Source organism: Eleginops maclovinus, chromosome 3 (assembly GCF_036324505.1).
Source record: "Eleginops maclovinus isolate JMC-PN-2008 ecotype Puerto Natales chromosome 3, JC_Emac_rtc_rv5, whole genome shotgun sequence".
NCBI classification, from domain to species: Eukaryota; Metazoa; Chordata; class Actinopteri; order Perciformes; family Eleginopidae; genus Eleginops; species Eleginops maclovinus.
In genome coordinates, this window is record NC_086351.1 from 22,086,413 (window position 1) to 22,373,049 (window position 286,637).

A 286,637-nucleotide genomic window follows, 5' to 3' on the forward strand; every position below is an offset into this window, starting at 1 on the left:
CACACACACACACACACACACACACACACACACACACACACATTTGACCCTTGATACACTTCTTGATGATTTTTGAGAGATGAAATCAAGCAGTAGTTTCTTTATATTGGTACCTCCAGATTTGATGTAATGTCTTCAGAAATACTGTAATGTTGTTTTAAATATGTGCTGATATTATCTCATGCAGGTGGGATAACTGCTGTTTTTTTGTTAGCTGTTGGATGGATAAGTTTTTAGTAAAATGACAATAAAGGAATTCCATTGGTTTAAGTTTGACTTAAGTGTAACATGCCATGGCAGTGGCTCGGACTACCGGACAAACTATCAGCCAGTTTGCTCTGACAACTGTCCGTATAACAGAAAAATGCATGCGTATGTATCCAGAGTGACCCATTGTGTGCAAGTCCTGTCTTGTGAATGAATAGTACTCTGTATAATAACAACTGAGTAAACAATTACATTTCCATTGCAAAAACAATCAAACATAAACAAAACACACCAGTGTGAGACAAAGAAAATGAAATGAAATGTGTGTTCAAAATTGCTAAATATGTTGATGTTTTCTTTTCTATGAAGTATATTTTATAAATTAAAGACCTTTCTTTTTAATTTCAGACAATTCTAGTGGTATCACTGTTCATGTCTTATTGTTTCTCTTTCTGTTTATTTATAACTTGTTTTTAATTATGTTCCTTTATCTTTATGTTGTATATCTGTCTTACTCTGTAAAGCACTTTGGGCTGCATCTTGCATGAAAAGTGCTATATAAATAAAATGTTTTATTATTATTGTTATATCTTAACACAATAGCAAAAGGAATATGTATTTTAAGCAGGTTATAAAACAATATAATTATGAGCCTAACGTTGTTTGGTGACATTTATATTATTTTCATTTCAACTATTTGAAAAAAATCCTCAATAACACACCAACGTAATTTGTTTGTTGTTGTTTTGATGTCCAAATGAAACATGTTGTACCTTGTTCATAAAAAAAGGCTATGTAAACAAAGTTTTCTTTTGATCATAATAAGTGCATTCTAGGCTATAAGAATCAGAGAGGGATTTATTTCCCTTTTGAAAAAACAAAAACAAAATCAATCCATTTCTCATGAAGAATCACCTAGCCCCCCCCAAAAAAAAGTCGAACTGTCATTTTCACCTACATAAACATTTTTTTTCTGTTTCAGATAGATTGCAGTTTCAATTTTTTCTTTCAGCTTATCATCCTCTGGGTGAAAGAGGTCAGCCTGCAGGAGTGGCTCAGGCTGCCCTGCTGGGGATTTGGTCAGCCGTCTAGACCCTCCTGCACAGCACAGAGAGCCAGAACAAAAGGCTGGCTCCTCACATAATGGAGAAATACACACAGACACAAGCACTTTGACTCTGAGTCAAAGGAGTCGCCCCCTGCTGGATATCTGTGATCTTTCAGGTTCAAGGCACTTTTGAATCCCAACATTATGTAAGTGGAAACTGAGTTGCTGGAGTACTCCTTAAACTGCTTTAATTCACTTGATAAGATGTCAGATGGATTTGGCATGATTGAAGACATGACTTACCAAAAACTCAGAGTGAATTCCTTCATTTACTCAGGGGTTGGTCACTTTGGGGTTGCGGAACAGGATTAGAACACAGAATGTACCAATTATCACCTTATAAAAGTGCAAACAACTGCTCATTTACAGTTCTGAGTCATGTTTCTGGTAACCTAAAAACGTGTTATTTTTAAAAGTATTGATTTGTGCAGCTTTAAACTTAGGCTATAATAATTTATATTGCATGTCTTTTATAGGTAATGTGTTGTGCAAAACAAAATTATGAAATTACATCTGCTGTAATGATATGGTCCAGCATGGTTATTTTTATGATGATAGGATTATCCATCTCCTGTCGTTACAGAGTGAGAGCTCATGTCACGAAAGAGCACATTTTTCATGGCTCCTGTCTATGTTCCTGGTCGTGGGCCAATCAGGTTGCCCTAGTTTTAAAGGGTGATGCAATGGAGACCCAGATACTTGGCCGGTTACAATAACCCTGATCTTTTGAGAAGAACTTTACAACATCCTCATATTACTGGGTAATGCAAAAACTGATTTCGTAAGAATCTATTGGCAGCATTGTCCCAGACATTATGGCTTCCTATACACAAATCAACCAATTATCAAGCAATGTTGAATGGCACGTCAGACAAGGCCAACAAGGACCCAGTGTTCTCTGTGAGTTAGAAGAGGGCAGCCAGGAACAGATTTCAGGCAAGCACAATGTCCTTAAAGCTATGCAGCATCTGTGACTGGAACCTGAGGCCTGCTCTGACCTGACCGTTGTTAACAGGCTGAGTTTCCCCCTCATGGTGAGTCCTGCCCTGGACCTGTACAGATATGCCACAGGCAGCAGTAAGAGGAGTTATTTAAAAGTCTCTACTATCCAGCCAGTGATCGTGTTACCTCACATGGTATAGCTTATCCTCCTGGTAGTGTTCTGACTGACAGGAGCTGGTGCTGGTCAACTGATCCAAGAATGGATATGGTAGATGGTTCAATAAGTTATCAGTGGTAATAGTTTTGCTTTGGGTGGTAAATGCTTACCAACAGTTCAACAATCGTTGTATTAGTTTGTGAGAAGTTTCTGCAAACATGCTCACTTTGCTCTAATGATTATTTGCTCCTGGCTCGGACTCTTTGGACCCATATTTAACAAAGCCAGAGGTCATTTGATAACCCGATGCAGCACCTAAAAATAGCTCCAGGAATTTCTGCCTTTTTGTTTGACTTCACTCTTAAAAATAGTCAAAGGTTTTTTAGGCAGAGCAGTGGAACTGGTTTCATTCACCTCTGTGTTCAACTCAAACAACATAGAGAAAAAAATCCCCAAATGTCACTGTTCATTTAACGTAACATGTCTGTTGATGCCCTTATATGTTCTCAGAACCCTTAAAAGCAAGATTGTATTGTGTGAGTAAATGAATACATTATTTCAGTTTAGGACATAAAGATGTGCACTGTAGACTAGACGGGTTAAAAGCAGTTCAAGTAGTACACAACAATAGTAACACTTATTTTTACTTTTGCTAAGTTAGAACTCAAACAGATGAACTTGGCAAATTACATATAATGAGAAACCTGACCTGGGGCAGTCAAATGTTCTTGAGTCAAGTATGATTTTATATTATCATGACAGTTATTATACTGACATCTCGTTGATGCAATTTCTTCAACAACTCATTTTACAGGCAATCCAGGGCAATAATAAAAGTGTGGATTAGAATTATTCAGACATTACATAATTGATATGTACATATACACATGAACACTGTAGGAAAGGGAAAAACCAGTGCTCTGTTTAGCTTTCAGGATTCAGGTCTCATTGTGAAAGGTAAATCCTGCCATCTGGTGGTGTAAAAGGACAACAGCTTTATCTGGATTAGGCCGTAAAATGACAAAAACAACCAAAGATGACATAATCTTTTCTTTTATATTTAAATGTTTAGCCCACTATTATCTCTTTTCATTGACTTAACATACCATGGTGATGCTATTTGAGAACTACGCACAACATACAAAAAATGTTTCTGGATTATCATTTAAACAGTGAAATAGTATCAATCTAACAAATTGTGTATCATTCACAATAATAAGGATTTACATTTTATTTAGTATATGCACTAGGAGAAACACACTTAGTACACCTCTCTTTGTGTGTGTGAGGCATTTAAAAAAAAATAATATTAAGGTATTCAGAGTTACTCACAGATATTTAATTCAGGACAGTTACATTATTTTATATGTAGTGTGCTGTGTTGGGGCACATATGTTTTTTATACATGTCTTTCTAATTCATTTCTTTCATATAAAACAAAGGATAAATTATATTTTTGATATTACACACCGACAAAGTTGTTAAAGGGAAGGAGCCCAGTCGGAAGGGACTTCCGCTTCTCTGGATCTCAGATCTAAGTTAGTTCAGTTTCAAATACAACTGTAATAAAAGAATAGCAGAGCTTATTTAAGCATCCCACATGAATGTCAATTTTGAGAACAATGGTAACAATATGCAAATAAAACCATGTTGTTTCCCTTAAGATTTAGTGACATAATTAAGTCTTTGTTAGTTACAAGAATGGTTTTTGTTTCCTTTTTTGGCCAACATAAAACCATCCCTCATGTTAACATGTCATGACATCGAGTCAGTAGGTTCAGTTTATTTCTTCACAACATAAATTAGGTCTGTATTCAGATATTTCAATTTTTTTAAGCCACTTTAGATTAAACCATGGTTTTTTTTAATGCCTTAATAGCTAAATGATTTGCCCGGAAACCGAAAATTATTCATCTTGTGTTTGTATCTTATTGTCTTAGCTTTATGGATTGGGTTGTCCTAGCCTGTAAAGCAGTATTCAAGCAAAACAAAACCATTTCTTTGATCTTTAGAGTACAAAAATTGACCTGAAAATGATGTAAAAGCTTCAAAATGCAACTAGACCAGATACATAGGCTGAACTGTGTAAGAACAAAGACTTTTGAGTGTGAAAGTGCAGTATTTATGATTACAGTAATCTTGCCTTTCTTCTGGGGGCCAATCCCGTCCAATTTAACACATTTCCTGTTTGTGCTCGGGGTCCAACCAGCGCAGTGGTTGCATGTGCACTAATCAACACACAGAGAAGAAGCTTGCTAGAGTTAAGATGGCGGCATGTGGGTGAGGAGGCTGGGATCTAAACTCGAGGTTTTTCGCCATTAAACGATTCCTATGAATCCACATATAAACAGTAATCGATAGAACAACAATTTCTACATCTTTCACACGCCTGTGTGTGATTTTGGATTGACCCCATGACATCTATTCACTTCGTGGTTCACCCGTTGCCCGGGACTGAGGATCAGCTCAATGACAGGTATTTTGTTGCAGGCCATGGAAAAGAAGAATATAAATCAATATTTACGTGCGAGGTTTGCGATATGGTGTTCGACATTGTAATTGCGAACGATGTTGACATTGTCATGCATGTTTAGTCGGGTTTAAATAATTTAAATGACCCCCCCAGGGTTGGAACAAGGCCCGGCATCTTGAACAATCCTCATTAGCCTGGTGCTACCCAAACAGTTGGTCCAGTGCTAGCTAGATGCTAGTCCGTCAACTGGCTATCGTAGAGCAGCTAACGCTAGCAGGCTGTTTCTTGATTCTCTGGGAGGATTGGCTCACAGTCAAAGTTGAGATAGACAATGCGGGTTGGGGGATGGGGGAAAAGAGAGGGAAATAAGGGTCGTAAAACACATAACTGTTGAAAATATTCGAGTTTTCTTGTATATATTGTAGATACACTCTTTTGACATGTGTCAGTGTTTGTTTTGTGGGCGTCTCGTTGATTATCATGATCAATGAAGTAGCTAACGTCAGCTAACTGATAGCTACATGCTAATGCTAGCAAGCTAATTCGCTACCACGCTCTTGACAAAGCCAAATATTTGTGTTTCAGTGTCTTTTGGGTAAGGGTGTCTTTGCAAGGTTAAAGGGAGAAAAACACTTGCAGACTTCATTGGCAATAATGATTGTATTTGCCTGTTTTTAACATGTGCACCGAGATACATATGTTAAATATGCAGCGAAGAACAGTTAGCAAAATTACATTCAAATATATCCAGTTATTTACTTTTATAAGAGGACATGCAAATACTTGTGTATTATCATCAGTGCTGCTTTATTCAGTGTTAACGTGTTCATACACTGACTTTTCTTCTTTTCATTGTTACCTACAGCATACTCGAACAGTTAATTCAATTGCACACAATATTGTTAGGAGTGACATGCACCTGGCATCCATCACAATGCAGTAAATGTGGTTTGTTTTGGAAATGTAAAAACTGAAGTGATCATGACCCACTAGTATTTGGAAGAAAGGTCCAGGACATTGTGTGCGACCTGTATTTTGGCAGAACATGTGATTTATGATAAACCTATTTATATCATCCATTGAGATTGAACTGATTAATGAGCTGTTCTACTTAAAGACGAAGTGGTTGAAGTGTTTTTAGAATGACCTTGAGATTAGGAACTAGATAAAGGCTCAGAGTATTTGAATGTTTTTGCAAGGTTGGTGTAGTAACCCTTGGGCACCAGCTCTGGTCTGACTGACAAGGAAAGCTGTGTTATTCTGCTGGTTACTCTAGTTATTGTAAAGCCACTCAAATATATTGATGGTATGGACTGTTGGTTCCCTTAAAGAGGCCATGGCTGTTTCATCCCCAGGCATGCATGCCATTGCATGCTACAGTCACCATGTGCTGCTGGGAGGCCCCCTTCGCACTCTTCCCCATGAAGGAACTTGCAGTTGTCAAAGCAGATAAGTGCCTCTATCTGAAGTAAAAAGACATGGTCCAACTTGGCTCATTTGAAGCGCTCGCTGGGCATGAACATTTCCTCATCCAAATGCCAGTGGTTTTTTTGACCTCAGGTCTGCTTAGATACATTAGTCTAACACAGTGGAATGGCAAATAGCTTTCCGCTGTGCTTGTATATTGTGAGGATGTCTTCCATCTCCATTAGTTTCTAGCACAATTTAAAGAGAGTTGGCATGTTTTATCAAGCGGTGGAATGATGGAAAAAAAAAAAACAGGCAGCACATGTACATTTAAAATTCTGCTTTTTCTTTGGCCTACTACCTGAACAACATATTTTCATAAATTGCCTCTTGTTATTATGAGCTGGAATAAACATAGTACATGTAGGTGAACTACTGGTATTAACATATAGGTTAAATTGGGTTTAAATAGTATACATGATCAGTAACTGCACTGCTATTAATATTTACATTTGTGAATGTTTTAATTTCTTTCAATCCATAAAACATAATTGGCACTTGTCGTCATCCTTCTGAGTAAGGTCATTCATCATTACAGGTGCCATATTACTTCTTTATCTGTGTTATGGCCATGTATGGAGGGACAGTCTACAGAACTTTGTTTTCAAGATGAAATCATAGGCCAAAAAGTTTGTAAAGGGTGAGAGTCGATTTATTCTTTTGGAGAATACACAAAACTACTATCATTACATAACAGTTCTCAGAATAATGTGTAGTTCAGTATGTTCATTTGATTGTTATTCCTTAAGACTTACAGACTGTTTGTGTGTATGGGATGCAAGTTTGGAAGAAAATGGAAATCGGAAATGGAAACAATGATCAAGTTAATTGGACAATGAAATCCAATTGCCAACTTACAGGCAAACAAATAAGACAACTGTTTTTAAAGTGAAAGAGCGGTTAAAAGTTCTCTGAATTACTTGAATGTATAGTTTCATGTGATTCCATCATAGCTAGCCTAATTCAGACATTGTTATGATGCTCTGGAAAGATTGACACATGCTTTGCTTGTAGTAAGGGGGGGAGCTTTTATTCTCAGGTGCAAGAAATAAAGCTCTTATTTTCTGGATTGATATAATGCTTAACTTCAACGAGTTGATATATGCTATTGCACAAAAAAAATGTAATTTTAGGAAATCTGTCATTTATGGCCTTATACATTCTGAGTTCACTTTTTATGCTATCACAACAGGGGAATCTGCGTTTGCATTTAAGTCCCTCTAATAGCCTCCATCATAACAACTCATTTAGTGTCATTTGAGCCACTGTTGCATACAAACTAGTCTTCTGAAAATGTATGCAGTATCACGCAATACTCAAATATGTCAAATATTTTCTTACACACTAAATTGTTTGTGGAATAATGCAGTAATTTGATCCTTCATTCAAAAACAATGTTTAACATTATGCAACAATTCTGACTTGCCTCTCTAGATGGTATTTAATCCAAAGCAATAGCCACTGAATGGGTACTGCAACTTTTGGTAACATTTGACATACCAAAAAAACCTTACTCATTGAATTAGTATCGTTTTAACAGATAACCAGAACTGCTCACTTCAGCACAGTTTGCTAGTGTATTGAGTCCTCCATTATGACATCATTTGAGTAGAGTCACACACTCAGGACTGTGACCTGTGCTCTGAAGTATGTTTTCAAAAATGTCACAACTGAAGCTATGATCACCTTGGCAACATGAAATCAATAATTCTCCCTGTCGGTTGTTGGTTCAGTTACCTGGAGCGGTTGCTATACTACACATTTTGTTCCTAATATGTGTAGAGACAACTGGATTCGACAAAATGCATCTATGATTACTGTCCTTATCAGATAAAAGATGCACACAAGCTGGAACAATCTGAAGTTAAATGAAATGCTTTGTTAGAGTAAAGAAAGTTAAAATCCTTATAGTCAAAACACATGATTTATATTATTGGTGGCTCATGTTTTAAAGGTCTCCTATTATGCTATATTTTAACAATATATTGTAAAGTATCTCCAAGTACTCATTTTTGAATTGAGTACATTAATCTGCATTGTCCCAAACAGTTCTCGTTTGCGTTAATGTTGTCTTTATTTTCTTGCCAGGCTCCGTGAAGTCTCAGAGAAGCTCAACAAATACAGCTTCAACAGGTAAGTGTGTGTCAACATTGTAAATGCAGGCTGCTTCGTTTGAAGTAAAGAAATATTTCTTTATCCTGGATATTGTCTCTTTTGTCACTGTGCTTTTCCCCCCCCTTTCCAATGCAGTCATCCACACCTTAGTCTGCTGGAGCAGGCGACCCTAAAGCAGTGTGTTGTCGGTCCAAACCATGCCGGATTCCTGCTTGAGGTAATGCTTTGAGACATTACATCATTAGCATTAATGAAACACTTAAGGAACCAGAGTATATGTTGATGATGTACTGCCAACCAAAACAGTTTACATGAAGATTGCAATGCAAACTACTTCCCTATTATCACATCTTCTGTGCTTTGTCATTTGCTTCTGTTTTACTTACTAAATTTGCACAAATTGTGGTCAGGATTAAACAGATTGTAGGTTTTTATTCAGAAACACTATCTAAATTTAGCCTGACATCGCCAGACCAAATGTCTTATGTTAGTTAGTCCTCAGTTAGCTTCTCAGTAGAATTTTCCATTTCCGCATGGGCTTCCTCGGCTGTCAACAAGTGCAGACAAAAATGCCTCTGGACGCAATGGCCCCTTTTCACAGCAGCCATTTTGACATGTCATTGCAGTGTAACACAGGTGTTAACATGCTGCACTTAAGTGGGCCACTGCGCTGCTATGGGGCCTGCTGGCTCAGTGGAATGGCTGTGACATACTAATTAGCAAGAGACTATAATTCATTTGATCAGTGACACCTATGTTACCCTACAGTAACATGTCAAAATGGCTGCTGTGAAAGGGGTCCATTGGATAGATCTACAACCACATTTAGCAACAAAACATGGGACATAGCGCTGAGCGATGGGATACCAGACTACCGTTTTCAGACATCTGTTTGGTATTTTGAGCAAAACTCTTCACAGGCAAATTTTGTATAGATATTGCCCTACAATATATTGTTCAAATATGGCATACTAGGAGACCTTTGAGCTCCACTGAAATAAATCTACTGATATGCACATTTATACTTTCCATAGACTCAGGGTACCATAGTGTTAGGCTTTATGATGCCTTTTTATTTCTGGCTAATTTGATAAACAGCAGTCTATATTAAAATATTTTCTATTCTAAGAGTTTTTAATTGTCAAATGTGTGACACTGAAACCCATGACTGCATCTGTTTAGGATGGACGCGTGTGCAGAATCAGCTTTGCTGTCCAGCCTGATCGCCTGGAGCTCAGCAAACCGGACGGCAACGAGGGGTGAGTTTTCTCTTTATGATTGGATCTGCCCTCAAACGGTTTTTGCTTTGGCACCGAGATACAAAACAGATTGCTTGTAGAGATATCATGTACAATATGGACTGAACATGTCCTCTTGTGCCCCTTTTGGCTAAGTTTGCAGCAGTTGGACTTGTCTTTTTTTTACTTCAAGAATAAAACTCTCTTTCTACAAAGATTTCACTCTATCTGCAGTATAAGCTATATCTGATTATGGTCCTCCAACAAGCATCTATTGGAATGGGGATGCTTTAGTGTTGTGCTTTTCATGATTACAAGGTCCATGAGTTCATTCTCAGAGCTGCATTTTACAGAGTTAAAATATCTGGCTTACTTCTGCCTTTTTCATTCTAATTTTGCCACCCAATAACCAACAGCAAGACAGTTTCCAAATTGTTTAACTTTCTGTAAGCCCGTTCCCTTAATGGCTGTGCGAGTGTGTTTCCAATTTAATAAAAACCCTTTTTTACTAGCTGCTCCGTTTTGGGTTGGCTATGATTATTATGTTTTGGTCTCATTGATAGTTGTGGATATCCTGCCAGCGGTAGAACATCCAACAGTGATTTCAGAGCTTTCAAAGCTGCTAAATATTCATGTGAATGAGGCAGTAAAAGGCTTCCCTTCTCCAAACGTTTCTGCTGAACACACGTTGGTTCCCTTGCTCTGACTTGCAAAAGAACTTGAGATGGTTTCACACATCCTCTCAGTCAGAACTGTTGTGGGCTGCTGATAGCCTACGTACAATAGTGTGGCTGCTTGGCTTTGGCAGGATTGTCTGCTCACTCGACAAGGTCTGATAAAGTCTATGATTTTGAATCGTAACAAAAGTCAGGCATGTTGCATCAGCCTGTTGCCTGTCTGAATAATTTGAATCCCTATTTCTGCTTCCCATTGCCTCCTAATACAATATGGTCAAATGTTCATGTTTGTAGAAAGTTTCTTAATTCAGTGCCATTGTAAAAACTGCATTTATTATATCAAATTATACATGTATATATTTAGAACACATCAGTTGAGTAAAGTAAGTACTTCTTTTGGTTAAACTCGGAACCCCAAGAACTTATATAAAAAGCAGTCTTGATCAAGGAACGAGTTGCAGCCAATTCCGATTCCCAAGGGTGTTGCCATGCTAGTCTCATAAATGAACCCCTCCTGTTTTAAAGTATAATATCAGAGAAAGTTCATCCTGAACCAAGGGGTATTATTTAACAAACCTCTGGTAAATTTAGCTTCTGTTAACCTAGATATTAAAAGAAAGCGTTTTTTGTCCTGTGTGGGACTTTTGTAAGTTTGTAACTGATCTCCCATCTTTTGTTTCCAGTTCAAAGTTGAGCAGTGGTTCAGGGACAGGAAGGAGCTCCAGGCCAGGCAGGACTAGTGATCCGCCCTGGTTCCTGTCTGGCTCTGACACACTGGGCAGACTGGCAGGCAACACCCTTGGGTAAGTTCTGGCAGGGCTGGACAGAGACAAACTGTCCTGTGAAAGCTCACAGCACTGACGCTGCAGCGGGGTAGGGGTGCATGCACTATAAACGTGCTGTATGCATTCTTCTTCGTGCTTTTGTTGACATCTGGAGCATAAAGTTCCTCCTAAAGATATAGCTGTAGCTATCCTAATATCAAACTGACTCGCCCACCAGTATTATTTAGACTCCCTATCAATCAAAGCCATTTAATGCCTGATTAAATTAGGAAATATTCCACCAGTTCATTCTTCCTTCCTGTAAATGCTTCTGATGGAAACTCTTATCCATCTGTGCTGTCACAAATACTAAATCCCCATCGTACCCAGATGTGTTTTGAGTCTGCTCTGTTAGTCAGACGGTGTTTTGGCAGGCGTGTCTGACCATGGCCTTGCGCTGTGTAACAGGAGTCGCTGGAGCTCTGGCGTTAATGGAGGCAGCGGAGGAGGTGGAAGTGGAGGAGGAACAGGGGGAGGCGGAGCTGGCGGTGGCAGCAGTGGAGGGGGAGGGAGCGGAGGAGGAAGCGGGGGCGGAGGCACGTCAGGCAGGTCGTCAACAGCAGCTCGTGATTCCCGCCGACAGACCCGGGTGATCCGTACAGGAAGGGATCGTGGCTCTGGCCTGCTGGGTAGCCAGCCTCAGCCGGTCATACCAGCCTCTGTCATCCCTGAAGAACTCATTACTCAGGTAAAAACACCTCTTTACGTTCTGATACCAAATGTAAAGTTAATAGCACATTAACTAAAGTCACAAGTGAGTTTCAATAAATGAGTTTTCCTCTTTTTTTCCCCAGGCCCAGGTAGTCCTTCAGGGGAAATCCAGGAGTGTGATCATTCGCGAACTCCAGAGGACCAACCTTGACGTCAACCTCGCCGTCAACAACCTGCTGAGCCGGGATGATGAAGATGGAGATGATGGAGATGACACTGCCAGCGAGTCCTACCTCCCTGGAGGTTTGTCAAAACACTAAAAACAGAATCTGTAAATGGAGACGGAAAGGACAAGGGCTTATAAAACATGATGATGATATGCTGTTTGTTCAACGAGAGATCCTTTTCTATCAGCTACATACCAGTTCAACATTTAGTAGATAAAGACTTGCTTCAAGTGATTTATTTCTGAGCATTGTAATAGTCTTTAGAAAGTAAATCATACAAATAATAAATGTGTTGTTTTTCCTCCTAAACTTTGCGTCATCTTGTGCCTTTTCTTGTCACACACAGAGGACCTGATGTCCCTGTTGGATGCAGACATCCACTCTGCTCATCCCAGTGTGATTATTGACGCTGACGCCATGTTCTCTGAGGACATCAGCTACTTTGGATACCCCTCTTTCAGACGCTCCTCACTGTCTCGCCTGGGATCCTCCAGAGGTAACTCATCAACTAATTTCTCACTTGAAGGGAAGGCAGGGTGTTGAAGAGGCTTTGGTGGCAACACTGGTGATGGCTTTTTAATGTGGAGTTGGAGCTTTAATGACTTAGGTTAGAGATGAGACAGCATTGTTTTCTTTAGATGGATTCATGGATAAAAACTTGCCAGTGGCATTAGATTGAATAAGACATCAGCTAACAAGCTAATCATTTATTTATTTTGATAGAAAAAGGACAAATGTAGGGAAATGTTTTTCTTTTTGCTTGATCTATAACTGAGCCTTTTGAAGAAAATAATGTAAAGTGGTTTTAGTTTGTTTGCTGGGGACATTTCCACTTCAGCCTGTTGAGCTGGACTTGTGATATGGGTGTCTGATGCTGAAGGCTATAAACGTTTGGTGTTGTATGCATGGCTACATACTGTGAGCTCTCTGAGAAAGGCCCGCTAGGCCCCCCTGTCTTAACAGGGACCCTTTATGGCAGTCTATTCTGAAAAACCTACCATAGCCCACTTTTAGCCAACATGCATGCTTTATTTCTGTCTATCCTCTTCCTCTTCTACAACGCATTTTAACATATGAGCGTTTAAACTGATTCAACCACCACTTTAATTTAGACTCCCACTCAAACTTCCGTCCTGCAATTTGAAATTGCGTTACAGTTATTCTAAAGAAACAACCTTTCTCTCTCTATTTTAAAAACTATGTTGACGGGTCTTTCCCAGAGAGTGGCTTACTTCTATCCCACTGGTGTGACCTTATTGCATACCAGTTCTCCTTCTCCCCTTAGAGCGTGACTCAGAGCTGTTGCGTGAGCGCGAGTCCGTGCTGAGGTTACGCGAGCGCCGGTGGCTGGATGGGGCCTCCTTTGACACGGAGCGAGGCTCCACCAGCCGCGAGGGTGAGCCCAGCCTGGACAAGAAGAGCATCCCGGTCCAGAGCCCTGTCTCCTTGGGAGAGGAGCTCCAGTGGTGGCCTGACAAGGTAGGAGGAGTGCACACACAGCTGTTGATTAGCTGTTTATTTAAAAAAACACAAACCTTCCTATTCCATTTCCTTAGATTTTGAGACATCCACTCGTATCAAATTCATTTATTTGGACAGTTAGTTAGGTTTAGCTTTAGCTGATAATTATTTAAAACTCTACATTTCTTTCAGGATGGTGTGAAGTTTGTGAGCATTGGAGCCATGTTCACAGAGCTGGTGGCTGTCAGCTCCAAAGGAGAGCTGTATCAGTGGAAGTGGAGCGAACCTGAACCCTACAGGAGTGCACAGGTAGGGAGTTCAACTTTCATCAAAGGAATTACCAATAACTTCCCTAAACAAACTTTTCTAGCTAAATAATGATATACTTCATATTGCTATTGTAGCGTAATGCCTTTTGTTCTGCTACATGTTGGAGACCTACGATCACCACTTTTCATTGTTTCCCTCAGAATCCTTCCGTTCATCACCCGCGTGTATCCTTCCTGGGTCTGGCCAATGAGAAGATCACCTTATTGTCTGCCAATAGCATCAGGGCAACTGTCGCTACAGACACCAACAAGGTACATTATGATTGCACCTCTTGACATAAAGAAGGACGAGTTGAATACGCAGACGGTTTTTTTGTTGGTTTTTTTTATGAACTCAAGTTTGTTGTTTGGTACAGGTGGCGACCTGGGTGGACGACACGCTGAGCACCGTGGCGTCTAAGCTGGAACACAGTGCTCAGGCTTTCCCCGAGTTGCAGGGAGAACGCATGGTGTCTCTGCACTGCTGTGCGCTCTACACCTGTGTACAGCTGGAGAATAGCCTCTACTGGTGGTAAGAACACAACATTGTCTCATAAAACTAAATTATAAGGGATTGTAATTATTGATCTCACATTAATATCCTGCTACTGATGGAGACTTCTTCTGTGACTGACACTTTTTGGTGCTATAGCGTGACATCAGTATGACTGTCTGTAAAGTTTTAACACTTTGCGGCTTGCATCTGTCTGCAGGGGTGTTGTGCCTTTTAGTCAACGGAAGAAAATGCTTGAAAAGGCCAGAGCCAAGAACAAAAAGCCAAAATCCAGTGCTGGCATCTCGTCAATACCAAACATCACCGTGGGAACGCAGGTAAGACAGAGTGCTGAGTTTTCATTGTTTAAACTGTTGTTTGCTTGAGTGAGTATTATATTGTATGACAAAGTGGATATTTTCCCTCTTCTTTTAGATGAAGCTTTGTAGATAAAGCAATAAATGTCCTGTTTCCTTCCCTAGGTGTGCTTGAGGAATAACCCCCTCTACCACGCCGGAGCAGTGGCCTTCTCTGTCAGTGCTGGGATTCCTAAAGTGGGCGTCCTGTTGGAGTCTGTGTGGAACATGAATGACAGTTGCAGATTCCAGCTGCGCTCACCAGAGAGCCTCAAGAACTTGGAAAAAACAACTAAGATCCTTGAAATCAAGTCAGTTTCATTTCATGTAGAAATAATCTCTCCTTTTTTTAAAATGCATTGTCTCAAGATTATTTCATGTCATTACAAAGACTCAGACCTCAGTCAGAATTTGGTTTTGCGAGAGTATGAAGTAAAATGTATCTCCTTTTCTTGCTCTGTACCCATAGGACTGAAAGCAAGCCGGAGCTGGTGAAGACTGAAATGGGACCCCCTCCCTCTCCAGCGTCCACCTGCAGTGATACCTCTTCTATTGCTAGCAGTGCCTCACTGCCCTACAGTAAGTCTGCTTCTCTCTCACTCCCTCTTAACCTCCAGCTCTCACACCAACACTCAAGTCTCTAATTCCCTCACTATCTCCCAGGCACTGAACCAATTTCTGCCTCACTCGTTATTCGTTTGACTTTGAAACAGATGGTGCACAGGCTTTTATCAGCAACTCTTCCTCCCTGCTTGTTTCCTGTGAAGGCAGTACAGCCTGCATACTGTTTATACTGTTGTGTATACGTTTGCTTTATTTTTTTTTACCTCTTATCATATGAAACCCACAGCTAGCCTTTAGCACCTGCTCAGCAGTACATTTTCACCGTCTAAATAAGCAATATTAATCAGAACCATCTGCAATCCATTAAAGTGTCTTTGAATATATTCAGATCAAACTAAAACGTATCATGTCTGTCTACTTGCAGAGCGAAGGCGTTCTACCCCAGCTCCCAAAGAGGAAGAGAAGGTGAACGAGGAGCAGTGGCCTCTCAGGGAGGTGGTGTTTGTGGAGGACGTCAAAAATGTCCCCGTTGGGAAGGTGAGTGCTTCTGAAATGTGGCGATGCAAAGATCTTATCTTGTTATTCATGGTAAAGGAAGTGTTTGAGTCTCTGGCTGTTCTCAGATCCTGCTATCACACGTTTCTGGGTCGTCATGACATCTCAGTTTCACAAACTCACAACTATGTTCCAGGTGCTCAAAGTGGACGGCGCGTATGTTGCTGTGAGGTTTCCAGGAACATCGAGCAGCATGAGCAACCAGAGCACTGCTGCTCCCACTGACTCCGACCCTTCATCCCTGCTGCAGGACTGTCGGCTCCTCAGAATAGACGAGCTGCAGGTATGAACATAAACTGCCCCGATACTACTTGTCTTCATCGCAGAATTTCGAGTTTATTGTTGCTGAATATGTCCGGGTGTGAGCAATTTTTGTCGTTTTCTTTTACGACAGGTGGTCAAAACTGGCGGGACTCCTAAAGTTCCTGACTGTTTTCAGCGCACACCTAAAAAGCTCTGCATCCCAGAAAAGGCAGAGATTCTGGCTGTGAATGTTGACTCCAAAGGTTAGTCTTTGTTTCTATATTTCCGTGTATGCTTATTATTTTTTTAATGTAATTGTTTGGTGTTTTCTCTAAATTTGTATTTCAAATCCTCAAATATCTCTGCATCTTCCAGGAGTCCACGCCGTGCTGAAAACTGGTAGCTGGGTTCGGTACTGTATCTTTGACCTGGCCACGGGCAAAGCTGAACAGGAGAATAACTTCCCCACAAGTAACCTGGCCTTCCTGGGTCAGAGTGAGCGCAATGTGGCTATCTTCACCGCAGGACAGGTGAGCAAATCTCACAAATGGTTTTGCAAATTTCTTGCCATGTAGAGATCTGAAATACTGATATTATTTGTCTTCCAGGAATCTCCCATCATCCTCCGAGATGGAAATGGCACAATCTACCCAATGGCCAAGGACTGCATGGGTGGAATTCGAGATCCTGATTGGTTGGACTTGCCACCTATAAACAGCCTGGGAATGGGGGTGCACTCTCTGGCCAACCTTCCCTCTAACTCCACAATCAAAAAGAAAGCTGCTATTATTATTATGGCTGTCGAGGTAAACCTGATGTTATAAAAACAATTTGTTTAAAACTGTGAGCAACCATTAAGGTCCAAGTACTAAAGGGTGTTTAAAAGACTGAAAATCAATGCTGTCTGAGTCTCATCAAAAACATGTAAATAAAGGATGATGGTCAGTGATCACGGTCTCGGTGTATTACAGAAACAGACGCTGATGCAGCATGTGCTTCGCTGTGACTACGAGGCCTGCCGGCAGTACCTGGTGAACCTGGAGCAGGCCTTCCTGTTGGATCAGGCCAGCCAGGCCCTCGGAGCACTTCTGGATCATCGCTGTGATGGAAACCGCAACATCCTCCATGCCGCCGTCTCTGTCTGTTTCCCTGTTAGCAACAAGGAGACCAAAGAGGAGGAAGGTAAGCTGCTAGCCTCAGACGATACATGTCAAGAGTCTGCTCAGAAACTACATTTATCTTCAGTTCCTCTCTACAGTCACATTTCTCTTCCCAATGTCTCTGTTTTTTACTTTTCAATCTTAACAGAAAATAGAAATCAATAATAAAAAAAAATGTAAAAAGGGAAAGCATGAAAGAAAAAACCCCTTTTCCATCAACTCACTTCTAGGTGGGAGTCACTTTATTTCCCCTTTTCTCCAAGACTCCCATCTCCATGCTAAGTGACCGTGCTGTTTCATTTCAGAAGCTGAAAGGTCGGAGAGAAACACATTTGCAGAGCGTCTTTCCGCTGTGGAGGCAATTGCCAATGCCATCTCTGTGGTTTCAAGCAACAGTTCTGGGAATAGGACTGGCTCCTCCAGCAGCAGAGGGTAAATCACCACATTTTATGCTTCACAGAATACATAGGGGAGAGTTTTCTGTACAGAAGACTGTATGTCCTCCTATAAGAAAGTAATGTTTTCACATCCAGTGTCAGTGAATAAGCAAAAGCACTGGTGTTAATATCAGTTTTTTATTATCGCCAGGCTTCGTCTGAGGGAGATGATGCGGAGGTCTCTGAGAGCAGCAGGTCTCGGCCGCCATGAGTCTGGCCCGTCATCCAGCGACCACCAGGACCCTGTGTCACCACCTATTGCCCCACCAAGTTGGGTCCCTGACCCGCCACCCATGGACCCTGGTCAGTAGAAAAGTAGTTTAAAATGGGCAAATAAGCACAATATACCCTCTTTGATCTCTGGAGTGGTTTATCCATAGGTTTTCATATGGTGGTGGCTCTGAACCACTGTCCTATGGATTTAACTCTCCTTCCTTGCCGTAGTAAATTATTCTCAGTCTTTGTGTTGATGTGTCTGTGTTGTGTTGTTTTTTTTCAACAGATGGTGACATTGACTTCATTCTTGCCCCAGCTGTGGGTTCACTCACCACTGCTTCCACTGGTACCAGCCAGGGGCCCAGCACCTCCACCATCCCAGGTACGTGTCATCATAGAGATGAAAAACGAACTCACAAAGGGACGTCAATCAGTCCCTTAATTCTGAGACATGATACCTATTTATTGTTTTTTCTAAGATTTCCTTACCTGACATTAAACATCCTGCAAATACATACAAAATATTGTGAAACTTGATATATAGTGCAGCCCTAGTTTGGTAATTTGTGAATGAGTCCATCAGCTGTGTACTGTACATATTGTGTATTCACACTTTGTGTTGTGTTTCATCTCATGAATTTGTCCCTCCATACGAGCAGGGCCGTCCACTGAGCCCTCTGTGGTGGAGTCTAAAGACAGGAAGGCCAACGCCCATCTCATCCTAAAGCTGATGTGTGACAGTGTTGTTCTGAGGCCACACCTACGGGAGCTATTATCTGCCAAGTAAGATTCCTTCTTTCCAAATAATCATATTTTAGAAACGCTTACAGGACACGACGCTAATGCATTAACTTTGTCTTCACTCATCTGCTGTTCTTCATTTATTTGTCTGTTGTCTGTCCCTCATGTCTATTGGTATTGGTTTGACAGGGATGCCCGTGGAATGACTCCATTCATGCTGGCAGTTAGTGGGAGAGCCTACCCAGCAGCCATCACTGTGCTGGAGGCTGCTCAGAAAATGGCCAAGGGTGAGTTAATAAGTCATCTTTGAAGGGAGGCTGTTATGATTGCATTTAAATGCCTGCCTCGTATAATGCACATATAACCAGCCTGCACCCTGTTAATACATTCTGAAAACACAGCATGATTTTTGTGAATCTGATGTCATTTTAATGGCTGGAACATTGGAGTTAATCCACCAGTTAGGTCAATCTTGACCTATTTAGCTGCCCCGCTTACAACATGTTGTAACTGGCGTTCTTCCCTCTCCATATTTTCCTCTTGCTCCTCAAATGTCTAACACAGTGGGGGACCCAGGCATTGCAGAGAAGGAGGATGCTGATTCTGTGTTCATGGAAATGATCTGCCCCTCGGGGACCAACCCAGATGACTCCCCCCTCTATGTTCTCTGCTGCAATGACACCTGCAGTTTCACTTGGACCGGAGCAGAGCACATTAACCAGGTCAGCCCCGGAGGACGTCATTACACTGAGATATAGAGGACAAGCACTCGAGTGTTGAAAACAACTCTCAAGCTGTATTTATCTCTTTTGATAATTACACATTTGTTTAATAGACACTAGATGTAACTGATACCTGGACAATATTACAAATCTTTCACATACTGCAGAAGTAAAAACTCACTTATTTTATATATGGTGTTTGTTAAGCTCTGACTTCATATTTTAAATCCCAATTTCTTTGCGTTCAGGATATCTTTGAGTGTCGCACCTGTGGTTTGCTCGAGTCTCTCTGCTGCTGCACCGAGTGTGCAAGGGTGTGCCACAAAGGGCACGACTGCAAGTAAGTCCTTGATTTAAGTGTTGCCTTATTTAATCTCAAGTCTTTCTTACCATTGTTTAACATTTCCTGCATTCCACTCTAGGTTGTATGTATGTTTATACATTTGCTTCTGTTTTTTCCCAGGCTGAAGAGGACCTCTCCCACAGCTTACTGTGACTGCTGGGAGAAATGTAAATGTAAAACGCTGATAGCCGGCCAGAAGGCTGCTCGCCTGGATCTGCTGTACAGGTTACTCACAACAACTAACCTGGTCACCACACCAAACAGCAGGTAAGACCCTCGTGCTCTAAGACCTTTATCTCTGTCCACCTAGAGCAGTGTTTTATAAAGCAAGTAACTGCGTGCCTTTCTGGCTGAATCTGCTTATCTGTATTGTTTTCACATGCATTATACTTCATAGTGTGCAAGATATTAGGTCAAAGTGATATTTTATAAGTCTGTTTATGTCCCCCTGCAGGGGAGAGCATATATTACTGTTCCTGGTGCAGACTGTGGCGAGGCAGAGTGTGGAGCACTGTCAGTACAGACCACCACGCATCAGAGAGGACCGCAACCGCAAGGCTGCTAATGCAGAAGGTATGTTCAGGATCCTTTTCCCATAATGCCAAACTCTCAGGGCAGACTTACGATTTCCACCATTAAGAAACCTTCATATGAGATTATATTTCTTCTCACTTATTTAAGTTATGTAAAAGATTATTCCTTCAAAGCATCTGGTGGATAAAAACATTCTTCGTTCAGACACTGATATGCCAGACCATGACCTGGAACCTCCCCGCTTCGCTCAGCTGGCTCTGGAAAGAGTCCTGCAGGATTGGAACGCCCTCAAGTCTATGATCATGTTCGGCTCTCAGGAGAATAAAGACCCGTGAGTATAACCGCAAACTCGGCCATACAAAATGTGGTTGATAATAAGAGCGTTGATTGGTGGTGCTAAAAGAACTGAAAATGCCCACACAAATTCATATTTTTCTTTGTCCTAGACTTAGTGCCAGCAGCAGAATTGCTCACCTCCTGCCTGAGGAACAGGTCTACTTGAATCAGCAGAGTGGCACCATTCGTCTAGACTGTTTCACCCACTGCCTCATCGTCAAGTGTGCTCCTGACATCACCGTAAGTCCACTTAGGCCGTCTGCGTCATGAACAAGATGATTGTTTTCACCTTTATTGAACAAAAGTAATTATTGGCGATAACAAAAGATTACCTTGTACCAATGTAATCAAGTCAACATGCTCATGCACTTGTAAGTATTTTGCTCAACTCAGGGGACTTTTTGTTCTGTACTAGTTCATAGACACCTTACTGGGCACTCTGGTGAAGGAGCTGCAGAACAAGTACACTCCAGGCCGGAGAGAGGAGGCCGTCAATGTCACCAGGAGGTTCCTCCGCTCTGTGGCCCGAGTGTTTGTCATCCTCAGCGTGGAGATGGCCTCATCCAAGAAGAAAAAGTAAGCGCACAGAAGATTAAGATTTCAAATCAAATTCAAAGTCACAAGGAAATCAACCAAATTCTACCACACAATGACATAAACTCAACGCTGATTTGGTCTTTCCTCCTTTCTTCCTCCACATAGCAATTTCATCCCCCAGCCCATTGGGAAATGTAGACGAGTTTTCCAAGCCCTGCTGCCCTACGCAGTGGAGGAGCTGTGCAACGTGGCAGAGTCGCTGATTGTTCCCGTGCGAATGGGCATAGCAAGACCTACGGCTCCGTTCACTTTGGCCAGCACCAGCATCGATGCTGTTCAGGGCAGCGAGGAGCTCTTTTCTGTGGAACCGCTGCCCCCCAGACCCTCGCCCGACCAGTCCAGCAGGTCAGTTGTTTTCCTGTCACATAGACTCCAATCATGACATCCTATGCTGTTTATTTCCACCGTGTTGAAGAAGATTATGTGCTTACTAGGGCTGCATGATTTGAGAAAAAAACAATTTGATATATAATTCACACTTTTGCAGGAATTAATCATTTTTTAATCCTATTTCTCAGGTTTTTAGGGGGGGGGTGGTATTTAAGAGGATCCACAATACTTTTATACTTTAACACATATCTAGGCTATAACAAATTTTATCAGTATGTTGTATAAGAGCCACATGATATCGAACCAAAGAAATATTTGAATTTAAGTCATTGAACAATTCACAAGATGTTTATTTGGAGAGAAGAAGCCTCACAGAACAGAAAATGGTGGACTTTTCTTCCTCACTACAGCTGTAATGACTTCTGGTGTCGTGCGTCATTTTTTCCAGCTCCAGTCAGACAGCTGCCTCTTATATCATCAGGAACCCCCAGCCTCGGCGCAGCAGCCAGTCTCAGCCTGTCCGAGGACGAGACGAGGAGCAGGACGACATCGTATCAGCAGATGTGGAAGAGGTGGGGAGCCTCATTATAAAATCATTAGGGCCATAATGGACTTTGTGTGCAATGAATCCATTGGTTACTAGTTTTAAGAAGGGTCTGATGCCCCCTACCGCCCACACTGTTCTTTCCACTTCAACAATGGAATGAATATATCATTGTTTCTATTGTCTACTGTATACTTTGAGCTAAGAAAAGCTCTGTCTTTCAGTTTCCTCTCTAAGGATCTATTTTGTTGTCTTTAGGTTGAAGTTGTAGAGGGAGTAGCCGGTGAGGAAGACCATCATGACGACCAAGAGGAGCAGGGAGAGGAAAACGCTGAGGCAGAAGGGCAGCATGATGAGCACGACGAAGATGGTGAGACACACCCTACTTTTTATAGAAATGCAGAGGAATTATCCATACTGTAGTTCAGTTATTTTGTTTCTATCTTTACACTCCGATGTGAAACTCCACCCAACAAGCATACGCTTATTCCTTTACTTCTGCTTTTAGGAAGTGACATGGAGCTGGATCTTCTGGCAGCAGCTGAAACAGAGAGCGACAGTGAGAGTAATCACAGCAACCAGGATAATGCTAGCGGGCGCAGGAGCGTCGTCACAGCGGCCACTGCCGGCTCTGAAGCAGGTTGGTCAACTTCTGTTTGTCCATCTTTCCCTTTTTATATCTAATTTTAGATTTTCTTTTCAAACATTCTCCTCAGTTTTGAAGAACTTTTCCTTTTTGGTGAATGCTGTCATCTTCCTTACTTCTTCAAACTGAAGTCTTTCCAAATGCTTACTCGTAGAAATTGCATTTCTGTCTTGCTGCACTGTGGTGTATTTCTCCCTTGGAATTGCAGACTAATGCAGTCCTCACAAAAATCGTTCATGCTTAACAGTCAGCATTTTGGATTGTGGGGGTTTTGTGTTTGGAAAGCTAATGATACAGCAGTCGAAAATGGTCCCTGGCTGAATACCCGATGTATTTCATTTGCAGGCAGTAGGGTGTCCTTGGCATTTCCTATTTTTGGTATGAGCTCCTCTTTACTTCAATGCATATACAGATGTCAGGGCAAAGAGTGATCTGCAAAGTGCATACACCGTTTCCTGCTGAGAGTTCCTTCCTTCAGTTCGTCCCCTTTCTCACATTTCACTCTTACTGTGTCTGTCATTTGGAACTAACACCGACACTCATCACACGTAATAACACACTAATCAACCTGTAGCTTTTTCCAAACGGTGTGGTGCTGTTTTTCTCCTTGGTCCTCTAAAATGTCTACTTCTTACTAAGGACGGTGTTTCATTACATTAAGTACAAGTGAGACATTACAATCCTTTGTCCCTCATTACATTTCCTATCATCTTTTTTAAAAGAAAATATTTAGCACAAGTTGATCAACAGAGAGTGACAGCTGTTGTTTTGACTCAAAGCCTGAGTGTTTTCACCAGCATATTAGTGTTCGGCCTTGTAGTGTTGTGACTCACTAACCTGCACTCCTACCTGGAACAATCTCATGTGAAATACAAAGAGAAGGACTTGAGATGAACGCAAGCAATTAAACTCCTTTTTGTCTCTTTTTTTCTTTCCTCCCATCCTCCTTTTCTCCCCTCTGAAGGCGCCAGCAGTGTCCCTGCGTTCTTTTCAGAGGACGACTCCCAGTCCAACGACTCCAGTGACTCGGACAGCAGCAGCAGTCAGAGCGACGACGTGGACCAGGAGACGTTCTTATTGGACGAGCCGCTTGAAAGGACAACTAGTGCTTCCCACGCCAACAGTGCAGCCCAGGCTCCCCGCTCCATGCAGTGGGCTGTCAGAAACACCCCCAGCCAGAGGGCCACCGGCAGCGCCCCCTCCAGCTCCTCAACACCAGCTGGTCAGTACAGCTTTGTCTGTTTACAAGAAGAATACATACTTTATGAATCCCACGAGGGGAAGTTCTGTTTTACTGTTATACAGTTAAATTTCAAGCAGGCAAGCAGGACTATACACATTAGGCCTGAAATACAAACATGCATAAACATATGCTCATGACTTGCTATAGGGCGGGGTCCGGTTCTGCTCAAAGACACCTCGGCAGGACTCATTATGAGAACTGGCACCTCTCCAGTTACTTTTATTTGTTCTGTACAGGGTGTTAAACCAGTGACCATTGGTTCACAGCCAGGTCCCTACAGACTGAGCTACTGCCACCTCTGATATTGTTGCATTTGACCCAATTTGGCATAAAGAGGCAGCTATTGTATGACAGCACTCAGAGAGAGAGCAGTGTGGTGGTGCAGTGCTCAGGGGCACCTTGGCAGTACTGGTAGTTCTGGGACTTGACCTTCAGGGTGTCAAGTCTCTGACCCCTTTATGGATTTTATTGCACAATGTCTTTGTCGGTGGTTCCACGTGACTGATGATCTTTTGCCTTTTTTCACAGCGAGCTCCACAGGCCTCATATATATCGACCCCACCAACCTGCGGCGCTCCAGTGCAATCAGCTCCAGTGCTGCTGCTGCAGCCGCGGCTCTGGAAGCCAGCAACTCCAGCAGCTACCTGACGTCTGCCAGCAGCCTGGCCCGGGCCTACAGCATCGTCATCAGGCAGATCTCAGACCTCATGAGTCTTATTCCCAAGTACAACCATCTAGTCTACTCGCAGTACCCTGCTGCTGTGAAGCTCACCTACCAGGACGCAGTCAACCTGCAGGTAACGCACTCCGACCACAATATGTCACTACCCCAGCACTTTTGAAGGACACCTTGAAAATGTATCTATTATTTAATATTTGCATGGATTTCATTTTTTAAATCACGATACCAGTCTGAACATTTCCTTTTTTTCAAACCAGTTGAATAAAAGTCAAATATGTATTGTTTGTTGGACCAGAACTATGTTGAAGAAAAGCTGATTCCCACCTGGAACTGGATGGTGTCCATCATGGACTCCACTGAGGCCCAGCTGCGATACGGCTCAGCCCTGTCGTCTGCTGGAGACCCGGGTCACCCCAGCCACCCGCTCCACGCCTCTCAGCACTCCGCTCGCAGGGAGCGAATGACAGCCCGGGAGGAGGCCAGCCTCCGTACCCTGGAAGGACGCAGGTAAAAACAAGTTCTTTGTCACATGTATTTGTCTGATCAGATGAGAATCACTCTGCAAAAAACGCCTTTTTGAGTAGAACTCTTTACAGGACCTTTCTAAAAGTTCTTTGTGTGTTTCAGGAGAGCAGCGACCCTGCTGACAGCTCGTCAGGGCATGATGTCCGCGCGGGGCGACTTCCTGAACTACGCCTTATCGCTGATGCGCTCCCACAACGACGAGCACTCTGACGTGCTCCCTGTGCTGGACGTATGCTCACTGAAACATGTGGCCTACGTCTTCCAGGCTCTCATCTACTGGATTAAGGCCATGAACCAGCAGACCACTTTGGACACCCCACAGATGGACAGAAAGAGGTGACTTAAGGACATTTTGCAGTTGTCATTTTTTGACTCTGTGGTTATGTGTTTAAAATCGGCTTTACATTTCTTTGATTCCATTTAATTTATTCTTACCGTATTTGTAATCAACTTTATCTTTTGATTTGAAAGGAATCGAGAGATTTTGGAACTTGGTTTGGACAATGAGGATTCTGAACATGAGAACGATGAGGACACCAATCAAAGTGAGCCAGATGACAATGATGTAATACCTTAGTCATCATGTCGAGGGACTGCTTGTAATGTTTGCTGATCCATCTCTGCTTCACCTCAGGTTCAACTCTGCAGGATAAGGATGAGGACCCTGTCCCAGCTGAAACGGGTCAGAACCACCCTTTCTTCCGTCGCTCTGACTCCATGACTTTCCTGGGCTGCATCCCACCCAACCCCTTTGATGTTCCCTTGGCGGAAGCCATTCCACTGGCAGACCAGCCCCACCTCCTGCAGGTCAGTATCTGCCCCGTCAGAGTGTGCTTCTCAGGATGCTCCTGAGACAGTGAAGATGAAAGGGACGCGCAGTTCAAAACCTCATGCAATAAGCAGCGTGCCAAGTATGCAACAGTAACGGCTGACAATATTAGAAAGAGAAAAGGTTATTTGTGAATCTGACAGCATATTTTTCTACCATGCTATAAAAACATCATCTAATATACCACTGCAACACAAAAAGGGTCTTTTCCCAGTTTTCAAGCCAACTAGCCCAATTCTAAAAATGGGCCAGGAACAACTCTTCAAACATTGCACCGAGTCTGTACAAGTGTTCTCTGGGTAAAAGCTTTGCATTAAAACTTGAAAGATATCTATATGACTATATGTAGTCAATCTGGTCTATGTTTGTAGCAAAATCTCTGTTGCCACAAGGACTGCTTGGTCAGAGCCAGCCTTTGTAATTCATCACAGAGCTAGCAGAACACCAACACATCGGACAATACACTCATTGGCTAGATTGACCTAACTGCTACCACAATATACTATAGGACCAAATGCAGTCTTTGGTTTCAACTTAATTTCCGTTATTCTGTAACAGCCTAATGCCAGGAAGGAGGACCTGTTTGGTCGGCCCTCTCAGGGCTTGTACTCCTCTTCCTCCTCCGCCTCCGCCTCCTCCTCCTCCTACATGGCAACCAAAGGCCTGGCTGAGGCGAGCATGGACAGGAACTGCCTGGAGGTAAACATGGGCTCCTCTCTACCCTCCCCCTCTCAGGTATACCACCCCTCCTCACTGGACAAACACGCTGGCAGCTGTGTTCTAATATCCACTCGTAACAAACATGAAAGTACACATTTAAAAAGAAATATGCAAAAACTATCCAGGATTCATTATTTCCTCATTTATACAAAAATAAAGTGTGGATATTGGAGCATAGCCTGCGGTCTGTGTCATTTCCATGCGTCCATTCATTCCTCATCACACTTGATGTCAGCATCAAGGACATCTCTTCCCATGACTAAAGAATGACTCTGAACCCCACTGAAACAGATCCTGCCCACTAAGATGTCTTACTCAGCCAACCTGAAAAATGTGATGAGTATGGAAACTGGCCAGCGGAGCTCTGAGAACCAGTCGATAGCAGATCACGAGATGGAGGCTTCAAAACCGGGCCCTTCACCCCACGACCTCGCTGCCCAGCTGAAGAGCAGCTTACTTGCTGAGATCGGCCTCACTGAGAGCGATGGACCCCCTCTCCCATCATTCAGGTACTAAACACTAATCTGTGCTTTGATGACTGCGTAGCTAAGGGGGAGGCTTACAGAACGCCTGAAGAAGAACTTAAAGGTTTTGATATGGCATAACTTTGTTTCATGTGCTAATAAAATGGACTTACAGCAACATCATCTGTGCCTGTGTTGTCTCCCCAGACCTCACTGCAGCTTCATGGGGATGATGATCTCTCATGACATGCTGCTGGGCCGCTGGCGTCTGTCCCTGGAGCTCTTTGGTCGTGTCTTCATGGAGGATGTTGGAGCAGAGCCTGGATCGGTACGTTTTTATTTATTTACAAGTAGCAATCCCTCTGTGTTTTGAAAATAACTAAGTGAGGTTTTAATTTGAAAATAAATGTAAGCTTCAATAAGTATTATATAACTGTTTATGGGCAGAAAACACTCCCAATAACATGAACCCAGTATGATCTTCATTCTTCCTACTTGTGGAATGTAAATCCACTATTTACTCTTGTGTTTACCTCAGATTCTTCTGCTAACGATCAGTGTAGAAATGTATAAAGATACAGACTACAAACTCTTATTGATTGTATTCCCAAATTTAAAAACATTGCACACATTTGTTAATTTGGGTTACGGTTCCCTTGATGTTAGAAAAACAAAATGATAATTTTGTAATTTTTTATCCCAGATCCTTACAGAGCTAGGCGGCTTTGAGGTAAAGGAATCCAAGTTCCGCCGTGAGATGGAGAAGCTGAGGAACCTGCAGTCCCGAGACCTGGCCCTGGAAGTGGACCGCGACCGAGACCAGCTTATACAGCAGACCATGCGTCAGCTAAACACACACTTTGGCCGGCGCTGCACCACCACACCCATGGCCGTACACCGGGTGAAGGTCACCTTCAAAGATGAGCCAGGCGAGGGCAGCGGAGTGGCCCGCAGCTTCTACACGGCCATCGCCCTGGCCCTCCTGTCCAACGATAAGCTGCCCAACCTGGACTGTGTGCAGAGTGTCAGCAAGGGCATGCAGGCCAGCAGTACGTGTCATCACGATTACAATTCAAGTATGACAATACATAGAAACTATACTGCATCATAGAACTCATTCATTGTTGCATTCAATGCCACTTTTGTGATGCTTCAAGCCGTTTTCACAAGAGGTTTACACTCATCAGTGAACTTCTATTCAATGTGTTTTTGTGTCTGTAGATCTAATGCAGCGCTTGAGAAACAGAGACCGAGAAAGAGAGAGGAGAAGTGGAGGGCTTCGAGCGGGATCTCGCAGAGATAGAGACAGGTAACCTCCAACTTTATACAAATAAATACTATCCCCCTTTTACTTTAAACCAACGTGTTTGTGCTGTGAGATTAGAAACACCTGTGGGTTTGTATTCAACAGAGACTCAAGGAGGCAGCTGTCCATAGACACCAGGCCTTTCAGACCATCGTCAGAGGGAAACCCCAGTGATGAGCCCGACCCCCTCCCTGCACACCGGCAGGCCCTGGGAGAGAGGCTCTACCCACGTGTTCACGCAATGCAACCGGTAATCAATCATCTGCCTCCGTCACAGCTGTGTTGCTAAGTTTAGTAGGGCTGCACTGAATAGTTTGAAACTACAGTTACATTCATGACATGAACACTAAAATTCAGCTGTATTTCAGTATCTGATATGAATTAGGCTACACTAAAATGATTATGATACTGTGTGTAGAAAATACATTCCAGGGATGGCAGCTCCACAACATTTTAAAGCCAAACTGTACTGGAATTAGACAGATGTAATCATTTCCAAAGTAAACATGTCTTTATCAAAAGAAATATCCTGCTTCCATCCATATTTGTTGATGTGAGCCTTTCAATAACAACACAACTGTTTCCGTACACACAGCAGTTTTTCAACAACAAAAAATATATAATTTGGACTGTAACATACCGAAGATTTGACTTCATAAGAGATACTCAATACGTTAAATAAAAAATAGCTAGGAGCTAGGATAAATTTGATAACACATTTTGACGACTGCAAGATTTGCATGAAACTCGCCCTTGCACGTATAAACTGCAACATGAAGGAACCATAGATTCTGGAGAGCATGTTACTTTTACTTGCCGTCATCAAGCCTCAATCTCACCAGTGAAACATACCTGGCCTGCGCTAAGCATTTATATGTATGGCTACCAATCTGAATTCGTCCAGCATACTGAGAGCAGCTGTGTGTGTTGTCCCTTCCTCAGGCGTTTGCCAGTAAGATCACAGGCATGCTGCTGGAGCTGTCCCCTGCCCAGCTGCTGCTGCTGCTGGCCAGTGAGGACTCTCTCCGAGCCAGGGTGGAGGAGGCCATGGAGCTGCTCATCGCACATGGAAGGTAACCATCTGTTCACCACAGCATCCTACTCTCATTGTGTGTTTGGGTGCACTGTAAATTCCCTCATAATAAAGTTGTCACACAATTGCTTCACTAAGTTTTATAAACTAACCATAATTCTTCCATCTCTTTTAGGGAAAATGGTGCCGACAGTATATTGGACCTTGGTCTATTGGAGGCTCCAGAGAAAGCACAAGTAAACACAAGCTTCCACTCTTTACTGTCCCAACATGTAAAGCTATTCATTTCTGTGTGTTTTAATGGGGGCTGGTTTGGCATACTAACTCGTGGACACAAAACAGCATTAAAGCAACGGTATCATACATAGCTTTTAAACCTCATCCTCCGTTTTGTGTGGTTGCAGCAGCAGCAGGAGAATCGTAAGCGCCATGGTTCGACCCGCAGTGTGGTGGACATGGAGCTGGACGACCCGGACGACGGGGACGACAACGCTCCTCTCTTCTACCAGCCCGGCAAGAGAGGCTTCTACTCCCCTCGGCCCGGCAAGAACACGGAGGCCAGGCTGAACTGCTTCCGCAACATCGGCAGGTTGGGAAATGTCCACAATATTTGTTACACTTAAAAGGAAATATAGTTCCAGTTTGATCTTGGGAAGTAAGAGTCACCCTTTTATAGAAATAGGGAATCATCTGTAACACATTGTATTTTCTCCACAGAATACTGGGGTTATGTCTGCTTCAGAATGAACTCTGTCCAATCACATTGAACAGACATGTCATCAAAGTGCTGCTCGGGAGGAAGGTAAGAGAAAGAGTTTTAAAACATTGCTCCCTACGCTACTACACGATGTTGGAGCTTTTCAGAATGCAATTGCTGACGTCACTTCTCTTCGTAGGTGAACTGGCATGACTTTGCATTCTTTGACCCGGTCATGTATGAGAGCCTGCGGCAGCTCATCCGCCATTCTCAGGCTGGAGAAGCAGAGGCAGTGTTCGCTGCCATGGACCTCGCCTTCGCCATCGACCTCTGCAAAGAGGAAGGGGCAGGACAGGTAAAGGACTACACTGTCATTATGTCCCCAATTGTAGAATATAACACCAAATTATAACTGCATTACAACCAGCTGGGGGGTGAAATGACCTGAGCCTGTTGTGAAAAGCACCGGAGAGAAACATGGAGCGATGTTTTAGAAAGCATCAATTACTATAAATGTATTTTAAGATAGTGCTTATGTCAGTCTGATCATTTTCAGTTTCTGCTGTTACAAAAACAGACTGATTTCTATCAACTTTCTTGACAACACTAAACAATTACAGACAATTTATTGCACCCAAAAATTCAATATTAATTATATCCATAAACACCTTTAAGTTCAAATGTCCTTGCTTATTGCATCCTCATACAATTAATAAATCAGTGAAGCAAGTCCAGTTTCAGCTAAACATTATTTGCATCACAGCACACTGATATGGTGAATGTAGAGCTGAAATATGTTTGTGGCATACGGTTTTTTATTGATACCTCGTTACTCCTTGTTCAGGTGGAGCTGCTGTCTGGCGGGGTCAACATGCCTGTTACTCCTCTCAACGTGTACGAGTACGTGAGGAAGTACGCTGAGCACCGAATGCTGGTGGTGGCTGAGCAGCCTCTCCATGTAAGTACAACACTTTAAAAACATGACTTTCTCTTATTTGGCTTTGAATACAACAATGTTCTCAAATGGGACACAGACAAATGTTTTTTCTGGCACCAAAATGCTTATACACACATGTAATTATCCGTGTCGGTTTTTCGTAGGCGATGAGGAAGGGTTTGCTGGATGTACTTCCTAAAAATGCCCTGGAGGACCTGACAGCTGAAGACTTCAGGCTGCTGGTCAACGGCTGTGGAGAAGTCAATGTCCAGATGCTCATTAGCTTCACCTCCTTCAATGATGAGTCTGGTATGCTGCTCTGTCTGGAACTCCTCTGCTCTGTATACACTGCTGCCTTATCTCTGTTTCCTGCATTCATTCAGAACAAAAATTATATTTATGGTTGGCCATTTTTTCGCTGTGACAAAGTAACTTAAGTGTTCATCCCTAACCCTACTTCATCCAACAGGGGAGAATGCAGACAAACTGCTGCAGTTTAAACGCTGGTTTTGGTCCATAGTGGAGAAGATGAGCATGACTGAGAGGCAAGATCTGGTAAGTCTCTTCCAATCATGATACTTGTCTTTCAAAACAAACACTCCCCGGGGTTGTCAGCAGTTCAGTGCCTAGCATTTTCAAAGACGTTATTTCTACACAGATTGACATTACTTAGATTGAATTAGGTCCCAAATGCGGAGGAACATCTTGGACTGACATGTAATTGCACAATGGCTTCACACGTGACCCACACTACAGTTTAAATCCTCTCCTTCCTCTCTCGTTCTGTATTTCTCTAATTTTCCATCAGTATCCTAAACAACGTACATGTAATGTTTCAGTGCTAAAGAGAAGGGAGAAAATTGGTTTTCTCTATGGGCTGCCACCTTATTTTAATGTAGGTTAAGTAAACTGAACCAAAGAATCCCTTTTTAAATAGGTACTGATGTCCTTGTGAGCCTGGGATTTGTGCAGGGCCTGTTTTTGTTTCAAAGACGACATGAGTGGCAGGACATTTGTTTTTATTTCACTTATCGGAGATTCATAACGAGCAATAGTGAACACCAAGGATTAAGATCTTTTTCAACATTATGGTGTTTTTCCAAAGGCTGTCGGTAGCTTTCTACCTGAGTACACAAATGGTAGAACATTGCAAAAGCTTTGATGTGACTAATGTTTCTCCCTCTTCCTCAGGTGTACTTCTGGACCTCCAGCCCGTCTCTGCCAGCCAGTGAGGAGGGCTTCCAGCCGATGCCCTCCATCACCATCCGGCCTCCAGATGACCTGCACCTCCCTACAGCCAACACCTGCATCTCACGTCTCTACGTGCCACTCTATTCTTCTAAACAGATACTCAAACAGAAACTCCTGCTAGCCGTTAAGACCAAGAACTTTGGTTTTGTGTAGAGGTTCGACAGAGGAGTTTAAAAAAAAAAAAAGAAAAAAAACATGTTTACTGTTGTGTAATATTTACCTAGCTCCATTTTTGTAGATTTATTTTTTGTCTATACAATTTTATGAAAATCGACATACTGTCGCTATCTCCCCAGGCGGTAATATTTGTTTGTGTTGTGAACACGAACAGCTTGTTATTTTTATTTCAATTTTTATTGTTTTTTTTTCTTTGTGTTTAATGAAGAAGAGGTATACAGTCCAGAACATTCCTGCATTGGCACTGTAAAACTTAAAGCCCACAGCCCTGATCTATTGGCTTAAACTTTTGCTTCCCAGGAATGTGGTTTGACAGAAAGCTGTCTGCCGAAACCCAGCCAAAGATGACAGCAGTAGAAGTATTTAAAAAAAGAAAAAGACACACTGTGATTATACGTTTTTTTCCTTCCCTAGAAAAGTACTATCACTGACAGTTCACTGCTGCCTTTGTGGAAAGTCCTTTTTTTTCTTGTACAGGGGGAGTAGGGAATTTCAAAATAAACTTGGATGCAAATAAGTTGTCCGATTTTGTATTTTTTACAAGTGCTGTAAGAGCAGTAGCATCTTCATCTTACATTATTTTGAGAGGAAGCTGCTTAGCTGACACATTTTCGAGCCTTGCTACATACAAGAAGCTATTTCATCTTTCTTTACCCTTTACCATTGGGTAATGGCTATAGTAGTATAAATAGTATTTTAATAATCATGTTTATCTGCCTTTTTGCACCACGTTTTTGGGAATCACAATGTAAGAGACACATCTTATAAATTAAGGTTTTATTATATATTTTGTGTGAATCAAAAAACTGCCAGTCGATTGGCACATTTCTGGTTTTTGTAATGGGAGTTTGACTCATAGTTTAGGCCAATCATAATGACAGAAATCTTAGCCCCGCCCATGTAAGTGGAGCTGTCACATCCTCTGTGTTGCCTTCAAGACATTTTGTAAGAAACGGAAATGTATGGATCTAGTTAATGAGGTTAGGAAATATGAAATGTATAACACCCGAAACATTTGGGCTGTGCTGTTGCTGGCCGCTGAACTATAGCAGTATACTAAACTGATAGTAAATATGAGAACAGTGGTGGTCAGATAACAAAAAGCAATTATAAATATATGATATCTTCAGTTTGCCATGTAAAACACATACTAAAAATGTTGTTTCAAGATATTTCACCCAAAAACATTATTTAAATGATCCTTTCAGGAAATATGTGCTAGAATAGCTGGTTGTGATTTACAACCAGGAACATCCACATTACAAGCGACAGTGAAGGCACCGTTTCTCCTCCAGTCAAAACGGAGCCATATGAGGTGAACCTGCTCTGCTCCTCACGGTCACATTGTGGTGGTCAGCTAACGGAGCATATTATCTTATGATGTTACCAGCTAGCGGGCTAGTTAGCTAACTCAATTTGTCACCACAGTCTTAAAGCGATTTAGCTTGCAGCTAGCAGGTTGCATGGCTTTGGGCCGATGCTGATAGTGGAGGAAGGGATGAATTTATTGTCATTCATTATGTCGAAGTCGTTCTGTTATTTTTAGCTAGCACCGCGGCTAGCACAGCTAATAGGGGCGAGTTAAGCGTGACTAATCGGTCTGTTTGAAACACAATACAAATGGAGCAGTGGCAGGAGGAGGCCTCTCAGCAGGTCAAGCTGCTTACATCTCGTCTGAATGAACTGTTGTCCAAAGGTCTGGGACTGCTGCGCTCCGAGCTCGGCGTGGATTTGGGACTGAAGCCTGAGCTGATTCCGCCATGGGTGATCCTCTTAGCGGCATGTAGCGGGCTACTGCTGCTGGTCGCTTTGTGGGCCTCAACCTGCCGGTCTCTCTTCAAGAAACGACCCGATGTAAGCCCTCTGGACGATGGGTTTGAATTGAAGCACGCTGAGAGTAAACCTGTCAAATCCGAGGAACCGAAGAAAAAGAAGAAGAAGGCAGAGAAGGCATGTAGCACAAATTAAACCATTATACACCCTGGCCTGGCTTGATAGCCGTATCGTTAGCAAGGCTAGCTGTCAAGCTAACTCCACAGTGACAGTTGAAACTCATGTGAAACCCTAGTTAGCATGTCAGACCCTAGCTAGCTTCAGGCTAATGTCCGTCAAGGCTATGCTAGCTTTGGGAGGTGTTACATATCGGTTGTGTTACTAGGATAAAGCTGACATTTTCATGGCTCCCTTAATGTTTTCTTTATTCTAGAAAGCCCAGCCTAATGGGAGAGCTGTTGCTGAACCACAGGAAGAAGCCATAGTATCTGAAGAGATAGTGCCACATCACCAGACGCCCCCACCAGAATCCAAGGCTGAGAAGGCTGCAGAGGTAATTTGCTCTAACAAAGATGAATGGCCACACACACAATCCTCATTTTGTTGATGTGACCTGAACATATTGATCCGTTGAATGTGATGGTGCACCCAAGTTTTGATCGTATAAATGTTGGCACATCATTATTTCTTGGGTACTCATCTATGTAAATCAGTTAAGGATACCCCTGTCACTCTGCATTGATGCGAACAGACCAGCTGCCAGTGTAATGTTACAGTTTTTAACCTGCAGATGCAACTAAATCCTTGAGGATATCTCCTGGTTTAGGACAGCAAAAGGGCAGCCAATGCCATCCTCTGTGTAAGGCCTAAAGTAACTAGTACTGTGGTCATGAGTGTGCTCAATCAAAGAATGCCATTGTGCATTCACGTAGAGATGGAAATTGTGTTAACAAAAAAGCACATGTAACATATTTAGGGCTTCTTGGACAGTGGGTGTAGTTTCAGCTACAGTATTTATAGACATGGCTTGAGCATGCTGATTTGATTGACTGCCCTGTTCAGTCAGCATGGGGCCGCTTGCCCAGTTGCTGTTTTTGGAGGTGAAATCATATGTGTAGTTAAGTATATCAACTGTTTCTCTTATCCTGTATCTTTAAATCGACTCTTAGATACCTCTTTCATTTTTTCTCTTCTCTTCTAGTTAAAGAAGTCTAAGAAGAAGGCCAAACAGGCTGTGAAGGAGACAAAGACTCTGACTGCTGTTGGCAAAGAACCGGAAGAAGGTGAATTATTAGGATTTATATGCTAATTAATTTAAAATGATTTATGGGTATTGTATCATTAATTGAAGGAGGCCTGTCTTTGTTTATTTTGATTCTAAGTAAACCACTATTTTTCAGTTACATGGACATTGCACAACATAGGAATGACTTGCTCCTTAACGCCTTTGTAAAAAAAACTAATAAGGTGTTCTAAACTCAACCTATTATGGTAGAATGTGACCTTACTTTCCCCGCAAGATGTAGCTGCTCCTTTATCCTGCCTAATCCATACCATACTTTCTCACTAATCCCAAAATGAAAACGCTCAGTACTTTGCAACTGATTCCACAGTGTTCACAATGTTGCTTTTCAGGCACATGGGAGACCAAGGTCAGCAACAAGGAGAAGCGTGAGCAACGCAAGAAAGATAAGGGCTCCAGTGATGGCTCAAACAGTCCTGGAGGAGGACACACACCTGTGAACACTCCCCCAGAGAAGCCCAAGGCCTCTGCTGCCCCCCCCGCCTGCCAGCCAGAAGAAGAAAAAAGGTGGCTGATAAAATACATAACTCTGAAATTCATGTGTCTTTCATTTTGGGGTAGTTTTAAGATGTATAAGAGGAAAGGAGTATGTTTCTTGTATTATTCTTTAATAAACTCTCAAAACCCTCCAGTATTCTCTTGGGCAAACAGCCTAAAGTGGCACCTTGAGAGAGATGTTTGTCTTTTGTTCTGTATAGGCTGTTGTTGCATCTGGTTGGTCTCTTGTTGAAAGGACGTTTGATAAATACAGGCTTTAGGGGAATTCAATTGACTCCCAGAATGAGTTTTCCCTGAAGTGCTTCAGTTGAAGTGTTTGTGTGTGTTGCCTTCATTAACAGGCTCTCATGGATAGTGGTTTGACATGCAGTATTTTTACCCTTTTTTTTTCAGGAGAATCTGCAAAAGTGAAAGTAGAGAAGGTTGAGGCTGTTGTACCTGCAGGTAAATATCACCGGGAAATACTTCACCCCAAGCACTGATCGCTCTCTATTAAAATTCTTTAGTTGACCAAAAACAAATCCACATGCTTTCCTGAGAACACCCATATTACTGTAGATGTGTCGCTAACCTGATCTGTGTTTATTCTGGCTGAGTCTCGAGTTTCTGTCTTGGTGTTAGTTAATAGTGGGGCGGTGGCAGTGGCTGCTGTGACGGACACGGCTGTGAAGGTTCCTACTCCCACCGTCTCCCCGAAGGCCCGCCCCTGGACAACCACTAGAGAGCCAGCATCACTGTGGAAGGCGGAGCTTGATGGTAAAAAAATAAAATAAAATGAACACTTAATTGCGCTGTTGGTGAACCCTAATTGTGTGTAAAAGCTTTATCGCCTTCCAAAAGGCAGTAAATATCCAGTAACCTTTACATTTATACTAATGGACGCACTGATTGATAAGCTGGACGACTATTGAGGCTAAAATAAGCTTAATAAATGGATCAGCTATCTGTAAAACTGTTGCAACTACTTTGGATAGCATTGTTAATAATATAATTTAAACGAGGTTTAAAGTTCATTTTTGGCAGTGGAGAAAACAGTAATAAAGCAATCTGACCTCAAGGCCACTCTGCTCGAGCTTTCGGTTATATCACATGATCTTCACATTCAATTCAAAGTACATCTTAGGGATGTGAAGTAAATCAAATATTACAATATTTTTTAACCAGATGCCTCTTTCGATCTTACAAAATATTGTAGGGTTTAATATTTCTCCTTTTTATAGAATATTTAAAGTTTGATCTTTATTAATAAATACTTATGAGTAATGTGTTTATTATGACTTTTTTTAACATTTTCATCACTTCACCATAATACTGCCTTTTTAAAACCAGGAAAAGACAACCCTTATACCATATTACAAGTCTTCAAAGATCTAGTGTATTTACTATAATCTAATAAATATGTGAGTAGCTGCTGAACAGACAGTGGTGCAGTGTTATTTTGGCTGCTAATTTAGCGTTAGTATTATCATTCCAACAAAAATGATTTTGAGTTTAATTTGCTTTATTTTTTATTATCATATACTGATTTTCATTCTTTCAGAGTTTAACCTTAGACCTCAGTCTGTTTATGGTCATGGAAAAAATGCTGACAAACATATTTTGTCATATTTCTTGACAAGAAAGTAATCACAGTAGTGTTGAGATTGTCTGAAGAGGTCTTTACTAAGCTATACAGATCACACTGATTATTAAGTTAGAGTTTAACAACAAGTTGGTTATTATCTTTTAGAGCATCTGTGATCTGTGTGTTTCAGAGTCGTGGACAGTGATTGACAGGGGGATGGCCCCGGCGGATCCAAACCTGGTGTCTTTAACCAGCCTGGGTGTTGGTACTGCTGGTGAGTAGACAAGGAAGTGGAGATGTGACCAGAACTGGTTGAATCTGGTTTACACCTCTAGATGTCATAGGGTGCTTGCTAAATGATGCTTCCTCGCATCCTCTCTCAATAACTCAGGATGTGTGAGGATGCAAGTTATCGTAATGAAAGCAGCCATAGTTGTTTCTCGATAGTGAAGGATGGCAGCTTGAGTAACTCTTCCTGTGTCTCTGTAGAGCCCGAGCCTGTGAAGGATCTGCCCTGGCTTAGTCACACCAAAGTGGGGGACGAGTGGTCTGGACTCAGTAAGGACAAGATGGAGGCTTTCTTTAACTGCTCTATTTTACTTTATGGATCTGATTGTGTTTGACAATTTCTCATGCTCTTTACTTAGATGGTGGATCAGTGGACCCCAGCTCTGACTGGAACGCCCCCTCTGAAGTCTGGGGCAACTACGAGGAGGAAACTCCTAAACTTCCTCCGGCTGTAGAAAAGCCGCTGCCGGAGCCCTCCAAGGTGGACCTCCTGATGGTGGCAGCTGTGAGTATGCACGGTCATAGGACAGAAAAATAAGTACTAATGAGTGTTACCTGGGAGTTTAAAAATAACAACCCAGTAACTAATGGCTCCTCTGGGGAGCATCTGTCCCGGTTGCTTCCTCTGACTCTGGCACAAACAGCCTTTGTTAAAAAATAAATAAAAAATCACCCCCCCCCCCCCAATACACTCACACAGGTGGACCCTGTAATTGTGACTGATCAGATCGTGTGAGTGCTGTTCTTGGTTCTATCACCAGATGGCGCCGGAGCAGGAAATACTCGTATCTCATCAATTCTCAATGCTCTCCTATGACTGCCTGATTCACTATCGACAGTTTAAAAAAAAAAGTTATATTTAAAGAAAGGATGGAAGGAACTAAATAAATAAGAGCTTATCCTGGAGGTCTGATTCTGACACATGATTTATCGATGTGTTTTTTTGTCAGGACAATGATGAAGATGATAAGGACAAGGGAGATGCTGCTGATGGTGCAGCTAAAACTAAGAAGAAGAAAAAGAAGAAGAAGAAGGCTGCTGAGGAGGGAGGAACCACTGGCCAGGTAACAGCTAGTGACAAAACACAGAGTAGCATAAGTCATTTTTTTCCAAATGTATAATTAAAATCAAGAAAGCCCAAATGTAGTGTGACTGACTAAAAAAACTCTGAATACGTATGTAACGGTGTACCTGACCTGCATCTGTATCCGTCAATATTATTTTGCTTATTGACATTCGGGAAACCTTTAGTAAAGTGTATCTCTTATCCCTCCTGATAGGTTTGCATGACCTTTCTAAAGATTCCTGTGAATTCTCTGCAGTTTGTTCTAACCTTGCTTGTGTCCTTTGAAGGGTGAGGAGCCAGAGAAGGAGGCCCCCCCTGCAGCCTCGATGAAGAAGCAGGAGAATGCTGCTGCCGTCCAGCCTGTCAAAGCAGCTGCTGTCGAGGTCAGTGGAGCTATTATCTGACTCCAGAGCAGCTAATTAGAACGGCATTTTACTGTAGACACTTCCCGTTGTCATATTTAATATTAAAAATCCCAGAGGGTGGGTATACTGGGTATACATGAAACTAATCATTCAGCTATATTGCAATACATAAGGTAGATTTGTGGATTTGATCTGATTCATTCTTTCAACTCTTACTGATATTATCAAGACTAACTGCTTTTTCCTCTAGGTCAGAGTGGAGCAACCATTGAAGGACACCATATCCCAGAAACCCCCTGTCACACAAGTGCCACAGAAGCCAACTGAAGGAGAATTCACTGCCAAGCAGAACAGCCTTTCTGCTCCTACACAACAAAGTAAGCACATACCTCATAAGTAGAGTGACATATTCTATAAACAAGCAAGCATACGTGAATAAAATAATAATGTCTGTCATACAGCCCTAAAACGGCCCGGCCAGCATTTGTAAATCACATGATTTATACTTCTGACTAATCGCCTCCTCCCTCCTTGTTTCCTCAGACAAACCTGAGGAGAGCCAAGCACCCAAGCCGGCGAAGAAGAAGAAGGCCAGGAGAGAGACATGAGACTTAATCGACTCTGCAGACCTCTGTATGCAAAAGACTTCATATCCCGTTTATGCAACACCTTTTGTGACGAGAACACTAGCAGAACCAAGGTCTCCATGATGGACTTCAACCTTCAAACGAGTCTGGAAATGAAACAACTTTTATAAATGTCGAGTGTCGGCCGATGGATCTTTGAACCTAACGCGGTGTTAATGATTTTTAAGTATGCATTTGATACTCTTGATTCTGTCTTCTAATTCCACGAATCAAATAACTGATTGAGAGAGCTGTATCGTAGTAATTAGACATAGAAAAATACTGATCATGTTTAGAAATTTGATGTTGTGGTGGCTAACAACTGGAGTTTACTGTGTAGGGAATGAAGACGGTCGCCATGCTTCAGGTCACTCGACACTGGTCAATGATGTTGAACTGGCCTTTGCTATTTGCAGTCTTTTTTCTTTTGCATTTGTGCATCATGATGGCACAGCGAGCGCTGTTTGTCGAAAAGAGATCAAATGTTAATTTCATATCGACAGGGTGTTACTGACATAAATGAGACTTGAGCATGAGTGGGCTAAGGAAAGGGAGTCATGCTCTGTATTTTTGCCTTCTTATCTGTGACTACTACATCTCAATTGACTCGGTCTCTCTGGTTTGTCCCTGATGTTGTACTGCAGTGTGTTCCTGCTGTTTTTACTATCTGTGACTGCTTTGTGGTGTCATCAGCCTCTTCATGATTTTCCACCTGTGGTTGATTCGAAAGTCTTCAAATCTTTTGTAAAACATATTTGTAATAAAAGAAATGCTTAAGCCATATGTAAAAATACTAAATTTAAAGCCAGTTTTCTATATTTGGGCTTCTTTTTATATTGTTTTTTTAAGGTTGAGTATACTACTGGAAGGACAATCACTAGAACAGTTACCCAAAGAAACATAACTATTTACTATATTAGAACATTAAACTAACAATCATTGCTTCATTTTTATTCTAGAAGTTTGGAAATGACAAGGGAGATGCCATGGAAGATTTGTTTACACCCTCCTGGAATCCATCTTTTTTCTAAATCTACAATCACATTATCCTTTCCTTTCCTATGCTGCAAGGGTCTAATGAAAGAGGGTGTCCCTGTATTTAAATAATTGTTATTTAAAGGGAGTAAACCACGCCACGATTCACTTGTCATTTCTAGATTTAAAGTATTAAAGTTAAGCTTCCTTTCTATAACTTTCTGGAAATTAGGGGTTACATCATGGCATGTGATCCTATCAGTCTGTCGCAGCTCCAGTGTTTATCAGCAGGACTGATCACTATCTGTAGCACACCAGAGTCACACAGGAAGCAGCCTAGGCTTCAAAATAAGAGGGTAGTGTCAAATAGTTATTGGCTGCATGCTATGCAGAGTGTTAACAGTTTAAAGAACAAATAAGACAACGACATGCTTTAGGGGAATTAAACGTTACTTTCTGTTTATAATTTAGCATTTTGACTATTTAATCAAATTAGTCAAACTGTTCTTGCCTACTGATAACACAGGGAAGGAATACAATTATTTCTTCATTAAATCAATGTTTTCTTTTGATAAATCCTGTGTGGCAGAATAAAATATTATAACCTACCTGTGTATTCCCTTAGGGAAAGAAGGGCATTACCGATGACAATACTTTTTAGCATAATTTATTCAGCTGAAATTCCCACTTTGTGAATCGGACTTGGGATCCAAAACTAGTAAAACACAATTCAAAGCAGTGAATTTGCTTTTAAAGTAATATTATCACTCCATATAACGACTGCAACACATAGGCCAAAGAGTTTGATTAAAAATGTGAATGTTTAATCAAACTCTTCCAAAAGTTAGTGAACGTCTTGCACATCTTTGCAAGATAAACGTTTTTTAATTTAAACTTGAAATCGTAGCTTTTCATATCATTTTAATGAGAATTATTACGTACACATTGACAGCTTCCACCTAAAGGACCAAGACAACCAAAATATTACATTTATCACAATGGCAAACCAACACGTGCGTTGACAATAGTGTGGCTCCAAACAATACCAAGAAAATATGACCTGATATTATCGTAGACATTTATCGTAAGTCTTATTTAATTATATATATAGGTCAAGTAATTACTTCCCTGGTTTGATTTTCCCAGTATGTTAACTATGATGTCTTTCCCAGGCTTTTGTAACACCTTTAATACAAAAGACTGGCAACCTTATCTTCTCTAGAGACAGGAGGTTCAGGCAAATTATCATACGGATGTTACCTGATATAATTAAACATGCCTTATGTCCTTTGTTTTAGCATCCTGTAAATTGCTTTGTTGTACTCAGTTTGCCCCTCTGGCCAAATGTCCTCCAATACTCTTCAGGATGTAAAATTTGATTGGCTGTTACCCTTCTTCCTTCCCTTTAAGAATCTGGTTTAATGTTTGATCGGGGTCAGATCCTTGTACGACATTGGCCTCCAGCTGGAATTGATTCTGTTAAATGCTCTTCTCTATATTAAATAACACAGCTTTGATTAAATGTGGAATTACCACAACAGATATTATGCATCTAGAAAATTATTCAAATTTAGTAAAGTAGTTGAATACCATTGATCTGTAAAGTGATTTTGGTGTCACTGCATAAGAGAGAAATTATTAAATATTTAAGTAGTATTACTTTTTTAGCTTTGCACTTTGTAGACGCTCCCAGCTTAGGGAAGCTAGAACCAGATCTACACTAACACCTGTAATTTGCCCAAAAATGATTTAAAGCACCTGAAGTTCTCATGTTTAAATGGTCATTAAAACAGAATGCTGAGGAACCTGCTCAATGAAATCTGGTTTTACTCATGTCAAACCCTGGCAGACATCTTTCTGACTTCATAGGGTCACTGACATGTATTAAAAATATCTGAAATTAAAGGTAAAGGCTAACAAACAAACAAACAAACTGTAAAACTTGAACTACTCAGTAGTAGGCAACTGAACCTGCAATCTATGAAACAACTAAAAGTTACAAATCAAAAAATGTGTATTCAACTATACCATAATAGAACAGAAGCCCTGGCTGGACTAATGTTGTCCAGTGTTGAATTAGCAAAACATTGTGTTCAATTGATAAAATGTGTAAATATTGCATGAACAACAGAAGGCAGTCTGAATGTTTGAAGAGACTCTTTTTTGCTGTGGTAAAAAAAACAGAAATATTCATGTTCTATATTTTGAAACCGGAAGTCATATTTGGCTGGACGTTAGCTTGACTAACGTTTCGTTAAGCCGCTCACCGTGATAAGTAACGGACAGGTCAGAAGCATCCTGATCCCGTTCGTCAACAGAGGACCGACCGGAGGCACAACGCGCGAGCTCTCTCCATTATAAACAGCGACATCGTTTGTTGACGCTCGCGCAGTTGTGAGCACAAGCGCAGACAAGATGATGCTCTCCCCGTGGGACCGCTGGTTCTCCACCAGCTGCTGCCTGTGCTGCCATGTCCGCACAGGAACCATCATCCTGGGGGTCTGGTACATGGTGAGCCTCAGCTGTCATTCCTCCATGGAGCCATACAGAGACAGAGCAGGGAAAGCATGACCATAACAGAAAGCAGTCATACCGTGTGCTGGAATTCATGATTATTATGAGTGAATTTAAGAAAGATGAAAACCTATGTTATTAGGGTATTTTAGGAAAATTTATGAATTGTATTGCTTTTTTCCCACTACAAACTTTGTAGTATACCATTTTGTTTTACTGTGAGCTAAGGTATACTTGACTTATAGAGGCCTTTATATGATGGTTCATTATTTTTAAATGGGCTTTATTCAGTAAGTTTTTCCTTTGGTTATGTTCCTCTCGCATCAGTGATATACACAATTTACCTACTTAAGACCAGGAATATTTATTATTAGAGTTACTCATATTGTGGTGATTTTCAAAATGATTTCGCTACATCAAAACATGTGCCCTCTTTTTTTATATGTTAAATTCTCATTTGTGGCTATCTTCCTCTGTTGAACTGAATGTGCAGGAGACGGGTTAGCTAAACCAAACACCATTTAGGAAAAATCCTCTCTCTGCTCCCTATGAATAAATTACAAGGTGGCCTGTTCAGGTAGCAGGTTTTGTGTCACCCCTGTTGATGGTTGAGAATTTTCCATTACATTCACCTGATCAATGGGGATGTATGAGTCATCTGCATAATGAATCGCGTCGGCCAGACCAACAAAAAAGCCAATGTATGTGCCCGACTTAGAGCTTGTCTGTAGATGTGTCATTTAACATGGCTACACTATCTCTCATACGCAACATGTGGGTTTTCTAGAGTCACTGTGTTGGATTTCATTATTTTTCCTTTCAGCTTATGAACAAGTTTCTATTTTTACATGTCATGAACACTTTCAGCTCCTCCATTTTGCATTTTGATTGTATTTCCCTCCATTTGTTGCCTTTGTATTTACCAATATGTCTTCTGTCCCTAAGCTCATCAATGCTGTGGTGTTACTCATCCTGCTCACAGCGCTCAGTGATCCTGAGCAGTACCACCTGACCAGTGCTGAGTTGGCTAATGACCTGGATGTCATGGATGATGCCAGTAAGTATCCCAAAAGCCAGTTCGTTCTTCACAGTGAATGCGTCATCTCACAATACCACCGTCAGCTGATTACCTTGTATTCCAATATCTTAACTTTTTTTTCCCCATAAAATCTCTGGTAAACAGCGTGTTTGCATTCTGTAAGAAAACTCCACTGACCTCTACAGTGTTTCTGTTCTACCTGAAGCTAAATCTCCTATAATTGAGTGTGACAGATGACTTAATCTCTGCCTTGGGTCGGACAACCCCAATAGAGTTGTCAACTGACTAATAGAATTATTTATTGTGCTATTAAAGTGACCTTACACATAAGTCTAGACGACGGTCAACGCTTCTTGTAAATCAAACACCTAAAGCCACAGACACGCAAGCTTAATGTCCATGCGTGGCGAGCGTTTGGAAAGCCTTCTTAACACCAGGTGTAAGTGGGACAGTCTGACTGACAATGCAGTGATGGGATAACTGTTGTCACAGCTCCAAGGGATTAGGGTGTCCTGTGATCCAACACTGAGGCTGCGCCGGCCGCTGCATTAACAACACACTCACAATGAAACTGACTTTTATTTTTGCTCTGTTAATTATTCAGATTTGACAAACATCAAGCCAAAGTGACAGCTGTTTATTTTAATTTGAAACCTTTTTGCCTCTCCAGTTGGAATTATGGTGCTAATACTGCTGAAAAGTGATTCAGATAATCATAAAAAATTACACTTTTATGTAATAATTGTTTTTTTAACTTCATTAAACAATAAACATGCATAAAAATATATTCAACTTAAAAAGAGAAGACATGATTTAGGCTGCAATTACTGGTCCAGGCACACACGTAATACTAACACAGACACTTTTTTTTACCTTGTAACTTTTTCCTAAATTGCTCTTTTTAGCCTTATATTGTATACCTTTAATTTTATTCCATTCATATTTGCTTATTTTTGTGCTGCTGCAACACCTGAATTGACAGGGCTGAGAAATGGCTTACAGTCCTTGAGCTAATCGTTAGATGTTCTTTCAGCCAAATATCGTATGAGTTTGATTCTGTGCTTCTGTTGACAGAGGCACTAGTCATTTTATTCTGAGGTAGATTAAAGTCCTGTGCTTGATTTAAATTCGACATAATAACATTTGTGATACTGTTAGGGAATATTTTGCTTAGGTGTTTAACCTTTGACCTAGTTCATCATTTTCTCCTCCTCTGACTGCGTTCCCATGGCATAGTTCTTTGGCCTTGGGGTTGCTGTAATCTCCTGTAAGGAGGGGCAGCTCGGGCGCTTTGTTGATGCCAGTTTCTGACTTAAATTAAATGCGCATGGAATTAAACTCCCTATTTTTTCCGTACCACACCCTAATTACAGTGTTTTGGTTTTGTTCGGCGCTATCCTTATGTAACAGAATTTTATGCAGGGTTGGTTTGAGGCTGGGTTGGCATGGAGCGAATGACAGAGTGGAGGTTAATACCATGTCTGGTTGACAGATGCAGCTTGTTGTTTATCTTCTGTACATATTTGTATTTCAGAGAACATGAAGAACATTTCAGTCAACATTTTGATTTGGAATTGAATATGCCTTGTGTAATTTGACTCCACCTCCCTCTGCTGCAGACATGTGCATTGCCTCTGCGATCTCTCTGCTGATGATACTCATATGTGGGATGGCAACATACGGTGCATACAAGGTAAACTGATGAGTCATTAGGATTTCAATAACACTTTCTATGACACCAACGTCGATAAAGCATAAAAAACATACTTACAAAGAGCGGCGTAAGTAGATCTAATACATAACAAGCTTGGTATACCACCATAAATTGCCATTGTTTACTCCAATTGATTTTAATATATTAATGAGGCTTTAAACTCTAATAATAAAGTGCTATAAGCCGATTATAGTGCATTAAAAGTATGTTAATATTGCATTATAAATATAGGTGTCTTAGAAAGTGTTGAATTTTCTTCATACTCCTATGACAGTTTACTGTGTGAAAACAATACAAATCTTAAAACCATACCTCCTTTTTTTATTAAACATCATGTAATATCCCAGTTTTAGCTCTGATTTATGTCCACAATGTCTAACTTAAAACCTTAAACAACATATCTCTGTTTCAGCTGCGTCCCGCCTGGATCATCCCATTTTTCTGCTACCAAATATTCGACTTTGCTCTCAACACCCTGGTCGCTATCAGCATTGTGGTTTACCCCAACACGATACAGGATTACCTGCAGCAACTGGTAAGAGAAGTGTTTTCCTCTTTAAAGTGAGTCAGTGAGGTTTAACAGCACAGTATTGAACTTATGATTTGGAAGGGCTTTTGTAGGTTCTGAAATGTTCTCAGTTCAGCACTGATGGATGTACAGTTACTAATTCCTCTATTATCTAATGATCCATTCATCTCAAATATGCTCTGTTTTTTCTGACTCCTTGCAGCCTGATAACTTCCCTTACAAAGAGGAGATCGCTGCTCTCAGTAATATGTGCTTGGCCCTCATCGTGCTGATCTTCATCAGCTCTATTCTCGGCTTCAAGGTAATGTCTCATACCTTCCTTTAAGTATCTTCTTCATACACTTAAGAACACTTAGAGTCATTTACAGGCGTCACAGCTAATTTTGTTGCGTGGAGTCATATTCATTCCATTTCATTTTGCTGTTGCTTTTATCAAAGTCAAGTCAAAGTCAATCTTCTCTGTGTGAGATACAAACAGGGAGATCGAAATGCTGTCTCTCACATTCCAGAGGAATACAAATGAAATATAAAAATATATATACAGCATTTTTTAAAATTGTATTCTATAAACTACTGAAAACATTTTTCTGTGTTGGAATTCAACAGACACTGGAATGGTTGCCATACATGTAGAGATCAAGATTTAAGAACAATTTAGAGTGGTCTCTATATACAAAAAATAAAAGTCACTTATAAATGGATGAAGATTAATGTATTACAGTAAAAATATGTACAGTAGTGCAAATTATTGTCCATAGCAGCGTAGTTAAATAAGATGCATGAAGATACAAATCCAGAATCACAGGAAACATATTCATTTAAAAGAAGTTAAACCATTGAACGGCTGGTGCATTAGTTCCAAATGAGCAAAAAACCTTAAAGTTCAACTGACAAGGTGACCATTTCTGACGGATGGAATGTGCTTTGCACAGTCAGCATCATTATCACACTTTAATTTGCAGTGGACTGAGAGTTAGATTAAGTTTTCTCTGTTGCTGGAAATATCTCATCTGCAGATCCCCGTGGAGGCTTCTGAAATAACTTAACCATCAGAGCATTAAGTTGCTTCTAATTGGGTTATCAAATACGTTAGAGAGCTCAATCTGGCTTTGGGTTGTGATGGATTTACCAGATGGTGTTGTGTTTGTCCGGGGAGTTCCAGTAGCAAGCTTCCTGCTGAGAGACAAATGATTTCTGGATGACAGAGAACAACTTGAACTGTTTTTGCTACGTGTACAGCTCTATGAGAGAGCCTGAAACGCTGTCTGAATGCAACCATGGGATTATTGGATTATTATTTGTATTTTATGTGAGTTATTTTCAATGTTAGTGAGAGTTTATTTGAAATATATACTTTTTATACAGCCTACATAATGTGTATGTTATCATGGTGCCATATGTGTCTGTCTGTCTCAGAAAACAGAGAACAGCAATGTGACACTGACCCCAGTGTCTGGGGACAAGACCACCTAATTATATTACATAATAGCAAGAAAAGGTGGTTGTCCTGAACCTACAATAGAGACGTAATGATTAAATATAACCTAACAAAATGATACTGTTAGGCTGTACTTTGGTTAGCATGGCTTTGAGCTAAATGCTAGCATCAGCATGTTAAAATGTTTACAGTTTGAAATAAGTTATGATGTTTACCACTTTCTCACTCTTATTTAGAATGCTAATATTAGCTAATAAGCTAAGAAAATACAGTTGAGGCTGATGGGATTGTCATTGTATTTTCAGGGTATTTAGCATAGACTGTATACAATTAGTATTTAGTCACAAACCTTGTTTTTGACACGTTGTTTTTTTTGGCGCTGCAGAGTTATGAAATCACAAAAAGTATAACAATATATTCTAGGAGGGATTTGTCTCTGCAAAATTGTATAGCATTCCAGGAAATATTTGAGTCTTCACTAAAGTGGTTGATAGTCTAACATTGCCCTTGTTAGATCCATGTCTCTAACATGGCTAAAATCAAGTTGTGCATTGTCAGACAATTATAATATAATCTATCATATAAATCATGTATTTATCACCACTTCCATGAATAGCATAGTTGGTGTTGCTAAATAATCCCTACTTTGTGATTAACCTATGATTTTTATCTGTCTGACATTAGGCCTACCTGATAGCGTGTGTGTGGAACTGCTACAGATATGTGAACGGCCGGGGTTCTGAAGTCCTGCTCTATGTCACGACCAATGACACCACGGTAAGTCCCCTCCAAAGAACAGTATTATACTGTAACACTTATTCCACGATAATAATATCCTATATTTCTATAATCTCCAACAAATCCGTGGATCAATCCAACAGTGTGTTTGTCCGTCTCTGTATATTTTGTTGGTTCCCCTGCCCATCTGTTGCCCTGTCTTCATGCCCATTGGTCTTTGGCTGGCAGCAAGACTGTGTACCTGGGATTTACTCAAAATAAATGTCATTCACATTCATGGTACTGAGGGAACATTAAAGGAGCTCCGGGCACAGAACAATAAGATATATCAGGCTTCAGTAACACAGGCAAAACTTGGTGTTGGTATTTGTTCCAATGCAAACAAAATAGAATTTCACCAGACTGAGTCTATACCTTATTTAGCTGTTCTGTTTTCTTGGAGGTTCCACTACAATAAAGAAAACATTTCTACCAACTTCTTAACCCTGACATGAGCTGTTCAATAAAGACAGATGATACTACAGACGTTCCTCACATGCAGTCTCACTTTTGTCAGCGTTAACTGTGAGATGCATATTTCCTCGACGTTTGAAAAATAATTTACAAGTCAGCGGATTATTAATGAAATGAGGCGCAAAACGAAATTCACTGTGCATGTGCTGGTCCATTAAACTATCCTTCATATCTATAAATGTCATTTAAATAATCAACATAAAACAATATCTGATCTCGATTTTCTTTCAGTTACAAAGGCAACAAAATACTCTTTGAGAAAAAAATGACATCCATACCAAAGTCATGTTTTCATCGTGTGTGTAGGATTCCTCCGCTCAGGCCAACTTAAAATGGTCATTTTACATCAGCTTGTATGGAGGGATGATCAGACTTAGACAGAGAAATGAAGCTCCATCCTGGCAAAGCCATTGTAATGGTGGCAGAGGCACAGTAAAAGTGAGCTTTGTCTGGCTCTCCTGTTGCTCAGGCCTGGTGCCTTGAACACTTTTACCTTGCTGCCCACACAGTCATTACAACTGCATGCTTTGACAGAAGGGAAAAATGAGCTGTTGAAATATGAATGACCTTTTTTGCAATTACCAAACGCCCTTTTCCTACACACAAAAGCAGCTGTCATTAGCTGGCTATACTTCAGACCTTGCAGTATGTTGGGGTTCATAAGTATTTTAAGAAACCTGTTTTTCTCAATCTGCAGTTTAAGACTCCTCTGAGTGTAACAAACCTTTTATACACTGAAAGTCTTCATGTAATGTGTAAGGTTTTTAAGAAACAACATTACCCATAAAGAGGGGAACAGGAACTGCTTCCTTACTCACTGACCTCATTAGTAAAATGTACTAAAAACCTGCTCCTTCATTTCCTAACACTAAACTCAACTCTGTAGGTATGATTTTTCATTGGAGCCTGATATAATCAATCAAAGCTCCAAACAGACCACAGGCAGGTTTGTGGCTTTTGTTTAGCAGCTTGCATGGGTCAGTTACACAGCAGTGGGGTCAAAGTTTCTCTAAATTGTAACAAAAAGACGAAAATTCATGCAAACATAGAAAATTCTTACAGAACCAAACAGTCAGGTGCTTTATTTGAAAAGAAATGAGTAACAATTAGTAACCCTTTCAATGGCTCATAGAACAAAACAAGCACAATTTCTCTTTATCAGGTTGATTTGAGTGCTTGCTCAGCCAAAACAAATCTGGGCAACAGTTGTAGATTGACCATTTAAAAGTCTTTAAACATCAAGTCTTTAATTTCACACAGAGTTCTAATTTCCAACCAACAAACTAGCTAAAGTTACTGTTCTTGCTAGCAGGTTTTATTAGCTGTAGCTTGCTTGCTTGCTTGCTCGAGTTATTTAACCATAAACTCTGAGTCTAACATTATTGCTGGGTGATGATGTAGTATGGGGATGCTGCCACCGAATATGAAAAGGTAAAAAAAAAAGGTTTAAAAAAAGGTACTTAACTATTTCAATTATATTGACTGCGATTTAATATCGCTCACTTGTTGCTAGCAACTTTACAGAAGCATAATTTAAGAAGACATGTCTCTCTTTGGTTTTAGAGCATCTATTTTAAATATGATATAGTAATATTCAATATGAATATTAAAGTGATACAAACAAATGTGCAACAATAAACTGTTCAAATAAAAAACAGTTAATGCAGTTCTTTCAATTAGTTGACTCTCAATAAGTATTACATTGTTTGTAAGACCATCTAAAATGAACAATTAAAGTTGACTACTATAAATGTACCATTTATTAATGATGGTTATTATAAAGCCAATATTAGAACCAACATTATTTATGAGGCCGCTCTACTTGCATTTTTAATTTACATCAGTACAATTAGAAGAACAATGAAAAGCTAATAATTAAGAGGCCAGCTTCTTATCCATCATGTTTAGAGAATGCATCCTAACTGTTTCCATTAATCAAAGGGCAGTACAGGTCAAGGAGGCATTGATCTGTGTAGGAGGGTGCAGTCACTAGTAGAGGCTGTGAAAGGTTATTGATTACCTGATGTCCAGATCATCCTGAAAAGATTGGAGTGATTGACCTTCAATACAAAAGCCTGTCTGTGTGGACTGAAAGCCTCATAGTTTAAAACATGGGTCACATGGTGTTGTTGTACTGTATATGAAGTCAAATGAACCATTGAGACAGTCTACTTTGCCGTTACCCATATAGTGTCAACAACCAAACAACAATGTGGAGTCACCCCAAAATGCTCTGAATGCACACTTTCACAGATTACCTGAGAAGACACGGGCACATCCTATCCCTACATACACAGTGTGAAGAATGAATGAGCGAATCTGCCCTCTCTAGTCAGACATTGTACAGCTTTAAACTAAATGTGTCTGCAGACACCTGCACATATTTTTGTTTCTTCTTTCTGGTTTGAAGCCGTTTTTAATTGGGGGCCACATTCACAGTTTAGGGTAAAAACACTTCTGATTATTTTTTTAAATGTTTTATATGTTGAATGTTATTTGGTTGAAATCATGCAGTTTATCCAAATAGTTACAAACTTCTAATTGTGTCCTTTAATAGATCCTAAGTTGTGTAATACTGTTAACATCTTCTATTTGAATTTGAATGAGTGCTGACTTATTTTTTGGCAACTTAAAACACCTGGCACAAACTGAATTGTCCCCATTACTATAAAGTGTAAGTGCACCTGCTCTATTGCAACCCCAGGTGATAAAATAACCAACATCTGTTTTCCTCTCCTCCTCTTTTCACCAGGTGCTGCTGCCTCCGTATGATGACAGCGTCAGCATCCCTATCAAGCAGGCGCCCCCCCCCTACACCACCGCTACAGCATGAAACATCCCCAGCATCCCGCTGACTGGACCTGCTGCTACCTCAGCAGGATGATGCGCCACACTGCCTCTCTAGTGACACAAACATCACAATGCACCCATGCATGCACCGACACTCATCTCACACACACATACACACACACCTCTGCCACCACCGTGACCTCTCCCCCCTCCCTGTTATTTATTATTGACCTAATATTCTTTCTGTAACTCTTCTATGCGTCCTTTTTGTTTCTTTAATTCCAGATATGATGTGTGCATTTTGATGCATTTGAACCTGGGTGCAATAAGGCACTGGAAAGAAAGATAGATTCTATATATTTGTATTATTTATTCATGCTGTGTGTACCTGTGATTGTATTTAATGTCTCCTGCCTATGATAGTCATGTCCGAGCACAATATGAAAAATGATTTTGGCCCACAGTTATTGTGAGTGAACATTTCCACGTGTTTTTGCTCATGATCAGGGTTGGATTGCCTTTATTCATAACTTTCTGTCTGAGGGGTGCCCTCTATAGATCCATGTGTGAAGCGTCACCTTGACTGGAAGTTTTCCCAAAGAAAAGCATCTGCCTGTATTCTGACATGATCAAAGAGCAACCTAGTGTATATCGAACATATCACCTTCTCTTATCGTTTCATTCAACTACAGACAAAATGTCTTGTTGTAAATCCCGGAGTGTTGTGCTTCGTCACTTATAAATGTAACTGTGTGTTTCTACTGATGCTATTTATCTATTTTGACAGCACTGGTCTGGAATCAGTTTGCTCTTTGATGTCTATATGAATGAGTTGCTTGAGGGCCCCTGGTGAAATCACTTTAGATCGGGCCCCTCTATGTGTAGGGGCTCAGTATGCATGGGCCCTGGTTGTGGGTTCTATTTTTCAATCAAACCGACAGGAGCTTCTTGTCTGTGTGAACTCGGCTCCTCCAGACGCAGTAATTGGCGAGCTGGACACAAAAACACATGTGAAACCTGAGGGCTGCTGGATGAAAAATAAAGATGTGACATTTATTTGTCTATTAAAATCAGATTTCACTGCGGATTGTGATTGTGTTTTATTTTAATTGTGAGGTACTCTTACTAATACAAAAGCTACTCTGCTGCTGCATGCTCTGCCTAAAGGTCAGATGTGCTCCAGGAAATGATTGCTAATGAGTGACTGAGTATAAAGGCACTCATTGTGTGGCAGGCAGCGGATCCATTAGAGCTCTTTCCATAAACTGCAGCTTGAATGTACTTGTACCCTTCAGTATCTCCTTTTTATGATATTTTATATTTCCACTTCACTGTGATTCAGAGGCAAATATTTTGCTATTTACTCCCTTTTTATTTGATGACAAGTTTGTGTGAAGATTGAGATATTAAAAATAACATGGATGGCCCCAGCGGTGGCGCAACTTGCTGGGGAACCTGCACCGTACGCCGGCGACCCGGGTTCGATTCCCGACCCGTGGTCCTTTCCGGATCCCACCCCGACTCTCTCTCCCACTTTCCTGTCACTCTCCACTGTCCTATCCGATTAAAGGCAGAAAGCCCCCTAAAAGACTATCTTAAAACAACATGGATGTGCTGTTCTATGTTGAACTGCCCAGTAGTATATCAATTAAATCCAATTAGGCACGGTTGCAACATTAATATTCACATTAACAAATACAACCTAAACATTTAATATATTTTTCACTGATGCATTGCTACTACATTTACATATATAAAAGCTCTAAATACACTTTTAACTGAACACTACATCAGTTTCCTATTCCAAGGTTTTATTTTCAGTCTGTTAGAAGCACATTTCAACAAATAAAAACAACATACAGTATTTCAGATAAATTTGGTGTAAAGGTATAGGAAGACAGCGCCACCATGTGGCCTTTGGTCAAGTTTCTTTTTATTTATTTATTTTATTCATTAAGGAGGTTTTTCTTGACTATGCTTATTAGTCATGAAGAAAAATGTTAAGTTTGAAGCTACATATTGTGCTTTAAAACATTTAGACATTTTGTTAAAAGTTTATTTACCAATGCCCCTTTAATTAATTGATTGAATGATAGATGCACTATACTTGTTTAAAATGTAATATTCTCAGGGTAATATTAACAGTCATCTTGAAGCTCAGTGCAAGTTCAAACAGGAAGACTTGGCAAACGTTCCTGTGTTTTTTGCAACTTCAAGAAACTGACACATGCTTCAGGATAATGCATTTCAGTCTTCACCACACCTAAAGCAAACAGTTTCATTTGTCATGGATTAGCCTAGCTGTAACAGCGAGGTGGTGATGGTTCTTACTGATGTGCAGTGCTCTCCAGTCAGTGCAATACATGTCTTACAGGACAGCTCATAAATTGTATCATTTTTATTTATTTTCATTCTTTGCTCTTATGTTTGCATATTCTTTGTTATAATGAATATCGTCCCATTTTTCTTCAATTAAAATGTATACAAAACAAAGGCCTACAATGCAGAATACAAATTCTTATTGAGACATTCATAAAATGGCTCCTGCTTAAAAATGTCCTGATAAAAACAAACAAAAGCGAGCCAGCTAAATGCTTCAATTGATACAGTGTCAAAACCCTACATATTAGAAAAAGAGATCTTTATAGTTTAAGAACTGAATCACGTAGAAAGGTTATTTTGTGTAGAGGTTTTTCTCGTTTCAAAGGGATTCATAGTGTTTAAGTGATTTCAACAGGTGTAACGAAGAGCAGGCGCGGTACTTCAGTCTGCAGCTCTCTGAACGCCTAGGAGTTCTTCTGCGGCACCTTCATGGTCACCTGAAAACACACACAACAAAAGCTTTACTCTCAGGATTTCAAGTTGTAAAGAATCTTGTCAGAAGTTGTCAGGGGGACACATCGCTGATAGAGAATGCCTTTATTAACAATCATACACTTTTGGATGTTAGCATTGCATCCTGACAGGAAAAGCTTCCTGCACCATAACCTGGAGGACTGAAATATTTGATAAGCTTAACATTTTAAAAGAAGCCCTATTGTGCTTTTTGATGTTTACCTTTTCCTGTAGTGTGTTACTGTATGTAGGTTTATGTGCATGTAAATGGTCTGCAAAGGCTAAAATCCCTGTGTTCCCTCCAGAGGGAGATTCTCTCTGTAACACTAGCTCTTTTATTGGCTAACCCTCCAGCACATTGTATGTGATAGGCTAAGGGGCGAGACATTTCCTACACGTCTCTAAGTGGTTGAACATTCCCAACAGAAGCGGCGAGTTAACCAATCACAAGAGGGTGGAAAGAGGTGCTGCAGCTCAGGCAGTATGAGAAAAAAAAGAGCTTTTTGAACATTAAAGCATAGAAACATGTCCCAGTAGAGCCAAAAGATACAAATATGAACCTGGAAAGGAAGCAGAACATGTCCTCTTTAATGATAGTATATATTTTTTGAAATTACCGTTTTGATTTCCGTGTAGTTCTGAAGGCCGTACTCTCCAAGCTCTCTGCCAGTACCAGAAGCCTTGTAACCTCCGAATGGAGCCTGAGCCCCGAACACGTCATAACAGTTAATCCTGCAGGGACAGGGACAGACAGGGACACAGAGGTGTTTTCATAGTTTTAGCCATTTTGCCCCACTGACCTTCTTTGTAAAATAATTTGCACCACATAGCTAAAGAAATGCAACATGATAATGATACAAATGTTATATCAGAGTTTATAGGAATGCAACAAAGCCTTAGAGCATTTTAAAAATGCAATATGAATGTTCAGGGCCTCAGAGACATTAATGTTTGCACGGTACTCAGCCCTACCAGACAGTGCCGGCTCGCAGACTGTTGGAAACATAGTTGGCCTTGTCGATGTCCTTAGTAAACACAGCGGCTGCAAGACCATATTTGCTATCGTTGGCTCTCTCCACCGCCTCCTCCAGGGTTTTGAACTTCAGGATTTGCATCACTGGACCAAAGATCTGCAAGAGAAAAAAAGACACAGGAATGAGAAAAAATATCATTTCATAAAGAGCAAACAAGCTAGAACACTGATCTGTAGACATCTAACTGAGATCATGCTTATTTCAGATAAAGATCATGCACACAACAAGAGTTCCTCAGTGAGAGCAGACTCAAACAGGCTGAACGTCACAGGCATAAAGAAGCATACATCAACCTGACTCAAACAGGTGAAATATCTTACAGGGTCAACATTTTTCAGCCTTATATTTCAGAAAAGATGATGCATCGAAACAACACATGGCCACAGTTAAAATAGTTTAAACATACTTAAGTTCTACAACATAAAACATGGAGGGTCACACTCTCAGGAGATGTTGTGTTCCTTGCTAAAAGTGGGTTTCTGCAGAGTGATTCTCAGATACCCATAAAGGTACTAAAAGGCTAAACCAATGTTATTTTGGGGCCTAATAATTCCAGCTAAGGGGCCTAGTTATTGACTTTTGTTTTAGAGGTTATCCCTCATAATTCAATAACGCCCTTTTATAATATAGAAAATACAAGTTAGCTAATGGCTGCAGTAAGTGTCTCAGTATATTAGAATAAAAAACTGACAGTTTTCTAGAGCAATCCCTATATATTTGTTTTTCTGTGAGCAACACTGAAAGACACCACCCAGTGAACAGAGGTTCCTCCGCTCAAGCACCAACCATGGTTGAAATTTCGAACCACAGCTCCTAATGGGGAGCGCAGGTTAAGAATTGTGAATAATTCCCTGTTTATGTTGTTTGATGCACTTTAAACCCTACCTCCTCCCTGGCAATGGTCATGTTGTCCTGGACGTCTCCGAACACCGTGGGCTGGATGTAGTATCCTCTGTCGGCAGCCACGCCCCCTCCACACATCAGCTTGGCTCCTTCTCTCTTTCCGGTGCTGATGTAGCCCAAAATCTTGTTGAACTGCTCCTGATCCACCTGTTAGGTTTCAGCTCTGTTTATGCTGAGCATGTTTATGTACACATAGAAATGATTGTTTTCTTTGACTGTGTTTCCCTTACTGTTACTCTCTTCTATATGTGCAATAACCAAACCTAGTACTAGGAGCAGTGGGCAAGTATTACCAGTCCACACTCCATATGTAGGTCTCAGATGGGACTTGAACCAGTGAGCCTACAGTTCCCAGGCCAAGTCCCTCCAGACTGAGCCACCCCCGAACTATGCCAACCCTATGTAAATATGTTATCAGGGTTGGGAAGATTACTTTTAAAATGTATTCCAGTACAACATTTACTAGTTACCTTTTAATCAGTAACCTAAAAGTATTTGTGATATAATTATTTTCCGTTACTTCTGGATTACCTCAAAATCAAACTAACAAAAAGAAAACTAAACAAGATGTTTTTTACCTAAGTGTATTGAGTAAGACAACAGAACAATGTAACCTTAGAAAAAGAAGAAACCCAGATATTTAGGATCAGAAATGTGTCCTACCTGAGGTCCCTGCTCGGTCTTCAGGTTGAAGGGGTTTCCCACCACTCGTCTCTTGGCTCGCTCCACACTCCGCTCCACAAACTCATCGTAAATGTCTGCTTGGACGTAGGTCCGAGAGCCAGCACAGCAGCACTGCCCTTGGTTGAAGAACAGAGCGAAGTGGGCCTGCTCCACTGCGTCTTCCACTAAGGGTCAGTTAGCACACCAGGTGAGCTACCAGGGCCTGACCGATACTCATAGGTACAGACGAAACTGAAATACTCTTCTCAAGCACCAGTTAGTGTCCTCTCTTTAGAGACAGCAGGCGACCTCAAATGGTTTTATTTCCTCCTTTTCTGTATTCATGTTCAGTGCATTCAATGGTGTGTCACTATTAGCATGTTAGACGTTCCACCACACAACATGACAATAAGATGAAGCTTGTCCGGCTCTGTGTATTCTGATGGAACTAAAATGGCACCACTAATGTTGACATGGGGCTGCTGCATCGCCTGTATATAAATGGACGTGTCCGTGACATCACTCAAAGGCTTCTGCAGAGTTGCTGTGAAGGCAAAAAATAAGAAGGTCCTTACATCAGCACCTTACTCCTGCCTGCTCCCGGTTTGATCCAAATAAGGGCAAAGAGGCGGAGCTAAGCTGGCCTGGCTGCAAACAGGCTTGAAGCTACCGAGCTAGCTAAGGCTAACAAGCTAACATGCTCAGCACATACGTATATACAACCTATGCAGCTGCCCCATATAAACATTAAGTAAGAAATACATCCAGTGGAGGTCACCTGAAGCAGCTGTAATTCAGGAGGCAGAGCAGTCACATATCCAGCTCCACAATATCTTAAACTGTGTCTGTTTGCTTAATTAACTACATCTTACAGAAAATTAACCCTTTCATTTGTGTTATGCTTTGTGTGGGCTCCTTTATGAAATACAACATCAGACAAAGGTAAACAGCATCACATGTTCTATATTTTTACCAGGCCAGGCTTTGCTTTAACTAAATTCACTAAAATTATAATAAATGTACCTAAAACCAACAGTAAACCTGCTGTTTTAGAACATCCGGGAAGGGACAATACATACTGTTGGCATCAGACAGGATGATATTTGGACTCTTTCCTCCCAGCTCCAGAGTGACTTTCTTCAGGTTGCTGCCACCTGACGCCTGCTGGATCAGATGACCCACCTGATAAGACAGGAAGAGTTAATGCTATAAATACTATTACAACTTACTCAAAAAGCCATTTCCAAACTGGCAGATTGGAATACAATTTGTAAAAAGCTGCCAGTGCAGGATGAGCCTGGAAACATATTCCACTGCAAATATGATCTACCAGATTTAAAGTAATCTACTAGTCCTACTACATAAATATTTATACATTCAACCATAGGTTGGCAGTTGGAGCACTGCAGTTAAAGAGGACATATTCTGCTCATTTTCAGGTTCATAATTGTATTTTGTGTCTCTACTGTGACATGTGTCCATTCTTTAATGTTAAAAGCTCTTTATTTTTCTCATACTGCCTGTGTTGCAGCACCTCTTTTCACCCTCTGTCTGAAACCAGAGCCCAGTCTGCTTAATAGGACCTCTTTAAGAACATAATATTATCAAACGCCAAATATTACCGTAAGAGAATCTAATCAAAATAAATTCCTTTGAATCCGGTTGAACCAAAAATATAGCAACAAAATATATCTCTTTTTAGTGAGTTATAGTATGTAGACAGCAGTTAATAAGGATTTGTGCTACCTCTGTGGATCCAGTGAAGGCCACCTTGTCCACATCCATGTGTCGTGCGATGGCAGCCCCAGCTGATGGCCCCATGCCTGGCAAGATGTTCACAACGCCGTCAGGAAAGCCCACCTGGAAACCGAAACACGTCACACATGAAACACGGTCTCAATGTGTATCTGGTGAGAGTCACATGAGCTGACATGATGTTAATGAGTACCTCCTTAATCAGGCTGGCTACGTAGAGAGCTGTGAGGGGAGTCTGCTCTGCCACCTTCATCACCACAGTGTTTCCGGTTGCCAGGGCAGGGCCGAGCTTCCAGGCCTGCATCAGCAGAGGGAAGTTCCACTGCAGGAAGAAGAAGTAAAGATATGTTCATGACAAATTTCCATTTTCCATTAACTTTTACTGAAGCCTGCAGGACAAACAAATCCAGGCATAAGTTCCCTGTATCAGCGAGTTCACATTTGTTTAACCTTGGTTAACCATAAGTAACACTTCTGTTATTATTCTCTCATTTCTCTATTTTTTGTACATCCACAAACTACTACACTCCTCCCCCTCCACTGTTCATTGTTGAAGATATATTGTGGAGTTGGATATGTGACTGCTCTGCCTCCTGAGCTACAGCTGCTTCAGGTGACCTCCACTGGATGTATTTCCTCCTTAATGTTTACATGGGGCAGTTGCATAGGTTGTAAATACATAGGTGATGAGCATGTTAGCTTAGCTTGTTAGCCTTAGCTAGCTCAGGAGCTTTGAGCTCACTGGCAAACAGGCAAGCTCAGCTCTGCCTGTTTGCCCTTATTTGGATTAAGCCGGGAGCAGGCAAGAGTAAGGTGCTGATGTCAGGACCTTCCTAATTTATTATCGGATTTGTAATTCAAGTCTTTTTTCTAGGAAATGTTATGTAGTCTTAATCAAGTGACAGTAAAACGTTCACATTAAAGAAGTGCGAAGATTGTGAAACCATTGGCTTCTGCTTTGACCCTTTAGTGGACCAGTGGTGACAAGTAGGAAGGACAAAACATAAGTCAGATATAATATGGGCTTTTAAGACATTTTGGAAAAACCAGTTGTAAGGATATAACAAAACTATCCACAAAAGTCTTCAATTCATTTGCATTCAAGTTCATTTCTGAAGCAACGGACACATTCACTATGAGAGTTAAGGACTTAGGATGGAGATTTTAAACCTATAATACATTCAACTACAGAACAGATGTTTGTATAACACCGTTTTTTTGATTACAAGATTAAATATAATCTATGTAATCCGACTATAGGTTTGCAATAGGTAAATTAAGAACTCTTCACACCTCACTGCTTCTCCATCTCAGTGAGTGTATCTGAGAAAAATGCTTTCCTCTGCAGCAGTGCTAAGTCTGCAGAGAGATCTGGACCGGGGAAAATATTAAAGATCCTTTTCCTCCTCTCTTTATATCATTTGCATGTTTATTTGTCACCCTGCCGCCCCTCACCGGTATGATCTGTCCACAGACTCCAATGGGTTCATGTCGGGTGTAGCAAAAATAGTCTCCATCAATGGGGATGGTCTTCCCCTCCCATTTGTCAGCCCAGCCTGCGTAGTACCTAAACACAGCAGGTTCATAGGTGTACAATATGTGTTGTTGTTTTTCAGTAAAAAATAATAGGTTATATTTCACAAAACAGTAACTTGGGATAAACAAAAAAAACACAAGTTACACGTTAAAGCAGAGTTGGATAGGTGAGGTTTGTAACACGGACAGATTGGTGCAGTCTCAAATGTGCTTTTTTTGTCAGGCCCCCAGGGCCTTTATTAAAGAGGCAGAATTTTGAAAGTGACATCAGAGGGGATTTTTATAAGAAAGAAATAGGCAGCGATTGATCCATTTGGTGCAGTAGAAGAGTAAAAAGACCCTTTTATGAAAACGTGCACAGACCCTGAGAAAGAAAACCTGGGTCAACAGCTGATAAACATCTGTGTGGTGTTATCTCTGGTTAGGGGTTCTGGGCAGCTAATTCAAAGAAACCCTGGCTCTGTTGAACTGGCTTCATAGTAAACCCCCTCCCTCCCCAGTGAGGGCAGTGCCGGTAATGTTCAGGGAGGTAGAAGATACCGCTTGTCCTTCCTTCCTGCAGCAGTCAGACTTTACATCCACCACGGCCCCTGGTAGACCCCCCATACACAGACTGGAATACCTCTGATGTGCAATATCACTGTCTGAAAATATCAAACCTTGACAAATAAAGGATTTCTGATTTCTGAGGCAGCCAGCAGTGTTCCATAACAAAAAACAAAGCTCTGAAGTGCTGTGTGTTATTACCTGAAACATTTGACCACATTGGGCAGATCCACCGTGTAGGAAACAGCGTACGGCTTCCCATTGTCGATGGTCTCCAGCTCCTGTGTGAAAAACACTGGATCAATTTAAGATGCAAAGTACACTGAAGAAATGTTAACTGTGAGTGTGTTGCTTTATGGTTTTTACTTTCTTTGGTTGATTTGTTCTTTTTTTTTAATTCATACGTAAACCTGTATGTTTGTAACAAAGTAATCAGGTTACATTACTTTTATATTTAATACCCAGTTTAGGTCACTGATTAAAAATGTTTTACCGGTAACAGAATACCTATTTAAAGTAACCCTCCCAACCCTGCTTATGCCATATAAGTATGTGTATCATACAGTAGGTGTAGTAAATGTAATGTGTACCATATTCATATGCACTCTTCATTGTACATTTGGTCAACTGAGGTTTCATCTTTCAAATAAAAACATGAACAAAGTATATATTCAAGTCATTTACACTTATGTTATTCATTTTGTTTGAAACATGAATAAAGATATATTTTTTCTGACAATTTGTTTTCCGATTTTTGGTCCCTGATGTGCAGAAAGAGATGCATTCAATAAAGAGATGACCAAGAGAAAGACATAATAATTTACTAGAAATATATCCGGCTCTATCCTGGAATTTAGGATGAACTGGCTTCAGATTTGTTCTATCTTTCAACATTTAATTATTACTCACAGCAAGGTAGGCAGCGTCCCTCTCAATGGCATCGGCCAATCGGTGGAGTAGCAGGCCACGATGAGAGGCATCCATCCGTCGCCATGGTGACCCAAGTTTAAAGGCATTACGTGCTGCCTTCACCGCCTTATCTACATCTGCCTGGAAATAAATATCCCTCCATCATTTTATTTCTCAATATTTTTGAAAAGCCATACATCCTAGCAATGCGCTCCGTCTGTAAGTTGAGGTTATATAATTTGCACAGCACCTTTTATGTAGAAAACATTTTCCGTCACTGTGATTATCCTGGAGGTCACAACAGGTCGCACATGAATTCAACTGGGATCATATCCACGTGTCAGCTTTACAGTCATACAGTTCAGGCAATTACAAGACTCTCTAGGGAGCAGCATGCAGCAATATTCAAATACGCAGTTTTTAAGAAAAGGCGACAAATAACACATTTATTACTCATCAAGGAACAAACTAAGCATAAAGTGGGCATTCTGTAAAGAGGAGACTTTTGGGTATCCATAGAAATGAAGGTTATTCTCTATTCAATTATTACTAATATTAAACGTGCTGTTTTGTTGTGCAAATAAACCTTTAATAAACCCAACCATTTTTTTAAACAAATTATCCGAATGCAAAGTGGTGAGGACAAAATTGTCCCTTTCCAAAGGTGGTGGGGACAGGTCCCCAGCGTCCCCAGTATGACGCCTGTGGATATTAGTGTCTTCACTGTAGCTTTAGGAATGAGCCTTTAGAAAAATCTGTCCATTGTTATTACATATCTACATCTGTAAAAAGTGTCAATGCGTCTGCAAACATTGCTTTTTTGCATCTCTAACTTTTGTTGTTTTATATTTTCATCTACTTTAACCAGTATTTTATTGGCCCTTTTATTTATTTCTTGCATTTGATTTTATGCATTTTAGTTAAGTGTTATTTTCCAGTTCAGGTCAATGCTCCCCACCTTCACTGGGACAGAATTCACACAGTCTGTATCATACCGCATCAGCCTCTGCCACCTGACAGATGACTTCCCCAGTCGCTGGGTTGATGGTGGGGAAAGACTTCCCACTCGTTGCATCGTGCCACTGGTTGTTGATGAACAGCTGAAACATTAAAATGGATCATTTGAATAGGCAGAAGACATACCATCACATGCTTTAATCAAAGTTCAGTAAAACTGAAATAAAAAAATAAAAACAAATGACAGATCCTCATCTGCAACTTTAGTCTGTTTCATGTGTAACAGTCTCTACAGGTGGAGCAATTAAGTAGATGCAATTTTGTTGCAACAATAAATCTGGATGGATGCCACTCAAATGATTTGTGTGGGCTGAGTTATGAAGATATTTTCTGTTAGCATTATTAGAGAGACTGGCTCTGGGTGCTACCACATAATGATACAGTGCCAGATACTATCAGTACAAAACGTGAACTACACCAATCTTACATAATAAGCACATGGCCTTGAATATTAAAAATGCATTTTCTCACATCTTTAGTGACTTGTTTTAGTTCTGAGAAATCTGCCACTATCCCCAATACATGGGAGCTGAAATATGTTTCACTTGTGAAGCTAACAGGGCCTCATATGACCCTATTGTAGGGATTGGGAATATGACAAAAACAATCTCTCCATATCTCCTAATGGATAAAGGAAATACTCAGCGATGACACCCAGCTCTTATCTTTTTCCAGTAACAGGGTTGTTTTTATCCACACACCTGCTGGAAACAATCCAACAACTAACAGTCTCTGCAGACAGATTTTCTTTTTAGATTCCTCAAATCTGCAGGGATATTGGACACAATCTCCAGCTGATCAACCCTAACCCTAAAGAGAGCTGCTGTGATGTGTGGATGAAAACAACAGTATGAAATAAAGAATGGGTGTAATAGAGAAGAGAACAATTTAGATTAAATAGAGAAGTCGACTTGGAGGGCCAGAAACCTACACGCAGGAATCAAAGTCTGCAAACAGGAGTGAACAGTGCACACGTTTTCATATCACGAGGTCGTACTGTTAATCCTTATATAACCTCACCATGTGAAACTTATCTCCCAGTATGGTCGTGCATTTGGCCTACATTTGGACTTGTGCTTCCGTAGTTTGGCAGCACATTGATCAGGCCATAGCAGGAAGTTTATCAGAGTTAGTGAGTCTGGATCCTGAACTTCAGGTCGTTGCACGTTTTCCGACATTAAATCACATTACTCTAACAAATGAGCACACACACACACACTGCAGTGACTTTAACCCCCCATTTGTACATGATACTGCATTAACAAGCACTTGTTGGTTTTGCAGCTGACCAAAGTCCAGTGGAATGGAAGTTTGCAGTACTAAGGCTACAGTTACCTTGTTGTAGTGGACCTCAGGCTGGGTGTTGGGTTCAGGGATGGCGGCCGCAGAGAAGTGACACGCCGCGGGTCGACTCAGTCTAGGAAGGGCTCGAGAAATCACGGTACGGAGCATGGTGCTTCTTGGTGTACCGCACACAAGACACAAACAAGCAGCTTACGGCCCGCTGTCTTCTGCAAACAAACAGGAGGGAGCGCGCTGCGTGCCCGCGGCGGGTCCTGACGTAAAAAGGAACGCCCCCAGGACGCGCTTTTAACTTTACCCCAGTAGGTTTTAAATATTATTTTCAAGAAAATAAAAGGGTGCATGGGCGGTTGTAGGGGGATGCAAACAGGTATCAGCGCCCGTGTGGACCCCGTCAGAAGAAAGCTCTATTGTTAAACAATCTGTGGAAGAGTTGCAGCAAACCCTGTGCCGCAACTTTAGACAGTATACGGCCTGTAAATGGGCCAAAGTTTCATTTAATGAACATTTTTACAAAGTTAGTGAAACACATTTGGTTACTTTAAATTAAAAAAATTAAGTAACCAATTAAAAATAAAACAAAAACGACATTTTGATACATAAGTAATGTATTCATTTAAAGACTGTGCTTTAACTTGGGCCAAGTAAATAAATTACTAATCTGAAATTGTAACTGAGTCATTGAGACAAATGATATATATGGATTACTGATCCAGACCAGCTACTCAGTACTTCTACTACTTTAACCAAAAAGGTCTAATCAATGCACATTCCCATATACAGTGTGGAAAGTCTCAACTTCTGTTTTACACTTCCAGCATAAAGGATCCTTTATCAGTTTCATTCTATGGAGCCTTGTTGGCGTGTACTAATGCCTGTATATTATTTCATAATGTGTACATTTCCCTTTCCGTTCCTTTACATATTTTCCACAGTCTGCGAAACATATTCAGCCATTTCCCTTGATCAAATTCCATTTTCAGTTCTCCCTGCCATACCAGTTTTACATTGGACAATTCCTTGCAAAGTCATTTGTCAATTTATACATTTGTGAAGCAACATGGCACTCCCCTGACATTTTCATAAAGTCAGTGACTTTCTGTAGACCAATTGAATTTTGCTGTTACAGAATTCCTAATTTGTAAATATTTCCAAAAGTGTTGTTTGCCCTTAAGGTTGAATTGATCAGTTGAGTCTCTATAAGACAAGAATGTACCATTTTTATACAGATCCCCAATCAAATGTATGCCGTTTGAATGCCACAGCTTCCAATACATCAACATTTTTCCAACTGTAATAGTAGGATTGTGCCATAGTGAAGTATATTTCTGTACATAGTGAGGTAACTTATAAAATCGGTACTTTGGCCCATACTTCACTAGAGTGCACTAAAATTTGATATGTTGTGTTGTTTTTTCTGGGACAATCTTTCACTCCGACTGAATGGTAAGCATTACTGAGTTTCAATATCCATCCAGTCGCCTTTGTTTTCTGTTAGTTTCCAATAGTTGGATAATTTAGCCATTTAAAACAATAACATGAATAACCTTGTGTCTGGCAGGTCTAGACCCTCTCCTTAAGAGCGCAAGTTTTAGTTTGACACTTCCATGAATACCTTTTGAAAATGGCAGGTGGTATTGTGATTGGCAGCATCATCACTATATAATTAAACACAAATTCTGTTTACATACCAAACACAGATCATGGTATTTTATGTTTGTTAATGTCAGAATTAGAAATCCTTTAATAGTCCCATAGCGGGGTCATACATTGTGACAGCAAAAGTAACATAGCAGGTGGTTAACTGTACTAAACTTGGTTTCTTCTTTTCTAAGTTTACATTGTTCTGTTGTCTTACGTAAAACACTTAAGTCAAAAACATCTTATTGATATTTATTTAGTTATATTATTCATTTGTGTTGCATTTGATATGGAGATCAGCCAAAAGTAAAGGACAGTAATCAGATTACATTACTTGTATTATGATTCTCAGATTAGGTTACTGATTTATTTATTTACAAGAAACTAGTAACGGTTGTCCACACTCCACAACCGTAGGTGGCGGTGATACGACTAATGGTTGCTGCAAACCGCCAACACACCTCGAAGAACAAGAAGAGAACAAGAAGAAGAAACAGGAGCACTAGCACTAGCAGTAGCTACTGCATACTTATTTTTATATTTAAACATGTTCCCCCGTCTATTTAAGTAGGTTTACTAGCAGCCCTAGTAAAATTGATTTCACCGTGGTAGGCGTTACCATTAGCGGTCTGCTGGTTGATACAGCAGAGCTAGCTCCCCTGCTAACTTAGCTTAGCTTCTTCTGGTGTGTTGCTAATTCTACTTAGCATAAGTTAAAAAGACTTCAAAGTGTGTTGAGCCAACTTATTCTGCAAGACGTAACAGTCCACATCAAACGCGTCTATATTATAGATTAAGGTGAGTGTATTAATTGAAACGTTCTTAAAGGATCATTGAAATAATAAGAATGATTCACAGACTAACTAAATGAATATTTTGAGTGCGTTAACATTTATAAAGTCGCGGTTTGTTCATGTAGGCTTATTGACAATAACGGGGGGTTTGGCAGTGAACATATTTGATCTATGTATTCAGCAGTTGCATCATAGACTGAGACTTCATCTGGCTGCTTTCTGTTTGTCTCCGTCCCTCAGCATGGCGCTCAAGTCGGGAGAGGAGCGTCTGAAAGAGATGGAGGCTGAGATGGCTCTGTGAGTACCACTGATTCAAAGATCCCTTGTCCGACAACACCTACATTTTATAGTATTTCTACCTTGCAACATTAGCAGTTATATTCTAGGTGAACATCAGGTGGTCCTAAATCCAAGATTATAAGCCTCCTGCTCACACCCCAAGTTTGTATCTGTTGTACTGATCATGTGTTGGTGACCTCAGACCAGCTGCACCAATTGATAGTGAAAATCAATGACAGGATTAAATGATCACATATTCCAAGAAATACGTTGGAGGAGGTGAGTCTGGGGCAGATTGCAGATGTGATGTACCCTTCCTCAGTTATATAGTGTGTGTATAAAACAATTAGTACCACTGATGTGACTATGCCAGGTTTCTAACTGATTTACAGTTGAGAACAGTGGAACAAATGATTTAATTGGTGTATAATCATTTTGATAATGCCAAATTAGTGCTGAAAAGATACGTTTGTCTATCGGTAAATCAATCAAATAAAATAAAATTTCCAATAACCTTGATAATTTAATCAAATGTGTGTTTAGCCTCTACCATTGGTAGTATTTTCTGCAGTTTTGACTGCCATTCTATTTTGCTCTTTGTGTTTCATTAGTTATTTTATTACATTTTTAAAATATGTTACTTCCACCGAGAAAGGAATGAACTAGTAGCGCCCTAAGAAGACTGTGAATGTTCTCACTAATGTAAACACTGTCTGTCTCTCTCGCTGTAGTTTTGAGCAGGAGGTTCTCGGTGGTCCATTGCCAGTATCAGGGAGCCCCCCTGATATGGAGGGAATACCTGTGGCTCTCTCTGTCCCAGCGCTGCCAGTCATGCGAGCCATTATTGGCACCAACACCTACAGACAGGTTTGTGCTGTTCTAATATCATTCTGAATGGTAATATCCTACACTGCTCACTGCAGGGGGACACATCTATGGAAACACAAATGCTTTTTTGAATTGCTGAAAACGATTTTTTTTTAATGTCTTGAAATGATTATTCTATTATTGTGTGTACTGAGCCTTGACTCTGTCTTATTTCTCTCTCTCTTAGGTCCAGCAGACATTAGATGCCAGAGCTGCTACTTTTGTTGGTCCTCCCCCAGTCTTTGCTGGACCAGGTGAACAGAAACTCTCACGCATTCAATCACAAGGCTTTTACATTATCATAGTGTTTAACAAGTACCCTGCTCATCATCATTCCCCGGGCACTGCACGATAGCTGCCCACTGCTCCTAGTACTAGGATGGGTTAAATGCAGAGGACCAATTTCACTCTGTGTGCTCTGCTGTGTGCATGTATGTGACAATAAAGAGGGTTTCATCCTCCGATTCTATCCATCATTAAAGTTAGGGGTGTGCCAAAGAATTAAACTCGCCTAACAATCTTATATATAGTTTTTAAAAATCTTAAATAACCTTCACAACAGAGCTGTCCAGCTAACCAATCACAGCAGACTAGGCTCTGGTTTCAGACAGATGGTGAAAAGAGGTGGTGCAGCACAGGCAGTATGAGAAAAATAAAGAGCTTTTTGAACATTAAAGCAGGGAGACATGTCCCAGTAGAGGCACAGAATAGAAATATGAACCTGAAAATGAGCACACTGCTGTATGTCCTCTTTCAGATTTAGGGCTGATTGTGTATTGATAGTTCTCAGAGGCAGATTAATATGGAAAAGCAGGCCTTAGTTCTGCTGCCCTTTCACACGTTTCATCCCCACTTACTCCTGTCTGTCCCAGTCCCTCCGATGCGTCCACCCATGCTGAGACCTGCCTTTGTCCCCCACATCCTGCAGAGACCTGGTAAGAATAGCAGTTTTTCAGAAGAATTGTTCCAAGTAATTATTTTTTTTTACAATCCATAACTCCGACCTACATGGAAATGCTTTTTCTCTTTGGGTTAGTGTTGTTGGTGACATGAATCAACCGTTGCTTTGACCTGTGTTGACAGTTGGTCAGAGGATGCCGATGATGCGCGGTCCTCCGATGGCACCTCCTATGCCCCGGCCTCCTCCTCCTCCTCCCATGATGATGCCTCCTTCAATGCAGGGCCCATCACCTCAGGGCGCCCCACAGCCCATCCAGCACATGGCTGCCCCCCCTCAGGTCTTACTACAAACCCAAATGATACTGTGCGATTTCTCTCGGCTTATTGTTTTCCACACAGGGTGAAATTCTGAATTCTTGCGTCTGCTGCTTCCCTCTCTCAGGTCCGTGATATGGTCTCCATGGGGTCAGGCCCGCCCATAAGACAGGGACCCCCACCTCCCATCAAACCGACCCCGTCAATTATCCAGGCGGCACCGACCGTGTACTCGGCTCCACCCACCCCCGCTGCACAAAAAAGAATTGATGTCAGAGCTCAGAGACAGGCCAGAATGGTATTTGCATTTTGATTGATATCTTAAAGTGTTATGCCTTTGTTGTTTGTTTGTGTGTTGCTGTGTTGTAAATAAGGCATGCTGCTGTAGCATCATGGTTTTCTGACGGCTTTCAGGAGGAGCTGGCAGCGCGGGTAGCAGAGCAGCAGGCAGCGGTGATGGCAGCAGGTCTGCTGGACAAGAAAGACAGTGAAGACAGCGGCAGCGTTATCGGACCCAGCATGCCTGAGCCCGAGCCCCCACACACTGAGGTACAAACAGTCTGCTTTCTACCGTATCACCTGATGAATCCGATTATTACCCTGGTTACATTAGGACAGGTGGGAAGTGTTCTCTGTCCCTGCTTCAGTGCAAATATCAGATATTTAACTCCGATACATTTGATTGTAAGGCTGAGTATGATACAGCATGCTGTTTTACCCCCCACCTCCTCTGTATGATGGCTGCTAGTGGAGCTATTTAACCTCAGTGTGTGTGTTTGTCAGCCTGTGGAAAATGCTACAGAGGACAAGAAACGAGGGAAGTCAGAGAAGGTGAAGAAGTGCATCCGTACCGCAGCAGGAACCAGCTGGGAGGACGCCAGTCTGCTGGACTGGGAATCAGGTACAAAACATCAGTTTAAAGATAAAGAAAACACAGATTACATTTTTTTTTTTAAACTCTTGTTTTCTGACGCCCCCCCTGCAAAGATAACATCTAAACTCTATCAGCTCTCTGTGCTTGTTACCATGGTGTCCTGCACCTCTGGACCTGTTGCATCACTTTGTCATTCACTCATTCATCAGCACTGAATCATCCCTGGGAAAGAGGCCCCATCTTTAAATATTATTATTTGTGATTTTTGTATAAATGATCTACAAAGACTAAAATTCCAAAGTTACCTACATCGCATTGTGCTAATAGGCTAAGGGGTGGGACAACTCTGACACATCTCTAAGCGGTTATCCAATCAGAGCAGACTGGACCCTGGTTTCAGACAGAGGGTGAAAAGAGGTGCTGCAGCACAGGCAGTATGAGAAAAATAAAGAGCTTTTTGAACATTAAAGCATGGAGACATGTCCCAGTGAAGGCACAAAACACATTATAAACCCCAACATGTGTTTTAATATGTCCTCTTTTAATGCACCATCAACATTAAATCCATAACCTCTACACACACTGAGTCTTATTTTTTATTTGGTTGTTTCATTTGAAGAGGCTTTCCAATCCAGGTACTGTATCCTGGATGGAAATTGCAACAGCCGTCCCTGGAAGGGGTTTATAAAGCTGAAAGATTAAATAAGGTAAAAATAGTTTCAAACAGATATGACAAAGTTAGAAACACAACACCTTTACAATAGACATGTTGAATTAACCAGGATTAGTAGTTTTCTCAAAGTGGTGTAGTAAGCAGCACACCTCCAGTAGTATTTGCATTTGGTAATAATCTGCAACATTTTTCAAACTGAATATCTACTTCAGCAGGAACATTGTTTTGAGGGTTTTCTGTCACTGCAGTGTTTTTACTCCGTTAACAATGCTTATGTTTGGTTGGTTATTGCAATTCTTTTAATGATTGGCTGCTGCAGGATGAGGCTAACGTGTGTGTAATCTGGTTTTCTCTCCTCCTTGCAGATGATTTCCGTATATTTTGCGGTGATCTTGGTAATGAGGTGAACGATGACATATTGGCCAGAGCCTTCAGCAGATACCCGTCTTTCCTCAAAGCGAAGGTGGGCTGTTTTCTTTTATTTACATCCTGTTATCACTAAGACATCAGAGCATTTTAACTAACATGTATTCATCTGGTTGAGACTTACTGTATATTTCCAAATTCTAAATTCAACATCTGCTCCTTTTTCCTAACCTTTAAACCCCAGTATTCAGAATTGCTCAGAACTAAGCAGTAACAGGGGACATGGTGCATCTGTTTCCCAGTTATGTGGAGTGGAAAAACAACTAATCCAAATTGTTGTCTTTAGGTGGTGAGAGACAAAAGAACAGGCAAGACTAAAGGCTACGGCTTCGTCAGCTTCAAAGATCCCAACGACTACGTCAGAGCCATGAGAGAGATGAACGGTCAGTGCTTTCATTCATTACTCCTCCATGATCCAGTGTGGGGTCCGACACTGTAACGCTAAATTCTTCCTCCGCTCTGTTTTCCAGGGAAGTATGTCGGCAGTCGTCCCATCAAACTGAGGAAGAGCATGTGGAAGGACCGCAACATGGAAACGGTCCGCAAGAAGCAGAAAGAGAAGAAGAAGCTGGGCCTGCGGTAGACTGTGTGTGTGTGTGTGTGTGTGTGTGCTGCTCAGTGTACAAGTACGACATTGTAAATGCGTTCACTTTTTTTTCATCATTAAATAAAACCATTTCTTAGTTCTTGATATGGTCACTTTCAATTTTACTGGCTGTGTTTAGTTTACATTATTGTGCAGATAGCAACACTCACCTATTGAACTGTAGGTGTTGCTGTGCTTACATCGGTTGCGCTCAATCCAACTGCCACACAAGAGGTATGGCAGTATTCCAGATACAACTCTGAGAACAGCAGTTTTTCACCTTTATTTATATGAGACCAAAACACCAATACAGAAGCTAGGACAGAATATAACAATAATAATAATAAATCATCTGATGTCAGGTGATATTTCAAGTGATGAGGAAACGGGACAAATGGCTCGTCGGTACATTAGGCTTTACTTAAAGTGCGAGTCGTCAGTAGGTAAATCAGGTGGGTGATCTCTTCCTCTTTGAGACGATGTGAGAACTTAGAATAAACATATCTTCATTCTTTTAAGACATTAGAATATTACAATTGAATTTAAATCCTACACTGTGGTAGCTCCAGCATATATTGATCAGTGTTGACAGGTCCAGTTGGGCTTGAAGCACGCTGCTCTGTAGCCTGCACTGATCCACACGTATGTCACACTGATGAGACATGATGGAAAATGAAGGCTTAATGCAAGAACAGGTAAAAAAAATGTATTCCCAACATCATTACACACATATAAAAATATCCTCTCTACTCTCACACCTGAGGAGCACTGGTTGTTCCATCACACTGCAGTTCCTAACAACTCCTCCACTGCTGTCCGTCCACTAAAGATCACATCATTCACTGACACGCCATCGTACGAGGAACCAATCAGAGATAGCGGTAGGTTGTTCGCCTTTATGAAGCGACGCATGGACTCTGGAGAAACAATCAAACAGATGCTAAAATGATGCATCACTACACCGACTGAACATCAGTAATGTATGAGTCGATACTCACCAACTTTCCGAAAGTGTCCCTGATAATACTGAGGGATGCAGTCCTGAGGAGAGAAGGACAGCCAGATTGCGTCACTATTAAAAAGGTGCAGTCTGTTTTGAGATGAATAATACATTATAACCATGTCCCAGAATCCTGAATGCATTTCTGACAGGACTTAGTAACGGGTGTATCTCCGCACACTGGTATACCTTCTGCAGGGCCACCCAGCTCCAGCTGGGTGCTGAGGTGACTCCCAGCTGGTTCTGCACTGCCTCAGTGGCTCTTGATAAAATACACTCATCTGTTACTGTGTCTGAGGGCCCAAACACTTCCTGGAACCAGGCCCCGCCCATCATCACCTGGAAGACAATCTGGGGCTCTTATTTTGAAAAACAATGTTTATTACTACATTCAAAAAAAAAGAAGAATGAACTACTGAGGGTGGACTCATAATCATGCAGAGCAGAACTGTTTCTATCTTTACTCCAGCCAACAAGTGTTCAATAGCAGAGCTTATGATCATGTTTGAGTCACATGGAATATGTGTGTGTGTGTACCGTCAGTCTTGTAGTGTGTCCATCAGGTCTGTTGTGTTGAGGGAAGGGAACCGAGTCGTAGACGACCCCGAGAACACCTGGATTCTCTGATGATGGAAGCAGGTGACCGAAGCCCTGCGCCACAAAGAACACACATCACATAAACAGCTTTTTGAATGGTTATGGGGGGGGGGGGGGGGGGGGGGTGGTCCCTGAGGCATCCCAGGGAGAGGGACGCTTCCATAGGACGGATTGTTTATGACACATGTTGATCAGCACAGATTTATTTTTTGGACCCAGTCGTCTAGCACATTTTAACACATTCATCTTACAGTCCCCGAACACTCCCTGTGTGTGTCTGACTCTCACCGTTACAGGCAGGATGGAACCCTCATACTCCAGATTTACCACAGCAACCGTTACCGTGGAGATGTCCTGCAGCACCTGCTTGAGAGATTGACAGGAGGGGGGCAGGACGGAGGAGAGGGCTGGAGGGGGGGAGAGATTACTTAGATGTATTTGTTGCTGTTTTTGTGTGGACTGTGTGTTAAAATGAATGAACATTATTTTGCTATTTCACATAGAAACCCCCTATGTTTATTTTTTTTCCAGTAAGTGTAAGGCATGTATCATTTAACTGCGCAAACACTGAGATGGCATTTAAACCAGCTGCAAGGGACAGGGGTGTAGTGTTTATAGATTGAGAGTTGTGCGTGTCATCATGCTGTGTGTGTGTGTGTGTGTGTGTGTGTGTGTGTGTGTGTGTGTGTGTGTGTGTGTGTGTGTGTGTGTGTGTGTGTGTGTGTGTGTGTGTGTGTGTGTGTGTGTGGCATGAATTCTCTTTCTGGTGTTCATGTAGAACAAATTACCTTTAGCAGGCATTGCAGAGATGATGTGGTCGGCTGATATGACTCCATCCTCTAGTTCGATCTGCACAAATAGAGAATATGTTGGGGATCACTCATGCACTTCATGTCTTATTTCCAAAGTCTTTTATCACACAGAAACATTGTCTAAAACAAGACATTAGATGTTTAATACACAAATGTGTAGCACCTCGATGCAGAGTAAACATAAAATATTGCAATTGACGTTTATTGAATTAGCTGTAAGTAGTAAACCTGGACGAAGAAAATCTGGGAAAATCAAGAAGAAAAAAAAGCCTTCTTTCTTTATGTTCTTACAACACTGTTAACAAATAAAAAGCTGAAAGGGACACATGGTAATGCAGCTAGTGATGTGGAAAGAGGAAGTCAGGGTGTTTTCCTGTTTTTCTTTTACTTTGCTATCATTTGCTAACTGGGGCTTAAACCAGAGTACAGTAGGACGCTGATAACGTCAATAGATCTGCAGTTATTTGCTCAGAAACCAAAGTAATGGAAAGGTAACTATTTAACCTTTATGGTTATAATAGATGAATGAAGGGCTTACTAATTTTATAATAAATCAGTTGAGTTCATGAAAATGGACAGCGAGGTAATGGTTCAAGGTTAGATCTCCTCACTGACCGTCCACCCGGAGGCTGCAGGAGTGATGTGCTGCACGGCGGCATCTCTGTGCAGCTGCACTCTGCCGCTCTGCTGGAGTAACTCGCTGATGGATTCTGGGAGGGACTGCATCCCGCTGCGCAGAGACCACTGGGCCCACGACTCTGTCTGAGATCTCTGAGCCAGAGGGCCGGAGGGGAGCGCTGGAGTGGGACCTGCACATTTCCCACATAAGGCACAGATTCCAGACAATGTTATAACACCATCACTCTCACTGAGCCTCTCTCAGCGTGGACTTATACATCAGATGTGCTGACAGTGTACCACCTGGCAGAACAGCAGTGCTTCACATAATAAAAAGAAATGCATTTAAAACACTGAAGAGGGAACTCAAATAAAGCAGACTCAAAGGAGAAGCATCTCATTAAATGGAGGAGACAAGGGATCCAGCTAAAGGTCAGATATAGAGGACATACAGCAGTGTGCTCATTTTCAGGTTCATATTTGTATTTAGTGCCTCTCTTTTGACATGTCTCCATGCTTTAATGTTCAAAAAGCTCTTTATTCTTCTCATACTGCCTGTGCTCCAGCACCTCTTTTCACCCTCTGTCTGAAACCAGAGCCCAGTCTGCTGTGATTGGTTAGCTGGCCGGCTCTGTTGTGATTGACCAACCGCTTAGAGATGTCCCGCCCCTTAGCCTATCACGTACAATGTGTAAGAGTGCTAGCCAATAGGGGGTGTGTGTGGGGGAGACTTATATAACGCACTACAGGACAGGGAAAACCCCCAAAAGCACAATAGGGCCTCTTGAAGGTGCTTCTACGAGGGCGTACAGTGTCTCTTGCATTGTGTTCCCCTCACAGAAATACAAAATAAAGCGACAGAATGTAGCAGCTGTACCTGAGCCCAGCAGCATGCCCAGCACCAGCGAGCCTCTGTGCTGCTCTGCATTGAACAACACAGGGAAACAAGAACGCACACTCAACTTCCTGCAGTCGCCCGCAAACACACCCCGACACAAACTGTCCACGGCTATGTCTGCCAGCTGCACACAGAGGGAGGAAAGGTCGGAACATGGAAATATTTATCATCACAAGATAGACAGGTGACAAAAATAAAGGTGAATCGGATTTCATTATTATTATTCTGAAGTCTATCCTATATATTTTTTGAGATAGATCATTCTAATCCCCTCACCTCCTTTCCAAGCCTCCGAGAAACAAATGAATGGATGGACTCGTCATCCTCCTTGCCTTTCCTCACTAGTATCTCCTTAGCAACGCTCAACAGGAGGGGACGAGAGAAAGGGGGCACAGTGCGCAGAAGCCCACTGAAAGAAAGACGAAGAGATGGGCAGAGAGAGAGTGAAAGAGGGATAGAGAGAGAGACACATTGAAATGAATGAATTAGTCAAAGCATCAGAATGTTAGTTAGCAAACAAAATATCCTTGTAACACTTTCCTACAGTCTCACCTTATCCCTGAAGGCATCTTGTGCAGCTGTTTGTTCACGTACACATATCTGTTCTTAGAGGCAACATGGCTGTAGTCGACAGGCAGGATCTCCCCGTCGAGACCCAGGTCATCCACCTAAACACACACAGAACCACTATTGGGTCTCCAGGTTGCCCCTAACCCTTCAATCCCTACTCAAATCTGCTTGCATCTCAACAACCGTTTCCTGGAGATAAATACAGTTATGTTTTATCTAAAGTTCCTTTTACCGTACCATATTGAGACTGTTGCGTCCCACTGCGCCCGCAGGTCGAATCCCTCTGGGTCCATGTTCAAACACCGCTCCATCAGACCTCCTGGTGGAGCTCAGCCAACCTCCGAAGCGACTGCTGGATTCAAGAACAATGACCTAGAGGAAGAAAGGCTTGTGTTTGAAAAGTGAAACAAACACAGAAAGGTAGGACACAAATTCAGTGTTGTGGTGTTTCAGTTAAATGTTATTAAGTTTAGGCCTTTGGATTTTGTTCAGGGCACAGTTAATGATAGTCTGTATCTGTGTGTGTGTGTGTGTGTGTGTGTGTGTGTGTGTGTGTGTGTGTGTGTGTGTGTGTGTGTGTGTGTGTGTGTGTGTGTGTGTGTGTGTGTGTGTGTACCTTGGTAACCTGGGGGCTCTTGCATAGGTAGTAGGATGCTGCCAAACCCCCAATCCCCCCTCCAAGTACTGCAACTGTAGTCATTGGCTGCTGGCAAACACAGTTCAGAGTTCAGAGCAGCCGGGTGTGTCAGCCTGTTGATACAGATAGTGACTCAGCAGCCTGTTGACACAGATAGTGACTCAGCACCCTACTGTTTGCCCAACTGTCCTGAGGTCAGCTGCACTTCTAGCATCCATGACCATTTTATTTAGTTAAAACTGCACATATTAATAAAAGATGGACTCAATAATATTAATCTCAATATAATTATTATAATTCCCCATAATATTTTGCATACCTGTAACAATTCATGCTCTTAGTCTCACTCATATTTGCTCTTTGGAACCAAGGATGAAATATCTCATATTTCCAGTGGTGTAAGTAGATTTACTCAAAGTACAACTTTGAGGTACTTCATTTATTGCTACTTCGTACTTCTAGCCCAGTACAATTCTGAGGTTTATTGTGTGCCTTTACTCCACTGCATTTGTGTAGTACCTTTAGTTACTTTACAGATTTGGATTAATGATGTGAAATATAATCAACCCTTAAATCAGACTTTAGTTCACCTGGAGTAAATTCAGCATCTACCCTGCAGTATACAAAGCCATTAAATCTAGCTGCACCTTTGATAACACTTTAATGATCAATAATTATAAAACATATCAGATATATTATTCTGAAATGGACCTGCATAATGACTACTTCTATTTTTGTTTCGTTAAGTACATTTTTTGCCAATACTTTTCTACTTTTACACATTTTGAATGGCCGAATTTGACTTGTATTCCTACACTCTGCTACTTTTACTTTCGCTAAAGAAGTACGTTTCCAACCTCGGCTCATATTGCATCGTACTTACTTCCATCGCTTCCTGTCTAACTCACATTAATTGCCACGTTTTTGTACAAGTGAATGCCATATAATGGTGCCATAAAGAGTCCTGTGTTAAACTGTACAACACTGAGGGCAGCTCACACAGCAGCTGAACAGGGACATGAACACTGTCTGCATATTGATCATCCTTCCATGCGTACAGGCTTATTATAACAATGTGAAATGTATCTCTGAAGTGAACTTATGGAGGCTGGCTAGAACTGTCTGTAGCACAGGGAGCTGGGACCTGCTGCAGACACAGTTAGTTACACCGCATATGTAACACAGGATGGCTGTGGCGTTGCTAACGGGAGAAAGACTTCACAGACAGCTACCTTTAAACACACACATTAATACGGACATTAACTTGATTATAATGATGAAACGAGAAGTAAAGGTCACGGTGTTACCTTTTCTTCAGGCGCAGGATGAAGGAACAGTGTCACATAAGCCCCACAACATCCTCCTTCTCTGAATTTTTTCGCGGGTTGCAAACGGCTTTAAGGTACATACCGCCATCTACTGTACAATAGTGTGTATCGTCATGTCATTTGACCATTTTACTGAGAAGCATTCATGATTTAACGCTTTTTAATTATTCTTACCAGCACTGTTTAACGCCCCGGGGCCCCCCTTCTATTCATCCAGTCATTGCTTGAAACCTTTTAGCTTTACTTTTTCCAACATGGTGTAATTTACCATATTTCCCACATTTTCTTTACTCCACAGTTCCAACTCTGACTCGCTCCTTTCCCCAGTACCTATTAATCCTGTGTGATCCAACCTGAGTCTAGCTATGACGATTTGCTCCTTTCTGTTCCTTTCTTATATATCTTTCTAATGGCTGTCTTCTATAATTACTGATGCCCTCTTCCTTTCTGGTCTTCCTCCCACCTTTGCTTCCACATTCCCACTCCTTTCTTCTTAATAATTGTTTTCCTTCTCATTTTCCAAGTGAACCTGGACATGTTTAATCATTTTGCAATGCACTTTTAGCTAGTTTATCAGCCTACTCACCCTTTTAGGCCCTTGTGTGCAGGCACTTATCAAAACTGTACATCCATGCCACCTCTGTAAAGTCTAAAGAAACTATGAGTTAATTTGATAAGTAAATCTTCTCTGACAGTAGTTGTTGACTGTTTGTTTTCTCAAGGAGTCTGTGCATATCACCACAATATCAGTTCTGATATCCCACTTTATTCTAATTTTTGCTGTAAGAACATCTTTGTTCATTCCTTCATAGTCCACCCAATCCCACACCGCTGGAACATGGAATATTTTCTTCCCCACTTCCTTTTCCAGATTGCGTGAGAGAGTTTCTCTCTTCTAACCTACAGAGGTGTCGCTTGTGGTTCCTTAGTGCGGCTCTATCAGTATATGGGTTGGAAACTAGGCACAATGCGCTGATTACATTTTAAAGCTTTTAATGAGTTCGGTGGTGTTTCTTATTTTATTTTATAGTTATATTATTACTATTATATATATTATCTCCTTTTCTTTTCTTTAGGACTGCCCAGTGTATTCTTTGCTAACAGGGGTCCTCACAATAAGATGCTGAGATAGGTCATCCCCTGACAACATGGGCTGTCATCTTCTCAGGAGCCTGGCACTCTTTTACCCAATTCATAAATGAAAAAAGGCAAAAAATATGTGCATCTGGAAACACCAATTGTAACAGGAAGTATGGACAGGTGTCTCTTCAGTCAGCCTTGTCAATGCAATAACACATCTTTGCAGGTATGTAGATGAGATCAACATGAAGGTCCAGTTTAAAGATGTTAGTGGTCCCAGCAAGGAAGTATGGGGATGGGAAGTAGAAAAAGGGAACTATTGAATTTATCAATATCATTTTCGGTATACAGGTCACAATGATTGCCTTTTGGTAAAGAAGGAAATTGGAAATGAGAGGAAATGGTGATATTACTGAGGCAGTGAAAAATAATTAAAAAGTACCAAATATTGAAAGTAAGCCACTGATGTATTTCTAGAGGGGATAAACAGGCAAAGGCCATGAGTCTCAAGGTAATCAAATGAATGCAAAGAGAAACAAAATGACAATAAAGGCCATCGCACAAAGAGAAAAATAATCGTAGTTACTGCCAGGCAACCTGTCTTAGACCAAAATGCTATTTTACATCAAAAGGGAGCAATTTACACTGTGTTATTCTATAATGCACCACCACTCGACCTGTTATTTCCAATGATCGTCATATTTAGCTGTATTTTAGTTTAACTATCCATGTTTTAAATCAGTTTAGAAAATCCTGTTATTAACAGTGATCATGTGATCAGATGTGATGTCAGCATAGGTTACCATGGTGATATACAGCAGTGGTCCTACTTTGTGCTACAGGCCTGTGTCAGGAGCGTGACCGCTTGCCAAAGGGTTCTACCCTGGTAACCATGGTGATAGTGACTGTAAGCAAAGCAAACAGTAAACTGTGTATCGATGAGTCTGCCCTAGAGTGTGTGGACCATCATCAACTAGACTTCCCACCATTTCACAACATGCTACACTTTGGCTTGCAAACCGAACATGGCACACTTCTATGGAAACTGGGTCACACAATAAAAACATGACCTCTCTCTGACAATTAGCTCATTAAATATTATCCCCTGCTCTGAGATCAGTTATGTAGCCGTCAGTTCTGACACGTTTCTATCAGCAGATTGTCTCCTCTGCTGCTGCTGTCTGCTGGGTTTTCTCCAACATCGGGATTTGCATCATGAAAACAATAAATGATAAACAGTAGATAATAGTTATTTCAGGTGGTGCAAAATCCACCCAGATTGTCACTTTGAATAATTGTATGCACCTTGAAGTTATTCCGACATAGAGCTCTAACTTTAAGCATTTCACATTAGATTACCTATGTTTAAAGATAAATCCAAAAGTATTTCATCTCGAGAAATGTGACCATATGAAGGAAAAATACAGTTCAATATATATGTTAGTTGTTATAAATCCGATAAATTTAAAGAGGACATATTGTGCTCATTTTCAGGTTCATATTTGTATTTTGTGCCTCTGTGACATGTTTACTTTATGTAAAAGCTCTTTATTTTTCTCATACTGCCTGTGCTGCAGCACCTCTTTTCACCCTCTGTCTGAAACCAGAGCCCAGTCTGCTCTGATTGGTTAGCTGGCCGGATCTGTCGGAAATGTCCCAAACCTTAGCCTATCACGTGCAATGTGTTGTAGCGCTAAAAACGCGAGTGTAACATAGAGATTTCACTATGTTAGACAAGTAAACAAAGGAGGCGTTTCAGGCAAGGGGGAGGGTGTGTGAGAGAAACTCCCTCTGGAGAGAACAGAGGGATTTTAGCCTTTGCAGACCATTTACATGCACCAAAACCTAGATAACCCCTCACAGGAAAGGGAAAACCCCCAAAAGGTGTAATATGGCACCTTTAAAAGCTCAACTTATTATGAAAGATGATTTCTTCCTTGATCAATGTGTTCAGTCTTTGTCTGATCGGCACATTGGCTGAGTGTGTATTGAAGATGTGATTGTTTATTTTATTTCTTATCTTTAGTGAATATTTTAAGCTCCCTAGTGTCTTTGGCCACAGTGTGAAGTCAGGAGGAACAAAGGTAGTTTGTAGATTAGTAGGAAGAAAAGCGGAGATCTGATGTTTGTTTAACTTTGGTGTGCAAAAGTATACTCTTTATTCTTATTATATATCCAACTTTATTTTGCCCCAAACCCCTCCCCTCCACCCAGCCCCCACAACCGGTGGCATTCCCATGTCACCAGTTACTGTCACTGTTACAATAGCCAATCAGAGCTCACCTGCAGAAAGAAGGCAACCAAACAAAGAAGAGCAGAAAAAAGGGTTACTTTCAGTTTGTTTTTTCTTGTTAAATAGTAATAAATACATTGAGATGCAGTGGTTCTTACTTTATCCTTTTCTCTTAAGCAGAAGGGTTAAAAAGTTTTTTTTTAAATTTCTGTTTCTATTTCTTTTTATTTCTTTATTGATCTGTGTTGGATCTTTAGCAGCAATCCGGACCAGTTGTCATGGTGATTAGCAGCACAGAGAGGAGGAGCTGTCTGGAGGAGAAACAACAGGAGGAGGAGGAGAGAAAGAAGAAAGCAGGGCGGGGACGGGGGAGGGGGGGGATTTGGAGGAGAAGGAGATCCCTACGAGTGTCCCGTCACCTTCTCCTCCCTCCACCGCCCTCCCTCTCTCCGTCCTCTGTCACAGCCGAGGTGGGTGGGGCTGGAGCTGGGGTGATATATGGGGGGGGGGGATAGAGAGCAGCAGAGGGAGGCAGCAAAAAAACTCGGAGAAAAAGAGTTTAACACAAACACGATCCATGAGTCCCAAACCAAGCGAGATGCTGTCTCCTCCCTTCACACCAGCCTCCGTCTTCTTGATGCAACAGTGTGTGTGTGTGTGTGTGTGTGTGTGTGTGTGTGTGTGTGTGTGTGTGTGTGTGTGTGTGTTGACTGTAAATATGAAAAACTGTAATGCCGGAACTAACAGGTGATCTGAATGGAGGTAAAATCGAAAAGCATGGCCCCTCTCTTCCTCTTCGTCCTCCTCCTCCTCCTCCTCCTCTCCAGGCTTAAACAACAACCAAGTAGAACACACAACTCCTCAAACCCGAGAAAAAATCAAATAATATTAAACAACAATAATAATAATATTAATAAAAACAAACTTGTCACAATCATTCCTTTCCAATTACAGTCGCAACAAAAGACAAAAAACTAAAACGGGATAAAAGGAGAGTTCTCCCAGCATCCTCCTCCTGTTCCTCCTCTCCTTCTCCTCCTCCCCCCTCCTCCTCCTCCTCCTCCTCTCATGCAGTACAGACTGTCTCCTGCAGCACAAAGTTCACCTCTTTGTCTCTGAACTCTGGCTGTGTGTGTAGTTGTAGTAGTTGTAGTTAAAATTGTATGGCTTTAGGGCATGGTTCAGGTTTTATCAAGAGTTGGCTGGCCCCTCGTCTGAGTCCGGCCTCCCTCTGCCCCCCCCAGCGGGGTTATTGTTGTTGGACGCAGGGTAGTAGTCCTCAGGGGGCGGGGCTTGTGGCCCTGGGGCGGTGGGGGCCGTCCGAGTCCGGAAGGCAGACAGTCCGATTGGCAGAGCGAGGGGCAGGGAGGCCGAGCCGAACTGAGAGGCCTCCATGGAAGACACCGCCCCCAGGTGGTGCAGCCCTAGGGACACGCCCACATCCATGCTGTCACTCATCTGGGGCGGGGATCCCTGCTGGCCCCCCACTCCACCGATGCCCGTCTGTCCGCCCTGCCGCAGGCCACGCCCACCGTTCCCGTGGTGGGAGTAGGTCGGGTGCGGGTGGTGGGGCGCGTCCAGGAAGTGGCGCTGGTGTTGTTGGGAGGCAGCCGGCTTGTGGAGCAGCAACTGGGTGTATGCTGGGTCCTGACCCCCACCTCCACCATCACTGCCTGGCCACATCCTCATCTGCTGCTGGGAGGGAGCCTGTGGGGGTGAGAGTCAGGGGGGTGAGACACATTCAGGGTGAAACTAACAGCAACACAACAATCTGCTGAGGGGACAAATCCTGCTCAGGAACAACGACAGGGTCCCTTTCACTTTAGGGATTGGTGGCACCATAACTCCCCCATGCGGTCAGTGCTTTAACGTCTGTTATACGGTACGGAGTGAGGTGTGGAAGCTTTTCACCTACATAAATACTCACACCTTTTTGCAAATTGCAACTCTCTTTTCCATTATTCTAAGGTTGCTAAATAATGGTCTGCTTAAACCATGATTCATTTTCACATTTGGTTCCTTTAACCACATTTAAATGGCTTGGACAGGATCTTTAATATGATCAAAATGTGATTACTCTGACACATCTAAATATTGCACAATACATCCCTAAACTGACATTTGGTATTCTAGATGGCAGAGCTATATTTCACTCCTGCTGTGAGTGTATTCCAGGACAGTGTGTGTGAGCCGTGTGTACCTGAGGGCTGGTCATCTCATAGTCTGAGTGTGTAACAGCGGAGTTGTAGTAGCGGTTACTGTAGCGGTAGTTGCGGTTGTCATTGGAAGAACCACTGGAGCCACCTAGAGACGGAACAGAGCCAGATTAAACTCAGGCTTACTGAGGGACAGCAAGACTCCGTACAGCAGTACACACTGCTACCCAGAGATGGTTACGTGTGTTTGTGTGTTTACCAGAGCTAGAAACAGAGCTAGTAGTGGAGGTTGAATGGGAGTGGTCCATGGCAGGAGAGGTGGACGTAGATGAACTGGTGTTGGTTCCTTCATCTGTCGTCTTCTTGAAGAAATTGTGCTGCAGGGCGTAGAATGGCGTGATGCGGCTTTTTGGGTCATAGTCCAGCATGCGCAGGATCAGATCTAAGGGACATGATGAGGATAATATTTAGCCACAGGAAATAGGTCAATATGGAGTGTGTTACCTGCACATTGTGTTGACCAATAAAGCTTTTGCCTAAATTGACTTTCCACTTAATGAACAGCTGTTCTGTTCTGGCTGCTGACTGGGTAAAGAGATGAGCCTCTGCTCCACACACTCGAGTCTGAAATGTGTTTTGGATGAGATCTACTGGCTAAATGAAATCAATTCTTCTATGCCTTCAGCTCACACAGGTGTGTGTGTGGTGTTTCCGTAACAATTGTGAGTGTTAATGATACATTATAAGGAATTGAACACCTGGAACAATGGGAAAAAAATCATTCAACCTCAACTGTTTGTGAATTCACAGTATTTAGGAAAATATGCAGGGAATGAGGATGGATCCCCCTTCTTTTTGTTCCTGCTACACATGTTGAACATGGACGTTGATGACAGCCTGCCGACAGCCACTTCCCCATTCATCTGGAGTCTGCCATATTGACTGTATTTATATGGATGTAAATGCAACCCCTCAGTGTGGTGTTGTTCACCTTTAAACTTCAGGTAGTCACAGGGGGCGTGTCCCGGCTCCCCTGCCCTGCGGCCCCCTGGGCCTCCAGTCTCCACACCCAAAATCTCATGAAGACGCCGCGTGGCCGGGGGCTTATACTCCTGGAAACACACCAAACACAAATATAAAGATAGAGAAGAAAATGATTTCAGGCTCCTCCCATTACCAACACACACATAACGGAGGTACTTGCTGCTCTGAAACATGGAAATATTTGCACTTTGCACCAAAATACACATTTGTGATTAATCGTTTTCAATAAATGTATCACAAAATCAACTGTGCAGCACCCATAAACTTGTGCAAGAAGGAGGAAGAGGATTGTAAATGGATCAGATACCTTCTTGATGTCCTTGTTCTTCTTCACTGTCCACAGGCCGTCTGACAGCTTGTCAAAATACTTCCTGGCTTTAGGGGCCGTGTCAAGCATGTGGGCGGGTGGAACCCCCAACACCTCCACAATCTTATTCATCTGGTCCACCTACAGACACACACACACGTCAACATGTAGAATGTGTCTAATCTTCTCATACTAGATACAAATATATATTCATCAATTCCTCCCACGAACGGTTTCACACACTTTGGGAATAGTTTATGTTGAGTGTGAGCACTCACCTCGTTGGAGCCACTGAACAGAGGCTCTCCTGTGTGCATTTCCACCAGGATGCAGCCCAGGGACCACATGTCAATGGCCAGGTCGTAGGGCATGCCCAGCAGCACCTCCGGAGAGCGGTAGAACCTGCTCTGGATGTACTGGTAGATCTGAGAGGAGGATAGACAGGAAGACATTACTTTTATTAGCCCTTGAAGCTTCTTTTATGTACTCAATTCCAGCCCACGGTGTTGCATCAACTGTAGAGCATACTTCAGTTAAAGGCTTCAGTCACTGATGAATGAGAGTTTCCTACAGGCTTGGGGAGTACTGGATCACACATATATATATATATATATATATATATATATATGTGTGTGACAACAGGAGTCATTAATCAGGATGTTGCTGCTGCCAAAGATCTACTGCCTGAATATGCTTAATGAAAGGCAGGTTTCTCTATAAATCAAATATTTTTTGATCCTAAATATCTTGGTTTCTTCTTCTCAAGGTTACATTGTTCTGTTGTCTTATATAATACACTTAAGTAAAAAACATCTACTTGACATTTAGTTTCTCTTTCTATTTATGTGCATTACATTTTATTTTGGAGGTAATGAAAAAGTAATGGAAAGTAATCAAGTTACAATTATTTAATATTTTGATAACCAGATTAGGTCAAAGTGTATCACAGATAACTAGTAACTGTAACAGATTACAGTTTAAAGTACCGCGGTTGCCTGCTGTTTCAGTGGCAGTCCACTAGGAGGAGCCATGTTCCAGTAACAGAGCGACGGTACAGTCTGTTGCTGCCTCTTGGAAAATGAACTCTTCAAATTAGGATTAGTTCACCTAAATGTGTTATTTTTATAGTTTTTGTTTTATTTGTGCATTAAAATCTTCCAGATACACAAAATACTGCGGATAAAGTCAGATGCAAATGTTGTAAATGCAGAGTTTTTAACACATTAGACCAAAAAAAGGTTCAAGTTTTAAGTGTTTACATATTATTGTGGTTTAATACATAGACTTTAATAAATGCTCACCCTCTGCCCCAACTGGCAAGAGGATCCAAAGTCCACAATCTTGATGGCAGATCTCTTGGGGTTACATAGCAAGATGTTCTCAGGCTTCAGGTCGCAGTGGATGATTGACAGCTCTGGAGTGGCCAGGAATAATAATGCTGTGGACAAAAACACGCATCAATGTCGTTGAAAAATTATTTCATTCTTACCTACAGAATGTAATGTGATGTGCAACATTCAGTCTTCATGATTTGATGAGGATTTAAAAGTGCATTCTTTTATCCCGCCACTTGAGGGCAGGCGACGAGAAGCTAAAAGCACATGTGAATCATGAGTGTGTCCAGGCCCCCACCTGTACACAGCTGCTGTGCAAACTTCCTGGTGAGGTTGAGGGAGACGCCTCTGAAGTTGGTGTTCCTCAGCAGATCATACAGGTTGTAGCTCAACAACTCAAACACCAAACAGAGATGGTTCCTAAACATAAAGTGACGCTTCAGGTGGACTGCACACACACACACACACACACCCACACACACACACACAGGGAGAGAGAGAGAGAGAGAGAGAGAGAGAGAGAGAGAGAGAGAGAGAGAGAGAGAGAGAGAGAGAGAGAGATGGGAGACAAAGAAGCAGGTTAGCATGAGAACTGAATCATCTCTTGTACAATACAGACTTTTAAAGGGTTGGCTTTTACATTGAAATGCTATTTGAATTCCAAGTGTCACATTCAAGGTGAGATAAGGGGTCATCAAATGTTTTCTTTCATAGTACCAACCAGTTTGTTGTGCTGTCATAGTATGTGTTAAATTAAATATATATACAACACACTACTGGACAGGGAATACCCCAAAAAGCGGAATAGGGCCCCTGTACCTTCCCTTCACAGTGTACCTCGTGTCTGTTGTCCTTCTTACCTATGTAATATTTCATCTCAGTGTCATGCTTGTTCATGAGCTCCAGCAGGCGTAGTTCAATCTGAGCCTGGTTTAGAAATGCCTTCTTGTTCTTGATGATCTTAATGGCGACCCATTCCTGCTCATGGTGGTCGTAGGCCTTCACCACCTGCAGACACACATCGACACATTCGTCATGCCATGCCAGAAACACGTTTCATTTTCTTCATTAGATGCAGCATATGATTGGAGCCTGGCTTGTATATAAATGAGTCAACTACAGAAAATGGTCCCACTTTCCAGGACGCTTAAGATACCTACGTTTAAGACACCAATTTAGCAGGGCACGTTTTTTTATTATTCATTGAAGTTCTTATTGATTTCATTTGTATTGTTTTTTAACCCGGTTGACAATATCATCTTTTTCCTCGTCTTTTTAATAACCACTTCAAAAACCTTTTTAGCTGTACACTTACCTATATAATGTGAACTACATTTACTCAAGTCGTATACTTAAGTATGATTTAGAGATGACCGTACTCTACTTTAGTATTTCCATTTTATGCTATTTTATACTTCTACTCCTCTACGCCAATATTGTACTTTTTACTCACTATATTTCTATTTGACAAAATCACTTACTTTACATCTTCAGATTACTAGCTCATACAAAATTGTGATGTACAATTATAAGATCAAATATCCAGCAGCATCAGAAGTAATCAAAATGACTAGCAGTAATTAACAGCTGTGATGAACACATTAATGCATCAATAGTCCTAATATTATATATAGAATACATATGATTCTTAAATGGGCTTTTACGCACAATGAGAACATTTACTTTTGGTAAATTAAGTATTTTTTTCCGTAAGTTAGATTTTCCCCTCACCTGTCCGAAGGAGCCCTTCCCGATCAGCGAGTCTATCTCATAGCGGTCCAGCCACTTTTCTCCATTTTTGACAATGTAGTCGTAGTTGTCGTCGTCATAGCCGTCGTTGTAGACTTTTCTCTCCTTCTTGGTGCTGCTGTCCTCTGGAGGGACCTGCTGGGCCCGTCGCTTCTTCTTAGTATAGTACACCTGTGGGTTAGAACAGATTAGGACCCTGTTCTGCTTCAAAGCCCATCTAGAAAGGACCCAAAACTAGCAACTAGCATCGTTCTTCAGGGACTAGGAGTCCGTTTAATCAGCTGAGATGAGAAAACAGACATTGGTTTTGGATGGCAGTTTAACAGCAGTTTCATTTTGACTTTATTTAATATATACTTTAGTAGGATTGTGTTCTGTTGAGTAAGTGGTGTTGAGTATGGAATATATTATATAACCCATATCCCTTTTTTGTGTGTGTGTGTGTGTGTGTGCGTGTGTGTGTGCGTGTGTGTGTGTGTGTGTGTGTCTTACCTCATTGATGTGCTTGTAAGTTTTGATGAGGTCAACAGACAGTTTCCTCAGTGGTGCGCTGGCAGGGTCTCTGAAACTGGGGGGGATCCTCCGCTGGAGTATGGTCATATCAGACAGCACCTGCACGGCACAGGGCAGCAGCACTTCATACACAGGACTGGGTATGGTTTCAAAAGTACTGACAATTTTTTATATTCACAAAGATATGTTAAGCTGAGCAGCCTTTGTCGGCTAAGGGCCTCAACCCCTCTTCATCTGCTCCTCAGAGCCCCTCATGCTGCCATGATCTCTTCTCTTTCCATACAGAGGTGACTGTCAGGTAAACACAGACTGCATCTACATCATCGCCATGGTCTAATACAAAGACTGCTTCCCTAACCATGGTGAACATCATGTTTTAGATTGGAATTAGATTATTTCCCTCAACTCAATCAGCAATCCCATAGTCCTCTGAGAGCATGCTGTGGTTTTACACTTTAGAGGTGCTGACACCCCCACACATGGATCCTCTCCACATATGAGATGCTCCTCCAGCCCTGGCCGTACAAACTGTGCAGCAACCACAGACGGTACCAAGATGCAACCTTGTCGGAGTCAAATGCTTGTGGCTGGTGGAACATGCTCCAATCCAAAGATCACATGTTGATGGGATAAGCAAATTCCCATGACTCCTGGATTATCTTTGGAGGACAAGAAGTTGCTCTGCTCCAAGAGGAAAACTGCTTCACCAGGAAGCTCATCTGATTGAACCATGTGTATAAAGATATTTCAGCGGGACTTTACTTCTACTGTTATGGAACAACCAAGGAAGGCTTTATACTTTTATTTACATGTTATATGGTTTTATCAAAATTCCAACTCTTGTCTTGTCTTTTTTCTTAATCAGAAACACTTTAATAATCCCGGGGGAAAATTGGTTTTCATGACAGTTGTTTTAATTTAGAATAATATTATGTAGCATATAAACTTCAGAAGTAAGCAAGGGCAATAAAAGATACAATAAGATATATAAAAATAAGAAAGTGTAAAAGTGTATGAATGTATTGTTTTTTACATTTAATTTGCCAGTGAGATTCGACATTTCTCCATAACTATGAATTTCCCCTGTACATATTCCTGAAAAATGGCCAGAACCACATTCCTTGCCTATAAATCTCCAGATAAACACATCTAATGGATTATGTGTAAAGCATACAGTGCCAACAGATATTATGAAGATATTTGCTCAGTTTTCTTGTCGAAGCTTTCCCCTAGAGGTTTTTGAGATGACGAAAACTGTCGAAAAAACGTTTTAGGCAAATTCAAGAAGTATTTGGGCCTTTTCAGTAACAGAATGTAGAGATATTTGGTAAAGCAGTCGACTTTGCAAACGTTCTGCCATCTTCAAAGGTCGTTCTTTAGCACAGTAAATTAATGAAAAATATTACATATAACCCTTTTCCCTTGAGGATCTCACAGCAGCAGTCTCATTGTCAGTAGCTTGGCAACAAATTCTATATAAAAAAACATGAATTTAAACACATCCTTCTGGCTGCAGTGCTGCTATGACGATCAACAGGTGAAACAGGTAGACAGTGTGTGTGTGTGTGTGTGTGTGTGTGTGTGTGTGTGTGTGTGTGTGTGTGTGTGTGTGTGTGTGTGTGTGTGTGTGTGTGTGTGTGTGTGTGTGTGTGTGTGTGTGTGTGTGTGTTACCTGCTGCTGCTCGGCCATGGAGTGGATGGAGCTGAAGGAGGGGTGTGTATGTGTGTGCTGGCTGGTCATGGCTGGCTCAGCGAGGGAGAATCCCTGGGCAGTGGAGGAGGAGGAGGAGGAGGAGGAGGAGGAGGAGGAGGTGGGCGGACATCCTGAGCTGCTTACACCTGGGGGGGGGGGGAGAAGAGAGAGAGAGACATGATTAGAGAGGGAAACCCCAGACATTATAATCAGTTGCCTCCATCGTTGACACTTGGCTGTTCTGTTTTCCCCCACAACCGATCAGAAAAAGTCACAAATTAATATGTTACATATTGGCAATACATAATCTACAAGACATACAGTTCCAAAAGCACGCAAAACATTTTGAACCCATGCAGCAGTAGGTTTGCCATGTGAAAAATGTATTAAAATCCAAGCGAGGAAAAGTTGTTACAAGCTCCAGCCGATACTGGCAGCTGAAACATGAGTTTATCTGGTTTTAAATCCACACATAACATCCACGTTATTGGGCTGGTCATAAACAAAACTGAAAAATAATATTTAAAATGACACCTAACACACATTTGACATTTCTGTACTGACCTCTCCTGTTACTCAGCAAACAGACCAACACCTGAAGCTCTTAAGGCTCTTAATAAAACGATTAACAAATTCATACATCCAATGGTGACATCGACCCAAATCCAAAAATGTATTTTGTGCAAAAAGTTCCTAGTTTGTTTTCAGGTTTTTATCTACAGATTTAAAACAGGCTAAGGAGGATCCAAAAGCCCTATATTTATTAAGCAATTTTCCTTATTAGTGGTACATAATATGATAATTAGCTTCTCTCCACTTCTTGTTACATGGCTTGGTTAAACACTTGATTCTAATTGGTCAATTTGGACATCGCTCTTTTTAGATAGCATACCGTTGCCAAGGATAGCAGACTGTTCTATGTGCAGTCATATCAATCCACGGAAAGAAGTTTGGTCAATATAATGTCAGCAGTGTACAACAAACACATTCGTTTTCCTCTGCCAGAAAAACATTAAAAGGGAAAAAGACAGGAAGTAAACACTACAGGAAACAGCAGGAGGAGATTGTTGTGGTCAAATTGTCCGGAAGAATCTAAGTGGAAGCCAGGATAAGAACTGTTCAGATTCTTTGGATAAAAGGAAAGGAGCTTGAGTTTTCCTTTAAATTCCCCTTAAGCTTAGTATACCCTGGACCATCCTTTAAGAAAGGAAACAAGATGATGCTGTCCCCAAATGTAGATCATAGAAATTCTACGAGTGATTATTTAGCGTTTTACAATTTATGCCATAACTCGCCAAAGTGCTTATATGTTTTGAACTTTCAACTCTATATTCAGTGTTTAAAGACGTGTTAATGGACAATAAAATGTCAAAAGACAGTTACAGAGAACCTCAATCAGTGCTGCCGTCATAGTAACGTTCCGGTCGTAGTGCAACCGCTGATGTGCAGAAGAATGGACTATTTAACACCAACATGGCAAAATTGTTGTTTAGTAAAATGTTATTCGAGATCTGGATGGTATTAAGATTAATCTTGCGGGTGCTACAAGGGTGCAGATTAAATATTTCTGGTAAAAGGTGCAATTAAACACACTAAAAAGGCAACCACCAGCAGCCAGCTTGCTAAATGAACCAACAATCTGCACCATTATCCCTTATCCCTGAAATGTAAGACTTTATTATTTGATAATAAAGTCACAGTCTTTGTTTTGGCCTTGTCAAATTATTTTGAAAATGCAAGAAATATAAAAATGATGCAGTTGAGAAAATCTGAAGCAGATTCACAACAACCAATCAAAGAAATCTCTACCGGCTTCATCTAATGCGAGGGCCAAAACTGGGCCGAGCAAACAGAACCACTGCAAAAGCCACATCTGCTCAACAAAACAACATGATACTTGTTGAGTTTTGTATTGGTCAGTCTCTTCCTGTAAAGCAAACAAAACAAGTCTGCCTCTTTCTCAGGAAAGGGGTGACAAATCAACACGTATTTCTACAGCCAATCAGAGCCAGAGTTTGTAATGGCCAATCAGTGAGCAGTATCAGCTGCTCTTTGACCTTTCAATGTAAGCAAATGCTGGTGGACTGTGGATGTGTAACGCACACCCGGTAGTTTGTGTGAGCATCATGGCTCAAGGACAAGTGAGCAGAGGATGATAAGGACAGTTATTTTATTCTATTTAAATTATTATTATATAAAAGTGTCAGCCAGTGCGCGCACGTTCTGCAACCTCACATAGCAAGTGAGCTAGCAACCAAAAGAGGACATGTGTGAGTAAGAATACAGAGAGGCTAACTGCATAATTAATGATGCTTTGATTTACAGTGGACAGGGAGTGGCTGGGCTGCTGACCACTTCTCTTCCTCCAGCTTGTGGACTGGGAGGAGGGATGGAGGTTGCAGCCTCTTTCTGAATGAGCAACCAGTGAAATACTGTAAAAAGGCGTCAAGGGGGGATGGTTCCACTCTGGCAGCTGGGAAATATCAACAACAAATGGGAAAACCAATGTTTATAAATGCCGAAAAGAAGGTTTAGATTTAAAAAAAAAAAAAGATGTACTTTCATTAATCCCCGTGGGGAAATTCGAGAATGCTGCATTTGACCCAACCTAGTTTTAGGAGCAGTGGGCTGCCATATGTACGGCACCCAGGGAGCAGTGTAGGGAACAGTGCCTTGCTCAGGGACACCACGGTAGAACTTGGTCTTTCGGGGACTTGAACTGGTGACCTTCCAGTTCGCAGGCCAAGCCCCTAACCACTTTGCCACCAGGTTTAAAAATCACAGATGACCTCTGGATAACACAGTGTGCGACTTTAGCGGTGCTACCGTGGACTGCGTGCATTGACAGAGATAGAGTTTGAAACCAGAGACGCAGCGGTACAAGTAAATCCCAAAATGTGCAATGCACTAGTAACAGGATAGGCAGCAGCACTAACTAACTAACTAATGGCACAAAGCGAGTAATGAAAACTGAGGTTGACCTTAAGCAATGCATGTGATGAAATAATAAGTTTGAATGCAAAATCAGCAACTCCATGTTGTAAAAAACTGCTTTAGATGATTTAGATTACATGTAGCTTTATTGTAATTACACAGAGTATAATAACTAAGACTCAATATGAATTAAGAATCTAACCAGTACAAAAACGTGGTAGTGGTAAACCAGAATTTGAGGGTGAGCTTGCTTGACCAGGTTTAAGGGGTTGAGGTCCTTGGAGATGCGGACACCTTGAAGCTGGCAGCATTCTAAACCTCAGTTCCAATAATAAGATCCTTTGTCCTCTTGGAATGAGGTGCCAGGACAATACATTGTGGTCATCTTCAAACTTGATAACGGTGTTTAAACCATGTACAGGGGGGGAGTTGCAGGTGATGAGGGGGTATACTAGAGGGCATTGCACGATGTGTCATCACAGTAAATGTATATCTATATGCATAAAGATTGTATTGAGAAAGCAGCAGGAAAGCATCGTGAGTCTGATGAGAGCTTCTCATTCAATAAGATGAGGTACGAGGTGAGAGCTGAATACGGCCAAACGTCAGCTCAGAGCAAGGCACAACAAGGTGGATGGAGAAGTCCAGCACGGACGGGCCCTGCTAACAAGCTGGTTGACAACATCAGAGCAGATGACGCTTGCTATACTAGGTCTATGTGGAAAGCCCTACATGGCCAACCTGGGTTTACAAAGATGTAAATAGATAAATTAGAACAGTCAAAGTAAAAGAGATTTTCAGGGCTATATTTCTATCCCTCTAAACATTACATTTAACATGTATTATTCAATATTCAATAGATTTTTTCCACACATGAATTTCATAAGAGCCTAAATGGAGTTGTATTTGTGTGTTGTGTGATATGAGATAGAGAGGGTAGTTCAATCACGGTCTCTGGGCCTGTTGTGGTGCTCCGGTCCCGGCCTGCTCAGAGATATGACACTGCTGGAGAGAGAATATCTGCCTAGTACTGAGAAATCTGCACCGTCTCTTTAAGAGACTGAGAGGCACTCACAGCACTTCCTCAATCTGGCATCCCCCTTCTTGCGCTGCCATTGGCCGGGGCCCCCTCTTTCTCTGTCAGCTGATTCGCTGTTGGTATCTAAGGGCTGGCTGGCCAGCACTCTATAAATAAACCCAGTGCTGTCTCAGCAACCAGCCTACAATACTCATTAGCTACTTCTCTCTCTCCTCTTCCGCCTCTCTCCTGCTAAGCAAGTAGCTTCCAATAGCAGGCAGGCTCTCAGCAGCAGCAGTCTGACATACTCTCCCCTAGCAACCCAACCCACCCTACCAGCCACTCTCTCCTCCCCCTTTCCTTCATCATCCTTCCTCCTATCTCAAACCCCTCTACCCCTCAAAATCATTCTCTCCTCTATTCATCATCCCTTATTCCCATCTTTCCTGACTTTAATCAGATGACTGCTCAGTATGTCTTTATAAGCGACAATTTCTAGTTTTCTGCATACTGTCAAATCTCCATCAATGTTGTGTTGATGCTAAATATTGTTACATTATTATGCAACAATATTTAGGGTTTAGGGTTAGGAGTCAATCCAGGCAGAGAATTGCCACAAACTAATACTGCCTGCTCACATGATGTTTAGATGAGGAAAAACAATGCTGAGCCAACTGTGATGTACCAACAGTTGTGCAACACTGCCACAAAGAAGCGCCTCTTAACTACGTGTGGGTACAAACACATCTATTTAAACTCGAATGCAATACCACTTCAGTCAGAGACAAGCCTAGTATTAAAAAAAGTGCTTATTTACATAATTATAGTTTGACTGATGTAGTGACAATATGCTTTAACTCTGACTTTTCAGAAATGTTAATAAAGGCATATAAATGCTGCTTTTTTTCCCTTTGTGTTTTTTATCACGTAATCGCCATTCCTATCCAAAGGAAGTGCTAATTGTCCTCTGCACAGTTGAAACAAGTTTTCCTGCACAATGAAATTCTTGACTTGAACCCCATATACAAGGAAACACAAGGTATAGGAAAATAAACGGCCTCCAAGAAAACCAATAAACAAAACTAGGGCTATTTTTACATAGGTACAATATACTGAAGAGAGAGATCTGTGGAACACTTCTATGCATTGGGTGACTGCATGTCCGTGTGTGAGAGGTGGGTTAGGGTGGGGGCAGTGGTTCAGACTTGTATATCTACACAACCATAGTGTTAATGGTTGAACATGAAGCCCAGAAATATTAACCTGAAATGTTTTACCATAGCAAAAAGGTTGTAACTCTGAATATAGACCTTAAAGAGCGCCTGATGCATTCAACTTTAAACTAGATAACATGTTCTTAAGGGTCTGAAGCGAACACAAAATAAAAATGTGTTATTTAGGAACCTGCATTTGTTAAACATACATACATGGATCCAGTTAGAATGAAGTATTCAGGGTTATGGATAACCAGATTTCACATGTAAACAACAAAATCCAAAAAAGATTGAAACCAAGACACCAGTTCCCATGTAAATACTCAGTAAGACAGTTCTTGGTAAAGAGTGACATGGAGCTGCAATCTAAAGATATGTTCCGACTAAACAGCAGGTGCATACAAGGCAAAGATCCAAATGCACATGACGTGGAGTGAGCTCAAGATGCACCTGAGCATTTAAAACATTTCATCTTCATCCAAATAGTTCCACTTGTACCAACACTGATACTTGAGGCATGTGCAGCGAGTCATAGTCGTAGCGATCACCTAAACACAGTTAGTTAACAGCAAACATGTGCACTGATGGTACACAGGCTGTTTGTGTTCACTGTGATTGAGACACAAACATATCAAAAAGGGAGGCACCAATAAGAACACATTTTGATTGGAGGGGCCATAAGGGACGGTGACATCACCACGTAAAAGGTATAAGTACACTTAACTACCTCTTTTAGTGTATTAATGAACACATGTAATTGGAAGTAAATAATACAGTATTTCTTGTGGCAAAACATCAATTTTTTTCTCATACAGCAATATATATCCAAGGAAAAAATGATGCTATGTAGTGCAGACCGACGTGGCATTGTGTTTTTTTTGTTGCAGAAATGTGTTTGTTTGTGGAAGCAGCCCACTCTGAAGTTTGTACGGTTTTAACAACTGTTTAATTGTGCTCTTAAATGTCAGGTTAATCAATTTATTTGGCTTGATATTTGTTATTTGCACCCTCTGGAATATCTATGGTCTTAATTGTTTTTAATGGTCGATCATTTTGTTTAATTGTCTGAATTTGGTCCCTTTTCTGGTTAGTGTCAGTAAGGAAGGCTTGTGGATCAGTTTCATGCACAAGCCACAAAAGTCTGATATAAAAAAGGGTGCACGATTACATGCTTTGGATCCTGGTCATGAATGTGTAGCGTGACTACTAGAGCCTTTACATCTGTGTGAACACAGCTCTATTGATTAAAAATAGAGTATATCTGTTATGTCAGATGTGTAGGAATGGACTTCTCCCGAAGGTTTTGTTAATATTTTGATCAAATTTAACAAAATACTGGGCAAAAGGCTAGTAATTACATACAGCCAGTTTCTCACTCCCAGCCATGGGCCAGCCAGCTGACAGCTGAATGTCTCATAAATCCCAGACTACCCATTTCCGGACAGGTCGGATCTAGATTCCACTGGCAACACGCCTTTTTATTTATTTGAAGGGTCTCACCATAAGAGGGGGCTGCCTCTACAAAACACATAAAACAGCTAAGTTTAGGCAATTTTTCCCATAGTCTGTTTTCTAGACAAACATTAGTTGCTGAATCTTCAATTATGTTTGTGGCCCCCCAGTTTTATTTGTAGCCCAATCATTTTTTATAAATTATTTCTCATCCCTTACTTTAAGAGCTTCACAATCAGAGGGAGAGCTGTGTTTATATGGCAGAGGGCCCATTAACACACATTGTAATGTTAATGAAGTTTTTGGGCCATGAGCAGAGAAAAGGGACATACTGGGTCTAAAATTCAAACCTGGACAGAGTGGCCTAATATTTTTTGGCAGTAGTTTTAATAATAAAACCGTTTTTTAGTTAGAGTCTCATGCTCACACTAGCCTCCTTACCGCGCACTGAATGAAACAAGTCAGTTTACTTCTAACTTTTTTAGCAAAACGTGTAGAGTCATACATTTAGAGTGCTAAAATAGTTATACATGCTTGCACATTCACACACAATATGAAATAAAAAATACAATCTGAAAATGACTCAGCCAATCAGATTAAGACAAAGCCAGGATCGGTCTAAGTATGAAGGGGGCACTGCTACCCCTCTCACTTTTGACAGTATTGGATTGGCCTGGTCTGAAAGCGCTGTGCTCTGTGCTGTCTGCAACTTTGAATGCCGGATTAGTTTAAGTAACAGTAGAGAAGGGAGTTTAACTACTGACATCAGAAAATAGAATACGGTCATGAATATCCAAGTTTTCGCCACATTCAGGATATGATGTTTAAGGGAGCACAGAGAAACTGGTTATTCATTTCCCATAGGCCTTTAACTGTACTTATGCCGTCAGGTTTTTAGATGAAGCCACTTAAGTAGCTTTTAACAAACTCGCTGTTATGGAAAATAACAAGTAAAACCATTTACTAAAGGCGTGTTGTTCAACTATTTTATACATCGAAACAACAAACTGCTCTGTGCGGAAACTTGCAACTTCAAATCAGTTGTCCTTATCAATATTGATATGAGTTAAAATGCGCCAGCTTCCATCACGGCTCCGACTGATGTTCTTCTTTACAACAAAAGAACTGATGTAATGCTGCACATAAACGATCATAGGGCCTTTACACTTTCTAAGCCAGTGTAAAGATGCTTAAATAAGTGTTCCATGGTCACACCATTGGCTCTGATAAAACGCCTGGGCTCTGTTGACACGATGGAGACCAATACTGAACATGTAGGACTCATAAAACAAATAACTGCCATCCTAGACACCAAAAACAGGGATAATTGAGTATGGGTGACTAATTGGATTCTTATCTGGAATTGTATAGAAATTAAGATATATCCAGCAACAAGTACCCATATGGGGTGATATGGAAAGAATAAAAGACAAAAATGTAGGATGACCAGTATGAATCACACTGAAAGTTAAACAAACAGTTGAAAAAATCCAACCCCAGCACTGGACATGAGTGCTGTTTGTACAGCTTTGAGTGAATAAAATAAGTGTGATTCTGATCCGTGACCAAGTTAGTTACATACATTTAAAAAAAACTGTGAACTTTTTACATTTATTTCAATGTAGCAATGACAGCTAGATTGAACAAAGCTGACAAACTACCAGTTGCTTTACATATAAACAGTAGTTTACCACAGTACACGGGATGGGGCAGCCGCTGTGATAGACCTTCATGAGTAACAGATGGGCCTGGTTCCCATGTGCTTCCTTGTGAACTCACCGACTCACTCCTCACTCCTTTGAGGGCCCAGGGCCGTCTCGCTGTGGAATCAGAGTTTGAGGACTCCTTCACAGACGTTTTAATTCTTTTGAAGAAAACATCAATAAGTTCAGTGAGATGTTTTCCTTTTAAACTTAATCGTACATGTAGTGTACTAGAACTATGTGTTAAACATTTGTCTTACAATAGCCAGATTTTACATCAAATTAGATTTTGTCTGACGGAACTTATATCAGCAAAAACATCACTCCATCTAACTTAATACAGGGTAAGTTTGTTATGTCCAGGGAACAGGATTTTACTTAGTGCAGTAACAGTCAACAGCGTTGGGAGCCCTCACACATGGTGAGACCTCAAGTGACATTGATAATGTCTATGAGGGTTCAGGATTTAGCAGGAACAGTTGAAACTGGACCATGGACTTCATGAAAACAATAACATTTAATATACTTTACGACTTCTAGATTTGTCTGTAACATGTTAATTGAGTTAATGCATTTTGCATATAATTATTGATTTGCCACCCACATTTTTTTCCCAAGCTGTCTAGCCGAAATATTACACTATTTGAAACAGAATTTACAAGGTCACAAGGCAACTGTGCAGCCCAGAACAAAGCACTACAAGTTGTTGAGATCACTTACTTATGGTATGTTCACACTGGACGCGATGCGATTTTTAGCACATCGCGATTACATGAAAAGTCAATGCAAAGACACGGATAGATGCAAAAATGACACGGTTGTCGTGGCGCGGCTTCGAGGGAGTTCCATTTTTTCAACACGAGTGTCAAATTCGCATGACGCTGTTAGCCAATCCGCGGTGAAGATATCAGCCTGACGTTGAAAAGAAAACCAAACAGTAGCTGTTGGCTCTGGACGACAGCAGAAAGAGCTCACAGCTCCTCATATCTGTTAAGAAACTGAGAAAAGTTATAAATGTACAAACCACAGACTGTCTATGGCAAGGTGAATGCCATCGCTGCTTTATTTATGTCTGTATGACGTTGTTGTTGGTGTGGACAGATCAATTAAATGTTAGCTTAGCCTAGCCTGATCGTTCCAATCTCAATTCAGAAAACACACATTTTAAAAGTGTTTCGCCTGCAGTCTAGTTTCAAAGCATTAATTAATGATTTTTCTAATTGGTATCAGTATGTAGATATTTAGGCATCATTTTTGATACATGTAATACAATTAATTCCCGGCAAGAAATCCTTTGTTGTAGTTGGTATCTACCGTAGTCACTACATGGAGATAAGCCCTTCCTCTCCTCGCCACCGCGTCTAGTTTGAATGACGCAAGTAAACACAACTGCAAGCCCAGCGAAACTCGAGCGAGTAAAGAGATGCAAATCTTAACTTTGTGTCCAGTGTGAGAGCACAGTAAGACTATTAATAAAATCAGACATGCACAGGCCACAAAAAAACCTGTTCTGTAAGCTTCTTGGTCCACATCACATCCTACCTCAAAGACCTACATGGTAACTTGGAGAGGGTCTGTGTCTGGCCCTTGTCAACCAAACAACGGGGTCCCTCAGGGCTCTGTCCATGTTCCCCTTCTTCCTTTTCTTTTCACCATTTAACTCGGCTTTTTTACTTGCTCTCATAGCTTCTCCTACTACAGCTACACAGATGATACACAACTGATATTTCCCCCAGATGGCTGCACAAATATCTGCTTGCTAACTCACATCTCTCCGTGGATGTCTGCACACCACTTGAAGACCAACCCTAACAAGACAGAACTGCTTTTCCTTTCAGTGAAGGACCCCCCCATCTGCAACATGACTATCAACACCGGCACCTATGTTTTGTCCCCGACTCAAACCGCAAGCAATCTCGTTGGATGCTGTACGACTAACTGTTCTGAAAATACAACATCAAGGAGATACTTCGGACTCAGAAGGTGGCACATGTTCTGGTCCAGGCTCTTGTCATTTCACGCCTTGACTACTGCAACAACCTCCTGGCTTGCCTACCTGCAAGTGCCATCTGCTTCAAGACACTGGTACCTGCCTACCGTGCTGTGATGGATCAGACCCTCCCTACATCCAGGACACCCTATCAGTTGCTCCTCCTACTGCGAATGGGACTCAAGTATCCCTTTGCAAAAACAACCCTGATTGCTATCATGGTTAAAAAAAGGTGTAACCAGCTCCCTATTGATATCCGGAGAGCAGAAAGTCAACACATCCTCTCTTGCAGACTGAAAACCCAGCTGTTTCAACTGCACCTTGGCCGATAAAATAACAAAAAACAGAAGAAAGCTAATCTCTGTTTGAAGCACTTGAAATAGTTTGGCTTATTTTGAGCTAATGTACTTACAGGATTCCTGCCGTTCCGAGTTTGTATCTTTATGGTTGATTGCACTTATTGTCGCTTTGGATAAAAGTGACAGCTAAAGGAACTGCAATATCCATTAAAGATGACAATTAATTGGAAAAATTATAATTGAGTAAAATAATAAACTTGGCATTATTTCATGTTCATATTGTTATTGTGATTTTCCTTCATTACCAAAACAGACTGGAAGAAAAATCAACAACAATACTGTTGAGTCAAGTGAAGAAGGTCTGGCACAATTTATCAAGTGTGCCATGCTTATATCACAAACACACAACTAGACATCAACAAGAAAACACAGTCACAAAAACATCTGTCACTGTGTTGTAATAGACAATGTATATTTTCTGAGGTGACATAACCAATAAGAAGATACTTTTACACTGATTAAAGAGCTTTCACCCATGGTGTAACAATTAGGGTCAACAACAGGATTCCTTTCACTGACTGCATAAATATAAATATTATTGCGATATTGGCAACAATAACTGAAATCCCCAACAATGATGACAAATGTAAGTCAATATTCATGTTCTCTTACCTCAATTAAAATAAAATATCATTGTGCAAGTGAGCCTTAAAACTGCAGCAAAAGAGTCTAATTAAGGCTTTAAAAACAAACATTAAACGCTCTAAAAAAGGTTTTTAATCATACCATGTTAATAGTCCTGATTTAAAGTTAAACACAGCTGCTTAGGAAATAATAATGAACGCAAAAACTGATTTACGAGCTTGGTTTCAAGTTAGGTCAGCAATTCTTTGTAGTATTCACAGTAATTAAAACTGAAATTAATGTATTCTCTGTAAACTTGTGTTTGGTTATGTCATAGAGCAAGCTAGCTTTTTATCCTGTACTTTGAACATGGTAAACTACTGAAGAAACTCAACAGCCAATGGACACGCAGGCCAGCCCTGACAGACTGCACTTTGTAGCGCCACTTATAAAATAGCTGTCCTGGAAATTCACAAGTTGATCCATAGTGCTTTTGGGCTATGGCACACCAATTGTAAACCTTTGGCCTTGGTTGATATTGTAAAATCACAGGTAAAAGTACCAAATTATAATCCAACATGTGTGTAGTGATAACACATCTGACAACAGTGTGGATTGTTCAGCATCCTCACATCCCATCTCTCAGCTCAGTGTCCCAGACTGACTGACCACGTCAAACTGTCTGACATAGCAGAGCTTCCTGCTGCAGCTCAGTGACAGGGATAGACAAACTTCACCATTACCTCTCAACAGCAACAAAAACAAACACAGAACCTCTGAAAGATTGTCATACTGACACACACAAAGTATCAAACCCGCTGAATGACTGACAGAAACAAAATAATAAGCATCCTATTGATGACAAACTGCAGACACAAAAACGAGTATCAACTCACACTTGTGGTTGAACTGTCAATAAAGGAAGAGACTTTACACTATTACTTGGGATTGTGAATGTGTGGTTCTGTTTAGGTGAGTATGTGTTTGTGTGTGTACTGACTCTTGTTCTTGCGCAGCAGGCCGGTGGCGATCCAAGGTTCTGTTTGGACCATCCTGCAAGAGGGCACAGTCTTGTCCTCCACAGATGATGATGAGGATGTGATCACCATGGAAATGCTTGGCAATAGTTCAATCCAGCAGGGAAAAACTGTCAATCAAAACGCTTTGACAGGTGGGCGTGTGGGGGTTTAGTCTCTCATGAGACGTGTCTTCAATCCCAGAGTTCGCTTCAGCAGTTTACATCCAACTAAATCAATGAATGTTGAAATGGTGGGAAACCGACCAACCAATCAAAAGGCACCGTCTTCTCTGGCTTTTTTCTTTTTTTGTGACTGTGGTTTCTAAGGCAACCAACTGGTGTACAGGCAGCTTGTCTCTCTGAAGTAAAAATATAAAGGATGTAATCTCTTTCTTCTGTGGAGTTAACTATAGATATAGATCTCTCATTTTACATATATATTATGTTCCTCTGTGGGTTTGGGGAATGGGGAAATATAGAATATTTGGTTAGTCAGGTTAGCTTTTTGTTTTGTTGGTTTCGGCAGTTTCATGCATTCTTTCTGTGTGCTGGAGATTTGTAGCGCTCCAGGTGGCTGGTGAATTTAATTTTAAGGAGTCAAAGTAGACCTTTCTTACAGTTCTTGAACAAGTTGCCACTATGATGAATAGTTTTAGCTAAATGTCTGAGGGGAAAAGGCATAAACTCTAGTTGCTTATGACAGGTTCACTAAGCCCTAGCAGTTTGAACCAAAAGTACACAGCTAATAGTTCTTCAGACATCTTAATAGTAATCCAGTACAGGTTTGTGTGTCCAGTGAAGCCTTAACCAGGATAATACAATTCAGCTAGTATTCCCTGGTCAGTAGGTTCCCAACAGATCTCATGTTATTCAGCAGAATAAGTTAATCCACTTGTTATTCTCCCACACTACTAGTAAAACACATTAACTAGCTGAAAGTCAAGTGTGTGCTAACCAGGCTCGCCCAGCATGCTGACAGGTGGGCTGGGCGAGGTGGTGTTATAGGAAGAGAAGGAGGTGGAGGGGAGTTGGGTTTCCAGTTGACCGCTTTTACCCCATCCCTTAAGCTAAATATAGCTCCAATTACGGGCGCTTTCAGGGGGACTGGTCACTGGACAGAGTAGGGCAGTGTACAGTGATGTTACCACTCAGATTAATCCAGTGACACACAAAGCCCTCCGCTGCCAATGTCACAGAGCCTGTCCAGCCAGCTCCAGGAGCCTCCCCTTCACCCGCCTACAGCAGAAGGTGGCTGGCCTCTGCCAGGGTGAAAAGGAGCCCTTTTAAAAGGCCAGACAATAATGTGATCCCCATACACTGCACGGGATGCCTCTGTTTCAACAATCAAATGCACAGACACATGTAAACAAAGCAGTTCCAGTGCAACGTGTTGATTTCAGAGAGACGTGCAGCTCCCGAGAAAGTTCCGCTGGCAAGAGATCCAGACTCACGGGCTAACAGGAACAAAATGACGCACCAATACAAACAGGGACACTGTACTGTTTTCCGTTGGGGGGAATGCAAGGGAATAAATCCGGGAGCAAAAGTTTAGATCCAGTATCCGTGTTGAAGAAATAGAAAAAAGAAGCCGCTGTGGGCCTGCATTGTACTTTCAAACTCCCACAGTCTCCTCCGTTCACCAAAGCAGAACTCGATCCAGAAAAATGTCAGCCTCTGAGGTAATCCCACTAAACCAAAAATACTAACAGCGTCTTAATAACAACAAAGCAAACTTTAAAGTCGCGTCAAAGTAAAGAAAGCAGATCCGGTAAAGTTCCTGAGCTTGTTGTCAGACGACGTACATAGCTTCATGACGCGCCTCTTCTTCTGTCTGCTTCCGCTCTTTTTTCTCACATTAAACGTCCTCCTTTACATGTCCTTCTCACATTTTAGGGATATGTTTTCAAATTCTTCAAGGTGGAAACCTTCACAAGGGCGATTTCGAATCATGTTTCTCGCCCGTTTCCCTTTTCGTGCTTCTCCGTTAGAAGGAATCTGTGTCCCTCTCCCTCACAGCTCCCCCACCCTGCGATATGGACTGCACCATGTGCTTATGATGGGGGTCGGGGCTGCTCAGCCTGGCGCAGCTTCACTTTGTACCGGTGAAACCGCGACAAACACACACAGTGTGAAAACACGACATTAGCGATATTTCACGTGGATGTTCACATAAACCATCACTCAGATGCGTAGTGATTTCAATACACGTTATCAACAACCAAAGTGAGTTAGCGGGACAGTAACCTTCCCTCTGACCACTTAGTCTGTTCCAGCAGACCTCTGCTGTCCTGGCCATTTATAGTAACAGCGGGATATATATACTGGAACTTTATATTCACGCATACATAGACAACCTTTACTTAAACCCGTTCCACAGTTTTATAGATAAAGCGCGGCCAAAAACAAAAAGGGTTGCTACATAGTCTACTTATAACCACTTCCTAGCAGGCCCATATTACTTTTCTTTATATATTAGTCAGAAACTTGACCTCATCACTTTCCAAAAAAGGTTTTCACAATTATAGCTTTGATTGTATCTTAAATACAGTTCAGTATTTCATCAAATATATGTGGTCTGCTTCTAACAACCGCTCTTTGTAATGTTTAAGGAGAACCTGGCTAGATATAGGGGCATGGAGAAAGGCAAGAAGTGACATAGGGTTGATTAATGCCCTATCAAAGTGGACCAAGTTGCAAACAGATGACTATGATTATGAAGGTTATTGCAATATTTTGTGTGACTGAGGCAAATATGACAGAGGTGCATTTATAATAACAAGACAACTAGGTTTTATGTCATCATGTTAGACACAAAGGCTACATTTAGTTCATTCAGTGTTTCTCAATGTTAGAACTTCTGTGTGCTTGGGTAAATGCAGCTCTACCCTCACTCAGCAAGCACCCTCTATGGGCTCTGTTGCTACCCGACGCGATGGCAGCTGCACTGCAATTGGCTATATAAAGTCCCATACTTGGCTGTGATTGGATAGCGGCCGAGTTTGTGGGCGGGGCGGTCGGCTTAGTTTCACAGTGTCTCTTCAAACGGCGCGAGGCAGGAATGACGCGGAAATAGTTTGAAGATGTCAGGTAGAAATGGAGAGAGCGAGGGAGGGAGGGAGGGAGAGGGGGCAGAACATGGTCACTGAGTGACTCTACAGCTGAGATGTGCGACTCACTTCTCCAGCTAAAAGTTGTTACTGTTGCTATCCGAACATTCCGGCTAAATCAGGCACAAGACTGCCTGGGAACAGCTACACATATACACACACAGTATCATAAACCAGCTCCTTAAAGGAAAATACAACTCATATACTGACCTGTGTCACTGCAGTTCTTATTAATGTGACATTTATCTTTACCCTAACACTCAGTAATATGAAATAAAAAATGTGTGCTTACTGTCATTACATAGTGTATAAATGAAAGGTCTCCCCTAATAACGATGTACTGTACAGCAGTACACATTCAAAATGTGCCAAATAAATAATGTTTATAAAGCCCTATAATGGCAAGCTGCAATCGCAACACATTTGTTTAAAAATGCTGTACAAAATAATTGTTTTTTGTTTTGTTTTGTTTTGTTAAACACAAATGTATTCCTAAGTATAGTTATAGCTATGGAAACCCTCAAAAAGTGTAGTTACTGCATTCTGGATTTGCAGGTCCAGCGCCTGCAGCTTTCCTTGAAAATGAACTCCTGCTCCAGGCTCCAGAAACCATGGTTCAAATCACTACACTCCCACACTGAAAAACAGCTGACCAGCTACAGCTAAAATAAGATAGCATGGCCTAATAACATGCTATAATTATAGGGCTTGCATTCAAAGAGATAAGACATAAGCAAACAGAACTTAACTTTATAAACATAACAGCACAGCAGCAATATGCTATGCATGGTAATCACATGCAGATGTATCACTACAGGTGGTCTACTTTAAAAAATACATCATGTACACAATATCATTTTGAGTTCACAAAATGTTCAAATACAACAATGACAAATATAATTTCTTTCATCAAAGATAGCATAGGGAATGTACAAAGGAAATACAGTGAATACAAAGGAAAATCAACTGGAAATATGTGGTTTAAAGGAAAAGGAGTTTTGCAACAAAAAAAGTCCCAAGCTGTGCCAATTGAACTAAAACTGACTTTGCAGTGAGAGAAGACAAGCTGACACGGCATTAACGCCATTAAAGGACCATTCCGTAATTTGGATTTTATGTCAAATATATTTCTGCATGGGCGGAGAAGCCATTAAATAGCCTACACAACCAACAGGATGCAAGAAGGTGGCAGGGCACACAGAAATACAGAAGCTTAACTGTATTCCTTCAAATTTCCGCTGGTTTACTGTGTTCATACTGTATGTCTATTTGCACTCAGGAAAAACATGTTGTTTACCACATTTCTACTGTCATAATGCCTTGCAAACAACACACTTATCTCAGCTCCAATACAACACTAGTTCATAATAACATACAGTACACCCACAATAACACACACATAATCAACAGATACAACTATGTGTCTATTAGGTTAAAGATTTGGTTTGTTCACTAAAATGATTAAATAAATGTTACCAGCCACATGCCCTTTAACACAAATAATTAGCAAAGTAACAAATTAATTTCATCAAAAAGACAAAGAAATAGGACTGAAACTACCTTGTCCATAGGGGAGATAATAAAGCAATATGTCGAGTATTGAAGTCGAAACAGTTACATTTATTTAAAAGATAATATAGATGCCCTATTTAGATATTCCGTTGCATTGATACAACTGAGGATGAGTTACCTGTTCAACAACATAATTACAAATGATTTACTAATGATAAACTTTAAATCTGGATTTAAAAATGGATAGGATCTACAATAATAACTATATTAATACATATGATAATCAATATGCATATACAATTAATATAACATCGTGCTTAAAGCTCTTTTGTGCTGTTATAACGTAAATCCTTATTTATTTCTAATGTTTTGTCTTTGCTTTTTTAAAAGCAGTTTAACATTCATTCTGAATTAAAGTTGTTTCATATTTGTATTTCTACATATATATGTTTTTACTTGGAATAGGCCTAAACATCGTTCTGAGAGCTTTAAAACTGCTTCACTTCATTCGTAGGTAGTGATACAGCACATTGCATTAGCAGACTTTAACAGGCTGTGGAATTTATTACAGCCGTTTCCTGTTGTCTTTCTTTGTCTGTTGATAGTTCTGAATCGCATTGCTATGCCTATTTTACTGATTAGCATTTCCCATCACAGAATTACTGACAAGCTTCCACCAAATCACGTTCAGCTGTACTAACGACCAGACAGCGGAGATTACAACGGCAGTGCGAGGAGGCAAGCAGACTCTGAGACTCACGTGCCTTGCAGCAAAATTCCACCCGGCAACTATACACTGTACCATGGCAACAGCTCTGCCATTGGTCCCCGGTGCGTTTTCAAATGACCAATGGGATGGCCAGCCGCGGGTGATGCTTGTTGCTAGGTAAACATGATGCAGAGGAAAGATAGAGGAGCAGAATTACCATGCTGCTACTGCAGGGTGCTTTCAGCAAAGAGTGGAGGAGGGAGGGAGCACTTCACACTAGGAGATACCCTTCTCACTTGGCGGTGCCAGAGAGACAAAAACAAAATGAAGCAGGAATGACACAGGCAAAGAGGAATAAAATAGAAGACTTGGTTAAAGCCTGTTGGAATGCTCAAGCCAATGATTATTCTTGACCAAAAAAATTCTATTTATGTAGAAATAGATAGCCAGTAAGATAATATGCAACCAATTTTTACTTTTTCCAAAAAATGGTTATTGATATAATAAAATAAAGGTTTGAATTATGCTGTCTCAAAACTATAACTTAGTCAACAGTTAAAAAACAATAACCTAGAAAATGTAACTACATTAACAACAAAATCATATAGTTTAAATAACCAAATGCAAAGGACATGAAGTCTTTAGTCATTTATTTCAGTTAGTCAGCAGCATCAGCACTAAACACAGTGCATTGTATGGATAACCCTCCTTTGTAACTGTGTTTTCAAAGTCCCTGTTCATGAGCTGATGTTTTGATTATTGTTCAGATAAGATATTATTCAGGATTTCAGAGACAAGCTCTTATCAGACCAACACATATTTCAATATGCTGTTTCCACTGTGTAAAAACACACACACACACACACACACACACACACACACACACACACACACACACACACACACACACACACACACACACACACACACACACACACACACACACACACACAGTTGTTTAGATTCAAATGCCAATTCTTGTTGATAGCAGTAATCATGATTGTTGGATTACCAAAAGACAATGGCCTGGGGGACTGGGGCAGCTTACTAAACATCCTTATGTGTATACAGGGTGTAGTTGTATAGTCTTAGTCTCAAGGCGATGTGATCACACACACACACACACACACACTCCTGTTGAACATCCTTAGTGTTCAAAGCAGACATGTGGACAGTAGCGAAGAAAATAAATAAATCTTACATTTGACAAATGCATATCAGACTTTGATTTCAACCCTTATTCATGATGAACATCTTTTACAAATGTCTACCACTACGCATTATGAAAATACAATTATGGGTAAGTACATTTAATAAGTACCGTTTACTGTAGTTCAACCTTTTAAACTCTAACCCTAAAAGGTGTCATTTTTATTCAACAGAACAATCTCTCTCACTGTAACAATTGTGGGGGCTGCAACTAACAAATTCAAATTTTTTTCCGAAACCAACGCCCCTTAGACCACACCCTTTAGAACTCATTATTTTTCTAAAATAGTCCGACCATAACCCTGACGCATAATAGTTCTAGTAAATGGTTGCAGATCACATTTCTAGATCCTATAATAAGCGTATCAAATACTATTCAGTGTTATTTAGTACATTAAAATACTTAAAAGTATTTAAAATTCTTCAATAAAAAGCAACAACAATAAGCTGCATGATGTGTAGGGCTGCCCTCAACTAACGATTTCACTAGTTGCGACATGTAAAAGGATAAATATATTAATGATTCTTAATGTGTGTAGAAACAAGTAGCAGGGACAATGAATGAACATTTTATTTATTTATTCTCTCAAAACAGCATAACGTAACTTACACCATTACAAACACAACTTATGAACATGTAACTTAGTTGTAACACCAACAAAATTATTTAAGAAATTATACAAAAGTTTTAGTAGACTAACCTTTGGTCGACTATCAGATGACAGCCCCAGTGACGTGAATGGATTAATAATAGTAAGTCATTCATAAAATGCATAACAACATATATCATTTTGGCAGAGGCAAGTGCTACAACTTTAAGTCAAGTTTATTTTGTATTTCACATTTCATACATATTTTTTGGGGAGTTTTTTTCTTAGCTGCTGCAAGGGTTTAAGACAGAGTCTCCTCCTGCTGAACAGATTTGTAAACCTCTCGGACACAAATTGTGTGCACGAAGTGATGAAAATATCGACATATTTTTTACTTTAGTTTATGTCAAATGACTCAAGACATTTATTTATAACTATGAATTCTACAGTTTTTAAAACTTCTGCCAAGACCAAGGCTTTTAAATGTAATTTAGGATTATTTAATGATGGTATGTTTAATCAAAAACAAATTGCAGTACACTGTCACCAATAATGTCTGCATGTGTAGTACCTTTATTGTGCACAAACATATTGTAATTGAACTTTAAATGTATTAACAACATGTACTCTATCTAGAAATGAAGTGCACAACATAAAATGTAACTATGTAATAGTCAACGAAACAAAATATGTTCAACAATAAACAAAGGACATGCACATAGAACCTACAGCACACGTTAATGTTACGTTTATTATCATCTGAGCATCATGTAAAAAGTTAGCCAGCAGAAACATCGTTCTTGAGCATGGACGTTCATTCATTACCTTTGAGAACAGTATCTGTAACAAAATAATCAAAGATAAAAGACCGACTGACAAGCCATCAACTACATCCCACAGCCTTCACGCTGTCCATGGACTTTGTGTACATAACAGGTGGTTTTCCATGGAGGGGGGAATAATGTTGTCAATTATATTTCTCCGGCCATATATGACAAGTTTTAAAAGATACCAAATGCACACCAAACACAGGGTCCAAGATGAGTTCCATTAACTTATAAGTGACCATAATCAATCATCATTTTTACTATTAAACTTTCTATAAAATAAAGAATGTTAAAATATTCCAAGAAAAAGTAGGACTTGATATCATTTAGAAAATGACCATATCAGTACTACTGTAGTATGCTTGGACTTGTACTAATACCAAAAGAGTTAATAATTTGATACATGTTTTTTTAGCATTATTCAATACCCATCAAGTAAAATGAAGTATTCAGCGGCTGAAATGCCACTAACACTCCTCCCAAAGCTACTGCTGTAGTGGCCATTACCACGTATTGAATCAAAGCACACTTGTGTTGATTGGCTACCAACAAAATCAAACAAATAGCATTTTTTTTAAATGTAGGTATAGTTTGACTGCAGTAGTTTCAATACTACTTTTCACCAGGTTATTTTGGTAGTTCAACTCTGGTGCAGCGCTAGAGACAAACTTGTTTTAACCAACATTGCGTTACCCTCCGTAAAAAACAATTTCAACTGTTCCAAAGGGAAATAAAAATGAAATATTCCTACACAAATTTGCTTTATCAAAAAGACCAATTAAACCATAAAACACTGCATCACACTGGACAGAAACAAAATACAACTTAGAAAAAGTGTCTCTGCCGCTGACCGCACCAGCTGAGCGGCTGATGCTAGCTTAATGAAAAGACAGATGTTAAAAAAATGTGGACAGAAACAGGAACTCACACATACACAAAAAACATACTTTGAGAGAGAAAAAATAAAAGACATGGCTAAAAAGTATTCTTGATTTATCAATCACATGACATGAATGCATATGGTGCAGATGATCTGACTGATAGGTGGTAGGAATGTCACATAATTATTGTATTATGTGTGGCTATCATGGAACTAAACAAGTGACCATAGAATATACCCATGAAAAATACACATCAGCATCTTTAAGACATACACATTTTGGTGGGTTGGTTAGTCTATAAGAAGTCAGTTTGCAAAAGTAAAGCATGTGCACCTAAAGAGAACATTTGAGTAGGTTCCACCCAAAAAGACATACCTCTTCCAATGAGAATCAAGTCATTCTCTGATGTGTTTAAGTGTACAAAGTCAAACTTACTAAATATTATAGTCTTATTTCACTCACACTAACGCGTGTTGTGCGACACACAGTGGACAAGCAATGGTTTGCGTTATGTTTTTAAACAGATCTGGCATTGGCTGGATCACATGATCCTGTTTTCAAACTGAACCCTACACTGTGCATAACCCACCACCTGACAGCAGAACTATTAATTTCTCTGATCTCCAACGCGTCAGATCCAAGCATGTCCGGTCTATCTGTCGGTCTGTATATGCATGTATGTGTCTGTCTGTCTGTCTCCATGTGAGTGTCTGTCTCTCGCGCTAACACTCAATACGCAGTCATTCCTTAAAGCAGCTACGGTATACTCATAGCATAAACTGTGTCAACACCCTTCAAATATAGGATTGAATCTATTTGAAACACATAATGAGTAAATCATATCTTCTCACGTGAACATCACCTTCCATTAAACTGAACCCAGTGTGCCAACATTAGCCCTATCCCCATCTTACCAAAAGGACCAGTCGGGTCACAGTTCTGCTGTTACGGTCGGGGTCCATTGGAACCTATACAGCTTTGGTCAAGACTGGAATACACACACACACACACACACACACACACACACACACACACACACACACACACACACACACACACACACACACACACACACACACACACACACACACACACACACACACACACACACACACACACACACACACACACACACACACACACACACACTGTTGCCAGGCGAGACATAGTCAGGTTCAGTGTGAGACCCAGAAATAGAGTCCCAGTAAGGACAGGTGGAGGGTCACATGCAAACTTCTTCGCCCAAATTACCACTACACTGAAAGAGAGAGGGAGAGACAGAACTCAAGAGAGACGAATAAACTAAAAACACACAATCTTTAATTTATATTCATGGTTAAGATCAATCCCGCTACGGTCCAACTAACTACCTTTTTCCCCACCACTTTCAACCAGATCTCACAGACATTTTTTCTGTATTTTCTTTCATCCTGTTGGAAAATATTAGAAATGTCAGCAAACTTTCGGTTGCTGCCTGTTGCTGTCCCAACTGTTGGTTGCTGCACCCATCTGGTGTTACTTCAGTCTGTTAGAAAACAGCCCCACGTTAAAAACAGGGCTGTGGGTGGGAGAGTTTAGTTAAGGTACTGGTGAGACAATGAAATACGATCCGGAAGTTGTTCTGATGCAACATCCCAGAGCTCTTATTTCTGCTGGAGAAGCGCGGAACCATTTCAATGAAATCTTTACCGGCCAACACTCCGCCTTATTGGATATCAGTTATAGATTGGACGCCGCAGCGGATCCACTGACAGAATTCAACATGACTGCAGTTGCATATCAGAGGGAAGACATAGAACAGATTTACCTCAAGTGCATCCCTCTAAAGTTTTTATCCCATAACCTATTTGTTTTCTGATTTACCAATTTAGTTAAGAATCTGTTGTAACACATCTAAACAACAAAATGGACAACAACAACAACGTTCTTACTTTATTATAAAGGTTTTCACTTTTCAAGATACTTTGTTTCTCCTAATGAACTGATTATGGACGCAATGAAATCAAAGAGAATAGAGGTTGATTAGCAAGAATCACCTTTTACATTTTCATTTAGTTTTTTATCCCATTCAGTCACGTGATGATGATAATTCCCTTGACCTGCACTTAATATAAATTACAAAACGAACATTTCCCTAAAAAATGAAGCCTAATAATAGTCATTGTTAAAAGAACAGCAATATCATATCATGTATAAAAAGAGATCTAGGGAGCAGTTTAAATGGTGGCTGAGTTGGCCAATCACAGGATGTGGATGTTGGGATGGACTGTCAGACATCACAAAAGGTGTGTGGGGGGGGGCTGAAGCTTTTCCACCGTCAAGCATACTGGCCTTTTACACAACTGCTTATAGTGCTTACAGCAGTTAGAGTCGACGGTTACACAAACTGACCTATCAATTGCAGTATGTCAATACGTCTGTTAAGGTGCAACAAAGCCGCAAAATAAAAACTAAATACCAAACCACACCTATCACTGCATCTGCCAGGGTGCTTTCATAAGCCTCGATCTTACTTGGTTGAAATTGATAAAGTATTTATTGGGAGATGATCACACATTGATACTAATACACCGAGGCTGAATCTTTCCCAAACTTTTTGCAACCCACTGTTTGTCCCAAATAACCCCAGGAAACTTTCATGATCATTAAAGCGATGTAAAGGGTTAGATGTTTTAAAAAAGGATATACCCTCTTCACCTTTCTAAAAGTTTAGCCGTCTATAAGAGCTCATTGCTGGAGTTCCGCTGTATTGGTGGCAACTGTTAGCAGAAGGCTAAATTAGGCTGCTTTTTAGAGCCTAATATCTGGCTATAATGTCAAACGTTACGAAAAATAAATGGAATTACACAAAACTCGGGAGGAGCTAGCCAATTTGAAGTGAGCCTGAGTTGAAGCTAGCTTCATGGCTAACTCCTTTCACTTTAGGTGGGGCTTGGCTTGGGTCTCGAGGAGTTGTAGCATTTATTCATCGACCAATATACTTTACACACACAGCACTGATACACACCTATAACGTTATTGCTGAGTTCTTAACTTTCCAGGCCAGCAATACAGCGGCAGCAACCCTCCCAGAGTATTCCAGGCAGACACAACTTATTGATGCAGTGGAGACTTCCAGGGTTTGCATGTGTCCGCCATAATGCACTCAACATCTGGGCAGTCAAGGACAGGTGACATGGGGACTCAGTTCCCTAATTTGCTGAAACAATGCAGCTGGCAAGAAATAAAGGATTTGGGTAGCATAAATGAAGGATCGGTAGCCAGGTACAAATGTAGGATAATTAGCTGTGGGCATTCATTTCAGTCCTTTTTAGTAGTGTTGTGTTTCCTTAGGTTTAGACCAAACTCTTGGGTCACATTGAACAGCTTGTATAATCAGAAATGGACTATATAACCCTAAAGGTTAAAGGGATGTATTAAAACATCAGACTGAGTTTTTCTGTCTTCTCAAATTGTGGCTGTTTGCACTTTGAAGGTATATCTCCTCCAACAGGTTACATTTTCCTGGGTTTTGGGGTTCTGGGTTAACGCATGTCAAGACTTTGAGTGTCACCACTCACATACTGTGTTTATAATACACTGTTCATTTTAAATGTGATTATTATACACATTCCATTGTCTATACAGCATACAGTATTTGTAATACTTCATTCTATCTTATATCTATATGTTTTTCTTCTATCTGCAACTTACTTGCACTAATACGTCTATGGCCCTATTTTATGTGTTTCTTTCTTTATGCAAAGTATATTGTGTGTTGTATTGTTGCCTGAGACTTCCAATTTTCATTGTTTACTTCGCTGAAGCTTTTGTGCATAAGAAAAGAATCCTTCAAATGTTAGATTTGCATGTGAGTAATATACTCGGTTAACCCCAAATGTATTTTGCAATGGTGCACCACTGATTACCAAGGGTCGAGCCATGTGACTCAATTATGACATTACCTGGCATAGTCATAATGAAAAAATAAACCAGAACCAGGTCATATCTGGGCCTGGGAGTAGGTGGAGATTGCTTGCAGCTCTCCTTGGCCACACATCAGTGTTTCCGTGGAGTCCCTGCGTTCTCGCTTTCTGCAGGAAGGGCCAGTTCTCAGAGCATCAGCTGTCAGTGGCGATGTCAGTTACCCACCGACCCCTCTTGAAACGCAGATCCCATCTTGTTGACCGAGGTTTGACAATGGGTGTTTTTACCATGTCATTCAGCATTCATACCAAGTCAAAGCATTTACTGTTTTAAGGACAGTTCAATTCTTTACAAAGGAGCAATATAAAGAAATACATGTATTCCATTGATATGTCTATTCTACAGAACCAAAGTGTTCATGATTATATGGTTTATAGAGCACATAATTATTAATCACAAATTGTGGACAAGAGCACACATTTTGTATATAAACTACAGACCCCCTCCAGATGTGGCTGATGCAGATAACATGTCAAAATGGAGAGGGACTCTGAATGCACGTTGAGGTGTCATACAGCAGCGGCTTCATGATGAGGCCTATCTGTGGCTTAAGTCAGCTCACTCCCTACCATTTAGGGCTCTTTACTTTATTAGCCTTTTAACCCTTTCACATTCCTGTCAGGAGCTGCAGAAACCCACCCTCCCTGAAAGAACACTTGTCTAAGGTTTTTTTTTTAATGTATTTCTTTATAATGTTCAGGGTAGGGCTGGGCAAGGCCAATATTCTGAATGATTGATTTTGATATTTTTGGCAGAAAAAAACCCAACACATTGTATTTAAAGCTTAAACAATGTGTCAAAGAATACATCGACAGAAAAATAGATTTTTTTTAATATGATTCATTTTCAGCAAACACTTCAGCAATAAGACATGTATTAACTGATGTTTCCAAAGTACCAATCGGCTCTTCGTGAAAAATCTAACTGTTGACCTCGCTTTAGGCATAAGGAAATTGTGACATCTCCCTAAATGTTCTGAAAATGTAAAGACCAATGATTAGTAACAAATAATTGATAAAGACAAAAAAATACAAAAGATCAGTTTATAATAAAAACTCAATTGCTCATTTAATATGAACATATATAGATTGTCCAAATTGAACTGTGTGTCAGTTATCATTTTAGAAGCTCTACCAACACCAAATGTGTACTTTCTATAAAAATATATTAAAATATGAATAATATGTTTAAATACTCAGTGTTGCTCAACGTTAAATACTATCAAATATAAGCATAAGCATATATGCAAAGCAAGCCCTTACATTAATGTTCCAGCACCCATTGTTCTCTGCACCATTGTACAACTGTCAGATACAAAAGTCTTGGAGCATCATTCCAGCACTGCTCAATAAAAAACATAGATATTATTTGACCGCAATTTTTTCCATTTGTCCGGGACATTGAAATCTTCCCAGACATGTTGACAGTTGAACTGAAACACTGATGTATACTGTAATATATGTACACATTTAACTTACTTTAAATGTATTTTTATTTTTATAATAAAAAAGCATATGTTTGAACACGGTTGAACTGAAATCCTCTACAAACCTCGGTCAGCCACAAACCACAATTTTTTGCTGAAGGTGCCATTTAGTGGTGCATTATACGACATGATCAATATTAAGAGGGGGCATAAATGCATGCAAAGTCAGTGGACTCATGTGAACAAAGGCAAATAAAGGCAACACTAGTTTAAAAAAGTGTAACTATGGGTAACAGTTTTGATTCCTCATTAGTGGAGAGAGAGGGAGCAGATAGGAACAGAACCATGAGAGAAGGTAGAGGATGATGAGACAAATAAGTGACACCAGAGTTCTTAGAAAGTTTTGGAATGAGTCTAGTCTAAAATGTTGAAATTCGTGTGTCGAGGCTGTGACATTCGCACACTCTGAGCACAAGTCCAATTGCTTTTCAAGGGCCAAAAGACACAGACTGCAAAACCCCTCCAGCAGTCAAATCAAGCCAACAGTTTACTTAACATTGTGTTAGTGGGATGGATCAGTATCTTGGAGAGAGTGTGGTCACTGGGCCCGGCCCTGACACAGGCCACTCCTCTACGGTGAAAGCTACTTTCCTACAATTTCCTCCATGTATACATGCTCAGCAAGTGGTAATGGTTAAGTTGTTGTGGCACACTGACAATGTCTGGCTACTAGGCAAAGGTACTTCTCCCACTTTTACCTACTTACTAGTGATTGAATGTGACTAAACAGCAGATCAGTTGGAACAAAGTTCATTATGAGCAGAGCTCAGTCGGCAAAACTCAATGTTTCATTGTATCATCTGTGGTGGTGCAGAACAAACTATAGGCAATAATCAGACAACATTCAGACGTATCTCGATCTCTGGTTTTCAGGCAAATAAATAACCAATCTAAATGTCCTGTGTATCTCAATAGAACGGAAATTGCCTGGAATACATGTCAAATCCTCATTTAGAGAGGAAGCATGTCCCAACTGGTCAGTGACGTTTCTGGCAATAGCTTCAACCTGAGAGATGTGTCATTTATCGCTTTTGAAAATGTCCATTATGCCCTCAAAATGGCCTTTAGGATAGACTTGGACAAATGACTAAACAGCCATGTGTTCTAGTGGTTCAATTTTACCAAGGCAATGAAGCAGTTGGGAAAAAATGTCAAATATAAGACTCAAATGTGAAAATAGTAACCTCAATTCAGCGGAGTGGGGGGCATCATTTGTGACAATCCTACTTGTTTTAATTGGTAATGACCACTAGCCTACATCTTCTGTTGGGCATCGACAGATAGAAGACCAGGGAACCATATAGAGAGAAAGAAGGGAGATGTCGAGATGGTTCCAGATGCACATTTGCACTGCTCTCATGCTGGTCTTGTTGCTTCTGAGCAGCCATCTCCCGGCAGCTGATGCCTGTGTCCCCCTACTCTAGGGCAGGGTAGGGGCTGGGGCTGGGGCTGATGCGGTAGCTAAGCTAGAAGCTAGCGTTAGCTGCTATAGCAGGTGATTGCTGCAGATCTGCAGAGGACATTCGGGGGTTGCTGGCTTCCCATCCACCCCACATCAGGGTATGACCATCTACTGTATACTATAGGCCATCAATACTTCTCCAATATGTAACAACAAATTCATCCCCCATCTCTACCTTATAGTCAACCGGCATCATGCTTTTCTACTTGGTGTCGTGCATTAACTCAGAGCAGGTCGCGATACCTCTGCTACTGAAGCGCGCACGCGAGCACGCACGCACGCACAAACACACACACACACACACACACACACACACACACACACACACACACACACACACACACACACACACACACACACACACACACCCCTTTATGACCAACCCAAGACTTACTGAACTCCGCAGATGGTTAGCTGTTACAAACGACAGTCATGAGATGAATTAGAAGGGCAGGGGGCTGATGGCATAACGTTGGACTTGGAGGACATTGCATGTTCCCGAAACAGGGTAACGTTATGTAGTCCATCACCATAATGCACGGCTCAGCTACTGTAGCTACGGCAGCCAAGCCTTAATTGTTCAACACGATCCATTGTCCAGCACCAACGTTAACACACCTATTTCACCGAAGCTTGCCTTATGCCCCACCAGCCTCTGGAGCAGCAGAGGAATGGGGACACGAGGCCGGGTGACAGGGGCGAATAACGTATGAAGGGGTAACATAATGCTACATGGAGCGGTTACCCCTATATGACTGTCACGCCTCTAACATATAGATTCAAGATAATCAACTAACCCCAGATTCATACATGAATATCAAAAAAAGAAAACGCCGACCGGCAATTCCTTACCTCAGGCGGTGTGTTGAACCAAGTTCCGCGTAGCAGCCATGTTCGGAACCCCTATCTCCCTCCGTCCACACGAACCGAGCCCCCTCCCCCGGGTCAGTCGTACCTCTTCCACAGCAGAAATCCAAATAATGTATCGTAGAATTATCAACCGATTAAATCCCGGTGAGATTAATTCCGAGTAAAATGTGGTTATTCTCCGGAGCTCAGAGAGCGGGTTCTCGGACTGATTGCCGGCGAAGCACGGCTAGCCGTGCCTAAGGGGAGGTGGGCAGCCCGCAGCCTCCACCACGGACACCTCAAATTCAGTCTTCTTCTATCCGGCAAACTTCATTTACTCGTTCGAGATTTATTCTCAGCTAGACGAAAATGATACCTTGAAGCGTGGGCCTGGATTTACAAACCCGTCAGCTATTTAAATTAATTTAAAGGCAAGACGCTAACATTAGCTAGCTATTAGCTAGCGTGCTAGCTGTCTAATATAATACTGCCATTGGAATTTGGAGGAAGACAGTCCGCACACTGCAGGCTGCTTGGCGGGCAACGGCCAGCCGATTGGCCGCTGGAAAATACAGGCAGACTATGAAGAACTAAATATATTTTAGCAGGCACAGCTACAGCTAGCTCTTTGCTGGCCAGCCCCTCTGTGATGTTAATATCGGTCAAAGGAGAGGGGCTGCATTGAGAGCGCACTCCCGACACAAGGCAAGTACGGCCCAGCGCGTTCCAGAGACATTTCCCACAAAATGGCTGCCAAAACAAATCTACCGTCGAGTCACAAAACTCAACTTCCAAAAGCGGCTCATTACATCAGTTTTACTATCTTAGTGGCAACAACCAGCTAACCGAACTCCTGCCGATTCATTTATGAACAAACCGAGCATGCAGTTAACATTGAATAGACGTGCCGCAATGCTAAATTAAACCAAGACGTCTGCAGCACTGTCAGAAGCCAATGTCGCTGAAATGAAAGGACTGCAGCCAGAACGTTTGGATTCCTTAATCCAGTTTACAGATACCAGTTAGGACGTCTGACCCTGTGGAGACTCTGCTTTGGGACCAACAATAATCTGACATGTCGCTTTGGAAATGTGTGCAGTAATAGTCTATGCACAGTATTAATATACACCAAGAAATGGTCGTTTTGGTGGTTGGATAAATGACAATCGTTTATATACAGTTTAAAAGTAACAGTTCCCACATGTTGGTAGCTATACATGATCATTTTGTCAAAATTACGATCAAGAAAAACAATCATAAACATTTTATTAAAACAAAATTGCTGTTTATGTCAAAATATATAAACTGTTCAAAGCATTAATTGTTTCAAGTTACATCCTTCTGCTCCTTACTCAAAATCAAATTACAAGTTTTAGTGAAAATGTCACCATCTATATATGTCTGTACACGCAGGGTCAAGTTTACAGCCTCGCCAGTCAACAGATCAGCATTAAGGGATCCTTACCTACAAAGTTAGGGTATTGTTCACACAAGTTCTGACTTAACACTTAAAATAGTAGCCAGTACGATTGGGATGTGCCCACCTATGCAGGATTGCAATGTTAGGAATCAGAATCACCCTGATAAGGGCAGTTATGATAAGAGCAAGGGACCAGCAAAAACATGCAACACAAGAACAAGGGACAAGCCAGACATGTCATTGAAAAAGGACCTTCAGCAAGAAAAGACTCCGGAGCCAGACAATATTGAAATAAAAATGAGCAAAAAAAACTCAATGTAATTATGCGTTTTGGTTTAACAGTTTATCCCGTCTGCTGAAATACACATGGTTAGAGTAGGACATTGTTCACAGATGAATTAAGTATCCCTCAACTCAATTGAGGCTGGGGTTGTCCTCGACACACTGGATATTTATCACCGTCTTCCTGGTGTAATTAGGGTGGTCCTGCTAGACATTAACCTCTACATTTTATAAAAACCTACGTACAACTGACATGACTTGCTCCAATCTTGCCATCAACTCATGACAGTCCCTTGCGAAATGGCCTCAATGTTATACAATGTGCTCCAAAATGTATCAGTAGAAAGACTCAAACAGTTGGATGCTGGAATCAGTTAACTCAAAAAAGTGATCCCCTCTGAATCTGACCCTCATGACATGACAGGCGGAGGTGCAGTATAGGGAAAGGGACAACACAAAGTAGAAAAAGTAGATGGTGGTTGAAAATAGTCCTCAGTTCCTGCCATCTTTCACTCTTCATTTCTTGTCTTTTGGTGGAGCTCTGTGGAGAGAAAGAATAGAGCATGTTACTAACAGTATATGTAGAGCAGGCCTTTGTACAGTATATGTAGAGCTGACTGCAGCGGTTTGTACAGAGGGGAAGGTCTGGATGTATGCGTCAACCTGTCACCATAACTCAACTCTGGGAACATTAGTTGGGAGGGGAAACTGCTAAACCCTGCAGTCAGAGCTCCAGAGGAGTACCACAAGTTCACCATATTATTGAGAGAACTCTGCCCCAACTAAGATTCAAATCTAAAATGCCCGATTTCCAGTTAGACCATGCGCTATACTCTCATCCCTCAGACTGTGAGAAACTTGGCAGGGCAGAGCCAGTGACCCGCTGATGTAGCAAGGTCTGGAAAAGCATTTGAATGAATTCTTTATTTACTTTACAATGTGGCGCAATTGGACTATAGCTCATCTGTATCACCAAAGCAGCAGGTGTCTCAGGAGAAACTGTCAAATGTGCTCCTAAATTCACACTTTGATAGGCTAGCACGCCATTAATTAAAATTAGCGGTTTTATTTTAGGACATTTATGACATGTGAACATATAACTTTTTATCAATCCACCAGATGGAGCTGTAGGTAACAGCTCCAAATATAAGGTAACTGGGCTTTTTAAACTTAAACACTAACAATTATTTTGAAATGGAATACTGTAAATAAAATATTAATTAATAAAATAAAGCTTTTTGAGATTGTACCAGCTGGAAGAATGACCATGGGTTTAGCAGCGTACCTCGGAGAAGCACTAGCTTCAGTTGATGGATAAAGGAAAGTTGCTTTTAAAGATTAGATAACACATACATCACAACGTCCACACAAGTATCCAAGGGTTATTTGGGCGTACCTGTAAATGCCGACCACCACAGCGTGGTCTCTCTCATAGGGCTCCAGTGTGAGCTGCTCTTGTGGCTTCATGTTCTCACCGCTCATCTTCTTCACCTCTGAGGCAAACACTGCCTCTGGAGGGGCTGTTGAGTCTATACAGTTAGCCTAAAGAAATCAAATAAAATTGTACATGCAGTGTTAAGGAACGCATCAAATCAACAGTGAATTTCAGAGGTCAAAAGGAACATTTTTAATTTACAGCATCTGCCAATACGTTTGGGGATGTCGTTTTCGTTTGACAATGCTACTTGGTAAACAAGACACAAATTGAGACTAAAACACAACTTTATAATCTTCTCTTGTTGCACACTTTAATTTACCAACACCTTAGCTGGAGTTAGTATTTTACGCATTATTGTTGCTTAATGTACCTTAATAGAGATGACAAAGTGTCCTCCATTCTTCAGGAAGTTGTGAGCGTTCAAAGCCACAATTCTGGTCTGGTCAGGCTGGGCAACATCAGCAAAAATCACATCCACCATGCCTACAGAGGGACATAACATTACAGTCAGAATCACACGCACATGTGGGAGTGGATTCTATCCAACTCCATGTTTGCTGTGAGTTTTATGCTTTTTCTGACAAAAGGCCGATCATTTAAGTTACATGACAATTATGCAACATTAAAAATGCAAGAGTGGACTTTGGGTAAATTGGTCATGCTTAGTTCTTTGTTGCAGAACACATGGGCTACCTACCAACAAGCATGCGGTATTTGTGTGGGTGGCGGGCGTCCTCGATGATGGGAATGATGTTGGTGCGTTTCTTTGCCACGTTGAGAAGGTCACGACCTGAGCGATGGGAAAACTCCACAGCATAGACCAGGCCCTCCTGAAACACAAGACACGGGTTACTATAAGGTAACGTTTTGAGTTTTTATTTAATAAATATATCCTCAGTAAAAACAAGACATTGTATATTAATGTGATGCTCAGTTTAGGTTTAACTCTAACCAGTTTTCCTGGCATTGTACAAGTCATTTGAATACTGAACCTTGGTCAAAAAAAGTGGAACAATTATTGCCTGTATGCGACCTATATTTTCAGCATATTAAATGTGTTTATTAACAGTTGATGGATAATGTCAGTTTTCCAGAGATATCGCAATTATGTTGGTTCATCAGTTTAATAAATACAAATAAAAGTGTGTAATTCTAACGTATATGCAAAGTTCCATGGAATGCTTGGAGAATAATGGCTTTGTGGATTTAGCTGCCATACTTTAGCACTTACTAATACCAATTTCATTCAAATCAAATTAAGATTAACTTATTCCATTTAGGAATAAACTGGCCTAGTGAATGGGTAGTACTCACCGGTCCAACAATGTCTGAAACGTGAGACACCGTGGTGCCAGAGGCAGCTCCCAGGTACATGACCTTTGAGCCGGGCTTGATGTGGATCTGGTCAACTCCTCCTAAGATGGCTGCTGCCAGCTTGGATCGGAACGGATTCCACGCTCTGTACTCAATCTTTGTTTCTCCTTCCTAATAGACAAAGAAACAACAAGCAAATCAGAATTTACAAAACCTGTAAAACCATAGTTTCTGCAACAACCACAAACATGGACAAGTGTCCCGTCATCAACAGAGTGCCACATTTCACATGAGAGCAAACTTAAGTATTGGTGGCATGGCAACATATGGCTCCATGAGATGACAAAGGGGTTTGAATTTGGATTTATCAATTGCTTCCTAGACTTCCACACCGCCACGGGTGCAGCCAAACCGAAAGATGACATCATTCATCAAAACAACATTATTTTAACAGATGTACAATGATACATGTGTTTATGAGGCAGGGATATTATAAGCCTGCTTACTAAGAGAGTGAGGTTTTTGCCCTCTGACCTGCCTGCTATTGGCAGTTTAAACTATGTAGCTTTCGCCTGGATATCTTCATCACTTTGTATTTGTTATCACACAATCTGAGCTCAGGGCTTTGATTGGTCAATAGATGTTTTACACAAGTACACCCCTTAACCACAATACCTAGAGGGTTAAGTAACCATAGCTTTTTACTCCAGGTAAAAGTAAACTACTGTGATAGGATTGAAACTCAGGCTAATATCTAAAGTTACTTAATATCAAGTCCTGCTTTGCATGTCAGACCTTAGGACTGCAAGACTGACGCAAAAGTGTATTTTTATTTGACGAACAGGTAATTCATGCCACAGTTTCAACACAATGAAGGTCTAAACTGAAGGAATCTCTCACCTCCACACTCATCCTCTTTTCTCCATACACTGACTCTCCAACCACCATGTTCCTGGTCACCAGGGCATCCTCCTTCCCTCTGCAGATGAATACTCCTGAGAGGACAAAACAAATCACCAGTCAGAATTAAAGGACATATTGAGTCTGTTAAACACAGGTAAATCTAGTCAGACAGATGACAGTACCTACAGTTTATCTACACCCAGATATATGCTTCTTTTTAAACCACAACATCATTCGACCTTCCTTAGTAGATCAAATTAAATGAAACCATTTTCAAGTGTTCGAGCACAACTAGTTATAAACGGCAACAATACAAACCTTCATGTCTGTGTGGCTCAACCATGACCTTCTTCCCTGCTCCGAATCCTCCTCTTCCGCCACCCCTTCCTCTCGGTGCGCCTCTGCCTCCACCTCTACCCCGGAATCCACCACCATCTGGGGACCTGAATCCACCTGAAAACAGAATGTTTGTAACTTAATGTATTGCATGGCAAACGGCTCAATTAAACAAAAACAAACCAAATTGTGAATCACAAAATATCTCATGTCCAACAATTGCTTCAAAGGGCTGTTGTCATACCACATGTGATTAACTTCAATCTGTGCGTGATGTGAAAATGCAGATGAGACTCACCTCTTCCGCCGAATCCTCCTCGCCCTCGTCCTCCTCCCCTGTCACCGAATCCCCCTCGTCCCCTTCCTCCTCCCCGGTCACCAAAGCCTCCTCCCCGGTCACCAAAGCCTCCTCGCCCTCTTCCTCCTCCTCTATCCCCACGAGGACTGAACCCTGGAAAACCAACACATAAGATTGAATTAGAAGGTTATGGGGGCAACACTGCAATAGGACTGCAACAACTGTCATTAGTCAGGCTGGGCAGCTTGAGTTCTCTCTTGTTGCAGATGCATTAGCAATTGTTACAATACAACAAAACACAATTGTAATATTCCGTAGAAAAATCTTGTATGAAACCGTAACTTGGTACAACAATTACGCGATATGAAAACATTTTTGCTTCCAAGATGTTTTTTTTTTAAATCGTGTCTCTTATGGTTGTTGCTGGGGGTGGCCTCGCCCCGCCCCGCTCTGCTGAGTGAGAGCAAGTGAATACAATAGACACTTTGCTATGGTGAAAAAAAGCATGGCTGCACGTGTGACTCAAGTAAACTGGGTTTACATGCCAACAAGCAGACACTGTTCTATCAACACTTGGATTCGATTTGCTTTGCTAATTCATCGTATGAATATTTTCAAACTTTAATATTTTTAAGCAGCTTTCTCTGCAGTGCAACGTTACTAAAAACCAAATTTTCAAAAATACAAACAGTTCACATCACAACCACAACACGAGGCTGACTTTTAAAGAACTAGAGCAACACGGAGTTAGTTTCCGGTAAATACAAGCACGAGGTTTCAACAACAGAGCGAATGTTAGTTGAAACTATCGATAACTTCCTCGCCTAACACGTTGGCACAAATTATACGAAAAAACGTAGATAGAAATTTTAAAAAAAAAAACACCCAAAACCTGATAGAAATAAATAAGTGGGCTTTAATTAGCACGACTGTTGGTGTATATAAAGAAGTGTCTGGTTGTGTTCGGCTCGTGGAGCGAAGCACGTGCGAGTAACGTTAGTGAGGTCTGCACCGCGAGCTGCTGCTGAAAGCAAGTTACCCGTTAATTCAACCCCAACCGTATTTTTCTATATTTATAGTAACAGCTATCCTATTTAACGGGGAAATCGTCCATACGGGTTGTTTAACGTGTCTTTGCGCGGCTAACATCTTTACAGTAAGGTAAACGGAGAAGCATGGCGGTGTAGGCCACGCACACATCAGCGCCTTTTACTTTAACTCAGCAGCTTAACCACAATTACATGATTTATCTAACCTGCTAACATTACTTTAACAAGATGGTTTACTGTACCTGGTCTCATCTTTTCTGATTTAGCGTTTCTATCGATGCAGCCGACGGTCCTCTATACTTCCTCCTCTCTGTCGATCTTCTTCGCACTGGCTTTCTCTGCGTGGACAGCAGCACGTGTGAAGTCTCCTCACTTGTTCACTTCTTTCCGTGAGGCTCCACGCTGCACCACAGAGCACAGGGGACAACAGCGCCACCACACCGTCTGGAGGAGCTATAGATAAAGCCAGTACAAAAAGGCATTCGTTCAGTACCTACCGAGGGGAAAACCTGCAGATAAAAAAATATATAGATATACTTTCTATCTACTGTCGACAGAACCTTGTGAGAATGTGAAGAATGAAGCTAGAGTATGGCTCTGCCTAAACAATTCCGGTGTTGCAGCCGTATTTGCTAAGCGGGCAAATAAACCAGTGGCTGTTTAGTGCTGACTGTAGTCACTTGTATATCACTTTCTGTGAGGATATCTAGCTCTATCCAGAATGTATTGAAACACTTTAGAAATGTTATAGTATTATTCACAAGTTCAGCAGATTTGACTTAAGCAAAGATCAGAAAATGGTTGAAATATAGTAAAACAACACCAGTAACAATAGAAAGTTATAGCCTTTTACTATTCACAACAATTCCCCCAAATCATTAAGTTCTAATAAGTTAAGTACTAGGATGTAGTAGGAGTCATATGGATAATGGAAAAATGCAGGGTTAAAAGGTTGTTCAGTTGATCTTGGTCTGATCTGTTTATATTGTGAGCAGTTTGCTTTGGATCTAAGGTCTCTATACAAGAAACATAACTTTGCAGCACATCACTGAAACATAACTAATCTTTCTCTTTCTGAACAGGATAATCCACCCACTAACAATATCGTTTTTTATGGAGTTACGTTCTGCTAAATGAATACATGTAAAGAGTGCAGACACCCACTTTTCCTGGTTGCAGTCACAAGTTTGAGCCCCACCTATCAAAAATATATATATTATTTTTTTAACATAGTTTTTTGAATTGTTTGAATGTTGTTTCACTCAGAAACATACACATTCATAAATCCTGTTATGAGGAAACCACTTAGGCCAGAGTCTATGATGATAAATGAACCTTGGAAGGGAAGTTATTATCAGGCAAACGCAATGGCAGAAAGGAAACAAAGGACACCATCTATACTGTCATACGTATGAAACACAAGGAATAAAACCTTAGAAATAGTTAAAGAGGAGAAGGTTTCTTAGAATTGTATGTAGTATTGATTTAAGACAACACAAAGCATTGTTTACGTTTTTTAAACCTTTATTTAGTTGTTCTCTTAAAGTCTTTATGCAAACAGGGAATTTTGGTTCACACTCGAGTTACGTAGGCGGCGGTAATTCACCAAAAACGATAATTGCCATACGCCATTGAACAAGAAGAAGAAGAAGAAGAAGAAGAAGAAGAAGTCTACCGAGCTGTGATGATCATCCAGGCCAGCCGGGCGCGGCAGTGCGGCTTGTCACAAACAAGTAGTAGAAGAAGAAGAACACAACACATGACCTAAGCTAGCGGTTCTCCGGTGAGGCCAATATTACTGTTTTAATGTCTGTGGTCAAGGTGCCAACTTAAAATCTACTGTAAACCATAGCGACCTCTTCATAGCCACACAACAACAGCTGTTTGCTATGCTTTATTTGCTAGCTGAAGTAGCTAACTGGAGGCATGTTTTGGTGCTGTCATTGAGAAACTTTAGCAAACATGGCTGAAGCTTTACCTTAACCTCTCCACTGACCCTAATCTTTTTTAGTTTGATAAGTAAACTAGCTGTGCTTTTCATGGCCATCAGTTAGATATTAGCTTTGATAATGTCCTTATAAGTTGCTAACAGTCTGAAATTCCTCTTCAAAGTTGCTCTGGGATTGGGATGAATGTAGAGAAGGTGAAAGCTGCTAGGATGTGAGGCCTGCCGATGGACTGTCTGCAGAGAAGAGCTCGGAGGATTCAATGCGCATCTGTTGACACGCGGCCTCAGCGATGGCTGTCAACTCCCTGCTGAGATGCTCCATCAGGTAACCTACGCTGCTGTGACGTGTGTATATGGCAGGACTGTGTGCATGGTGCAGGCTAGAGCTGTCTCGTTTTCTGCCTCACATGGGTTCTGACATGTGGGTCTCACATGTCATACACATGTGACACGTTTGATGATCTCAAGGTGATGATGCTAGATAAGAGATCAAGGAATGTCTGTACCAAATTTGAATAAGTGCATAAACATGTTTGGCGGACTAAATGTTCCCTTTTTCAATGATAATGCAACCATAGATACTTTGTACACAATGCATTACTACAAACTGTTTTAAAACACTCAATTGTTACTAAGGTAAGGAGACAGCTAGGTGCATAATAGTGATTAAACAATAGTTTATAAAGTTTAACTGTGCTGGAATGATTAGAGTTTATTTATTGTAAGTATTTTATCAAATACAAATGCCAAACAGTTGTGTTTATCCTCTGTGCCGATTTTCCAGCTTTCTTCATTTTAAACTGAAGCCATGAAGGTTTGAAACTGTTGTTCAGACAGAAATACAATTGTGAGTGATTTTAGTTTTTATAGGGTAAACAAATGGTTGGAGAACAACCGATAATTTGATCAACAATCAAAAATAATCTATGTGTAAATCTGTGTGACAATACATACTACTGATGCCATATTATAATAAATCTAGCCTCCTTCCTGTGTTTCTGTGCAGGCTGCAGAGGAAGCGTGTGCTCACACATTTAGCCCAGCAGAGAGCGCTGTCGGGGGCAGAAGCTGTCACTGCTCTCAGACCCTTTTACTTTGCAGTCCATCCTGATTTCTTTGGTCAATACCCCATAGAACGGGTAGGTGTCTTGTATATCATGTGTTTAAATGTTATGTTGAAAAGATAACAAAGACAAAATCGTTGAACTGAGCCTATAAACGTCTGGTTCTCAGGGCTTGGGTGTGTATTTATAGCAGTATGTGCACGCCATTGGAGAGTTGAAGCATTTTACTGATGTGGATCGGAACACACGACTAATCATCACCATACAAACAGGAGGTTCACCACAGGTGTGACACTATGGTGTGTTTTACAGGAAGTCAATGAGAATTCATTGAAGAGGCTGAATAGCTACCTGGACCACCTGCAGAAGCCTGGCTCACAATCAGTCCGGCCCATGACGCTCACCTTTTATGTCAGGGACACAAAGGAGAGCAGCGATGTGCAGCCGGACTTCATCGCCTCAGGTAAGCTGTCATTAATATCGCTCATAGTGTTTAATCCATCTTTACAGATGTTTAACCTGCCGCCTGTTCTCAGGTTTCCGCTCGGTGAGCTTCACCCTGCACACGTACGATATCCTGAGCACGGTGGTGAACGTATTGAAGTCCTGCAGCCTGCCCACTGAGCACATGAAAGATCTCAAAACAAGTGTAGAGACGTCTAAGAGCCCGCCGGAGGGGGGAGTGCCTTTCTACAGACCAATCCGATGGAATAAGAGCTACTACAGCTTCACTGGATTCAAAGACCCGGAGCAGGAGCTGCAGCAGGCCAGGAGGGTGGAACCCACTCTCATGTTAGTAACACTTAACGCACATACAGTACATAACGCAGACATCACTACATTTTCATACAAACAGAAATATGATAAAAAGTTTAGTCCAAACTGTTGTTTCATGCATTTTGTTTGTCTATAGTGCAAACAAAAAATAAAGTCAGTAAGCATTAGTATGTGTTTCTGAACTCTTCCAGCCCAGTATCTGCTAAATCCCCTTCTATGTTCACCCGCTAGTTTCAAGTCATGGTTACCACAAGTAACTGAGTGCACGAACTTTGGCTTTATTGAATTGTGGTTTCTTATTGCCTTTTTTTTGTCAGCTTATGGCTGAGAAAGAACGAGTCTGAGGCCATGAAGAAGAGTACTGCTAGTCTTCCTCGGAGAGAAGAGCTGAACAGACTGAAGAATGAACTTAGTCGCAAGTTTGATTTGTCCGACATCAGGTACACTCAGCTCTACTCAGTATGATAGGAAAACGATCTGATGAGCCTTGTTCTTGCTAAATTATCCAAGAGAGTAACTGCTGATGTCATTCTAGTTTGGTTAGAGATGGAGCAGTCAGGAGTGAACCCTGCTCCTCTGCAGATGAGGATTTAAATGAAGCATGCACCACGTATGGCAGATCATCGGAAATGTATATTATCATGCGTTTGTGTCATTAAGACAACAAAAATTATAGTCACTGTTTATCGGTCAATACTATGAAGCCAAATTGTATCCATTGTCTTAAAGGGGCCCTATTATGCTTTTTGGGGGTTTCCCATTCCTGTAGTGTATTATAAAGTTATTTTTCATGAAAATGGTCTGCAAAAGCTACATTTCCAAAATTCCCTCCAGAGAGGAACTCCCACCTTCCTAAAACGCCTCTATTCGACTCCTTTGTTTAGTTATGTTACATAGTGACATCACTATGTTATACTTGCGCTTCTGTTGGCTAGCACTCCAACACATCGTACGTGATAGGCTAAGGGACTGGACATCTCACACGGGGTGAAAGAGGGTGCTGCAGCTTAGGCAGTATGAGGAAAATAAAGAGCTCTTTGAACATTAAAGCATGGAGACATGTCCCAGGAGAGACACTACATACTGATATGAACCTGAGAATGAGCAGAATATGTCCTCTTTAAATCCTCCTCCTGAGCTGTGCTTAAACTACCGATTATGAATCCTTTTCAAAATGTGAAAACATTGGTCATCGTCTCAGTAACAGCTCCACAAAATCCTTATTGTGCATCCCTCATCTAAAATGACAGAATAGTAAGAAACTGTGTGTGTTACCATGACAATGACATGAGTTCTGTGGTGCAGGTGGCAGCGCAGCTGGGGGGTCGCCCACAGGTGCTCTCAGCTTCAGAGTCTGAGCCGGCTGTCTCAGCAGGACCCCAGGGCCCTCAGAAACCTGCGAGGTAAACACAGTCCCTGTTCTGATCTCAGTGATGCTCATTAAACAACCTGACCCAACCCGATCTTCTGCAGGGTCTCCCTGTTTATTAACTTGTCCTTATCTAGTGTCTCAGGGTACATCCCATATCTCACTTTTGTGTCTTAGTCCCTCCCTCCCAGGGACTTATGGAAGGATGCAAGGAAACTAGAAATGTGTGTTTAGAGCTCCAGTAAGGCGACTCTAGTTTGTTGTGCAGGGTTTGCTTCTCTATTACTGATAAAAGGCACGCAGGTATCATCAGAACTGCAGCATGCTGTTAGCTGTTTATCAAACACCTGCACATGAATAACACTGCCTTTAATCTGTGTCCTGCTTATAGCGTCACAGGACCTTTTTCACCGGCAGACTGTTTATATTATTTATTCATTTATTTGATTAAGAAAGTATATGGTCCGTGTTGTTCAAATGTGTTATTACATACAATACATTATTGAAAAAGATGAACAACAGGACAGTATCAAACTTAGGAGTGCTGCCCTTTAGTTTAGTCTGTCTTAACGATATGACACTTAGTCATGTTGGGAGCGTCACCTCAGTGGATCTGCTCCAGTGGCCAATCAGTAACTGATACACAGTAAGGCGTGTCCGACGCTCCAGAAGATGGCACGCCAGAAGCGCTTCCTGTTCAAGTGAAGATCTAGGAGCAAGAAGTTGTAGGATAAGAGACTCGGGTGCACCAGACGTCGCCTTGTCCTCAGACAGTGGATAACGTTACAGGAAACTTGTTTTAGCATCCTGACCATCTAACAGGATAAAGAAGAAAACGTACTTTTGTGGCAAGAGTTGCTATGCTAGCTTTCTTGTTAGCTTACAATAAAGCTTTGGAAGGTTTACGTAGAATTAAATCCACCACATGCTTTTATTGACTTCTCTGGCAGTGCTTTTTTCATTTATTTACTTCATAGCAGCAACACATGTCAAATTGGTTGCCCCCCCCCCCCTCCAGGACACACGGTTGTGTTTGCTGACCAGTCGGGGATGAACGCCTCTGGACACATCATGCTGGGGACCATGGACGTCCATCACCAGTGGACCAAAGTAATGCAGTGCAGTTCCTCTGTGTGTTCTTCTGTGTTCCACTGTGTGGTCCTCTGTGTGTGCTGATGCTGCTCTGTGTCTCCAGCTGTTCCAGCAGCTGCCCAGCTACTGCAGCCTGCTGCAGCAGAGCGACTGGCTGAAGGAGAGGATCAGCCTCCTCCTGGGGGGGACTCAGGTGGTCCACGAGGAGAGGCTGGGCCCCATCCAGCCCATCACCGAGCACTACAGCACCCTGAACACTTTCCACAAGAGCCTGATGTCCCGCCGCCTCCGGCTGCACCCCCGCAGCATGCAGGACCTCAGCATGTTGTTGGAGAAGTAAGCTGTCACATGACCCTAGAGCGCCTCACACACGGTTCGGACTTTGACTAGCTAACAGCATGTGTTGTTTGTGTCGATCCCAGTGACCGCACTAATCCTAGTCTTCATGAGATGGGGTACTTCATCATCCCTACCACCTGCGACCCCCCCAAGCTGCAAGTGTACTTGCAGAGCCACGCCCCTGAGGCCAGGCAGCGCACCCAGCGCAGAAACCAGTGAGTCAACACGCTTCATTTTACAGGTCATGGGTCCCAGTCACTGAGAGGAATCAGCTGCAGTGGTGCAGTGATGATGTATTTTTGTAGGCCGAACTTGAAGTAAGCATCGCAAGCACCTTATTAACACTTAACATATTCAGGACATTTTTCGGATCAGATTTTAATCTCCAGAAATGAACCCCACTGGAACGTAAATGCAACCAGAAGATTGTAACAGGCTAAAAATGACCTTGGCCTTGCAGCGCATCACCACTGCTAAGCTAAAGGTGGACTCGTGTCAAAACGTAAACATCTTGTTAACCACAGACCTTTTCAGGCTTTTAACCACAAACACATTCCAACAACCCGTTGACTTTGAGATGAGGGAACTGGAGGTTGTAACATGCTAAGTGATTTCAGGACGCATCCTTTTAGCTTAGTTGTCCGTGCTGGCGAATATCCTCTGCAGCTCATTCCACATTGTTGTTCCTCAGCCATGTTACTGACTCTGAGCTGTGTGGCTGTGTGTGTGTGTGTGTGTGTGTGTATGTATAGACTGCAAGCAGAGGAGGAAGCTGCGGTGAAGCTCTGTCTCCAGAACCTGTCTCTGAGGAGTCTGTCCAAAGAGCCCAGCGTGAGCTCCAGCCAGATGATTCTGTGCTGCAGAAGGCTGGTGGAGCACCCCTCACCCCTCATGCAGGGCCTCCACCTCTGCGTCTCTCAGTTCTACTCTGTCATGCAGGACGGGGACCTGTGTGTACCCTGGGACTGGAAGAACTGAGACTCAGTCCATGTTGGACAGGAGTTTTTGTTACAGCTGTAGAACAGTCCAACATGATCTTTGCTTAGATGTCAGATGCTGCTCCCTCTCTCTCTCTCCATCTGGAAACCTTTAGGGTGCAGGCGAATCCACGTAGAGGCCAGGGGTTCCCCACCTCAGGGTGAGGACCGCTCACCTCCATCCGTCCATCTTCTACCACTTATCGGGGGAGGACTCAGTCCCAAACTTCTCTTCTCCTGGCCATATTAACCAGCTCTGACAGGGGGATTCCAAGGCGCTCCCAGTCCAGCGAGGATATTTAATCCCTCCAGCTGGTCCTGGGTCTGCCCCTTGGTCTCCTCCCAACTGGATGGGCCTGGAACACCTCCGTAGGAAGGCGACCAGGTGCCCAAACCACCTCATCTGGCTCCTTTCAATGCAAACTAGCAGAGGCTCTACTCTCAAGTCCCTCCCCCTAACCCTCAGGGAGATCAGCCTCCAGAAGAACCCATCTCAGCTGCTTGTATCATCTTGTTTTTTCATGCATGTCTTCGGTTTTTCAGATCTTCTTAAATGTTTGCTTTCTTCTCGAATACTGGAGAATTGTACCTCTTCAGGAATTATATTCAAAATCTAAGAACCAAATAGTGTTTGCCTAACCTTTAAGGTATTGAGGCATTCACTTCAGCAGTTGACAGTGAGTATATTTTATTGTTGCGATGCACTAACAAATGATGATACTTTATAAAGAACCTGTTTGTTCGGAGTTCTCCTGTTCTGACGCCCAATAAACACTAAGTGATATTACTACATGACGTTATTTTCTGAACGTCCATAAAGCCTGTGCACCTTTGATTACCTCCACTGTGGACAGAAGTATTGAGTCACACATGTTGTACAGTAAATAAAATTTATTTTCAATGTTCAGACAACAAACTGATTCCTCATTAAAATGGAAATAAGCAGCTCTCTCTCAGTCTGCAGGAGCTCCTGCATGTCATACAGCTCCTGATGCTGAGGGGAAGTAGCTTCATAAATATCAAGGCGCCTAAGGGGGTACTGTGTGTTGTGAAGGTGGGGGCTGTGAAGGTGGGGGGTTTTGGGTTGGCTGTAGAGGCTCATTTGCGCTGAACTTGTGTAAAGGATGAGGGCAGCTGGATGGGCTGGACGGGTTTCTTGCGGGAGTCTGGGGAAACCCTCTGGACCGGCGAGGGCAGCAGCTGGTTCCGTTTGATGATCTGCAGGGCCAGCTGGGTGTTTCCTGAGGACGCAGCACACACCTTTAACACCTCTCACACACATCATCATCATCATCATCATCTAAGGACATACCACTAATGGATAGAGCTGCACAATAAATCAGAAAGTCTATCGTTATCGACATTCATCGCAAAGACAGCTAGACCTGAGATAAATGATAAACTATCTCATGTGCCGTGCATTCTCCCTCTGCATGTAAATATATTTGGCCAATCAGATGAAGCCCTACTGCTCTAGATTGTCCTGCCCCCCACATAGAAGTTATGCTAGCCTGGTTACAGTCTGAGTAGAGCACATTTGAGTGTCGCTGGCTAAAGGGAGAGACGAGCGATGAAAATATGTGGGAGGAAGTAGCAGAGGAAGACACGGTCTGTAAATCACGCCTGTTTAAAAAAAACATGCCAAAAACATGACGTTATACAAACACAGATTTTATGCAAATCATGCGGAACACGTGTGACAACCACTGGCGGTAAAACGAGTACCTGCAGCCTCCGAATGTTGACATTTATTTAAAAATAAAGATTCTTTCACTGTTTTCAGATTTCTATTTATTTATTTTAATCATCCAGGTAGTATGAAAGCGGGGTATTAACATGTTCTGTCTAAGTCATCCTTCAGAAATAATAAACAAGACGATGTTGTTGGAATGGAAATAATGCGTTCTTTTTTCACTTTCTACATACGCTTCAAACTTTTCGGGGTCTATGTTGGAATTGAATCCAAAGCAGGAAGAAATTAACACTGTATATTTAAGTATTTGTTTATTTATCGCCGGCGATATCATGACGATATTCAACCATGTTATCACATCTTCCCCTGACCCCGTGCAGCCATACTAATGGGCCACAACAGTGTGAACAGATAAAGGGTTTGTCATCAGGAAACCTGTCCTCACTGTCCCAGATTTGTCATACTTTACCAAGTGATCAGATTCAACGGATAAGTAAACATCTTTCTGACCAGATGTTGTTTCAAATGAAGAAACACAATCTGTTGTTGATTACAGTGTGTGTATTACCGTTCTGCAGCTCTAAGTAGACTGCCAGCAGGATGGCTTCAGGTGGAATTTCCTTAGTGTTCACCATAGATGCAGCCTGATGAGGAAGAAAAGACATTGTAAAGCTTTAACTATAACTTCCAACAATTATATTGAGGATGAATGCTTAAGAGACAATTTATTTTATCTTCACACAATGTACTTAAAAAGGTGGGACTCCAGCTTTCATGTCTGCTGTGAATTGAAGCTTGTGAGGATTAAAGCTGCCTGACAGTGATCAGCAACCTGAACTTCTTGCCTAGCGCGGCCTCATACAGCTGTCATCTCATTGGTTGCTCTTTAAAAAGGGGAGTGGCATTCAACGTTCAAATGATTTGAACTTTGAGATCAGCTTTTTGGGGGCATTTGGAGCGGTGCGCTAGCCTTAGAGTCAGACACCGCCGAGCTCCCAGGAAGTGATGTCACCGTTGAAGCAAAAGCTGGTCCAACAACTTCCATGCCATATCATACTATCTCTCATTGACTCAACTCAGAAAGCAACTTCCCAGTATGAAGACTTGAAGAGCCCTTAATCATTAGGTCCAATTCTCTTGACACATCCACAGCTTCCTAGAGGAAATCACCGGCACAGCCAGCACAGACCCATTCTACCACGGATTCAGTGAAGGCAGCTTAAGCACACTGCTACACTCATTCTGAAACTTTGTAAATAACGTCTGTGTTGACATTTGACTGACTGATGGCTCTGTGAGTGAACATGCATCACACACAGCTCCTCCAGCACTGAGCCCAGAGCCACTCCTCTGTTAAAGCATGTTCATTGAGTGGCTTTTTTTTGTTGCTTTACACTAACCAAATGACCATTATTGGTAATGTTTTGTTCTTTGACCCAAACAAAGGCCTGAAGATGTTCCCTACACAACCCAGTTTGACGCACTGTGAAAGAAACCATGACCGCTGCCTTCACTTCAACAACAAATCAAATTGCGATTAGTATACGCAAGTTTCCTGCGGAAGTCATGTAGCTTTCGTCATGGTTACCTGATGCAGGCACTTGCGGGCCTTTTCGTACTCGCTCCTCAGACAGTAGGCGCTGCCCAGGTTGAATAGCATCATAGCCCGGGCTGACGTCACACTGCTGGGGTAACACAGGGGAGTCTGCTTCCCTGCTGCACACACACCACACACACTTGTTCATTTGTATTCGGATGTCATTAGAAAACGTTTTTTTAGATCTGCCATGTCATTCTTAGAGTTTCATTTTGTTCAATTACAGATGAAACTCAGATGTTTGACTCACAGGACTCCACGGGCTCTTCTCCTTTGTCTGAACCTGCTGGCAGAAACAAAGCAGAGCATTAATTCCCAAATCAGAGCTGTGTGTTCTTTAGAGGGAAGTAGAGCGGCCCCTGACCTTGGTCCTGCTCGCTGCTCAGCACCCCCATGGACACGTCGCTCACGTTCTCTGGGTTGAGGTGTGCGATGGCGTCTGAGATCCTGTCCAATGAGATCAGGGCTTCAGCAGCGTAGAGGTGACCCAGGAACCTGCACAGAGGGCGGAGGGCTGAGTGACAGGAGCAAACATGGCTGACGATCAGCTGATCACTTTACTGACGCTGCGGCTGCACTAACTTGAGCGATCCGGACACCTTGGTTTGGTGGAGCAGCTTCTCAGCGTGGTTTAGCGCCATCAGGTTGTCTCCCAGTGCTAACGCCACATAGGCACTGCAGGCCAGGATGGAGCACCTGCACATCAGAGCAGAGGACAGACAGGTGAGCGGGCAGCCCAGGGCACAGCGGATGTGTCGGCTGTAGTGAGGAGAGCACTGTTTACCTGAGGTTATCCACTTCCTGTTTCCTGAGGGGGGACGATGGAGCAGCGGACAGGAACTTATCGGCCTCCGGACCCTTCCCACTGCAACACATCATCACACGTCTGTCACACAGCAGCTCTTCAGCCAAGAGGAAGCCATTACTGACGGTTGCTCAGATGGCACAACATTCTTGTGAATGAGTCAACTGGTTTATTTTCCATTTATTTATTTGTTAGGGAAAATGCTAAATGTTTAAACGTTGGAATAACTGGATAATCAATTTTAGCGTTCGGGGTTTGTGGTAAAAGATGATTCACTATCCCTGATTCTAGTTAGACGTTTCTTCTAAAAAGTGATGATGTCATCGTTTCCAAAAGAACATCAGATAAATTAAGAGCGTAATAAAAAGATTATCATCTGATCTGACAAAAATCACAATATTTCCATGATATGTTCATCTTATTACACGTGTATGGAAGTGACTATGTGCACATGTTTATGTTCTAAATATCTTTAAATGTGCATATAGTTTATAAGTATTTGTGTGCATGCATGAGACTTGAAGTACTCGAGTCATACTCTAGTGCCAATTTTCGGGACTCGTATCTCGACTCGGACTCGCTCAGTGGTGGACTTGGACTCGTGAATTCTCTTGCACAAGGACTTGGACTCCGACTCACGCACTGATGCTCTCAGACTCAAACTGGGACTCGAACATAGACAATCGACTTGGACTAGAGCAAGTTTTGCCTTAAGTCCGGATGTTCTCTGCCTCAGATGTGTGAAGCTACGAGGCGAGTTCCAGTAACACGCCCCCACTATTCCCAGTCTAAAGATGTGCAGAGAACCAAACCAACAGCTACATTTAAACAAATATATCCCCTCTGATTAATACAGGACGACTCGAACACAGATAATGATGACTCGCAAAAGCAAACGTTATGTTGACGTGACTCGGACTCGAGACTTGGTGACTTAACTACAACACTGGCATGCATGGAGTCTTCAGAGTGTGTATACACGGCTCCGGGTTGTAAACGTTTCAGATACGTTTGATCTACTTCAGAAATACAAGGGACCATGCTGGTTATAGAGTCTGACGGCTGTAGGAAGGAAGGACCTGCGGTATCTCTCGGTGAGACACCGCGGGTGCAGCAGCAAGGAGCTGCACAGTGCTAACAGGGTGTCCTGGAGGGGGTGGGACACAGATTTCGCCACCTTTACCTAAACTTGAAATCATACTGATGTAAGACAGTATACATCTTGAATATAACTATTCAGTGTGTTGGTTGGTGTGTGAGGGTTACCTGCAGGCGTCGCTGTTCTCGCTGCCGCTCTCCGTGCTCCCTGACTGGCTGCACATCTTGGAGCCGTTCTCTGTCTTGGCGTCCTGCTGGTGTTCAGGCAGCAGCAGCAGAGCGTTCCTCAGGCAGATGGCTGCAAACTCCATACTGGCTACTGGGATAGCTGCTGACTGGCCCTCACTGTACACACACACACAATTATACAATATTTCACTGCATTGAAACACAATATAGAGTCAAAACATGCTGTCATATATATTGTACGAGACATATTGTCATATTCAATGGTCCTGAATTGTATTTACTTTGGACAGAGTCAGATCAGCTGTTTCACAGTTCCTAATCTTCATGCTAAGTTAATCGATTCCCAGTTCTTCATATAGATGCATGGACATGCATGGATCAGGGTTTCGTCTAAAGTTTTGATTTCTGAACTAGATTGTTTCTTTTACTCTCCTTTTTTCTGTAGAGGAAGTAAAGAAACCTTAACTCTGGATTTATTTGTTGTTCGATGTGCAATATACAACTCAGCAGCTTTAGGACATGAAGAAACTATTATTTTCCGTTTCGCTCTAATGCAAGATTTTTGACGGAAAGTGGGTGGGGCCGTAATTAGGACTGGAAATGATGTTAGTGCCTCACACAAAAATATTCTAGAAAAAACCCTGGACATGATAATGACCTTTCCCTTTGGCAAAAAAGCTAATGTACTCTTCAAGTAAGGAGAAAGCCCAGATGAGCAGCAGACTGTCCTACAGTTAGTTTCAGCTGTGTGTGTGTGTGTGTGTGTGTGTGTGTGTGTGTGTGTGTGTGTGTGTGTGTGTGTGTGTGTGTGTGTGTGTGTGTGTGTGTGTGTGTGTGTGTGTGTGTGTGTGTGTGTGTGTGTGTATGTATGTGTGTGTTTGTGTTGGAGGATGGACACTGACCTGTATATAGTGTTCTGGGTGGACTGCGATGCCAGGATGATCTTGCGATGGTATCCTTGCCCGACGATAGACTGAACTATACCTTTTTTACAAGGTAAACCTTTGCTCTCCTGCTCCGAGCCCTGGAAGCAAACAGACATTGTTCACCTTTATACATATGTAGAACGAATTAAAGTTGCTTTAGAAATATATATTCAAACTAATAGTTGGTGTGCTGATGGTAGTTTCTGAATAATTACCGACCAATATTACATATTATTCCACTTTATGTAAATAATATCTTTCACTTGTATCCAAAAACTATTCAGAGTGCAAGGTTGTCTTTAACAGACACCAACGCTGACAAATGAAATATTGCAGACATTAGTATTTTGTCCCTCCTCCACATGTAATAAATAAATAAATGCTTAAATGTTCAAATAGGTCCTTATTTTTCTCATACTGCCTGTGCTGCAGCATCATGAGATGTCCCGCTCCTTAGCCTGAGTGCTAGCCAATAGAAGTGTGAATGCTATGTAGTCTGTCAGTAAACAAAGGACATTAATCCCCCTCCCTCACCCAGCACCAGTCACTTTCTATTCTCCGCTGCTACTGAAGATGTATTTTTTGCACTACAGAACTACTTGCACTACTGTCAAACTGTGTAGATTGTTTCTAATATATGTATGTATTACTTAGGGTTTTTTTGTATACCCCTTTTTACCCCCCCTATTTTTTTCTAGGCTCTTATTTTTTATGTTATTTGTTCTTGTTTATATTTGCACCGTGGGACTGCCAGAAACGGTATTTCATTTTTCTGTATGTATAACACATGTGGAAACTTTGACAATAAAGGGGACTTTGACTTTGACTAATCGTTTCAGGCAAAAAAAAAACAATAACACACTACAGAAACCCCTAAAAAGCATAACAGGGTACAAAGGAAAATCAACATGCAACAGAGCTGAAGGGAAAGGAGGAGGTTTCTCAGTAGTGTGTGAGCACCTTGTTGGCGGAGATGCAGCACTCTGCCAGGCGCAGCCACAGTCTGGGGTTGGAGTGGTACACTTGCACGGCCTCCATCAGACACTCGAAGGCTGCCAGAGGCCTGCCGATGTGCAGCAGCTGGATCCCGCAGTTATACAGCAGCTCGTAGCGCTTGTTTGCTAGCAGAGCACACATGGGGATACCTGTGAACTTCTTAGCTGGAAAAGAGAAAGACATGGGGTTTCGGTGACGTCATCACACCTGGCAGCCAAAACGAACCTCTCCCGCGGTGAAAGATTAATTTAGCCTCGCTTGATGGTCAAATAATATGTTTCTCAGAAAAATTACAAAGGGTTAACGGGGCAAAGATAGGAAAAAAGGATGGATTAAATAAGAACGTTTGTTCAGAGTCAAACGAAGAACTCACAATGAACAGCTCGCCTGCACAGCTACAAGACGAGGAAGCTAGTGCTAAGCCACACATGGCTAGCTTTGCTAAAGTGCTGGAGGAGATCAGGGACTTTCGCAAAGACACAAAACAATTAAACGAAATCAAATCCGAACTAACCAACGTCAATGATAAGATAGCAGAGGCAGAAATGAGAATGCTGAAGACCGCATTCAAAATGTGGAACAGGTGCTAAACAAGATGATACAAGTAATGAATCAGCAAGAAAATAAACTGATTGACCATGAAGGGAGGATAATTTAAGGATATATAATGTCCCTGAGGGAGCGGAAGGATCGTTTACGGTTGAGTTTGTGAAGAAACTACAACAGGAGACACTTGAGATCCCTCCGGCCACCGAGCTTGGCATTGAACGAGTACACCGGGCGCTCGTGCCGAGGGCCTGCGGAGACAGAGAGGACAAGCCGCGGTCAATAATTGTCAAGCTTCTCCGCTACTCAACTAAAGACAATATTGTACGCAAGGCATGGGGAAAAAAGAAGATCGCACCATGGGAGAGCCTGGCTGAGCAGCTGTCCCGCTGTGCTGGGAAACGGTGGGAGGACAGTATGAAGGTAGATATGGTGCAAAATGCGAGAGCTTGTAAAACCTGATGTGAGCACTTTTAGAGTACAAAGTGAGAACTTGCAGGAAAAAAATATGAGCTTGTGTGCATACATTTACACTTGTATAAAATATCCACGTATCTGTGAACGAAATTTGAAGTCAAAGACAAAAACAAAAACGTTTTGTAGCTTGTAGAAAGAAAATGAACTTAGTGATGAAATCTTCACTTGCAGAAAAAAGAAAAATTCCATTCCAACTGCAACTGGGTTATTACAACCTCTCATATCCGTCATTACAGCTTCACTAATCTGCTCTGTGGCAGCGTTAATCGGCGAGTCTGCGGCCTTGACTTGTGCTACAGTTCTTGTAATCAAGTAATGTTCACTTGTAGATGTGGGGGAGCGAGGGGCAGAGTAATCAGAACAGTGAGGCGCAAGCTCCTCGGGTCAGTCACACAGTCACAGTCATATGCCTATAGTCAGTTCAAGGCGAGTACGGCAAATACAAGTTTGCATCAGCTGCTCGTGTGACAGTCGGACAGTGAATATTTTCCAGCGGCCGCTGCCTTGAATTAACGGCATACTAAACGCTGGTGGACGAGCAGCACTGCAGCGGGCGGTAAATGCCGCTGAATTACATTAATAAACAATGAACCACGGCACTCTGGAGAAAAGTACAAACATTGGAGAAGTAGTTATTTAATTGATTTGGGTTCGTATGATTAAAAGCAACACGAGCATCGACCCGACGCAGTGCCTCGTTGTTGTTGTGAGAGGCATAACTGTCGTTGGGGAGACAATCAGAGATGTGAACAGTGAAGTCATTACGCAGCACCAGTCGGGCTCTGGGCAGTGAAAACACAACTGGGGCTAAAAACAAGAGCCGGTTCAGAACCATAAGAGCACTAGCATGGAGCTAGAACTGGAACTGGTTTGGTGGGAAAGGGGCATATGACTGTGACGGTGTGACTGACCCGAAGAGCTTGCGCCTCACTGTTCTGATTTATCCGCCCCTTCGCTCCAACCCCCCTCCCTCTCCCACATCTACAAGAGAACATCGCTTGATTACAAGAAGTGTAGCACAAGTCAAGGCCGCAGACTCGCCGATTAATACTCCCACAGAGCAGATTAGTGAAGCTGTAATGACTGATTTGAGAGGTTGTAATAACCAAGTCGCAGTTGTAATGGAAAATATATTGAAAAGTGAAAATTTCATCACAGAATCTCAGTCCATCTCAGAATACAGTTCAAAGTTCTTGTTTTTACATATAGAGCTGTCCATGGCCAAGCCCCCGCCTACATTCACGACCTGATCCACCCTTACAGGACAAACCGGGCCCTGAGGTCCTCTGAGCAGGGCCTTTTAAAGGTGCCACAGAACAGGCTAAAAACCAAGGGGGATCGTGCCTTTGAATGAACTCCCCCAGGGCCTGAGAGCCGCTGTCTCAGTGGAAATGTTTAAGGGGCAGCTGAAGACTCACCTTTTCCAAAAAGCTTTTGAGGTGTCGGGGGAGGTGAGTTTTTCGCGGTCCCTACACTGGTGTTAATCTGTACTGTTGTGTTTTATGCCTTTTATTGTACATGTTACAGTTGTACTTGTATATTTATTGTGTACTCTCTGTAAAGCACTTTGTACATTCGTGTTGAGAATGGTTGAGAAAGGACAAATATGTATCAAACATTCTACTGGTTGCTGCTAAAACGGCATCCACCAGGAAATGGTTATCAAAAGATAGCCCGACTCAGAACAAACGACACAGGGATGACGTATTTTGTAGGCCGACACGGAAGTAAGCTATGCATGGGTTCCCTCGACAAAAAAGCAATGCAATTTCTCCATAGGCTTTTGGAATATGGTAAAAACTGCTGATGTATTTAATGCCGTAGAACAAAACGTGATCTGTCGCTTAAATTTGTGTCAACCACAGACATTATTTCGAGCTATTTTCAAAAATCCCACTGACTCTGAGACGAGGGAACCGGAGGTTGTAAAATGCCAACTCTCTTCCGGGTTTTAGGACTCGTTCCTGCACCACTATGGATGAATGGACATCACGATGGACATTTATAACATGGAAAAGATAACTGCTTTTGTCAATCAAAAACTGGAGCAATTTACATCATACTGGGAAAAATGGACTCACTATATAATGCCCTACAGGCCTGACTTTGTTTTGACAGATTCTTAACTCTGCAACGAAAGGACTCCTCCCTAATTGTTCATCTTTCATTGTCCTTTAATTTAATTATTCTCTTATCTGTTATTTCTGTCGGCATTGCTGAAAAGCACTATGAACAGATTAATGTCACTCACGCAATGATCCAATGTACAGGATGCTGTAACAGTGTTTGACACAACAATAAATAAAAAGTAAATAAGAGAAAAAAGAAAAGAGAAAGACATCTTACCATGATGGTGATAACAAAAGCAACCATTAAAAAACTTCATTTGTAAAGCACTTTTATACATCACAGCTCAAAGTGCTTCAACAACGGAGGTAATAAAAGGGAAGAGAATAAATTAAATAAATGAATTATACAAACGTTCATAACAGATGAGTAATACAAAACAATAGATAAAAGGCAATATAAAAATAAGAAGAAGAATAATAATAAACTATACGACCAAAAAATATGCGTTTCCATTCGTTAAATAATTGTATTAAGTTTGCCTCTAATATTTCCTGGTAGGGTGTTCCAGAGTCGGTTTATGAAAGCTGCTTCACCCACTTTATTTAGGGGCAATATTTAAAAAGCCTGGGAATTGTGGGAATAGTGCTCACAACATTTGACAGTAATTTTTAAACAAACTCCTGAGCAGAAACAGTGTCCTTGTGTCTCTGGATAATCCATACATCTTCCTGTCAGCAGTCTTCATTCAGGATTATTTATTTAGTAGAAAGCAGTTCCAGGGAGTAACAGAGCATCTAAACATCACCAACTATAAAAACCGGGGCAAACTCAAGCACCAGCCTCACCTTGCCCGCTGCTGCCGTCCCCTAGCTGTGCGCACGTGTGGTCGTTCTCTTGCAGCGCCTTCTTGAAGTAGAAAATGCCTAGGTTGTGTTTCCCCATTGCGAAGTGTATGCAGCCCAGATTGTTCCAGAACATACATCGAACACATTCCCCTGTAGGAGACAAGATGCACAACCATTGAAGTTTGGGACAGTATTTGGCCAATAAGGATACATTAGCAGTCTGAATCTTAAGCAGCTGTGCGGCTTTTCGGATAAAGAGGAAGACGCGTGTTTACCCGTTTTGATGGGTCCAGGATGCTCTGCGATGTTTGAGCTGTTCAACAACTTCACTGCTTTCCGGTAGTTTCCTCTCAGGTACTCAAAGTTACTCTTGAGAAAAAGTGAGGGTGCAGACTGAGGGGGAAACGGGAAAAGGGTCAGAGAGAAACTGACCGACATTGGAACAGGTACACTTTACACTGAGTGAACTGAGGCGGAGCAGCTGGAGTTAATGGTGCTTTAGAGGGAAAAAAAAGATCTTAAGTTCTTTATAAATCTGTGCTGGGTCAATACCATGACTGCCTTTAAAACATTATATCCAGCTTCAAACACAATGACATCCAGGCTTGGGGTTTAACGGATTACATGTAATGGGAATAGGTCATTAAAAAAAAGAAAAAGGAAATTATAATCAGATTACTGTTACATTTTTAAACTGGGCATTACTAGCAGAAGTACAATGGTACAACACATTGAAAAATAGAACAATATATTACTAAGCACATGCTGCAGGTGACATTAATATATATGCTGTGGCTGGCTCTGTTGTGATTAGTCAGCTGCGTATAGACGTCCCGCCCCTTAGCCTATCACCTATGATGTGTTGGAATGCTAGCCAATAGAAGCGCGAGGATTACTTAGTGATGCGTTTATGTTATGGAAGTAAACAAAGGTGTCCAATGGAGGCATTTCAGGCCTTTGCAGATCTTTTACCTGCAGAAAAACGTATGTAACACACTGCATGAAAGAAAAAAACTGAAAAGCATAATGGGGCCTCTTTGAAGTAACCCTGCCAGCCCTGATGAACTCACATCCCCACCCCACCCGCTGTTTGAACAACATCCTAGAGTAGACTCACGTTCCCTGCTGTGTTCATCACTGACTTGATCTCTCTCTTGCAGGCCTTGGAGGATTTCATCTGAATGTAGGCTCTCACTTTGTACTGTAAAGGAAACAACAGTCAGGCACAGTGGTTTGAACAGAGACGGGGGGTTGCTGGGATCTCTGAGCTCTTACCTGGTGCATCTTTGACTTGGCGGCCTCCATCATGGCTGTGAACTCTGCCTTCTGGTTAGCTCCATCTTTGTTTGAACTCTGGAATCAAGCACAGCAATCCAACATTTAAGCATATCTTCATTTAGTTAGTGGCTTCAGACGCAGACTGCACAACTAGATGTTTACTGCTGTTGCCATACCTCTCCTTTGCCGTTCTTGCTGCTTCCTTGTGTGGAGAGTTTGTCCAGCAAAGCCAGCAGGTGGAGGGCCTTCTCTGGCTGGAAGGTGAGCAGGTACAGGTCCACCAGCAGGAAGCACACCGCCTGAGCAAACTTCTCTGCAAGGAGAAATAAAACAATGACCGTGTGTCAAAACCTGGTTCCTTAGAACATATTAGTAGAATACTTTCAGATCAACTACTGATAGGAGGCCCCCTCCGTATATAAACCCTGTTACTTTTTGTGCAAATCCATTGCTGACAGGCCTGCACATTCAATGTAACCGAATGTTCCTTTGGGGCAAGTTTAGCATTGAAGACATTTCTTCATTTCATAATATTAAAGACACAAAAAGTCAAGAGTATGCGGCTTTTGTCTACACGCACAAGTCATTTAAGTGTCATGTCCTTAAATCCTTAATTTTGTGACCAGAGTCGGATTGACTAGATGTCAAAAGTCACATGCTATCAAGGAACAATGTCCTCAAAAAGCTTCAAACACCTAAAAGGTATTCACTCACACTATAATACATGTTTATATAGTTTGATCAAATATGTGATGTTTCTGTCCTTGATAAGAGTGGTGCAGGAACATGTCCTAAAACCGGGAAGTAAGTTAGCATTTTACCACTTCCGGTTCCCTCGTCTCAGAGTTATAAAAGTAAGGTAGACAAAAAAAAAGGCTGAACAAAACGTGCATTTTTCAAACAGGTTCGTTTTCCACAGACCTTATTTTTTTTACAATATTCCAAAATCGTGTGGAGAAATCACATTGCTTTTTTGTCGTGGGAACCCATGCGCAGCTTATTCCGGGTCGGCCTACAAAAATACGTCATCCCTGCACCACTCTATTAGGACTTCAGATTAAAAACCCCAGTCAGGAGAGCAGTGAATCGGCAGTTGGATGATCAACCAGTTGATGTATGTAATATTGTCAGCAGTAAAGCAGCAGAACATACCAAACGGCTCCAGGAACTGGTAGAGCCTCTCTCCTATGGCGATGGCTTCAGAGTACTGTCGCATGTGATAGTGGATGATGGCTTGATTATAGTACAGCCAACTATTTTCTACATCATCCAACCCATCAATGTCCTCTGCCGATGTGTGAACCTGAGACATAAAGAGTGAGGTGAGATGAAATCAGAGACATCAGGAAGAAGCACTTTTAGTCTCCAACTTATACTGTAAACATCCTCAACGCACACTGTAAACATGACAGGATTATGACCCACGTTTCAGCAGTTACCTGGTTCTTCATTGCCATGAGTGTCTGCTTCAGAGTCCCTGTGGTAGTCTGGCTGCTTTTGTAAAACTCTACGACGGCTTTGTTCATGGCGATCTTGTAGTCCTCTTTGTTGAGCTCCTGAAGGGTTTCCAGGTGTTTCAGAGACTCGTCGTACTTCCCGCTCTGTGGAGAACACAGTCATGTTAGAATTTCTTCTTGCGTTCTTGTGAAGGGTTTATTCTGACAGTCATCTCTAAACAGCTCCATGTCTGTCCAACACAATAATAATGTGTTTGTGTAACAAGAAGAGTCTCAATCAAACTTCATGTTGACCAAAGTACAGGAATATTTCTTTATAAACTAAGTGTTTTCTGCCTTAACGGTGCCATAGAAAGCATCTATCTGGTATTTTAAATTGTTCTCTGATGTTTACAAAGATGGTATATAACTTTGGTTGATCCAAAAAATGTCCAGATGTGGTATTACAGGCCCATTTACAACCCTATGATTTGGTCCTAGAATGAAACAACCTGAATGGCCTTATTTGGGGCTCATTTAAATAATTATGACGAGCTCTGCTCTGATTGGCTGGTTTACAAGGAGCAATCCATGGCTGCTTCAGAGCCCACAGAAGTAAGTGAAGTTCACGAAACTGTGAGAGATGAACCATGGAGGCTATTGGCATCCGACCTTACATGTTTGAGCCTTTATCGGAGGAGGAAACCGATGAATTTGAAGAACAACCAGTTGGTCGGAGGTTGGAGAGCAACGTTACGGAGTGGTAAGTGTTAGTCTTAGTGTTTCCAGCAGCTGGTGTATGCAGATGTTGGGGCTGGACTACCGTGTGTGACGTAACACACAGGGATTGTTGTAATTCGCCCGTTTTACTGCTGTGATGATGTAATGATTTGCACGTGAAGGAGGAAACAATGGTGTTTGAGGTTCACCGTATGTCAGTTCAATGTACGAACTCTCCTTATTCAACTATGCCAACAGTTTTCCATTCTATGGCACCTTTAAATAAAATTATCAGCTAAATTATTATCGTTTTTTCTAACTATCAATTAATCCCATGCAAGATTAAACCAGCAATGCCTGAGTCTACCTCTCAATATTCTTTGAAGCACGCTGGTTCCTACTGAGGAAATTCATCTTCTTTTTTTTTTTAAAGATATTTTTGGGGGCTTTTTTTCTTTAATCGGATAGGACCGTGACAGGAAAGAGAGAGAGAGTCGGGGTGAGATCCGGAAAGGACGCCAGCGTACGGTGCAGGTGCCCCAGCCAGTTGCGCCACGGCCGGGGCCTGAGGACATTAATCTTAAGAAATATTTTGTTTTCTTTAAAAGAATACTATAGTTTTATCTTACTTTAAAAAGGAGAAAATAGTACATTTGTTGGGGACTATTTTGAGCGAATAATTCACATTTTGTGCTTTAGTGTTTTTGCCACCTGCTCTACGTGAATGGGATGAGTCTTATAAACTAAATTGTGTGATTTGTAAAGTAAATACTTGACTGTCTACAGAGTTGTCACTGTCCGCCTTCAGTTAATGATCCGTTCCCGACTTAAAAAGCGTTTTAAGTGGCACCCAATCCTGCATAGAGGATAAGGGCTTAGGTTATGTTATGGTAAGGTAAGAAGATTACGGTCAGGTCAAGGTTTGGGTTAGAGATAAGATTAGGGGCTTCCGGTTTGGGATATGTAGGAACAGGACGTGCGATCAGGAGTCTCCTGACAACTTGGTCATAATTACCTTAAAACTCCTTAATATACTTGAATTTGAATCAAAACAACAGTCTCAAGTGTTTTCTCATTTTATTACTTTACTATATTTTCGTTGTGTGTTGCTGGAACATGCCAAAGAAAGAACTCGAGTCGAAGAAGACCGGCGCGAAACTAGGTAGCAAAGTAGCTAACATGGCGGCTGCTGCTAATGCCACTGACATCGCTGCGATGTTGGCGACAGAAATGGAGAAACAACGCGAACACCTCAAAAAGGACATGGCAGGACTGATTAAAGCATCTCTGGCACCTATCCAAGCATCTATTGTCTACCATTTCACTAAATGGTAGACACACTGGGAAAGAGAGTCGCCTCCGTGGAGACCACAGCGGGCGAAAACTTTGAGGCCCTGTTTAAGGCTGAGAAAGCTATCGCCGGATTGCAAGCCCTGAATGCTACGCTGGTAGACTGCATTGATGATCTGGAGAACCGATCTAGGAGAGTGAATCTCCGTATTATTAATGTGCTCGAGGACGGTGAAAACAGAAGGCTCAGACATGGTTACATCGGTTTCCACACTTTTGAAGGAAGCCATGGGGAACCTATTCACTACGCCACCTGAACTGGACCGTGCGCATAGGGCTCTGGCGTGGAAACCTAGAACAGGTCAGCCACCCAGACCTGTCATCGTCGCCTTCCACAGATATCAGGACCGAGAGCGAGCTCTACGTTGGGCAAGGCAGAACGACGTGGTTTACAAGGGGAATATATTGAGGTTTTACCCGGATCTCAGCGCCGATCTCTCCAAGACGCGTGCAGCCTTCAAGAACGTCAAGGTGGCTCTCTATCGAAAGGGAATTCAATTCAGGCTCCTCTATCTGCGCGTCTACGAGTGTTCTATGGAGGGGAAACTTTGATGTTTGAGACGCCAGCGGATGCTGAGACCTTCTGTTCTCTACGAGTTGAGGGTAACATCAACAACCCGGCTTCTTCCGAACAGGAGGGCTAGCAGCTAATAAAACATCCATTCATCAACGCCGGGTAGAGTAGCTATAGTGGCTACATAGTAGACGAACTGGCATACGGACTGTCGGAGCTAGGATCTACGTTAAGGTTGTGGACTGTTAAGGCATGTTTCAGTGTGGGCCTTTTATTTGTTTACTTGTTTATTCAGTTTTGTTCATGAACGTACGTGCTCTGGATCTATCGGGAGTTTTTTCCTCGTTCATTTTGTCATAATTCAGAGGCTCTAGAAAGCAGGGTTATTGAAAGCAATGGTGAGTTTTTGGGAGCGTTTAGAAAAGGGATGAATCCTGCATGCTGCTAGTTTAGCAGAGAGAGGAGGGGTGGGGTTTATTGGGGATAACTGGGTAGACTGGACTCTTTTTTCTCATTATTGTGAACGTTATACATTTTAATGTGTACTACCGACATTATTGGTGTTAGTGAGATGCTTGACACGAGTTTTGTATGTAAAGGGAGGTGTCATCACTAATCTATGCACACCTGTACTGTGTGGCTATGGCTGATAGAATAAAGGCTGGCGGGTCAGCTGTCAGGTTCACATCGTGGAACGTTAAGGGTCTTAATGGCCCTGTTAAAAGAGGTAAAATATTCTCTCATATTAAAAATATGAAAACCAATATTGCTTTTCTCCAAGAAACGCACTTACGTAACTCAGATCAGCTACAGGGTACAGCACTAATTATACATAAAAAAATTCATTCACTTTATCTAACTCTGTTTCTGACCCACAAGGCCGTTATGTTATAGTGTCTGGGCAACTTTTTCATATACCTGTATTATTGGTGTGCTCCTAATTGGGATGATGCTGGATTTGTGCAAAGGGTTGTCTGTCAGCTATCTGACCTTAACACTCACCTGTTGATCTTGGGGGGAGATTTGAATTGTGTCATGAATCCAAACCTGGATAGGTCCAGACCTAAAGTGCAGACTCTCTCTAAAATGGCCTCTAAGTTTTTGGATTTTTTCAGCGACGCAGCTTGTGTCGATCCATGGCGCTATTTGAATCCCCATAGTAAAACGTTTTCTTTTTATTCTAACGTGCACAGAACATATTGAAGGATTGATTATTTTTTTATTGATAAAAAACTGTTGAACTCTGTGGAGAGGGTTGAATATTCTGCAATCGTGGAATCGGACCATGCCCCCATACTACTGGATCTCCATTTTCACCATAACTACAGTAGTCACCCTCAGTGCGGTTTAACACCACATTACTGTCAGATAACACATTCTGCACTTCAACTTCTAAAGCCATCGACACTTTTTTGGAGACTAATAAAATGGATTCGGTATCCACGTCATCACTATGGGAGACACTTAAAGCCTATCTTAGGGGAGAAATAATAGCTTACTCTTCTCACCGTAATAGGGAAAGGAAGAGACAAAAACAGCAGTTAATTGATGCTATATGTGAATTGGATAGTAAGTATTCCACCTCTACAAGCCCATCGCTTCATAAGGAAAGAATATTGTTACAAACTCAGTTTAACTTAATCTCTACCTCTGGTACAGAACGACTTCTTATGAGATTGCGTGGGTCATATTATGAACATGGGGAGAAGTCAGGGCGTCTTTTAGCACATCAACTTAAATCTAAGCCAGCATCGCAAATGATATCACAAGTTGAAGATGCAACAGGGGAAATCACAACGGACCCCTAAAAATAAATGATACGTTTAAGACTTCTATTTTGATTTGTATAAATCAGTCACTGAAGGACACATCACTGTTTCAGAACTTTTTTGAAACCTTTGAAGCCCCCACCCTATCCTCTGATCAGAGGGAGTGTTTAGATCAACCGATGGAACTGGGAGAACTTAGAACTGTTTGCAATCACCCTTGCCACATATAATATCAACTGACCAAACAGGTTTTATTAAAGGGCGGCATTTGTTTTCCAACATAAGAAGGCTTATGAATGTGTTGTATAGTCCCTCATCTAATGAATCCCCAGAAGTTGTGGTTTCATTGGATGCGGAGAAGGCTTTCGACTGCATGGAATAGGATTTTATTATTTTAGTTTTAAAGAAATTTGGTTTTGTTAAAACGTTTACTAAGTGGATCCAACTTCTTTATTCTTCCCCTCGGGCCTCGGCAGTTACAAATCATCTGCGTTCCCAACATTTTTCTCTATCCAGAGGTACCAGGCAAGGTTGCCCATTGAGCCCTTTATTATTCATACCAGCAATAGAACCACTATCCCTGGTACTTAAATCAACACCCTCTATACCTGGTATAAGTAGGTGGGGAATGGAAATGAAGTTATCCTTATATGCAGATGATCCGATCCACTGCAATGTATCAATAGAATTATTTCAGTGTTGCATACGTTAGGTCAGATCTCAGGCTACAAACTTAACTTAACTTAACAAAAAGTAAATGTTTATCTGTGAATAAATTAGCTATGCAAATCCCAGACCATGCTCTACCATTTCATATCTCAAGGTCAGGATTTAAATATTTGGGGATTAACTGGTGTGAACTGGAAGGTATGTCATGTATATCGTCATCTCTCCATGCTCTGATTTCATCAAATCATCTTCAGATCTAACCCGGTTGTCATCTCCACTCTTAGAATATGGTCCCAATTTAGGAGGCAGAACAACGCGAGGGAAACTCTTTTGATTCACACCCCACTGTGTAACAACCACAAGTTCTTACCAGCCAAATTGGATCAGACATTTGCATCATGGCACAGAAAAGGGATCGTGAGGGTCAGTGATTTATATGTTGATTTTTTTTTGTTTCAATGATTTACGTCTTAAATATGACCTCCAACAACAGGACCTATTTCGCTACTTTCAAACGCGTCAATTTGCTAAGACCCATAGCCCACAGTTTTCCAACCTTCCTAATAAATCACTTGTAGATTTAATGTTGGATGTTCCTTTTTGGTTGAAGGGTTTCACAGTACGCTCTTACACAATGCCAAGCTGGACAGGATCAAAATTAGCTGGGAGAAGGAACTTGGAACTGAAATCTCAGAAGATATTTGGTCTGAAGCTTTGAATAGGGTGAATAATAGCACCTCCTGTGCAAGATTAGATCCAATTCAGTTTAAGGTGGTACATCGCCTGCATTGGAGTAGAGCGAGAATTTCCTCCTTTTATCCAAATGTTGATAGCAGTTGTGCCAGATGTCATGTCTGTGAGGCAGACCTGACACATATGTGTTGGTCTTGCCATAGGCTAACAGGGTATTGGTCAGCCATATTTGATGTACTGTCTAATGTCCTTGGAGTTATTTTACAACCTTGTGCAGTGATTGCATTATTTGGTGTACCAAATGAAGACACAAGCATGACTAACTCAACATCACGGCATTTGTTTCTTTGCTTGCGCGGAGACAAATACTACTTAATTGGAAATCAAACATCCCACCCACTGCCGCACAATGGCTGAAAGATGTAATGCTATTTTTACATTTGGAGAAGATTAAATTTGCAATACGAGGCTCAGACAAATTTCGGTCAGTCTTTTGTCATACTTTAGTAATCTTCGAGAACTCCCCAGCACACTGACTGACCAAGTTAGAAGTAGTCAGTAATCGAACCTTGTGGCTTGGGCCCACACTGTAACATACTTGGCCTGACAAGCAGAGCTCCGAAGTCATGCTTTCTCTCATTGTGATCCTATTCATTTGTTTGTATTTAAACTTTATTTAGGCGTAGCTATCTATAGATACCTATTACTAAATCCTTTCTTTTTTGTCATTATTATTGTGGTTTGGGTCCAGTCGGGGTGGGTGGGTGAGAGGGGGGTGTTTTGTATGTTTAAAAAAGACAAATAGAGGGAAAAATCGTATGTAACTTTGCTGATACGTCATTGTCACTACTCTTGATTTTTCAATAGAAAGATTTGAAAAAAAAAAAGAGAGATAAGATTAGGTTAAGGTAAACAGAAAGGGTAAGGGTTTGACACCGAAACCACACCACAGATGAGATCAGGGTTGTTCTTTCATCAATTTTCTCACATTATTACTGACAGCTGATATGACCTTACCCAGCAAGAAGCCATCATAGGAATCTTTTGTACACTGCTACTCTTTGAAGAACCTTTATTTATCCCCCTATGGTGCAATTCAGTTTTCAATTTCTGTGCCATGGAGAAAGACAGCATTAGCGTGTTTACGTGTAAAATTGTTATCCAATCCATCTGCTATGATCAGCTCGGATCTCTGCTCTTGATGGAGCAATTATATAGAATTTATCGTTTGTATTAGAGAAGCAGTAAGTTAATTTACAAGGGGTATAACATGCGCATTAAGACAGAAATATGTGACTTTCTATATGGAGACAAGTGTGAACCTATGCTTATAGCTGACTGTCTGTTGTGTAAGTGTTGCATATACAGTCTGTTGACACGATGTAACTCAGAATAGCCAAAATATATGTACTGGATTTTGAAGGATCTTAGGGATGGAAGACTTACCAAATATGCTTCATATGCGCTGGCTGCCATTTCTTTCTCCTGGTCTGTCACGCCAGGGGAAGATGAGCTGTCATGCTTTGCCTCGGTTTGTTCTGTCAAAATGAAAAAGAGAGGAAAAGGTTACATTACATCAGAGTTGAACAGAGGCTTAACATTAAAATGGTGATCACTGGCAGTCGTATAGCTCAGTGGGTAGAGCTGGTGGCCATAAACTGGGGTTTGATCCCTTTGCCGTGCATCATCCCCTTGGTCTCCCCATTTCTGAACTGCACTATATTAAAAAGGCACTGGTTGCCCAAAACAATCTTTAAAAAAAAAAAAAAAAAAAGGACATCACTGAAACCACTGTCATGTTGGTGGAACCGCTTTATAATGTTGTTTGATTTGTGAATGGAGCAGTTGCCTACTGGAAGGAAGATTGGTAGACTGAAGCCATAAGTGATGGGCATTGTTTGACATTCAAACAGCGCAATGGTATCTCACTGACAAGAGTTGGGAGGGAATTTGGCCACACTGCTTATACTGTGGTAGCTCTCTCCAAATCTGGCCGTACTGTCTGCATGTGGCAGCAGAAATCAAGCTTGGTCCAGATGAGGTGAGCCTGAACTACAGCCGCTGTTACCCCAGCTTCCTGTTCGGAGCGGACACTGGAGCCTGCTGTCAGCGGTCCATTTCAAGGATGGCGTTGTGCTTTCAGAGATGCTCTTCTGCATAACACTGTTGTCACGCCTTGTTAAAAGAGTTACTGTTGCGTTCATGCCAGCTTGAACTAGTCTAGCGAGCCTCATCTGATCCCTTTTCATTTTTGCTCACAGCACTGCAGATCACATAAAGTATTTTGTGTTTACAACATTCTCTGTAAACTGTGAAGACTATTGTGGTAAATTCAGCAGTTACTCAAACTACCAACATCTATACCATGCTCAAAGTCACTTAGCCTAGATCACATATCCTCTCCATTCTGATGTTTGGTCTGAACAACCACAACTCCACATGCTTTACACGTGATGGACTGAGTAGATATTACACATCAATAAAAACATGTACTGTTGTAGTAAATACAGTAACACTGAGTGCAACTCCACATCATAAAAAGGAAATTTTCCGAAAAAGAACATTAACAATTCATTCAGACCCCCCATCAAATGTTTAAATCATCTCTTTTATTCAAAATGCATTCATTTATTTGAATAAAATGAACCCCTCAGCCGTTGACTTGGTTCACCCTGACAACGCTAACTGTTAGCATAGCTGTTAGCCTGCTCACTGATGTGGGATTAAACTACATATTCTTATTAGCGGTACTCAGAGGATTATACGCCCGCCGTATTTACAAGGAAGAAACTCACGACTTTAACGTTGGTGGTCTGAAGACATGTTTATGTCCTAAATGTTTTCCACTGAGAAAGAAAACTTCAATGCGACATTTGTGAATGAAGTTCTGCCTGAACGTGTTTAGGGCAACATGCATTCGGCTAGGCTAACGTTTACGTTAACGGGAGCTGTAGAGAAGCTAAACCGTATTAGGCTACACAGCACTACTCAAACTAATGACAAACTGGGCATTACGATGAAGACTCCCTTCAAAATAAATTACCAGCTATTTATTTCACAATTTGCGTTAAAAGTGCATTAGTTTAAATTGACTATATCTAGCTACGCAGCTAGCATTAGCTAACACACTTACCTGTATTTTCTGCCATTTCTGTGGCCTTTTCGAGGATAGTTAGAAAACCTGTATGTGTCAGGTCCGTTGAGATTAGATTGAATTCCGTTGATTGGCACATGTAACGTTAAAAATATCCGTGAATACCTTATCTTCAGTGTTTCACACAGAAGATGGCTTGTGTCCGCTCTAAACAGATTCTTCTTCGCCGTTGCTGACAGTTTGCAATAATGGTTACACTGCAACAGCGCCCCTGCTGTTACGTGCATGTCAGCACGGTTTGAAAGAGCATTCTTCATAACATCTCTATTTTTTTATTTGTCAATATAACATTTACTTCCACATTATTAAAAATGCATTTCAAATCGTAGTTTATGATAAAGAGGGGTGTGTTTCCGGCAAAAAGACAGTTCTCTAGCACAGCCAACATACAAATCACAATCCATCATATTCAATAAGATCATAATATGTAATGTAATTGCTATCCTGTAACAACCAGTGTTGAGCAAGTTACTTCCAAAATGTAATACAGTACATATTACTTATTAATGTCTTTTTAAAGTAATAAGTCATTACATTATTACTGTCTCTGGACTGTAATGCGTTAAACAACTGTTGCGTTACTTTGAGTTACTTTCACCAAAATACAAATTAAAACATAGCTTTAAATGCTAAAAAGTAGTTTATTGCAGCTCATTAATTAAAGCTGTCTATCTAGCAGTACATTCTGAAAATTAGGAAAAGAGCTAGAAATTAAACTCAAGCTAGATTTTAAACTCATACTCTGTTTAACTGGGCTAAATAATATGTGATACCAGTAACATTACGTCTCTGTGTGTCATTAATAACATGTTAGTGGAGCCTCTGCACGGCCCTGTGACCTGCTGTATATGAACGAGTCTCCATGGCAACGTTAGCTCACCTTGTCATTGTTGTGTTACACAGATCTGTTGGATCCGTTGGCTGACAAGCTTTCTAAAATTCCACAGAGGACAGATGCTGCAGATCTTCAACACCCTGCCACGAGTCTCTGAACTTCTCTGGGTTCAAGCAGCAGACCCAGAGAAAGTTACCTTCTGTTTCTTCAGCCTGCCTGCACTCCTGTCTTTCGCTTTTCTTTTCTCCGAGCCTGCAGCTCTGCATTGTGAGCCTGCAGCTCTGTATTGTGAGCCTGCAGCTCTGCATTGTGAGCCTGCAGCTCTGCATTGTGAGCCTGCAGCTCTGTATTGTGAGCCTGCAGCTCTCAATCGCGAATCTGTTTCTGCAGCCCTCTTAACCAATAGTTAACAGGCTTACTGAGTTACTATTCAAAATTGTTTCTCTGGTGTCGGAATGTCTCACGATGTTTGTGAATTCTTAGAAACAAAACACCACATCATTTCGGGTTAAAATGTGTTGTAACTGCCATACTGAGAATTGTAACGGGTATTATATTACCCACATTTCAGAAGTAATGCATTATATTACTGCGTTACAACAAAAAATAATACATTACTGTAACGGAATAGCAGTAATTTATTACTTTCCACCATTTTCTCAGAAAAAAACCTTGTTTTTTATTTTTCGACAATGACTTTCCAGCTGACTTACTGTGGCCTATGTAAGTTCATGGGCACTGCACATGAACACCTGTAACTGGTGTTATCACGCCTTAGATTTCGATAAATATAATGTATATAAATATATCTTTAAAACTAACAGGATTTAGACAGAATGTATTTGCTATTATTTACAAGGAGATCAAAAAATTAGATTAGGCCTAAGTTCTAATCACTATTTTAAACTTATATGCATTTAAATGACCAAACCATCACACATTAACACACGCAGATCTCTAACACACACAGGTAGGAGATTAAAAGAATAACCTGTTACACATCACTTTGGTCTATGTGTTACTGTACCATTCACTGACAGTTGTCTCCTCCTGTTATAGCGAAAGCTGCTCTGAAGCGGGTGGTGTATGCAGATATAAATCTATAAAAAGCAGAGAGAGCAGAGGAGCTGACACCTGTTGCTGTTGCCTCTGTCGGGAGGGGCCTGTGAAATGACAGACAGAAAGGAAAGTAAAGGTCCGTCAGTGTGATATTATTCTAAGTTTCAGTGTGAGTCCCATAAATATAAGAGATGGAGAAGTTTAAGACAGCTGTAAACATTGCCCAAAAACAGAGGAGCATGGGGTTTGGGCTGGTGGCCCTGACAGCAGGGGGGGGAGCAGATCTTCTCCAGTGGTCTTCAGCTGTCCCTGCAACAAACTCAACTTCCTCTACGGCTTAGTGTTCCTGCTGGTGCCCGCTCTGGCTCTGCTGCTGCTGGGGTTCATTCTCAGTGAGAGAACGTGGAAGGTGCTGACAGGCATTGGGGGCCTCTTGGCTGGAGGAGGCTGTTCACCGCTGGCTCGGCCCTCTTCAGGGTCAGCAGCATCACACTGGTGGCCCCATACAGCTGGATAGCAATGGCTCTGCTCAACGGGAAGTACTATGAGTGTGCGATGAGCGGGACCAATGTAAGCGCTTACAACAGGCACCTGTGTGGAGACAAGAGCTTTGACCAGTGTCAGCAGGAGTTGCACAGCTTGTCCTGCCTGGGGCCGAAGGGGGACCCGCAGCGGGTCCTGATCACCATCAGAGCTGATTCCCAGGTAAGTGCACACACTGAAAAAACTTAAATGTTGACTTTAATTAAATGTATTTTGTCAACAAATTTCCAATACTTTATTAAGATAGTTGAAAGCAATAATAATTATTTAAACTTAATATTATTGCTTTCAACTAACCAAATATAGTTATGTGTAATTTGTTGACAAAATACATTTAATTAATGTCAACATTTCAGATTATTCGGTGCACCTCCACACATCAATTACAATATATTAGGAAGTGAAATCAAATCAGTTTGAAGAATTTTTAGACAGAATCACTTGATTTAGAGCAGGGGTGTCCAAACTACGGCCCGGGGGCCAAATGCAGCCCACAGGCCATTTTGAATCGGCCCTCAGCACATTCTAAAAGTATAATGGAATATGGCCCACAAATTCAACTTTTGCTTGTCTTATATTTTACTTCTCAAATATATGTTAAAATATATTAATGAGCCCAATTTTCAAATAAATTCAGTCATTCAAAATGTAAAACATTTTCTAACAAATCTTAGTTGATAAAAAAAAGCCCAATAAGTTATTTCTATAACAAGCTTAAAATGTAACCTTCATATTTACTCTTATTATCAGCAATCTGAGGCTTCTGTTTTAGGGAATGAGCTGCCAACAAAATTAATGAAACCCTAAAGAGGGATGGGATGTAGGCAGTTTTTTCTTAAAGCATTTGAAAGTACCACGCATTATTCACCTATATTTGTTTTGCTAACTTATAACTTAACTTATGAGGCGATATTCACCTCTATAAGTGGCCCAGCTCTCTGTATATTTTTCTGTATGTTGCCCTCTGTGAAAAAAGTTTGGACACCCCTGATCTAGAGTTTAAATACACAGCGTGTATAATGCGTGCCAGCCATGACAAGGGACATTTAAATTAAATAAAGCTATGTATTGAGAGGACCATGCATCTAAATGTAGAATCGAACAAAATTGTAAGCTTGTTTTGAGACCTTTTAAACTTGAGAGTTGAAATTTTCAATCCCTCAAAAGTTTACAAGTCACATACATAATTTATGAAACGCCGTCTGCAAAACAGTATTCTGATGCTGTGCTGGCAGATGTGTATCTGACCTTTCGAGATGTGATTTCAATTTCACTTTTTCAGGGTTACGTCTTTGTTAGGTTAATTTATTTTTAATTATTTTAAATGCACCCATGTCTAAACTTCACCATGTGTATACATTAAGAGTACCGAGTACTCTAGTGATGGCTGACAGAGGCTAACAGTCTTATGGTATTACTGAAGGCTGTTCTTGTTGGAGCCATACAAGGTTGCATACACACTGTTTTTATTATTATATTTTTTCCTTTTGCCTATTCATGTGTGACAAGTAACTGTATAGCTATGTCTTATTCCATCCTGTTTGGCCATATATTATGGGATGGCTGCTCATCGCCTCTGTCATGTTGTTCAACCTGCTAATGATCTGCGTGGCTCGGTGCGCCTCCCCGATCAGCTACCTGCAGCTCAAGTTCTGGAGAACATATGTTCAAGAGGAGAGCAACCTGATGGATTCATACAGCTCTAAACATGACAAAGAGCTCGCTGAGAGGAACATGAAGAGCTTCTTCAACCAGCAACCACCTAAAAACATCAGCACACCATCCAACAGGTCGTGGGAGAAGATCTCCTTGCTCTACAAAGACCATTACTACAGCACGCTGCACCGCTATGTGGAGCACCATCGTGAGTATGACTTTGAGACGATGAGGATGGCTTCAATCAAGTTCAGCGGGACGTCCCTGCTGTTCTTGATTTTGTAGACGATGTCAGGATGGCGCTGTAACACATTTTCTCAGCATCAAAGCCTGGTCTGCAGGGCGACACCAGCTGATAGATCCTGCTGATCATGATAAACTTGAGAGTGGTTTGAGTGGAGGTAGCCTTACCATATGAATTAGGTTAAATAGTACAGATTTGCACAGAATTGCTATACAGTTTCATCATCAATGTGAATGTTTCATCCACATTTACAAAAAAACTAATTGTTAAGGACAATTAGGACACAAATTATATACTGTACATTTTTTTAATATTATATTTGTGTTCTTTTCCATTAACTGTATAGAGAGCATATATTTTGTTCACACAACTGTAACTGTATTTGCTGTGCTTACATGTTGCGCTGATTAGTTGGGTAAATACATTTTGTTTCGACAGTATATTTGTACATACACAAAAGCCCATTAAATATGTTTTTGATTGATCAAATCAGTGTTGGTTGGACAAACAATCTGGTGATACGAAAGAAGTGTGTGCCCAGTGGCGGCTGGCCAATAGAGGGCGCTAGGGCGCCGCCCCACCACTCACCTCTCACCACATTTCCTTGAATAAGACATAAAAAAAATTAAATAAAAATGAAACAGTAAAATAAAAATATTTCGAAATATATGTATATATTTTTTTAGATGTGCAAGATAAATATTTCATAGTTAAATGATGAGTAAAGTTGTTTCGTTCGTTGACATTGTCTGATTGGTGACGTATTTCCGCCCTGACTCTCGTTAAAAGTTGTACATGCGCAGTAGCTCCTCTTCAATACAAGAGATAGGACGATGTTGGGGCGCACCTCTCCTGCGCCCCGAGCTGAATGCAGCTGGATTTGGCGGCGGGGCTGACGTCACAGCCTTCTGTCATAAAGTATGTGTATTGTCCATGTTATATATGATATATATTATTTAAGTATATAGATATAGAGATATATCTAGAGATAGATATAGAGATAGATATAGATAGATAGATATTTATTATATTTGTATATTGGCCATCTGTATAGTAATATAGCACATCTGTATATTTGTTCATACTACATCTGTTTATACTATGCCAATTATTCCCACCTCTTTATACTGCCCTTATCTTTACATAATCACTCTTAACTGCATACTGTACATACTCTATATATCGCACTTGTTTCTCTTTGCACTTCTATCTATCTATCTATCTATAATGTTGTTTTTGTTGTTTTCATTTATGTAAATACACTCGTTTGATACCTTAGTACATGTATGCATGCTTTTTTTTTTTATTATACATTTTGGAGTTATAGCCCCCCCTGGAGAAAACTCCACCAGCCGCCACTGTGTGTGCCATAAGTGTTTATATTGAGTGCAGTCCTTCATTCTGCAGGATATATGAGGTGTTTTGTGGTTTTGTGAATGGTGTTAAGTGCTATGGGAAAATGCAATTGAAACTGTAAATCATAAAGCAACGTGACACTGGGTGCTTCTGCAGCTGCGGGGAGGGGGCAGGGGCTGTAGTAACGACGGAGAACGAAAGGGAAGTAAAAGAATAAGTCAGTGTGATATTATTCTCAGTGTCAGTGTGAGTCCCACATTTATCAGAGATGGAGAAGTTTAAGACAGCAGTGAACATTGCCCAAAAACAGATGAGCATGGGGTTTGGGCTGGTGGCCCTGACAGCGGGGGGGGAGCAGATCTTCTCTGCGGTGGTCTTCAGCTGTCCCTGCAACAAACTCAACTTCCTCTACGGCTTAGTGTTCCTGCTGGTGCCCGCTCTGGCTCTGCTGCTGCTGGGGTTCATTCTCAGTGAGAGAACGTGGAAGGTGCTGACAGGCATGTGCCGGGAGCCGCGCTGCTGGAGGAGGCTGTTCACCGCTGGCTCGGTCCTCTGCCGGGTCAGCAGTATCGCACTGCTGGCCCCCTGCAGCTGGATAGCAATGGCTCTGCTCAACGGGAAGTACTATGAGTGTGCGATGAGCGGGACCAATATAAGCGCTTACAACAGGCACCTGTGTGGAGACAAGAGCTTCGACCAGTGTCAGCAGGAGTTGCACAGTTTTCCCTGCCTGGGGCCGAAGGGGGACCCGCAGCAGGTCGTGATCACCCTCAGAGCTGATTCCCAGGTCAGTGCACACCTCCAGACATCGTATAGTAGCACATTTAAACTGTGATGAACTGAAAAAAGTCTAAATAAAGGTGTCTGAAGAGTTGACAGCATCACTTCATTGAGAGTTTGTGTATAACGCGTGCCAAGGAAACTGCAATATGAAGTAAATAAGCTACATTTTGAGAGGAGCTTTATATGTAATAACGAACAAAATTTTGATCTTGCTTTAGACCTTTCAGATATTACAATTAAAATACAAAAAGTCACATAAAGAAGACTACTGTGTTGCAGTGCAATACAGTAGTCTGATTCTGTGCTGGCAGATTTGTATCGGACCTTTCCCAATGTGACCTCCCCTCAAATTCACTTTGCATGATTAAAAATGCACTGACGTTAAAAAAGTTGTATAAACTTTACAAAATGTTTACCTTCAAACCTTCAAGTGTATACTGTGAAAGTGAATTGAGCCTACAGGAGACATATCGACGGTTGACAAATTCCTACAGTCCCTCAGTATAACATGAAGACTGCTCTTGTTGTATATATAGCCATTAACATACAAAGTTGCATAAAACATTGTTTTTGTTATTACTTTATTTTTCTTTCGCCTTTTAATGGGGGAAAAGTGATTTTATTGCTATCTCTTATTCCATCCTGTTTGTTCCATAGATTCTGGGATGGCTGCTCATCGCCTCTGTCATGTTGTTCAACCTGCTAATGATCTGCGTGGCTCGGTGCGCCTCCCCGATCAGCTACCTGCAGCTCAAGTTCTGGAGAACATATGTTCAAGAGGAGAGCAACCTGATGGATTCATACAGCTCTAAACACGCCAAAGAGCTCGCTGGGAGGAACATGAAGAGCTTCTTCGACCAGCAACCGGCTGAAAACATGAGCACACCATCCAACAGGTCCTGGGAGAAGATCTCCTCGCTTTACAAGTTCAGCATCAAAGACCATTACTACAGCACCCTGCACCGCTATGTGGAGAACCATGGTGAGAATGACAATGACATGATGAGGATGGCTTCGATCAAGTCCAGCGGGAGTTATCACAACCCAGCTGTTCTAGATTTCGTTGACGATGCCAGGATGGCGCTCTGACAAACGTTTTTAGCACCAAAGCCCGGTCGGCAGGGTTATACCAGCTGATAGATCCTGCTGACCATGATGTCAGTGAACTGCTTATAGTTTATAGTGCCAAACAATATGCTCTAAGAGGAGAATCCATTCGCTTAAATAGTAAAGATTTGCATAGAAAATGCAGAAAACCATTTATTTTTATATACCTAACATAACGTGGACAATATGTGAGATGAACCCTGTCATAGTCATCATCATTACCACCACCACCACATCATCATCATCATCATCATCATCATCATCATCATCATCATCAGGGAACGTGAATGTTTAATCCACATTAACAAAAACTCAAATTGTTGAGAAAGATAAGGACACCTGGTTTTAAAACAAACTAAACAAAAGAGTATACTGTAGATGTAGAAATATAGATATAGGAGGACACCAATGAAACATGAACAACAGCACAGTCAGGGAGAGTGTAAAGCAAGAGATTTGTGTTACCTTTATAAAACAGGAAATATGTGTCAACCTCACGAGTGGACCACTTCCTGTTCGTAGCTTGCAGAATGAGCACATGGCAGGGAAGTATAATGTGCATCTACCAATCGCTTGTCGGTAATGTAATCTTTAACGTATTCCGTTACATTACCCAATCTGAGTAACGTATTCTAAATACTTGGATTACTTCCTCATTGAATTGCATGTTATAAGTGTAACAATGCGGCCATCAAATCCTGCTTAATAAACAGGCCTATTCTGGTGTGTTCTTCTGTTCCAATTGGCTAAATGTGTTAGACCCATGTCTGCATAATGCAAAAATCTAACCGCAGTCTAAGCTAACACAAGCTAACGTTAGCTAGCAGGTCAAACAGGGCTAGTCAGAGTCTTTCAACGGCTCCGGGGCTAGTAAATCAGCGCATAGGATACAGATACTGATACAACTATGAAACAGCAAGGTGACCAGTAAAACTACAGCAGAGGACTACCCTGGCTAATTAAAAACACACACTTTAAGATGCTTCTTCAGGTTGGAGGTGGAGTCTTTGGACGCGGAAAGGAGGTTGGTTGCTGGCAAGCAGAGGTTGCACTGCACAGTTATATTTTGTTCTCCCTTGTGCTGGACTGGGTTTATTTTACAAGTAATTAATGTGCATTTCCTACTCCTGCCACTAGGTGGTGTCTTTGCTTTGGGGTTGGGTTTAACATTTGGGCAGTCATATTGAAATTCATGATAGTCATGTGACACTTACAGGAAGTCACCTGGAATGCTTTGTTTATCAGACCAGTTTTGGCATGGTAGTGTGAGCAGCAGCTACATCTTATTCCATCCTCTTTTGAATTCACTTTATAGGAGCATCGTCTGTGAGTATCTTTGCAGGATATTGTTAGTGTAATTACTTGATGTGTTTATTTCTGCATATTTTTGTAATTTCAGCGAAGTAAGAGCAATTAATGTTTGACATGCGGTTTCATATATCCAGCTAGTCACTGTAGTAACTTTCTAGGCTTGTTGTAGGCCTTATCTTTGGGGATGTGTATCTGATATCTTAGTTATTACATATTTTATGCTGATTGTGTATTTTCTTTCTTTCTTCATTTTAGTTTTACACCTTTTACATGCTGTCAGTTTGAATAAATCTACCAAATCTGACCGGTGTGTGATGGGAGTCATCTGTCTGTCTAATTGAAGAAGGGGAACTCTTTAGTGAGGGCAGAACAGTAAAAAGACGGACTCAACAGTGATTTCTACCGCAGTGAGTAAGATATCCAGCCTGTTCTGCATCTACCAGTATCAAGATGTCATTAAGAGAAGAAAAGAACTATGAAACAAGGTCAGAGTGCTCACGCACATCAAAATTATCAAAGCGCTCTGTGAGATCTTCAGCTAGCTTGCAGGCTGCATTGGAAGCACGCGCAAAGGCAGAAGGTGCACGGGCGAGAACGTTACATGCACAAAGGGAGATTGATATTAAAGTAAAAAAGGCTCAGCTGAAAGTGGAGGAGACACGCCTTGATGCCACATTGGAAGCCATACAGCAAGAGAAGGATGCCGACGCCGCTTTTGCTGAAGCTAATGTATTGGAATCGGCAGTGGATCCGGCAGCTTTAGGGGAGCTCACTGTTCATGATGAATACCAAGGCTCATCCTATCATTCAGTTGAGAGAACAGAGAAATATGTTCAAGAACAGTATGCCTATGTGAAATCTAATGAGCGCACAGACGATCCAGAGCAGGATAAAAAGGTTGATTTTACTCCCTCAGCAGCTGTTAACCTCAACTCTAATGATGATTCTCAGAGACATCATGAGCTACCTAGGCAAAGTGAGAGGCAACGTTTATCTGTGACAGCCACAATGCCAACTGCAACAGCTGCTCATTCAAAACGGCCGCCAGTGCAATTCACACCAAAAAGAGAAAGTGAATTTATTGCACCACAACCAGCATCTGAACCAAGGAACCAATGGACACCCAGACACGATACAGCAGATTACAGCTATCCACGGGGAGGAGAATCCACTTCTAATGTATCAGTGCTAGCAAGGTTCTTAGCTCGCCGTGAGCTACTCACAGCTGGACTCACGAAGTTCAATGACAAACCCGAAAACTACTGGGCCTGGAGGTCCGCCTTCTCTAACGCTACTGAAGATCTGGGTCTGAAGCCTAGTGAGGAACTTGACCTGCTGATTAAGTGGCTTGGACCGGAATCTGCAGAGCATGCAAGGAGAGTGAGGTCGGTTCGAATCAACTACCCTGGTGAGGCCCTCAGCATGGTCTGGAGAAGACTAGAGGAGGTTTATGGATCGCCAGAGGCCATGGAGACAGCACTCTTTAACAAGCTCGAACGGTTCCCCAAGTTCTCCAATAAAGAACCCAAGCGGCTACGTGAACTAGGTGATCTTCTCCTGGAGATACAGGCAGGCAAGGAGGATGGGTTCCTGCCTGGTTTGGCTTATCTGGACACGGCGCGAGGCATTCATCCGATCCTGGAGAAATTGCCATTCAACCTGCAGGAGAAGTGGATGGTGCAAGGTACAAGGTATAAAGAAAGACACCACACCATCTTCCCACCCTTCTCAGTGTTCGCCGACTTCATTCGTGCAGAAGCAAAGATGAGAAATGATCCAAGCTTCGCTGCTGCAGCGCCCAGCAACACGCCCAGCAACACGCCACCTAAGTGGGAGAAATTCCCAACAAAATCAGCTAAAACCCCTATAGCTGTGCATAAAACAGAGGTTGACAATCCTGCCAAGGGTGATGAGACCAAGGGTTCAGACAACCCGAAGAAAGAGTGTCCCATACACAAAAAGCCCCACCCCCTACCTAAGTGTAGAGCCTTTCGAGCCAAACTGCTGGACGAACGTAAGGCCTTGCTTAAGGAGAATGGCATATGCTTCCGTTGTTGTTCCTCAACCTCCCACCAAGCTAAGGACTGCAAGGCTATCATCCAGTGCTCTGAGTGCAACAGCGATAGGCACATTGCAGCCCTTCATGCCGGCCCTGCACCATGGACAACAAAGCCAGCTAGCGGCCCCTCTGAAGAGCATGGCGGGGAGGGAGAGGAATCTACTCCGGCTTCAGTCACTACCTCAATCTGCACTGAGGTCTGTGGCGACAGCGCGGCAACCAAGTCCTGTGCCAAAATCTGTCTCGTCTATGTGTATCCTAAAAACCAACCCGAGAGGAAGACAAGAGCCTACGCCATCCTAGATGACCAGAGCAATAGGTCACTAGCCAGGTCATCATTCTTTGAGCTGTTCAGCATAGCTGACAACACTTCTCCCTACACACTCAAAACCTGTGCGGGTGTGTCAGAGGCTGCAGGCCGCAGGGCAAGGGGGTTCATAGTGGAGTCAGCTGATGAAAAGACCAGTCTAGCTCTGCCTACACTCATCGAGTGTGATCAACTGCCTGATAACAGGGCAGAGATTCCTACGCCAGCTACTGTGAAGTACCATCCACACCTGAAATCCCTAACCTCCAAGATACCTCCCCTTGACCCGAGGGCCGAGATCTTACTTCTTTTAGGGAGAGACATTATTCAGGTCCACAAGGTCCTTGAACAGCGCAATGGCCCCCCACACGCTCCTTTCGCCCAGCGGCTAGCCCTCGGCTGGGTGATCGTAGGGGATGTGTGTATTAACGGTGCACACGTACCCTCACCTGTGAACACATACAGAACCTACATTCATGAGAATGGGCGTCCCAGCGTTCTGTGTCCCTGCCTCAACAAAATTGAAATCAAAGAAAAGCTCAACCACACTTGTCAGTTCCAAAGTCCTTCAGCCTCAGAGCGGCAGTCCTTACCAAGTGACAAAACGCGACTCATGGGGGAGTCCATCTTCTGCCACACAAAGGACGACGACAAGACAGCACCTTCTATGGAGGATCTTGCCTTCCTGAGGATTATGGACAAGGAACTGAAACAGGGTGAAGACAACAGCTGGCAGGCTCCACTCCCCTTCCGAAGCCCACGCCAGCGTCTGCCAAACAACCGTGAGCAGGCTAGGACCCGTCTCGCTATGGTCACCAAGACACTCAGGAAACACCCTGAGAGGAGAGAGCATTTCACTGAGTTCATGAGCAAGCTCTTCGAGAATGGACATGCTGAAGTGGCACCACCCTTACCACCAGATGAGGAGAGCTGGTATCTACCGTTCTTTGGGGTATACCACCCTCAGAAGCCTGGACAGGTGAGGGTGGTATTCGACTCCAGTGCACAACACCAAGGGGTGTCCCTCAATGATGTCCTCCTCACAGGCCCAAACATGAACAACAGTTTGCTCGGGGTACTGCTGCGCTTCAGAAGGGAGCCAGTGGCCGTGACGACTGACATCCAGCAGATGTTCCATTGCTTTGTCGTACGTGAGGACCATCGGAACTTTCTGCGCTTCCTCTGGCATCGCAATAATGACCTGGATGACGACGTCATTGAGTACAGGATGTGCGTACATGTCTTCGGAAATAGCCCGTCACCGTCCGTAGCCACATACGGGCTCCGAAGAGCTGCTGCAGAGGGAGAGAGGGAGTACGGCGTAGAGGCGAGGCTGTTCGTTGAGAGAAACTTCTATGTTGACGATGGCCTTCTGTCTGTCCCTTCAGAACAGGAAGCCATCACTCTTCTTCACAACACTCAAGGTATGCTGGCCCTCTCCAACCTCCGGCTTCACAAGATCTTGTCGAACAGGGTGGCTGTGATGAGAGCCTTCCCTCCTGAAGATCTGGCTAAGGGGATGAAAGATCTGGATCTCAGCACAGACCCCATTCCCATGCAGAGAAGTTTAGGGGTGAACTGGGATGTTTCGGAAGACGTATTCACCTTCCAAGTTGCTGATGCAGAGAAGCCTTACACAAGACGTGGGGTCCTGTCAACTGTTAACAGTCTGTTCGACCCACTAGGTTTCGCTGCCCCTGTAAGCGTTCAAGGAAGGTCCATACTGAGGGAGCTCACCACAGAGTCATGCGACTGGGACGCCCCTCTCCCTGAGGAAAAGTACAGAGAATGGAAGCTGTGGAGGGACTCTCTGAAGGAGCTTGAACAGCTCAAGATTCCGCGCCAATACACCTCCATCTCTCTCCGTCAAGCATGCAGTAAGGAGCTGTGTGTATTCTGTGACGCTTCCACCATTGCTATAGCTGCTGTCGCCTACGTGAGAACAACCGATGCAAGCAGTAATGTTGAGGTTGGCTTCATGTTTGGCAAGGCAAAGCTTGCTCCACGTCCAGAAACGACAATTCCAAGGCTCGAGCTGTGCGCTGCGGTCCTGGCTGTAGAGATTGCAGACGTGATTGTGGATGAGATGGACACCATCTTTGACGCTGTGACCTTCTACTCAGACAGCAAGGTGGTCCTAGGCTACATTCACAATGAGTCAAGACGATTCTACGTCTACGTGAGCAACAGGGTGCAGCGCATCAGGAGGTCAACAAGCCCTAAACAATGGAAGCACGTGCCCTCCAGCCAAAACCCTGCAGACCACGGCTCACGATCAGTCCCAGCAGGCAGCCTAACTCACACCTCATGGCTGTGCGGACCACCATTCCTGTTGACATCAGCTGAAGCTGAACCTGCACCTAATTCCTTCAACTTGGTTGACCCCAGCTCTGACTCTGATGTCCGCCCACAGATCACTTGTCATCTCAACAGGGTTACCAGTGGCAAACTTGACCCTATGCGTTTTGAGAGGTTCTCCAGATGGCGGTCACTCAATCGAGCAGTTGCTAGGCTTGTGCATGTTGCCCACTCCTTCAACCAGGGGAGCAGATGCAAGGGTTGGCACATCCATGAAGAGCTCTGTCCCACAGAAGACTTGGAGGAAGCAAGAAACATCATAATACGGGCCGTCCAACAAGATGCCTTCGCGGAAACTTTGGATTGCATCCGGGGAGGAATAGCCATTCCTAAGCAAAGCCCACTCCTCAGCCTGTGTCCTTACCTTGACAGTGCTGGCATTCTCAGGATTGGAGGACGCCTGTCCAAGGCAAACCTGGATGGAAAAGAGGTTAGTCCTGTAATCTTACCTGGGCAGAGCCACGTCACAACCTTGCTCATCCGACATTATCATGAGCAGGTCCAGCACCAAGGGCGGCACCTCACCGAGGGTGCTGTGAGAGCGGCAGGCCTGTGGATTATCAGTGGGAAACGGCGTATCAGCAGCATCCTTCATCACTGCGTCACATGCAGAAGACTACGCAGGAAGATGGAGACTCAAAAGATGGCTGACTTACCTGCGGACCGCCTCAGCGCAGATCCTCCCTTCTCATTCGTGGGTGTGGACGTCTTCGGACCATGGATGGTCACGGCACGGCGGACCAGAGGAGGACTTGCTAGCAGCAAAAGATGGGCTGTGCTTTTTACATGTATGAGCACCAGGGCCATACATATAGAAGTACTGGAGTCAATGGACTCTTCAAGCTTCATCAACGCTCTACGGCGGTTCTTCTCAGTCAGGGGGCCAGCGAAACAGATCAGAAGCGATTGTGGCACCAACTTCGTTGGGGCCTGTAAGGAGTTGCAGATGGACTCTGTGACTAGTGACAAGGAGGTGCAAGGATATCTCAGTGACAATGGGTGTAAGTGGATCTTCAACCCACCACACTCTTCCCACATGGGGGGCAGTTGGGAGCGGCTAATTGGACTGGCAAGGCGTATCCTGGACTCGATGCTGTTGAAGGCCGGCCCAGCAAAGCTCACGCATGAGGTCCTGACAACATTCATGGCAGAGGTCTCAGCGATCCTGAACGCCCGTCCACTGGTTCCTGTGTCCACAGACCCTGACTCCCCATTCATCCTGACACCAGCGACACTTCTCACACAGAAGGTCAGTGCCCTTCCTCCTCCCAAGGGTGAGTTTGACGAGAAGGACCTCTACGGCAAGCAGTGGAGGCAGGTCCAAAGCCTCGCCAACACCTTTTGGCATCGATGGAGGACAGAGTACCTCCCCACCCTGCAGAAACGCAGGAAGTGGGAAAAAGAGAAACGCAATCTGAAAGAAGGTGACGTCATCCTCCTGAAAAACGACCAGTTGCAGAGAAACGACTGGCCCATGGGCGTCATCGTCAAGACCTTCCCCGGCACCGACGGGAGGGTAAGAAAGGTGGAGATCAAGACTGCGAGGGATGGGTCAAGCAAGACCTTTCTGCGACCTGTATCAGAGGTCGTCCTACTCCTCTCCCCAGAGACTGATTAGAGTTACCGTTCTTAGCTCCCCTTGTTAAAGGTGGCATCTTTTTAGATACCATGCGGGGAGTGTGCTGGACTGGGTTTATTTTACAAGTAATTAATGTGCATTTCCTACTCCTGCCACTAGGTGGTGTCTTTGCTTTGGGGTTGGGTTTAACATTTGGGCAGTCATATTGAAATTCATGATAGTCATGTGACACTTACAGGAAGTCACCTGGAATGCTTTGTTTATCAGACCAGTTTTGGCATGGTAGTGTGAGCAGCAGCTACATCTTATTCCATCCTCTTTTGAATTCACTTTATAGGAGCATCGTCTGTGAGTATCTTTGCAGGATATTGTTAGTGTAATTACTTGATGTGTTTATTTCTGCATATTTTTGTAATTTCAGCGAAGTAAGAGCAATTAATGTTTGACATGCGGTTTCATATATCCAGCTAGTCACTGTAGTAACTTTCTAGGCTTGTTGTAGGCCTTATCTTTGGGGATGTGTATCTGATATCTTAGTTATTACATATTTTATGCTGATTGTGTATTTTCTTTCTTTCTTCATTTTAGTTTTACACCTTTTACATGCTGTCAGTTTGAATAAATCTACCAAATCTGACCGGTGTGTGATGGGAGTCATCTGTCTGTCTAATTGAAGAAGGGGAACTCTTTAGTGAGGGCAGAACATCCCTTGTCTTTCTTTAATGTGAAATGCTGTTTGAATTTCCAAAATAGAAACGTATTCCTGCCCTGGCTCTGTTGTGCTGGCTCCGGCTCCAGCTCTACCTCTAGCTGCTCCTCTTCCGACTCCATTGTAGGCAGCTGATCACTCAATTCAAATAGCTCAGTTTCATTCGTTTTCATGTTGGGGCTTCTGGGAAATGCATCAAGTTTCCTTAATTTATTTAGAGAGCGAATCAACCATAGACTGTATATATTGATGGACAGAGGTTCGTCCGTTAAAAGTGAAGCAAGCGCTAGTCCAGAGCCCCCTGGTGGCTGGCTGCAGTACAATGCGTAGCTCCGCCCATTCCCATGTATTTTCAATGGGCAAGTAACCAACTTTCTATGTCACTTTTCTCACCTAAAACAAATTTTGCATCCACAACTTTTTATTCGAAAAAATAGCTTTCAAGGTGCTTCACATCACACCATTTTTCTTTTTCCCGAGAAATTATTTTCTTTAATGTTATTTTAATAAATATAAAAGGGGCGTGGTTACACTTTGATTGACAGTGCAGCCGCTTGCAACCTCCTTCAACATTTCATTTCATTCAGAGTAGCTGTAGGCTCGGCTGTAGTGGTGTTCTTTTGTCAGGCAACTCATATTTGTTTTATTTGCTGTTATTACTTTACATTTATATATTGACAGTCATGTCGTGTTGTGCTGTTGATTGTACTAACAGGCCATCTCAGGGGAGCTCTGTGCAGTTTTTTCGGTAAGTTAATATTAACTTAATATTAGCTAGCGAACTCATTAAAATGACGGTAGCGATAGCTTAGCCGCTAACGTTAGAAAGTTAACTTAATTTGACAGTAATCTATAGATTTTCGGACATCCTTGAAAGGATTATGGTCATATACCAACGAAAAACAGATAGATTTGTATGTTGAAGACGCTCGAAACATCGAGATTTCTAATGAGAAAAAAGTTAACGTTAACGTTTAAATATTCTAGGCTGAATATTTAATGACAGCTGTCACAGCTGGCTTTGCGATGAGGGTGTTTGACGTGCTCTGTGAAATACATGAGGTGAAATTAACAAATAACATTATTCTTAGTGACATTAGGTAGAAGGATGGTTATTATTGTTATTATTTATGTATCTTATTTGACATTGTGCCAGGAATAGCGATCTAGTTGGCAATCTGTTACGTTACGTTACCAGGTTAATTTACCTCAGCATTCAGCGGTACTATGCATTATTAATTTAAAGATAGAACTAGTCTAATCATTGTCAGTATATTGTCAGTTTATTTTATGTAACGATGGTGTGATAGGCTAGTTCTTAGACGAAGCCGTGTACGTGTACGTGTACAATTAAGTTATTAGCTGGTAAACTGGTGTCTACAATCAAAAAATATAAGCTGTCTGAGGTGTATTTCACAAACACAGACAAGAGGTTTGTTTTACATACGTTACACTTACCGGAGAAAATCCAAATACCCAGACCGAACTGGGCACTGTAGTTTCAGCCAGTTTAGCCCCAGAGAGTCGGACTCGGCCTGTGTGTGTGGTGGGGAACGGACGGAGAAGGGGGCGTGTTTCACTCGATAAGGGGCGTGTTTCACTCGATGAGTGGGCGGGTCTGATCGCGACCTCCTCTTCACTGCGCATGCTTCAGATTCTACTGCGCAAGCGTACTTCGAACTGGCTTCAAATTTTCAAAGATGGCGTCGCCTCGGTTGCTTCAATTCTATAGAACACAGCTGAATGGAGCCACTCTGTCCATCTATATATACAGTCTATGGAATCAACTCATGAAACAAAAGTACCGTCATGTAATCCATTGATTTCAACAATGTAACTATTCTGAATACCATCTAATCAAATAGTAGCTGTAACGGAATACAGTTACTATTGTGCATGTAAATAGAGACTCGTTCATATACAGCAGGTTACAGGGCCGTGACGAGGCTCCACTAACATGTTATTAATAACAAATAGAGACGTAATGTTACCGGTATCAATATTATTCAGCCCACTTAAACGGAGCATAGGCCTACGTTTAATTTCAGCATACTGCCATAGATAGCTTTAATTAAAGAGCTGCAATAAACTACATTTTAGCATTAAAGCCATACTTTTGCGGTTATTTTTGTGAATGTAACTCAAAGTAACGCAAAAGTAGTGTAACGCATTACAGTTCAGAGACAGTAATACTGTAATGTAATTCATTACTTTAAAAAGACAGTAATAAGTAATATGTACTGTATTACATTTTGGAAGTAACTTACCCATCACTGTTTCATATCCCTGTGTGAACCGGTACTGTTTTTCCTCTTCTCTGTTGCTGCATAAACATTTGAATTTCCCCACAGGGATTAATAAAGGCACATCTTATCTTATCTGAGGAGAGGAACAAAATACAAAAATGAACCTGAAAATGAGCAGAAAGGGCCCCTTCAACGTGAATGCATGTAATACATGCACACAATCAGAATATGAGCAAGGTTTCAAGGTTGTATTGGTCATATGCACAGCATATACAACGTATATGTTGGCAATGAAAATCTTATATCCCATGCTCCTCCAACAAGTCAACATACATGGTGCAAATAAGAATTGTTGGATCATCAGTGAAGAACTGATTTTGTTTTGACACCATGCATTGCACAGACTAGTGTTGCTCTGATGGTAGGAGATAATGATGTGGAAAGGGTTTCCAGTATGAAGCACTCAAAGGGGGTTTAGGCTCTCTAATGGTAATGGGAACAGAAACCACCAAGAGGATGTGATCACTTCCTCTGCGCACTGCTGCTGATGCTGACTGCTTCTCTGTCTCTGCAACAATGGTAGGTTCTTGATGGAAACATTTAAAAAAGCATGGGTATGCCTTATTCTGTATGATTTTCTGCATTTATGTCTTCCCCCTTGGGCACATTTTGTCATCACAGATAGCATTTGTTGATTTCCTGCTTGTTGAATGCTGTCAGTAGAACTGAGACTTGTTTATTTATGTGCTTGAAGAGAAACAAATCAAGTTGTCCTTAATTTCCTTTTTGTATGAATGATTGACTGCTTTGTATTAAAGTGAATGGAAAAAGTTCCTCTGATGTGTTTTTTGTTTTCTTCTATTTTGCATTTGGCTGAATTCCCGTCACTTTCCCGCACTATAGACAGGTCGTTATAAAACGAGAACAGCAGGACTTTGGTAAATAGAGCTGTAGAGGGAAGCGTTTAAAGAGGAATGTATGCATGAACAGAGAAGGAGAAGTAGAGGGAAACGGCAACTGTTCAACTGGGGGTGTGTCTTTGTTTTTAGTGACGGTGCAGCAGGGACTTCCCTTTGGAGAATAAATATGTTGTGAGTAAAAAGAAATAGGGAGGGAGCTAACTGAAGGAGGAGTCTGAAGAGAAGAGGGGCAAAGGGAGGGGCAGTGACAGGCTTGTCTTCAGCTGAGAAAGGAAGAACACAGGACAGGGAATAACAACTCTTTCACTCTGTCTTCTATTTAATTTCTTATCTTGTGGAGTGTGTAAAAGCCATTCCTGCTGACACCATGGATAACTTCCAGACCGTCCTGCGATTCTTCCTGAACCAGAAGGCCACCATTGGCTACAGCTTCATGGCTCTACTGACCATAGGTGGGGAGCGTGTTTTCTCCATGGTTTCCTTTCAGTGTCCGTGCAACCATGATCAGAACTTTGCCTATGGGCTGACTTTCCTGTTGGGCCCGGCTGCAGTGCTGCTGATTTTAGGTCTCTTCTTCAGCAGCAGGCTGTGGAGGCTGTACACTGGCTGCTGCCTGAACCCCATGAAGCTGTGCCCCCGGGGGAACTGCGTGGGTTGCCTCAGGGTTTTTATGAATATCTTCAGTGGAGCCTGTGTGGCTCCTATTATGTGGCTCTGTGTGGCCCTGCTCAATGGGACCTTTTATGAGTGTGCTGTCAGCGGCCTGGACGATAACCTGGTGGTGGATCTGTTCTGTAAAAACAAGACTCTGAAGTGTCGGGAGGAGCTGGCCCGGGTGCCCTGCGACCGCTCCAAACTGACTGCTGATGAGAGGATGGAGCTGCTGCTCATGTTCCGGGCCCAGTCACAGGTGAGACACACACACACACACACACACACACACACACACACACACACACCCCATGGAATTTAGGGGACTGACATGTAAGTTCATTTGTTAAGGTTTGGCAGCGAAAAATTTGCTTCAAAAGCCTTTGTGCCCTTTTGGAGACCCAGTGAGGAGTTAAAAAGATGAGTGTGTTCACCAGGCTGAAAGGGACTTGGATACTGTCCCACCGTGTATGTTGAGTTGTTGGAGGAGCATGGGATATAAGATTTTCATTGCCAACATATACATTGTATATGCTGTGCATATGACCAATAAGACCTTGGAACCTTGAAACCTTGAAGGCGCCACAGGTCCTGGTCCTGGCTCTTGTCATCTCACGTCTTGACTACTGCAACTCTGTGATCACCCTGATGATATCGCTATGGCACCACAGGGGAGACTGATGCCTGAGGCTGATACTTAAAGCAGATGTTGAGTTTTTATTACCATGAAAAAAAAATATGTGCAGTATGAGAAAAATAAAGAGCTTCTTGAACATTAAAGCATGGAGACATGTCACAGTAGAGACACAAAATACAAATATGAACCTGAAAATGTGCGTGAAGGGACCCTTTAAGCACCCACATTATTCTAGGTGATGTTAGAAATGAAACTATTTGTCAACTGCATTTTGTATTGATTTAGTGTTAAGTGTGCATCGTTCCTCTCGGTTTCTAGGTCCTGGGTTGGTGGATCATCATTATTGCTGCATTCATGGGCCTCCTGGGTACCTGCTACACAAACTGTCGCTCCAAAGTCAGCTACCTGCAGCTCACATTCTGGAAACGCTACGTAGAGAAAGAGAAGGAGTGCTTCGATACCTTTGCAGAAGATTATGCAGACAAACTGGCCAAGAGAAACATGAATAGCTTCTTCGAGAACAACAAAGCTGCCCCTTTCCCTTTCCCCAATCACAGGGCGTGGGAGGAGATCTCTGCACTGCACACCTTCTCCAGGAGTGAGCAGTATTACAGCACCTTGCAGCGCTACGTGGAGAGGACAGACAGGGACTTCACGCCAGAGAAGAGACCTGTGTTGGACGTTGAGCATGGAATAGAAATGCACTGACTGTGGGGACACTGTTAGCTAATATCCACTGTTTGTATTTAACTCTATGTGTAATGTATGTGTGGTCTGACTCAGGAAAGCTTCCTCCTCTGTGACAATGCTTCCATTTACTATGTCGCACAAAACAATGGGACTAAATTGCAATGGTACTATCTTCCCTAAACACATTAAGGGCATAACCACTATCTTATACTCCCTAGGTATTTCACACTGCATGCATGTCAGGTGTTCTATTTCAAACTAATAAACACACTAACAGGATCGACCGAAAACCCTGAGGTCATATCCTGGCAGGGCTCGGGAGAGTTCTTTTAAAACAAATGTATTTTTAATTAAATGTATTCTGTTACAATTGCTAGTTCCCTCTACAAAAATTTGAATCAGTAACCTACTCTGAGCATCACAACATAAGAGTAATGTAACTTTCTGTAACTTTTTGAATACCTCCATATCAATTTTTTTAACTAACATTCTTGCTAGTCATTTTTTGAAATATAACAGTAATCAGATAATGTCATTTTTTATACAACTGTAAGGGCATTCAATGACCTTTAATTATCCTCATTTCATTACATCTAATCCGTTACTCCTCTGTGTCCTGTAATTCCTGCTGCATGGTTCACTTCTCGAGACATGTCCATCCATAGATGTGTAGATACATTATAGAGCCCATGTCTTATACTTCATTTTATTTGTAGGATCAAACGATGCCATCTACACATTTTCTTTCTTACTGAACACGTCTGTAAGGATATGGCCTTTAACAGCAGTGTATGTATATGTGTATGCCAGAGTTGGAAATGGTCTGTTATACCTGTCCTTTTTTGTTGGTGTTTTCGGGGGACTTGACTCATTACCTTGGTATATTTTCTAAACCACTTTATGGATCTGGATGCATTTTTGAGGAATAAAGCCTCGGTATTACGTGGTTGTGACAGGGCCTTTGGGAGGAGTCTCCTGAAAAACAACCAGCTTTTGAGCCTTCCCTGCTGTGCTCTATGTCCCTAAAGTTACAAACGAATTTCCAGAATACAAAACAAAATAAATATATGTCTAACTTAGATTCAGGGGTAAAAACTAGCTGGGATTTGCCCCTTTCCCCTCAGTTTTTATATAGGAAGTGTCCCATGCAGTGGATGTGATTATAGCAGCACTTACACTTACAGAAATGAACACTTACAGTAATGAACACTTACAGCAGGGCAAGTCTCTGTTATACATGGTGCACACATTCTGAACAGACTTCTTTTTTTGGTTCAGTCCCTTAGATGATGACCATTGGCAGTCTTGTTGTTTTTAATGCTTACAGGTTAAAATAATTTCATTATTATGCAACTGCAAAAGTCTGTATAACCAGTAAATAGGTTGAATGGTACCCTAATGCCTCTGTATCCTTTTGTAGCATTAATACAAACATGTATTTCGAACCATGACATATTTGCAGAGTGTTTTTTACTTATTTATATCCTGTATTACATTACTCAACAGTTTTCCTCTTTTCTGGCCTATTACAATCCAGGCATGTGAACTCAGTGGTGTCTCAGTTAGATAACAGATGTCTCATTTGTTCATGCATTGCTTTAAACATCCAACATTCTGTATGAACATGTTTCCCCTTATGACCGGTGTTGACTGTTAACTCTGGTCATTTGTAAACTAAAGACGCTGATTCTAGTCTCATGTCAGATGTAGGACTCCATCTGTATTTCCATATGAACCGATGAAGACCATCAGTCAGGCTAAACCCTACAATCCAATGATCTGTTTTCAACTGTTGGGACGGACAAGTTGAAACTTGAATTATCCCTGGAACTTATCCTCTGCTGAAGGAAACATCGTCGGGTCTAATGATACACCTGAAATATGGACTCTATTTCCAGAGTTTGGTTAGAGACAGACAGTTAATGACAGACATAGGAATAAGGAAATACAAATAAATGAATAAGCAACTCCTAGTTTTATGAATTTAGTGATGAATAAATGAAAGTTAAATAACTAAATATCAATTGAGTCAAAAACAGTTCATTAAAAAAGAATTGAATTAAAAGTTTTGGAATATCAATATCAACAAAATGTTATAAATGTTAGGCTATAGAACATTTTTAATTAATTTGTAAGTGTATCCCATTGTTTCCTCCAAAAGTGTATTCAAATTATTGGTGCAAAGGTTTTTTTCTGTGACCTTGAAAAGGGTTTTATTTAGTTTTAGGTGAATGGTTTACTTTCACATTGGCCAGGTGTGAATGGTGATTGGTTGTCTGTCTCCTGTATCAGCCCTGTGATTGGCTGGAATCTCAACTGATGAGCTAGCTCCTAAGCATTATCAGTAAAAATATTTACTCATAAATGTAAAAAATACATTAAGGCCTCTATCTTAAAGTTGAATGCATAAATGTTATCCGTCATTCTCTTTTCTTCTCTCAAGTACTCAGTCGTAGAACTCAATAAAGTTTGTTGAAAAAAAAAATCCATGGATTCCCCTGTGCGCTGCAGACCAGAACAATGGATAAGATCAGTGTGTGATATGAAGCTGGTGAACAATTCCTAAATAAAGCAGAAATACGTACAGTTATAGCGCAAACATGTGTTTTACCCACTTTTTTAAAAGTTAAATGATGTTTGACGAGTTTGATAAACCTAGAGAAGTGTTAGTTATATTCTCAGACTAAAGAGTCCGAATCCCGATATGATCGATGAGCAACACGCAGCAGCAGTTAGCCTGTTAGCCTCCGTGGTTAGCCTGAGATGAGCACAGCGGGATGTTCTGTCTAACCTCTACATAACGTGAAAATGACGGACTACGCAGAAGAGCAAAGGAATGAACTTGAAGCCATAGAGTCTATATACCCAGACTCTTTCACAGGTTTGTCTTTGATTCATGAAACATTAAACAGACAAGCGAGAGACAGCCGAGTTAGCTCACAGTCTAGCAATGACTCGCAACAGTATTTACTGAAACATACATCCATCAAACGTAGCTAACTGTTTTTTGGGCATTTAGTGGTATAACGTTAATGTTGTTGTAACGGTACTGCAGATACATGTCAGCCTTGCAGCAGTGATTGACAAGCTGTGGGCATGACTATGGACAGTGAGTTGGCCTTTCACCAAACTGCACACAGTTTTGGAGTAACTAACCTGTATAATGCATATGAATAGATACGTTGGTCTAGGCTTCAACATTTTAGAAATATACCTATATAACCTATTCCTTATTAAGCTTTTGCTTAGAAAATTCACATCTTATAATTAATATGATAAGATTAAAACATACCAAGTATTGTTAAATATTAAACCAGTAGATTCATGCCTCTGTGTTAACCAATTACATTTCCCATTTTAGTGATAACATAATAAAACTAAAACTAAATTGCAGATATTTTTTCATTATACTGTGTTTAGTTTTTTGGTATAAACATTTGTCTATATTTTAATGTTATAATTGTTAAAGTTTTTGCAATACTTTTTGTTTTTTGAACGTTTTTATTATTTATCTTCTTTGACTGTGTTTATGTATGCACCATATATACCAAGGCAAATTCCTCGTGTAAACCAATAACACTGTTTCTGATTCATGTAAACTTTTCAGAGGGTCAATTTCAATGCTCAAATATGTATCACTATCCAATATCTACCAGTATAAAAGAACATTAGAAAAGTCAAAACAATTTAAACACATTCACATTTGAGTTTTTCTCTACTTTTACCCAATGACCATCTTAATAATATAGTTTTTTTTGTATCTTGTATCAACCAGCTACACAAACATAATGCTACTCTGTAACACTGATGCAGCAGTGTGTAATAAGGCATCAAAGCATGCTGTTGTTGTAATGACGCTACTTCAAGCCTTACACATTTAAGACAGATTGCGCTCTGCTGTCAGATTATGAATTGTCACATGGTCTGTCAAGGTAAACCTCTTTATTGAAAAGCATCTGATACTAAAACATATGTGTTTGTAGTTCTTTCAGAGGAGCCTATCAGCTTCACCATCAATGTAACGTCAGATGCAGGGGAAAACGGTGAAAGTGAGTATATCTCTTCGTCTTTGGCTGCAAATTGCAATCCATTCCACACATGAGTTTAACACTGTTAGGAAATCTCACCTTGTGCATGATGACATTTTCCAGCGATATTAAGTGAGTGAAATGAGTCTTGTTTCTTCTTGCAGCCACGGAAGCAACATTAAAGTTCACATATGTAGAGAAATACCCAGATGAGCCCCCGCTGTGGGAGATCCACACACAGGAGAATCTGGAGGACAGCGACATGGGAGAGATCCTCGCCTTACTGCAGCAGCAGGTGGGTCATGTTAGGGATGGCAACATACCAGAAATTAAGTACTTGATAACAAGACCATAGTAACTCCACAAAACAAATTCATTATCATGGTAATAAAAAAACAAACTCCTTTTATTACACTTTGCATAATGTTTTTTTAGGACGTTAAACAGGTCACATCTACCTCTCTAGTATCTATTTGAATTGCTGTGACAACTGTATTTAAAGTTTCTCGCTGTTCATTTATCATAATGATGGAGGACCCTTACACAGAATGTATTTCTACAAAAGAAAGAGTGCATGAACTTCTACAACTCTATAGAAACCTCTGTAGCTTCAACTGTGCTAATATTAATATTATAATAATATTATTAATACAACCTGAACAAGTTGATAGTGAGTCGGATGATTTCCAAACACATTTTTTTATCAGCTCTTTTTATACCACGCTAATAATATGCAGTCTGTCTTTGGTTTGTAATTTACTGCAGAAGTATCTGCCAGCTGCTGTCAATCAAACACCAACACTTCCCTCCAGCTAAAAAAGAAAATGAGAATTTGTCATATCTCTAGGGCTACAACAACACATTGACTTCATCAAACCTCGTAGAATTTCAAGTAATGCACAATACGTTAAGGTGCATTTTGAACATTAATTTCCCGGTCTGGAGATTGATGCAGCCAGGGGGCAGGATATGACTGAGGGGGCTGTTAAAAACTGAATTGATTTAACCATGCCTCAGTCATGCTAAATAACAACAGATGCTACACTCAGATAGCAATACTAAGACAAATTTACGGTAGGACTGTTAAATTCCATACATTTTGTCCCAGACTCAGAGGTCAGTGATTGCTGCTCACACCCCCCGGGCTCCTCTCCCGATGACACACATAGCCAGATCTCCCTCACTTTCTCTCATACTGCAGAACCGATAGCTCAAGCTTCTCTAAACTCCTCCGAAATTGTTGTAGTTGGGAGGGGTTCCAGCCTGAGGAATTTTGCAGGTCAATATAGAGTCCATACTATCAGATTCACATGCAACTTACAATGTTTGGTCTGCATGTAATATACAGAAACACAATGTTTGTTAGCATGTGTTCTCTTTTGCCACTTGGTGGACACTGGAGGTGGTGCAAAAATGCAATTTAGCAAGACCCATTCATTGCTGCTTTAATTCATTTTTTTTCACTTGCATTTTAACTATTTGTTGAATAAAATCATAATTTTTTTGTAGAGCAAATAGAATGGTTTTGGATCCTCTGGAAAATAAATTAACTTTAATGTCACAAACTAGTGCCGCTCTGATGATAAAAATAAACAAACAAGGTTTCCCTACATTAGTTTTTGGCTCTGTCTGTTACAATGAATACAAGGACTAAAAGTGTGTTCTTGCGCTACAGGCAGATGAAAACCTGGGCATGGTGATGATCTTCACGCTGGTCACAGCCGTTCAGGAGAAGCTCAACGAAATAGTGGATTTAATGAAAAACAGACGAGAGGAGGAGAAGCGACGGAAAGAGGAAGAGGCAGAGGAGGCAGAGAAGGTGGGGACAGGCAAATATTATTTCACATGTACATCTTAAGTCTTAGATTAGATATACTTAATTGCTCCCACAATGTAAAATTGTTTAGTTATAGCAGCATGTTCACAAGCACACATAAGTAAAAGTATAAAAAGTCGGAATAAGTTTGAATACACTGTGATAGTCCAAATTACTACCAACGTATATAAACATGGGATACTATATACTTTATACAAGTGTACAAGTTGCAGTTAAAAAAACAAAGATTGAAATGCATAAGGTGCCGTTTCAGTACAAACTGCTCAGGGTTTCTGAAAAGTGTGGAAAAGAAAATGTGAATAGACTGAAATCTTGATCAGTGCTGCCATCATTTTAAGTTACGTTGCTGTTGTCTCAGATCCAGCTGTACCCAGCGGAAGAGAGCATTGTTTTCTTACGGGACGCCATACGATCATTGTTAAATCAATTTTAATCAATATTGTGAGTCAAGTGGTAATTTTTCTTCTTTAAGCTGACAGCAGTATTAGTAACTTAAGTTTAGTATTAAGTGGAAGTTGAATGTAACGATTAATGTGTGTTTGTCAGGTGGCCTTCCAGGGCACCGTAGTAACCATCGAGAACTTCCTGGCGTGGAAAGACAGGTTTGAGATGGAGATGGACGAGCTGAGGAGCAAAAGACAGAAAGAAGAGGAACAAGCGGGAAAAATCAAACTCACTGGTAAACCCTGAGTCTGTTACTCAACATTAATCCATCAGGGCTCTATGAAATACTAAAGGAAACGTGTCCCTCCCCAGGTAAACAGCTGTTTGAGACAGACCACAACCTGGACACATCGGACATCCAGTTCCTTGAAGACAGTGAGTGTTTAGCTGATGTTGTTTTCATTGTTTTTAAAATGAATTTGATGATATGGACTTGTGAGGCTAATGAGCACAATAGAGCCCCTTGAATAACTTTTTACGCTTAAGGTTCCATTCTAACTCAAACCTGCTTCGTCCCTCTGCAGCCGGAAACAACGTGGAGGTGGACGAGTCTCTGTTCCAGGACATCGATGACTTGGACCTGGATGACGACGACCCAGACTTTGATCCTTTAGACATGGGGAGTGACGAGGACTAAAGCAGGAGAGGACAGACTGATAGTCAGAACAGACTGCTCCTTGGGAATATGATCATCTGACCTCACATTTACCTTTCAAAGACTCTAACAGCAGCTGCAGAGGAATTCTTCAGATCAGAAACACATACATATGTTTTTCATTTCTATGCCCCAACAATAAAGTTAACCAGATAAACATCTGTCCTGGCTCTGCGTGTTTAACCTGCAGACGGCTCTCAAGCATTCCGTCTGTCCTGGGGAGGCAAGAATATATTAGTATACTTCATCAGCATTACAATTTAGATTAGTTAAAATAGAGGTGGTTTAAAATGGATACACTGTTTCCCTCTTTAATGTGGAACAAACAAACCATTAAAATACTGAAAAACAGTACACTAAACTAATGATTGTTAGAGACGCATAAGCACTTTTCAAAAGCATCAGTGTTTATTTTGTGAACCAACAGTGATACAAGTTTCCTTAATAAAATACAATAATTAAAAAAGATATACTGTATAATCTAGTGCTGGAACTGTTCATATATATTTACATACGTATGTATTGTGTTAATAAGTATATACAGTGCTCAGCGTAAATGAGTACACCCCCTTCGAAAAGGAACATTTTAAACAATATCTCAGTGAACACAAAAACAATTTCCAAAATGTTGACAAGACTAAGTTTAATATAACTTCTGTTTAACTAATAACATTAAAGTAAGGTTAATAATATAACGTAGATTACACATTTTTCAGTTTTACTCAAATAGGGGCGATGCAAAAATGAGTACACCCCACTGAAAGTCTCTGGAGCAAAGCAAAGTTTTAGACTACAAATCTAAAATGTAACACTAATCAACCACAGGTGAGGCTAATGATTCCTTACACAGGTGTCCAGCAGACAGCTGACTGTAAAAGGGTGTTAGCTAAAGAAAACCCCTTCCCATTTCATGTTGTTAGCAATGGCACCACATGGAAGAGAAATGTCACAAGACCTGAGAAAGCAAATGATTTCTTTACACCACAAAGGTGAAGGCTACAAGAAGATCAGCAAAGCTTTACTTATCAGTCAGAGTACTGTAGCAAAAAAGGTACAAACACTTTGAGAAGATGGAACTGCAACCATCTCACAGAGACGTCCAGGTCGTCCACGGAAGTGAACACCTCGACAGGAGCGTCTTCTGATGAGAACGGTGGAAGAACATCGGCATGCAAGTTCACTGCAGTTATCTAGGAAGTATAAAGCCAAACTGGGGCGACTATTTCCCATGAGAACAATACGGCGTACACTGCAGCGGAATGGCATGCATAGTGCCGTCCAGGACGGAAGCCTCTCCTAAAGCCCAGGTACAAAAAAGCCCGCCGAGGGCCCATGCTGACAAAGATGAAGACTACTGGGACTCTATACTCTGGAGTGATGAAACCAAGATAAATGTTTTTGGAACTGATGGCTTCAAAACTGTATGGCGTCGCAAAGGTGAGGAATACAAACAATAATGCATGGTGCCTACAGTGAAACATGGTGGCAGTGTCCTTATGTGGGGTTGAGTTAGGGCTGCACAATTAATCGAATTTTAATCACGATCACGATTTTGGCTTCCCTTGATCAAAATCGCGTGATCGAGCGATATTTTAAATGTGTCATCCGGTTCATAGAACGCTCAGTATCAACGTTTTTTTCCAAAGCCAATCTAGCGCTTCTAGCGAGTGATGGAGAAAACAAGCCTCGTATACAATACAATACACAATACTGGGTTTTCGTTTTAAAACGGAGGCTTTTGGAAACGCTGCTGGCCCCGGGGCTGCTGATTAGTGTGGACAGGCAGAAACGCAGACTTTTGGAAACGCTAACGTAGGCACCTATGAGCGCTTTCTGATTGGGTCTTATCGATCACGAGTATCCTTCTCTGATTCGTCACGCTCCTACCATGTGACCCTTCCTTACCCGGACAAATTCAAATCAGCTGGGTATCGGGTCAGATCAGCTGGGTATTGGGTCGGATCAGCTGGGTATTGGGTCGGATCAGCCTTGACTACCAGTGGTAAACATGGATAACGAAGTAAAAGCGTTGTTTACCTTGTTGTCTGTGGTAGCAGTTGTTGTGCAGGTAAATTCTGCATTTTATAATGCTGCAACTGCAACCGGCACGCGCATGCCCAGTATGCGTGAATGGTCACGTTTTCGTTTTAAAACTCCGGATTAAAACGAAAACGCAGTAGGCTAGTGTGGACGAGATATAGACCTATTTTATTTTGATGCACAAATGTGTACATTAGCAGGAATGTAGCACCTGGATGTGAAAGCAGTAATAATGAGCCTATGTGTCAATAAAAAATGTTTTGGTTAAAATTGAACAAATAATCGTGCTAATTAATCGTGATCTCAATATTGATTAAAATAATCGTGATTATCATTTTGGCCATAATCGTGCAGCCCTAGGTTGAGTGCTGCTGGTGTTGGAGAGCTGTGTTTCATTTATGGTATCATGAATTCACAGATGTACTGCTCTATGCTGAAAGAGAAGATGCTACCATCACTCCGTGCCCTTGGTCGTCGTGCACTTTTCCAACATGACAATGATCCTAAACACACATCTAAGGCCACTGTTGGATTTCTGAAGAAGAACAGGGTGAAAGTGATTCAGTGTCCAAGTATGTCTCCTGATCTGAACACAACTGAACACCTATGGGGAATTTTGAAGAGAGAAGTTGAGCATCACTCTCCATCCAGCATCCGGTCTCTAAAAGAGGTCATTGTTGAAGATTGGAAAAAGATTGATGTAGCAAAACGTTTCCAACTTGTTCATTCCATGCCTAGAAGACTTGGTACTGTTATTCAAAATTATGGAGGCCAAACAAAGTACTAGATGTAGTAGTTTTTGTTGTGAGGTGTACTCATTTTTGCATCACCCTTCGAGTAAAACTGAAAAATGTGTAATCTAAGTTATATTATTAACCTAACTTTCATGTTATTAGTTAAACGGATGTTATATTAAACATAGTCTTGTCAACATTTTGGAAATTGTTTTTGTGTTCATTGAGATATTGTTTACTTTTCAAAGGGGGTGTACTCATTTACGCTGAGCACTGTATGTAAATATGTATAAAATATTGTCATATGAGTGACAAATGAGTCAGTGCGAATCATCAGAAAGGAAACAGACATCTACTTTATGTAATCCACCTAGTAGTTCTTCCATGGTCATACATTGCACAAATATGCATTACCAAGCAACAATTATGACAATAGTAGAACAATGATTAATGTGAGGAAAGACGTCACAACATATCTGCTGGATGATGAGAAGAAGATGAAGTGCACTATAATAAAATGCAGCTTTGCAGAGATTTTCAACTCATTCTAAAATGAATGTAAACTAAAAGCTGCCTGGATGAGTATGCTTTTGGAATCCCAGGCCTACATGTACAGAGAATGAAAGAAAGAGGCTGATATGAATTATGTTTCTTTATGTATCGCAAAGTGTTCATGAAGCTGTGACTTGCAACAACTTGATCACTAAATGTCCTGGATGTCCCAGATAAAATGTAGAGGGGTGTCCTCCATCTCTCTGTGGAAGACCTGGTCAAACCTCTCGCTCTGGGCCACAGTGAAGTGATGCTTCCAGTCACCGATGGTGCCTAATTCACAACAGGAAAGGAGAAGGTTGTAGTCATATACTGCCATGAATATTTAGTCTGGATATTCAGGCTTTTCCGGAAGCAAGAACTTTATTTTTAAGTTTTGTGTTGTCTCTACTTCAACCCAACTGGTCTACAGCTGCTAAAGAACAGTGGTCAACACTTTTTCTATCAGAACAGTCATTTTGCCCTCTCTGCTACCAATGAATATCTATATATATATCTATACATACATACATACATATATATATCTATATATATATATAGATATAGTTTTCTATGTGGAACAAATCTGCTCAAATCGTCAGTGTTTTAATCAGGATTTAAAATCAATATATGTATAAACTATGTACATATAACATCAAAAAAGGAAAATGTTGAAAGTGTGTTGGTATTTTCACCTGTTATAACCAGAAGCAGCAAATGCTATGTGCTTTTTCTGGAATGTCTTCGAAACCTTTCATTTTTGCCAGCATTGTTGGCAGTTAAGGCAATGGAATCTACCTAAACACACAGATTTGTTGTCAAGGCTTCAGGAAGCCATAAGATGCTCAAGAGCAGCTGGTTGCCTACCCCTTCTAAAGAAAGTGCTATATCTGCTTTAGCTGGTGCTACAGCTTCTAGTGTGTTTGCTATATAAAAGGTTATAGCTTCTTTAGTTAATGCTATAGTAAGTGCTACAGCTGCTTGCTAGTGCTACACCTATAGTTAGTGCTACATTGCTTTAGCTAATGCTTCAACTACTGTAGTTAGTGCTACAGCTGCTTGCTAGTGCTACACCTATAGTTAGTGCTACATGTGCTTTAGCTAATGCTTCAACTACTGTAGTTAGTGCTACATGTGCTTAAACTAAGGCTACAGCTACTGTAGTTAGTGCTACATCTGCTTTAGCTAATGCTCCAACTACTGTAATTAGTGCTACATCTGCTTTAGCTAATGCTCCAACTACTGTAGTTAGTGCTACATCTGCTTTAGCTAATGCTCCAACTACTGTAATTAGTGCTACATCTGCTTTAGCTAAGCCTACAGCTACTGTAGTTCGTGCCTCAGCTGCTATAGTTTTAGAAATGGCTACAGCTGCTTTATTTAGTGCTATGCTGCCTAAGTTAGCTTTAGTTTAGGTAACAATTTAGTAATTTCCTGCATTTGCAAATAAAGGTTCATCATTTCACAGAAGGTAGACAAGTCACATTTCCCCTAACATAATAATCCAACATCAAGGGGAACAAGGTCAGTTTGCAAGGTGTGTGGGTGGCGCAGAGGTTGAATTCCGTGAACTGTACGATCTATTGAAAGGATTAACCTCCCACACATTATGGTTCCAATGGATTCAGCGTGAGACAGAGGATGAGGATGATAAAACTGGAAACTGAGTATCTTTAGGCACCAAGAATTCTAATGGACCCCCTGCTGACTCATGTGTACCAAACATCCCCATCCTCGAAGCAGCTTAAGTTTTTTGAATTAAGCATCGATCAGATTCGGATCACTACTTTATTAAGAATCAGGGGAGAGCTGGTTCCAATCCCACAGCAGTCAGCATGTCAGTGTGTCCCCTGGGCAAGCCACTTCACCCCAAATTGTTCCTGTGGAGATTGCCCACAGTATTGAATGTATGTAAGTTGCTTTGGATAAAAGCATCTAACAAGTTACATGTAATGTAATTCAAAGGTGTTGCTTGTAGTGAACACAGAGTGGGCAGTGAACAGAACAGAGATAAATGTAACACAAGTACCTTTATCTCATGGACACAAACACAATGCTAGCTGGAAAAGTGCTGATGTGTCAGTGATGTGTTTACAGCCTGTTGTGTTGTCTCCAAGTGGAAAAAACAGGGTTTGTGTGTTCCAGATTTTTCGGAAGGACATAATCTGATTATTGTTGCATCTACAATAATTGGGGATTGTAGATGCAAGGAATACGTTATGTGTTCTTTCAGTGGGTTACTGTCAGTAATTGTGTGTGTGTGTGTGTGTGCGTGCCTGGTGGAGGTGTGTCCTTGTCCAGGGTAATTGTGGGTGTGTGCTTGCGCCTGGCGACGGTGTGTTATTGTTGCGGGGTAATTAAGATCACCGGTGCCCCTGCTGATTGTTAAGTTTGTCACAGAGAGGGGGAGAGTTCAGGAAGCGTTCATTTCTATTGACTGCACGAACCGCAGAAGATAGCACTTTAAAATGCATTAAAACTCATCTTAACAATAGAGATATTTATCACCTTGTACCATCTTACCATTTTCTATGGATTTGGCGTGTCTGACAGAACTCCCTGCATTTTGCCCCTCAGCGGCTTAATTGTTTGCTGCTCGGATAGTCGCTTAACACGGATTACAATTTGATTAAGAACAACTAAACAGAGCATATAGTATTTGTTGTACAAGGATCAGACTTTATTTTCTTCTTTGTAAACTGTACTTTTTCTTTGGTTAGTTTGTTGTTTTGAATTCAGTAGGTGAACCTTAACTGTAGTATGTGCTTATGTTTTCAATTGTTGTTGGACATGTATAGGCTACTGCCTGAATATGCTTATGTTTCCCTATGAATAAAATCTCTGAGCGGAGGATCCATTTTGATCCCTAATATCACATCTTTCAGTTGTCTTACATACAGTGGTATGCAAAAGTTTGGGCACCCCTCTGAGATTTCATGACAATTTGCTTTTCCTTTATAATAGAAGATCACAGCAACAACATTTGTTTTCCTACAAAGATGTAGACGTTTTAGTGTTTTCCAGACCAAAATTCTTAGGGTAGCATTACATAGTTTTATTATAATAAAATAAAATGCAAAAAATGGGATGTGCAAAAGTTTGGGCACCCTTATAAATAGCATTCATTTCAACACCTGTACGGATTTATAGCTGACAGGTTGCTGCACAAAATTGCTTTGATTAGCTCATTAGACCTTCAATTACAAAGACAGGTGGAACCAATCATGAAAAAGGCTATTTAACATAGGTAATAGCTGGCTGTGCCTGGCCTAGGTTCTTTCTTAGGGAGTGGCAAGATGGGGACCTCAAAACAACTCTCCACTGACCTGAAAGCTAAGATAATCCAACATTATAAATTAGGAGAAGGGTACAAAAAATTATCTGACAGGTTTAAACTGTCTGTCTCCACAGTCAGAAACGTAGTTGTGAAATGGAAGGCCACAGGAACAGTCCGTGTGAAGGAAAGATGTGGTAGGCCGACAAAAATAGGGGAAAGGCACAGGCGAAGGATGGTGAAAATGGTCACAGAGAAGCCACAGACCACCTCCAGAGAACTACAACAACATCTGGCTGCTGATGGTGTAGTTGTTCACCGTTCCACAATCCAGCGTACTTTGCACCAGGAAGAGCTCATTGGAAGGGTGATGTGCAAAAAGCCTTTCCTGAGTGTTAATCACAAGAAGAGTCGCATGAGGTATGCAAAAGCACATCTGGACAAGCCAGAAGCATTTTGGAACAAAATACTGTGGTCAGATGAGACCAAGATTGAGTTATTTGGTCATAACATGAACAGGTATGCATGGCGAAAAAAACACACTGCATTCAATGAAAAGAACTTGTTGCCCACTGTAAAATTTGGTGGAGGATCTATCATGTTATGGGGCTGTGTGGCTAGCACAGGTACTGGAAAACTTGTTAAAGTTGAGGGCCACATGAATTCCTTACAGTACCAGGAGATTCTTGACAACAATGTTCTAGAGTCAGTCACAAAGTTGAAGCTACGCCGGGGTTGGATTTTTCAGCAGGACAATGATCCTAAGCACCGATCAAAATCCACCAAGGAATTCATGCAGAAGCACAGGTACAATGTTCTGGAATGGCCATCCCAGTCCCCAGACCTTAACATCATTGAAAATGTATGGATTTATTTGAAGAAGGCTGTCCATGCACGGAGGCCAAGAAACCTGACTGAACTGGAGACGTTTTGTGTGGAAGAATGGGCCAAAATACCACCTGCCAGGCTTAAGGGACTTGTCTGTGGCTACAGGAGGCGTCTACAGGCCGTTATTGCAGCAAAAGGAGGCAATACTAAATATTAATGGAATTATTTCTTAGGGGTGCCCAAATTTATGCACATGCCTATTTTTGTTTGAATGCACATAAACATGTTTCTGTTTGACCAATAAAAGTTATTTCACTACTGAGATGTTTCTGTTACCATAAGGTATAACATATGTTAAAATGAAGTTGCTGCTTCAAAAGCTCAGCAAGTGACAAACTGATGCAGTGGTTTTCCTAAGGGGTGCCCAAACTTTTGCATACCACTGTAATACACTTTAGTAAAAACATCTTATTGATATTTGTTCCTCTTTTATTTATTTGCATTGGATTTGATATTGAGGTCATCCAAATGTAACTGAAAGTAATCAGGTTAACTTACTTTTACATTTTGGTACTCAGATCAGTTTACTGGTCACTAGAAATATTAACAGAATACATCTTTAAAGTAACCCTCCAAACCCTGATTAAAATACACTTTTAGTATCACAGAGTTATACTTATTGAAAGGAATCAGCAATCTACCAATCGAATCATCTACATCTTCCAAACACTTAAGGCTCGAGACACCTGTTCAGTCTGCTGCTACCGGCACCTTCTCACCTTTCCTCATGAATCTTCCCTCTTTGTGGCTGAACAGGTCATCTGGAACCTGCTCGTAGTTGGCCTTGGGGATCTTCTTCATGTTGTTGAAGGTGCTGTGTTTCACCACGTTGGCAAGCTGCTCAGGATTCAGCTCTTTCTCCAGGAACACAGCGAACCTCTGCACCACTGACGGCAGGTCCTGGACCAACAGGAGAGGTAATGCACTTTGTAAAAATCTGATCCTTCTAAACACAAGCCTACAACGTGTGAAATGACGGCTTATAGTCATAATTTATTTATTTCAGGTCCTACTTGAATCATTTCTTCATAAGTGATGAACAACATGTTCATATCATCCTTATGCGAGTACCAAGTCTTAATGTGCTCAAACCAGCTGCACCCAAACACTGCAATGAATAATGCACACAGTTACCACCACAATACAGACATTCATCATGAGCTGCTCACAAAATACCACATGCAACCTTCTCTGACTTTATTTTGCAAGTGAAGAAAACTCACCATCTCCTCTCATGAATTTCTCAAAGAAGTCATCGAAATCCTTGGGTGTTTCCAACATGTTTGCGAGCTTATGGAAGTAGAAGTAAGACACAAGGACGTCTTTGGGATTTCTTGCCACGTAGATCACCTTCAAATGGAACAGTCAACTGTGTCAACATCTTGCAACCTTAATGACTTAAATAATAAAAAGTCCCTCTACTAGTATTACATGTTTGTATAGTGTATAAAAAGGGGTTAAATTGCATTTATAAAAAGACAGTTTTTTTCATAGTTGCATTAAACTGGAGATGTACAGCTTACATTGCAACATACACACATCTATTCAAATATCTAAATATATCACTTCAATAATACATTTGAAATGACCCGTTCCTTGCTATCTTTCCAAAGAAAAGTGAAAATTAACTACATGTGTAGTACACATTATCCTGCATGATTATGGCTAAAATGATGTTAATGTTTACTGTAATTAATATTAAGATCATGATTATTCACGGATGTAAGTGAGAAAATATTCATATTTCCCTTCCACATCTAAATACAAATGTTGTTCTATATTTCATATTTACATGTGCACTAATCCTGCTAATGTATAAATGTAGAATTAGAGCAACACATTATTGGAAACGTTTCTAACTCTCCTATTTGACTTAAAAAAAAAATAAATAATTAAAGAACACTTTAAAGTTAAATGCCCCAATCTTGTGCACTTAGAAATCAATATTAAGAGGCTACACTGAACAAACCGAAACACTGACTTTAATGAAATGTCTTATGTCAACACATTTCCCATAACTGTATTCGATTAGTTGTAAGCAATAATATTAAGTTGAATCTAATATTTTCTTTAAACTTAATATTATTGCGTCCAACTAACCTATTGCAGTTATGTAAAACCTGTGAACGTAATACATTTAACTACTGAGCAATTCAACATTTCAGTTTTTTAGAAAAACATCTCTAACACTGGCTGCTGAATGCTAGTTAAGGGAGCGCTTGATTGGATATGCAGCTGTTTTTTAGGAGGAGTATTTGAATTGCATTTTTCTGTAACCAAAGACATTGCCTAAGGTATGTGGGGTTGATGGTGTAAGAGCGTTGGCCTATGGACCGACTAACAAACCCCCCAGTGTCAGTAGCCTCTGGATTTCTGTCCACCGGGGCCTGCAATGAATTTGCCTCCTTATTCACTGACACAATTCAGAAAATCAGACATGCAGTAAATGCCTCTGTATCAGGTACAGCAAATGTGTTGTCCTTGTGTCCACTTAAAATCAATTCAGACATCATGACACAATTCCATCTGACAAAGGATAAAGACCTGGAGGACATTATTCAACATCTGAAGTCCTCCTCCTGCTGCCTTGATATTATACCTACAGGCTTTTTCAAACTGTTTTTAATTGCATGTCCTCAGATCTACTTCACATAGTAAACAGGTCTCTTCCCTCGGGTGTATTTCCACAGGCCCTGAAAACTGCAGTGATTAAACCGCTCTTAAAAAAGAATAATCTAGACGCTTCAGTAATGAATAATTACAGGCCCATATCAAACCTCCCATTTCTAGGTAAAGGTGTTTTTCAACAGCTGAGTCATTTCATGCTTTTAAATAACTGTTTTGATGTGTTCCAGTCAGGCTTTCGACCGCACCACAGCACAGACTGCTCTTGTTAAAGTCTTCAATGACATCCACTTAAACACAGACAGCTGCAGAATCTCAGTGTTAGTATAATTATATCTCAGCGCTGCATTTGACACTGTTGACCGCAAAATATTGCTAGACTGACTAGAAAACTGGTTGGGACTTTCGGCAACAGTTCTACATTGCTTTGAATCTTACTTAAAGGACAGGAAACACTTTGTTTCTATAGGCAGCTACACATCAGAGCTGACAAATATGACATGTGGGGTTCCTCAAGGCTCCATCTTGGGGCCTCTTCTCTTTAACATATACATGCTACCACTGGCTCAGATAATGAAAAGCAACAAAACAAGTTACCATAGCCATCCAGATGATACACACATTTACATTACCATTTCACCAGCAGACTATGCTCCAATTCAAACACTGAGTAAGTGCATTGAACAAATCAATGACTGGATGAGTCAGAACTTTCTCCAATTAAACAAAGACAAAACCGAGGTAATTGTTTTTGGAGCGAAGGAGGAACGAATAAAAGTCAGCACTGAGTCATGGACTCACACCTGAATTTCAACAGTCACATTAAAACAATTACTAAGTCTGCTACTATCACCTGAACATATCTAGGATTAAAGGACTAATGTCGCAGCAGGATCTAGAAAAACCTGTCCATGCTTTCATCTTCAGTAGACTGGACTACTGTAATGGTGTCTTCACAGGTCTCACTAAGAAATCCATTAGAAAGCTGCAGCTGATTCAGAATGCTGCAGCTCGAGTCCTCACTAACACTAAGAGAGAGGATCACATCACTCCAGTTCTGAGGTCTTTACCCTGTCAAATAATTGATTTTGAAATACTGCTGCTGGTTTATAAAGCATTGAATGGTTTAGGCCCAAAATGTATCAACAATCTCCTGCTAAATTATCAACCATCCGGGTCTGCTCTCTGTCCCCAGAGTCAGAACTAAACATGGAGAAGCAGCGTTTAGCTATTTTTCTCCAACTATCTGGAATAAACTCCCAAAATCCTGCAGGTCCGCTGCAACTCTTACTATTTTTGAATCCAGACTGAAAACGTATCTTTTTGCCGCTGCTTTTGATTGAGCTGTTCATATGTCACACTGCAGTGTGCCTTTTGTTCATGGAATTTATACCTGTTGTGTTTATTTTATTACTTTATTTTGATTTTTTCTTTTACAGTAAAACAAACAAACACACACAACAGACAAAAAGCACCCAGTACCAATAGACAAATTAACAGACGTAAAGAGAGGGGATTCATATCTAAGAATCCAAACAGTCCAAAGCCGCCAGTCAACAGCAATGCTGCTGACAACACAGGAGGCTGCCCCATCCACCAGCAGGGTCAAGGGTAAAAGAAAACAACAACAACAACAACAACAACAATACAATACTAAAAATAAAAAAGTTAAAATAAACTATGTGGAGACAATGCCGGAATATCAGTCAGCATGCAAGATCGGGCAGAGTTTGCATAGCATAAATGCACAATAAATACACAACATAGCAGCACAACCCATGATATATACAATTACGTCTCAAGTTACCTCAAAATAAAAAATCTCCCACACCTTCCGGAAATAATTTTGTGAATTCAGATTTGTTTTAATGCTACAAGGAATCTGTTCCATCTTAGCAATACAGAGCATTTCGTTGAGCCACCTTCTGAAACATGGGGACGATGGAGACTTCCAGTTTAGTAATATTAACTTTTTAGCTGCAACCATGCCTGCCATGAGAGCCTGCTTTTGATGGGAAGGAATGGCCCTTGTCCTGTCAGAACAACCAAATATTGCCAGATTACAATCTGGCTGAATGTTTATATTATATTGTTTGGAAAACCAATTAAATATGTCACACCAGAAATCAGCTATTACTGGACAATGCCAGAATAAGTGTGATAGTGATCCTTCGGCAATAACACATCTATCACACATGGGAGAAACCGATTTGAATATCTTACTAAGTTTAGTTTTAGAGTAATGCAGTCTGTGTAGGGCTTTAAATTGAATCAATCTATACCTAGAATTGACAGAACAGCTCTGTATACAGGACAAGCCCTCCTCCCACAGTTCATCAGACACTGGAGCACCCAATTCTTCAGCCCAGGTCTGCCTGAGGTGACCGGTATCCATTGGTACCGTAAAAGCAGTGATGAAGCGGGAGACCAAATGTTTAGTGTTTGGCTGCGAGAGAAGTAAATCATAAAAAATGTGGCTCTTTGGTTTGACTGTGTATTCTGGAATACACCCCCGTACAAAATGCCGTACCTTAAGGTAGCGGTAACAATGTGGTATAGGAAGGTGATATTTAGTTTGGAGCTGAAGGAATGAAGCACATTTATTATCTATGTAAAGATCACCAATACAGCACAGTCCCCTCTCTCTCCAGTCCAGAAAGACCCCGTCCATCGGCGCTGGTATGAACAGGTGATTGTACGCGATACGGGTGTGTACCGACACAGGCCCTAGACATAGTTTGTCTACCATATCCAAGAAATTCAGTTTCAGTAACAGTTTGGGGTTTTTGGAAATCTTAAGTCTAAGATAGGTAATGTGGGTAGTGACCAATTTAAATGGCAGAGATTTCAAGAATGCAGGGCTCAGATCATTCGACAGAGGCATGAATTCACTTTTATCCCAGTTAATTGTATATCCTGACACTCCACTAAACGATTTAATGTAGCTCAGGACGTTCTGAAACTAATGGATCAGATACACAAATCAGTAAATCGTCAGCATATAAATTCACAAGGCTCTCAATATCATCAAATTTTACACCATGGATGGGTGGCTCCTGATTCCCATTGCAAGAGGCTCCAAAGCAATATCAAAAAGGAGGGGGGAAAGGGGATCACCCTGCCTCACGCCCCTTTGCAAATCAAAAGATTGAGATTTGTCTGAATGAGTGAGAATAGAAGACACTGGGCCGGAGTAAATTATTTTGATCCAGTCTATAAAGTCCATCCCGAACCCAAATCGTTTCAGAGTCTCAAACATATAAGGCCCTTCGATCTGATCGTGTGTCCTTTTCATGAACGGAATATAACGTATTTAGGAGCAGACGAACATTACTAAATGAGAACCTACCCAGGGATAAATCCGGTCTGATCGGGATGCACAATTTTTGAGATATGATTACCCAACTTTGTGGCCAGGACTTTAGTTATTACCTTCTGATCACAATTTAGAAGTGCAATAGGTCTGTAACTTGCAGGGTCGCTCTCTTCCTTTCCCTTTTTTAGAAGCAGGCAAATATTCGCTTCGTAGAGCGAGCCGGGGAGTCTCTTATTCTTCATTGAATCATTCACCATCCTTAACATGAGGGACTATTTTTCCATGAAATGCCTTGTAGAATTCACCGCCAAAGCCATCTGGGCCTGCTGCTTTTCCAGAGGGGAAAGCTCGAATAGCATCCAAAAGGTCAGTCTTAGAGATTGGGGGGTCAATATCATCTCTCGAGATGCCATCTAATTGGGGAATATTTAGGTTAGCAAAAAAGTTATCAAAATCTACTTCAGAGGCTTTTACTTTACTGGAATATAATTCCTTGTAGAAGTCCCTGAAACAAGCATTAATCCCCTTTGGGTCAGTAACCAAATGACCTGATTTAGATTTAATCCTATGGATGGCTTGATTACCCTGCTCACCTCTGAGTTGACTTGCTAATAACTTGTCTGGTTTCTCTCCGAGTTCAAAATGTTTTCGTTTGAGTTTCAGCAACAGGCTGCTGACGCGTTTGCTGAGGATACTGTTATATTCATACTTCAGTTTTAAGATCTTATTGTAGTCGGGCTGGAAGAGGGAGGATCTATAGGCCTCTTCAAGTACCGGAAGCATTTTTTCAATATCCATAAGACGACCATTAAGTTCCCTTTTTTTAGATGCTTCAAATGAAATAATGTGGCCCCTCGTCACAACCTTAAAGGCCTCCCACAGCGTAGAGTCAGAGACCTCCCCATTATCATTAAGAAACTCATCTATACGTTCAGTCATATACTCAATGAAAGAGTGGTCTTCAAGGAGGAGAGGGTTAAAGCGCCAGCTGTACTTTTGTTTAGACAGGATATTATTAAACTGAAGAGAGATCAGGCTATGGTCGGATATCAAAATATTATGATAGGTAGAGTTGGTAATGCTGGGTAGTAATTCAGAAGATATCAGGAAATAGTCAATCCTTGTGTAAGACTCATGAGAGCAGAAAGAGAAATCTTTGTCGGTAGGATGCTGCAGTCGCCAGATATCAACCATATTCCTTGTTTTAATTAAATCATTCAGAGTCTGCACTGAGGCTAAAGCAGGAGGTGGTTTGTTGAGAGCCTGTCTAAGATCAGATCCAGATAGCAATTGAAGTCGCCCCCAATGATAACATTATGGCTGGAAGCCGGTATCATATCAAAAGCCTTAAGAAAGAAGTCAGGATTGTCAACATTCGGGCCTTAAATATTGAGCATTGTTATCGGAAAGGAATTTATATGACCTGGAATCATTATGTATCTGCCATATGGGTCAGCCGTCATAGAGTCAAGGCGAAATGGGATATTTTTGCAAAAAGAAATAGCAACACCTCTGGCCTTGCGCGTAAAAGGGGCTTGGAAGACCTGAGAAATTCAATTTGCTCTCAGTCTGCGTTGTTCATTTGCACCAATATGCGTTTCCTGGAGAAAAATTACGTCCGGTTTTAACCATTTGAGATGCTCGAAAACACGGCCCCTTTTAATTACATGACCGAGACCCGTCACATTCCATGAGACCAATGCTAGGTTATTACTAATGCTGCTATGTGCAGTGTTATCAGCTACATTATCCCTGAGATGAAAACCAACTGGCATCCACCCCCAATAACACAAAACATAGTAAAACACAACACATAAAAAACAAACACTGTGGTGCATAACAGCACACATAAACAAACCCACGAACATGTTCCCTATCCGCCCTCAGAGCGCTTCCCCAAACGAAGCACAGGTGTCCCTCTAAGCCCGGACCGCTAAACGCACGTCTAGTAACTAGCTCCCAGAAGAGCGATGACTAACTACAAAGCTACAAGAAGCTAGTGTGGTGTATTACATCTGGTGATATACAAAGGTAGATACTCTCTGAGGTCATAGGTTGGGTAAGAGGAATGTTGGGTGATAGGAGAGTGAAAAACAACATCTGGAATATGTTAGGGGGCCCCTATGAACTGACACATGTCACTTTAGTGGAGCACGCATTGATATTCATGTGAGCACACACACTTTGGATACGCACACATTTTCTCCTATAAATGGCATGCACAAAGATAGTTCTGGGGGACTTCCACAACTGGCTCTGGGAACCTCGTATTGCCCGTGTTGGTGTATGATACTATGCTGTTGTAATAAACCTTATTATATACAAGCTGGTGTCTCCGGAGACGTCTTCATCATCTTCACAAACATCGCTACAAGATATACCTCACGCAGTGGCGTTTTCTCCCGGAGGCCAAGGGAGGCGTGGCCTCCTCATTTATATTCGATAAAAAAATATCCATGAGTTGGGATTCATGACGCACATTTTAGGTTCCAAATATGCCGTGTTTAATTCCCTGATGTCATGTTTTTCTTTGAACGAGCAAAACAGCGCCCCTATAGGTGAAATACTGCCATCTAAGGAGGCCCGTTTAACTTGGCCTCCACTACTACTAAGGGTTTTAGCCAATCAGATTGAAGCTTGGCTTGTCACCGAACGCTCATCAAGGTCAATCAAACTGTAAAAAATTTAAAAAATGAGGAGGCTAGCTTGTACGTGCCTCCTACACTAATACGTAAGTACGTAACCACACACAACCATGCTGTTGCTAACCATGAAGGAAGGTTAGAAAGTAAGAATGGATGGCGACGGAGACCCAGAGTTTTTTCTGAGAAACGATTTCACTAAACTACCGTTTGAAATTCAGTTAAAAATAAAACAGAAGGGTAGGTCCACTCCGAATCTCGACCTTACTCAGGGAAGAGCTAAAGGAAATACCCGGACGTTTTGTGAAGGGAACTATACGAGAACGGACTGGCTAACAGGGAGTGTAATGCTAAATTGTATTTTCTGCTGGCCATGCCTCTTGTTTGACCGCTCCAACAGATCATTTCGCCACCATTAAGGATAGGAGAATGGCATTTCTCTACAAATAGTGAGTAAGCTTACTTTATTTCTTTATGCAGTGTGACAGCCGAGGCTTTCACTTTAGCATCCTGCGGACAGCGGTGTGAACTCGTCAGAGACTTTTAGAATGTGAGGCCACCTGTAGGCTACAGTTCAGTGTATTATTGAGATTACAAATAAGGGTGTAAGGTTTTGTGTTGTGTTGTGTTTGTTTAAGCTTGTTGCGATATGGTGTCAATAAATAGCAGCAGCTGCAATCATTTGTCCTGATTTATTTATGCTACTTTTAGTCACATTGTTGACATGGGTATGACGTCATTCAGTAGCTTACGATCTCTCTGGCCTCCTCTGTAAAATTGGCCACGCACCGCTACTGCTCACTAGCTCAACTTCGCTGCCAAACATGGCTGATTAGAGTAAATAAAACAAATTGACAGTCTCTCACGATATCAAACTGGATTATCAAAAAAGTATCATTAACCCTCTGTGTGAACACACAAAGTGGCATCAAAGTTCAGAAATTACATTGCCTCACTCGATGTATTGAAAACCTTGAACTGGCCCCTGTGTTTGATCCGGAGCCTTGCCGGGAAGAGGAGGCTGTGCCCCACCTTGAGCTTCCGCAGGGCGCTCAGGGCCTCCCTGAATTCACGTCGCTGCCGCATCACCTCTGGCGTGTAGTCCGGGAAAATAACCTGGTTGCCTTTATACTCCAGCTCATGTGCCCTCTGGAGTCGTAGAATGAGTTCCTTCACCCGATAAAAGTGGACCCGGGCGATGGTGGCGCGGGGCCTAGCTCCCTCCGGGGGCGGCGGTCGTTGGGTGCGGTATGCCCGGTCGATGACTACCGCGGATTGAAAGTTGTCTTCTCCGAGAAGTTCGGGATCAGGGCTTCGACAAACTGGTTTACCTGCTTCTGCCTTTTCAGGTATGCCGACTATCTTAATATTGTTGCGGCGCGAGCGCCGCTCGAGGTCATCCACCATGAGCTTGAGCGAGTGTTTTCACTGTTCAGGCTGAAGAATTACATTTTCTCCAGTACCTGCTCCTCGATATATTACACCTTCTCCAGCAGTTCCTTCCGAGAGCTTTGTACAGGCCGAAGGGTCTGGTCCAACTTGTCTAATCTGTCATCAATGTGTTTGAGGATCTTGTCGTCACTCGTACCTTGGCTGGGAGAATCACCGCTAGCATCCTTAGCATTAGCCGAAAGCTGTTCGGGGCAACTCGGCGTCTTTAGACTTCTTAGGCATGTTGACTGTTGCAAAACGTTAACAGGTTAAACCCACTGTATCGGGGAGATTCCAGAGGCTAATAAAATGAGATATCAGACTGTCAAAATATTGATTTTAAAGCTTGGCAAGGAGGAGCATCTGGAAGCACGTCTACTCAATGCAAGCTGCTCACTAGCACCCCACTTCCTTGCCTGTTTTTAAATGTCATTTTATATTGTGTTTCTGCTGCATTTGTTTTCTAAACATGTCTTTTATTTTGTAAAGCACTTTGAATTGCCGTGTGTTTAAAGGTGCTGTATAAATAAACTTGCCTTGCCATGCCTTGACAGCCCAGGCCCAATATTACCCCCTGCTTATAAATACTAAATACGGGAACATAAAGATTAGAATGTGGGAGGGAGCTGACCTTGCCCTTCTTTTGGCTCAGAGCCGAAGGCATGAACTTGAACTGCAGGTGGGTGACCCTCATCCTGGGGGAGGGCGCTGTGATGAATGTCTGTCTGCTGCCATTCACCTCGATCCAGGGGATGAGATCAGCGTTGGAGGAGCTGCTGAGCCTGCTGATGGCTGCCATATCCCCCTTTGCCTCGAGGAGCAGCAAGATCTGCTGCATCCAGATGGTCCCTGACACACATATCGCACAGAGTGTGTGAGCTCTGTCCTGGGAGTGTTTTCTCAGTATACACTCTGCTCTAGCTGATCATTTGACACCCAAATCTATTCACAGCACACAAAATACACAGAGATTCATGTGTACCAGTGGTGTAAAGTAACAAAGTACATTTACTCAATTACTGCACTTAAGTACAATTTGGTTGGACTTGTACTTTACTTGGGTATTTGAACTTTGTGCTACTTTGTACTACTTTGTATTTAATACCTTTAGTTACTTTACAGATTTGGATTAATGACGGTAAATATAATCAATCCTTAAATCAGACTTTAGTTCCACCTGGAGTAAATTCAGCAGCTACCCTGCAGTATACAAAGCCATTAAAACTAGCTGCACCTTTACCAGCTTTGATAACACTTTAATGATCAATAATTATAAAACATATCAGTTATATTATTCTGAAATGGACCAATCAAACAATTACAACTACTTTACTCTTGGTTATCATAAGTATAGTTTGATGCTAATACTTTTCGACAGTAAGATTTTTGATTGCAGGACTCTACATCGTATTCCTGCTATTTGGTAGTTGTACTTATCTTAAGTACAAGATCTGACTACTTCTTTCATCACTGGAACATAATAATAAGCTTCATACAACAAGCACACTGACCTGAGGTGACCCCCGCTCTTCAGGACACACAGAGCATCTGCAGGACACAAAATCCTCTCACCTGACTTTGGGTATGTGACCACAAATACATCCGAGTCTCTGATCTCTAGGTGTTGGATCTGGTCCACATCATCTGGATCATGAGTGCCGCTGATCAAAGTGAAGCCTCTGTGTGGCACTAGCACATTCTCACGAGTCTCTACGGCCATTATAGCTAAAGCAAGATAAAAACATGTGGTCAGCCCCCTCTCTGATTGAAAATATATTCTAAAAAGACTCATTCTTTTTGATTTGATGCTCCATTGATACATATTAACTCATTAATTTATATTCTCCTATTTAGCTTTGATTATTCCTGAATTTGATTAAATCTGCAGAAAAAGATGCTCTACAAATAAAAAAAAAAGGACTGTTGAAAGAAAAGGTATCTAATTTAAAGTGGCTCCCCATAGACTCAATCAAAGGATAAAAGCAAAGCACAGAAAGTGATCAAAATGTAGCATACCTGCTCTGCTGCCCGATGCTCATAGTGTCTTCCAACACAAGGAAATGTGTGTCATTAACACACTCTCCTGAAACCTGACCCGGCGCTCCCTCCACCCCTCACAGAGGAGCACTGCGTGGGGAACAGCACATTCTAGAGCCACCCCACGGGAGCAAACAGCAACCGAACAAACCCCAAGCTGTTTACGCAATGTCAAAACCAAAACAAGGTTCTGTTGTTATAAGAAGCACTGGTAGTGATATAAATGCCACTAAATCAAAAAGTGTGGAGGCTGTACCTTCACTCAGGGGGAGGGACTAGAAGTGATACACCTAATTTGGAGAAAATACCTCAATCAATTCTTCTGTTGTCCTACTACTGATGTTATGACACATTCAAACTGTAAGATAACAGATGCTGAGGTGTCTTGTACCTGTAACAATTTTAATTAGTAACCTAATCAAGGTGTCAAAATATAAAAGGTATTTTCACCTGATTACTTTTCATTCATTTTAGATTACCTCAATATCAAATGCAATGCAAACAATAGAAATAAATATCAATAAGATCATTTTGTGTGTATTATGTAAGACAACAGAAGAAACCAAGATATTTAGGATTTTATTTATAGGAAAGCTTGCCTTTCATTCAGCATATCCAGTACAGTACAGTACAGTTTAAAAAAGCAGAAATAAATTGCTCTGTTTAAATTCATACACACAGTTAAGCTCACACACACTATTTGATCCACATATAGGTGAATTAAAAAAAGAATAAATTAACCAAAGAAAGTGAAAACCATAAAGCAGATTCGGGCATGGCGTATAGACTTAGTTTTTTTTGTAGCATTGTAATCCTGCTAGTAATCCCCAATTTTCGGAAATGTAATTTATCTGATTATGTCTTTTTTGATATAAATGTAAGGGAATACAGTTACCTTTTTTTTGTATCCTGTCCTCACTCGGTCCTCGGGAGTGGAGTGGTCGTCACACTTTTTACTTCCATCTGATTACCTCAGACTACATTCCTCTCGAGTCTATAGATTCCCTTCAGTGTGTGAGTGTCTGCTAGGATGGAGTGACAATGAGCAAATGATAATGATGACTGTGGAATGAGTAAATATTTATGCTTACACGTTCAAAGTTCTCAGTAGTAAAAAAGAAAGATAACATTGTTGAATGTCCTCAGCAGATGGCTCATTATCTTCCCCTGGAGGTTAACCTTTTACCTTAATAAACTGTTATAACGTCCTCCAAGTGCTATAGATTTGAGACGTGCGGCTGCTACTCCATAAACAGGACTCTCTCACATTCACTGTGAGTAACTGAACAGCATGGAGAACACAGAGTTTTTTCAAAACAATGTTTATTCAAAAACAACTAAAATACATAGTTCCAGAAGTGAGATATCAAATGTTTGTTCACAGTAAAAACAAAGAGACGTGATAAAGTGTCTTCCTGTCATGGGATCCTTTCTGCACACAATGTTCTGGAGCTCATGATGCGCCTCTGTGAAGACAAAAACAGAAATCAGAATACACACACAGGGAAACACACTCGCGCACAAAGACACAGAGGCCCTTTCTCATGTCCCAGTTTGAACCTCCTCGACTCCTCCCCTCACATCTCAGTCAGACCTTGTGAAATGGGGGAAAAGGAGGCAGGAAGTCACTGTAGGAGAGAGGAGTCGAGGCCACAGGAGTAAGAAATGAGAATTATTTTTCTTATCTTATTCTCGGAGTGGTCAGTTCAAGGCAACGTCAAATAAATCTAACAGGATACACATCAGCTGTCCATTGTTTTTATATCGCTTTACTTACAACCTGTATACTTTAAATTCAATTCACAATGTGATTGATGATGAAATTAAAATATCTTGTATGCATGCTAAATAATAGCTATTTCAGAATCAAACAATAAATCAGAGCACAAAGCTTAGAAAGTAGCACGGTCATATAGAATGTCCCTCACCTCTCTCTAGGGCAGGGATTCCCAAAGTGTGGTGCGCGCACCCCTGCGCGAGATGAAACATGTAATGGTGGTGTGGTGTAAAAATATTAGTGTTGTTTTTTAAGTGGGATTTTTCCATAGGCTACAATAAAAAACAGGAACAATAAACATTTCCTTTGTAATCCCTTTTATTTGTTATTCACTGTAACCTAGGATATATGCGCGCCAACTCGTTTCATTCATTCTTTCAAATATGATTAACTGGCTGAAATCAGGGAAACTGTCTAGTGGAACGTGTCATGACGAAGTTATTTATATGGCGATAAAACAAAGCTTTGTTGGGTTTTTTTGGGGGGTGCGTCAACCCGGTTGGGACGTAGAAGGGGGTGCGCCGCAAAAAAAGTTTGGGAACCGCTGCTCTAGGGAATGCTTGAATGGGATTTTTTTTATTATGGGGCAAAAATTGTATTTACAGTCATAAAAAGCATAGCTCTATAGCTCCACACACACACACACACACACACACACACACACACACACACACACACACACACACACACACACACACACACACACACACACACACACACACACACACACACACACACACACACACACACACACACACACACACACACACCTGTTTCTCCTCTGCAGACAGCCTCCCCTGCACTGCCACCAGCTGGTACTGTGTGTGCTTCAGGCTGCGGGGGGGCTTCCTGAGTTGTTTCAGGGCTGCGGGCAGGGTGTCTCTGCTCAGCAGCTTCCTGGTGTCTGAAGCCGGGGAGCCCGGGTCCAGGAGCAGCAGGCACAGGCTCCCGTTCTTCCTCTGCTCCAAGCCCACGATGGAGCGGCTGTGGCCTGCAGGGGGAGACAGGTTCAGAGCGGTGAGGAACAACTTCACCAGATAAATAATGTTTACATTTGGTATAAGAGCTGCTCAAGTCTGGCTTTGCAGCTCAGTCATCATGCAGCGTCACACAGGTTTAACCCTACTATGTTAGTGTTAATCAAGTTTGGAAGAATTTTGAGCAGATTATTTCCTGAGAATCAAAAACATTTTTATTTGGGATTTTGTTTAATACAATTTGCACTAAATGACTGTATATATATTTTTTATTTTACGCCTTTACTAGCAGGGCAGGAAAATATATTGATATATTGATCATTATATGGAACTCCGTATTGTGTTGCTATACAATTACGATATCTCCTATAGTACGTTTGTTTTACTGGTTTTAAAGGCTGCATTACAGTAAAGTGTTGTTCTCTGAACTTTCAGACTGTGTTAGCAGCTCCATTATTATAATAATGATGATAATACATTTTATTTGAATAGCACAATTTAAAAACAACATCATCTCAAGGTACTTCACAATTCAATGCGAGTATAGTTAAAAAGGATCTACCTAACGTATAAAAACGTATAAAAGCTTAGTTTAAAAACACAGCATAGAAGGTGAAAAAGAAAACCAGGACAGTCTGTAAAACGTGGAGAAGAACAGGTGGGTCTTAAGGCTTTTCTTAAAAACCGAGTGATGCAGAGGTCTGTGTACTTTCTGGGAGCTGATTCCACAGACCCAGGGAGGAGAAAGCACCGTCTCCCATGTTGGACAGTTTTATCCGTAGAACAGAAAGGAGATTGTTGCTGCCAGACCGGAGTGTGCGTGAGCTTTTAATTGTTGTTTGGTCAGCAGTTTGAGTTTGAGTGTACAGGTTGTATGTATATACATATTTCTATGCATATTTTTTACATCTATATTTATTAGATTTCTTTTTTACTTTAACTCTTTTATACCTTGGGATTGTGGGAAACGGTATTTCGATCTTTCTGTCTGTACACACAAACTGAAATATTGACAATAAAGTTGACTTTGATGGATATATCCAAATTGCATTATGTGAATATTTCTTAAATGCACCAATAGTCAACCCCACAGTAGAGGGGTGGAGTGATGGCACATTTTTGTAGGCCGACCTGTTATTTAGCAAGGGGTCCATTTTTCTTGGATATAAAATAAGCTTTGTGGCCAACACATTCATGATACTAAAAGAGTTAGTAATCTCAACATATTAACACCAGTTTGTGATTTTTAAAGCAGAAATGTAATAGCAGAAGTATTAATGCTAAAAACTAGCTACATCACGGTGGCATCACCACAGCTAAGCTAAAGGTGGCTAATGTTCGACATGGTGACGTTTAGTAGTGTCAATTTAATAAACCGCCATTTTTAAGACACATCGAAGCTTCACACATTCATGAGTGGGGTAATTACTGACATATTTTATGATGTACAATACATGCTAACTCTAAAAAGAAATCTAACCACAAACATGTTTAAAAAAACATGGATTTTGAGACGAGGGAACCAGAAGTGATAAAACTCATTTCAGAGTTTCAGGACTCTTTCCGGCACCACTCTCTATCGTCGCAATATTGAAAGAGGTATTTGATCACAAATACTTATCTAATAGGCTTTTTTTTGACAAATTCAGTGATCGCTCTCTATGCTGAAGGAATATGTTGGTGATGACAGGTGTTTTTCTGTACCTTGGTGTTGTAGGTACAGCGAGGGCAGGGTGGTTTGGATGAGTCTGGGGGGCAGTTTGCCGCTCCTGCCGGACTGGAAGTACTGCTTCACCCAGTCAAACAGCCGGGGGTGGCTGTTATCAGGGCCTGTGGGCCGGTGGAAGTCCATGATGCGGGCACTGAAACACAAACAGTACAATGTCTGACTGAGTGTGAGAAGGTTTTGTGTCTGCTTTTCTTAATTTACACAAATACCCCTATCACTTGATAACACTTCATTCAGGCAGATATGCAGAGATGAAGCGAGGGTGACACTTCATCATTCATGCTACATGTTTGGAACTTTGAATTCTAGTTATCACAACTTTATGTCCCGCGGGCCCACCACCTACGGGAAACAGCGATGGGGTCGGGTGCGCTGCCAGAAGGGTGGCAGTGAAAGCAGAGTGTCTCGACAGACCAGACCCGGGCGGCAGAAGCTGACTTTGGGGACGTGTCACCTCTCTGGGGGGGAAGGAGCCGGAGCTTGTGCGGGAGGTGTAGCGTTACCAGTTGGATCTGGTGGGGCTCACCTCTACGCACAGCGTTAGCTCTGGAACCTTACTTCTGGATAGGGGTTGGACTCTATTCTTCTCCGGAGTTGCCCAAGGTGTGAGGCGCCGAGCTGGTGTGGGGATACTCACAAGCCCCCGGTTGAGTGCCGCTTTGTTGGAGTTTACCCCAGTGGACGAGAGGGTCGCCTCCCTACGCCTGCGGGTTATGGGGGGGAAAACTCTGACTGTTGTGTGTGCTTATACACCAAACAGCAGTTCAGAGTAGTCGGCCTTCTTGGAGACCCTGAAAAGAGTCCTGTATGGGGCTCCAGAAGGGGACTCCTTAGTCTTGCTGGGAGACACGTTGGCAATGGTGGAGACACTTGGAGGGGCGTGATTGGGAGGAACAGCCCCCCTGATCTGAACCGGAGTGGTGGTTTGTTACTGGACTTCTGTGCTAGTCATGGATTGGCCATAACAAACACCATGTTCGAACATAAGGATGCTCATAAGTGTACGTGGTACCAGAGCACCCTAGGCAGAAGGTCCGTGATTGATTTCGTTATCGTATCATCGGACCTGAGGCCGCATGTTTTGGACACTCTGGTGAAGAGAGGAGCGGAGTTGTCAACTGATCACCATCTGGTGGTGAGTTGGGTCGAGTGTCAGGGGAAGCCTCTGGACAGACCTGGTAAGCCCAAACCTGTAATGCGGGTGAACTGGGAACGTCTGGAGGAATCCCAAGTCCAGGAGGCCTTCAACTCTCACCTCCGGCGGAGCTTTTCAGGCACCCCTGTGGAGGCTGAGGACGTTGAACCTGAGTGGGCGGTGTTCAAAGCCTCTATTGCTGAAGCTGCGTCGGGGAGCTGTGGTCTCAAGGTCTTAGGTGCCTCAAGGGGCGGTAACCCTCGAACCTCCTGGTGGACACCGGTGGTCAGGGAAGCCGTCCGACTGAAGAAGGCATTCCGGGATATGTTATCCCTTGGTACTCCTGACGCAGTTGCAAGATATCGACGGGCCCGAAGGGCAGCAGCCTCAGTCGTGACCGAGGCAAAGCAGCGGGTGTGGGAGAAGTTCGGAGAAGGATTTTCGGTCGGCACCAAAGTTGTTCTGGAAAACTGTCCGACACCTCAGGAGGGGAAAGCAGGGAACCATCCAAGCTGTGTACAGTAAGGATGGGGCGCTGTTGACCTCAACTGATAGGGTGTTAGGGCGGTGGAAGGAACACTTTGAGGAACTCCTGAACCCGACAACTCCGCCCTCTATGTTAGAGGCGGAGCTGGAGTATGAAGGGGGATCAATTCCAATATCACGGGGGGAAGTCACTGAGTTAGTTAAACAGCTCCACAGTGGCAAAGCCCCGGGGGTGGATGAGATCCGCCCAGAAATGCAAAAGGTTCTGGGTGTTGAGGGACTGTCATGGTTGACACGTCTCATCAACATTGCGTGGAAGTCGGAAACAGTACCGAAGGTGTGGCAGACCGGGTTGGCCTTTCCTCTTTTTAAAAAGGGGGATCAGAGGGTGTATGCCAATTACAGAGGCATCACATTACTCAGCCTCCCCGGGAAAGTTTACTCTAAGGTGCTGGAAAGGAGGGTCCGGCCGATTGTCGAACCTCAGATTGAGGAGGAACAATGCGGTTTTTGTCCTGGTTGTGGAACAACGGACCAGCTTTTCACTCTCGCAAGGATCCTGGAGGGGGCCTGGGAGTACGCTCATCCGGTCTACATGTGCTTTGTGGATTTGGAGAAGGCGTATGACCGGGTTCCCAGGGAGATACTGTGGGAGGTGCTGCGGGAGTATGGAGTGAGGGGGTCTCTACTCAGGGCCATCCAATCTCTGTACTCTCAAAGCGAGAGCTGTGTCCGGGTCCTCGGCAGCACGTCGGACTGATTTCCGGTGAGGGTTGGCCTCCGTCAGGGCTGCGCTTTGTCACCAATCCTGTTTGTGATATTCATGGACAGGATTTCGAGGCGTAGTCGTGGGGGAGGGGGTCTGCAGTTCGGTGGGCTAAGGATTGCACCACTGCTTTTTGCAGATGATGTGGTCCTAATGGCTTCATCGGTCTGTGACCTTCAGCACTCACTGGATCGTTTCGCGGCTGGGATGAGGATCAGCACCTCCAAATCTGAGGCAATGGTTCTCATTAGGAAACCGATGGACTGTCCACTCCAGGTAGGGAATGAGGCCTTACCCCAAGTGAAGGAGTTCAAGCATCTCGGGGTCTTGTTCTCGAGTGAGGGAACAATGGAGCGTGGGCCGGAGAATCGGAGCAGCGGGAGCGGTACTGCAGTCGCTTTACCGCACTGTTGTGACCAAAAGAGAGCTGAGCCAGAAGGCAAAGCTCTCTGTCTACCGGGCCATCTTCGTTCCTACCCTCACCTATGGTCATGAAGGACGGGTCATGACGGAAAGTACGAGATCGCGAAATGGGATTTCTCCGCAGGGTGGCTGGCATCTCCCTTAGGGATAAGGTGAGAAGTTCAGTCATACGGGAGGGACTCGGAGTAGAACCGCTGCTCCTTCGAGTTGAAAGGAGCCAGTTGAGGTGGTTAGGGCACCTAGTGAGGATGCCACCTGGGTGCCTCCCTAGGGAGGTGTTCCAGGCACGTCCAGCTGGGAAGAGACCGAGGGGTAGACCTAGGACCAGGTGGAGGGATCATATCTCTTCGCTGGCCTGGGAGCACCTTGGAATCTCCCAGTCAGAGCTGGTTGATGTGGCCAGGGAAAGGAAAGTTTGGGGCTCTCTGCTGGAGCTGTTACCTCCACGGCCCTGACGGATAAGCGGGAGAAGATGGATGGATGGATGGATGGATGGACAACTTTATGTGGGCTACATTCAGCTAAATGCAAACACTATTACCGTCCATAGACACTTTGCATTACTATAATGCACATCACACATCATTTGTTTTAATATTCTGAACCCCCTACATACATGTATATTTGACACATTCTGTTCAAAGCTAATTCTTTTAAAATCTGCATAGCCATAGGCTTTAAATTCAAATAATGTACATTTATTTATTTATTTTTCAGGGTATTTTGTCATGATTTACTGTACTTTTTGTATATTTATATTTTGTGTTAATATTTCTCTATATTTTCAACATTGTACTAGTTTTTTAGGGGCGGCATTAGCTCAGTCTGTAGGGACTTGACTTTTTAACAGTTCAAGTCCTGATCAGACCAAACTAAAACGCAGTAGAGACTAGTAGCTGGAGAGGTGCCAGTTCACCACGTGTCCAAGAGCAAGTCATAGAACCCCCAACTCTGGCACTGGATAACCTAGCAGCCTCTTCGCTCTGGCGCCTCTCTGTAATGCGTGTGTTTGTGCAGACCTGTACTGTACTGTGGGAATTCATCTTACAAAGGTTCTATTCTCGTTTCCTTTTCTTACAATTTAATGTCTCTAACTGTGTCTATGTATGCATCATACGCACCAATGAAAATTCATATGTAAACCTAAATGGTAATAAACCTGACTGATACTTACATAGGTGATAGGTGTGGCTACACCGTTGTCAGGCTTACCAGCTCAAAGCATTGAAACAAACACAGCTGCACACCAAATAGGTTTGTTTTTCCTAATTCTGACTCATAATGCAACATGTCTCAGCCTGACGGTTTTCTGCTTTAAACCCCCAGATTAGCCAGCATGGCACTCACCTGGTTCCTAGAGAGGTGAGGAGGGCGTAGATCTCTGTCGCTCCGATCCAGGCTCGTGTTCCCTGAAGTCGCTGGTTGAAGTGTGACGCGCCGTGCGGATCCAGCCCTTCTTTCCAAGCCTCCTCGATCATACTCTGTACCCGTGGGATGCTAGGCACCGCCTTCTCTGGAGGACAAAAAGAGCATCAAGTAGAACAGCAAACTTCCTTGAAATGATTAAAGTCAATGAAAAACCTATCTTTTTAATATGGCTTTTAATTTGGGTTCACTTTCTACTCTCACTGGTCATTGTCCATGTTTTACGGCATTTTTACAGTTTTGCTCTTATTTTACTTTCGAAATTTTCTTTTTTAAATAGTTTTATTTTAACCTATTTTCATTTCTAAAATGTCTTTCTTTCCAATTGGCTCTGACGACAGTTTTGTTCTCCATAGCAACAGTGACCAAAGCCAGTGACGGCAATCATCAAACTTAAAGGTCTCCTACTATGCTATATTTTAACAACATATTGTAGGGCAATATCTATACAAAACCTGTCTGTGAAGAGTTTTGCTCAAAATACCAGATCACCCATTGTAGCATGACTCATACCCCTCTATTTCAGCCCTGTTCCTGAAGTGCTGATTCTGTGACTGTCGCTTTAAGTTAGAGCTGAGCTGAAGCTGGCCACGCCCCTTTGGAGCGTCACGCAGCTCTCTGTCTGAAGAGAGAAGTTTCTAACGGAGAAACTCAGCTAAACGCTGCCGTGATTAAACGCCATATTATGTTCCAAACCACATCCAGCATTATTTCTGAAACACTTCTCAGTGTTTACCACTAGAACAGAGACATTATATGTATATTACATACACAACAACTCCCTCCTGCTGAACACACACACACACACACACACACACACACACACACACACACACACACACACACACACACACACACACACACACACACACACACACACACACACACACACACACACACACACACACACACACACACACACACACACACACACACACACACACACACACACACACACACACACACACACACACACACACACACACGAGGGGTTTCAGCTCCGACTGTATATGGGGGACGATAGGTTGGGACGTGTCCCGTGGGCGGGACGTTGCCAGGAGTTCAATGTAAAGCCAGCTCATATCTCGGTTATGACGTCATATCGGCAGCAAATCTGGATCAGCTCGTTTGTACCCCCGTTTTTAGAGATGTGGGTAAGGAGGAAAAGAGATAGTTGTATTTTCTGACACTTTATGAGTCTCCTTACACACCGGGGACACATATTTATGTATAAAAGACATCAAAAAGTGCATTTTGCATAATAGGGGACCTTTAAAACAAATTATCGCTTGAAATAATTCACTTTGTGTACATGAATCTATATAATATATGAGTTTCACCTTTGCTATTGAATTACTGAAACTAATGAACTTTTCCAAGATATTCCAATTTATTGAAATGTGCCTGTATCTTTGTATGTGCTGTGATTGCAAACTCAACACTTCTCCCCTAACTCTGTAAATTAAGTCAATCTCCACACAGCTAACTCTGTCCTGCCTTTATTTGTTCGACTGTACTTTCTTCTTCAACTCCTACAGGGAACATTCCCCACATCATGTCAGACTTGTAAAACAAAGAAGAGCTGGTGTGTGGTCAGATATTGTGCAGAGTGTGTGTGCACCTGGCAGGAAGGGAGCGTACGCATCTATGGTGTGCAGAGAGGAGAGGAGCATCTGGATGTTTCTGTAGCCGCAGCCCCAGCCTGAGTCCCCCGCTGAAGAGCAGTAGTGGTCGGTGTCAGCACTCAGCCACACGTGGACACAGTCTCTGCCTTCACTCTGGTAGTATTCAGATAACGCTCTGAGCACACCTAGACAGAGTGAGCAGAGTGCACGTCAAGAAAGTTGAGATCATATTCTCATCAAGCAGAGCAGCTATACAGCTGAAAATACACAAAAGGAGTAAAAAAGAAGCCCTGATTCTAACGTGATACAGCTGAAATCAGATGAACCAGGGTTTTTTAGTAAGCTGTTGATATAACTCTAAAAAAATACGCAGTTTAATGCTAACATAATGCTGTTTTTGAAAGCAACACACATTTTATCAATCATTTTGTGATGGATTCTAGACATCTGAAATAGAGCATTCATTGTATGCGAGTAACAAGGTAGTGGTTAAGTAAACCTGACACTGTTGTCACTGCACTGTTTTGTACCTCTTTAGAAAAGGCTATTCCCAACACACAATTTTCCCAAATCTTGAGAATGATTTCCGGGGAACTGGACTGGAAACCCCTACTTCCATTCACAGCCAGGAAAACTATTTAATTGAAGAGCTGACTACATTAAATATGTTCTGCCTGACAACCTCAGACAAATTCAAGGAAGGGCAAGAGTGGTTTATGTCCAAATTTCCCTCAAACTATGCAGGCAGCAACCCACCCTGACCCACCTTATTTCCAACAAGTGAGAATACTACTGACAGAGATGTTATCTGGAGTTCATATGAAACCTACCGACACACTGGTGTGTTTCTTTTAATCCGCTGCTGCTTGTACAGAGTAAAACATGCACACACATACCCCGAGTTCTAGTCCTGCCATCATCCACCCCTGAAGCCAGAGACTCCATCATCTCAGCTCTTTTGCAGTGAAACTCTGAGGGGGCCAGAATCCCCCTGGCTACAGCCTTCTCCATGCTCCTCTCCATCTGTCGGCAGTAGCCACCTCCTCCGTCCAGACCAAACTGCTTCTGCACCACAAACACCAGAACACGAAGGTCAGGTATTACACACACAATACGAGGACTTTAAGAGAGGGAAACCAGGAACCGGCTGTGCTATCGAGCATTCAAAGACTACTTTAGACTTTTATTTTGAAAGGTTTACCTCAGCTTCAGTAAGTTATATCTAAAGTTTGAGTGTTTGAATGTGAATGCTCAAAGGTGCCATATAGAGTGGTGCCGGAATGAGTCTTAAAACCCAGAAAAGAGGTAGCATTCGAAATCCTTTGGTTCAATCGTCTCGAAGTTGGCGTTTTAAAAAAATATATTTTTAGCCTGAAGGTCTGTGATTAACACAAACATAAGAGACTTTCCCGTTTTGTTCTACTGCATAGAACAAAGCCAGTACGCCACTGGTGAATATCCGAAGCTTTGATGTGTCATAAAGACGGCAATTGCTAGCAAATGACTAAATAAAATACTAAATGTCATCACGCCATGGATGTGTACTTACTTACCTACTTTATTCTACTTTATATACTAATATGTAAGCTTATTCTGCTGTAACAAATGTAAATTTCCCCGCTGTGGGGCTAATAAAGGATTTCTGATCCTGAACACTAGCCGCTTTTAGCTTAGCGGTGGTGATACAAACTAAAAGAAGTTTGTTTGTAGCATTATCTTAGATTTTTACTTCTGGCGTGTTGATATTAAAGTTGTATCCACACGCCATAATAGTGGAGATTATTCTGCTGAATAAACATGTTTAGTTTCATTAACGTGTGTTTGCCACAGCGCACATTCTTTACAATATACCAAAATACAATTGAAAGATCCAATTGCCTTCGTCGAGGGAGTCGTGTGACGCTTACTTACGGGTCAGCATGAAGAAATTAGTGCACCACTACTTTGGTTGTTAAAGAAAAGTTATTAAACAATAAACTTCACTTCAAGTGTGTGTGAAAAGATAGTAAAACCAAAGCCGTAAAATAAAATGTAAACCTGATGAGTGATGAGAGTACGCCGCGTGGAGTTTCATCTCAACTTGGTGCATCATTTCTTAGAAATCCTAATCCTATCAATCCTAATAAAGATTCAACTCGGATTCAAAAGTATTTGTTTTTGTTCTCATTAAATTTGAATCCCAACACACCCACATGGAAGGACTTATCGGAAATGACTATCACATGCTGTAACAATAAAATTTAAACGACTCTGAATCAAAAGCTCGGTGCAATTTGGAATTAAGATAGAGATGAAGCAATGTGCTGAGGTAGAGTGTTTTGTGTTTCCCATCTGCAGCAAGCAACCAATGATTATTCCTCCGGCTCATTGAAGTGCTTAAAAGGCTTTTAAACAAAATAATTCTGGCATAACAAGTCAGTTAATCCCCCATCCAAAGACAGATGGTGTTTAGATTTCTAAAGAATTTTCAACAGTCAAAAATCATTCTCAGTATTTGGATGGCTTGACCACTGTATTCTTGTCCTGTTTAAGCAGGTTTTCAGGTTCTTATTTGTATACTGTGTATCTACTGGGACCTGTCTCCATGCTTTAATGTTCAAAAAGCTCTTTATTTTTCTCATACTGCCTGTGCTGCAGCACCTCTTTACACCCTCTGTCTGAAACCAGAGAACAGTCTGCTCGGATTGGTTAGCTGGACGGCTCTGTTGTGATTGGTCAACTGCTTAAAGATGTCCCACTCACGTACAATGTGTTGGAGCGCTAGCAAATAGAAGCTAGCTATGATAGGATATGCTACGGAAGTAAACAAAGGAGTTCAATGGATGTGTTTCAGGCAGGGTGGAGTGAGGGGGAGAGAAACTTTGGGATTTTAGCCTTTGCAGACTATTTACATGCACAGAATCCTATCCAACATACTGTGGGAAACGGAAATCCCCAAAAAGCATAATAGGGACTCCTTGAGCACACGGTACTGAAAATATTGAAAGAGGGCAGCAGAACAACGCAACAGATTTCATTTTACACCCAATATGAATGTTGGTATTGGAAGTTGCCAATTAACAATTAAAAGTCACAAATTAACTGAAACTACCGCATAAATGCAGCAGTGACACAGAATCCAGACCTGCAGCTTCTTGAAGTCCTCTCTCTCCTGCCGGGCCTCCTCCTCCTGCTGCAGCTCCCGGGCCAGCCTCAGGTCAGAGCCAGGGCTGTGAGCAACAGCTGAGAAAAGAAGAAGTGGAGGGGGCATCTCATTACACAGGGCTGAGGAAAACAATCACTTTGTAAGTGCAGTAGAGGGAGGTCTGGGACTGGTGTAGCAGGGAGGTATGAACGCCCACCTGCAGAGCTAGCAGCTGCTCCATGCTCTAAATGTAGCTCCACGTGTTCCTGCAGGGAGAAGCTGTCCATGCAGACGACAGAGCACAGAGGGCACTCAAGTCTCTTCTCTCCTGCAAAAAAGAAGGAAACTCCATGTAAGTCCAGATATCAAACACTTTATTTATACAACTGAGACATCAATTATGAAATTAGAGAGGCTCTATTGTGCTTTTGGGGGTTCTTTTTGGGATGTCCTGTAGTGTGTTATATAGGTTTTTGTGCATGTAAATGGTCTGCAAAGGCTAAAATCCAGAGGGAGTGTCTTTCCCACACTATTTCCATTAATTTAATTCATATAGTAATTTTTATAGTGCTGCCTGCTGCTACTTTGTGCCACACGTGTTCCTAACAGCCAGATAAACAAATCTGTGCGGTTGTCAGAGGGGTTACGTGTGTCATTAGTGTATGATGATGAGTGGAACCTATGATTAATTATAAACAACTATGTGGGTTAATTGATAAGCAAAGTAACTGTGCATTTAAACTTGCGCCTGTTTGGGCTGTCCATGTGGATCATGCACAGGCTTCGGGATTAACAGATTAGGATGCATAAAAAAAAAAAGGTGACTGTATTCCCTTACAGTTACCTAAAAAAGACGTAATCAGATTACTGTTACATTTCTAAAAATGAAGGATTACATTGTTACTAAAACACTACAAAGGTCATATAGTGTTTGTTGTAAAGGATCAGATGTTCTCTCTCCTGTCAGTGTGAATCTATACGCCTACTGCCTGAATCTACTCAATGAAAGGCAGAGTTTTCTATAAATAATGATATTTTTATTCATTTGTATTGCGTTTAATGTTGGGGTACTTCAAAAGTAACGAAAATTAATCAGGTAACATGACTTTTATATTGTGATACATAGATGCTGTTACATTTCTTTACAGGTAACTGGTAATTGTAATGGAATACATTTTTTAAAGAAACGCTCCCAACCTTACCCTTACTCCATCTCAGCCTTCATTATGATCTAAACTACACACCTGCAAAGTTTTGTGATGCCAAATCTTGTCTCTAGTAAGTTTTTAGTGTAAGTCAAAAATCCCTCCAGAGTCTCTCACACACACACACACACACACACACACACACCCCTGTGGCAGCTGGTAGAAATACTGTGCCATGTGAGCTGAAAACATCAGAGGAGAGGAGACACACCTGAGAGGCGGATGGCTGATGGTGATCTCATAGCTGGTAAAAACGCCTTCTGTGCCGACCCTGCACAAACAAACAGTCATGAGTGAAAGATACATCACGTACAATCACAGGGTGTCTTTCAACTGAAGGTATTTTATGAATATTAACAGTTTATCATCTCTCACATTGTTAAGTTATACAACAGCGAATGTACTACAAAAAAAGTTTGGATTGCGGTTCTGATCCACCCTGGTGATCGGATGTTTACTTACTTACTTTTTACTTTACTTACTTAACTACTAACTTTCCTGTTGGGCTGATATTGGCTGGAGAGTTAATTAACAGTGGTTACATATCCTTCAAAACAAGCCACAGCATTGCCTCACAGGCAACCGCACCCCTGACAGCACTCCGCGGTTATGTAGGCTTGAATTTCTCAATAATAATTTTAATAAAACATAAGTCTATATTTTCTTGCTAATGTCTTCCTTTATCAATTGTTTTCAAGCTCAATAAAAACCACAGATAATATTTGACGGAATATTTCCCATTTGTCCGGTAATTTGAAATCATACTGGTCACCTTTATCGGCACTTTTTTTTCTCTAACGGTAACACTGGAGTCTTCACAGTGAGCTCTCAGAGATCAGAGTGGTGTGCACATGGTAGCCTGTAAGTCTAAAGTTACCTTCAGTCGAGCGCTGCTCCTGCAGGTGGAGCTCTACGTGCTCCTGCAGCATGTCAAAGCTGCTGCACACCAAGGGGCACATGGGGCAGGAGAACAGCTCCTCTGAAACAAAGACAGGAACATTCAAGTTAATTTGTGACTTTAAAGTTTAAGAAATAAAGTTTGGTAAAGATGAATCACCCTCTCTCTTTGAAGACAGCCGCTTCTGTTTGGCTTTGCTGTGCTCAGATTTAAATGTATTATTGTCCTTATTAGAGAGCATCACAGACTTCTGTCTTCTTGTAGGGCTGAGTGTTGTCGAGGTCTCCTTAGTTGATGAAGCACGACTCCCTGATGTAATGTCTTGTTTAAGGCACATTGAGTCTGAAGTGTCACTAGAGTGTGTTGCATCTGCATCTCTCTTACAGCTGTCCTGAGCCCAGGAGGACAGAGGGGTTTTGTGGCTCTGAGTGTTGGCTGCTGCAGGGAGGCCTGTGATGTGAGGGGGATCCTGCGCTCCGTCCTGCATCTCTGGATGTGCAGAGCTGATGTGGAAGCTCAGCTCATCGTAGGACACTCCTGACAGGGAGCAGAGCGGGCAGCGCAGGTCATTTTCCATGTGGCTGAGTAAGAGATGTGTCTTCATGTCCTCCTCCAACATAATCTCTTCCCCACAGAAGGCACAGGTCAGCATGGCTGTGGACTACACACACACACACACACACACACACACACACACACACACACACACACACACACACACACACACACACACACACACACACACACACACACACACACAGGTTATTTTCATGTTCCCTTGGAATTGCTTGTTATTACAACTCAGACTATCAACATAATTGTATTGAAAGAGTTGGGACCAAATACTTCTTGAGCCTTTGCCTGATTAAAATGTCGAACACCTGCTGAAAATAGCATGTATGTTTTGTGACTTATTCAGGCAAAGTTGCTTTAGAGCCTTAAGCACCACTTCATGTTGACTTTTGAAACACAGCAGAAAAGTGTACGCTGGTGAGGATTCCTGTCGTGAGGAGTGAATATTAAACTTTATTTATATAGGTAGTACCTTTCATGCAGGATGCATCCCAAAGTGCTTTACAGATACTGAATAAAGCTTGAAGGAACATAATTAAAAACAAGTTATAAACCAACATAAAGAGTTATAACACAGAACCAAAAAACAATAAAACATGAACAGCGATACAACTAAAATGACCCCAGATTTAAAACTTAGGTCTTCAATTTACTTTTAATAACTTTGCTGTTCTAAGATCCAATGGTAGTTATATTTCGGTACTTCGTAAAGAAATGCACAACCGGTAACCAGTGCAGTTATCCCTTTTTATAAAATGAGATCCATTTTTATATAAGGGGTAAGGAATAATATTAGTCTTTGAAGCTGCTGCTGGTCAAGAACACATAAGGAGACATGTCTGCAGCCCCCCAGCACAATATCATTATCTGCCATTATTACAGAACCAACACCAGTATGTAGAAGAATACTATATAACAGAATAAAATATCCTTGAAATTATTGCTCAAACTTATAACATACTGCCTTAGCAGGCAGTCATCTAGTTTCGTTAAAATTTGATATAAATAATACATTTCGTTAATCATTCAACTAAAAAAGACACATTGCTTTCTTTATACTCAAAGCAGTTGAGAAACAGATGTTACATAATTTCTTTAGATCTACAAAATGGGCATGAAGGACAAATATCTCAATAATGCAATACCGATTTATAGAGTTATTTTTGAGGTGAAATACTTTAATTGCATGCGTGTCTGCTGAATGAAACTCCTACTAACGATTTGTAGAGGAAAAGTGTTATGATTTGTCCTGCCCTGGTTCATGTTATGAGATAATTTAAGGTCTATATTTTCTTTAAGGTAAACGTTTAAATGTTCTAAACCTCCTAAAAAGTTTCTAATGGAACCTTGCATATGAGGTAAATTATCACATATGGACGCTTTGTGATGGTCATTGAATTAATGCTGTCACAGCGTTCATATCAACACAGAAGTCAACAGTCTCATATAAGTTGACATGACATGACGGTGCATACTGACATTCATTTTCGCTAAACTGAAAATGTACTCACGTTTGATGCAATGAGTGCAATACTCAGAGTAAATCATAGGTTTGTTTTGCTCTACTCTCTTCTGTTTCAAAAGCAGCTCAAAGCGCCATCTTAGAACGTCACTCTACCTTCTTTGAAGTTTATTGGCGGTTGGCAACCGACTCTGGGAGGCATTACTGCCACCTGGTGGACTGGAGTTACACACACACACACACACACACACACACACACACACACACACACACACACACACACACACACACACACACACACACACACACACACACACACACACACACACACACACACACACACACACACACACACACACACACACCTCGCTTTATACTCTTACATTATACTCAAACGCACAGAAGAACTCAATGGTCCCTGTTTGACTTTAACATTGACTTTAACATTTACAATGTGATGCAGGAGTTCCTTCCTGTTCCAGTCAGACCGGTCTGACATTAAAATGCTGCTGGTGTAGAAACGACTCTCCAGCCTCCCTAACCATGAACAGCTTACAAAACGATGCAAACATATTAATAATAATACGTTTTATTTAAGGCGCCTGTCATGACACCCAAGGAGACCGTTCTTGTGCTTCAAGGAAACCACCATCATACTTATGCCGAAGAAGTCATCTCCATCCTGCTTCAATGACTACCGCCCTGTAGCACTGACTTCCACCATCATGAAGTGCCTCGAGAGGCCAGTCATGAAGGAAATAAAATCTCCCCAGCCCCCCTCGCTCAACCCGTTTCAGTTTGCATATCGAACGAAACGGTCCACGCAGGATGCCATCTCCTCTGCTCTCCACCCAGCTGGACACTAAAAACTCTTATGTCAGGATGCTGCACTACCAGAACCCAAACTGTATGGGTCGGCGACAACACATCGGACACCATCACGCTGAGTACGCCCCTGAAGGATGTGTGCTCAGCCCCCTGCTGTTCACCCTGCTGACCCACGACTGCACCCACCTACAGCTCCAACCAGTTTGTCAAGTTTGCAGATGACACAACCATGGTGGGTCTCATCAGCAACAACCACAGACCCACTACAGGAAGGAGGTGAGCCAGCTGGCCACGTGTTGCATCACTGAGGACCTCTCAACAACAACACCACATCTCTCGCCAAGAAAGCCAGCGCCTCTACTTTACCCGCAAACTGAAGAGAATAGGAGCCCAGGATCCCCCCCATCATGTTCACCTGTACACCATCGAGAGCATACTCAGCAGTGGCTCAGTCAGTAGTAGGGGCTTGGACTGGGAATCGTAGGGTTGCTGGTTCAAGTCCTTGAACAGACTTGGAAATATGGAAAGTAGACTGCTACTTGGAGTGTCCCAGTTCACCTCCTAGGCCCTGCTGTGGTGCCCTTGAGCAAGGTGCCGGACACCTCCAATCCCCCCTCCCCATTGCTCCCCGGGCACAATAGCTGCCCACTGCTCCTAGTACTAGGATGGGTTAAATGCAGAGGACAAAGAGGACAAATTTCACTGTGTGTGCATGTATGTGACTAATAAAGAGGGTTTCATCCTCTATTAGCAGCTGCTTCCAGCCGCAAGGTGAGCACTGCTGAGAGGATCACTGGTGCCTCACTCCCATCACTCCTGGACACTTACAACACCCACCTCACCCGCAACGCACTCAGCATAGTGGGACCCCTCCCATCCCTCCAACTGCCTCTTTACTCTGCCTTCAGGGAAAAGGGTCCGCAGGTCGAGCTCCAGGAGGCTGAACTCTCACCCCTCCCTCCCACCTCTCCCCCCTGGACTTTAACACCACACACACGCACCACCAGAGACTTTATACGCTGCGTTCAAGTGACTATTTGTATTTATTGACTGTTGTGCTTTTATTTATGCCTCTTAATGTGTACATATGTATAAATGTGTCTATGTTGATGATGTATGTGTGTTTAAGTGGGTGTACAGGTGTGCGCAGGGTTTACTAAAAGAGCTGCAAAAAGGATTTCACATTTGTTTCTGAAGAAAATCTTAATTCATTTAATTTTTCTTAATCCTAAAAATAAATCGAATATATAAAAATTCAAATATCTTGTTTCAGAAAAAATAATGATCGGAAAAAAAGCTTAATAATAAAACAAAAAACGAGACTGAGATTTTCACTTTTGTCCTCTTAGCTCTTTTATTAACAAGAAAAACTCCAACATTTTATTTTTTCCAGACATGTAAATGTGGTGTTATTTTTTTCCCACACAATAAATTTTTCTGACCAAAATCTGAGCTAATTAAAATAAAATACGGGATTATGATCTTAGGGTGATCAATATCATTTTAAATGGACATTGTATAATGAAATACATTTTAAACAGCAAGAGTACATCATTAGACGATTTTAGCAACAACAATAACATTTAGTCCGTCAAAAATACACGTCATTCTAAATGCCTCTGTAGTGAGTATAAAATATTTACAATAAAAGAAGCTCTGATGCTTTCTTTCTTAAGACCCAAGCATTAAAAGAGAAATACGAAAATATAAAAGCATCAATAATCATATTCACCTTTATTAGAGCAAAGTTTACATTTTCATGCAGAGAATTCTCAGTTCAGGTTAACATAAATCATCCTGAACAGTGACAGCCTCCATGGCTAAACAGACACAGGAAGGAGCGCCGCCTAAAGAAGCTCCAACATTTACAGAACAACTCATGAGAAGATGTTAAAGCACCACCCATAATGTTTGATTGACAGCTGATCTCTGTGCAGTGAAGACATGAACAATCAGCTCTCAGCAACAATGATGGACACACAATGAGTTTAAGAAGTAGAAGAGTTCCTCAAAGGACTTCAGGCTATTTCAGTTTACACAACTCAGCTGTGGTTTCATAATTATAAAGACAAACTCCAGCATGTAGCGGCTGAATGAATGTGGTCTGCACTCTGTGGAGGAGAGTCATGGTTTCAGAGATGCTGTAGAAGGACAGAATACCTGCTCTGTGAGCCAGGTACACTCCTACTCTGGAGGACTGAGGACCTGAGACGGGAGTGTTGATTCTGTTGTAACGAAATGAATAACTGTTTTGGTAACAATCTAACGACCAGGATTTGTCATTGTTTCCAAAGAAACATTCATTCCTGCTCCCTGCTCTGCTTATGTTCTTGTATGCGACTGCTACAAAAACTGCTCTCCCTCTCCGCTCCACCTCCCAGTAACAACGTCCAGTCAGACTGTCTCTACTCAGGACCTGCCGCCATGCAATGAATCTGTCTGGGTGACTAGAATAACACTGTGGTTGTGTCATGTATGTTGCTTTTCTGCTCCCCTCAGATAATAACAGATATTTGTGTGCTGTGTTTGGATCCAGTGTGATTCCCTGTGAATATTTTAAGAACCCAGCTCTGGTGGGAGGCTCTGCTGGTGACAGCAAAACATTCACTTCAGTCGGTGAGACGTTTGTCCATTCCTCTCTCAGGACACCCTGTAGTTTGTCTCTGACTGCTGACACAGCCGCCGTCACGTCCTCAAAGTAGCACAGAGGACGGATGTTGGTGCTGGATGAGTGTGTAGGTTCACTGAGGGCAGACAGTGAGGGGTAGTTGTGTAGAAACTGGTTGTGATCCTCTGTGTGAGAGAGCAGCTTTAGCTCAGCATCTCTCTTCTTTAGCTCAGAGATCTCCTGCTCCAGCTTCTCCTGAAGCTCTTTGACTCGACTCACTTCCCTCTTCTGCTGGGCTCTGACCTGCTGCTTCACATCAGAGCTTCTTTTCTCCATGAGACGGATCAGCTCAGTGAACATCTTCTCACTGTCCTCCACTGCTTTATCAGAAGAGCGATCAATGGTCCCCACCTCCTGCTGAAGCAGCCTCACCACCTTCTCGCTGTTCTGGATCCTCTGCTGGATGGTTTGTCGGCTCCCCTCCAGCGCTCTCTGCCTCTCAGTCCTCTCTGCTGCAGCTGACACTGTGTCGTGGCCTTTATGTTCCTCCACAGAGCAGAGATAACAGATACACTGCTGATCAGTACGGCAGAACATCTTCATCACCTCGTCGTGACGAGAGCAGATGTTCTCCTGGAGCTTCTTGGAGAGCTCCATCAGCGTGTTTTTTTTTAATGGAGCTACGTCATGATGAGGCTGGAGGTGTTTCTCACAATAAGATATAAGACACATAAGACAGGACTTACAGGCTTTCCGTTTTCTCCCAGTGCAGACATCACAGGCCACATCTTCAGGTCCAGCATAGCAGTGATCAGCAGGAGCAGTTGGGAGTCCAGTCTTCTTCAGCTCCTCCACTAAAGCAGCTAATAGGGTGTTTTTCAGCAGGACAGGCCTCTGTGTGAAGCTCTGCCTACACTGAGGGCAGCTGTGAAATACCTGCCTATCCCAGTGTTGTTGAATGCACTTCATGCAGTAGCTTTGTCCACAGGGAATAGTCACCGGATCCTCCAGTAGATCCAGACAGATGGGACAAGAGAAGATTTCCCGGTCCAGCTGAACTCCTTTCTGCGCCATTTCTCCTCTCAGTGGCAGTGAGTGTCTGAGGTTCCCTTCCTGAAAGCTGAAACTAGTGTGAGCTGTGATCTGAACAACATGTGTGTGCAGTGAATGTGGTCTGTCAGCTTTTGTACTCTACCTGCATGTTGTTACACCCATCCTCCTCAGTGTGTGATCCAAAGGGGAAGAACCAGGAAATACAGATTGGAGCTGGCTGTGTGTGAGAGCAGGTAGAAGAGGGAGGGCTGATCAAACTCTGATTCATTCCATGATTATAGATGTGTTGTATCAGATTAGTAAATGTAGAGCTAATTTGAGCAACTGTGTGTCCTAGTGCTGGATATCTTAACCTATAATTATATGTCAAGTATTTAATAATTGATTTATATTTTCGAATTTTCGAATAATCTAATTAGTAACTAAAAGCTGTCTACGGAAGCGTATTGCACTCATGAAAGCAAAAAATGCATCCTGTTTCTCTGAATTAACGAGAAAATTATCTCGTTAAGAGAAACAGGGCTGTGACTTGCATGAGGTAAGGTTATAGACACCTGGACTAGGTGTTAAAAGGTTTGTTTTAGGTGTTTTATATGCTATTAATCCCTCCGCATAGTGAAACCAAATGCCATACGGTTTCAGTTTACCATATCCGTCGACATGCCACAAGAAGTTTGGACCACACTCACAGAAATGAATAATGGTAGAGTTGATTTTTAAGCATATAAATCTATTTGATTTTATTTAAATACTCATATGTTTTAAATATATGTATTGAAATTATATATGATCTGTATAATTCTGTCAATTCTGAAATATATTAAATGTAATTACTTTATACTTATGTACATGGTTTAAATAATCAAAGCTGTGAACCAAACAAGATTCTTCTATTTAAAATGTATGTGAATGGTTTACATACAACTCGGGGGAAGTGAAATCGGGACACAGGAAATGACATCCTTATTTTCTGCTGGATGCCATCATCTGCCATGTGGTACATCAGGCTTAATGGTGAGTAATCCGAATCATCCATTGTCTACTTACATCCGTCTGTGTATTATTCGTGCAGTTTTTATCATATTATATTAATATCAATTAATTGATGATCAAATTTACGTAGTTTGCGATGATTGTAAGTAGTTTTATATTTAGGAGTGAATTGCTAGCTAACGTTAGCTAGCAATTCACTAAACTTGGCGCCCTATGCTAAGTAGGAAAATAATCAATGATTAGCTAATTTAAATGCATTTTATTCAAAGCTTTTCGGGTAGGGGTGCATTTTTTTAGACACTTTTTTAGATTTAGACAAAAAGTCTAAAGTTTTACATGTCTGTGAATATCTCCAAAACGGTTTATTATAGAAAGATTTTTTTGTTTGTTTCAATAGAAATGTTTGAATCTAACTTGTGTCAGTGCATTAATTATATATATATATATATATATATAGTTTAAAAAAAAAAAACTTCTGGAATGCACTTTTTCAGTTTGTAATCTCTTTGCATCAGTTTAAGTGGCCTTCATTTTTTTCTTTTGGCCCAAGTTGACCGATTATGTGTGGGTTTTTCAGTAGTGTTGCAGATTATACATGCACTTTGAAAACTGATGTTTTTGTAGCTTGTTGTTTGTGTTTTAATAACATAACTGACAATTGTTCTTTGTATTCATTCACAGGTGCTATGTGAATGTGGCCATGCAAATTGTGTGACAGTTCACTATCTTCCAGGTATGAGTTGATAAAACATTTTAGGCTGAGACATTGGGGTTGATGGTGTCGTTGTTAATGAATTAGCTGATTTACTGTGTAAATCTAATCCTTTGGTGAATGCACTGGGGAAAGATGGTGCACTTGCTACAGCGTATAAAAGAAAAGAGTACTTTAAAAAAGTGTTAAATGTTGTTGAGCCTGTAGAGTTTGTTCTAGATCAAAAAAAGAGCAGGTCCTTTCAATATATCCCATTATTGCGATTGTTGCAGCAGATACTTGATTCTACTGAAGTGTTGAATAGTGTATTAAAGACATGGCGTTTAGGACAAAACCAAAATAGAGCCCATTGTGTTTAAATTGTGAAGCAATTTGTGATCCTGGTCAGTGAAAGCGGCTAATGAAATATAATTATTCTCCTCAGCCGAGCTGGACACCCCGAGGTTGCCATCAACTCTCTAAAAAACAAGCGAAGTGGCCAGCAGACTCCAGCGGCCAACATCAAGAAGCCCAGGAAGGGAGATGTCAATTTCTGTCCAAACATCCCTAGTGGTGAAACAAGAGACGGGTTGGAGGTGGAAAGGGTGGCTCTACTGACTGAGGTATAATGTGCAATACTTTGTATCTTACCTATCCATGATTTCACTCTGTTCACAGCATGGCCAGTATGTACATGATCACATGATGATCACAGCTTTTCACCCGTCATGTTTTTGGCACTATACTTCCTGTCCAGCTCAGCTCAAACAGCCCAACAGTTCAATTTGCACAGCACTGGACACTTCAGCTGTTTTCTGGTTACTTTGCACAGTTCATTTTTCTTTATCTAATAAAGAAAAATGAACTGTTTGTATAATATTCTTACTCCCTAATCATATTGTCTAGCATCTAGCTTAGCGTTTCCCTTTGTATTATCTGTTTCTCAATTTATTGTGTACCCTTGAGGAGAGTTTCTAACCAAATCTCATTTTACAAGTATCTGTACTGTATAATGACAATGAAGTTTCATTCCATTTCAGGTAAAAAAGAAGAAAAAGGACGAGGCCATGATCAAGGAGAAGATGCAGCGTACCTTCTCGCTTAGGAGGCAGGAGATTCTCCAGGAGCCGAAGATTCCAGAGTTCCTGAACAAATGGCCAGCACTCTTTGACGTCAGTGAGGTAAGTGTGAATCTGAAGTAACTCATGTCAGAGCGGGATTCAAAACCACGGACCTTCGTGTATGAATGAAGTCTCTACCAACTGAGCAACATTTGCCCCTGTTTAAGTGTGTATCCTGTCTGTGCTGTCTTTACAGATCAACTTGGAGTTTATGCGGCTGACGACTATACCTCTGACCTCCAAATTCCTTGGAGAACTGGACCGCCTGACCGACGACCTGATCAGAGTTTTCCATACCAAAGGTGGAGCTGCAGGAAGAAAGATCAGAGCTGTGATGGCAAAAACGGATGATATAAGTATTTTTTGGTCTAACCTAATACACATATGGTTTGTTTGACTCAGCCATATGGGAAAGCTCTTTGTTAACGGTTTGGAAAAGGATAGGCACTTTCAAAATTACTGTGTAGTGAACGGGCTCAGACCTGTGTGAGTTTCGACTGAGTGGGGTGAAATCAGGCGAGTTCAGGATGGTCAAGGTGGGAAATGTCAGTGGCTTGGCTGGCCTCAGCATATGCGTCTCGGACACATTTAACATTTGTTTCAGAGTCAAGACATCAACGTGAGGCGTGATTGTGTGCTGAGCTGTCTGAGCATCTATCTCAATGAAGACCTGGACACACTGGTCAAAGAATATGTGGTAAGTATGTCATCCTTCTGTCCTTTGTGCCAGATGTAATTAATTTCCCTCCAGGTGTGCCTGATAACATGTGGCATTCATGACAATGGGATGGACATTAGGTCACATTGACCTTGACCACCAATAGTTTGTCATTGAGTCCAATGGGTTGTTTGTTTTGAGAAAGGAACTCCATCAAGGCAATGGTGGTACTGCTGTGACTTGTAGGAAGTAAATCCACATGGTCCGGAAGAGCTTGAGGTTAAGGGTCAGGTCCTGGCACCTAAGCGTCTCCAATATGCCAGTGACGATAATTCTGCCCCAAACAAGAAGGTAAGGACACAGAAACTTGACAGTTCTCATAAAGTAGCAGTTATGTAATTGACACCTGTTTTGGAAATGTTATTTAGTAAGAAAGGCCTTTCAGATTATGTCAGGTTGGTTTTGATTCTTGATTCTGAACAGCTTGATTCTTATGGGTGTGTGTGTGTGTCACTAGGATGCATGTTGTGGACTGTCTGCTTACGAACTCAAACGCCTTGAGAACATCAGAGAGAGGGAAGCTTTCTTGTCAACCTTGAAGTTATTGCCAGTAAGTGGACATGTTGACTGGAACTCTAACCAGCACAAGACTGATCAACTGGTCTCTCTCTCTCTCTATCCTATCACACTTTGTCTCTCTCCCCCTACTCTCTCCTTTCTGTCTCTCTCCCTCCCTCTTTCTGTGATTGGCCCGTAGTTTACAAAGATAATGCCATTCCTGTATTCCTCCTTTACCCTACCTTGTAGTGTATTTAGGGCTGATATCCATTAGGGCTGTCAAAATTGCTCAAAAATGACATTCGAATATTCCCTCAAAAAAAACACAGATATTCGAACTATGTGTTTGCGCATTATGTCAGTGGAGAGAAATAATGAGATAATTATTGTTTTTCTCTGTCAAAAGGCAGCTGAGGATCTGAGGCAGTCAGTAAAGCCAAAGCCGGATGTCAAGAGGTAAGTGTAGTGGTAAGGATACTCAGTAGGGTAGGAGTGAGGGAGCAGGGGGTGGACAGAAGAGGTTTGCCTCTGTCCTACTGTCCTTTCTCCCCTACATTGTATCAAAGAACAGTTTCTTATTTGGCTCTTTCAGATATTGGTTACTGATGAGAATATTTTCAATGAGTTCACATATCTCTGAATAAATGGGTTCCTGGTCCTGTATTTTTCCTTTTTTTACATTTTAAGTTGGGATGATTTGTTGACTCAATTTTTATTGTGGCAGGTCAAAGGCTTCATCGGATAAAGTGCAGTCTCTTTTGTCTCCCCGGAAATCCTTACATCCTAAATAAGCTCGGAAACTTAACCTCAGAGGAGGACTAACCTATGAACATGTAAGTTACTATCTTATGTTTCATTTGCACCATAAAAAATTCACAAAATTAAAGGATTAAGAGTATTACTTTTATGCAATGTGACATGGCATGCTGTTCATTATGGCACAGACCCACAAACACGGTAAAATGGTGTTGAAACTCTTTAACGCGACCCTCATCGTGACCACTTTTTATCATATTTAAATAGTTGATGATCATTGAATGTACAACTCCATTTATACATAATGTAACTTTTGGACTTTTTGTTTTGTTTCAGGCTATTAGGGAGTCAAAGATCTTGAGGTCGTTGTGACCTTGAACTTGTGTCCATCTCATTCTCATGAATGCTATATCTACAGTGCCTTCAGGGAATTTCTTCAAATTAACACGCACTTGGCCTCAGTAATAAGCTGCTTAGAATGTGGTGGTCAAAGGTCAAGGTTAGGTCATAAACCTGGTGATTATGCATTTCAAATGAATAGGCTTTATTACACTGATGTATATGCATCATGTAAAGTTTATTAGGTAGGTTTATGTTCAAAAAATTAAATGGAACTTTGTCATGTAATTCAATTACATAAATCCTATAAATTAGGGTTAAATATTTCTGTGAGTGCAGGTTTTCGGTACAAATGTCGTCTTAAGCGCTTCCGTAGGCTCAGCTGCACTCCTTGCGGGTCTACAATGTTTAGCAGGCAGCGAACAGTTGAATGTGTTACAACCAGTCCAGCTTGGATGCATTTCAAATGCATGAATATGTAGCCATGCAACATCCCATATAGCTCTTCCAATTGTTCCAGTAGGAACAGCGCGACATCCAACAAGTCAGACTGGGCTTTCCGCCTGAACAACCCCAACAACTTCAGTCGCCTTCGGAGTGTTGACAGGCTTATTCTAATGCCATCCTTGCGAAGACATGTCAATATCTCACAGTGCCTCATTCCAAGTAGGAAATAAAAACAGATAAAGTGGGAAGCATCCATCATTAGGCTACCCACTATCGTGTGGTGATTGCTTCCCTGTTTGGATATCATTAACGTCTTTATCGGCTGTTTCTCTGAGTTAACGAGTTAATTTTCTCGTTAATTCAGAAAATCCAAATAACTCGTTAATTTAGAGAAACAGGGTGCATTTTTTTTCCATGAATGCAATACGCTTCCGTAGCTGTCGAATAAATAAAGAGTAAAAAGTACAATACCAGCTTCCAAAATGTTGTGCAGTAGAAGTATAAAGCAACATAAACTGAGAGGTATTGGCATCAAAAAATAGTACCAAAAATAAAAGTACTTACTGTGCAAAATGTCACATTTTAGAGTCATATATGTTGAATTACTGGATTATTTTATTAGTATACATTAATGTGTTCACTGCAGCTGTAAAAGGTGGAGCAACTTTGACTTTATATACTGCTGCTGGATATCTTAACCTCTAATTATATATAATTGTTTAATTATATTTAGTTTTAGATAATAATCTGAAGTTGTACCTCATTTTGTCAAATAAACGTAATGCTTTCTGTATTCAAGCCACCTTCTCTTTGACTGGTCTTTTTGTAGCTCTTTAATGAATAACAGAAACCCTGCAATTTTATGTTTTCCAGACCTGAGGTGGTAAAAGAATATCTTGAAAGTGAAATCACAAGGCAGTAACAACTGAACATGAATTATCAGGTAACACAGTATATGTGAAGCATTTCTTTCAAACTGTTAACTATCTATGTATTTGACACTGATGACCACAACATATTGCTAGACTGACTAGAAAACTGGTTGGGACTTTCGGCAACAGTCTATTGCTTACTTAAAGGACAGGAAACACTTTGTTTCTATAGGCAGCTACACATCAGAGCTGACAAATATGACATGTGGGGTTCCTCAAGGCTCCATCTTGGGGCCTCTTCTCTTTAACATCTACATGCTACCACTGGCTCAGATAATGAAAAGCAAAAAAACAAGTTACCATAGCTATGCAGATGATACACACATTTACATTACCATTTCACCAGGAGTCTATGCTCCAATTCAAACACTGAGTAAGTGCATTGAACAAATCAATGACTGGATGAGTCAGAACTTTCTCCAATTAAACAAAGACAAAACCGAGGTAATTGTTTTTGGAGCGAAGGAGGAACGAATAAAAGTCAGTGCTGAGTCATGGACTCACACCTGAATTTCAACAGTCACATTAAAACAATTACTAAGTCTGCTACTATCACCTGAAGAACATATCTAGGATTAAAGGACTAATGTCGCAGCAGGATCTGGAAAAACCTGTCCATGCTTTCATTTCAGTAGACTGGACTACTGTAATGATGTCTTCACAGGTCTCACTAAGAAATCCATTAGAAAGCTGCAGCTGATTCAGAATGCTGCAGCTCGAGTCCTCACTAAAACTGAGAGAGTGGATCACATCAGTCCAGTTCTGAGGTCTTTACACTGGCTTCCTGTCTGTCAAAGAATTGATTTCAAAGTTCTGCTGCTGGTTTATAAAGCATTGAATAGTTTAGGCCCAACATATATTTCTGATCTCCTGCTAAATTATGAACCATCCAGAACTCTCATGTCCTCTGGGACGGGTCTGCTTTCTGTCCCCAGAGTCAGAACTACACACGAAGAAGCAGCGTTCAGTTATTATGCTCCAAATATCCGGAACAAAGTACCAGAAACCTGCAGGTCCACTGCAACTCTTATTACTTTTAAATCCAGGCTGAACAATTCCCTTTTTGCTGCTGTTTTTAATTATACTATGCATGTCTCACACTGCACTGTAACTTTTATCATGTACTTGTGTTTTATGTTTTTTTGATTCTCTTTGCTTTTTAATTACGTTTTTTAAATGCCTGTTTTATTCTTCTTAATGTCTTTCATTTTTGTAAAGCCTTTGAATTGCCTTGTGTTGAAATGTGCTTTATAAATAAACTTGCCTTGCCTATGTAAATCAGGACTCCACGATGCAGGCTCGAGGAGAGTCATCAAGTTTAGGGAAATTGTAATGTACACTTGAGGCCAAAATGATTAGCCCCCCTTATGAAATTAGACAGAACTCTTGATTTCTCCATGGAAATGACCATTAACAACAAGTGTTTATAGTGTATTTGTTTGATTGTTTGATTAGGATATTTTATTGATACACAGAGTTGAAACAAGAAAGGGCAAAAATGAGACATCCAAAATGATTAGCCCCCTGGCCATTAATAGTCAATAGTGTACCCTTTCTGAGCCACAACTGACAACAACCTCTTAGAGTAGTTCTTTACTAGGTCGGCACAGGTCTCCTGAGGGATTTTGGCCCATTCTTCCATTGCAAATTGTTCCAGCTGGTCCAAATTGCATGGTTTCCGAGCATGGACATTCACTTTGAGCACCCGCCACAGATTCTCAATAGGATTGAGGTCTGGGCTGCGGGCCACTCCAGGACCTTGGATTTGGTATCCTTCAGGAACTGTTGGACCAATTTCGATGTATGCTTTGGGTCATCGTCTTGTTGGAAGACCCAACAATGACCTAAGACTAGACTACGAGCAGGTTTCTGTATATTATCCTTCAAAATGTCAACATAATTTAATTTTTTCATGATGCCATGCACCCGAACAAGGCTCCCTGTGCCTGAGGCTGCAAAACAGCCCCACAGCATGATACTCCCACCACCATGTTTAACTGTGGGAACTGTGTTGTTAGGGTTGGAGGCCTCTCCCTTTCTTCGCCAAACATAAGCAACATCCATGTGCCCAAACTGTTCCAGTTTGTCTCATCAGACCAAAGCACAGACTTCCAAAACTCATCTTTACCTCAGTCTGGCTTTGATGTGCCGCTCTTTGAGTAAAGGGGTTCTTCTGGGACGATGGCCCTGAAGCCCACCACAATGCAGAGCCCTCACAACTGTGTTCCTTGAAACATTAACTCCAGAAGAGGACAGGTCAGCAACAATCATCTTGGCAGATGTCCAGGGCTTCTTGCTGACATCTCTGACTATTTTCCTCTCTAGAGTTTTTGAAATGTTGCGCTTACGACCACGCCCAGGTTTGTTTCTTCCAGAATTTGTCTCCTTGTACTTGGCAACGTACAGCGGGTTTAGACACCGTGAAACACTTGGATATGGCAGTATAGCCTTCCCCCTTATCATGAGCCTCCACTATCTTCTTTCTGAGCTCAAGACTGATTTCCTTTGTCTTTGGCATGGTGAGTAAAAGCAGTCCCTCTCAATAATGTATTCAAGTGCCCTGTTCCTTGGAGTCCTTTTATGCTGATTGAATGCTCAGGTGTTTTTAGGAGGCCAATTGACTGCACAGGTGTGTTTTGAAAGCAAAAATTCACATTGGGGTAATATTATTGACCAGACCATCATGGGGGCTAATATTTTTGACCACCCCATTTTTCACTATATTTGATATAAAGCAAGCCTAAAAATGTATTTTATATTCCAAAATGTACCAAAAGCTACTAAATAGCACTGGTGAATGTTTGATTATATCATGCTTTATCAATGCTGCAAACATTGGGAAGAATTTTAGGAAAATGTTCCACAATTCCTGGGGGGCTAATCATTTTGGCCTCAACTGTATATTAAATGTTCTTCAGATTAACATCAGAGAACTTTATTTCATGTGAGAAACGTAATGCACACAGCAGAATATACCACTAGGTGGTGCCAAATATCAACATTAACAGCCACACACACACGCATGCACGCACGCACGCACACACACAAACTATTTTCCACGCTTCCCAATAACAGAATATGAATGAAATGTAGTCCTCTGGAATTTAAAGGCCCCTTAATATGCAAAATGCACTTTTTGCTGTCTTTTATACATAAATATGTGTCCCCAGTGTGTGAGGAGACTCACAAAGTGTCAGAAAATACAACCCTCTCTTTTCCTCCTTACCCACATCTTTAAAAACGGGGGTACAAACAAGCTGATCCAGATTTGCTTTGGTTATGACGTCATAACCTCATAACCGAAATGTGGGCTGGCTTTACATTGAACTCCTGGCAACGTCGAGCCCATGTGACACGTGACACAACCTATTGTCGCCCACAAACAGTTGGCGAGCTGAATCCCCTCCGCAGCACCTCTGTGTGTGTGTGTTCAGCAGGATGTCTGCAGGAGTTGTTGTGTATATAATATACATATAATGTCTCTGTTCTAGTGGTAAACACTGAGAAGTGTTTCAGAAATAATGCTGGATGTGTTTGGAACATAATATGGGGTTTAATCACGGCAGCGTTTAGCTGAGTTTCTCCGTTAGAAACTTCTCTCTTCAGACAGAGAGGTGCATGACGCTCCTAAGAGGCGTGGCCAGCTTCAGCTCAGCTCTAACTTAAAGCGACACTCACAGAATCAGTACTTCAGGAACAGGCTCAAATAAAGGGGTATGAGCATGGGCGGTGGGTACTGTAGGCTCAAATATGTTTGTCACTGCATCCTGGTCAATTTAAAATATAATGTATGTGTCTCTGACATGCAGCCTCCGCTATTGCAGGATCATACTATTGACCTAACGGCGTGCTAGCGCCTGTGCAGGCATGTTTGTGTCAATCGGATGTGTCTACCGAGGTTCACTAAACGTCTCATTATGCACGTGTTGCCAATGGCAACAATAAACAATCGCTTCGTTCAGCACTACAGCCTGATACAACAACATAATACTACTGTTCAACTGCTGATATCTGTATACAGTAGGTGCTTCAGCTCCACAGTATTTTACACAGCTACAATTGTTATTGTTGGATTGTGATGTTTTTGCTTGTAGACTTTAACACTTTTTGTATGCATTTAATCTATTCATTACAAAACCACAGATAGATTGTGGTTGGTTATTGTTGCTGGACATCGAGCGTGCATTTCAGTTATAAAGCACATACTGTATATGTGGTGTGTGTATGCGTAGCTTTCATAATAACGTTGTCCTCCGGGCAGCGTCAAGTAAAAAAGTTGGTTAGCCTTCCCAAACATCAGCCTCATGCGCCGCCATATGAGGCATGCTAAAATGGGTGATCTGTTTAGTATTTTGAGCAAAAGATTTCACAGACACGTTTTGTATGGATATTGCCCTACAAGATATTGTCAAAATGTAGCATAATAGGAGACCTTTAATGCAGTTTGTACATAGTTTAGTGCCTGTTCTGTGGAGTGTTTGATTTAGTCCTGATTGTCCTATTCTTTCCTTGGGCTCCTGTAAAGATGTCTTCCTGTGTCAGACAGGTCCCAGTATTCTTGCCATAGTTGCGTGTATAATCTTTCATAATAGTTTTAATCCCTGCTGTAGTTATGGTAGGCTACTTGTACGCCTGTTAACTGTCATTTTAGGGAAATCTCTTCCACTCAACATGAGCAGGAACTCAAATGAAGGTCATTTCTAATGCTCTATGATGCAATCCAATTGGTAAATGCAAGATTTGATACACAATATCTTGTCTTGTATGACTTCCCAGATTTGAGGCTTGGAAGAGCTGCCAAGCTGTCAGACACTCATAGGACACACACTCAACTACAGCCTGCAGTGCCGTCCTAAATCAGCCAGCAGTATTATCATTATATGTCTTTTATATGAGGCACTACCCATGTTTGTATGAAAAATAGCTTATTTTTTCTTCCTCTTCTTTTTAAATTTGCCTGTTAAATATATATATATATATATATATATATATATATATATATATACAGAATATCAAATGGATTAATGAAATGTAATGACTTTTTTTTTGTCTGTCTCAGACATTGTGATGTAGATAAAGATACTAAGATCATTTTAAGGACAACAGTTTTATTTAAATACCAAAGGCTGGTATCTGTTCAGTCTGTTCACGGAGACAGCTGTCTATCATGAATGAATGTTTTAACGTTGTCTCCAGGTAATGCTTCATAGACATTTTGTGATTTACTTTCATCTTCTCCAAGCAGCACATTTGAATGAATAGTTCAACATTTTGATGAAACAACGTATTTGCCTTTAGTAGAGATGATTCATACCACTCTCATGTCTGTATAATAAATATGAAGCTAGTCAGAGGTCGGTTAACTTAGTTTAGCAAAAAGATTGCAAACGTATGTCGTTTATGGGCCCCATGGACTTATAAACACAAAAATAGAGCCCTGATGGAGTGGTGAGACATTCTTCAGACATGAACATAACAAGAATCGAAAGGCAGCTGCGTCCGCACAGAATGACGCGCTCTGAATCAGTCAGTATCACTGGGCAATCCTGTCTCACTGCCTTTCTTGTTATAGTCACGAAATCTGATCTATTGATTTGTGTACAACAGCACGATATCCCCATTGTTTTCGTGTAACAGACAACGATTTAAAAAACAATGTATTTTCATTAGTAGGATCTCTCAACTCACGACAGTCAAAATGTGGAGATTATTGGAAATGTTAACTCAGATATTTCCAGTTAGTTGTGTTTTCCTTATTCAAGTGTCTCTAACATGAGAGTGGAAAAGTACTGAGTCGTTCTTTCCCACTACACAATGATATGTTTTCATTTACAATTTACTGTGTAGTCCTGTATCTCCAGATAGGGAGTTGTTTTTGCAGTCTCAAGGACGCAGTTGTTTCAACGGCTCCAGAAACAACACAGGCAATCTCCTTTCAAACTTACAGACTCTGGCCGTGAACATGTGACTCTATAACGTTTGAATCTTTTTCTGCACAGAAAAGCTTATTAAATATTCAAAGACAATCTCTTGACTAGGATCTTCATTTCCATGAGATAGATCCACCACAATTATCCTGCTGAACACTGAACACGGCACTGCTTGGCTGTGAACCGTTTCCCTTTTTGTAAATGCATTCAGAGGAATTCCAGATGTCAAACTCTTAACCCTGACATCCCCCGACTGTTTACTGAAGACAACTGACATGTTTAATGTTTATGGAGGATCTGAGGTCACACTGAAGAAACTGAAACCTTGACTTTAATTAAATGTTCTATGTCAGCAAAGGTCAAGTTGCTGGTATTAGGTTAGTTAAGAGCAATAATATTTAGTTGAACCTAAAACATTTTTATTTTAAACTGCTTTTAACTAACCCAATACAGTTATGGGACATCTTTTGATATAATACCTTTAATTAAAGTCCACATTTCAGTTTTTTCAGTGCATGCAATGTGGAACATTTTTGAAAAACCTGTCAGCAAGAGGAAGATTATAGGTGCTCTATAATATCTTCCAGGTTTTTAAGATTGTTAGATGAAATTATGACATTGTATTTCAATTGATTTGAAGTGGACATGGGGACAAGTTTGGAATTATTAAAAGTTATTGTTACTCAAAGTTTAAAGTCTTCAGTGCTCTAAAGATGGGTGGCTTAGGTGATGTGGCTTCTTTAACCACCCCCTCAAGTTTTAGGGTAATGGCACAGTCCAATTAACCAGGCACATCTACATAGGTCAGTGTGGTTCAGAAGTGATGGCGAGATGAAGCTTTCCTGTCAGTTGGTTCACTAAAGGGTTGATTTCTCAAGGCTTCTGGAGTCATCTTCCTACCAGCAAAGACACAGCCAGCATGCCTAACTTATCTGAAAATACTGGACTAGTTCACATTTAATATACTTTGAATGTCTTAGTCAAGTCACGTTCCTGCATTATCTATTTCTCGCTCTTCCTCTCCCTTCTGCAGATGGCTTCAATGTGTAATTTGGTGCAAATGTTGTATTTAAAACCAGGAACGGTAATCAGGTTAGGAAAATGTTTCTGTGTATGTATGATGTTGAACAAGAATAACATTTAGGATGTGTGGTTGGTTATGAGGCTTGTAGTTATATCCTTCACAGGGTTATATCACATCTAACTCCATAAATAACACAGACCTAGATAATTCCTGAAAAGATAAATCTTACGAGGATCACCTGATAACCCTGGTGCTGGATTCTAGCCGTTTGCAGTTTATCTGTCCCACTTCTCCAGTTAAGGCAATAGGCCAGACACATATAACAGATTCAAATGGCATAGAAGTACATTTTTATTATTTAAAGCTTATTTATTTCACCTCGCCACATATGTTGTTTTGAATTTAGGTACACACACACACACACACACACACACACACACACACACACACACACACACACACACACACACACACACACACACACACACACACACACACACACACACACACACACACCAAAAAAATAACATACTAAAAAGCAATGCCCACAGTTATTCACTTCTAGCGAAGGGCTTAATTTGTTTTGATCCCGTCAGTTTTTTTTTTATGTGAGTGTGACAAATCCCTATGCTCACGTCCTGTCTCACACTGGGATACACAGAAAGAGACAGGAAGTTTTTTACCAAGGACAATTTATCCAATGAACATAAAGGTGAGGGGATTAAAAACTTTCAGTCAAGCCTGTTCAGGGGTTTCAATCTAATGGAGCTGATTGTCAACTAGGAATGCTTAAAAGTCGGTTAACCTGAGGCCCAACACAATGGGACACCTGCTTAATAAGGAAACATGAAAAGCTGCTTTACTTTGGTGTAAAGGGGATTTACTTTGAGATTCCAAAACACTAGCAGCAGGAGTTTGCTGCTTTTGTTCCTGTTGAACCCTAGTAGGCATTCCTGGAGCAGGATCAATATTTGATTCTTACGCCTGTCAGCAAATACAATTCATTTGTCGGCTGTCTTGGCGCTGTGTCAGGAAATGTTTGACTGTGTGACCCTGGGCTCAGTGGGGGTTTGGTATGAAGGAGTGTATATAAATGTTTAGGCAACAAAAAGGGGCCACAGTCCGCCTGCCTTAGAGACTGTCACACACACACACACACACACCAGCAGAGACAAGGTAAGACAAAGACTTATGAGTTGGTGTGTTACACTGTACTGTAAGTAGTTGTTTTGATGTGTGTTTATGGGAAACAAGGTTTTTTTTAAAGACCTGTTTTTAAGCTTAAATTACAAATGGTTAACTAATGGATGACTTTTTGACACTTGAGCCCTGGGTCACAGAGCCAAGAATTACAATGGCAAAATGTAAAGATTGATTTAAAAAAATAATATATATATATATATATATCCCTAAATTTGACACTTAAATGTTAAAGGCAGGGACATTTTGGTCCTATATCTGCATTTCTTTATAACTTAAAGATATGCAGATGAATATCTGCATCTTTATCATTTATCCCTCTAAACTATATATATATATAGTTTATACAAAAGGCATTTGAAAACTACACCTTCTTCCTCTGTTGTGATAAGCGAATCAAAAAGCATTCACCCATTCAAACACACAGCCATAAAGAACATGCACTAACACACACTCAAACACTAAAGAACAAGGGGCCAAACTAACCTTTGATTGACGGGCGAACACACTACAGAGCCACAGCCCAAGGCTTTGGGAGTAATGGATTACATGTAACGGGATTACGTAATCCCAGAAAAAGATAATTTTATACCTTTACAGTTATATAAAAAAAGACATCAAATTACTGTTTAATTTCAGAAAAATGGGGTTTACTAACAATGTATGTATGAGGAAACTAGAGGTTACCTTATCTTTGCACCTTTGTTAGTATTGCTCATCGGTTTGCATATCCCTAGTAATCAATACATTCTTCATGATATTGATTTCAAACCTGATTATTGTGTGTGTTCGAGGTAAACTAAGCCTCTGTCCACCGAGTGAACTCTTGACTACAGATGATGAGACCTTATTAATTAAATAATTTTGCCCTTATTTATTTTAATACAAATGTTATGTAAAAGCTTCAATTCCCAATGTAATTTAATTCCTTAATGATTAATTAAATCCAACGAGTCATATACGCTACATTGATTACAATGTTTCATCACATGTTAAAATCAAGAACCAATATGTTCATACAATAATGTGAAATATCTTAGCTGTATATTAAACTAGAACACAGCATTTTCTGTTTCCTTAGAGTCTTTTACCAGTAAAATGTGGTCATGTGCATTTTTACTGGTTATAGACTACTTCTGTTTAATTTATGTATTTATTTGATCAAGGACCCTGCATACAAATACATTAATCTCAGAATTAAGCCAGATTTATGCCAGATTTAAGCTAATAACTAATTTCCCTCTGCAGTCCTTAAGCAGGTATGACAATCAACAAACACTAAAACATTGCTTAATCTCTATTACACAAACAATTACAAAACTGATTAAAATATAGGTCAGTTAAATAGTCCATAGTAAAGTTAAAATATAACATTTACAGTACATTTTAACCTCCTGATGGAGAGGGTAACGGATATGAGTAAGCTCTCCCATATTGTCCTTAAATCCCTCTGTTGTTGTTGTCATCCCGCTGGGTCATGTATTCTGCCAAACACCTCATTCACCGTATGATTTTTGCTGTGTTGCTTTTCATTCATCCGTCCACTGTTCATCATCATTTCATTTCATATTTTGTAGTAGTTTGCATAGTTTTGGTAGTTAATAAATAAAGGCAGTGTTTAAGATTGAAACTGTTTTAGTTCTGTATAAAGTCAAAGCATATGAAAAAAACCAACATATGACATTATTTGTGTCAATGTCTAACTTACAATTTTAGCTACTTTATTTTTACCATTAACCTAAATGCAGTTTGGGGTAATAAATAAGTTTATGCAGAAAATGTTGTTTTTATTTTCTTTCTTTCTTGTTGTTATTTCTTTGGTAACAGAATTTGTTTAAATAACCAAAAGTAACAGAAATAAATAAGGTTACATTAATTTTATATTTTGATACACAGATTCGATAAGATTTATTTTACAGGTAAATCGCAGCAGATACTGTACTGAGCCAGTATTCTGTTTGGGTAGTTATACTCAAATAAAGTCCTGATCTTTTATACAGTAGTCTGCAGTATCAATAATTCAATTTGTGTCCCACAGATGAATCTCCCCGGTGTGCTCTCCTTACTGCTGGTCATCTCCACTGCCCATGCCTTCCAGTACACGGAGCTTGCGCAGTTCATTGACAGCCATCAGGAAGAATATGTGGAGGTACAGTATAATTCTCCTTCTTTGAGCAATACCTACAGACGCATTACAAACTGATTTTATGTTATTCATTTTCTTTCTCATTTATGTTTAAATGCACTCTATACTTTGGTCTTACTGGTTGTCAACACTGTAGTTTTACTTTGTCTACAGCTTCTGTCCTGAGAGGGTCACTTCTTTAAGATTTAGTTTTTTGGTTTAAGGTAAAGCTCCTTGAGGCAAATTTGTAATCTGTGATATTGGGCTTTATAAGAAAAAGAGACTCGACTGTGAGATTATTGTAGCTTTGACATACATAAGTGAATTAAACTCAAGGAATCTAGGTAAATCTAGGTGTAAAAGGTGGTTATTATTTCTCTTTTGTAAGATATTTAGTCATGTTTTTGGTCAGACATTTACATTAAAATTAAAAACAGTTAATTGAAACAACTTCTTGTCTTCTTTAATGCTGTCATTTGTCAGTCAAAAAAAGCTTAACGAACATCAGATACCTGTTCCTATATACCAGTTTTATCCAGCTACTGTAGGTATAAAAAATCTAAAAAGGAAGCTGATCAATGCTCATGTTCTGACTTTCTGTCTGTATGTGTGTTTCAGATTCTGCGGGACTGGGTTGCAATCGAAAGCGACTCCAGCAACGTCATGAAGAGGACAGACCTGCACCGTATGATGGAGATGGTGGCTCAGAAGCTGAGGCTGATGGGAGGGACAGTCGAACTGGTTGACATCGGAGAACAAGTGGTCGGTGACAGAGCCATCTCGCTTGGACCCTAGACGTTTATTTTAATAAATGCTGTGATTTTAAGATAATGGATTGTTGCAGACAATAATCATCTTAATTGGCTAGCAGATATTCTGTATTTTATACAGAGTTGTCTTATAACACAGAGGCAAATTGTAGTATGTAGGTAATTCAGTACTGGACTGGTGGTACATGTTGCAACATGCAGAAGCAAAGCTCCTGAGAAGAGTAAAATGAGGAGGAACTGCAGTAACGCTTCTCCCTGTGTGCAGCTTCCTGACGGACAGACGTTGCCGTTGCCTAAAGTGGTCACTGCCCAGTTTGGCACTGACCTAACAAAACACACAGTGTGTGTGTATGGTCATGTGGATGTCCAGCCAGCAAAACTAGAAGACGGCTGGGCAACGGATCCCTACAACCTGACTGACATCGACGGTAACAGCATTTAAGCACTTTAGTCACCACTTCCAATTAATGCAGTGATACCAAACTTATTTTAAAAATGTTACAGGTTTACAAAGTCAAACACTTCAGATTAGGTTAGTAAAAAGAAAAGTGCAAAACATCCCTAATATTCTACTGGTGTTAAAAATGTATAACACTGGAGGGCATCACATAGTCCAAATAAATCTACGTCACTTATCGAATCAATTAATCAATGCATATAATTACTCTTTCTCTTTTAGGTAACCTGTATGGAAGAGGAGCATCAGACAACAAGGCCCCAGTTTTAGCCTGGATCCATGCAGTGGGGGCTTATCAGGCCCTCAATATGGTGAGACAGTTTGCATCCACTGTAATATTAGGTAGTTTTGCATGCTTCAGATTAAAAAATCAAATGTGGTCACTGCAGAGGCAATGTCACATTAAAAGACAAATTTGCAAACATCGTATTAAAAGACCTAAAAGATAACTCTTTATTTAAATCCTTCTGTGAGCAGACTCTTAAAATACTGTCTTCCAGGAGCTGCCAGTAAATGTGAAGTTTGTCATCGAGGGTATGGAGGAGACGGGATCAAATGGCCTGGACGCCATGATCCTGGCTCAGAGAGACACCTTCTTTTCTGACGTGGATTACATCATCATCTCAGACTGCGGCTGGCTCAGCAGGCGGCCCGCCCTCACTTACGGCACCAGGGGGAACTGCTACTTCTTTGCTGAGGTTTGTAATGCATACAATCAAGAACATAAATACAAACTGAAACATCTAATTCTTAAACAAGTTGATTCTAATTCTACAAACATTCTGCAACTGATAGTCACTGAGCTCTTTCCTGGTGTGTGTGCAGGTTGAAGGACCTAAACAGGACTTACATTCTGGTGTTTATGGAGGCACTGTGATTGAGCCAATGACAGACCTCATTGGCATCCTTGGTAAGTGTTACACATTCATCTGTTCATTCCCTTATTCATTTATTTGCTCACAAAAAGACAAGACACTTACCTACATCAGTAGGGCCTTAGAAATAGGCCTGTAGTTCTCCTTAATTTGAATCACATTTTAAAACCTTTTAACATCCCAAAACTCTACAGACTAAGGAGGGATGTAAGAAGAATAGCTTTGGTTTTTCAGTGAACCTGTTTATCACATATGCTAATTGCTGGCATCTTGCGCTACTAGCTAAAAATGCTAATATCTGGCCTACATACATCCCAGCCTTGCAGAGACTCAAATTGAGTTTATACTGTTGTTTTCAACAACTCCAAGGCTACTTGATTTTAACTGTAATTTTAAATCAATAAAATCTGGCACAATGACACCAATGAGAACACCTGGAGGTTTGCACTCTAGTATTCAGGCTTCTTTACTTATTCCATACCTTCTTTATTCCTAACTTAGCTAGAATGTAATTTGTGGAAATATGTTCATATTTGAGATAAGGCTCTGCAACAAGGGTTTATTAAAAGGTCTCTACAGCAGAGTGATGCATATCATTAAAAGTCCCAATGACATTGTAAAGCACTCATGGAGTGCCTCATATCCAATCAAACGACCTCGTCAGAACTACCTGTTTCATAAAGCGCAATATTCAAGTATTATTTTCCATCAACAGGCAGACCACCAGCACTTAGCCCCTTATTTACTATATACTGTAACATTAGATTATTATAAGATCAAATACATGTGTTCAGGAATATGTTCATTTGTTTAAGAAGAGCCTCAAGGCAGTAAATATAGAAACATTCATCTTAGAAAACGTAGTTTATTGGAATCGTCACAAACCTATTAAGACAGGTGGCTTTGGTTTTAATCCAGAATTCATTTATTGCATTATACTGTCAGGTCCATGAAATAATGTATGATTATTTTACTGGAACTTTAACACATTTCAAATGGGAATTTTGAACAATGCATTTCAGATACTCCATACAGTATGTGTGGTTTTGGAGATTGCATAGTTATTCCATCCCAGCTATCTTCTCTGAGCTTCATACAGTGTGAGATTATTTTAAACCACAATAAATGACTTTTGTACCTTCTCCTTTCAGACACACTGATAAGCCCCAGTGGAAAGATCCTGATTCCTGGGATCAGGGAGGCTGTGGCTCCCCTTTCTGATGAGGAATGGAAAATGTATCAGGACATCGAGTTTGACCTTGAGGACTACAAGAACAAGATCGGTATCAACCAGCTCATGTACAGCAATAAGGTAAGAGCTCAATCTTGAGAATTGTCCTTTAAAGGGCTTCATTTGAAATGTAAAGTATATCTATGAATTAGTCTGGGTCTGATGGCCTCCACGGCTCATAACACGGAAATGGCTGGGCCAGCAGCTAGCAGCTAACAATGCTAAAATTGTAAACAGTGCTAACAGAGCAAACAATGAAAGCAGGCTTGGCAGGGTTACTTCCAAACTGTGTTCTGTTCCAAATACTGCTTGTTTTTGTACTATTACTTACAGCTAGTATTTTTAATTGTATCCTGATAACGTTACATGTACCGTATTACTCCACAAGCCTGCATAGCAGATTGATGGTTGCTGCTATATTTATGCTCTCAATGTCTTTTATAAAATCCTAAAAGCAAGCAGGACACAACAAGAAAGGGATTATCATTGTATGTTTCCTTTAGGTTGACCTGTTGGCCCACAGGTGGCGCTACCCCACTGTCACCATCCACGGCATAGAGGGGGCCTTCTCTGACCCCGGCACAAAGACCGTCATCCCGGCTAAGGTTACTGCTAAGTTCTCTATCAGACAAGTCCCAGACATGGACCCTGCCATGGTGAAAAAACAGGTACACAAGGCTTAATGCTGTGCTTTAAAATTGATCAAATTATGTCATTTTTAGACCTTAGAATTTATTTAATAAAATATATTTGCTGTTATCTTGTTGATTTGATACTTTAGGTAACAGACTACCTTCACTCAGTGTTTGCCAAGAGGAAGAGTCCTAATAGGCTGAAAGTCACCATGGTGATCGGGGCCAAGCCCTGGCTGGCTGACACTCAGCATCCCCTCTATGAGGCGGGGAAGGCTGCTGTCAAGAGAGGTGCAGGACACACACACACACACACACGCACACACACACACACACACACACACACACACACACACACACACACACACACACACACACACACACACACACACACACACACACACACACACACACACACACACACACACACACACACACACACCTATCACTTGACATTAAACACCTCACACTGTACCAGAATACTCAAAAGATTTAGCACCAGATATTCTATTTCTTAGTTAGTTGTTCTTAATTATTTTTAAGAATTTTCCTTAGAAATAAGACTAGATCATGGTAAAAATGAGTTATTCAGAAAGCAAGGGTTCAAAGTTTCTTAAGCAGAGGAAAAAGAGAAAATAATATCCAAACCCTGAATGACTGTGAGCTATAAAACAAATAGTGTGTTGTTGTTTTGGCCTGTCTTTTCATTATTTTAGATTACTTTCATATAATATGCCTCTGTTGTTGATAAGTGACACTCACATTTAAAATCTTCTCCAGTTTTTGACATGGATGCAGACCTGATACGTGAGGGGGGGACCATCCCCATCGCCAGGACCTTCGAGGACGTGTTGGGGAAAAGCATCATCATGTTGCCCATCGGAGGCTTCGACGACGGGCTGCACTCCCAGAATGAGAAAATGAGCAGGTTCGACTCACTTGGTTTTACACATCTTTTTTCTTTTTATTTCATTGACAGAAAGTTTTAAATCAGTCTATTGGACGGTTACTGTAAAAACACACCAGCTGCAGGGATTTATTTTGAAGGTAAGAGGCAGGACTATAACCCTCCGGTGCTCAGACACAAGTCTTACCATCTCTTACATAATCTTTAAACCTTCAGGATATGTTAAACACATACCCAGGGTGCGATTTGACAAAAAAACAGAGGGGGGGATGTTTTTATTTATTTATTCATAGACAAGAACATTGGACTTTTAACTTGCATAACTAGGGAGAAAAAAACGCAAAAAGTAGACAGGCCCTTTTTTCGGGTCCGTGGATTAGTCCCCATCACAACATGGCAAAACTTTTAATAACCCATACATGGATTTCTATTCAACGTCACAAAAACATGCGTACGCACTAACAGGCAGAAAGCACCATAGAACAGCATCAATGCTCTCCATGAAAAGACCCTCCAATTAACTTAAATCAAACACTCAAAATAATTCACTAAATAGCACAACGTGCTGTCAACACTCAGGGACAGGTCTGGAAAACTAGACAAAGTAAACAGTCGGCTCTGGTGACAAATTTGTGGTGGCTTTTTCGTTTTTCCTATCGGGGCATTGTCTGCAGCATTTCGGCCCTCTTCCATCCACAATTCTGCAAATGGGTCCTGTAAAGTAAGATGATATGCTGCTCTGAACGCGTTTCATGTTTGGTTCAGCGCTGTTTTTCCTGCGAAGTTCCCGCACAAAAATGTTACAATGTTTTTGTGTTCGATGACGTTCAGAAATATGCACCGTCTGCCAGAAGGCTGCTGAATAGCCTACTCTGATGTAAAGACACTGAAGATCGTTAGATTTCAAGAGTTTAAGTAGGCTAGCAGTTAAGTTGCATTCATCGCTATCAAGGGGGGGAAATCCTTGTCCCCACCGGAGATAAAAATAATTTAGCAGAGGTAGGGATAGGAAAACCAGAGGGGGGGAAATCCTCACCATCCCCCCCTACAAATCGCACCCTGCACATACCAATGCGAGGTCATTTGGATGCCAGGATGAAATGAATCTAATGTTATTTAAAATGCCACAAACACAACATTAGAAATACATCTGAGCAGAAAAGGCTGTAATAACAAACAAAGAGTAGAGCATTGCATACAGGTTTGATTTCCCATAATTTACAGGCAGATTAAAAGCAACTGAAAGAACACTAAAAATGGCTGAAAAGCTTTCCAGGGTGGATATTGTACATTACAAGTGTTGTTATCAGGTTGTTGCTGTAGAAAGTGGTGGATGTTTGAAGAATGTGAGCTAAATGGAACTTGAATGTTGTTCCATATGTTATCAATTTCCTTTCCAACTGTCAGATTTCTAGCTGAAACAATTCAGGTGTTTAACCATTTCCTTCCTCTCTTCTCTCAGGTACAACTACATCGAAGGAACCAAGTTATTCATCTCCTACTTGAATGAAGTATCCCAGATTAAGAAGACCAGTGTGTGATGTTCATTGAGTTATTAAATAGCCTCCTAATAAATTCCAGCTAACCATAAACCAACCTCTCTGACACAAGCCTGGGTTTAATGCCAACGTTCCCTCTATATTTCTATCATACATTTGTCTTTGTGTTGCCAACTCTTATTTATCTGCATCTTTAAAAGCTATCTATCTATCTATCTATCTATCTATCTATCTATCTATCTATCTATCTATCTATCTATCTAACTGTGACTGTAAATGTGTGTTTAATGTAGTAAAAGCTGTACAATGCAACAACTGTGTATTTTCATATTATTATAGTAGAGAGTGTGAAGATGTCCCTTGATGAGTGTTACAATAATGAGACTAAGACACAGACGTTGCTCCTTCAGTTATGAGACATGTATTACCCCTCAAACATTTGGTCGAGACCCAGCACATGAGCAATGGCAAAAAATTGGAGATTGAGAGAGACAGTTTTGAATCAAAGAAGGTGCATATTTATTTAACAATTGGAATGTTATCCCTTCCTTCAGATGGAGGGTGTTAATACAGCCACAAGCTACAGGACAAACTTCCCTCTCTCCAGCAGAAAGAAGAACGGGACAAACTAAATAATTATAATACAACAAATATATTTAGTGGCATTGATTTTCTTTTTTTGCGAACCCCTTTTTGCTTTTTCAAATTGGATGTTTATGATCTGCTTGGTTTTTGCTATATTCCCTGATAACTTTACTAACGGAGCGGTATGGGGAGTGTCGGGTAGATTTGGAATTGGGCCACAGACACACACCACAGTCTGACAGTGCAGTGTCTGCACATTTACTAAAGACTCTTTCAATAACTCATATCAGATGAAAACTGAACTACCATATGTACAGGAGCTGTACTGACGGACGTCCACAACCATTGCCTGATGTTAGAGTTCTATACCAAAGACAAAGTACTACTCTGACAAATTACTAGAGCTTAATTTTGCTATCAACATTTTGAATCGACCCATAGATAATAAATATCGTATGTTGCTATCAAAACTGGTGTGTCACACCATCTGCATAAAAAGGCAAAATAAAACATTTCTTTAATTTACTCTAAATGATGGTTCATACATCTGTATTGAAACAGCTTTGAACACAGATAGAACACTTTCGGATGGTATTTGTAGATCATTACAACTTCACTCTCCCTGATTGTAGACAAATTGGCTATCTTCTGATACATCAAAAGGTTTAGAGCAGAGCGGACCCAAATGAAAAAATACCTTTATTGAGGTAGCGCAGGGCACGGCCAGGTCAGAAAAAAAAGAACAAACTCTACATAACACCCTTCCACATAAGACATACGAGGATCTGACAACCACCAACAGAAACCAGAGCTTAAATACATAGAGTAATCACAAAGACAAGACACAGCTGGGGAGGGAAGGAAAAACACAAAGGCACCATGTGAACAGAATCAGGTAATCAGACAAGAAGTAAATACGGACATGACACAGGGGGTGAAGACTTTTCAAAATAAAACAGGAAACTTGTATGACAGATCGTGACATGATGATCTTCAGACATCCCAGCAGGAAGTAGTAGGGAGGATCCCTGGGGTTGTGAAGAAGCCGTGTCTGACGCTTCAGCGGCCTGATTCACAACACCAGCTGACCCTCCCCACCAGAGATCACAGTTACTTCATTCATCTGTGAGGGCCGCAGACACTGTGGAGCCTCAGATGCAGACGGAGTTCACCCACCTTTGTTCAATCGTACATAAAGGAGCATCCGTCATTTTATTGGCCTCCAAATACTCACCTCCTCTGTATGTTCCTCTGCTACTACCACTGTATAAGTGACTGTAGTCCTAATGAATGTGGTTCAGAGGGAGAGATACACTGACTGGACCTGGAGTACACAAAATCTCCACTGGAGGGCAGCTCTCCTCTCTGCTTTACAGGCTGAACTGATGCCAGGCTGGTCAGACACCTCGACTAAACCTGCGGAAAAAAACACAAGCGCAGAAAAAAAACCCATTTATGTTGACTTTTAGTTTTATATGGGACACAAAACCTAATGTCCTCGGTGAAAGTCCTTTGATTGTTTTTTAACCTTCCAAGTGGCGGTTCTAGACTAATTTTACTGGGGGGTGCTGCGCTGGGGCCAGTTATTTTATGAGAGGAGTCAATGCGTGACAACAGACACAAAGACTATGTTACAATACGAAAGGTGTTAAACATTTGTACCTTTTTAACTCAGTATAGTCACAGCCCACAAAAAACATCATATAATTATGTTGTTTTGATTCAGAATTTTAGTCAATGTCCAACTTTATTTTATGATATTATTGACAAAAAACTAAACATCCTGTTATTTTCCACACAGTGCAACACTATCAGAAATTGTATTATCATTTTTTTTTTCATTTGGAGGGGGCCACAGGGGTGTCCACGCTCTGTATTAAAGGGGGCCCCTGGTTGACTTTTTGGCTTATGCTGTTTTTTGATCTGAGTATTTGTCCAGTTTTTGATATATGATAAAAAAAACAAAACAGGAACGATCTCCTCAGACTTCTGTTTTTATGACTGTATTTAATACGATTCATTCACAAAAACTCAAGTTCACCAACACTTACATTTTTTAAAATTAAGTATCAACATTTTTGAAGTTCAGCAGCTAGTTTGGTGCTGAGCAGCATGTGTACGGGTTAGGGTTCCACTATTGACATTACATTTTTTAGCAAACTGCATTTTCTGGACCGATGCAAAAAACGCTACAAAGACGAAACCACTCGGATTATTCCATTAAAGGTTAGTCCTTCTGCCTGTCTCGTTTGGTCAGGCCTTTTACTAATTCCTCCACATTGCAGTGTAACACCAAACAGAAAATCCCAGCAGTGAATTTCTCCTAATCCATGTTGATGTGGTTCAGCCTTTGAGCCAAAAGAAAATTATTTTACGGTTCCAATTAAACCATGGGACAGCCCATCAGAAGCTCTTGGCCCTGTATCCTGCAGGCCAAGAATGTCCCTGTGCATAATGGATTAAAACACCTAAGCAAGGAAGAGCAGCAACATGTCCAGAAGTACAAAGGCCCTGAAGTGAAAAACTTAACGGCAGAGGAGAAAACTCAAAAGCAAATCACTGTCTCTTTAACCTTTGTGTTTTTGTTTTGACAGTTGTGTTTTCTGTGTGTGTTCAGCATCGGCAGTCTGCATTTTGTCCACATCGTCTCTCAGTCCCCCCCCCCCCCCCCTCCCATTGGTGCGGCCATCCATCCTTGGCTGCTTTCAGACAGCTGTTTTCACACTGCACTTCACGCAGAGGCTGGGGAACAAAGTGTCTGCCTGCTGCCGGGGAATAAAGCAAGCTTTGTTTATTCTAATGGTGTCATGACCATTGTGTTTTGAATCAGTCGTTAAAATGGTGTCTGACACTCTGATTCATTTTAAATGGGGAGGACGAGACACATTAGAATATACAGGTGGCTATAACACTTCTGCGAAATTAGGAGACATGATTGCTGCATTCAGTCAAGTCTTACATTAAGTCCTTTGTGAATATATTTTTAAAAATGTATGTCTGAAGCATATTATCAGTCTTTCGATTGTTTGAAGCTGACCACCATTCTGAAGTTATGTCATTGGTTTAGTAGATGTTTTCCTATTTTAAGGTTTCTTCATGTCCAATTCTGACTCAGTGTTCCATCACATGCTGCTTACTCTCTAACTCTAATGAAACCTTGCCTGCCTGATTGACAGCGAGGAATAGGGGCAAGTCTGTGAGCAGCGAGGCTGAGCCAGATTGAGTCAAGAATTTCCATCCCCAAAAATAAACGGTAGCCTTATCACAGGAGGAGCAGCTGGCAGCCGGGCTGGACAGGTGACAGAGCTGATGCTGACAGCAGCCTGGCTCGGTTCTGCTGATAGACGTTTGAAAGCAGCGGTCAACGTAAGTCAAGAACTATTTGGAGGGCTGGAGTTTGGGAGACATGCATTTGCCTGAGAAGTTCTGGCACCGAAATGTTGCAAATAAATGTATTTTTTGTGTTTGGAACTTATTTTAAACTGTAAAGCTGCATTCACATGATACGTGGTAAAATGGCTCTGCACTGACGCTTTCTTATTTGATCAAATTTCCACATAAATAACACGCATGGCTCCATACTAGACAAGATGAATGATCACTACTTCCATTGAATTATGCGTGTTTTACTTAAATTGGTAACTTTTTTCTCATCACACATAATGACAAAACATGTAAATGTTTGAAAAGATAATACTAAATTTGACACATATTATTCTGTGATAAATCGTCAAGATGGGTTCTTCTAATCTGAAAATAGGTGACTTTTTAAAAATTAATTTAACTCAGAAATTAGGCCTAATTTTGTGTTTAAAAAACGGTCATTTGAGCATAAATTCCAAAAAGGAAAGTCAAATTTGTCGTTATGAGTTAGAACAAAGTTGGTTTTAAAGGTGTTAACCACATTGTGATGATTTAAGTGGCACTGGTGACAGGAAGACAACACAAGGGTCAACACACACACAAAAGGGTCCAAATGTGGGGGCAGAGGAATGGTTGGGGAAATGGGGAATTTGCACATAATTTTTTCCCCCAAGAAGTTTTTTTGGAAGTCCATATGAATCATGGTTTTCTTTCCTAAGAAGGAAACTTTTAGCTTAATTAGTTGATAAAAAGTTGCGGGGTGTGTGAGGATCCCCACGGCAGAGCAGCAGCAGTGTGCTCATTAGAGAAGCCACTGGGCTGTGTCTGTCTCTCTGCATGGGCTGACAGATGTCTCTGTGGCTTCACACACACACACACACACACACACACACACACACACACACACACACACACACACACACACACACACACACACACACACACACACACACACACACACACACACACACACACACACACACACACACACACACACACACACACATTAAGACCAGTTTACTTTAAAAGCCGATAAATAAGCCTTGAGGATTTTTCTTTAAGTTTTCAAGCAAATCAAATACTCATTTATCCATATATTTATTATATACTAAACATAAGTATACACTTAAGTACACATTTGAAGTCTTTGTACTTTGAGTATTAGAAAATCAATTTGATGCTTCTTTATAGTCATCTTCACTACGTATTGTACTTTTGACTCCACCTACATTTATGCAATAATACAAACTTGTATGATGAGGTTAAAAATATGCATTTGTATAAATTAAACTATCCACGATATGGAGCAGTTAAAAAAACACAAAGTATGTCTAGTAGACGTCTTTATGGCTCTGACGCACCCAACAGAGATCTGAGAATGAAGGGAGAGTGTTGTCGCCTCACACTGTCTGCTTCTTGGCCAACATTTCATTTAGAATGAACACAAGGAATGCATAGTTTAATGACATTTTATGACAGATCATATGCCTCACGGAGAGTATCTGTGGATTTACTAAATCCTGTAGCCATGTGTAAAAACAGTGGTAGTTCAGAGCCATCTAAAGGACTGTGGACACACACACACACAAATGCTGCTAGCTGTAGCCCGAGATATGACAGAACTTCAGAAGTAATATTCTTTCAGCTCCTGATAAACTCAGAATATTAATGCAGCTCATAAGACAGTTATCATTTTGAACCGTGGACAGCGCTGCTTGCTGAGTAACATTACACACATAACACGGCTAACTGTTTCTACTAGCCTCCCAAGGCTGATTCTCACTGTGTCAGTCTTTCATGCATTTATAAAATATTTTGAGTTCTTACAAGGGCTCTGATAAATCCAGATTTTTCTTATTAAACCAAAGCCTTAGGCTGATGTTTTCCATTTGCTGGACATAGCTATCTTTCAGATCAGTCACATAAGCCTTCAAAAGAGACGTTTAGAAAAAATCTGTAAATTATACCTCTGACATGAACCAAGGGGATATAATTGGCTTGTTGAGTCAGGGCTTTCAGATTGATGCTGACACACACACACACACACACACACACACACACACACACACACACACACACACACACACACACACACACACACACACACACACACACACACACACACACACACACACACACACACACACACACACACACACACCTATAGGCTGTAAGAACTGACTGACTGTCTCCACCTTACAGGTGATGCTTCCGAGTATTTCAGTGTGTGTGTGAAGGAAGACCAAATTGAGTTGTCCGCTGCAGGGCCAGTAGGACAGAATTAATTATCATTAAATCATGGCTTCTCATAATTAGCTTTCAAATGAACTCTGAGGCCTTGTTCCCTAAAATGTGTGTCACTGATACTAACTTCAATCATGTAGATATCAGGTAACTGCCTTTAGGCTATGCCGTGGCTCGAGGCCACATTAAATGAAAAGCTATAATGAAGATAGTTGATTGGACATGTGAAGGAGAACGCGTCCTGTATCACCGTAATGTGAAAATGGTGACAGAAAAATCAGATAGAGGGTAAATGATTTATCCCACAAGGATCAATTAATGCACTTACGTGATTTGCTTAAACGTTAAAGGTTCACATCCCATATGATCATAGATTGGAGCTTTTGCCGTTGGATTAATGGGATATAATTCCAGGTCCCAACTGAATGTAATAGTTACAAGTGCAAGCATGTGGATGTCATCAACTGTTTTGCCGTTTTTGAACACACTATAAATCCACAGATTACATGTGCTGCTTAAAATATGTTCAGTCAGAAAAAGGTAATTAATTAACAAATGATTTTAACTCGAAATTACTCTCAAAGATAACCAAATATTTTGATATTTCAGACGATATACTTTCTTAATTTACAATCTAAAAGTGTTGAAAGAGCTGATGTTCTCGATGTAATCGTGCCCCTGGTAAGCCTCTCCGCCTCCTTCAGCCTCGCCTCTAGGCTTTTACAAGAAACATGTCTCCACCATCCAGGGAGAAATTATGCAGGGATAGGTCAAATTAAAAAACCAAGAAATTGACACACACACACACACACACACACACACACACACACACACACACACACACACACACACACACACACACACACACACACACACACACACACACACACACACACACACACACACACACACACACACACACACACACACACACACACACACACCCCTCTAAGTAGATAATCATGGTGGGATTGGGTGCTGTGGTAATATCTTGCATATTGATGCCAGTTTGGGCTTCTACAGCTTTCATGAAGAGCATTGCCTTGCACTTTATCTTTAGAATTGAACCCTTTTATTTCCAGTGTTATCATGTTTAAATACCAGCATGCTCCTTTTATTTTAAAGTGTTCTACTGCTGAGTGTTTTGCATGCCATAAATCCATGCCGTGAAGTGTCTTGAACACTGTTTTCCACACTGCTGACATCTCTGTGTCAGATATTGCTCCTGCCAGACAGCACACTAAATCCCTCGTTGCAAGGAGTGCCACGTGAAATTCAAGTAGGCCTACCAGAGATTTCCTGCAGAAAGCTTGTCATCTCATTGAAAAGACCCCCCCGAAATACAGAGGGAGACTTCGCTGTAAAAGAAAAGGATGATATTTTTTCAGTTCAGTCTGTTCCTTTGTTTAATTTCCTGTGAGAAAGATGTGTCATCTTGCCACAAACAATCATGGCTGCTTTTCTTAGAAAAGCTGTTTCATAGAGGTGTCAGAAGACTTGAGTAATGGTTTCTCTTTCATTTTAGAATGAGTGCCCCATCAAAGAAAGAAACATTTAACCTGTGACTGATCTGATCAGAAACACAGACGGGTCCAGGTTATTGCGTTTGACATGTCATTTTATACTCTTCTCAAGTTCCATACACACTTTATGCATCGTTCAGGTCTGTAAATCGCACCATTAGCATCCTAAATTACAAAGTCTACAGTTAGTTTCTTCTTTTTTATGTCTGAATGCAAAACTGAAAACCAAAAATAAAACACTGCATAAAACAACTTACATTTTGAATATGTCTGTAGAAGAATCCGGGTGAAAGTCAAGTCTCAGGATGGAAAAGTAAGGTTAAAATAATAGTGCATGAATGAGTCCTAATATCTGGAAATGAGTTAGCATTTTACTACTTCCAGTTCCCTTGTCAGAATTCTTTTACCTGTTCTGGTTTGATGCCTGAAATAAGGTTTGTGGTTAACACATGTTTCACGTTGTTCTATAACATAAAATACGTCAGTAAATACCCCACCCGTGAATTTACAAGTGACTAAATAAACTACCAAACGTCATCCCACAAATGGGAGTCCGCCTTTACCTTAGCAGTGGTGACGGGCAGCCCTGTGACCAGGACGTAGTTTAATAACAGCATTACGTTAGCTTTTTATTCCTGCTGATTGCATTTAAAAAATCACAAAGTGCCATTAAAATTTGGAGATTATCCTGCTGAACAAAACTTGTAAGTATCATACATGTGTGTTTGCTACAAAGCTTATTCTTTGCTAAATCCCATAATCCGATGGGGTATTCCTATTGCTTTAATTCGATGACCTCTTGCAATGCTAACTTCTGGGTCGGCTTACAAATATATGTCATCCTTGAACCACTCTATCATCATTATTAAGTTCTACCAACACAGTTCCCTCTGATACATCAGTGACAAATTCAACTACAAGCACTGTCCGATGGTTGTAGAATTCTCCAGCATCAGCATGAAGCTGAGTCTAGGCCAATCAGAAGTGGTCCTGATGAGAGTGTGAGTGAGCCGCGACTCATCGGCATGCCTTTGTGTGCGGCTAAATGTCAAACAAAGGGCCGCTCCGCATGCTGCCTGCTGCCTGTGCAGCGCTCCGGGGGGGATGGGGGACAGAGATGTGGTCTGTCTGTTGATTTAGGAGGGGGGGGAGAAATGCTTTCTGAATGGACCAACCAGGTGTGTGAAAATACTCTGCTCTCTTCCGCCGTCCTTCACCCTGACTCCTTTGTGCTCTAGATCTATTATTCCACTAACCTCCTTCACTTCAACCTTGTCTCAAATCTTTAACTTTAAAGCCATTGCCCCCCCCCTCAATTATGCATGTATTACATTCTATATGTGTGTGTTTGTGTGTAAGGGGGGAGATTCAGGAATCGCGGTTGTATCCTCAGGCAACCCTGTCATAAAACCTTTTTACAAATTGGCAGGCAGCCCACAGCAACACACATTTTCATGAAGGATGATGAACGGTAGGTGTGGATGATGGAGTTACTATGAGCCATTGGCGCTTTAATGTTTTATAACCTGCTTAGCCACACTAAGTATTAAAGTGCTTAAAGTAGAGGGAGGTTAGTGGGATCTGCGTATAGCATGGGAACAAATAACTATTTGCACAAAGTGAACCTACAAAACCTTGATAGTTAGAATTGAAATATCCATGCATAAACAGAGAGCAGAAGAAGAAATCTGAGTTTGGCTGCAATAACATGGACTATCACTAAAGGAATCCAGCAATGTAAAGACAAAGAAAAAAGCTTACCTTACAGCTACAGCCACATGTGAGACTGCTTTTAATACACACACACACACATGCACACACACACACACGCTCACACGCACGCACACACAAACACACACACACACACACACACACACACACACACACACACACACACACAGTCATCACACATGCGTCTCATGCGCTCACACACACACCGTTGACGGAGATAACAAAAACCCATTATTGTACAGATTACTCCTCCCACACGGATGTGTAGCTCTGTCTGAACGAAACATGTAGTGCACACAGACACACACACACACACCACATGACCACATGTCTGTGAGTGGGTGGCTTTGTGTGTGTGTGTGTGTGTGTGTGTGTGTGTGTGGTGTCTTTCTCCCTATAGTATACACAGCTCTTTGGTGTACCCTCTGCATAATGTGATCTGAAATATTCATCTATGCATGTGTGCAGAGCTACACACTGCAGGTGTGTGTATGTGTGTGCGTGCGTGTGTGCTCATACAAACAGGGCCCTTTATTAGCCCTTTATTATTGTTCGCAGCGACCACAGGCTCCCCCCTCTGCATTATTGACGACTGATAATGGTGCTATTACAACAGCATGGGGGGGCTGCTGGATGTCTCTACACTGTGCATTGCGGACTCAAAGTCCTGGACATGTATGGTATGGGAGGGTCCACACTATTCTATGACATGGAAGCTAAATATTGTTTGAGTACAGCAATAAAAAGGCATAAAAGGCCCAATCAGAGCTTTACTGTTCTGGCTTCATTTCTGCTGACTCGGTGTCTGAGTCCAGCCAACTTGTCGACTTTGTGTTATGTGTTTTTTTTGGCTACGCAGACATGGTGTAAATCTTAAAGCAGCACGGATATACGTAAATCACGAAAACAGTGGACTGCTACCTTTTTGAATGTGATTGAGAAAATGTTCGTGTGTGCGCGTTTGTTGCAAGGTCAGGATTCTATCATAGCATTTACAGTCGATTAACTAATTATAAAATATCTACTTTTTGTCTGTATGTGTTTTTCATACACCTATACACCACTTGAATTGGATGTTATTCAACCAGGGCTTTGGTTGTTTTACAAAATCCTCTAAATGCTAAAAAAGTTTAAAAATACAAAGACCCTTGAAGGTTATTCTACACGGTGGTTCGAACCCCGCACCCTGCACAACATGTGTCTCCTGATGAGCAAGTGTGCCTTGTATGGAAGCCTCTGTGTAAATGTGTGTTCATTTATTCTGTTCATATACCATAAGAACATGACTGATTCTGTAAAACATATTTTAACAGTGACACTGTTTTAATTGTATTGAAGAAATAACTTAAGTTAAACCTAATACGCCTTTAGACCTCCCTTAATGCTTTTGTCTACACATTTATAAATAATATGAACTTGATTGAAACCAAAAGATGCATACTATAGCACATTTGCTAACGCTGCAACGGAAATTCAAACCCTTTTAAAACCCATTTCAGTGCAGCTAAAACAATTCACTTAACAAAAGTGTTCATTTAAAATCAAATTGAACCAGCTTTGTTATTGACTGAGTGATAGGGAACAAAGGATTATATAGCCTCCACATGAACACACACACACACACACACACACACACACACACACACACACACACACACACACACACACACAAAGTGATGCTGATGACGGGCTATTATTTGCTGATTATTTTAAATACAATTACTGGTATCAAACAGTATCAAAAGCCACAAGAAGCATAACCCATGCTTCTTCCACCCTCCACTGTTGCTGAACTGTAAAAAATATGTACGTAAAATAATTGTGCATGAGTTTGGTTATATTGCATTCCTCTCCATTGGTCAAACTCTGGCAGCGTATACTTAATATTTTAGAATGAAATGACGACATAACATATCACAATACATATCAACATATTATACCGTATATTTATCTCAGGTCTTTCTTTATGCAACTCTCCCTCATGGGTTCACAGCCTCTCCCACCACATAAAGAAGCTCCTTCAGGCTGTGTTAGCGGTCATGTGACAGCTGAGACCTGGTGTAGAAATATGCTCGGTATGTGTCGTGGTTGTTATTTCCATACAGTTAAAGAAATTAGCATCTGACATTAAGCAGATCATGAGTACAGTCATTCGTACCGTGGTATTCTGCCTTTAAGAAAAAAATTGGGACAAAATGTTCTTACGTTTTTTACACTGTGACGGAGATAAAGTTAAAGGGAATGAAATCATTTCTACTAAGGTTCATAATGAGCATGACACATCCTTTCTGAACAACAAAACGTAATTTATGAGCTAAATTATGGGAAATGTAATGGCTCAGGTAAGTGGACTAGTCCATCTGCAGATTACTTTTGATTTATGTTAAACAGAGAGGTGGGCAGAGACATTTACACACCGTTCTGGGATTTAATTGCAGCCATATCATGTTAAATATTTGCGTATTATTGTTTTTCTATCATTTTCTCTCTTCCGAAAAATATAAACTGATATATTAGAAAGTACATTTAAACACAAATGCTATACCATACAGACAAAATGCTTATCCTTATTTTAAATACAATTCAAAAAAAGTAATTTATTGTATTTCAGCACAGCCAAGAATAGGAACTGTTTCTACACATACTAATATATATTTGGGTCAAGACATGCTCGATTTCCTGTTATTTAAGACACATTTAACCATATAATATACAAGAGATTTTCCTATGTTTTAGAGTGTGAATGTGTCGATAATGCTTTACAGCCGATGGGGGTTTGTTGCATTATAAGGCAGCATACAGCGACTGCTTTGTGCGTAAAGATATTTTGTAGCATGTGAAAACTCAGAGGCTTCAGGGCATAACAACAAACACATAAACCATCACGCTACGGGAAAGTATTAGCACATAAAAGGTGCTGCTAGCTGAGGGAGGAGAGATACTCTGATCACAGCTCAGATAAAGGTTGGAGAGTGTGTGTGTGTGTGTGTGTGTGTGTGTGTGTGTGTGTGTGTGTGTGTGTGTGTGTGTGTGTATCACATGAAATATCAGTCCAGATACAGGGAGTGATAGGGGTACATGCTCCCTTCTGGCCTACTAATTTTCAGCTCGCTCTCTGTAAGGCAGCTCACACACACACACACACACACACACACACACACACACACACACACACACACACACACACACACACACACACACACACACACACACACACACACACACACACACACACACACACACACAAACTTCCTCCTGGGTTTGTGCTAGATTTGAGCAAAAAATAATTTAAGCGTAAAAATCGAGAATTTACAGTTTTAAATATCTGATGCAAAATCTGCACCTTTTCCTCCTTAAATAACTCACATGTTTTTCTGCAAAGGGTTAAAAATGGTTTTCAAGAATGTTTTTTTTCATGAAACAAAAGCAATGCAGACATGAGCTCGAGCATCGCCCAGTTTGGATGCATTCACAAAATACACACTTCAGAATACAACTGCAGGTAGAAATTGATCAGAATGTCCACTTCAGCCCAGGTGAGCCTCATCCACAGGGGTCCCCACAATCTCCATGACAACCACTTACCATGGCGACCCCCCCCCCCCCTTCTTCAGGAAGACCTCTGTCATCCAGTTGTCTTCCTGAGGCCTGTTACCAGCTAATATGGCTGGCCACCTTCTCCCCTGAGGACGGACAGTACACCCTCATGCCCCCTCCCTGTGGAGCTGCTGAACATGGACCTAACACTGCAGCTTCTCTGTCTCAGGGCCTGGTGAACATTCAATACCACATGGGTTAGTTACAAACACAGCTTCTTAAAGCTTCTCTTTGTCTCTGGGAGTTGCGTAATGGTTCCATGACAGCCTGTCAGACATCATATGAAATAGATTCCACACAGCTCCCCTCTCCCTTTCTACTCCACTATCCAAATCCCTTGACAATCACTCTTATCTTTTACTATTCAGGGCCGCAATGAGAAGAGAAGTGTGTGTGCAGAACACATCGTCAGGATACATTTTAAAGCAGAAGTCTCACTATGAATACAAAACCTTTTCAGGTTAAAGCAATGTTATCTTTGACCGCTAATATGTACATTTTTTACACAAACACCAAAGACAGTCTACTATTTGTGTCATTTAAGGGCGTGTAGTAGCCATGCATGCGATGAGATGCTGTGGTGTGTGAATGCAGATGTGTCGCAGACTTACCCCCGGCTGGCCCTGAGGCTGAACATGTTCTGACAGCGTCCCACTCTCATCTTTTTATACTACCACTCAAAACTCCTCCTTTCTCTGTCTCCTACTTACTCGTACTCATCATCCTTCTCTATCTTTCTTCTTTTGTTACACTCTCTTTTCCCTATCTTCTACTTTTCTTTCTAACTTACAATCTACGTTCTCCACTGATGTCTCTCCTCAGTGTCTTCGCCTTCTCTCTGTCGCCCCCCCTCCCCCCAAGCGCTCCAGGAACTCATGGTCTCGCTGTCTCTCGTCTGGCACAGAGAACAGGCAGACACATGGGAGGGCTGTTTTGTAATCCGTCAGGTCATACCACCCTGGCACAGGAAAAGGGAGGGGAGGGAGGGGGAGACAGGGCCGGCCTATACTGATACCTTCCATCCTATACCTTCGCTGCATCCCTACGTCTGCGAGGCTGATGGTCTCTCCCTTTTTTCCCACCGATCGCCGTTTGTGGCACGAGCAAGGATGGGAGGGCGAAAGGAGATAAGGAAGGGAGGAAGTAAAAGAGAGAGAGGAGGAAGCGTGAGAAACGATGGAAGGATGAGCGAGGAGGGATGGGAATGAAATTAGAGATAATAAAGGATTTTCATGGGGGAGGGGATGCCTCGAAGGCTTGTCGAGTGAATCAATGGAGCCTTTTAGCTGGAGCAGTATTTTTAAATATAGGAATAAAATGTACACCTGGTCATGAATTTCTGATGCTGCTGCAGCTGCACAGTTGGCGCCAATGATGGTGTGTAAGAGTGTGTCGGAGGCAGGGAAGGAGTCGGTGGGAGGTGGAGGTTAGGGATCAGGGCGGCCGAGCAGCTGTCTGCTTCGCTGGGATACTGTCTACTCATCCTCACTTTTAACCTCAGTCATGCTGCTTTCCATTCCGACTTCCCTCTAACATGGGTAGTCGGGGGTTGAAACTAGGGGTGACGTTACATTCGATTTGACTGGTTTCAAGTAGCACAAGTCGGAACAAAGAGGGCCACCAGAAGGAAATCTGCTTGCCTTGTAAACTGCTTTAGCATCACTCCGGGTTAGCCATTGTTAGCGATACCCCTTGATAGCCATGCTTTATTTTGTACTTTGTATTTTGTGAATACATACACCGGAGAAACATATCCACAGATGATGAGCAGTAACATATGTACAGTTGATTTAATGTCACACTTATAATACAGAAGAGCTAAAAAAGTTATATTATCAAAGTGTTTTCTTACTGTTCATATGTGGAGACTCCATTTTAATGGATGATCCCAGGTATGGCGAGTTTCCAAGTAGGAAGTCCGACCTCAGGAGGGCGTTCAAGGTGAAATTCTCGACTGGAAACTTTGATTTCCATTTCCGAATACAACTGGAGCGCACCATCAGCCGTGGAACATGCTACAACAACACTTACAATGTTAGGATATGAAAACTACTAAAGTAATGTTCATTTAGTTGGTTAATGGTTGAATTGACACAGACTTATAAACCACAATGGTCAAGGGGTAGGTTACGAAGGTTGAACGCAAACGAGAGAGAGGCAGGTGTAAAATAACAATGAGCTAGCTTTGTTCAAATTAAGCGAGCAAGGTGAAAACAACACAATACAAAACAACAATACAAAACGATGAACAGCCGGGATGACTTGAGGCAGTGGCAGTAACAAGGAGGGTCTCACAAACATTCTAACTCATCACCTGAGATGGCAGACGCAGGATACTTAATTAAAAATAAAATAAAACTAATTCGCTATAATGACGAAACAACTGAGGGAAATAGCAAAAATATATGCAACAATATCACTAAACAAAAAGACTTGTAAGGTAGAACATGGAGCGTGTGATCTAGACATGAGTTACTGATGGGCCAGCAGCTATCAAAAGGAAGAAACTATATGTCCAAATGAAACACGAAATCAAACCAAATATGACAACTCCACTGAATGTTGATGTTGATGTTTCTGTCATTGAACCTGGATTGCAGTAGGAATTAGATAGACCAGTGTCAAAAAGGCTAGCATACTACTCGTAAAAGGATAAGAATAATAAGCATCTAAACAGCAACGTACATATTTGAAAGCATGTTCAGCTCAAGACTTCAGTTATCAAGATTTACGGAAGGTCGTTGAATATCTTTTCAGCAAACTTTCAAAGTAATGCACACTATTTCGGAAGGAATATTTGTCAGCTTGTGGTGCAAACAGGAATGGTTGGTTTAGCCTCAGATGGAAAAGTTCATTATCGATGATATAGAGTAGAGGGAAAGGTACCCAATTTGCATACTACCGCTCTGACCTTCACTGATCTGAGAATGCTGGCAATGAACATAGCCGTAAGAATGATATCCGAAGAATTGCATAATAGAAATGTAGGCAGAGCTAGGTACTGAACAGATGTGATGGTAGTCATTAGGGCTCCCGTAGCAATCCATGAGGCAAACGAACGGAGGCGTCTGTATTGCAGATGTTATTGTATGGTCGAGAGGGTGTCAATAAAGTAGGATTGGAATGGGCTCTGACTATTGTTGACTGCCACAATACAGAAAGAGTTCTTGGAATTCGTGGCACAGCGCTGTCCTATGAGCACACTTGTGAAACTTTGCTAAAACCGCTTGCATCTTTGGATTATACGCCGTGTGTAACTTTTAGCGTGACGTTTTCATAAACCGATTGCTTCAATCGAACACTTACAAGCTACTCGGGAAATGATCTTTTTTAACCTATGCTATTTATTGATTCATATAGCTGCCGATTATTTGCAGATCACCTCTCAAAATGCATGTAAATTTTTTTTTTCTGACCTTGCCATGGATCGTCTAAACTATTGCAATCTGACCCTCTCCATATCTTCCTTTGCGGTGCCAGGCAAAATTAAAAAACAAGTCTGATCCTATCGACTCCTTTGAATGATGATTAATATCTAAGAGGCATCTATGGGAGTTAAAATAATTTTTTCACTACTATCAAGTTGTTTCAGAATCTTTCTGTGATAATAGGAGAATCAGCAAAGCGCAAGGCAATCTTTCAGTCATGTTTTGGAGGTGATGACGTTGTCTGCAACCTGCTGTCACTGTGCCCAACAAGGTGGGCTGTACGCACAAAGGCTATCAAACGCGTGTGTTGTTCATATGGTGTGGTTTTAGAGACAATTAAAGTGCTGCAGCAAGACAAATCGATGAGAGGTGAATCACGTGCTAAGTTGGCTGGTCTTTACATACAAGCAACGAAGGGGAAGACCTACTTTGGCCTTGTCAGCTGTGAGGCCCTTTTTGAGCCATGTGAAGAAGTGGCCAAAGTACTCCAGCACAAGAAGGCGAATGTTGGGGGTGCCTTGGAGTGTGTCAGTGTACTTAAAAAACAAATGTGTGCACTGAGAGAAGATACATGTGTGAAAGACCTGATCAGAAAAGTGGAAATGTGTGCAGCACAGTATAACTTGAAAATGCCCCATCCACCCAGAACCAGCAAAACTCCAGCTCGTCTGAGAAACACACAGGTAGCGGAAGACATCGCACCACGCACAGGACACCAACAGTGGCAGCGGGAGTTCTTTGAGGCTGTGGATATTGTAACATCAGAGCTAGACCGTCGCTTTGACCAGCCTGGGATGAAAACAGCAGCCAAGAGAGAGAAAACTATCACTGATGCTGCCAGTGGACTTTATTCAGGTCTGGATGACATTGCCCCCCATCTCCCTACCCAGATAGACCAGTCTCGCTTGCACATGCAGCTCACACTGTTGGGTAGTCTTACCAAAGACAAAGGGCTCCGAACATCTACAGACATCGCAGAGTTTTTGGGCAAACTGCATCCTCAAACTAGAGAATTGATGAATGAAGTGGAAAAGTTCATGGAACTTTGTCTCTCGCTGCCTGTGTCTGTTGCCTCTTCTGAAAGGTCGTTCTCCACACTCAGGCGGCTAAAAACATGGTTGAGGAGTACGATGACTCAAAAAAGGCTCACACACCTGGCTTTGTTGCACGTCCATCAGGAAACTTTAGATATGTTGGACATTCAACCTTTGATGAAAGCCTTTGTTCAAAACACAGCAGAACGCAAGGCCACCTTTGGTATCATCAATTAAAAGTAAGCTGAGTCCCACCAAGTTGTCTCCCACCAATCAGTTTGATATGCAATGTATAGTTTTGTCATTGATGTCTTTATTGTGTGTTTATATATGCTTTTTGCACTATGAATACCTCTATATAGCATACCTCTATTGCAAATGATTTTGATGCATACCTTTGTGCTGCCACTTAGTTAAAATGTCAAATTGTAAATATTTTAGTGTTCAATGGATTTTACTGCTGCCTACACCAAATGTACTGAATAGCTACTTGTTAATTTTTTACTCAGTTGGCTCTCATCACTCTATATAGCATACCTCTATTGCAAATGATTTTGATGCATACCTATGTGCTGCCACTTAGTTATGATGTCAAATTGTATTGTTATTGTTTTTTTAGTGTTCAATGAATTTTACTGCTGCCTACACCAAAATGTTGTACTGAATAGCTACTACTTGTTAATGTTTCACTCAGTTGGCTCTCATCTCAGATCAGCTGGGGTGTGTTGTTATAAATATGGTTACATACCATTGGCTGGCTATATACCATTCAAGAGCTAGTTATTAACTCTTAATAAAAGTATTTGTAGCAAACTTGAAACAACTATTTGTTTAATTGAATCATCATTTCCCCAACATTTCCTTCATATACTGTTATTTACATGTAATATAATATGCAATGCAATAGAAATGCAGTGTCCATGAGGGAGTAGGCCTAATGGGCTATTATACTTATTTACAACACAATATTGAGAGACACAAGATTAAGAGACTGTTTTAATTTAAAATGTTTAGAATGTAAAGGTCATAAAGGTAACTGACAGTGCAGACAAGAGACTGGTGAGCTGTCAAAACGATGAAGATCAAGACAATTGTATTTATCATGGTCTTAGTAGACATGAATGATACACATTAGGCTAGCTGATGAGCATGAATGACAAGCCGTTTTTTGTATTAGAGTGCCATCTATTGGGCACAATTGGTAATTCGCTACTTGCATTAAGCTTTGTGACGTACTTCCGACTCTGTATTTTTACTGTAACGTTAGGCTACTTTTTAAACAACAATGCGTCTGCATGACACTAGGCTACACATTAACTTTTTGTATTAAGTCCCTGAACCGTCTGCACTGGACATGTATGCATCAGCTACGGAAGACCTGTCCAAAGAAGTAGAGGATCTGAGAAAGGAAATACGGGAGTTACGTGCACAGTAAAATAAAGGTCCAGCGAGATATTGGCGCAGTGGTTTGCTGGCTCCGACGCAGACATCAGATTCTACTCCAGGTAACGTTAGATCTAAGTTGTGCTAGTCAGCTAACTAACTGTCTGACTTTGACCAAAGTAGGCTAATAAACATCAGTTAAATTATAAAGAATCCTATCGTAAAACTATCGTAAAAAAAAAAGTTAATGTGCCTAGGCCTATGGTTGATGACATATGCCTGCATATGTTATCTGAGTGTAGAATATTGAAATTTGTGGCTGCAAAGGACATTTCTAAAACGTCTCACCCTCAACCGTACACCGCGCTAAAATTACGTATTTAGCAGTCAAAATTCAAAACATTTATAGGTGGAGAAATCGTTGGACATTCCTTATTTTTTTCTTATTCAGCACCCCTGGTCAAAAAGAGGTTCCCGCGCCACTGACTTGAGGAACACAGGTAGCTAAACAAGGAGGGCCCACAAGGAAAATTCTAGGAATCATACGTAGATAGGAAACCAGGAACAATAGAAAACTGAACCACACTGGGGAAACATTGACGATGAACTGACAGAGAACACTAGGGAAAACACAAATATATACCCACAGGACTACTCACACTGACAAGACACAGCAGCAGAAGGTAGGCAAACACCATGGCAGCAGGTGATTAGACACAGGTGGACAGGATCAGGGCGGGGCAGACAATCAAAAGGAGAAACTATATTTCAAAATGAAACAGGAAACAAAAACCAAGATCATGACAACAATCACTAAAGATGTTCATGACCCTTTTATGGTACATTTGACCTGGATTTGACCGTATTTAGTTGAATTTAGAACTGACTGGTGTCAGAAAAAGAGCTAGCATTACCACATTGTGGAATAGGATAAGTAATAAATAAGTCATTCATAAACAGACACATTTTGATAAGGCGTTCGATGTCACAGACATTCGTTCAACATTAATCACGGAGGTGTTAGAAATAATCAATATATTAGAGCAGAACTTTAAAAGATAATTCACTGTTTCTGGACGGATCATATTTGTCAACTTCCGGTAGTAACACAGGATGTTGTTTTTAGCCTCAGATAGCATAAAGCTAATATTGTATTGTATATATGAGTAGAGGGAGAAGGACCAGTGGAGTTACATACTAAACACACCGCCTCTACCTCTCACTCATTGATGCTACAATGATACAGTTGCCTGTTTAATAACTGATAAACCTCCGAAGAATTGCATAATAGAATATTGTAGGTCAGAGCTCCAGGACTTCGCTAACAAGATGGTGATGGTGACGTCATACGAGGACCCGCCCCCCGCTACCAACCAATGAGAGCACGAGAGCGGAGCGCGTCTTATTTTGAAGTTGTTTATTGTATGGTCGGAGAGGGGTGGTTCTATAAAACATGTTAGGATTGTGAAATCGGGCTCTCTTTTGTTCCGGAGCGCCAGACAGTAACTACTGATGAGTTCCACTCAGTCAGTGGCCTGTGGACGCGTGTACCGGGCTATTGAGCCACAGCTGTGAAACTTTTGTAAAACCTACTACTGCATCCTTTTATTAAATACTCCTTTTATAACTTTTAAGGGAGTTTTGCTTTCTTTCTTTTAAACCGACTCCTGGGCTTCAAATAAACGAACATTTCTTACAGAGGCTACTCGCTTTTGAAATGTTTTTTTAGATCCCTATTAGCTACTTTATTAGAATACTAGCAACTATAGCTAGCTACTATATATTTGACAGATAATCCCCTGAAAAATAGAATGTTTTAATTTTTTTTTTCGACCCTTAGCCATGTATTTTAGTAACATAAACAATGCAATAACCAGACCCTCTTCTCCATAACTTCCTTAGTAGCTGCCATGTGCAGATTACATAAAACAAGTACTATCCTTCGACTCCTTTGAATGAATGAATTATATCTAAGCTCTATCTATATATTAAGAATAATTTTTTTCCACTACATTATGCAAGCTTAGTCTTCATTCCTAATTTTTGACTAATGGGGAGGCAAGGAGAATATTCAACTGAGCCCCAATAACTGCTCATGTTAATACATGTGTACATAATCTAATCTGTTGTAATTGACTGAGCTTTGCCTATATGTCACAGGAGGATGCTTCTAAATGCTGGAGTGGGATATGCTAATGTGGCGTTGTCAATGCTGTGTGTGTGTGTGTGTGTTAGTGATGCGCGGGCTGGCCCAAAACCCGTGGGTCCCGCGGGCTAGCCCGTGGGTCGGGCGGGCCGGGTTGTTTTTTCCGTGGAAAATGCGGGTAGCGGGCGGGTCGGGTAAAAATCGCAATTATTCCAGCTATTATAGTTATATGTATCCGTTCATATGCTTGTCTTTTGTGTAAGGATAAAATGGGGTTTTCTCCCTCTCTTCCCGCTCCGTCTCATGCACCGCACACAGGCAGCACGTCAGAAGGCAGCAGCAAGCTGCGAGCTATGCCTCCTGTCAATCATTTGTTTAGCGAAAATAATAGCCTGCCGTGCATCTCCTCATAATTGTGAGTTGGGTTGGTGCGGGGGGTTAAAAATCCTTAACCCGCGCATCACTACAACCCATCGTGACAGCCAATCCGCACCGCCCGAGCCGCAAAATTACGCTCTGATTTTTTAACCCAACCCGACCCAACCCGCGAAAATGGGAGAAAAAAAAAAAAAAGATACCAATGAGTTTACGTCGTGATTTGCCAAACGGTAGGCCTATTAACGAGGGGTTTTGCTCACAATTATGAGGAGATGCACGGCAGGCTATTATTTTCGCTAAACAAATGATTGACAGGAGGCATAGCTCGCAGCTTGCTGCTGCCTTCTGACGTGCTGCCTGTGTGCGGTGCATGAGACCGAGCGGGAAGAGAGGGAGAAAACCCCATTTTATCCTTACACAAAAGACAAGCATATGAACGGATACATATAACTATAATAGCTGGAATAATTGCGATTTTTAACCGACCCGCCCGCTACCCGCATTTTCCACGGAAAAAACAACCCGGCCCGCCCGACCCACGGGCTAGCCCGCGGGACCCACGGGTTTTGGGCCAGCCCGCACATCACAAATGGGTTGGGTTGGTGCGGGGGTTAAAAATCCTTAACCCGCGCATCACTAGTGTGTGTGAAGTTGGTTGGATTGAATGAATAACCCACTGAACCACGAAGGAAGGTCAAAGGTGTTTGTGTGAGTGTGTGTGTCTGTGCTGGTTTCCACTGCAGACAGACCATGCTTCACACCTAAAAGTATGATCGCATAAAAACTTCAACAAAAATCCTGAAATTCAGATTTTGAAAATCACAGAACATAGATTCTGAACTGTTGATTAACCCGCCTGATTAACTCAACGATCTGTTCAAAACTGGTTATCCTCCAGACATAAGATCAGCAGTCAGCCCACAACCAAGTATCAAACGAAAGGCATCGACTTCCACTGCGGCAGCTATAAGGCAGTATAATGTCATCTCTTCTAAGCCTGCCTTCAGTAATACTCCAGCTACAACAACCCACGTGCTTCTTCTCCAGATCCAACCACTTTCGGGTTTGTCACATGTAACGGAGCAGGCCTTCTGTGTGCCCTGCCCAGCGTGTTTCGATACTCAAAAAGACTCAGATAGGGTTCTCTGTGATCAGCTTTGGTTTTTCCGTTCTAGATTTTGCAATCTTTCTCAGAAAGGATAGTGCGGACTGCTTGTAAAGTCATTTTCATTGCATCACACTCCCACTTTCAGTAAGTAATGTTTCTTCATTCGGCTGGTCTTCTGCGGTCTGGCAATTCACTTCTGCATCCAATGGAGTCCTGGAAGTACCACTGCCACAATCGTGTATGTATTGTATACCAGATTTTCACTGATCACTAATCTAATATGAAAGTCAATTTCATTGGACCTGATCAACCTGGACTGAAAGGACTTAAACGGACAGAAGTTCAACATGTACTGCACTGAAAGGAGATACATTGTTGCATCTTCCATTTTACCTTTATTATGTTGGATTGTTATATGGGTCCTGAGCTAAAAATAGCTCACAAAAGTTATTTATAGAGATCCTCACAACGGCTTTCAGTGAAGAAGCAACTGTCATTCTATTCACATCACTATGATACGATTCCTTTCACTGCTAACTTAACCCTGTCTTTTGAAACTCTCTTGATTATTTATTTGCAACAGAAACTACATTCTAGGAATGTAGGAATACATTTGTTTATAGGAAACAAAGTCCTTTCACTGTCCAGCCTGAACAAAATAACATAGCACTGAGTGGACTGGAACACAGTGGACTGGAACACATTGTGTGGGATACAGCCCTTAGCATATCCCGAACAATGTGTTGGAGCGCTACCCATTAGAAGCGCCAGTGTTACATAGTGATGTCATTATTTTATGGAGGTAAACAAACGAGTCCAATGGAAAGATCTGCGTTTCAGGCAGAGGGGGTGTGTGGGAGAGAAACTTTGGGAATTTAGCCTTTGCAGACCATTTAAATGCATAAAAACCTATATAATACATTTAATGAAAGCAGAAACCCCAAAAAGCATAATAGGATCATTTTAAGGAATCGCAATAAGACTGGCTAAGTGTTCAAAGAACATGCAGAAGCCTAACAGAAAGGCTACATTACTATGTGTAGTGCTGCCCCAGTCTCCTTAACCAACACTTTACAGCTCCAACATTGAAGACTGCAGCTGCATCTTGTACTGTTTAATATTTAATGTTCCAAGTGTGCCTAGTTAAACTATTGTGCAGAGGTCCATGTCATTTGCAAGTGATAACAACAGACACCATACGGTTTATATTTTTATTTGCAATACCTCACTTTATCCAGGTCATTTATAATTCATTTTCCATCTGACTTCATGATGAATCTCTAGTTCTGCCTTTTCTTTACTTTTGCATCACCTCCTCCACTTCCCACGCACAGACCAACTGTGCGGGATTGTTGAGTTCCTCTTCACATTGAGCCTGAAGAAAGGGAGGGTACCACAGCTTTTGAAAACATCCTGTGTGGTACCTGTGATGAGGTCTTTTGGAATGCAGGTGGCACTCCTACAGATGAAGGGATGGACAAGTTCATCATGTCCCACTCCCCCTCCAGGACACTGTGTCTACACTGTGCACCTCCTTCAGTGACAGGCTGCTTTACCCGCGGTGTGTCACGAGAGGTGGGAGATTCCACATTTTGATTTTACAGATGCTCGCCTCTTTATCTTAAACTGTTTGTCTTTATCTGTACTGTCCCCTTTGCTGTAACTATGTAGGGAGTAAATGCCTCAAATATTTCAATAAGCAAATGGAGTTGTAATCTGACTGGGATGAAACCACACCAATGATATGCTGTTTTACGTCCACTGTGACACAACAAGAGCAGGACCATTTCCAGGAGAGATGACACTGCACACATGCTATCGTGGAGAGTGAATCATTCTCACGTTTTTTAGCACACTTCATCATCACCTAAACCACAGTGCCTTTGTTGTATTCCTCCTCCCCCATCCTCCCGTTCCTCTTCTCTCCAACCCCCCTCCACTCTCTCCGTATCTGCAGCTGTAACAAGAACCAGCCTCGCTGCTTTCCAGTGAGCCATTTCAGATTGAACCCCCAGTGTTTAGTGGACCTCTCCAGGGAGAAGCCTCTTGTTGTGTAACAGGCACATTGCTGTGTGTAGGTGTAAAACACAGCACTGCATACATGAATATTTCACTGCAACAACAAAACTGGCCAGCACACATTCACACAAGCGTACAGTCAGAAAAGGAAGAGTCTGGGTGCACACAGTATTCTGTAATTTTCTATTAGTAACTTTTTAAGCTGTGCACTTTCTTAGAGGGTGCTTTTGTTGGTCTTTGTAGCTGTTTAGACGCTGCTGTCCTGCATCCACACCACTGTTGTGCAGCAACCACATGGCTGCCTTGTTAACACCAGGGAGGGATAGCTGATTGTGCAGATGCCGGCTAGCATAGTGGCCGGAATAATGGCTATCCCCACTGAAAACTGGAGAAGGACACACAGAGCAGGGTAAACTGAAGAGGGGAAGGACGAAGGCTGGGTCCATATTTATGAAGAAAAATGGGAATCAAGCCATTTATCTCCCTCCTCATCATGGGCAACTTAAGATCATTGGCAAAGGAAATGGACACGCTAGCAGTGTTAGCCAGGAGTCAGTAGATGTAATATCTGGATTGTGGTTTAACGTGCTTTACGGCAACAGAGCTGCACCATTAAATACAATAGAGCATCTGACAACATTTGCATCAATGGCTTCCAGACCGTTTGGGACGACAAGGATTGCATCGAAAGCTTCACCATGAGCCTGAGTCTTCAGAGGGTCTGTGCTGTGGAGGACGTCCTACTTTGTTCCTTCCAAAGACGCTGTGTCCCTAACACTACAAGGATTTTGTTTGCACATTTTTACTTCAACTTGTGTTTAAATAAATATGTATTTATTTTATTCAAATATGTTGCAACTGTTACAAAACCTTATTTCCCCCTGGGATAAATAACGTATTTTGATTGAGTGATTGATCAGCAACATCCCCCATTGGACAGAAAACTGGGAGAGATAGTTTTAAAGGTGCAATTCCCCCAGATGTATATTAAACAAATTACATTGAAGATGTGTTTTGGTTTTATTTTATTTTAAAGATATCTGTCTGTGAATTTTCTTTAATTGCTTAACATCCCATTTAGGTGTTTCTATTTGCTAGGTCCTATAATGACTGGATTTCAATGTTATCCTTTTATAATTTGGGGGTCTAAACTTTGAAATTAAAATATGATGTAAATGATATCTTCCTTTTTGTTGTCTTTATAAATGAACGTTTCCTGATTTTGCAATCCCATTACTGCTGTGGTGTCATAACATGGTTATGTCTTATCCTACAGGATGTATCTGCCTTTTAACAGCTAGGCCTATATCATATTTACACTCCGTAATGACAAGCTGGTCGAGCACTCTCCTTTTTAAAGCTGCAGCACCACAGCTGAAACATTGGCCTGCTTCCTGCTTCACCTCATGGCCAATTTAGCTGACCTAAATGTGATCTAACTACCATTAAGATGGGCTAAGCATTCCTAAGGGAAATAGACAAAAACCTGACATTACAAGCCCCACTAAGAGGCAAAAATGCTCGATAATTGAATCTTCTTTGGCTCCGTTATGACTCATAGCCAGCTGTCCACACCCAACGTTTGAATAAATAATATTTAATAATATGCTCACGGCTTGTGTTGTGAGACTTTAAGTTAGCACGGGTGACTTTCAATTAAACAGCGCAAATTATAGTCTATCTTTTGTTTTATTATTCACCAATTAATGCATACCCATGTGGTCACTAACAAATACAAAAGAAACAACAAACATAACAAAACATAAAGGGTACAAAAACTGTATGTATATTTACATACATACAAATACATACACACATAAACATACATACCAAGGAAACAGGAAATCAATAAAATCATACATAAAGTCAGCAGTGCCTCCCCATAGAGCTCAGCCATCATTCCTTGGCCCAGGAAGAACAGTCCAAAAATATATTGGATATTCTAAGCCCGACATATTGGAGGAATGGAGTCCAAACCTCATAAAATATATCACTTTTGCCTCTAGACCAATGAGTTAAATATTCCATGGGTAAAAGGCCAAAAAATATTTTATGCCACTCTGAGACTGTGGGTGGTTTATTCGAGATCCAATTTAGTAATAAGGCTTACAAGCTTATGCGATTTTTTCCTATAAATCTGCTTAATTCTCAAGTGTGGTCTTCCTACTACAAGACATAGCGGATCCAAATCCAATTCTTTATTACAAATGAAATGTAACATGGAAACAACTTTCACCCAGAAATCCTGAACATGCACACAGGTCCATTAAACTGCCAACTTTCCTATTTCACTCCATCCATAAAGCTGATTTCTTTGGGTCCTTCTTATTCCTGAGTTGATGCAATTTGTAAAGACGATGTAACTAAATTATAGCTCCTTTGCTCTATTACATATGAATATGTTATAAGCGTTCTCCCAACTAGTTGTCCTTGTATCTTCATCTATCGTTACTCCAAGGTCTTGAGCCCACCTTTGCAAGATGTCATTGTATGCTTTGCAAGACTTACATAGTTCTTGTAGCAACGTCTCACTATATATTGATTGCCATGTATTTTATGAAATTTGTTGAATATATTTGAATATATTCTTAAAGTAAAACATTTTTTGTAAAGCTATTTGTTGTTCCAGTGAAATGTGTTCTGTTAAGAGCTCTAGACATTATGATGTGCTGTTTTTTTACATTTCAGTCATTTCGTTTCCTTGGTAATAGTCAGGGCCACAACTAGGGTAATTCAAATGTTACTGAGGAGGTGTCTAGTGCGTCTGAATTGCCGAGAATGATATAATGCAGATGGAGATGGTCATCAGCTGTGTACACTCAGTGTACAGTATGTCTTATCTGGTATGTCCCATTATGTGTATTTTGTGCGGTGTTATGTGTCCTCTGTGGATGGTTCTTTATTGAATTAGTAGACATGCTGAGAATGTAATTAAAGATTCAGTTGTATGTATCATTTTCCCAATCATTTGTTAGAATATTTGGTGCATCACTGGAGCCTGTGGAAGATATGAGTTTATACATTTGATTTAATTGATGATATATAGAATAGTCTATGATGCATTGCTCCTTGCTGAAGCGATGTGCCTGTACTTCCAACAAAGCTCTCAGTGAATACAGTGAAGAAGACATTGATTGCTTCAAAGCCAGCTGGAAAAAAGGTCTCATTGCCTCCACGCCTTTAAATCCTCTGCTGCTGCACTTGCTCCTTTCATTTTCTTTTTGACAAATCTTATTCACAGTTTGCATTCAGTGATGTGAATGAAGATAATATTTAGATCCTCGTCAAATTAGTGAGACCAAGCTGCAGCAGCTCCCACCACCACAGCTGTGCCCATAATTTGTCTATTTCACAGCAGCCGGGGAAATGTAGCTTCTTTGGGTGAAATAATGGAGCTATTGATTGCAGACAGAAAGCAGCAGTGCAGGAGCAGAGGCCGGCTAGGAGAAATGAGTACTCCCAGTTTATTAGCTTATCATGTGTTAGCGCAAGAGCATCCTCCTCCTCCTCCTCCTCCTCCTCCTCATCTGTAGCTTTCCACCTCTTGTTAACTGCCAGCTTTCCCTCTCCTCTCCCCCTGCTTCTAATTTGTTCCTGACCTCATATAAACTCTCACAGTAGTATCAACCCTGTCTTCATTTGCTAGTGCATCAATTTGTTTTATTCCCTTCAAAAGCCATTAGGATTCATTAGAGCCTGGAGACATCAGCTGTGTCTGTCTCATTCCTTCCCGTTTCTGTATCTCTCTTCCTTTACTTGAATCTTTTAAGCTTCATTTAAAAAAGGTTATTTTGTGAACTTGTTTCCATTTCTTCTCACAGTTGTCTTTCATGCCTCAAGCAGACTATGTTGCAAAAACACAAACTGATGAAGACCGTCACTTTGAGCCAAACAATGGACATTACGGCTCCTACCCAATCACAGTATGTGGCGTTTTCTCTGAGGCAGGCAGACACATATTCTCCATCATTGTCAGATGCAGAAACCTAATTGTCTCTTTCATCGCAGTGTTGCAGAACACGTGGCTGGAGCAGCCGCAGTAGTTAGCCCATTAACACCAATGTGTTTTCATCTGGAAAGGGAAATGGCTTACTGTAGCACACAGGCCAGCAATTTACCCACATTATGATAACAAATGGATTTCATTTGGAATTATTTCTCTGAATTCATAAATGGAAAGAAAAATATATTGGTCATCCATTCAAGTACCTATGTATTGTTTTAAATAATTGTTTTTTTGTCCATTCAGCCCAAACATATTTGGATGTCGTAACATTTTCCTACACACGGTTGAACCCGCATTCACAAACTGCTTATTGTGTGCGAACTGCTCTTCATTTGTGTGTTGGTTTTTAAGACTCCCCTTACACTGCTAGATTCACAAAGACATTATTTCCTACAGGGAACTATCTGTAACCAATCAGATGTCTCCGGTATTCTAAGCCAATCACAAGAGTATTGTTTAATGCGTTCACAAGATAGCGTAACATCTTTCTGCGTGCTCAGGTGGGCTGCTTCAACATGGCGTATAGTAATGGCACTCACTACAAGTGTAAGTGATAAGTCTGGTGACGTGTACTTTACAAAACTAAATTGTACCACTTGGTAGTTTTGATTCGCTTTAAACAATGCTAGCTAACATTAGCTAGCTGTTTGATGCAGTACAGAATATATGATATTACTCATGGATCAAGGATGTTTAGTTGTCATATTGTTTGGTGGTAGTGTGGAGATCGTATTGAAACGCAGGAGACGTTCATTACAGTTGAGCACACGAATGCGTGTCTCGTTTAATCACACAGTCAAAGTTATAACAAAACAAGATGGCGCTGTCCTGTAAACCAACAAGCATCGGGCTCCACGTCATCGTAAACACAGATTAATTAAAGGGACCACGATCCCTTTTTACAGTCGTACTTTCAAGCATAAACCAACGGTCATACTTACAGGCATGAAACAACAGTGTGTAGAACCACACTTAACAAGGAGGTGAATTATGTATATTACATTCACTACACACGTCCCCCCAGAATTCACCATATAAGAAGAAAAACAAACCAAAAAAAAAACAGTCATCGGTGAGGTGGTCGTATTAAACGGCCACAACGGCTGTGCCGTACAGGAGGCAGAGGAGGCACTACTGCGGCAGGTGTCTCACCATGACACGGGTGTGGGGCATGCAGTGTGGGGGTTTTGGGAGGGAGGGCAGCAGGGGGTGGGGGCAGACCTGGAGGTCGCCCGCGTCTTGGGGGCTGGGCCAATTCAATGGGCCTAGCCACATCCAAATGAGCGGGTTTGAGGCGGTCAACAGAGAGTCGCTCCGGTTTGCCACCCATGTCTACCACAAAATGTTTATCCCCTGTCTCCAACACACGGAATGGACCTTCGTAAGGCGGGCGTAGCGGTCCCCTGTGGGCATCGTGGCGAATGAAAACATAATCAGCCGTCTGAAGCCCAGCGGGGATGTGCGACTGAGGGAGGCCGTGACGGGAAGTAGGGATAGGAGCGAAAAGCCTCGCATTGTCCAGTAGCGTGGCTCGCTGGAGAGTTGCAGACCAAGGGGCAGTGGTGCTAGGGACAAAATCCCCTGGAACCCGCAGCGGCTGGCCATAAACAAGCTCTGCGGATGAGGACTGTAGGTCCTCCTTTGGTGCAGTTCTGATGCCCAGCATTACCCACGGGAGCTTGTCGACCCAGTTGCAGTCTTTGAGGCTGGCACGAAGAGCAGCCTTCATCGACCTATGAAATCGCTCACAGAGTCCATTCGCCTGCGGGTGATATGCAGTAGTGCTGTGGAGTTTCACTCCTAGGCTCTGGGCAACAGCGTTCCACAGCTCAGACGTAAACTGCGCGCCCCGGTCAGAGGATATGTCTGATGGAGTGCCGAAATGGGCAACCCAGGTGCCGATAAATGCACGTGTCATCTCCACAGATGCCAGCGATGTCAGTGGCACAGCCTCAGGCCAACGGGTGGTCCTGTCAACCATGGTCAACAGGTAGGTGAAACCCTGAGAGGAGGGCAGAGGGCCGACCAGATCAATGTTAACATGGTCAAACCGTCTCTCTGGCACTGGGAACAACTCTAACGGGGCTTTAGTGTGGCGGTGTACTTTGGCCCGTTGGCACTCAACACCGGTGTTAGCCCAGTCCCGAACGTCCTTCTTGAGGCCGTGCCAAACAAATTTTGCCGCAACCAGCCTCTGTGGCGCTTTAGAACCAGGGTGGGAGAGACCATGGACGGCATCAAAAACTTGTCGTCGCCAAGCCATGGGAATGATTGGCCGAGGGGAGCCTGTGGAGACGTCACACAGGAGCGTGGTGCTGGTATCGCCAAAAACCACATCCTCCATCATCAGCCCAGTAGTTGAGCTCTTAAGGTGTTGCATGTCTGGGTCTGTGGTCTGGTCCGCTGCCATTCGGCTGTAATCCAAACCAAGATGGACTGCCCCTGCCACAGCCCGTGATAGGCAGTCAGCCACCTGGTTGTCCTTACCTGCAACGTGCTGTAAATCCGTGGTGAACTCGGAAATGTAGCACAGATGACGTTGCTGGTGGGCGGACCACGGCTCAGCCACCTTGGCCATGGCGAAAGTCAGCGGCTTGTGGTCAACAAAAGCGGTGAAGTGTCGCCCTTCCAGCAGGGAACGAAAGTGTCTGATGGCGAGGTAGAGGCCAAGCAGCTCCCGGTCGAAGGTGCTGTACTTCCGTTCACTGGGGCGCAACTGACGGCTGAAGAAAGCAAGCGGCTGCCAGGCCCCGCCTACCCACTGCTCGTAGACGGCACCGACAGCGTAGTCTGAGGCGTCCGAGGTGATGGCGATGGAGGCTGAGGGAGAAGGATGTGCCAGCATGGCGGCGTTCGCCAGGGCTGTCTTTGTGTCAGCAAAAGCTTTGACCCTGCTTTCAGTCCAGTCTACACCGTGCTTGGGCTTACCTTTCAAGGCCTCGTGCAAGGGCCGCATGAACTGGGCGGCTCGAGGAATGAACCGGTGGTAAAAATTCACCATGCCCAGGAACTCCTGCAGGGCCTTGACAGTGAGCGGGCGTGGAAACTGTGTCACCGCCTCCACCTTTGATGGGAGAGGGACTGCACCATCCTTGGTGACTCTGTGTCCCAGGAAATCGATGGTGGAGAGACCGAATTGGCACTTGGCGGGGTTAACAATTAGCCCATGTTGGCTGAGGCGCTCAAAAAGTGTTCTGAGGTGCGCCAGATGCTGAGCTTTGGACGTGCTTGCTACCAGGATGTCGTCCAAGTACACAAAAAGAAAAGGCAGGTCTCGTAGGACAGAGTCCATGAGGCGTTGAAAAGATTGAGCAGCATTTTTAAGGCCGAACGGCATTCTCAAAAACTCAAACAGGCCAAATGGCGTGATAACTGCTGTTTTGGGAATGTCCAGTGAGTGTACCGGCACCTGATGATAACCCCGGACGAGGTCAACCTTGGAAAAAATCACCATACCAGCCAGGTGTGATGAAAAATCCTGTATGTTCGGGACTGGGTATCGGTCAGGTGTCGTTGCCTCATTAAGCCGCCGGTAGTCGCCACACGGGCGCCAGCCGCCACCGGGTTTGGGGACGATGTGGGAGGGGTGACGCCCACGGGCTGTCGGATCGACGGACTATGCCCAGGCGGGACCAGTAGTGGCGAGATGGTGCTCACACCATGCTCTCACGGCAGACGCCGAGAAAAGTGGGCCTGAGTGAGGGCCGGGAAACCAGCAGTAGACGTTGGAAGTCATCTGAGGATGAGAGCATGCTAGACAGTTGTATGGAGTCAGCCCGCTGAGCGTTGCACGTATATGAACAAAACGTGACAGCGTCCAATCAAACGGCGGTTCTTGACATCCACTACAGTCCGTGTGCACACAAAAAATCGGCACAAGGAGGGGAAAAGCAATGTTGGCTGTAACAAAATCCCAGCCAAAACCGATGCCCTCCGAAACACAACTCAACTTACCTCTTTCCATATGTGCGGATGGGGGTCCCATAGCAGCTTCCATAGGGGGGCCATGGCTGTCGGTCGCATGTCCAAACGGGATGCAGGCAGGACGCTCCTCTGGGCTCCCGACGCACAGGAAAACGTCGTCCGCAGAACGTGTCCGGGAGCTGTCACGGATGAAAGCAGCCTGCCCTACGCGGGGCCAACGCTCATGGCCCACTACTGAGCGCCGGCCCCAGGCGTTTTCCCGACCCCGCCGAACCTGCATGGAGGAACGGCATTTAAGAGCCTTCGGTCCAACTTCTCATGGTAAAAACACATACCTGAAGGACTGCTGGGGGCCTGAAAACTGCTGCCGACCTGTAGACTGCTGCCGGCCTGAAAACTGCTGCCGACGAGAAGATGTTGCAGCAATGAGTGCGGAATCGTCCTGTGGCACAGGAACGACGTGCGCGGGAAGGAGCGCCGCCATGACACAGTGCCCGTGACTCGCCAGGAAAAATGTATCAGCCTCTTCAGCCAGTCTCCGACAATCAGTGATTGTGGTGTTTGCTAATGCAGCTCTGACTTGGGAAGGCAGCTGACGCAGAAAAAGTTGCATGAAAAGAAAATCGGGTCTGTGCTCACCTAGGAGATCCAGCATACGGTCCATGAGCTCAGACGGTTTGCTGTCACCCAGTCCCTGAAGGGAGAAAAGCCTGCTGGCTCTCTCAGCATCTGACAGTTCAAAAGTTTTCAACAGGTGGGCTTTAAGTGTTGCATACTTTTCAGCTGCGGGAGGATTTTTAAGGAGGCTCACCACTCTGGATGCTGTTGAATTTCCAAGAGCTGATACAACGTAGTAGTAACGTGTAGTATCAACGGTGATTTCACGCAACGCGAACTGCGCTTCAGTCTGGGCAAACCATGCTGACGCAGATGATTCCCAGAATTCGGGGAGTTTGAGGGTAACAGCGTTCACCGTCATTTTCGTGTCGTGTCGTGTTGTGTCTCTGGATATGTCCAAACAAACGTCGGGGTCACCAGTGTGGAGATCGTATTGAAACGCAGGAGACGTTCATTACAGTTGAGCACACGAATGCGTGTCTCGTTTAATCACACAGTCAAAGTTATAACAAAACAAGATGGCGCTGTCCTGTAAACCAACAAGCATGGGGCTCCACGTCATCGTAAACACAGATTAATTAAAGGGACCACGATCCCTTTTTACAGTCGTACTTTCAAGCATTAACCAACGGTCATACTTACAGGCATGAAACAACAGTGTGTAGAACCACACTTAAGAAGGAGGTGAATTATGTATATTACATTCACTACAGTAGCATATTTTCAGGACCATGTTTGTCAGGATCTAGGAGACGCAACCAAGCGGTAAATTTGATGTTGCGCAATATGGACCAAAGATCTAACGCTATAAATGTTCAGTTACAGTCAAAGCTACATGTCGACACTGACTCTTCCTAGGTGACTCGGATTTGGACTCGTACTCGGACAGTAGGGACTCAACAGTGACAAGTTAGGTATTTAATTGACTATAATTCAGTGAATTATGAAATAAAATTATGCAACAATTTTGGTTGCTTGATTACTCCTCTAAAGTGAAATACATTTTTAAACAGACCATACCTGGTTGCATGACATCTAAATTGAAAACATGCATACAGTTTCAAATGATGGTCTGATGAAATGCAGAGCGTATTCACTCTCAACGGTTATAAAGGGTTTTGTCTCGTCCCATATCTAATAAGGAATAAACTATTGATATACCTTTTAAAATGTGAGATATGTCCCAGCCCAAGCCTGAAGACAACAGCCTCAAATACAGGATAGCAAAGGTCAACGGTCAGATTTGAACAACTAATTTGCCATTTTCAGTAAGAATTAAAGACAAGAAGAGTGCAAATTAAACCTGAATTCATTTAAAGGTGAACCATAAGTTATCAGAGCTGCAATATCAAACTCAGTTTAAATTTTAGGGACATATAACATGAGGAAATTATGGCCGCAAATCACTGATGTGAGGCTGGTGCAGGTCCTCCTTCATCGGGCCCGACGGAGGATAATGGAGACATCCGGTGCTGTCCTCCTTGCAGGGTGTTTTAAAACAGGCGAAGACATCTCTACCTCAGTCCTATCTGGCTGAACCAACAGACATCTATCACGCTATAGTTGCCTCAAAAGGCCTCTGCAGCACTTTGAGCAGGGGTGTAACGTGACTATTGGCAGGAAAATAAGTAAGAGTAAAAAAGCTTCAGACATAATTTATATAGACATAATATCTCACATCTGTAGGATTAAATGCGACGAGTAAATAGTTACCTAAAATAAAGATGGCTTTATTTTAAACACTAGTAGCACGACTGGTACCTGCTGATTTCGCTGTGGTCAGGACCTAAAACAGCACCTGAACTAAAATAAATAACATCTTGAAACAAATATAAGTGTTTTTCTTTCTCAACAGTCATTTAAAGGAAAACTATCTGGCCCAGTGCTGTAGCAGATCACATAACTTACAGACCCCTGCGCACTTCTGACAATGTCCATTTCCTCCCCCCGACTTCTTTTACTCTCATCTCAGTAAGGGTGTGTTCATCCATCTCAGCGTCTGGCTGGGCTCTTGGCGAATAGTGGGGGCTTCCCATCGCATTGAACACAGAGATGTCCAGCCAGCACTCTCCCTCATTACCCCCACGCTTCTTCTTCCTGAAAATGCACTTTTAAAGCACCTTAATTGCATTGGAGAGATAAACCCGTGGGTGCGAGACAGGAAGCCTCTGCTATATAGAGCTTTAAAGGGGCTAGATGGGTGGAGTGTGTGAGTGAGTGTGTGTGTGTGTGTGTGTGTGTGTGTGTGTGTGTGTGTGTGTGTGTGTGTGTGTGTGTGTATGTGTGTGTGTGTGTGTTGGAATGGGTAGGCTAGAGGGCTAAAGCTCTTTGCTTCAAATCGATGGCTAATGCAGCTCTGGGCAACTCCTCAGGAAGCATTAAGACTATTAGTGCAGGCCTGGCAAGAACACACACACATGCACGGACACACACACACACACACACACACACACACACACACACACACACACACACACACACACACACACACACACACACACACACACACACACACACACACACACACACACACACACACACACACACACACAGATGATGTGTTCACTATATCTGGAGATGCAGAGGAACTAAAGCAGTTTGGATGGTGGTCATAAATGCACTTGCTCTTGTGTTCTATTAGTATGTATGTGTGTGTGTGTGTGTGTGTGTGTGTGTGTGTGTGTGTGTGTGTGTGTGTGTATATGTGTATGTGTAATGTGCGGACAAGGCAAAGGAGGCCACAACTCATGACCAGATTTGACCTACATCTGCAGGGTCGCATCTCACAGCAGGAAGTGATTTGTGTGTGTGTGTGTGTCTGTGTGTGTGTGTGTGTGTGTGTGTGTGTGTGTGTGTGTGTGTGCTTGACAATGTCTGTGTTTTCAGGAAAAAAAACAGCTAGCTCTGGTCTTCTTGCTCCTTGCAATTAAGCCCTGCTTGACAGGAGATGCTGTGTGTGCTAAGTTGGACACACTGTGTTTGTGCTGCAGATGTGAGTTAGCATGTTTCGCAGGACTACCGAAATCTAAATCATAAATCAGTCAGTTTGTCCAAATATACTAAGTAAAGTTACTGGCCCACTTGTTGAATGTTGTGGTTTTAATAGATAATACACACACTTGATTTGTGTTGACACAATCAAAAAAGACAATACTTTTGTCTAACAAAAAAAGCCAAATTAGCTCATTTAGCATGTTCAACATTTTGAAACAGGATACAGCATTCTGCAGTATGGAGCAGGTACTGATGACGGTTTTATTCAGTTTGATAGCAGACAGACTCAGGCCATCTGCATGAAACAGATGAAACCTGATTCAAAGTGAAAGTGCTGCTCTCTAACCATTCCCTCTGCAGGTTGATGCAGAGAATTAAATGCTTTCAAACAGGACTAAAAGTCAAAGCTAAAGACAAGAGATGGGGCTGTGTGTGTGTGTGTGTGTGTGTGTGTGTGTGTGTGTGTGTGTGTGTGTGTGTGTGTGTGTGTGTGTGTGTCTGGGTTTGTATGTGGGGCCAGTGAACTAATTCATTAATCTGGTTGACAGTTTTCTGTGAACTCGGCAGTCCTGTCTGTGGTGAGGAATCACAATGAGACAAAATAGGCGTTGTTCGGCAGAGCAATGAAGCTCCCCTGACATCCCGGCACCGATAAAGGCTTTTAAAATGGCAGGATTTTGTTTTGGAGGAAGCAAGGAAAGGCAAACATGAATATAAATTAAAACAACAGTCAAGAGGCAAAAACGAGGAGACTGGACACATTTTAATTGAAAACACGGAAGTAGAAAAACCTGTATAATGAAATGTATCC

The 286,637-nt window shown here is 41.6% G+C and overlaps 17 protein-coding genes, 1 long non-coding RNA gene and 1 pseudogene across 31 annotated transcripts in view; 11 read left to right on the top strand and 8 right to left on the bottom strand.

Moving 5' to 3' along the window:
• Nucleotides 1-4,663: 4,663 nt before the first annotated feature.
• ubr5 (ubiquitin protein ligase E3 component n-recognin 5) lies at nt 4,664-33,053 on the top strand. Of its 4 annotated transcripts, none has more exons than XM_063878614.1 (59): nt 4,664-4,890; nt 8,443-8,487; nt 8,605-8,686; nt 9,652-9,728; nt 11,068-11,187; nt 11,617-11,896; nt 12,003-12,162; nt 12,433-12,582; nt 13,354-13,565; nt 13,740-13,856; nt 14,018-14,128; nt 14,233-14,387; nt 14,569-14,686; nt 14,831-15,015; nt 15,174-15,283; nt 15,693-15,805; nt 15,960-16,106; nt 16,218-16,329; nt 16,442-16,596; nt 16,675-16,872; nt 17,038-17,248; nt 17,532-17,658; nt 17,815-17,966; nt 18,166-18,261; nt 18,539-18,662; nt 18,810-18,907; nt 19,185-19,342; nt 19,591-19,682; nt 19,806-19,952; nt 20,140-20,258; nt 20,424-20,550; nt 20,666-20,795; nt 20,971-21,131; nt 21,258-21,497; nt 21,931-22,054; nt 22,285-22,396; nt 22,535-22,666; nt 23,018-23,050; nt 23,637-23,894; nt 24,444-24,712; nt 24,893-25,104; nt 25,225-25,458; nt 25,594-25,667; nt 25,757-25,929; nt 26,510-26,686; nt 26,963-27,180; nt 27,343-27,463; nt 27,839-28,211; nt 28,357-28,444; nt 28,547-28,691; nt 29,384-29,514; nt 29,650-29,710; nt 29,879-30,063; nt 30,192-30,276; nt 30,371-30,526; nt 31,016-31,129; nt 31,273-31,417; nt 31,578-31,663; nt 32,300-33,053. In XM_063878614.1, exons 1-59 carry the CDS (start codon nt 4,829-4,831, stop codon nt 32,510-32,512), a joined length of 8,610 nt encoding a protein of 2,869 aa, XP_063734684.1. In that variant the 5' UTR covers nt 4,664-4,828; the 3' UTR covers nt 32,513-33,053. The 4 variants fall into 4 exon arrangements, with proteins under 4 accessions (XP_063734684.1, XP_063734685.1, XP_063734686.1 ...); XM_063878615.1 differs by having other exon boundaries at nt 27,839-28,184; XM_063878616.1 differs by lacking the exon at nt 23,018-23,050.
• A 783-nt stretch (nt 33,054-33,836) lies between these two features.
• On the top strand, nt 33,837-40,817 carry LOC134861418 (protein LYRIC-like). Its single transcript, XM_063878618.1, is given in 14 exon segments — nt 33,837-34,490; nt 34,747-34,862; nt 35,511-35,592; nt 35,945-36,089; nt 36,091-36,119; nt 36,504-36,554; nt 36,732-36,866; nt 37,865-37,948; nt 38,164-38,232; nt 38,322-38,467; nt 38,913-39,026; nt 39,316-39,411; nt 39,644-39,770; nt 39,937-40,817. Coding segments are annotated over 14 exon segments (1,593 nt in total). The 5' UTR covers nt 33,837-34,156; the 3' UTR covers nt 40,002-40,817.
• A 2,444-nt stretch (nt 40,818-43,261) lies between these two features.
• Nucleotides 43,262-53,354, top strand: LOC134861452 (lysosomal-associated transmembrane protein 4B-like). Its single transcript, XM_063878667.1, has 7 exons — nt 43,262-43,505; nt 44,454-44,565; nt 46,167-46,240; nt 46,674-46,796; nt 46,993-47,091; nt 48,913-49,005; nt 52,232-53,354. The coding sequence occupies exons 1-7, from the start codon at nt 43,410-43,412 to the stop codon at nt 52,310-52,312; spliced, it is 678 nt and encodes a 225-aa protein (XP_063734737.1). The 5' UTR covers nt 43,262-43,409; the 3' UTR covers nt 52,313-53,354.
• Nucleotides 53,355-54,652: 1,298 nt separating this feature from the next.
• Nucleotides 54,653-65,025, bottom strand: LOC134861855 (aldehyde dehydrogenase, mitochondrial-like). Its single transcript, XM_063879418.1, has 13 exons — nt 64,803-65,025; nt 63,446-63,550; nt 62,451-62,591; nt 61,743-61,822; nt 60,915-61,026; nt 59,653-59,781; nt 59,451-59,564; nt 58,784-58,886; nt 57,705-57,889; nt 57,024-57,188; nt 56,077-56,234; nt 55,722-55,836; nt 54,653-55,088 (listed from the first exon to the last, which is right to left on the bottom strand). The coding sequence occupies exons 1-13, from the start codon at nt 64,917-64,919 to the stop codon at nt 55,056-55,058; spliced, it is 1,557 nt and encodes a 518-aa protein (XP_063735488.1). The 5' UTR covers nt 64,920-65,025; the 3' UTR covers nt 54,653-55,055.
• Nucleotides 65,026-66,850: 1,825 nt separating this feature from the next.
• On the top strand, nt 66,851-72,249 carry rbm42 (RNA binding motif protein 42). The gene is made up of 12 exons (XM_063879971.1): nt 66,851-67,208; nt 67,445-67,501; nt 68,215-68,350; nt 68,538-68,604; nt 69,223-69,285; nt 69,434-69,588; nt 69,693-69,863; nt 69,980-70,114; nt 70,349-70,466; nt 71,478-71,575; nt 71,825-71,921; nt 72,009-72,249. Exons 2-12 carry the CDS (start codon nt 67,446-67,448, stop codon nt 72,119-72,121), a joined length of 1,209 nt encoding a protein of 402 aa, XP_063736041.1. The 5' UTR covers nt 66,851-67,208; nt 67,445; the 3' UTR covers nt 72,122-72,249.
• Nucleotides 72,250-72,391: 142 nt separating this feature from the next.
• ppox (protoporphyrinogen oxidase) lies at nt 72,392-78,643 on the bottom strand. 4 transcript variants are annotated; one of them, XM_063879969.1, is made up of 14 exons: nt 78,564-78,643; nt 77,236-77,369; nt 76,857-76,991; nt 76,602-76,717; nt 76,326-76,458; nt 76,029-76,173; nt 75,149-75,342; nt 74,510-74,570; nt 74,010-74,128; nt 73,662-73,775; nt 73,314-73,463; nt 73,123-73,165; nt 72,883-73,041; nt 72,392-72,776 (listed from the first exon to the last, which is right to left on the bottom strand). In XM_063879969.1, the coding sequence occupies exons 2-13, from the start codon at nt 77,317-77,319 to the stop codon at nt 72,905-72,907; spliced, it is 1,431 nt and encodes a 476-aa protein (XP_063736039.1). In that variant the 5' UTR covers nt 77,320-77,369; nt 78,564-78,643; the 3' UTR covers nt 72,392-72,776; nt 72,883-72,904. The 4 variants fall into 4 exon arrangements, with proteins under 4 accessions (XP_063736039.1, XP_063736036.1, XP_063736038.1 ...); XM_063879966.1 differs by having other exon boundaries at nt 72,392-73,041; XM_063879968.1 differs by having other exon boundaries at nt 72,392-73,041; nt 77,236-77,322; nt 78,564-78,612.
• Nucleotides 78,644-81,795: 3,152 nt separating this feature from the next.
• On the bottom strand, nt 81,796-120,426 carry dyrk1b (dual-specificity tyrosine-(Y)-phosphorylation regulated kinase 1B). Of its 2 annotated transcripts, none has more exons than XM_063878922.1 (13): nt 102,928-104,964; nt 90,673-90,839; nt 88,980-89,099; nt 88,470-88,658; nt 87,599-87,746; nt 87,037-87,186; nt 86,706-86,842; nt 85,683-85,829; nt 85,405-85,545; nt 85,045-85,165; nt 84,313-84,495; nt 84,098-84,201; nt 81,796-83,604 (listed from the first exon to the last, which is right to left on the bottom strand). In XM_063878922.1, the coding sequence occupies exons 1-13, from the start codon at nt 103,034-103,036 to the stop codon at nt 83,089-83,091; spliced, it is 2,232 nt and encodes a 743-aa protein (XP_063734992.1). In that variant the 5' UTR covers nt 103,037-104,964; the 3' UTR covers nt 81,796-83,088. The 2 variants fall into 2 exon arrangements, with proteins under 2 accessions (XP_063734992.1, XP_063734993.1); XM_063878923.1 differs by lacking the exon at nt 102,928-104,964 and adding an exon at nt 119,547-120,426 and having other exon boundaries at nt 81,798-83,604.
• Nucleotides 120,427-120,792: 366 nt separating this feature from the next.
• fbl (fibrillarin) lies at nt 120,793-126,999 on the bottom strand. The gene is made up of 9 exons (XM_063878925.1): nt 126,826-126,999; nt 125,535-125,687; nt 125,219-125,353; nt 124,898-124,992; nt 123,998-124,168; nt 123,381-123,513; nt 123,054-123,166; nt 122,642-122,787; nt 120,793-121,786 (listed from the first exon to the last, which is right to left on the bottom strand). Exons 1-9 carry the CDS (start codon nt 126,833-126,835, stop codon nt 121,762-121,764), a joined length of 981 nt encoding a protein of 326 aa, XP_063734995.1. The 5' UTR covers nt 126,836-126,999; the 3' UTR covers nt 120,793-121,761.
• A 1,247-nt stretch (nt 127,000-128,246) lies between these two features.
• On the top strand, nt 128,247-135,065 carry tcaim (T cell activation inhibitor, mitochondrial). Its single transcript, XM_063879456.1, has 11 exons — nt 128,247-128,366; nt 128,696-128,856; nt 129,538-129,670; nt 129,908-130,058; nt 130,132-130,387; nt 130,690-130,812; nt 131,678-131,775; nt 132,760-132,851; nt 132,937-133,169; nt 133,256-133,387; nt 133,925-135,065. The coding sequence occupies exons 2-11, from the start codon at nt 128,822-128,824 to the stop codon at nt 134,148-134,150; spliced, it is 1,479 nt and encodes a 492-aa protein (XP_063735526.1). The 5' UTR covers nt 128,247-128,366; nt 128,696-128,821; the 3' UTR covers nt 134,151-135,065.
• cnot10 (CCR4-NOT transcription complex, subunit 10) lies at nt 135,021-157,980 on the bottom strand. Of its 5 annotated transcripts, none has more exons than XM_063879455.1 (19): nt 157,855-157,980; nt 155,267-155,358; nt 148,109-148,270; nt 147,822-147,972; nt 146,846-146,982; nt 146,667-146,744; nt 146,509-146,592; nt 145,667-145,784; nt 145,392-145,541; nt 141,418-141,617; nt 140,434-140,555; nt 139,511-139,687; nt 138,224-138,304; nt 138,022-138,135; nt 137,804-137,934; nt 137,690-137,725; nt 137,431-137,558; nt 136,411-136,486; nt 135,021-135,390 (listed from the first exon to the last, which is right to left on the bottom strand). In XM_063879455.1, the coding sequence occupies exons 2-19, from the start codon at nt 155,294-155,296 to the stop codon at nt 135,248-135,250; spliced, it is 2,118 nt and encodes a 705-aa protein (XP_063735525.1). In that variant the 5' UTR covers nt 155,297-155,358; nt 157,855-157,980; the 3' UTR covers nt 135,021-135,247. The 5 variants fall into 5 exon arrangements, with proteins under 5 accessions (XP_063735525.1, XP_063735524.1, XP_063735522.1 ...); XM_063879454.1 differs by lacking the exon at nt 157,855-157,980 and adding an exon at nt 156,954-157,172 and having other exon boundaries at nt 137,431-137,555; nt 137,690-137,722; XM_063879452.1 differs by lacking the exon at nt 157,855-157,980 and adding an exon at nt 156,954-157,172 and having other exon boundaries at nt 137,690-137,722.
• A 1,079-nt stretch (nt 157,981-159,059) lies between these two features.
• Nucleotides 159,060-161,375, top strand: LOC134862455 (calcium homeostasis modulator protein 6-like; annotated as a pseudogene).
• A 973-nt stretch (nt 161,376-162,348) lies between these two features.
• On the top strand, nt 162,349-165,299 carry LOC134861751 (calcium homeostasis modulator protein 6-like). Its single transcript, XM_063879192.1, has 2 exons — nt 162,349-163,454; nt 164,108-165,299. Exons 1-2 carry the CDS (start codon nt 162,936-162,938, stop codon nt 164,537-164,539), a joined length of 951 nt encoding a protein of 316 aa, XP_063735262.1. The 5' UTR covers nt 162,349-162,935; the 3' UTR covers nt 164,540-165,299.
• Nucleotides 165,300-172,889: 7,590 nt separating this feature from the next.
• Nucleotides 172,890-179,475, top strand: LOC134861752 (calcium homeostasis modulator protein 5-like). Its single transcript, XM_063879193.1, has 2 exons — nt 172,890-176,956; nt 177,653-179,475. Exons 1-2 carry the CDS (start codon nt 176,414-176,416, stop codon nt 178,040-178,042), a joined length of 933 nt encoding a protein of 310 aa, XP_063735263.1. The 5' UTR covers nt 172,890-176,413; the 3' UTR covers nt 178,043-179,475.
• Nucleotides 179,476-180,627: 1,152 nt separating this feature from the next.
• On the top strand, nt 180,628-185,149 carry rwdd1 (RWD domain containing 1). Its single transcript, XM_063879194.1, has 7 exons — nt 180,628-180,905; nt 182,008-182,073; nt 182,217-182,347; nt 183,728-183,871; nt 184,436-184,568; nt 184,646-184,708; nt 184,858-185,149. Exons 1-7 carry the CDS (start codon nt 180,833-180,835, stop codon nt 184,968-184,970), a joined length of 723 nt encoding a protein of 240 aa, XP_063735264.1. The 5' UTR covers nt 180,628-180,832; the 3' UTR covers nt 184,971-185,149.
• Nucleotides 185,150-185,903: 754 nt separating this feature from the next.
• Nucleotides 185,904-187,961, top strand: LOC134861754 (uncharacterized). The gene is made up of 2 exons (XR_010165439.1): nt 185,904-186,425; nt 187,447-187,961. It is a non-coding gene; the product is annotated as an uncharacterized LOC134861754 (long non-coding RNA).
• Nucleotides 187,962-193,774: 5,813 nt separating this feature from the next.
• On the bottom strand, nt 193,775-222,305 carry zufsp (zinc finger containing ubiquitin peptidase 1). 3 transcript variants are annotated; one of them, XM_063879190.1, is made up of 16 exons: nt 222,161-222,305; nt 220,236-220,737; nt 220,056-220,157; nt 219,390-219,449; nt 218,191-218,301; nt 217,974-218,071; nt 215,746-215,914; nt 214,846-215,034; nt 213,147-213,312; nt 208,965-209,122; nt 207,054-207,274; nt 205,693-205,972; nt 205,402-205,531; nt 204,486-204,596; nt 203,101-204,194; nt 193,775-193,805 (listed from the first exon to the last, which is right to left on the bottom strand). In XM_063879190.1, exons 2-12 carry the CDS (start codon nt 220,726-220,728, stop codon nt 205,925-205,927), a joined length of 1,815 nt encoding a protein of 604 aa, XP_063735260.1. In that variant the 5' UTR covers nt 220,729-220,737; nt 222,161-222,305; the 3' UTR covers nt 193,775-193,805; nt 203,101-204,194; nt 204,486-204,596; nt 205,402-205,531; nt 205,693-205,924. The 3 variants fall into 3 exon arrangements, with proteins under 3 accessions (XP_063735260.1, XP_063735259.1, XP_063735261.1); XM_063879189.1 differs by having other exon boundaries at nt 204,486-204,663; XM_063879191.1 differs by lacking the exons at nt 193,775-193,805; nt 203,101-204,194; nt 204,486-204,596; nt 205,402-205,531; nt 205,693-205,972 and having other exon boundaries at nt 208,965-209,145.
• Nucleotides 222,306-224,296: 1,991 nt separating this feature from the next.
• Nucleotides 224,297-226,768, bottom strand: LOC134861915 (tripartite motif-containing protein 16-like). The gene is made up of 2 exons (XM_063879521.1): nt 226,743-226,768; nt 224,297-226,667 (listed from the first exon to the last, which is right to left on the bottom strand). The coding sequence occupies exons 1-2, from the start codon at nt 226,760-226,762 to the stop codon at nt 224,963-224,965; spliced, it is 1,725 nt and encodes a 574-aa protein (XP_063735591.1). The 5' UTR covers nt 226,763-226,768; the 3' UTR covers nt 224,297-224,962.
• Nucleotides 226,769-241,173: 14,405 nt separating this feature from the next.
• Nucleotides 241,174-250,056, top strand: cndp1 (carnosine dipeptidase 1). Its single transcript, XM_063878565.1, has 12 exons — nt 241,174-241,225; nt 243,288-243,398; nt 243,993-244,136; nt 244,410-244,572; nt 244,824-244,912; nt 245,102-245,299; nt 245,427-245,511; nt 246,628-246,788; nt 247,211-247,375; nt 247,489-247,630; nt 248,120-248,267; nt 249,709-250,056. The coding sequence occupies exons 2-12, from the start codon at nt 243,288-243,290 to the stop codon at nt 249,785-249,787; spliced, it is 1,485 nt and encodes a 494-aa protein (XP_063734635.1). The 5' UTR covers nt 241,174-241,225; the 3' UTR covers nt 249,788-250,056.
• A 36,515-nt stretch (nt 250,057-286,571) lies between these two features.
• The window catches only part of abhd5a (abhydrolase domain containing 5a), an 8,362-nt gene continuing 8,296 nt past the window's right edge, over nt 286,572-286,637 (bottom strand). Inside the window, exon 8 of the mRNA XM_063879439.1 lies at nt 286,572-286,637. This exon is cut by the window's right edge and continues 2,753 nt beyond it. The gene's annotated coding sequence lies outside the window, so the exon portion shown is untranslated.

Excerpts from the sequence above, each read along its gene's own strand:
- ubr5 (XM_063878614.1), top strand. The coding sequence starts at position 4,829 with ATGACATCTATTCACTTCGTGGTTCACCCGTTGCCCGGGACTGAGGAT. Across the intron at positions 27,464-27,838 it reads TTGGAGCAGAGCCTGGATCG|ATCCTTACAGAGCTAGGCGG; the intron begins GTACGTTTTTAT and ends TTTTTATCCCAG. Across the intron at positions 30,277-30,370 it reads AAGTGCTGCTCGGGAGGAAG|GTGAACTGGCATGACTTTGC; the intron begins GTAAGAGAAAGA and ends TTCTCTTCGTAG.
- LOC134861452 (XM_063878667.1), top strand. The coding sequence starts at position 43,410 with ATGATGCTCTCCCCGTGGGACCGCTGGTTCTCCACCAGCTGCTGCCTG. Across the intron at positions 43,506-44,453 it reads TCCTGGGGGTCTGGTACATG|CTCATCAATGCTGTGGTGTT; the intron begins GTGAGCCTCAGC and ends TCTGTCCCTAAG. Across the intron at positions 47,092-48,912 it reads GCTCTATTCTCGGCTTCAAG|GCCTACCTGATAGCGTGTGT; the intron begins GTAATGTCTCAT and ends GTCTGACATTAG.
- LOC134861855 (XM_063879418.1), bottom strand. The coding sequence starts at position 64,919 with ATGCTCCGTACCGTGATTTCTCGAGCCCTTCCTAGACTGAGTCGACCC. Across the intron at positions 59,782-60,914 it reads TCTGTGGACAGATCATACCG|TGGAACTTCCCTCTGCTGAT; the intron begins GTGAGGGGCGGC and ends TTCTTCCTGCAG. Across the intron at positions 55,089-55,721 it reads ACTACACGGAAATCAAAACG|GTGACCATGAAGGTGCCGCA; the intron begins GTAATTTCAAAA and ends GTGTGTTTTCAG.
- rbm42 (XM_063879971.1), top strand. The coding sequence starts at position 67,446 with ATGGCGCTCAAGTCGGGAGAGGAGCGTCTGAAAGAGATGGAGGCTGAG. Across the intron at positions 70,467-71,477 it reads TCTGCTGGACTGGGAATCAG|ATGATTTCCGTATATTTTGC; the intron begins GTACAAAACATC and ends TCCTCCTTGCAG. Across the intron at positions 71,922-72,008 it reads AGCCATGAGAGAGATGAACG|GGAAGTATGTCGGCAGTCGT; the intron begins GTCAGTGCTTTC and ends TCTGTTTTCCAG.
- ppox (XM_063879969.1), bottom strand. The coding sequence starts at position 77,319 with ATGACTACAGTTGCAGTACTTGGAGGGGGGATTGGGGGTTTGGCAGCA. Across the intron at positions 76,459-76,601 it reads AAGATGCCTTCAGGGATAAG|TGGGCTTCTGCGCACTGTGC; the intron begins GTGAGACTGTAG and ends TCTTTCTTTCAG. Across the intron at positions 74,129-74,509 it reads CTCTGCAATGCCTGCTAAAG|CCCTCTCCTCCGTCCTGCCC; the intron begins GTAATTTGTTCT and ends CCCCCCCTCCAG.
- dyrk1b (XM_063878922.1), bottom strand. The coding sequence starts at position 103,036 with ATGGTGATCACATCCTCATCATCATCTGTGGAGGACAAGACTGTGCCC. Across the intron at positions 87,747-88,469 it reads GGAAGGGCTCCTTCGGACAG|GTGGTGAAGGCCTACGACCA; the intron begins GTGAGGGGAAAA and ends GTGTGTCTGCAG. Across the intron at positions 86,843-87,036 it reads TGCACAGCAGCTGTGTACAG|CATTATTATTCCTGGCCACT; the intron begins GTGGGGGCCTGG and ends TTTTGTCCACAG.
- fbl (XM_063878925.1), bottom strand. Across the intron at positions 124,993-125,218 it reads TGAGCCACACAGACATGAAG|GAGTATTCATCTGCAGAGGG; the intron begins GTTTGTATTGTT and ends TTGTCCTCTCAG. Across the intron at positions 124,169-124,897 it reads AAAAGAGGATGAGTGTGGAG|GAAGGAGAAACAAAGATTGA; the intron begins GTGAGAGATTCC and ends TTTGTCTATTAG.
- tcaim (XM_063879456.1), top strand. The coding sequence starts at position 128,822 with ATGGCTGTCAACTCCCTGCTGAGATGCTCCATCAG. Across the intron at positions 130,813-131,677 it reads TTTGATTTGTCCGACATCAG|GTGGCAGCGCAGCTGGGGGG; the intron begins GTACACTCAGCT and ends TCTGTGGTGCAG. Across the intron at positions 131,776-132,759 it reads GGCCCTCAGAAACCTGCGAG|GACACACGGTTGTGTTTGCT; the intron begins GTAAACACAGTC and ends CCCCCCCTCCAG.
- cnot10 (XM_063879451.1), bottom strand. The coding sequence starts at position 157,053 with ATGTGCCAATCAACGGAATTCAATCTAATCTCAACGGACCTGACACAT. Across the intron at positions 147,973-148,108 it reads TCATGGCAATGAAGAACCAG|GTTCACACATCGGCAGAGGA; the intron begins GTAACTGCTGAA and ends TTTATGTCTCAG. Across the intron at positions 146,593-146,666 it reads CCAAGTCAAAGATGCACCAG|TACAAAGTGAGAGCCTACAT; the intron begins GTAAGAGCTCAG and ends TTTCCTTTACAG.
- LOC134861751 (XM_063879192.1), top strand. The coding sequence starts at position 162,936 with ATGGAGAAGTTTAAGACAGCAGTGAACATTGCCCAAAAACAGATGAGC. Across the intron at positions 163,455-164,107 it reads CCCTCAGAGCTGATTCCCAG|ATTCTGGGATGGCTGCTCAT; the intron begins GTCAGTGCACAC and ends TTTGTTCCATAG.
- LOC134861752 (XM_063879193.1), top strand. The coding sequence starts at position 176,414 with ATGGATAACTTCCAGACCGTCCTGCGATTCTTCCTGAACCAGAAGGCC. Across the intron at positions 176,957-177,652 it reads TGTTCCGGGCCCAGTCACAG|GTCCTGGGTTGGTGGATCAT; the intron begins GTGAGACACACA and ends CTCGGTTTCTAG.
- rwdd1 (XM_063879194.1), top strand. The coding sequence starts at position 180,833 with ATGACGGACTACGCAGAAGAGCAAAGGAATGAACTTGAAGCCATAGAG. Across the intron at positions 184,569-184,645 it reads GGGAAAAATCAAACTCACTG|GTAAACAGCTGTTTGAGACA; the intron begins GTAAACCCTGAG and ends GTCCCTCCCCAG. Across the intron at positions 184,709-184,857 it reads CATCCAGTTCCTTGAAGACA|CCGGAAACAACGTGGAGGTG; the intron begins GTGAGTGTTTAG and ends GTCCCTCTGCAG.
- zufsp (XM_063879190.1), bottom strand. The coding sequence starts at position 220,728 with ATGCTGACCTGTGCCTTCTGTGGGGAAGAGATTATGTTGGAGGAGGAC. Across the intron at positions 218,072-218,190 it reads AGCAGCTGCTAGCTCTGCAG|CTGTTGCTCACAGCCCTGGC; the intron begins GTGGGCGTTCAT and ends TTCTTTTCTCAG. Across the intron at positions 213,313-214,845 it reads GTACGCTCCCTTCCTGCCAG|AGAAGGCGGTGCCTAGCATC; the intron begins GTGCACACACAC and ends TTTGTCCTCCAG.
- LOC134861915 (XM_063879521.1), bottom strand. The coding sequence starts at position 226,762 with ATGGGTGTAACAACATGCAG. Across the intron at positions 226,668-226,742 it reads ATGGGTGTAACAACATGCAG|CTTTCAGGAAGGGAACCTCA; the intron begins GTAGAGTACAAA and ends CACTAGTTTCAG.
- cndp1 (XM_063878565.1), top strand. The coding sequence starts at position 243,288 with ATGAATCTCCCCGGTGTGCTCTCCTTACTGCTGGTCATCTCCACTGCC. Across the intron at positions 245,300-245,426 it reads ACTGCTACTTCTTTGCTGAG|GTTGAAGGACCTAAACAGGA; the intron begins GTTTGTAATGCA and ends GTGTGTGTGCAG. Across the intron at positions 246,789-247,210 it reads AGCTCATGTACAGCAATAAG|GTTGACCTGTTGGCCCACAG; the intron begins GTAAGAGCTCAA and ends TGTTTCCTTTAG.